A 241,847-nucleotide genomic window follows, 5' to 3' on the forward strand; every position below is an offset into this window, starting at 1 on the left:
GTTTCTTCCAGACAGCACTCCAGGAATATTCTTCCTTTTCACTGAGAGAAAGGTAGGGGTAGGTGGATGTGTTTGAGGGAGTGAGTGGGAGTTAGGTCATATTTGTTTAGATGGAAGGGTGGGACAGACACACAAAAACAAAAGCAATGGTGCCTCTGAAGAGTTAAAAAAAGAAAAAAAGATTGATTGCTGACAGTCTCATGATTTTGCTTCTGCCTTTAAATAATTTGAAAGAGCAGCAGAAAAACAGAAATGTCTTTTTTTTAAACAGCTGTTGAATGGAGCTCCAGGCCAGCTTTGTATAAAATGCATTGTACTTAGGTTTGCAGAATATTCCTTCATTTATTAGACCTAGTCCCTTAGGAGATGCGGGGGAAAAGGCGCCTATATAGGAAAAAGTCCCCAAAAACGGGGTGTTACCTTTCTCCTATGGTTTACCTTTTGGTGCCCTGGAAATGTACTTATTTTGTGTCTTTGGAAGTTATTTCTGAAATGTTGGAAAGGACGGCCAAGTGGCCTAAGCTTCAGGGTTGGATTCATGTCTGACCTCAGGATGCACAGTTTGAAATCTCATCCTTCCAAGGTAGACGTTAAGTTCCATGCAGTCCCACTATGCAATGATCTTTTGGATCAGTCATTAGAAACCAAGGTTCTTTCTGCTTTGTGTGTTTAATAAAGGCCAGTTTTTCTGAGCAAGGCCTGTTTGAGCAAGTGTAAATTTGCACCATCACTTTTTAAGCACTCACACTTATACATTTAAGAACACAGGAATCAGAGCTTGAAAACCATGTGCACGGGTCTCTGGTCATGCTGAGGCCCCTTTGATAATTTTTCCCCAAAGGTCCATGGCACTTTCTGAAAAATGAGGGGTTTGTCCCAGTGTTCTTGGCAAAAGCCACTGGTACACCAGCTACTGTGCACCAGTGGTCCATTTGACTGCTCTACCCCCATCCATAGTAGCTAAAGGCTCCCAGGTCTCACAGCCAGTGCCAGATTTCTGCCTGTTCCCATGTTTCTTCTAGCAGTGCCTGAGCTCTATTGGATATAGATCCCTAGCAGATCAGGTCACTCCATTTTATACAAAGATTTTACTCGTGATCCCTTGAATTGTCTTTGGTGCAGGGACTATGTCTTATTCTGTTTTGCAAAGAACCTCATGCATACACTTGTCATGCTATATATATATATATGATTATCTCTAATAGCAGGTGATATTGTACTGATAATCTGGGCTTCAGAATATATTTGATTATGGAAGATCCCACTGACACAAATTCTGTTGCAATCTAAATCAGGGGAATGGAGCCAATTTCAGTCTACAATATGCACAATCTAACAAGTTAACACTGATTCCAACTCTCAAAATCTTGCTTTCCTTTTTTGTAGGAAATTGCTTAATGGTTAGTCAGAAAAACACCCCTCTGAATTCATTCTCCAGGTAACATGAAATGAAACTGAGATGGGGAAGACACTCTTATCATACACTATACACCCGGCATGACGGGATTTAGATGGAGTCACAGATCTCCCATGAATAGGAATCATGCCACTACATCCCCATGGATCATAAATGAACATTTATCTATAAGTGTAGAAATCTAGAGAAACTCTGACAGCACAAGTGCAGCAGGATATCATTTCACAAGCTAAAAAAATCCCAAGACTTGGAAATAATTGTTTGTGCCAGGAGTTTCTCAAACCAGCTGTTGCACTTCCTTCCTAGCTTTTGACTGTGTTTCTTAGTTCTCTTTTTCTGGGGAATTTAGTTTGGTTTTAAGTCATATTCTATAGTGCAGTTCTTCCTTTTGAGGCAGCAGAGGCATTTTTATAACTTTAGATTGCGAGCCTTTGGAGGATTTAACCAATTTATTCGGCTAAATAATGGCAGCTGTCCTACTGTGGACCTAGTCCTACTCCCACTGAAATCAACAAGTGGTTTGTGATTGATTTCAGTGGAAGCAAGATTTGGAATGAAAACAAATTTCAAAATCATGAAATTTCCCATGAAATGGAAATGTTGGTCCCTACACAGTTGTACGTGTATTGAAAACCTGTTGTAACACAAAGTGCCAGAAGGAGATGCGAGATTGGCACAAGGGAACCTTCCTAGAGAATTTCCTGAGATTTATTTAACCATTGATTTCATTTATAATTATAAGATGGGACACTTTTATAGGTTCCAATGGCAGTTAGGTACCCAATTCTCAGAGAAAGTCAAGGAGAGTTAGACACCTTCCTGCCTTTGTGCCTTTGCAAACATCCCCCTAAGTTTCCATCCTGTGATCTGCATTTGTGTTCAAATTCTAAACAACAATAATCAATGTTATTATAAGATCTGGGCTTAAATTGCAGCAAGGGAGGTTTAGGTTGGACATTTTGAAAAATTTCCTAACTGTCATGGTGGTGAAGTACTGGAAATAAATTGCCTAGGGAGGTTGTGGAATCTCCATCATTGGAGATTTTTAAGAGCAGGTTGGACAAACACCTGTCAGGGATGGTGTTGATAAAACATAGTCCTGCCATGAGTGCAGGGGACTGGACTAGATGACCTCTCAAGTCCCTTCCAGTCCTACAACTCTATGCTTGTATGAATTTCTGCCATATTACTAAATGTGCAGTGTGTTGGGGAGGATACCTGTCTTCCTTGATGGAATTGGCTTGGTGCAAGGGGGAAGGGATGTCATGAAGCAGACTAGAACATTATGAGTGCAGCAGACATATCACTAGAGCTGTTCTGTGAGAAACTCTGACATAAAAACATCATTCTGAACAGGAACAAACATTCAAAATGTTGAAAATTTCCTATGAAACTAATTTTTTGGGTTCAATCAAAACATTTTGTTTTAATGTCAATATTTTTATATTAGTTTTTAAATGCTATTTTTATATTTTTAAAATATTATTTAAATTATATATTTTATCATTTTATAAATAGGCATTTGGCTTTGTAATTGGGTTTGAAAGTGGAATTCTAGTTGGCTTGGTGTCTGGTAATTGGTATTCTAATTGATTTGGTACTTGTTTTGCTCAATTTGTATTCTCACTGATCACTTGTGCCTAACTGCCATCACTTTGTAACTGTTATTCTAATTGGTACTATTCTATGTATGCTATGCTATATTTTGGAAAGCAATGAAGGACCAGATCCTCAGTTGGTGTAAATTGACAGAGATTTATTAAATTTATTATTAAATGTTCACAAATCATGAGCCAGGTCCCAAAAAAGCACGAGATTAACAAACCAATCAACCAAACATACAAAACCATAGTTGGTTTCTTTCTATTTCCCTTCTTGTTTCTGACCCTTGAGGATGCACTTGGTCACATTTTCAGGCTTTACTCTGCAACCACGAGGACTAGAAACTTACTTTAAACAAAATGAACCCAGAGATACCTCTCTAATTGAATGAATCTAGGAGCTGTGATGTTTCAAAAAGTATCTTACATTGTGGACTTGCGACAAAATTGCGCTAGTTGGTAATGCAGAAATGCTGCTACACCAGTGCACATCAGCTGAAGATCTAGTGATTAGAAAGATGATAAATGTTTGCAACATTACATTCTTGTTAATGATGTCATTAAGAAGATGATAATGTCATCATTGATAATTGATCATGATTATCATTGATGATAATAATGGAGGGGCCAGTGAGAGATGAACCCCTCACGAGTATCCTCTGGTTTAGCCACTTGAAGTATTGGGCCCAATCTTATTTTAGAGCATCGTGGAATGCCTTTACTATGAGGGAGGAGGAGTATTCCCATTTAACAGATAGGTAAACTGTGACACAGAGTTCAAATGATTTGTCCAAGGCTACACACTGAGTCAATGGCAGAAACTGGAGCAGAGCCCTGGTTTATTTACTCTTACTCCCTGCTCTGCTAAACAACACTGCATCACTTCACATACTGCTGTTGTTTAGTGGGCAATTTTTTTTTAATACAATGCAACTCAGCAATACATCAAATTGCATCATATTAGTACACCAACATTCCAATAACAGGTAGGAGACCTATTGGTGCATTTTTTTTCCTTACCACTCCTTTCTCTGCATGGCAAATACCTCATCTGCTGAGCTCTAGAAATGTAATTATTAAAAGCTGGATTTTTGTGCTTTTAATATCAAGCATTTCATGATATACTCTGTAGTATTCAATCCTTGCTTGCCTCCTATGTCCACACATTGATTCACATATCACTTCCACAAGATCTATGCACTTCGTCTTTACACATTTATTTAGAAGCCAAAGAGGAAGAGATCACCTCTGTGGTGAAGCAGAGAAACAAAATAATGTGTCAGGTTTCAGAGTAGCAGCCGTGTTAGTCTGCATCCTTGTGGCACCTTAGAGACTAACAAATTTATTTGAGCATAAGCTTTCATGAGCTACAGCTCACTTCATTGGATGCATGCAGTAGAAAATACAGTGGGGAGATTTTATATACACAAAGAACATGAAACAATGGGTGTTACCATACACACTGTAACAAGAGTGATCAGGTAAGGTGAGCTATTACCAGCAGGAGAGGGGGGGCTGGTGAAGGGGGAACCTTTTGTAGTGATAATAAAGGTGGGCCATTTCCAGCAGTTGACAAGAATGTGTGAGGAACAGTAGTGGGGGGAAATAAACATGGGGAAATAGCTTTACTTTGTGTAATGACACATCCACTCCCAGTCTTTATTCAAGCCTAAATTAATTGTGTCCAGTTTGCAAATTAATTCCAATTTAGCAGTCTCTCATTGGAGTTTGTTTTTGAAGTTTTTTTGTTGAAGAATTGGCACTTTTAGGTCAGTAATTGAGTAACCAAAGAGATTGAAGTGTTGGGTCGTCCTTCAGGATAGGTTGTAGATCCTTGATGATGCATTGGAGAGGTTTTAGTTGGGGGCTGAAGGTGATGGCTAGTGGCGTTCTGTTATTTTCTCTGTTGGGCCTGTCCTGTAGTAGGTGACTTCTGGGTACTCTTCTGGCTCTGTCAATCTGTTTCTTCACTTAAGCAGGAGGGTATTGTAGTTGTAAGAACACTTGATAGAGATCTTGCCGGTGATTGTCTCTGGTCTGAGGGGTTGGAGCAAATGAGGTTGTATCGTAGAGCTTGGCTGTAGACAATGGATCGTGTGGTGTGGTCTGGATGAAAGCTGGAGGCATGTAGGTAAGCATAGCGGTCAGTAGGTTTCCGGTATAGGTTAGTCTCTAAGGTGCCACAAGTACTCCTTTTCTTTTTGTGGATACAGACTAACACGGCTGCTACTCTGAAACCATTAAGTTAGTTATCCTCTACATTGTACACCAGGTTCAGTTAATCCAGTGTACATTTGGACTACCTCCACTAAAATCACTGTACTTATTTTGGCATTACATCAGAGTAACTGAAATCAGAAGATAATCCTCTGTCTGAAAAAGCTTTATAGCTTTCTGAAAACAATTATTCCACACTTTTAAGGTGCAAACATTACAAGAAATTGTCGTACACTGTTCTCCCTGAATTGTTTTAACTCGCACCATATCTTCATTCCACTAGAAAATGAGTGTATCTTTTCATTTTGAAACATCAGAATAAGTGCTCTGTTAGCAACTGCTAAGAAGCCACCCACAAAATATTTTCCTTGATACTCAGTATTCTCTGAGTCTGGAATTCGGAACAGACATAAGTTTTCATGTCTGAAGTATGCTTGTATACACAGAGTCTAAGCAACCACAGAAAATGTAATAATCAGCACTTGTTTTCACTAGATGATTATATAGAATTAGGATACAACCTTGAGGAGTCATGTTAACCGACACAGTTTACTATGGCAGTGCAGTCTCTCTGCACAGAGACAAGCTGTGTTTAACGCCATGTCATCTGGGTAAACCTAACTGGAACAAGGATTTGCCTATGACCCACTGACATGAAGTGGAACACAACTTGTTTCAGTCTACATAGACAAAAAAAAAGTCATGGTAATTGTTTTGCTAGTTATTGCAACTCCTTAAGGTTATGATCTAACTTGACATAATTTTCTAATGAAAACAAGCCTTCAGCTGGGCTCATGACATCGGGCCTCACCAAAATCCCATTGAAGTTAATGGGAGTTTTTCCAATGACTTCTAAGGGACTGGATCAGGATGGGCCAAATTCTGCTATTCTCACCTTGAGTAGTATTCTACTCCACAAAAATCAATGGAGCTATTTGAGGACTCACGTACTACTCAAGGTGAGTAAAGATGGGAGAATCTGGCCCAATGTAAAAGCAACAGGATCTGGCCCTAAGTAATTAAACTTCAGTGAAATTTCTCATAGATTTAGGTACTATTCAATGTAAGGATTGCAGAAAACAACCCTACCTAATTTTTTTTGCTTCATGACAGATATTCTGTCATGTGTCTTGAGCTAAAGCTATTTCATTATTAGTATAAATCCTTTATATCGATTTCAGACCTAAAGCAAAGTCCGTAGGATACATGGTGCAATGGGCAGGTAAATATGTAAAATCAGCCAGAACTATATTGTGCATTTACATTTTACAAATTACAAAGAGCCATCACTGTGGAAATATGAACTATGTTATTGCATGCAGCATTGTTCTAGTTGTGTTGGTCACCCACCTTGTCTGAATTGTGATTTAAGGGTCATTACTCTAGACAGGTCATTGCAAATGCATACAGGAAACTGAAACAGCCTACTACTATAATATCCACAACGAACACAGTCCATTTGCTCAAAACAAAAAAGAAGTTCTTTAATTTTAAGTAAAATGAAACATTATTACATATCTGATAAGTTTAAATGTACTAAGGATTGGGACAAACAATTTCATGCAACACCCCAAGTAGTACAGAACACTTTATATAAGAAAAGCAATAAAGACACCCAGTAAAAAGCTGTCAGTGTCAAATAATCACTTGTTCTGCTGTTGTCAACTTTCTATTATTTAAATGACAGGGTAATAGCTATCAATAGGAAAAACAAATCCATTCCACCAAATGCTTGTGAAACCTTGTAGAATTTTGTCACATAAAAATTTTTGTGTGTGGCTGTGTGCTTTGGGCTTAGTGTTTCTCTTTCACATACAGACAGTCCCATAAAGGAGAAGATGATTTGGGTTACTAGAAAAACAGTGTGCCTTCTGTTGATACATGCACACATCAACGGGATTTAAACTGTGTCTCTGTAGTTTGGGTGGATTTCAGGCTTGATGTCATATACCATGTTCAAAAGTTGTTTCATTATGTTTTCCATATACTTGTGGAAGCTACTGGTGATGTCTCGGATTTTTTCTGTTGTTTGCTCTTCTATTTTAGTGGAGAGGTTACCTTGGGATCCCATTATCTACAAAGGCAAAACAAGAGAAACCCATAAGCAAAATAAAGGCTTACATCACAGTCGTGTTTACTATAGCCAGGGCAGCCTCTAAGAATGTCTTTCTATCCCCGAACATAAACATTATGCAAACCTTTTACAGTGCTCTTTAAAAGTAAGGTTTAAAGTAAATTAAACCATAAACATAATAAACCAGATTAATGGGAATGGTTTGGATACTTGTTAGCAATGAAACACTTCCCCACATAGTGCAGGTTTCCAATGTCACTGTTGCATACAATGTTTACGAAGAGTTTTTTCTCTTTAACATTTTTGAATATTTTCATTTTATTGATTAATCCACTACATTCTATCACTGATAGGTTTGTTTGAGCTCATAAAATTAATGCAAACCATGGCTTTTGAAGTGTGGAAGATGGGAATGCTTCCTAATAAATAAATAAATTTTAAAATGAAGCCTTTGTGTTTCCAAAGCACTGAAACATCTTCCATGGTTACTGATATATAACCCTCAATAGGCCTCATTTGAGGCCTTTTAATATTATATTTTCTTATCTGGCCAAATACCAGACAGCTTCTGGCACAGTAAATATCAGGACATTCACTTTGAATGTAATTGTACCTTCCCTTCTTTCTAGACTAGCTGAACATTTTAGCAAGGTTATGTTATAAACAGATGCACACATTCCAAATCTGTGACTTCATCCCTCCACTGCCCCAACTTCCTGTGAGTGTGCTTCCCTTATAGAAAAGTCCTAAAGAGTTTAATCGAAAATTATCTTCCCTGCTGTAGGACCCGGGAAAAGAAATGAATAGAGAATGATAGCCTCTTAGATCTCTATAGAATCCAGTTGTAGTCATCGGTATTAAATTCTATAGGGCTTTTCCATAAGAGTTCCAGTTTTCCTCTGGGCTGTTGCTGCAGATCATTCTAAAAATAGTGCAATATACAGTAGCTACCCATAGCTAAAGAGAACATCCTGTGAGTGTGATAAAGGAGCAATACACAGTATGAACTGTAGGTTTTGTGGTTCCAAGGCACACCCTTACTATTGTTTCAGTCCTGTGGTTCTCTTGAGCAGAGGCTACTTGTTGAGGCAAACTGTGTTGTGGTCACAGATACAAGGGATCATATAGGTGAGCAGCAATTCTCCAAAAAGGGCCATATTTTTGGAGTTTAATGTTGGCACATCCTCATCATGTATCATTGGAAAATTTATTTTGTGTGTGTTTAGATGAGGTCTGATGTAGAGCTGTCAAGGAGTGCTGTAAGCCTGAAGGCAAAGTGAAACAATGGTACCCAAAATGATTGTCGTTTTTTGCACAGATCCACAAATACTGTTTACGTTAGTTTCAACACCTCAATGTGGTGTTTATTGGTCAAATGCTGCAAGTAAGCAATTGATCTGTGTTCTATGTGGCTTGTGATTTTTCCATTTGAGGCCATGAGTGCTCTTAACAAATTTATTATTACATTTTGTTTTACTCTTTAGATTGCTATTGTGATGATTTGAGGTCACAAAGAAATCAGATTTCATGTCTTGAAATAGTACAGAGAGTCATTAAACTACCAGAAATGAATACAAATATTTCAAAGTGATCATTTTAATGTGTTGATAGTGTCATTCTTTATTCTCATTTCTATGGTAACAGCACCACTTGACAGGTCCATATCATACTTCATCTTAAAGTAGACATAATAAGCTTTCAAATGATGCATGTTATGTGTGTGTAGAGAGGGTACATGAAGTCGACCAAATCAATGGTCTCTTGCTGCTCGCCTAATATCACCAAATTCATTTTCCTTGTAACTTTAGCCCAATTTTGGCCTTCAAAGATGACAAAGTGAATGAATAAAGATTCTCCTTTAGAAGGATTTCCATTGAAATGATATTCATTTTCTAAGTAGCATCTAGTAAACAACTGGTCTATAATATAGAATTAAAACTTTTGCTAGTTTGAGAGAAATAAAAGGAAACAAACAAAATTTTAAATGCTGGGAAGGGATTATTATTATCTGTAATATTTATTTTTCTGAGGCTATTAATTGGCATTATATGTATCTTAACTTTGGGCCAAACCCTGAGGGCCTTTACTTGGGAAAGATCTGACTTCTTCCACATAGCGATCCATCTTCATAGAGAGAACTTTATGCAGATTCAGGGTAGCTAGATATTGTCTCCAAATCAACCACATGGAAAATGCTCAAGAGCATTACTACACACTTGGGTGGAGACTCCTCCACACCAGGGACCCCTCCCCCTTAATTCACACCGTAGGAAAAACATACAGTATTGTAAGTTAATTAATGATTTAATTTCTGCCTGGATTTTTTCATGGTCTTGTTTTCTACTATTGAGTTCCAAACCCTTCATATTATTGAACTTCATTTGATGTTGTATTTAAGTTATGAACTGGTTTGACTTTGAGGATTTTACCACAGTGCCAGACCAATGACTTCCATAGTGTTGCTCCTAATCTTACATCTGGTATGAATGAGATCAGCATCAGGCCTTGTATCTCCATAGATAGGTGCCATACCTTAAGGATGTTGTGTAACCCGTTCATTGTAGTTTAAATTAACCAGGTAAATTATGCACTTATTTACACCCCATTTCTTAGGCTTAATTCATTCATGTTTATCGAACTCTTGGAGATCCTCATGTGGAAGGGCCATAGTGTTATTTCACTATGAGAGAGAGTCTCAACATTCAGAAATGGATTTTGTATACCCCAAAGTTAGAATCCTGGGGAGAGAGTTGATTTAGTCTGTTATAAAGATAGGCCCGTTTGGCAAATTTTGGATCCAGATCTGTGCTCAAATTTTGAACACTGCTAAAGTGGATATTGGCAATTATCACTCTTATTCAACACCAATTGTTGTTTATTGTTATTATTTATTATGGTCTGATATGTTGTGGCTGGGGTGTGAGTCAACACAGAATTTAGTCCAACATGTCTCTAATGAGCCACAGTCAAGATGTTAAGTACAATGGTAACTTTAAATGTGGCTGTAATAACTGTGGAATTATAAATGTTTTCATAGGATCACATGAGCCAGCACATGAACTAGTTAGGGACCACTTCTCTGGCACTGACCTCCAGGCTTGGGTTAATAATGTTGTCATTCTTCTGGGACAGACAAATGTCCGACATAATGGGGTCAGGGAAAGTGAAGGAGGGTTGTAATAATCGTTTACAACATGCTGGCATTAGAAGAGCTGTACGTGCTTTTGTCGTCTTGTGTAAAATGCTTTAATCCACAATCTACAATATTAGTTCAATGTACTAATTGTGGGTGTAATGAAAAGATTGTGCTCAAAGTAATGCACAGAGAAATTTCTTTCTCCTTTGCTGTTCCAGACATCAGATGACAGTTTCTCTCTTTCTGGCTTGAATGTAAAGGTGAACACATCTGAAAAATATTTTACATTTTTTTCAATTGTCAGTAAAAATCTGAAATAGTATGTGCAGGACAAGTCTGTCTGCTTTACTGTGAGATTATCTCTTGGAGCTGACACTGGCTGAAGTGACAAGCTGATAAATTTGACTTCCTCTTCTCCTCCCTACCCCATTCAGCTGTTGTAGCTTTACACAGAATCAGACAAAAAGGAAGTCCAGTAAAGCAAAGAGAATAGTTTGTGATACCCCTTCATGAAAACAGCAAAGAAAATTGAAAAATGATGGAATATCTAAAATTTACTAATTCAGAAATTCAGATGCAAAAATACCAGCCAGATTACTGTTTTACTCTGAAAAATGTAATGAAAAAAAAAAAGTTTTGAACAGATGTTGCTGTGTGCATAGTTAGAAGCTAAGATTAAATGATCAGAACTAGATAAGTAATAGATTTTTCATTTCATGGACAGTTTAAAAAAGTAAAAAAAAATTGTTTGGCTTGGACCAAAAATGAATATTTTTCAACTTTTTGGTGAATCAAAAAGTTGAAAGAAAGATCATTTTGGATTTTTACGTATATAAACAAATTAAGGAAATTTTGCAATGAAAAGTCATTTCAAACCAAAAATTTTCCAAAACAAAATGTTCACATTTGATCAAAATTCTGTTTTTTGTTTTGGTTTTTTTGCAACCAAACTTTGATGACATAAACACAAACTTACAAAACATTGTGGTGTTGCCGAATCTGCATTTTTCATTGAAAAAAAGTTTTGCCTGTAAAATTTTGTCCGACACTATAAATGAATATACGCAATAGCTTTTCATAGGGCCTGACCCAAAGCCTTCTGAAGTCAGTGGAAAGATAACCGTTGACATCAATAAGGTTTGAGTCACTGCAGCTCAACTCTTTGTATATTAGTTAGCAACCAAAATTGTACCTTACTCCAGCTTCTGCTCTGATGGTAACAGAAAATCTGCCTGGCATTAAAAAAGAGAAACTGAAGGTACTTTTAAAAAAATATGTGCATTATATATATTTCCCAAGAGACGGGCCTGAATGATCCCCTGAATTTTAGTAAGGTTTAGATCCAAAGCCCCATATCCAAAAGTCCCTGAAGTTTGTGAAAAGAGCCGAACTTTGAAGTCCAGCCCCATCGCTAATATTTTCAGTGAATAAGTAAATTTATTATGAATTGTTGAACAGCTGATAGTGTACCATATATAAAGGATCTACAGTAAAGACCTAATACAATGCTTATTGAATCATGTCCTCCCCTTCTCTATTGACTTCCATGGACATTGAATCAGACCCTCTGTGAAATATGTATGTAAGCTTCTTACTTACATTAGATTGTTTGTGCCTGAATTCCCTCTCCCTCTGTAACCTGTAGTGGTCTATCTCTGCTATGGCTTCTTCTTTGGCTTGCTTCAGTCTCTTTCCCTTTCCTGGACAGAGAGAAGAAACATAGGATTACTTTGAAATTAGCATTGTGCCTGAAGAGATGATTGTCTCCACACAGAACTAATTCTACACAGCATAGTATTCCATGTGCTGAATCCCTGGTAAAGTACTTGAGAGTTTTGATTGCGTGCAGATTACTAGTAAGATTTTCAGGAGTGCCTAAATGATTTAGGGAACACAGGTTCCACTGAAAGCCAATAGAACTTGTGTTCCTAAGTCACTAAAGTGCCCAACCTATGGTATCAGGCCCTTCTTATCTACAAGTACACAACAATCATAACAAATGTGTAGGTTTGTCAACAATACAGCATACGGCATTTTTAACTGATTTTCTTTATCACAACATAAATGACTATTTCTTATCACTGCTTCATGTTTAAATAAAATACTTATCTTTGTTTAATTGGCAACAGTAACAACCAGAGAACAGGTTTGAGTTGTCACTGATTGGAAGAGACATTATTCTATAAGATATGTTGTATTGATTTGCTGTCAGGAACTCTTCAGTCCACACCAACTGGATTCTATTTAATGCTGGCAAATTTCCAAGGCACTTTGAAGATACAGCTCAGCCACTAGCAAACTAAGCTGCAACATTTACATTTTATTGCCCACCCCCCTTTCATCTTAACACTTGTAAAATGCACAGGTGGGTGCTTAAGACACAGAGGACATCAAAGCAGCTTTTGTTTACTAATGTGTAGAAACATGAAAGTGATGGCAAAATCAATATTTTATTTATTTATTTATTTATTGCAGTAAAATCTTTTAAAAAGTACTTGTAGAACCTTAGATACTAGCAAATTTATTTGAGCATAAGCTTTCGTGAGCTACAGCTCACTTCAACGGATGCATTCGGATGCATTCAGCTGTAACACATGAAAGCTTATACTCAAATAAATTTGGTAGTCTCTAAGGTGCCACAAGTACTCCTTTTCTTTTTGCGAATACAGACTAACATGGCTGCTATTCTGAAACCAGTAAAATCTTTGTTATCCGGCATGTTAGGAATATGGGGGGGGGGGGGGGAGGAGAGAGTGGTGTGCGGTTAGCTAAGAGTTATATTTACAAATGGAATACCAATTTTCAAAGAATTAGAATACAATAAAATTAATCAAGTATGAAATAGTATACAGGGACTCACCAATACAGTACTGCACTGCAGAGCGGTTGGTTTCTTGAAGCACTTAGGTTTATACAGGTAAAGTTTTCTATACAGTAGGTTATCTTATGAAACTATGGGAAGCGCTTGGCATACACCCAGATCACTAAAAATACACTTAACATTAAAACTATACTGAATATAATTTAATCTTTGATGATTCAGAAGGCACTTCAGGATCTTGCAGTGCATCAGGGTCATCATTATCAACATCAATTATCATTGTAGATGTAGAAGGTGTAGGAGATTGGGCTGAATCTGTAATGACCCTATGACATACCCTGGAAGCTGCTTTTTTGAATAAATCCCTGATATCAGCTTGCTTACTTGTCTTCTGCCTCTTTTGCATGAAAGTAGTGTGCAGAATTTACAATTGCATAACCTCCTGGGCAGTATACTAGTCCCAGTTACTAGATGGGAGATATCAGAAATGCCAGTTAATAGAGCTTTCTGGTTGATAAAGTGCCAGATAATACCGCTTTTACTGTTTTATGCTAAGTGACCCTTAGGCTGTAATAAAGACTAAGGCCCTGATTCTGAAATGACTTATGTACATGCTTAACTTTACACAGTGTGAACAGTCACATTGATGTCAATGAGTACTCATAGCATATAAAATCATTGCAGCGTTGGACTGTAACTGGATATATAATTCCTAGATCTGACAGGATGCTCTGTGTAGGAGGAGAGAGAAAAAAGTAATAGAAACATGTCTCTTATGGAATTGGAACATGAAACAAGTGGTGAATTTGTGATAACTGCTGGAATTTGATATCTATATGTGTATTTGTTTCATAGGATTTTGTCAAAATCCCCCTAATCCCTACAGGATCCTATAAATTTCCACAAACTGCTTTTTGGGAAACCAGCACTTTTCATCTGAGGGAACCATAGTTGCTGGAACTAGGGGTGCTGGTGGTGCTGCCGTACCCCCTGGCTTGAAGTGGTTTCTATTATATACAAGGTTTATAGTTTGGTTCAATGATTCTCAGCACCCCTACTATAAAAATTGTTCCAGCATGCCTGGAGGGAGCTATAAAATGCTAGATTTAAAACTGATCCACAACGGGGAAAAAGAAATGGGTTTGTCACTTTTGTTTTTTTGTTTTTATATTCGGTCTTGTCATGCCTGGAAGACTCTATGATGTCGTATAAATGAATGAAATGATGATATCACAAGCAGAGCATGATGACATTTTTCAGATGAAACTTTTTATTTTTTTTGGGCCAAAAATTGTAGATTCTGGTCAACTAAAACATTTTGTAAATTTGCATAAAATTTGCTGGATTGTTTTGGTGAAAAATATCCTAAAAATTTAAACATTTCATGTTGATGTTTTCAAAACAAAAGTTTAGATTTTTATTTGAAATGTCTTTAAATTTGATATTTTACTTCAGCTTTATTTAAAATACGTAAAAGCCACTCAAATTAAGTATTTTGTTTCAGGCTGAGCAAAAATGATATTTTTTACTTTTTCAGTTTTCCAGAAACTGTTTTGGGTTGACTTGAACCAATTTATTTTCAATTTTTGTTTCAGTCAGTGATCCAAAAAATCATTTGTTCACACACCCCCAAGAGCTATGAGAGTGAATGTAGGGCATTTAAGAAAGCAAGTCTTTGTCTATTTAAAAGATCTTTTTTTTTGGTTAACACCTATTCACAACTTTACACTTATTAATGCTTTGGAGCAAAAGGCTCATCACATGCACCCCCCTTCATTTAAAGTGTGAGAGTTAAAAAAATTCCTTTTCTGAAACCCCCAGATAAGTTCTTCAGCAAAAGCGGAGAGCTAAGAGTTGATGTTCCTTATATTTCTAAGATAAAACCAACCAATCCCACAACCCCTCCCCCACTACCCTTAAATATGCCAGGCCTTTATACATTACTAAGCATTTTGATCAGCTTTAGTCTGCTCTTACAGTGAAACTTGCCAAGAGATGTCACATTTTGAATCTATCCTACTAAAATTCCCATGCATGTAGTCCTCAAATGCCATTTTTCACAGTCTGCTAGACACTGAAGGCCTGATTCTGATGTCAGTTGCACCAGTGTAAATGAGGAGTAACTCCACTGAAATCAGTGTTGTAAAACTGGTGTAAGAAAGAACACTTTCAGGCCCTAACTTCCACTTTTGGTACATAATTTAGTTCAGACAACAGCATCAGACTGAGGCAATTGTTCATTTCTTCTGTTGTACATCATGCTACTGTGGATTGGTTTCAGTTGTTTTGTACATATGAAGCCATATCAGACGTAACATACAGTAATATAACTCTCCTAGGAATAGCTCAAAAATGAATCTGAAGTGTGCCAGAAAAAGTGCTTTTAATGGGTCTGTAACTCAAGAAAATTCTAAGTAAAAATGACTGATTCAGGGGTAAATTATCTGCTCAGTGAGCAGGCCAGTCCCAAGTCACTACCAGCATTTCAGTGAATAGATTTAGAAGCAGTAAATTCCTAAAAAGCCTCGTACTGATTTATGGGCTACTTGACTCACTGAATGTGCTTATTGTGGGATTCAAGGAGGGATCAGGTATGATTATATAAAGCCTTTATATAGAAGGAACAATACACAGTGTAGAACCTGGTGGATTTACTGAACATCAGCCCATCCTGTGGAATGTTTTTATGTTTACTTAATTAGATTTGTCAGAGTCCACATGTCACTGGAGATAGCTAAGAGTTTGTAGAGAAGGGCAAAGGATGGACATTTTTTTACCCATTTAAGATTAAAGTATATTCTTTTCCACAGGTTCTTGCTACATCAGGTTCTGTTACTGCTCCAAATATCCAGAAGCAGTAAGCATAGATTGAATGACTCACGTAAATGCTTGAGATTGGCCTAAGCAACAGAATTTGGAGCTGGGGTCAGGTCTTTATTTGAAATACAACCCCTCTAAATTTGAAGGTCTTCAGATCTGGGTTTCCAGTTAAAGCTTTATAGAGCTATCCCTTAATAATTAAATGAGGGTGCCAGATTCTCAGCAGATGTAAACCCGCGGAGCTCCAATTGACTTTGATGGGAGCTGTGCTGATATACATCACCCACAATCTGGGTTTGGAGCTCGAGAACAAACTAAGCTACCCGTAAGTCTGGGGGAGTTTCAAATTTGGGATTCCAGCTGGGGTCCATCTCTAGTACATTTGTTACCCATTTGGTCACAAACAATCCCTCCTGACCCCATAATAAATAAACTAAGGCACATTACAAAATTGGATTTCTCTGGTTTTGGTAATTAATCTGATGAAGAAAAAAAAACAGAAATTTTTTTACTGTGTTCTAGTAAGTAAAATGTACCATATCTGCTGCCACACACTGGTTGTCACTTAACAGTGGCGGCCATTTAGTTTCTCCATGATACCATTGGTCATGGCACACCAGTGACTTTGTTTTGGAAGAGCTACGGGTGAATTGCTGCTATGTACATTGCTGCCTATGTATGTAATAGGGCATAGACTGCTGCACCTGATTAAATTAAGTATTAATATGTCTAAACCTGCTCTTTTACTAGAGGCAAGCCAAAATTAATGAATCAGTTTGTCTAATACTAACCTCTTGTCTGCTACCCTATCTGCACAACACGTCTTGCTTTTCAAAGTTAGGCCTGTTGTTCAGGGATACAGATGACTTTATGGGTCAGATTCTGAGCCTGTGTAAATCAGTACAGCTCTGCTCAAGTCAGCGGATCCGGTACTACATGTTTGGTGGTAGCACAAAACTGAAATTCAGTCAAGACTACTGAGAAGCATCAGCTAGAAATATCTGAAGGCAGGAAGGCCAATCTGATGACAAAGAGAGATTGCTGTATTCATAGATTCATAGATACTAAGGTCAGAAGGGACCATTCTGATCATCTAGTCTGACCTCCTGCACAGCTCAGGCCACAGAATCTCACCCACCCACTCCGATGAAAAACCTCACCTATGTCTGAGCTATTGAAGTCCTCAAATCATGGTTTAAAAACTTCAAGGAGCAGAGAAGCCTCCCTCAAGTCAGCCATGCCCCATGCTACAGAGAAAGGCGAAAAACCTCCAGGGCCTCTCCAATCTGCCCTGGAGGAAAATTCCTTCCCGACCCCAAATATGGCAATCAGCTAAACCCTGAGCATATGGGCAAGATTCACCAGCCAGATACTACAGAACATTCTTTCCTGGGTAACTCAGATCCCATCCATCAAATATCCCATCTCTGGGGATTAGGCCTATTTACCCTGAATATTTAAAGATCAATTACTTATCAAAATCCCATTATCCCATCATACCATCTCCTCCATAAACTTATCAAGTAGAATCTTAAAACCAGATAGATCTTTTGCCCCCACTGCTTCCCTTGGAAGGCTATTCCAAAACTTCACTCCTCTGATGGTTAAAAACCTTCGTCTGATTTCAAGTCTAAACTTCCTGGTGGCCAGTTTATACCCATTTGTTCTTGTGAACACATTGGTGCTGAGCTGAAATAATTCCTCTCCCTCTCCTGTATTTATCCCTCTGATATATTTATAGAGAGCAATCATATCTCCCCTCAACCTTCTTTTAGTTAGGCTAAACAAGCCAAGCTCCTTAAATCTCCTTTCATAAGACAAGTTTTCCATTCCTCGGATCATCCTAGTAGCCCTTCTCTGTACCTGTTCCAGTTTGAATTCATCCTTTTTAAACATGGGAGACCAGAACTGCACACAGTATTCTAGGTGAGGTCTCACCAGTGCCTTGTATAATGGTACTAAAACCTCCTTATGCCTACTGGAAATGCCTCTCCTGATGCATCCCAAAACCGCATTAGCTTTTTTCACAGCCACATCACATTGGCAGCTCATAGTCATCCTATGATCAACCAATACTCCAAGGTCCTTCTCCTCTTCCGTTACTTCTAATTGATGCGTCCCCAACTTATAACTAAAATTCTTGTTATTAATCCCTAAATGCATAACCTTACACTTCTCACTATTAAATTTCATCCTATTACTATTACTCCGGTTTACAAGGTCATCCAGATCCTCCTGTATAATATCCCGATCCTTCTCTGAATTGGCAATACCTCCCAGCTTTGTATCATTTGCAAACTTTATTAGCACACTCCCACTTTTTGTGCCTAGATCAGTAATAAAAAGATTAAATAAGATTGGTCCCAAAACCGATCCCTGAGGAAGTCCACTGGTAACCTCCCTCCAACCTGACAGTTTGCCTTTCAGTAGGACCCGTTGCAGTCTCCCCTTTAACCAATTCTTTATCCACCTTTTGATGTTCATATTGATCCCCATCTTCTCCAATTTAACTAATAATTCCCCATGTGGCACGGTATCAAATGCCTTACTGAAATCTAGGTAAATTAGATCCACTGCATTTCCTTTATCTAAAAAATCTGTTACTTTTTCAAAAAAGGAGATTAGGTTGGTTTGGCACGATCTACCTTTTGTAAAACCATGTTGTATTTTGTCCCATTTACCATTGACTTCAATGTCCTTAGCTAATTTCTCCTTCAAAATTTTTTCCAGGACCTTGCATACTACAGATGTCAAACTAACTGGCCTGTAGTTACCCGGATCACTTTTTTTTCCTTTCTTAAAAATAGGAACTATATTAGCAATTCTCCAATCATTCGGCACTACTCCTGAGTTTACAGATTCATTAAAAATTCTTGCTAATGGGCTTGCAATTTCAGGTGCCAATTCCTTTAATATTCTTGGATGAAGATTATCTGGGCCCCCCGATTTAGTCCCATTAAGCTGTTTGAGTTTCGCTTCTACCTCTGATATGGTAATATCTACCTCCATATCCTCATTCCCATTTGTCATACTACCATTATCCCTAAGATCCTCTTTAGCCTTATTAAAGACTGAGGCAAAGTATTTATTTAGATATTGGGCCATGCCTAGATTTTCTTTAACCTCCACTCCATCCTCAGTGTTAAGCGGCCCCACTTCTTCTTTCTTAGTTTTCTTCTTATTTATATGGCTATAGAACCCTTTACTATTGGTTTTAATTCCCTTTGCAAGGTCCAACTCTACTCGACTTTTAGCCTCTCTGACTTTATCCCTACATCTTCTGACCTCAATTAGGTAGCTTTCCTTGCTGATCCCTCCCATGTTCCACTCCCTGTATGCTTTCTGCTCTTAATCACCTCTCTGAGATGCTTGCTCATCCAGCTTGGTCTACAACTCCTTCCTATGAATTTTTTCCCCTTTCTTGGGATACAGGCTTCCGATAGCTTTTGCAGCTTTGATTTAAAGTAATCCCAGGCCTCCTCTGCCTTTAGATCCATAAGTTCTTCAGTCCAATCCACTTCCCTAACTAATTTCCTTAATTTTTGAAAGTCAGCCCTTTTGAAATCAAAAACCCTAGTTGCAGATTTATTTTTGTTAATCCTTCCATTTAGTTTGAACTGAATTAGCTCATGATCACTTGAGCCAAGATTGTCCCCTACAACCATTTCCTCTATGAGGTCCTCGCTACTCACCAAAATTAAATCTAAAATGGCATCCCCTCTAGTTGGTTCAGCAAGTACTTGATGAAGGAATCCATCAGCTATCGCATCTAGGAAAATCTGAGCCCTATTATTATTACTAGCACTGGTCCTCCAGTCTATATCTGGGAAGTTAAAGTCTCCCATGATCACGCAGTTTCCATTAGTATTTACTTTATTAAAGACATTTTGGGAGGGGCAAAAATAATCAATGAATATACTGAAAATAAATTTGACACTGGTGTGTGTGTGTGTGTGTAAAGGTATAATTATGCTGACTTTGAGTTTTGACCAAAAACCATGGCCACCAACTTCAGCAACAATAATCAAATCTTCCAGCAAGAGAATTTCATTGAAAAGGCACATTTATTGGGGGAGGGGAACATAGGCAGCAGAACAGCACTGGCTCTGCCTGTTCCCCACCCCGTTTCCCCACCTGTTTGGGAAAGGACATAGCAGTTCTACTGAAGGTGCTTCCCCTTCTGTGATGCTCCCGACCCCTGCAAGGTGGTGTTGGGGGGAATGGGGGGAGGGCTCTCTTACCCCTCTGCACTGCCATCATGCTGGCCAGGCTGCAATTTCACCTTTTGTGATTTGGTAGCCCTTTATTAGTCTTCATCTCCTCTATTCAGCTGGAAAGTATTGTTTAATAGCATCAGGGAAAAAACATGTACTCTTGGGGAAATAGTTCTTTAATAGTAATATACTAGACTTGATTAGTAAAGTATTGGTGAGATTTTTAGGACTGCTGCAGGTTTGTGAAGTCATGCATAAAAACTAAATCATGGTAAATCGGTCATTTCTGCAAATGCCACATTTTACTTTCGTCAAAAAAAATGTGTGTATCACTTTTTATTAAACTAAAGGTGCCTTGCTCAAATAAGCTTTGAAATTTCAAATACATAATTGAGGATTCTCTGGTAATTTTCTACATATGAATGACATGATGGTAATTTGCCAAGCACTAAAATGGCATTCTTAAAAAAAATTAGAACATTTTAGTTTCAAGACCACATTAAAATGTCTGTTATGTAGGTATTTGGACTACTCATTTTGAGGAGGATATGCTGCACTTTATACAAATTTAATATAGGTTAGTGGATCGGTATATACAGTTTTTATATTACATTAAATATATACCAGATATTAACCAAGAAAAGGCCAGATACATCATTTGTTTTTAAAAATGTATTTCTATTTGTGTTTCTTTTCTTTTTGGTTTTGTCCAAAAGGAGCCTAGGTGGACTGATATCCCTGCTCTGACAATGCATGTTTATTTTTGAGAGTTGGGTGATTATTAATGAAAATAGGGGAGGCAAGGTGGCAGAATTTTAAAGGGAGATTTGGGTTCAAAGGTTTGTGCAATGTATGAAATGAGTAGGCAGTCTCATTCTAGGCTCCAGAGGACATTTGTTTATCCCCTTTGCAAAATCCACTGGAGAAGTTGCACAACAGCTGTTTTTCAATGTAGGTCATATTTACAGTTAACATAGAAAGGGTTGCATTAGAACAGGTAGGACAAGTTCACTGTTTTGCTTTGCAACTGAGATTTGCTGGTTGCCAACCTGTGAGCCGGATCTTCTGGTGTTAACTGGTACAAATTGGCTTAGAGTTGGTGTTTTCTGAATTGAAACAGAATATGCTTGACTTGCTTTACAAATCTCTATGTGCACAGGTTACCTGTTAAGTGATAATTATTACAGATACATTATTATTTTTAAATGACTGTTTCAGAAATATTTTGTTTTTTGTTTACATTTTATTTTATTTATTTTATTTATGAATCAAATTCTGCTGTCATTTACATAGGTCTAAATCCAGAGTGATTCTTTTGAAGTTGTTGAAATTATTCTGGATTTAGACTAGTATATCTGGTCTGTGTTAAATTACTGCTGTGAAACATGGACATTCAAACAGTGAATAAAAAACTATAATGCTTTAAATTATGATTCATAGAAGAATTCTGAAAATACATCAATAGACTACTGTTATACCAGCAAAAGCCCTAGTGTAGATACAGCTATATTGGCATAAAAATCGAATTGCTGGTATACCTTATTTTGTTTGGGGACCTGCTCTAAACTGTGTTGCCAAAAGCATATTTTTGCTGGTAAAAACTGTCTATACTAGGAAGATTTTGTGGTATTGCTACACTAATAGAGCAACCTTTTCTACTGAAGACTATACCTACACTACTATAGCTATTCCTGTAAGGCAAGGAGAATACAATATATCTATTTTAAGCAGCAGTCCCACTATAATTATTACAGTAAAAAAAGCATCCCCCTAACCAAAATGACCATACAGGTACACAAACTTTCTGTAAACTAGATCTTAGAAATCTCAAATGAGAATCTTGCTAAGGCCTGACCTTACTTGCACTTAAGTCATTTAGAGTTTTGTCATTTACACTAATAGGCACAGATTGCAATATTTAGCATACAGACAAAAATCTGTCCCAGTTCTTTAGATTGTGAATGAATCTGGTACTTCAAATTTGTCCTTTTTAGAGAAAGGTCTTACCTTTTGCCCTGTTTCTGATACTAAATAATAAAATAGTTCATGACAGGGACAGGTTCTAATTGTTTCCTCGTCACGAATAATTCTTAATGAGGAGACAAACATCATTTGCTTAAAAATAATATAGATGAAGCAGGTACTTGATCGATAAAAATGTTTTGTAACTTTGACAAAACAATAGCTGGGTTTCTGTATTTCCGGACTCTAACTCTCATCCCAGTGCCTCAGCACTGTCAGAAGCACTTAGCATTTTGATGTCAGTTTCTGGCTCCAAGGGGTTTGGAAGGTGTTTTAAGCTAAAAAGGCTCTGTGAGTATCCCATGTGGTGTGACAGTGAGGTGATGACGGTAGGAATGTATGTTCATGCACAGCAGAATAAGTGCACCTGGCATCTCAGGTCCTGATTAAGTATGGGCACAGTTTAAGTGCATGTATATAATTATGCTTATCAATTATCCGGATTCCTGATTTGGAAATATTCCTTTTGGCTGACTAATTTTTTTTTAAAGTTCCTCCAAATCAAAAGTAAGCAGCCACAAACTTTAAGTTATCATAACTAAGGGCCCAACTCTGTATCCCTAACTCTTGCAGAACTCACATTGACTTCATTTAGGGCTAGATAGTGGCTTTGACAGGTACAGTACCCTGTCTGCTTCCCATTTGCTCTGGGGGGTAGTAATTTGCATCTGAGCTAAACCAGCAGCAAATGGCAATACCTTCCAGGGAGCTCAGTTGCGTTGGTCAGGAAAAAGAACCCAACATTTAAAAATAAACACTGTGGTTTTTATCTAATGAGTATTCAGTGGGAAAATACAATAAACCCAGGCCAGATACTTACTCTTTTTGGCTTCTTCTAGTTTGTCTTTGGCACGTTTTTCTGCCTGTAAAAGTTGCTGGATTCCCTGAGACTGGCTGGTCATGCTGATTTTTGGGTCTGGTGTGCCTTTGTAATAACGGGAAGTGAAGGGGGAATTATATACCATCGTCTATCTCTTCATTGTATGTTTTGTTGTGGCAATATTCAGTACAACACCCATCCAATTTGCACCAGTCCAGCCGGCTTTGGGCAGATTACTGTTGTGAAAGAACAACAAAGGGTACAATCTGGAAAACTATGCTGACTGGTTTTAGAGATTCTGTCCTTCTCTAGGTCACACAATACCTATAATGACTTGATTAAAGTACTTTGAAAATAAGGGAATGACACTCCAAACATACAGTTTTAGGATGCTTATTTAAAAATAAACCCTCTGCTGAAGCAGAATTTAGTTGTTAAACTCTTGTTAGTGGGATCAGGAACAAAAAAATATTTTGATTTACTGCAGTTTTCTTTTAATAGCAGTTTCCATGGGTACTATGTCAGAATAATAGGGCCAACAAAGTAGACCTGGGCCAATAAATAGAACTGTGCTTGTGCCTCTCTTTGTGTTTGTGTTCCCTGGAAATTTGAGTTTTATTGGCAGAAAATGAACTTCAAAGTTCCAGACACAAGAATTACAGACATTAAAGTTTAAGCAAGCATATGGAACCCACTGTTCAGTGTATGCCTTGCTGCATCCCCGGTTGTGTCTGATCCATAGAGACCGAGTCTGTACAGTTACCACTGAGGCGATTCAGCCCTGTAGCTCGAGCTAGAGGCTTATCCTCATAACTTTGGTGGTCCTAGGTTTGACTCCAGTTAACAAGCGAAATGATAGTTACACCTGTGAGTGCCAATAGTGCATGCATGCTAATCTTCTTAGATCATGTGTCATTGTTTCTGTTCCCCATTTCACCAGTCACAAGCAAGCCACACAGCTGTATTTTCCACCGAATGCATCCGATGAAGTGAGCTGAAGCTCACGAAAACTTATGCTCAAATAAATTTGTTAGTCTCTAAGTGCCACAAGTACTCCTTTTCTTTTTTGCAAATACAGACTAACACTGCTACTCTGAAGCTCAAATTTGGAATATTTACAGTCAAGCACTGTAAAGTATTTGAAAAGATATTTGAATAACCAATCCTTCCATGCTCCCTCCATTCACCTGTGTAAGGGCTAGGGATCATTCGACATTGTGATTCAGTTGGTTTATTTAGCTGAATTAATGTCTCTGGTTATTTCTGCTGTTAGCTCTTGCTCCAAGGCCCTTTCTTTTCTGGAGCTCCCTAGGGCAGCTGCTCTTGCAAGCTGCATGGCTGTTATCTGGCCCTTATGAAAAACTGCCTATTGTTGCTATGAAGCTTTCTTTTCCAAGTGGCTGCATGCTTGAGGGAGAATGGAAAGAGAGAAACCTCTTGTCCTATTTCTCTCTTCCACTGGGCTCCAAATGGCAGGAGCCTGGGGAGAGTGAAAAGGAGGTTTGTTTCCTTTTGTCACTGCAATAGTGTAGAGTGGCTCTGCACACTGAATCTTACCCAGGGGAAATACATATTACCAATATTGCTTCTCCCTCTCCCAGATACCACATAAGATGACAGCCCATTTCAGCTGCTGAAATCACAAGCCTATTATAGCTGTTCAAGACAACACTCATCAGACTATTTGTAGAGGATATAGCTGCATATTTTTAAAGTCGACTGTATCTTGTTCAGATAAAAAAATAAAGCAATGATCAACTTGACAAAGCGCATTCACATTTGAGGTTCATACAGTACGCTGTTCCACTAGTCATGCTCCAAATGTTCTTACTGGACAGAAAAACAGAAGGTAAAAATGAGCAGTGCTAGTCTCTGTGGGTAAATGAAATTTGTTTTTAAAATTTGAAATAATTACTTTTTCAATTAAACAAGATGAGGGAGTGTTGTCAGGTTGCTCTCTTAAATCAAAGGTTAATCCTGGGCAAATTATTTTGGGTGTACTTGTAAGAAATGTTACAGCTCTGCTACAAGGCTAAATTACCATATGGTGCCCTGGGCTCAAACAAAAATGTCAGTGATTCTCCCCCCCACCCTAGATTTTAAATACATTTCTCAGGGTTTTAGCTTATGTTTTCATTGAATTTAAAAGTGATCTAACTGCATTAGCTTTTAATGATGATTGAAAATTTCACAATAAATAATGGCAGGTTTCAGAGTAGCAGCCGTGTTAGTCTGTATTCGCAAAAAGAAAAGGAGTACTTGTGGCACCTTAGAGACTAACAAATTTATTGGAGCATAAGCTTTCATGAGCTACAGCTCATCCGATGAAGTGAGCTGTAGCTCACGAAAGCTTATGCTCTAATAAATTTGTTGGTCTCTAAAGTGCCACAAGTACTCCTTTTCTTTTTACAATAAATAATGTATTTGATAAATTTCATTGTTCCCATTTGAAAATCCATCCACAAACAAATTACAAAATTCTGTCATGTTGTTCATAATTATTTACAGATTTCTTCATCTGATGTGCGAATTTTAAATAGTTCAAGAAATTCAAGTTTTGTCTGACCCATATATTACAATTTATAATTTAAACTGTAATGCATACAACTTACAATTAATACAGTGTGAATTTCTGAGTTTACAATTGTAATATATTTGCAACTCTTTTGCATAGACCCTCGTCACATTTTGTAAAGCTCTGTGGAAAGACCAATAATGCCTGGCTTTACACTTCAGTTGAGGGTAAAGCCTCCTGAACATGTGATCTCCAGAACTGCCTGCACTGAAAATTCCAAAGATTACCTGATGGTGACGACAAATTCAGACTATTTAGAGTGGGTGCTTCTGTGCATTCCATTTCACTGAAAATTCATTAAAATAAAGCATGTTTTAACAAGAACGACAAAACCTTCATGAGTAGATTCAATGAGAAACTTTTATGTGTGGCAGCCATGGTCACCCATTTCAACTCAGAGAGGGTTCCCGCCTCTGTCTGAATGGAGCTGAGAAAGAGAAGCTGTTGTCAGGATTAAGAGGTTAATTTGTGGTCAGAGGGGGAGTTTAGATTTAAAAAGAGATTCCTCTCTCCATGTAGCTGCCTGAGTCCTTTTCATCCATCTCTCTTGGCCTCCAGGACTTACTGCAGTTGTGCTTGGCTCTCCCTAGTGACAACGAAGGTATCTGGATCCAATTCTAACACTTGCCCACCCTCAAATAGCCATTATGAAGAGTTTGTGAGGGATAAAAGATCTTGCAGCGAATGCCCTGCTGCTCATCTTCTGGTTAACCAGCAGCAACAGACATTGACTTAGACATTTCCGATGTAGACACAGGCTGTGTTGCTGATGTGTTCAGCAGTATCTGTCTGCACCCAGGAGGTCAGGGTGTATGTTACACTACAGATGGCTAACTACTATTTTATTTTCAAAAACAATTGGCTTGGCCTATAACTCATATTGAGCTTTTCAAACATGAAAACGACAACCGTTCAGTACAGCTGCCCTTTAAACTCACTGAGCAGAAAAGGCAGGGCAGTAGCATCCTTTTATAGTGCTCTGGGCAGCTGACCCACTAAATGCCACTGGGCTTAGCGCTCCTGTTCCAGTCCAGGGGCTCCTTGTTTGCGCCGTTTAAGAGGGTGGGCTGCACATGGGGAGGGGGGTATTGGAGACATGGTAAGAAAGAGACCCAGAGAGGCAGAGCAGACTGGTTCAGTCAGGAAGAACAGGAGATGAGAGCTCCCAGAGGGAGAAAGTGGTTCCTGGGAGAGGGCTGAAGGCAAGAGAGCAGCAAGAGAGGTTTGTTGGCTGACATCTCCAAGTCAGAGAGCCAGGACCGAAGGCAGCAGTGGCAGCGGCAGGAGATACATTTTGGCTATAAACCAGCAAGGCAGAGCCCAGGGCCAGAGAGGGCTGATGGAAGGGTGAGCAGCGGAGCAGCTTATTTGCTGAGGTCTCCTTACTGGAGAAGTGGGTCACAGAGGAATCATGAGAGGGCCCAGAACAGTGAGAGATGCTGCCCTGGCAAGGATGCTTTCAGCAGAGAGGCCGTGGGAGCTCCTGCTGGGAAGAGCGGGGTTTTACCCCAGCACCAAAGCCTGGGGTGGATATCCAGCAGCGAACACAGTGAACACTGACAGAGCCTAGCTATGGTGAGTATGAAGCTGGGTTTTAAAGACTACACGTGCTGGGGGTGGGGGATAGGGACTGTGCTTTGGGGCTTTTGACTTATGTTTTTGTTAACCAACTGTGATTCATAGATTCATAAATACTAAGGTCAGCAGGGACCATTATGATCATCTTGTCCGACCTCCTGCACAACGCAGGCCACAGAATCTCATCCACCCACTCCTATGAAAAACCTCATCTATGTCTGAGCTATTGAAGTCCTCAAATCATAGTTTAAAGACTTCAAGGATCAGAGAATCCTCCCTCAAGTGACCCATGCCCCATGCTACAGAGGAAGGTGAAAAACCTCCAGGGCCTCTTCCAATCTGCCTTGAAGGAAAATTCCTTCCCGACCCCATATATGGCAATCAGCTAAACCCTGAGCATATGGGCAAGATTCACCAGCCAGATACTACAGAACATTCTTTCCTGGGTAACTCAGATCCCATCCATCTAATATCCCATCTCTGGGGATTAGGCCTATTTACCCTGAATATTTAAAGATCAATTAATTACCAAAATCACATTATACCATCTCCTCCATAAACTTATCGAGTAGAATCTTAAAGCCAGATAGATCTTTTGCCCCCACTGCTTCCCTTGGAAGGCTATTCCAAAACTTCACTCCTCTGATGGTTAAAAACCTTCATCTGATTTCAAGTCTAAACTTCCTGGTGGCCAGTTTATACCCATTTGTTCTTGTGTCCACATTGGTGCTGAGCTTAAATAATTCCTCTCCCTCTCCTGTATTTATTCCTCTGATATATTTATAGAGAGCAATCATATATCCCCTCAACCTTCTTTTAGTTAGGCTAAACAAGCCAAGCTCCTTAAGTCTCCTTTCATAAGACAAGTTTTCCATTCCTCGGATTATCCTAGTAGCCCTTCTCTGTACCTGCTCCAGTTTGAATTCATCCTTTTTAAACATGGGAGACCAGAACTGCACACAGTATTCTAGGTGAGGTCTCACCAGTGCCTTGCATAATGGGACTAAAACCTCCTTATCCCTACTGGAAATACCTCTCCTGATGCATCCCAAAATCGCATTAGCTTTTTTCACAGCCATATCACATTGGCAGCTCATAGTCCTCCTATGATCAACCAATACTCCAAAGTCCTTCTCCTCTTCCGTTACTTCTAATTGATGCGTCCCCAACTTATAACTAAAATCTTGTTATTAATCCCTAAATGCATAACCTTGCACTTCTCACTATTAAATTTCATCCTATTACTATTACTCCAGTTTACAAGGTCATCCAGATCCTCCTGTATAATATCCCGATCCTTCTCTGAATTGGCAATACCTCCCAGCTTTGTATCATCTGCAAACTTTATTAGCACACTCCCACTTTTTGTGCCTAGATCAGTAATAAAAAGATTAAATAAGATTGGACCCAAAACTGATCCCTGAGGAACTCCACTGGTAACCTCCCTCCAGCCTGACAGTTCGCCTTTCAGTAGGACCCGTTGTAGTCTCCCCTTTAACCAATTCCTTATCCACCTTTTGATGTTCATATTGATCCCCATCTTTTCCAATTTAACTAATAATTCCCCATGTGGCACAGGGAATTTCCCTATGAAGCTGGGTTTTAAAGACTACATGTGTTGGGGGTGGGGGATAGGGACTGTGCTTTGGGGCTTTTGTCCTATGTTTTTGTTAACCAACTGTGATGGAGTGGAAGATAAACTCATATAGAGCACATGCATCTTAAAAAAAAATCACCTTTTTATATACTTTGAAAAAGCTTATTTTTTTTTAAAAAACCCAGCTACCATGACTACCAAAGTGGCACACTTTGTTCAGGCTCTGCTTTAAAGCACCAGCCTTAATACAATGATGAAGCGCTAAAATCAGCGGCGTGTCAAAGAGGACAGCTGGATGAATTTGTGTGTGTGCATGTGCACTTTTTGTTATGTTTTTTAAAAAGGTCTAAGCAAGGAAAAGTGCCGTGCACACCTGCATGCCTCGTTATACCACAACGAGGTCACCATGAATATTGTTCTAACAAAAAAAGAGCTACTTCAAATGGGTTAAGATCTATCATATTGAGTAAGGATGCTGCAAACTTCTGCTGCTTCTATCAGCTGTTAATGTCAGGGGGACCTTGTGCATAACTTTAAAACAGGCTTTGGCAACCATGATGCTTTTAGCAAAAGCATGAATTTAATTTTCTCTCATAATAAAATGGGTTAACTAAAGTAAATAGAGGAAAAGCCTGTGTTATGTCTGCAAGTTAGAGAGTATTAATTAAAAGCCCTAAGGGTGAAATCCTGCCCCCATTGAAGTCAATGAGAGTTTTTCCATTGACATCAGTGGGGCCAGAATTTTACCCTTAAAGTTTACATGTTCAGAAATGAATAGTTGAGAAGATAATACAATTTCTTAAATATACCCATGTAAAATTCTTACATATGCATGTGTAATATATTGCAAATTCCAACAACACTTCTCTAACTGCCCACTAGTCACGTTTCCATAGTTTTTAATCTTCAAAAATTTTCAGGTGTAAATTGTACGTGCAACTATATTTATGTGTGGAAACTGGGTAGTTTGATGGCTGACTGCATTATTTGCATGTGGAAATGCCGTTTGCTTGCACAAATCTGAGCTTTTATGCCTGCAAGAACTGGATCTGAAAAATTATGCTTGCAGGTTTAGCTGGGTTGCTGTCCTATTGAAAATGTGTTATGTGCATTTCAGATAATTTGTAGTGGACAGATTGCGGCAGGTTAGCCTTTTTATATATCTTCTGCATATGTAAAGAAAATTTTACATGACCTATTGATTTCATACAGTCCATGATATAATCATATATACCGTCATTCTGGCTTTGTGTTATGTGAGCTTATACTAGCAAATAAAGACCTAAAGGATAGTTAGCTACCCAACTCCCAGGAAAAGTCAGTAGGAGTTGCATGCCTAATTCCTATTAGTGCCTTTGAAAATCTCCCCTAACATCATCCAAATTCCTCAACTGGACAGACAATGAAGAAAGCTTGCATTTCTTTCAGTAGTCACAGGGTAAATCAGATTTGTGCAATCCTAGTTATTGGGAGTTTTGCAGTAGTCTTGAAATCTTCATTTTAAATTTTCCTTTGAATTACTTAACAGCGAAGTATTTGTTTTTTAATGGCTTCCTATTCTTGAAGTTTCCTTTTGACTAATACTTCTTCTTTTCCTAGCACAGTCCTTCTCTTCTGTCTTATTTCTCACCCTTTCCCACCTATAATGCCTCTTCTTTTTTCTGACTCCTACCACATCCTGTTTGACTCTGGGATTTTTTTATTTTTATTTTTATTTCTTAATAGTCCTACCTTGCAATAAGGAAGGCTGTAACCCCATCACTAAACTTTTAAATCTCACACTAACTGAAATTTTACTCAAGTGCAAGAAAAAAATCAGAAAGCATCCTTTAAACTCTCTAAGCCAACCACTAATTCACATCCATGCAGTAAATTTACATTCATTTGAAGAAAATGTACATTAGATTTTGTTGGTTTCTACCTGTAAACTTGGGACTAATGTCAATTGCAATAGGTTCTTTAGTGACCTTGGAACTGATCGTACAATTATTGCACATAGCCCTAAAGAACTCTTTTACTCTCTAATTAAACTGTTCCTCATCACTTAGGGCCTGATACAATTCCTATTTGAGTTAATAGAAAGACACCTATTGACTTAAACAGACCCTTATTGCTGGGGTGGATCACATATTAATGGTGAGATTGACTTGTGGACCTTCTCTCCCCTTATTTCTGTCAAGTGGACCCTTTCTCCCTCCCGTTCACATTCATATGACAGCCCTGTGGTAACTACAACAATTACCAGCATGGAAAGTAATGCTCATAAATTATTTAATGTAATTAAGCATTTTTAAAAATTCATTTGGACATGTGGAAACAAGGAGAAGGGCCAACAGCCTGTGACCCTTCTGTTCTCTACAGACTGACTGGAAGTGCTCTCTGGACAGTGAACCACAGCCTACAGTGTGGGAAACTCTGTCGTATTGCGAAACAGTAACCTACAAGTTGCGTGTTATATATCTACAGTCTCTGTCTCAGTTAGACCTCTGGAGGGTGGGAAGAGTAGATGGAGACAGCAGGATCATGACGGACAGTGAAGGTTGGTCTTTACACCCCATAAACAGCAAAATCCTTCCTTCAGATGCACCTCCTAGGTGCCTAGCTTTGCTTTATTCCTCTGTCTAGAAAAAAAACTTTCTATTGTAAGGTTCATGCTGAATTGAAGATCACACTAAACTATGTTGATGATAAAACTTGTTTTTTCCATTTTCTGTTGCAAAATCCAAAGTATATGGGGAAATTGCAGTGCACGCTATAAATAGCTCTGCTGAGAACAACAATGGCACGGTAGAGAAAATAATCCAGCTTTATGTTTGCAGCGCAGTTGAAATCTTACATACTGTTCTGTTCATGTGCTTCTTGCCAGGGGGCTCAAAAGACAGTAAATTAATTTCCCATCCTCCGACAAAAGCTTTGCTTGTGGTTCATGCATTTCATTTACATTTTGCAAATTTTGAGCAGCACCCACTTGTAAGACAACTGAAAATGGACAGTAGGTGATGAGATGTATCACCTTTCTATTCTTCCTAGTGTTCAAAGGAAAAGGGAATGAAGTAGTGGGAGGAGAGGAGGGCATCCAATGCTGCTGCAGGAAAGAAGGGAGGAATCGGCATAGTCTTCACAAAGCAAAAATATGTTGGAAGGCTGAGGAAAAAAAACTTGGAGTGGGCAGTGATTGAGTATTCAGTCTTCAGATTTTATTAGCGAGTACATATAAATGTAACCCTCCAGAATCAGGCATGTGCTCTCATTGTGCAGCAGGATGATAAGGATCTTCCTGTGCAAGCTCCCTAAGAGTATGTCTACACTACGAAATCAGGTTGAATTTATAGAAGTTGGTTTTGTACAAAGCATTTTTATACAGTAGAGTGTGTGTCTCCCCACACAAATGCTCTAAGTGCATGTAGTCGACGGATTGTGTCCACAGTACTGAGGCAACCGTCGACTTCCGGAGCTTTGCACTGTGGGTAGCTATTCCACATTCCCGCAGTCTCCATCGCCCATTTGAATTCTGGGTAGAAATCCCAGTGCCTGATGGGGCTAAACATTGTCGCAGGTGGTTCTGGATACATATCATCAGGCCCCCGTTCCCTCCCTCCCTCCATAAAAGCAAGGGCAGACAATAATTTTGCGCCTTTTTTCTTGAGTTACCTGTGCAGATGCCATACCACGGCAAGCATGGAGCCCGCTCAGCTAACCGTCACCGTATGTCTCCTGGGTGCTGGCGGACGTGGTACTGCATTGCTACACAGCAGCAGTTTATTGCCTTTTGGCAGCAGACAGTGCAGTATGACTGGTAGTCGTCGTCGACATAGTCCTGGGTGCCTGGGCAAACATGGGAGTGACTCAGCCAGGTCATTTCCCTGGTTTCGTCTCATGGCGATTGAGTCCTACCGGCAGTGCACTGTCTTTTACTCTGCAGCCAGCAGAAGATGATGGCCAGTAGTCATACTGCACTGTCTTTGGCCGAGCACCCAGGAGGTGACGATGGCTAGCGGTCATACTGCACAGTCTGCTGCCAGCAAGATGTATAAAGATAGATGAAGTGGCTCAAAACAAGAAATAGACCAGATTTGTTTTGTATTCATTTTCTCTTCCCTCCCTCCCTCTGTGAAATCAACGGCTTGCTAAACCAGGTTTTGAGTTCTATCCTTGAGGTGGCCATTCAGTTTCTCGCAAAGCCACCCCCTTTGTTGATTTTAATTCCCTGTAAGCCATGTCGTCAGTCGCCCCTCCCTCCATCAGGGCAACAGCAGACAATCGTTTCGCGCCTTTTTTTTGTGGAGACGCCATACCACGGCAAGCATGGAGCCCGCTCAGATCACTTTGGCAATTAGGAGCACATTAAATACCACACACATTATCCAGCAGTATATGCAGCACCAGAACCTGGCAAAGCGAAACCGGGCGAGTAGGCGATGACAACGCGGTTACGAGAGTGATGAGGACATGGACACAGACTTCTCTCAAAGCACGTGCCCTGGCAATGTGGACATCATGGTGCTAATGGTGCAGGCTCATGCGGTGGAATGCCGATTCTGGGCCCTGGAAACAAGCACAGACTGGTGGCACCGTATAGTGTTGCAGGTCTGGGACGATTCCCAGTGGCTGCGAAACTTTCGCATGCATAAGGGCACTTTCATGGAACTCTGTGACTTGCTTTCCCCTGCCCTGAGGCGCAAGAATACCAAGATGAGAGCAGCCCTCACAGTTGAGAAGCGAGTGGCAATAGCCCTGTGGAAGCTTGCCACACCAGACAGCTACCGGTCAGTCGGGAATCAATTTGAAGTGGGCAAATATACTGTGGGAGCTGCTGTGATGCAAGTAGCCAACACAATCAAAGATCTGCTGATATCAAGGGTAGTGACCCTGGGAAATGTGCAGGTCATAGTGGATGGCTTTGCTGCAATGGGATTCCCTAACTGTGGTGGGGCCATAGACGAAACCCATATCCTTATCTTGGCATGAGAGCACCAAGCCAGTGAGTACATAAACCGCAAGGGGTACTTTTCAATAGTGCTGCAAGCACTGGTGGATCACAAGGGACGTTTCACCAACATCAATGTGGGATGGCCGGGAAAGGTACATGACACTTGCATCTTCAGGAACTCTGGTCTGTTTCAAAAGCTGCAGGAAGGGACTTTCTTCCCAGACCAGAAAATAACTGTTGGGATGTTGAAATGCCTTTATCCTTGGGGACCCAGCCTACCCCTTAATGCCATGGCTCATGAAGCCATACATAGGCAGCCTGGAGAGTAGTCAGGAGCTGTTCAACTACAGGCTGAGCAAGTGCAGAATGGGGTAGAATGTGCATTTGGACGTTTAAAAGCACGCTGGCGCAGTTTACTGACTCCGTTAGACCTCAGCGAAACCAATATTCCCACTGTTATTACTGCTTTCTGTGCGCTCCACAATATCTGTAAGAGTAAGGGGGAGATGTTTATGGTGGGGTGGGAGGTTGAGGCAAGTCACCTTGCTGTTGGTTATGCACAGCCATACACCAGGGTGGTTAGAAGAGCACAGGCGGTGCGCATCAGAGAAACTTTGAAAACCAGTTTCATGACTGGCCAGGCTACAGTGTGAAAGTTCTGTTCATTTCTCCTTGATGAAACCCCTTGGTTCACTCTACTTCCCTATAAGCTAACCACCCTCCCCACCTCCCTTTGATCACCACTTGCAGAGACAATAAAGTCATTGTTGCTTCACATTCATGCATTCTTTATTAATTCATCACACAAATAGGGGGATAATTACCAAGGTAGCCCAGGAGGGATGGTGGAGGAGGGAAGGACAAAGCCACACAGCACTTTAAAAGTTTAAAACTTATTGAATGCCAGCCTTCTCTTACTTGGGTAATCCTCTGGGGTGGAGTGGCTGGGTGGCCGGAGGCCCCCCCACCGCGTTCTTGGGCGTCTGGGTGAGGAGGCTATGGAACTTGGGGAGGAGAGCGGTTGGTTACACAGGGGCTGTAGTGGCGGTCTGTGCTCCTGCTGCCTTTCCTGCAGCTCAACCATATGCTGGAGCATATTAGTTTGATCCTCCAGCAGCCCCAGCATTGAATCCTGCCTCCTCTCATCATGCTGCCGCCACCTTTCAGCTTCAGCCCTCTCTTCAGCCCGCCACTTACTCTCTTCTGCCTGCCACCTCTCCTCCCAGTCATTTTGTGCTTTCCTGCATGCTGACATTGTCTGCTTCCATGCATTCGTCTGTGCTCTGTCAGTGTGGGAGGACAGCATGAACTCAGAGAACATTTCATCGCGAGTGCGTTTTTTTTCGCCTTCTAATCTTCGCTAGCTTCTGGGAAGGAGAAGATCCTGTGATCCTTGAAACATATGCAGCTGGTGGAGGAAAAAAAAAGGGACAGTGGTATTTGAAAAGACACATTTTATAGAACAATGGGTACACTCTTTCACGGTAAACCTTGCTGTTAACATTACATACATAGCACATGTGCTTTCGTTACAAGGTCACATTTTGCCTCCCCCCACCGCGTGGCTAACAGCGGGGAACATTTCTGTTCAGCCATAGGCAAACATCCCAGCAGGAACAGGCACTTCTGAATGTCCCCTTAAGAAAAGCACCCTATTTCAACCAGGTGACCATGAATGATATCACTCTCCTGAGGATCATATAGAGAGATAAAGAATGGATGTTGTTTGAACACCAGCAATCATACACTGCAATGCTTTATTCTACAATGATTCCCGAGTACGTGCTACTGGCCTGGAGTGGTAAAGTGTCCTACCATGGCAGATGGAATAAGGCTGCCCTCCCCAGAAACCTTTTGCAAAGGCTTTGGGAGTATATCCAGGAGTATATCCAGGAGAGCCACCAGTGTGGCTCCAGTGATCAGATCCCGTACCTCCTGTTCGGTCCATGCTGGAGCTCTTTTGCGATTCTGGGACTCCTGCATGGTCACCTACAGCTTGCCACACTTGCCAAACAGGAAATTGAAATTCAAAAGTTCACGGGCCTTTTCCTGTCTACCTGGTCAGTGCATATCAGTTGAAAGTGCTGTCCAGAGCGGTCACAATGGAGCACTCTGGGATAGCTCCCGGAGGCCAATACCATCTAATTGCGTCCACAGTAGCCCAAATTCGACCCAGCAAAACTTATTTCAGAGCTAATCCCCTTGTCTGGGGTGGAGTAAGGAAATCGATTTTAAAAGCCCTTTAAGTTTTAAAAAGGGCTTTGTCAAGTGGACGGGTGCAGGGTTACATCGATTTAACACTGCTAAATTCGATTTCAACGCCTAGTGTAGACCAGGGCTAAGAGCTGTTGAAGGCTTCGTTATTTCAGTTGAGCCAGCCTTCACTCTGAAACCTCGATTAGAGTTTCCTGGGCTGTTTAGTCTTTCCCCTTGTTAGCTCCTCAAATGTCATTCGCAGATCATTGGTGAGCAGAAATGACCCAAAGGAAACTTTTAAGTCCTGAGGTTTAGTTGATGCTTGGTTTCCCAGTTTTTACAGAACTGCATTTTGGAAGATGTCCCCAAAACCAGAAACAAAGAGAATCTCTAGATTTATAATAGCTGCCCACTTCTACCCTGTGCTAATTCCGTACAACCAAGTGCCCCGCTGACTTCTCAACAAAACAAAGAAAAGAACTTAAAAACACTTCAGAACAAGTAAGAATGCTAGCTAATTTTAGTCTGTTCATCTCTTTACATCATATCCTCCGTATTTCTATTCTGTTTCTTTTGGTTCACACATGAAAGCAAGCACCTCTTTTCAAATTGGACAGTTCCTGTCTTGGGGTGATTACTTAATCCAGCTCATCAGGATTTACTGCAGCAAACACACATTGCACTCTGTCCTTCAGGAACATTTAGGGGTGTGTTTTTGCTTGGTTTGTTTAGTTTCACTGGTGAAAGAATCTGGTTTTTTTTATATTGCTTTTTTATACACCAGGCAAAAAGCCAAAATGCATCATCAGTTTCGCTTTTCTAGAAAATTGCTTCACTTAGCTCTAATTACAAGAAGTCATTGCAGAGTTTAGCTAAACTCTGCACAGCTACAGTAAGCTACGGCAAACTGAACGTGCAGCGACTCCTAGCATCATGTTTTGAAACATAATATGGTACGGTCCTTTTTCCCCAAAAAAGCTAGAAATGTGAGAAATGCCACAAAACAGGAAGTCTGTGCTTAATATCACTGTCATTTTAGAATTGTACAGTGAAGAAGTTTACTAATGGTACAAGGCATACATGTTTACCTGGGACCTGCTGGATGGAGTGCCCTTGTGTTCTTATGCATGCTGGCACAAAGCCCTGTGATCTAATGCTTGTCTCAAATCTACCTCTGGCAAGTAGTATGTAGGGACCTTGCTAAAACAAGGGCATCATTTTTCTTGAAGCACTACATTAGGAGTAGCACTTTCCAGATGAAAAATATATATCAGCCCCCACCTGCAGTGGTATGGGAGCTGCAATTAGAAAGTCAGCATTAGCCAATGGTCGCTGTACAGAGGTATCTGAGATTGCCACAATCTTCTCCTTGTGTTTAGGTTGGAAATAAACGTGCTCCAAATAGTCCTCTTGTGACTCACCTTCAAAGGGTCCTTTCAGTGCATGTCCCACCCCCACATATAAAAAGCAGAAACCCCTTCTTCGACTAGACCCCATGGAGGGGTTTTGGGTTTGGGGATCCACATGGGGTAGGAAACTGAAGCAGGTAGCTCAAGAGAGAAGGGATGGGTCAGAGATGGAGCCAAGGTGATGTGCATGGCTTCCCCTCTATGCTCGCAATGGAGAATTGTCCTCAAAGTGTAATGGAGTCAAAGGTTCTCTTTGCTTTCCCCTCTGTGGTTGGGATCCCCCTTTTGAAAGGGGGCCTTGGGCAGCTGCAGTCAAGGATGTCTGAGACTGAATGGCTCCAGCTGAGCTACGCTGCGGGGATCTGGCTCTGAAGCTGCAGAGGCACAGCGACATTGCACAGCGATGCGTGGCCCAGGCCTTCGCTTTTTTCTGCAGGGGCCAACCCCGAAAGATGAAGAGAAAAGTACTCTGTGAGGGGACCTCATGGGGTGTCCTTCTCCCTACACTCAGGGGTACAGTCTGGCTCTGCATGAACGATGTAATTTCCATTGGCAATGTTGACTTTTTAATGGAGAACGTTCTCATGATCAAATTTGAAGGCCGCAGCAAAGAGGTGGGCAAAACAGCCCTTGAATGTTAAACTGAACTCCGCTACCATGGAGCACAGTATGAAAAAGGATCTCGGGTTAACCCAAACCTAAGGTACCTTAAAGGAACTGAGAACAGTAACAGATTAGTAGTACCATTCAGGCAGTTACGAAAGACTGCCTAATCAATCTTTGAAATATGATACCAAAAATTATTAGAAGGTTTTGGTGATGTGTGCGTGCAAATGCAGTTAGGTTTGGATAGTTACTATGCAACCGGGAAGCCATTCTCTGCGCTGTAGCTCCTGTTTCAGAATAGCATGAATATTTGCATTGCTCCTTCTTGACACGATAGGCAGCAGCAGCAGCATGGATTAAACCCTTTCTCACAGGGCATGGCATATGATGTAATGGAAGCATTTCCAAAGGAAATTGGTTGCTTTGAAAAAACTCAAAAGATGTATTAAAAAAAGAAGCTTTATGCTTATGATAAGGTAACCCTGGATAAAGGCTACACAGTGCTGGCTCTTGAAATCCTCTTGAAATGAAATTAAATCTATTGAAATACTTCCTCTGTACAAGGATCTAAAACCTATCCTGAAGGATGACCCATCACTCTCACAGATCTTGGGAGACAGGCCAGACAGCCCCCCAACCTGAAGCAAATACTCACCAGCAACCACACACCACACAACAGAACCACTAACCCAGGATACTATCCTTCAACAAAGCCCATTGCCAACTGTGTCCACATATCTATTCAGGGGACACCATCATAGCACCTAATCACATCAGCCACACTATCAGAGGCTTGTTCACCTGCACATCTACCAATGTGATATATGCCATCATGTGCCAGCAATGCCCCTCTGCCATGTACATTGGTCAAACTGGACAGTCTCTACGTAAAAGAATAAATGGACACAAATCAGACATCAAGAATTATAACAGTCAAAAACCAGTTGGCGAACACTTCAATCTCTTTGTCTCTCAATTACAGACCTAAAAGTCACAATTCTTCAACAAAAAAACTTCAAAAACAGACTCCAAGGAGAGATTGCTTAATTGGAATTAATTTGCAAACTGGATACAATTAACTCAGGCTTGAATAGAGACTGGTAGTGGATGGGTCATTACACAAAGTAAAACTATTTCCCCATGTTTATTTCCTCCCCCCTTCCCCTCCCCTACCCCGCTGTTCCTCAGATGTTCTTGTCAACTGCTGGAAATAGCCCACCTTTATTATCACTACAAAAGGTTCCCCCTCCCCCAGCCCCCCCTCTCCTGCTGGTAATAGATCACCTTACCTGATCACTCTTGTTACAGTCTGTATGGTAACACCCATTGTTTCATGTTCTCTGTGTATATAAAATCTCCCCAATGTATTTTCCACTGCATGCATCTGATGAAGTGAGCTGTAGCTTACGAAAGCTTATGCTCAAATAAATTTGTTAGTCTCTAAGGTGCCACAAGTCCTCCTTTTCTTTTTGCGGGTACAGACTATCACGGCTGCTACTCTGAACCTTTTCACAAAGCGATCGCTCTATATGTGACCTATCAGTCCTCCACAAGGGAAACCTGCACAAGATTTTCAAAAGACGAGCCTGGAGCTTAAAGTCATAACTTTGCTAGACACTAAAAATCATGGTCTTAATAAAGACACTGGATTTATGGCTTATTACAACAATCTGTAACCTACTAACCCTCTTTTTGTTCTATGAGAACATGAGTGTTAATGGGCCACTTCACCTTGAATAGTCCCTTAGAATATGTGCTAACTACTTATGCTAAATTATCTGTTCAATCTTGTATGTAGCTGTGACACTCTGAGTCTTTTCCAGTCCTGAGGAAGAGCTGCATGTAGCTTGAAAGCTTGTCTCTCTCACCAACAGAAGTTAGTCCTATAAAAGATATTACCTCACCCACTTTGTCTCTCTAATATCCTGTGACCAATACAGCTACAACAACACTGCATGCCAATCCATTGTCCCAGTCCTATTTTTATGAATCCATACGGCACAATTGGAATCCAATCCAAAACTAATGTGGAAGTCTAGATTCCTGGTGAAGTGTTCTTTGTGTGCATAGGTTTCAGAGTGGTAGCTGTGTTAGTCTGTATCAGCAAAAACGACGAGGAGTCCTCGTGGCACCTTAGAGACTAACAAATTTATTTGGGCATAAGTTTTTGTGGGCTAAAACCCACTTAAGCAGATGCATGGAGTGGAAAATACAGTAGGCAGGTATAAATACACAGCCCATTAAAAGATGGGAGTTGCCTTACCAAGTAGGGAGTCAGTGCTAATAAGCCAATTCAATTAAGGTGGAAGTGGCCTATTCTTAACAGTTGACAATAAGGGGTGAATACCAAGGGAGGAAAAATCATTTTTGTAGTGCTAATGAGGCCAATGCAATCAAAGGGGCCCATTTCAAACAGTTGACAAGAAGGTGTGAGTGTCAGTAGAGGGAAATTAGTTCTTGTAACAGAGTAGCAGCCATGTTAGTCTGTATTCGCAAAAAAGAAAAGGAGTACTTGTGGCACAAGTACTCCTTTTCTTTTTTTAGTTCTTGTAGTGACTCATCCAATCCCAGTCTTTATTCAGGCCTAATTTGATGGTGTTTTGGCCTCATTAGCACTACAAAGGCTATATTTCATCAAGGATGGAAACAGGTTGGTATACTTTTCCTGTATATAACCTCAATAGCTCCACAAAGTTCCAAGTACACCCATCCTTACATTTTGGGGGGATTCTGGAATCTGCACTCAAGCAGAGAGGGCACTGCCTCCCTTCTGTAGTGATGCCCTGTTACTCATTTCACTGTAATGTCATCAAAGAACAGCATTTCCTCTGATGCTATCACAGTTCTATTCCATTCTGCTACAGCACATGAAACACTGGTTCATCAGAGCTGTGATGTTATTGAGGAACTAACAAGAGTCTGTGGTGTTGCCCTCCGGAATAACAGCACAGAAAACTGTGTGTTGGTAGGTATGTGAATGAAAGGGTGGGAGGGGAACTGGCGGTAATAGATATGAAGCCTAATACTTACAGTAATTCTGACTTCCTCTAGATGCATTTTGGCTGTTTTGAAGTGCCCCAGACGGTTTCTGAGAGCCTTGTTACCAACAACCAAAAGGCCCATCTGAAACTGACCTTAGACCTGTAGTGCAATAGATATTCTATGCCACTTTCAGACTTACAAATCTTAATAATTTCATGTAGGTTATTTGCTGAGGAAGTGAGTTTGCCTTTTCAGTAGACTGACTCTTAAAATAATCAGCAGCTTACAATAGAACTGAGTCTACCTGTGTTCACAATATAACGCTGCCTGATTTCTGGAGTTACTCTCACAAATCATCTACAAGAGCATGTTGGGAGTGCATCCCACTCTGTTCTTTAGCTCTGTAATCTTTGCCTGCTAACAGTGCAGTTGTGCCTGTCTGGCATAGTTTCATGTTGTAGGGGTGCTGCACAGTGGGAGCTCTGGGAGGCATTGCCCCATGATACCTCTTGGAGCTCCCTACTGCACAGAGGGAAAACACCCACTTCAGCACCCTTGCAAGGGTACTGTGCACAGACAGCCACCTCTGTTGGTTGGTTTGGAAGGGGTAAGGCTACAGCCTGCCAAATCCCTCTCCTTCATTTTGGCCTTCAAATTGGCCAGTGGCTGTGGGGGCACAAGTGGGGAGCAAGCATTGTAGTCAGGTGAGTGGTGTGACTGCACTTATGGCTGGCCTCTGCCTGGAGGGCATAAAAGGGAGAGTTTCTTGTGCTCCTCCCATCCCATCCCTTTGCACACCATGCAGAACTGTGGCCACAGTCTCTCCTTCAGATTGCAGATTCAACATCCACATGGAAGTATTAAAGCATATGTTCCCCACTAATATATCAGCTAGAGCAAGGGCAGGCAAACTTTTTGACCTGAGGGCCACATTGGGTTTTGGAAATTGTATGGAGAGCCAGTTGGGGAGGGGGCCGTGGCCTGGCCGCCACCCCCTATGTACCCTCCCCACTTCTGGCCCCCTGACAGCGTCCCCGGACTCCTACTCCATCCAACCCCCCAGTTCCCTGATGGCCCTTCTGGGACCCCGGCCCCATCCACCCCCACTTCTCTCTGTCCCCTGACTGACCCTGGAACCCATGCCCCTGACTGCCCCCCCACTGCCCCATCCAATCCCCTGTCTCCTTCCTGACTCCCCATGGGACTCCTGCCACATCCAATCACCCCTTCTCCCTGACCTGCCCCTGATTGCTCCCCGCTGCGCCATCCAACCCCCCCTCCTTTCTGACTGCCCCCCCGGGACCCCTGCCCCCATTCAACCCCCCTCTTCCCCGCCCTCTGACCGTCCCTACCCCTATCCACACTCCCACCCCCTGACCACCACCCCGAACTCCCCTGCCCTTTATCCAACCCTCTTGCTCTATCAATCCCCTGCCCCTCACTCCCTGCCCCTTTACCGCGCTGCTTGGAGCACCGGTGGCTGGTGGCGCTACAGTCGCACCACCTGGCTGGAGCCAGCCACGCCCTGTGCAGCACTGAGCACCGGATCAGGCCGGGCTCTGCAATTGCACTGCCCCAGGAGCTTGCAGCCCCGCTGCCCAGAGCATTGCACCAACGGCGCAATGAGCTGAGGCTACGGGGGATGGGGAACAGCAGGGGAGGGGCCTGGGATGAGTCTCCCGGGTCAGGAGCTCAGGGGTCAAGCCAGAGGATCCCGTGGGCTGGATGTGGCCCACGGGCCATAGTTTGCCCATCTCTGAGCTAGAGGCTAATGGTTTCCTGTCCTATGGTGTCCACATGATCTTATTAGATCACAGTCCCTGTCACAGAAACAGTTCAAATACAGTTCACTTACTGAGCAGAGGGAAGGTTGAAGAAGATAGCATTAGGAGTAACATCTACTGAAAGACCTACATGCCCTAACAGTTCATTTTAATAGACACCTGGTACTTGTAGAGTATATTTAGGGCTTCTGATTTTAGGTTTTAACCGATAAACACAAATAAAACACCCCTGATTTTTTTAAAAAAAGAGGTGTTTCTCCAATAAACACTGGAAATGTTTACTTGTATCTAAGGGCTTGTCTACACGGAACAGTAATGTAGATGACGGAGGTGTGATTTCTAAAGCGCACTAATGTGTTGTGCATTAATTGGTCTTTGTGGACCCTGCTGATGTGTGGTAACAGTTCCCTAGTGTGCTTTAAGTTCTGTTGTTTGAAACAGTAATCCGCTAACACACGCTAGGGAGCATTACAAAGGAATTACTCACTACAGTATGGAGAAAGAGTCAGCCAGACCCTTCCCCCGCCCCCTGAATTTTTGGACATTGCTAAACATTGCTGAAAAGGAATCCTGAAAAATGAAATTAATAAAACCTGGAAAACAGAAGCCCTAAGTATATTCTTAGTGTTCTTAACCTTAATTCACCCCTGCCAGGATGTCTACAAAACATTCCACGATGACTGGGCACTTGGAGTGCTGGATTTTCTCTTTGGTGTGTTGTGATTGCTGTTTATAAGGACCATGATCTTTTCACTGTAACCTTGTCCTTTCCTCTCCCTCGTTTGTTTATTGTGTCCAACTGTTGTCTTATGCTAAGATCGTAAGTGGTGGGATGGGGTCTAACTTTTTTGTTATCTGTGTACAGTGTGTAGCTCAGTGGAGCTCTGCCTGTGGCCTCTAGATGCTACCAAAAGACAAATCTAATAATAGCAATACTAAAGGAGTACTTGTGGCACCTTAGAGACTAACAAATTTATTAGAGCATAAGCTTTCGTGAGCTACAGGTCACTTCATCAGATGCATTTGGTGGAAAAAAAAATACTGTAAGTGTATGAACTTTGGAAACTAGTGCTGAATATACGGTACTTTAATTCCCAGATCAAAATATCATTAAGCTGCAGTTAAGGTTGTAAATATGTATCAGTAACTTTTGAGAAAGTCCAGTGCCCCTGTGCCAGAGCAGGTGCTCCCAGGACCAGGCAGGCAGCAGGTAGGGTCTGTAAAGGGCCAGGGAGAAGCCCAGTGAGAGGAAATCCCTGAAGAAAGCAAGGAAACAGGGCCCCAGTGAGTCAGAACAGACTGGTTCAATCAGGAAGGGCAGGTGAGAGTTGCCAGGGGACTGCAGAAGATTCCAGAAGGAAGCAGAAAGTGTTTCTTGGGAGAACTTTGAAGGCATGACAACAGCAAGATGATTCTGTTGGCTGATGTCCCCATGTCAGAGAGCCAGGGCTGTAGGGCTGGAGAGGGCTGAAGGCAGCAGCAGTGGAGGGAATTGCTTGCTGGATCTAAGTGGGAAAGCTGGAGCCAAGGGCTGGAGAAGGCTGAAGGTGGGGAAGCAGAGGAGGACTTTATCCATCGGCATTTCTAGAGATGGAGAGCTGGATGCAGAGAAATTGGGAGAGGGTTGGGGGAGTGAGGGATGCTCCCAGCAGAAATGTTGTGGGGTTCCCACTGGGAAGAGTGGGATTGTACTCCAGCTGGCAGGGCTGGGGTGGCTGTCCTGATATAATGACAGGAGAAGACTGTGCTGGAGAGCTGGGGTATTGGGAAGGGGTGCCGTGGCTGTGCTGGAGAGCTGGAGTGTTGGGGCATGGACTTTTTGGACTATGCTGGGGAATTCTGGACTATGGTTATGGGACTCTTGTCATCATTTATGTGCATGGAGCTTTATTTTGTAATACATGAACTCCACAAGGGCTATTTGCACTAAGAATGACTGTTTGGATAATTTCTGGGGACCCTAAAGGAGAAACTGAGGCATGCACACTTGTGCTATGGCCTGCTGGAAGAGGGCACTCTGGAGTGGGCTGTTCTTGTTGCATGTTGCTTTTTAAAAATATCTGAAAGTATGGAAATGTAGAGTTAAGGTACCCTACACAATTGTAATGCCATATACAATTCTTTGCATATTTTGTGCTAAGTTTTCACTTTCTGTTCTATATGCAAATCCCCTAGCTCTGGTTACTAGCTATAAATTGATTTCAGTAAGTGATTTGTTATCCCCAGAGGTCATCATACATGTGTCCACCATAAACAAGGTCATTTCAACTTCCCTTTACTTGAAGGTTCATGCTGTTAATTTGTTAAAAATCATATTAGAGAATCACTCTAAGCTTTTGGAATGGGAATGCCTAATGCCTTGCAAATAGAAAATATCCTTTGGTTTTTTGTGCAGGTGGCCAATTGTCTTAGAGAGCTAAATATTTGCCAATAAGGAAACTTGGTATTTGCAGCAGTCAAGGTACTAGGCATAATTTTCAAAAATGAATGATTAAAGTTTAGGTGCCTTAACTTAGGTGCCTAAATAGGTAGCCTGGTTTTCAAAAGAATGGAGCACTTGGCAGCTCCCATTGACTTCTGTTGAAGCTGCTTTATGCTCAGTAATATTAATAAATTAGGCCACTTATTTTGGTGTCTAGAATAAGGATTTAGAAGCCTAATTTTAGGAACCAATTTTTGAAAATCTTGAAGATTTCCTGTAGTAAGCTCTTTGGGGCAGGGACTGTCTTTGTGTTCTATGATTGTACAGTGCCTAACACAGTAGGGTCCTAGTCCATGACTGTGTTCCTGAGCACCATGATAGTGCAAATTAATGATAATATTAAGGGTAGGGAACCTAAAGAAAATAAATACTAGACATAGGGAGGTAATCTTATCTAATTTGGTAGGCATAATTGGCATGTGTACTAGAGCAATGACAGATTGCAAAAAAAATTTTACTTAACAAAAAGTGTAAAATATTCCTGCATGTAGATCAAGCTTTTTGAGAAGGAAAATGAACAATACTTGTAAGAGACTTGGCAAGAGATTTACTAGAGGAAAAAACATGGAGGAACTGTAGCTATTATGTGGAAATATGATGCATTTGTTCTGACTTGTTTTTCAGCAAGATATTCTTTATTCAGTCTTGAATGGCAGTTACACATCAGGGAAGAGGCCCCAGCAGAAAAAGCGCAATTGTGCGGCATACTGTAGGGTGTGTGTGTGCATGTTTCTGGCTGTTGGGTCTGCTGAAACTGTTCTAGGAGTCCCACTGAGTGCTGGAATAATAACTTCAAAAGTCTTTCTTTTTTATTCCCCCCCCCCTCTAAAATGTCCTTGGGCTATGAGAAACAGAAAATACTGGATGCAGAAGACAGGAGTATTTGTATATAAACAGCAAAAAAAATGTTCTTAGTTGCTTTTATAAAAACAAAAGCTATAGTGATCTCTGTGAATGCTCTAATCAGAAACTGCTGTTCATCTACATCCTTTATCTCTTGCTTCTTTCTTCTTCTGAAGTACTGTTTTAAATATTTTCAGAACGGCATTATAGAGCATGTGACAGTAAGAGACCACACAGAGCTAACTCAGAGAGCCATCAGCTAATGATGCCAAAGGATGTGGTGGACTGAGGGAGCTACGATTAAAATAAAAAAGCTTGGGCTTTTTATTCTGGTTAGGTACAATTGAAAAATTGTCCTTTTTTTAAAAAAACCAAAACCCCAGACTTCTGTGAATGTCTGCAATAGCTGTGTAAGAAATTCAAAGGAGTCCAAATACAGTATGAAAGGTCTTTATTGTTTATTTGTTTCAAGTTTCGAGTATGATCTCCCTTCTATTTGGAGATAACTGGTCTGTCTTGTAAACTCTTCCCAATGGGTATATGCTCCCTCCCCTATGCAGAGGTCCAGGGCCTAGGTGGGACTTTAAATCTCAGTGCATAGGGGTTGGGAAACCAGGTGAATTCTTCTGCATATAAATATCACCCAATAAACACACACCTGCTGTGTGGCATTTACCTGTAACTGTGTAAGGTGGAGTTGGGTAGGAAATGGATGACTACACCACTTTAGTGAGAACACTAGGAAACCATTGCATCTCCCACCCATGCAAGGGGAGTGCATTCACCACTACGCACCTTCAGGAAATGCAGTGTTCATGCTCCTGTTCTGTTGGGCACCTCCACTGACTTGCATGGGTGGGGGGCAGGGGCAAAGTTTTTAGTGCACTCTTCCTTGAACATCTGCAAAGGAGCCAGCCACAACCTGCCCATAATGGGCCTTATTCTAAAGTCCTCTGGGGAAATGAATCTTTGGCCGAGTAAGGACTGCAGGACTGGGTCCCATGGTTTTAATTTATGTAAGAAGGAATATCACATTTGTTTGAAAAAAGGAGACAAAATTGGGATGTTATGTTCAGTACATCAGAGTTTGGGGTAATTACCTCATAAAACTGAAAGACTTGTAAAATGTGTATAACTACTATAACTTCTCAAAAAGCCCTCACATCTCCTGGGTGGGGCCTTATGAAGGAGGAATTCTCTTGAAGAATCCCATGTCTCTTAAATACAGTGGTTTTTTTTTCTTTTAAAGTATTATTTGTAGATTCCCTGTCACAAATCTCCCATGTCAGGAATTCTGTTGGAAGAGTCTCTTCTTCATGAGGGGATTCCAGTGAAAGGAGGTATGCTGTAGAAGAATTGGGGTAAAGTGAATGAAACGAAATCTCATCAAAAAACAGCATGTATGATTAAACAGATGGGAGCGGTGGAAAGACTAAATAAGAATTTCAAACAAGTAAGTTTAATACCTCAGGACAATTGTTTCGTGGTTAGTTAATGGTTCATAACATCATAGGAATTGCTATACTAAATCAGACCAACCCCATCCAGTACAGTGTCCTGGTTCTGAGAAACGTGTAAACCCCCTATCAAGGATGATTATGTAATAACACACCTATGTGTAAAGTAGCTAGATCATAACTTGGGGAAATGTACTGATTCAAAACAGAAAAAATATTTCTAAGTATTGTGTCACTGGCAATGAACACTAATATCTAAGGCTTTAGTCCTGCACAGAGACCCATTCAGGGAGACCTCTGTTGCCTTCAGCGGGTTCTGCGTAGGCATGGGGTCCATCTCCATGGATTTCATGAAGGGCTGGGCCCTAAATTGTTAACAAGTATTGAGCTATTGAAGTTCACTCTACTGATATTTAATGGTATTTCATTTGACATCCTCATACAAAATAATTCGATATACCTTTTCCCACCCCAGCCTTGCCCCCTTCCCACTCGCATTCCACCCCCTTCCCCCAAGTCCCCGCCCCTGCCCTGCCTCTTCTCCGCCTCCTCCCCTGAACGCACCATGTCCCCGCTCCTCCCTCTCCCTCCCGGAAAGTCCTAAGCCAGTAGTTCTCAAAATTTTGTACTGGTGACCCCTTTCACATAGCAAGCCTCTGAGTGCGATCCCCCTAATAAATTAAAAATACTTTTTTATATATTTAACACCATTATAAATGCTGGAGGCTTGGGGCTGGGGTGGAGGCTGACAGCTTGCAACCTCCCCATGTAATAACCTCACGATCCCCTGAGGGGTCCCGATTTGAGAACCCCTGTCCTAAGTGCCGCCAAACAGCTGTTAGGCAGCAGAGGGGGGCGGGAAGCGCTGGGAGGGAGTGGGGGGAGCGGGGATGTGGCATGCTTGGCAGGAGAAGGAGGCGAGGATGGGGGAGCTTGGCTGCCGATGGGTGTGGAGCACCCGCTTATTTTTCCCCGGAGCATCCACGGAGCCAGCGCCTATGACCCTTACTGCCCTGCTAACGGAGTCTACATCTGGACTACTGCAATCAGCTTTACCTAATGGGCTGTGACAGATGCTACAGAATGCAGCAGCCTGCCTCCCAAGTGGAGCTGACCATCATGAACACATCACACTAGTGCTCTGGACATTGCTCTGGCTGCAGATGAATTTTGAGACTCTTTCAAGGTCCTTGCCTCTGAATGGAGTATTTCTTTCTTACCTCAAAGTCTGTTTTCTTTCTCTGTTCCCCACCAGGCCTTCTACACTCACCTGGAACACTAGAGCACATAGAGTATAGGTTTCCTCTTAGGAAAGGCGCACAATTATGCACAAATATCTGCAGGAAATTGGGCTAAGAAACAGGCATTGCTCCAATCAACCATACTATAAGGACCCCCATGGAAGAAAGAATCAACTACCAGCTCCTGTCACTGAATGACACCAGCTTAAGAGGAGAAAGGTAGAGGGGTCTACATACTAGAGGTAATGTGATATATCTTTCATATTGTGGGGTGCTCAGAAACTATGGTAACAAGTGCTGCAGAAATGCTTATAAATCAACAACTTGTAGCACAGCTTCTTAAAAGAGGAAAACCAAACTCACCCCTCATTTCCTGTTAACTTGTTGCTTTGAGGGGTGGAGGGAGGGAGGAATGTGCAGTTGTGACTTTTGGCGGATGGAGTGCCAATGATGCAAATGCACTGGGACCAAAACCCACCTGCTCAGTACTGAATGAATGGTTTCAAAGTCTTTGATATGCTCCCTCATGAAGGTTTTTCCCCTTTTAAATATGTTGCTCAACTGCTGTCTAATCAGTTGGGAGCCCTCAACATGCTGGAACAGCAGCCCATGGCCAGATGGTCAGAGGGAGAGATGCACTTGTAGCACTTTAACTGTACACAACTCCACACTTTTGAACATACTTTCAGCCTCACCATTGCCCCAGGGCAGGTTTAGTTGGTATAGAAAACCCGAGGGTTAGTGCCATGCAAACCAAGAACTGGTCAGATGCATCTTAACAAGAGCTTCTAGAATCAATCTACAAGAACCTGAGGCAAGTCACTGAAAAGGTTGTGCTGAGCTCATGTGTTGCACCCTGCTAAGATCAGGACCCAGGAGATTTGGTTAGTCATTGGCTATTGCTATCTTTCCCATTGGCAGTTACCCTTGTCCATCCCTCTGGCAACTTGTGCATTATGACATTCCACAAGGGGATATGGGAAATGCAGCCATTTGCATGCAGAGAGAGATACCAGTTATAATAATTGTAATATGTATTTGCTCCTGATGCAGCAGATTGAGCCACTTGGCTATCAGGTATAAGTCGGTTTGATGGCAACCAGTTTTGTGATCTGTAATTTAAGAAATTAGAGAAACTGGTCCATTAAGTCCTTCATTTCCCAAGACCACTGATTCATTCATCAAACTATTCCACAGGTATAGAGACATCTCCAGAGCACATGGGTCAGCTTCTATACATCTGTTATCCTGCGAAAAATACAGAACAGCAATGTCATTAATTCCCTACACATGCCTAGCACCAGGAGATCAACAATTGTTTTGGTCCAGACCCAATACCTGTTCTGAGGAATGGTTGGAGGGCTACCTCCCCAAGGGAATGATCTGATTGAAACACTGCAAGTGAAACTGTAGCTCTATTGAAGTCAATGGCAAATCTACATTGACTTCAATAGGGCCAGTATTTCACCCTGGAAGCACAAACTTAGAGATTCTCACCTGAAATGTGAGAAAAACAGCATTGGGAAGGATATAACCAGGGCCTTAGTTTAGTCTTTTGCAAACCTATTACTGTATATTGTATCATTGTGCTAATTAATGTACAGGAACCAGAAAGTGAAACTTACTTGAAATGGTATGACTAGCGTATTTTCACAGTGCACATTACGTAGAGTGCAGAAAGTAAAGAGTATTAAAGTAACATTTTTTTAATATTCATTGAGTACCACAGGAAAAGAAATTTGGTTTTAAAATATGTATTTTTAACCTGACGGGGTCTCTTTAAATAAACTGTGTACTCTGAGCCTTGCAAAATATACTGTTTGCCTTGTGTGAGAAGCAGCTAACAGTAAGTATGCTAAACATATCTCTAAATTAAATGAAACAAAATTCTCTTTTTATGTACAGGCTATTGTCTGGAGTTTAAAAAAAGAGTGTCTACAGTATAGTAGTCTAGCAGAATGTATGTTCACTAGATGCATGTTAAATAGGGCTACCTAGCTGTTTTCTTTATATCTGTGATTTATTACCCGTTGATAACCAAACAATAGACATTTTTTGAGATGTGGTATAAAAGATTTATAAAACAGGATTTGAACAATCTGTCACAGAAATAATGTGATAGGCAAGATAAAATCTATTTTTGTTCTTTTAATAATTAGCTTCATTTTTAATGCACGTCTAAAACTCTAGAAGAAAGATATTACTGGTGGCTGTGCTTCAAACAGCTCAGATATTCCATGTGTTTTAATGTTTATCCAAAGCATATTAACAATTTGAACCTCCTGGAGTTTGCAGCACTTAGCTTAGGCATCTTTTTGAAACAGGCCTTCTTGAAACACTTCTATTGCTTCCTGTTTCTATTCAGGCCAGACACACCACAGTCTACCTCGGGAAGCAGCAAAAAACATCTTCTCTTGTCTTATTTTGGCACTTCTTTTTTTAGTCCCATTCCTTTCTCTTGCACATGCAAACAAAAGTGAACTGAACATTTTTGAACCTTAAAGAAAGTTTGATTTGGGTTCTGTTTTACTAAGGTTTGTTATATGCTGCCATTATTATTTGAATATTTGTGTTGAAGTAACACACCAAATGCAAGTGGTACTGTGCTCATCTATAAGGAAACACAATTCCTGTAGCTAAGAGATTATGATTTGAGAAGACAATCAATCTACAAAGGTTTCAGAGTGGTAGCCATGTTAGTCTGTATCAGCAAAAAGAACGAGGAGTACTTGTGGCACCTTAGAGGCTAACAAATTTATTAGGGCATAAGCTTTCGTAGGCTAAAACCCACTTCATTGGATGCATGCAGTGGAAAATACAGTAGGAAGATGTATACACACAGAGAACATGAAAAAATGGGTATTGGCATACCAACTCTAATGAGTCTCATCAATTAAGGTGGGCTATTATCAGCAGGAGAAAAAAAACCTTTTGTAGTGATAATCAGGATGGCCCATTTCGAACAGTTGACAAGGAGGTGTGAGTAACAGTAGGGGGAAAAATAAGCATGGGGAAATAGTTTTACTTTGTGTAATGACCCACCTACTCCCAGTCTTTATTCAAGCCTAATTTAATGGTGTCCAGTTTGCAAATTAATTCCAATTCAGCAGTTTCTCATTGGAGTCTGTTTTTGAAGTTTTTTTTGTTGAAGGATTGCGACTTTTAGGTCTGTAATTGAGTGTCCAGGGAGGTTGAAGTGTTCTCAGACTAGTTTTTGATTGTTATAATTCTTGACGTCTGATTTGTGTCCATTTATTCTTTTGCGTAGAGACTGTCCGGTTTGGCCAATGTACATGGCAGAGGGGCATTGCTGGCACATGATGGCATATATCACATTCGTAGATGTGCAGGTGAACGAGCCCCTGATGATGTGGCTGATGTGATTAGGTGCTATGATGGTGTCCCTTGAATAGATATGTGGACAGAGTTGGCAACGGGCTTTGTTGCAAGGATAGGTTCCTGGGTTAGTGGTTCTGGTGTGTGGTGTGTGGTTGCTGGTGAGTATTTGCTTCAGGTTGGGGGGCTGTCTGTAAGCAAGGACTGGCCGTCTCCCAAGATCTGTGAGAGTGATGGGTCGTCCTTCAGGATAGGTTGTAGATCACTGATGATGCACTGGAGAGGTTTTAGTTGCAGACTGAAGGTGGAATTAATTTGCAAACACTTATTACAAGTTTTCTACCTTGTCAGTGTGGGCATACATTTCTTGCAGGCTCGAGGTGGGATTTAAAATATGAGATGTTAGTGTCCTATCGGGCAGTTCAGTGAAGAATCCAAGGATGGCATGGAAGAAAGAGCATGTATGTCGGGTGGGTATGTCTACATTTCAATAAAACACTCAGCAGTCTGGGTTCAACTGACTTGGGCTAGTGGGACTCAGACTGTTGGACTATAACATTGTAGTGTAGATGTTCCAGCTCAAGCCCAAGCCTGGGTTCTAGGATCCTGTGAGGCAGTGCATTCTCAGAGCCTCGGCTCCAGCCTCAGCCCAGATGTCTACACAGCAGTTTTATAGACCTGCAGCATGAGCCCCATGAGCCCAAGTCAGCTGACCTGAGTCAGCCACAAGTGTTTTATTGCAATGTAAACATACCCTATGGGGTGATGTAGGTAATGGAGACGGATGTTCTTTTTATTCCAACAAGTTCATACATCCTTAAAACATATTCCCACTTTTGTGGGAAATTATATTGAAGAATAGATCTGTAGCTTTTTTTTACAGGACCGTATTTGTGAAACAATATTCTCTCTTGCTACTCCTGGCTTACGGAGTTCCAGCCCATGTAGTAAAATCTATTAAAACAAACCCACAGCCACTACCCTTCATTGCTCATTATTGATTGGTGGAGAGTAATTTGGCTCCACAAAGTCTGGATATCAAGCTAGGAACTAATGTTGTTACCTGTCTGACTTCACTGTATCTTTGCTTACGACAGGAAAAAACAATTTAATACCAGGCAGTTTACAGGCCTGATTACAGTGAACTGGTAAGACACAGCTTTGATTCATGGACTGGATAGACTCAGTCAACAGGTTGTGTGTGTCTCTAAAGTCAGTTTTTAATGACACATTTGTGATTGAATACAGAATTTCATAAATTATCATATAAAATTATTTGTGATGACTACTGGGGCAGAGCTGCTTGCTAAATAATCATTGTGCAGGACTTCACCTTGTATAATATTTTTCACTGACTGGATAAAGCAGGAAGTGTTGTAAGAGGCTGAAAGAGGATATGCAAATATCACACTCTGATCTCTGGGGAGAGGAGGCATACATTACCTCAGACTTCTGCAAATTGCAATTGGTTTGCCAGTTAGTTCAGTCTGGGCATGATCTGCTTGAGATAGGAAAGATTGTTTGTTTTTATTCTATTGCAAGTGAAATTACTAAAATGTAATTGATTTTTTTTAACCAAATAGAAAAAAAACTCTAGCCAGATTCTCTCTGGGCAGAGACTAGATTTCCAGCATTATGCAAACTTCCTGTGTGTGTGTGTCTTACACGCAGTAAGGAAGTTCACTGTGTTGTACAATTTTAATAGCTTTTTATGGGCATCATAAGACATTGTTCTGAGCATAGTACTATCTGAACAGTTGGTACATAATAGGTTTTAAGTTTTTTTTATCCTGTTGTCTTTTATTTTTCTATTCAGAAATTGTGTATGCTTGTAACAGCTGATGGTATGTGTTCCTTGAGTATTTTCTGAGACAGCTAAAATGAAATCAACTAATTTCTGCCAGAGCTCTTTGAGCATTTATTACAGAATAAAAAATGAAACAGAAGCAAGACATAAAACAAAAACATCCATGAAGCAAACCCTTCCATTTCCAAGTGTTTCATTTCCCAGGTTCTGGTCTGTCTTTCTTCTTATACATCTCTTTAAATCACCTTTTAGTTTCTTGGCTCTCTGCCACAATCTACATTTCACACTGGCTTCTACTTTTTAACACTTTGCTCCTTGTATTTATTCTATTTTTAATCTAAAACTTCCTCTCTTTGATTAACAGAACAGAGAACTGTAATTATCCTTCTTTACTAGGAGCAATGGGCAAACCAGTTCAGATTAAGACCTTGTCTAAATTTAAAAAATTGATTGACCTAGCTGCATTACTCAAAGAATTTTGTGCCCTGGGCACTGTGTTTGGTTGACGTAACCCATGGTGTAAACACAGCTAGGTCAATTCTTCCGTTGACCTAGCTACTGCGTCCCGGAGAGGTGGATTAACCACATTGATGGAAAAACCCCTTCCATCAATGTAGGAAGCATCTATACTAGGGCAGCACAGCTGCAGCACCATAGGTGTGCTGCTATAGTGTAGACATACCCTCATAGACTTGAGCCATTACTCAGCACTTGAACCACATTTTTTTCATAGTTTGAAGTGATTAGTTGACTCTCTTAACTATTTTTCATTTTTGCTTAGCTTTGCACTTCGCAGTTTGAACTGGGACTAAAGTCCGCTCTGTTCAAGTATCACTGGAAAGACCTTTTTGGACATACCACTAATCTCAAGATAGTGCTTATTCTCACAGGATTTCTAGCTTTAGTTTTATACTTGAGAAGCTTAGGCAAGGTCTGAATTAGCATCTGATTCAAATGGCTCTAAAACATCTAAATTTTGGCAGCCACTAATTGTAAAGGTCACCTTTTGCCAAGAATGTGCCTCTGCCTTCCCTTTTCTTTTATTTGAGAGGGAATTCCCTCAAATCCATAACTATCTGTTCTCTAAATTTCCTTTGAATGTGTTTTAGAATCTCATACTGTTCCTGTCAAGTGACACATCTCCTTGCTGTCTGCAACTTGTACCTCTGCTTTTCCCTTGTGCAAGTATTTGATGTCTCACAACATTTGCAAAGTCAAAATACAGCCCTCTTAAATGTTCCATAAACCTGGAAACAATGCAATGTGTAATAAACCTCAGTTATGGGAGGGAGAAATGGCGTGTTGGAAACCTTGGAGGAAGAGGAACAACAATTAAGCTACTATGGAGGCACCAGAGAATAGCAGACCGTGTTAATAGTTTGTTGAATCTACATTTAATTATTATTGCTGAGAATAAACTAACTTGAAATAAGGAGACTGATGAAGCACATCTAACAGGTACAGGAAATAACTGCTCTGCTGCTCTACTGCCTTGTATGTCATAGGCTGTTTCTTCCTCCCTCCTCCCCCCCTCTCCCATTCTTCAACTGCTATGTAAAAACTATTTAGCATCATATATTTTTAGAGCTGGAAGGGACATCAAGTGGTCATCTAGTAAATAAACTAAGCCAAAGAGGTAAATGTTTATGCAAAGTTGTAATTGGTATTACTGGTGAAACAAGTGAGGAAGGAAGACACTCTAATCTGTAAATTGAAAATGGATCAGTGGTGCCAGAGAAACCAATATTAATTACGTCTGAAACATATTTCATAGGATTTAGCTGACTGGGATTTTGATCATTAGAAGGAGCTTTTAATACTGGAGAAAACTTTAGATACAACAGACTCCATTTACATTTCCTGTCTTTTGTCATAATTTTGCTTCCACTATTTTCCTAATTATCCACTCTGGTTTTGGTTAAGTAAAGACTTCCTTCTTCACAGCCTGTATTATTTATTTATTTGTGCCTACAGATCCCAGACAGGGATTTGGGCCCCAGTGTGCTAGGTACTGTACATATACATGTGCTAGGTACTGTACATATACATATACATATACGTGTGCACACCTAACCACCAAAAAGACAGTCCATGTATCTAGGAACTCTGAGTGTAAGCCAAGAGCACTATTCTCTGTCCCCTTTGCAGAGGAGCACAAAGTTACACTAGACTGCTATGGTTAGTTCAGTAAGTAACAGTCACAGCACAGTAGCTGTCTACCCATATTCACTTATTTGATCTTCCAATGAGGTAATAAACTAATATTTGACAGCACAGATGGATTAGTTTTAGGGATGATAATAATAATAATAAATATTTGCAATTTTATAGCCTTCCATCTGAGGATTTCAAAGCACTTGACAAACATTATGAGCCAATTAGGTCTCAGAACAGCCCTGTGACATAAGCTATATTATCTCTATCTTACAGATGGGGAAACAGAGGCACGGAGAGGTTAAGTTAATTACCAGAAGTACTATAGTTCTTATTATCTACAGTCTAAGTCTACAGACTGTAATTTCTTCTCCAAGGTTTACATTGTAGGCCTTTGCTGCAGCCTCATTGATTCAAGTTTGCAGAGGCAAATCTTAAATTAGGATTGTAGGCATTCTCTGCACTTTTTGCACTTCTCTAACAATGCTTCCTTGACAAACCACTGAGGAAGAAGTAATGCCTGCGAATATACTCATCTTTGGTGACAACTGTCTAACTCAGCTGGATATCCCCATAAAGATGTCAACACATCCTCATGTCAACAAACAGAGAAGGTTTCAGAGTAGCAGGGCTATCAGACGCTGACCAACAACATCACTGCAAGCAGATCAGCCTACTAGATAAATACTTATGGTTTATGCTTGTAAGTACTTTGCTAACAGGCATTTTCTGCCTGCTCTGGGAATACATTTTTATCCACTGGTTACATCACAGTCTGGATGTAAGTAAAGCATTTGATAACAAAGCCTCATGAAACCTTACTTGCAAAATGAATGTAAATAGGCTTGGATATGAGCAGAGTCATATGACAGGTTGAAAAGACCTAAAGGACTGTAGACAAATGATAATGCTATATGACAATGCATCCAGCTCTGGGTAAGTAGCAAGCAGGGGAGGAGACAGACCAAGGTGCTGGAGGTAAAAAGTAATTAAATTAATAGATGTATGCAATATTTCCCAAAGTAGTATCAGAGAGGAGAATGAAATGACAAAAAAAAAATGAGGAGAGTGCAATAAAGGGGCAGAAAATAAAACTGAGATTCAACCTAAGAATATACAAACGATTACAGTGAAAGAAGATAGCCCGAAATGCAGATATTGAGTGGGAAATACTTGGAAAGCAGTAATGGCATAAAAGGCAGAAGGCATAGTGTACAGTAAACAGGACACAGAGACCTACAATGTGACACAGCGGCAAACATTGCAGGTATTGCAGTTGTAAGCTACTTGTACAAAGGAATCACAATGTGAGATGATAGTCTCTTAATGCACATATTCTGCACTAGGACAGGTATGTTGGCCTTTGGCATGATTCACCTAAAGGATCAAATTTTTACAGTATCACCCACAATCCCTATTGTTTGCCTAAAGCAGGGGCACCAAACTCAATAAACCGATAAATCTTAAAGTATGGAGTAGAATGCTCTGGAAACAAGTGATAAGAGAACATCCAGTGAGCCCAATGAAATACAGGACTGTGTCACATTGAAACCAAGAGAAAAAATACTTTGGGAAAGATAATCTGTATATCCATTTTCTTTCTTGCTTTTGACCATAGGTTGCTGCTCTTTGCTTAGCATCACTCCAGTTCACGACCCTTTTGGCCCACAGTAAATATGGTAGTGCTATGACCTCTGTGTGGCAATGGTAAGATGGCATCTACTGTGTATATGAGAATAGAAGAACAACCAGACTGGGTCAGACCAATGGTCCATCTATCCCAGTATCCTGTCTTCCAACAGTGGCCAATGCCAAGTGCTTCAGAGCGAATGAACGGAACAGATAATCATCAAGTGATCCAATCTGGGATGGCCCATTCTGGTAAACAGAGGCTAGGGACACTTCAGAACATGGTTTTGCAGAGCAGTATGATTTGAGTGTCTGCAACCATTTGAAGGATGTATATGCCGCAGAGGGATAAGAACTGTTTATAATGATATTATTTGTTGTAATCAAAAAGAATGAAACTGAGCAAAAGAGAATTTAGGCTGAAAATCAGGAAAAATAGACTAGAGTTGAGATGTATTAGATTGTAGAGTAAACCCCTAAATGAAAAACTGGAAACCCAGCCATTTGAGTCATTTAAAATCATATGGAACCAAGTGTTAGACGGATCATTGTAGAAAACAATCCTCATGTGGCATGGGGATGGCCAGCTTAATAAATCTTTCCTATCTTTAATTTTTACAACTTCATGATTTTACTCTGGATTAGAGAGACAAGAGTTGCCTTATTGGTATCTAATCTTCTGTTACAATCTGGTACAAACATGTGCAAAGTCTTTTATTTGTCTTTGTTATGTAAAACTTATTATTATTGAGCAGTGGTAATTATTCCCCTTTGGCTGGTTCCTTTTTTTGGGGGTGGAGAGTGGGGGGAGAAGTGTTCAATTTGTGTCCTGAATACAGATAATGAAAAAAATATTTCATACAAAATTTGGAAAAATTCTAAGCCCTTTTATTCTCCAGGTTTAGAAAAGGGATGATTTTTCATTCACTGGATATTTTGCATGAAAATTTCGAAATAATTTTTGGATTTTGAAATATTCTGGTTTTTGCTTTTCCATGCTTTTCTCTCTCTTCCTTTTCCTCTCTCTAAAAGGAGGCAAAGAAGGAAAATTAAGAATAAAAAAGAAAGTCTTTAATTCCCCCCCCCCACCGGTGTTTCTGTCTAAAATTTTCATTTTCCAAGTTAATTGAAAAAAACCCACCATAAAATGATGAAAAATCCCAATAGTAAAAAATGATCACTTATCAAGTAAATAAATTATTTAAAACATTTTGATCAGCTCTAGCCTTTAATTATATGTAAAGCTATGATTTAGTCATGGGTATTTTTAGTAAAAGTCATGGGCAGGTCACGGGCAATAAACAAAAATTCACGACCTATGACCTATCCATGACTTTTACTAAAAATACCCATGACTAAATCTTGGGGAGCCACTGTTGGGGGTGCAGGGGCCAGCAGCACCAGCTGCCAGGGACTATCAGAGTAGTGGCTGCTCTGGCTGCCGGGGGACCGCTGCCAAGGCCCGTTGGAGCAGACGCTGCTCAGGGCTGCCAGAGGAGCAGCTGCTCCAGCCACCTGGGGACCGCTGCCGGGGGTTGCCGACAGCAGTTGCTCCGGCCACCCCAGGGACCATCTGAGCAGCGGCTGGTATGGCTGGCCCCAGGTACCGCCTGAGCAGTGGCTGGCTGCAGAGCTGCTCCACCATCGGCTAGTGCCAACTGCTTGGGTGGCCCTTGGCTCATCCACACTGGCCACTGCAGAAGTCACGGAGGTTGCAGAAAGTCACGGAATCCGTGACTTCCATGACAAACACGGAGCCCTAACTATATGTGATTTAATTCCGCTTTAGTCTAGTTTACCCCTTTGTGGCCATGCCTGAAATGGAATTTTACTAATACATCATGTTCATTTGATATGCTCTTAATACACCCAGTATTCTTAATCACTCCTTTAGCCAGATAATTCTCTTGCTTGAGGAAGCAGAAAAATATAATTATTAACAATACTTTGCACTTCTATAGCACTTTCCAGCTGAAGATCTCAAAGCACTTTATAGCCATTAATTAATTTATTAAGCTTCACAACATCCCTGTGGATTAGACAAGTGATAGTAGTCTTATTTCCATTTTGCATATGGGGAAACTGAGGCACAGAGCCCAAGATCACCCAAGAAGTTTATGGCAGAGCAGGAAATAGAATTAAAATCAACCCCATCCTCCATCATCTTCATTGTTTTCATGTTAATCTCAAAATTCACTTTAAAACTGCCCTCCTGATTTTTTTTTCAAATTCACCACGGATCTAGTACACTTTCCCTTCACCATGTTCCTCACAGTGTTCCTTTACCCCTGGCCTGCTCTCTGTCTCTAATCTGCTACTATCCACAGTTTCAGACCTTTGTCATCGATGGTGAATTCTCTCTTCCTTTCCTCTGCATCATTGAGTCCTTTGTCTCTTTAAAGCTCGTCTTTAGACCTTCCTGTTCTCCTTAACTGATTCACTTTGGAGCATTTTGTGATTTTCCGTATTGGGGATGATGTATGCAAATTTACCGGGTTACCTCGGTAACTTCTGGAACAAAAATCTGGCTAAATGACATCAAAGAGTGCACCTACTCCACACCTTCCATTCTTTTACCATACAGGACAAGCCTTTCTTTAATTGAACACCCTGGAAGTATAAAAAAATGTGAAATGTAAGGAATAGCATAATGCTGGTGTTGCATTGGTAGGATAGAGGAGAGATTTCCTACAGCAGAGATAGCACTTGTAATATTATGTCAGCTTCCCATCAAAACCCATCTTTGCCTGGCACCTATGCCCTCCAACAAGAGTGTGAACAACTAGTAGGCAATAACAAAAAGGGTCTTTGAAGGCTGTTAACAAAGAGACATGAAAACAGGCAGCCAAGATATCTTGTCTTTCAAAAAATACAATGTGCCTGCTGTAATTTTATCCACATTTCTTTTTCCTTTAATCTCTTCTTTCTTCTTGTCTTCCTTTCCTTTATGCGCTCTCCTTCCTCCCCATTCCTTAGGAAGTTAAAAAACAGGAAATTTCCCATATTCGTTCTCTCTCTCGTGAGCATGGAGACTGAAGGTAGAACTGAGGTCTGTCATTCATTTGATGTTGCGTGCATAATGTGAAATGAACTGGTTCATTGTGTATGTGTCCAACAACACAGGGCCAATTCCTGAGAAATACTGAGCACCCATCTCTCCCTTAGGAGTCAATCAGAATGGTGAGGCTCATCTTTTCAGTCTCGTCTTCTAAGATATCTGCCCTTCTCTCTGCAACCAGCCCTCAGCCTGCAGCCTCCAGAGCCAGGCCCCACCCTGACCTCTGTGAGTACTTCCCGTTCCTGTGCTGGAGGGATGAAGGAGCGCTCTATTGAACGGATGTTGCGCGGAGGGTTAACACAGTTCCTAGTAAGGAGCCAACACGTTCATTACAGTAGTGCTATAAAATGTCATGTATGTCTCTGTTTCACTCTCATCACATAGCAAGTGTGTGTTTTGCACCAATCACTGTGCAAGGCCAAAGCTTGCCATAATGTACCAGGTTACAACATTGCAATATGTTGCAATTAATTGGTGACCTATTCTAGTCCGTGCAAAACCACTGCTCTGGCCCCAAGAGGGGAGGGGAGAGGGGTAAAGTATCTGGCAGCAAATCTGTCCCCAGTTGATCTCCTCCATACATACACCAGAACTATAGAGAGCAGGGAGGTAGTTGCACAGGGGTAAGAGGCAGAGTTCCACCTCTCTTTGATCTGCCCAGCTGTTCCAGGTGAAGTTTTCTGACCCAGGCAGAGCATATAAAAGAAGGGAGCCAGACTGAAGAACACTGCAGCATTTTGTTGCCACAAACATGTCCCAGCTCTTTATTTTGAAAACATGGTTACGTTTATGAGTAGTGGTTCCTGCTGGTCAGGGAGGCATGTTGGCTGGCCAGTGGTGGGAAAGGGGTGAGATAGCTCTGCAGCTGCCAGGCTTTTTTATACTTGTTCTGTGGATAATCAGAAGGCTTCTTTCTCCAGAGCTGTTCATCTAGTGCCTTTCACAAGTACTAACATTTGCTTTCAGATAACAAATAGTGTTTTGAAAAATTAAAAGTCATTCTCAATAAAGGCCAGGTTGTGTCCAGCTCCTGCAGGAGTTAACAAGGATGGAAGGCACATGGGGGAGGGAGTGGCTTGGTATGGCATGGTATGGCAGCCAATCTCACCCTGCATGCTAAACACCTCCAACAAGTCTTGTGCTTCCCAGAAGCCCATTTACTCCTGGTGCTTGCTCTGTTCATTGACCCAAAACAGGCTAGTGGCTAAAAGCCATAAACAAATCCAAACATTGCACTCTTACTATCTTCATTTGATATAGCTTCATACTTCTAGCATTCTACCTATGTCCATTAATTGAGCCATATAATGATCAGCAAGATATTCTCACCGGTTGTCATCCCTGAATTCTGATTTCCAGATTCTCTATTCAGTGCTCTCAACTAGTCATTGAAGAGAATTTTAACTAGATTTTAAATCAGGAAATAGTGCTCCCTACTGGCCCCTAACCTGAGGCTGTATTTTATGTGAACCGAGTTTGAGTTTAAAGTGTGTTTTTAATTTAGTCATTTCAAGGAATTGTATTTGCGTTTCTTTTTTTTTTTTTCCCTCTCCCCTTAGAAGTTGCTCTCAGGACGCATAGTTCAGTACAAATGAAATCTACTCCTGTACATTCACCCTAAATGAATTATGTGCATTTTGCTTGATTCACACTATTTGTTTTGCAGCAAACTCAGCTCAAACAGTGTGTGCTTTATGTGCAACCACAATAGTTGTAAATCCAAGGACAAGAATCTGAAGGCCTTGTTCTTGGAGCACCTACAGCACTTGCCTGTGAACACATTGTATACACTATTCACTGTCAAACATCTAATGGCTGGTGTAGCATACCACTCTCAGCCACACCCCACGGTGGAGTGAGTAACTATGTTTAGAACAAACATCGTGTAGGTATAAAAACCTCAAATGTTTCCTCTGAGAAAATGAAAACTGCAATGTTTTAGGCATCTCAAAAGAGTTTGTGAGACACTGGGACTACCCTGCTAAAGACAGGACTGTTGGTCCTTCACTACTGAGTGTGAGGGGACAGTTCAATGCAAATATTTTTTTCTCTCTGAGACTCAGTGAGTGGAATTGTTGAATTTTGTGGGGCATGTGGGGCGGAAAAGGGAGAGAAGGAAAGATCATCCTTCCTGTCTTATAGCTAATCAGTAATTCTTTTTTTAAATAGAAATACTGGGCCTGTCCTGCAGCTGCTATATATTGACAATAGCAAATGAAGTCAATGGATTTTCTGAAATCTTTGCAAATTAAAGCTCATGGGGCCCAATTCCCCACTGCCCTGCATTTTGTGTAATCATTTTCACAGGGCCGGATTAATCTTTTGTGGGCCTGCCCACACTTGGCCTCTTCCCCCCAAGGGCCCATCCGCACTCCACCCCAAGGCCTTGCTCGCCATTTGCGTAGGAGGGGAGGGGGCGGAGATGAGCGAGGAGGGAGTGAGGGGGGTGGGGGCAGAGAGGAGCGAGAGGTGGGCAGAGTCTCAGGGGGAAGAAGCTGAGTGGCTGCCGGGCCTTGAGGTGGAACAGAGGAGTGTGACCACAGTCCGAACACCGGGGCCCCTTCTGAGTGTGGGCCTGGAACCACTCGTGCCATTGTAAATCCAGTACTGCATTTTCAGCTGTGCAAAGTGTAAAATGCTACCACATAAAAATTCTCCAGTCCTCTACGCCAGTGGTAGCTTTCTGTTTTGTACTCACTTTACACCTTATGGAAAGGCAGACCCTCTATGATATTCACTGACTCCCCATTGCCTAAACAGTTTAACTCACTAGGGAGTCATAGTGCTACTGTCTCTTTCTGTGGCCACACATTGAGCTTCAGAGGGAAGGCTAATGCTGTAGCTCGCTGTTGGCCTCTTAGCTTTGATATCCCAGAGTGCAATGGCATATTAGGAAAACTCTGATGTCTTATAAAATTAGAATTTTCTGATTTTTCCATTACACAATTTGACTTTGATTGTTAAAAGTTCAGAAACAGCAACCGATGCCAACTGTGTGCTCAGCCCTGTACAAGAAACAAAGGTAGAAATGATCCTTGCCTCAAGGAGTATACAATCTGTAAAGAGGAATTTAGACTCCAAACAGTTTCAGATCATGTCAAGTTTTATAATAACTCCCTGGAGTTCTCAGGTTTAAATCTTGAAACCTGGAACAATACAGGTAGTTGTTACTAAATTTTTAACAGAAAGCTCACAACGTGAGCTAATATCAAGTCTCATTAAGTGATTTAAAGGACATTGTTAAATGCCACAGAAATACACGTAGGTTCAAAAATACATACAATCATGAACTTTTTATTGTTTTTGAGTAAAGAATCCTCTATCTGATTAAACTTATATGATGCATATTTGTAATCTTAGAGGTGATTGGGCCAGATCTTCACCTGATGTAAATGGAAGTAGCTCCATTAACTCCCATGGAGCTATATCCATTTGACACCCACTAAGGCTCTGACCCATATGTTGTTGTTTTTTTAAAAATAAAATAAAATAATTTGTGCAAAGACATTCCACAGTGACGGTTTGAGCTAGCGACCAGGAGCAGCGAAAAGGGGAGTTTTGTGAGGGAGTTCTCCAAGGGAAGGAGGAGCTACTATGTGACCTTTGGGATAAGTTTGTCTGTCTGTCTGTGTGTTTTCTTGCTTGCCATGCACCTGCTTGATTGAAGTTTACAATGTGGTCTGTTTGGGAGGCTGTGTGCTGAGCCTTGCGGCCTTCTAGGCCAGACTGAGAGCTTCCGAATGAGGCTCTAGCCTGCCATTCTTTGATCTCTTTAAGATCTCTTGACAAGGGGAAAGGGCTAACTTGGGAAGAACATCCAGCTCATAAGTGACCAGAGGAACTAGCCAACGGGAGTTTTGTGGGAAGTTTAGAGACGACGTGTGAGAGCCAGATTCACCCAATAAACATTCTTTAAACCTAGGCCACTGACCACCTATCTCTCCCCCTGCTCCCCCTGGAAATACACAACCCTCCCTCAAGAATAAAAATAATCGGGGAGAAGTCCAGCAGTAGAGTGGGAACTATCCAATTTATTGCATTGAATGCAGCATGCATGATTACCTGCCTTGTGAGCAGGTGACATATATGTGTATTCAGTGCAAGTAGCTCATGATCCTCAGAGATCAATGTCAGGCTCTTGAGACCAGAGTGGCTGAACTGAAAGAGCGAAGTGAGACAGGGAGGTCTCTAGATGAGGCTTTTTGGGGCACAGTAGAGCACTTCCACCCCCAGTCTGAGGTAGCGCACTTATTTGCTGTGTTAAGTATAGGGAAGACCTGTGATATCTCAGATATTATTTATTCACATTATTATATGCACTTTTCTATAGTATGCTATATGGACAGTCTTTAAAGGATTTATTTTATAAAAGTAATAAACATAAATGAATGAGGCTTTCTTCCCTTTTTTTAGCAATATTTCAAACTCATGGTGCTGCTGGTAAATGTTGGCAATCTTAATGTTGACCACTAAACTGGTGGTAGTTGGTTCAACCCCCAAATGAAAGAGGAAACCCCAGCATTTCTCCCCCTTTTAACCTCTCTTCTACTCTTTACCATCCAACAGGACCCTAGTCAGCTTTTGGGTCCCATTGCAGTGACTGCAATGAGGGAAGACATCTGCAGTCCTTTACCTACTCAGCAAGAGAGACCAAAGTCCTTCAGGACTGTGCTGCCCCCAGGTAAATACTAGAAAGGGGCTAAATATTCCATCATATGGATGTGTCCACTTTTTGTGGAACTGACTATGCCAAAATTCAGATTCAGCATATTGTAGGTGGTAGTATGAAAGCCTTAGAGAACTACTGACTTCCTAGGTACAGAACAGCACAAGAAACAGAATATAGGCCATCCATAGCCACTTGGTATTGAATACTGTCATGTTAGGAATTTCATTTTTGCAGAGAAACTGTTAACAAAAGTACTTTTTAGATCAATGTTCAAATGTTATTCATTTAACCGATAATCACTTCAATAAGAACTGAGTATTTTTATTATGGCTGTATTGTCAGTTTAATATGTGGATTCATTATGTCCTCAGAAGGATATTTTTTCTTGCCTGGTATAGCTTGAAAGAATACAGGGTCCATGAATGACCAGGCACTGGAACAGAGCTAAGTTACAGAAAAGCTAATATTAGAAGTACTAAGGTCTTTACTTACCGTCCCATCTTTTGAAACATGAAATTCTTTTAAACTCTTCTTCAGTTCTTCTGCAGAAATGGTTAAAAATGATCTATTTGGTTGAATTAAGGAAGTTAAACATTACTGCAGCAGCTTAAGAAAAACCCTCTTGACTTCCTGGAAACTGAAAAGAAAAAAAAGTGGTGTTTTAAAGAAGTAGGTAAGATTGTCTCTGACATCACTTAGCTGTATAGTGAGATCGCGAGTGGTTAGTCTTTGGATGACAGACGAAACTGCTTCCTGACTGATAAGCAGGCATTGGAATGTATGTGCACAGTTATTCTGCTTTTGATTCAAGTTTTGCCGAGAAATACTTTTATAGAAAGATAACAATTATTTTGCTTTCCAGAGAGAGACACATGCTGTTTCATAAGGATACTCCGGATTTCCAGATATGACCATGTTTTTGTGGCTTGAACTCTTGGCATTTGGCTTTGCCCTTCTGGACAACAATGTTTTTGTCAAAGGTAGGTACCAACTGATATTTCATTTTCTAAATATGGTACCATAAAGTTCTTTTAGCAAAACAGAATGTTGAAACTTTGCAAAGAGGAGAACTGACAACTTTGTCCAGAAACTATATATATTGGTGCCACAGCCATAATGTGGCAAAGGCTACACTAGAACAGGAAGATGTGGCTTAGAATGTGCAAGAGAAAAAATGTTTCCTGTGTAGCCATCTGTGAATATTGTATAAACTTTTTTAAAGAAAGCTTTGCATTTAATATTTTAATTGTCTTTTATTCAAATCATTTGGAAAAAATAATTGATTTGGAGCTCTCATAAATATCAGTTCAGTAGAATCCCAGTTCATTTTTTATGAGTCAACACTTTATTCCTTCACTGTTTAAAAACATTAAAAATCTCACTGAAGGAATCTTTAAACAATAAAGATCTCTTTGTATTTAAGTCACTCCCTGATGCAGCTGGCATACAGTTCCTCAAATTTTAGATTTGTATTGTAAAGAGTCTAGAAAGAAATCCAAAAACTGACTGGAGTGATGGGCAATTGTAAAATTTATGTAATTACCATTGACAGTTTTCAAGAAATAAAGTAATTTTGTTGGTACATCAGCTTTGTAGTTAGTGAAAATTAATTAGAGAGACAGAATTTAGAATGGTCTGCAGCTACTTTCCATTATAAGTGAAGTTAGATCAATCTTCACTGGTCAGTCTTTAAAAAGAATAGTACAGTCTAAGGGCCTGATCCTGCAACATTGACAGATAGGTGTAGTGCTTGCTACACTATTGAGAGTAGTCAATTAAGTCAATGGCAATACTCACAGAAGTAAGTATTATAAATGGCCATCAGCATCTGAAGAATCTGGATCCTATGATGATACAGTTTTCAATTAAAGAAGGCACAATGTTGCAGCATGATTGCCCCCCACCCTCTATCACCCTTCCGGTTAGCTAGTTTATATAATTGAGGATGTTAGCTACGACAGCTGTTTGATAAGCAATGTTCATCCTAAAAATGGGCCTTAATTTACTTAATTCCAGATAGTAGCAAATGGCATGGTCTGATTCTCCCCTTATCTACAGCCATTTTATACAGGTGTATTATTAATAATTTATTATTCATTGATTTCAATGGAGTTACTCCTGATTTACTCCTGATTTACACTTGTGTAACTGATAGAAGAATCAGACCCTTAGTTGCTAACATGTTTTTAGCTGGTTTGGAGTCTGGGTATTAGTTCTGTAATCCTTGAAAGCCTATAGAGAGTGGGCACTAAGTAGATCTGGTTAGTTGCTGTTAGATATTATATGGAAACAAGTGAATGTGCACTATAAAGCAAAAGAGCAGATTTCTCTCTCTTTATCTGCTCTTCCATTTTTCATTTTTATAACTCACATCTACAGCTGCCTGCTGCTCCCTTTTCTTCAGCAAGGGCAGGTCAATGCAAGCCTCCGTTGCCACCCCTATTGTGAGTCGATGCAATGGCTAACAGAGGGGGTTGGAAGAGGGGATGAGGGGGAGAGAGTAGCACTACTTTTCCTCAAAAGACAGATTTTATCTTCTTTTCTACGTAGACTGATCTGGCTTCAGCCAGTTCCTCCCTATCAAGTTGCTAATACAATTGTTATAGGAGCCGCAGCAGGCAGAAAAATAGAATAAAGTCAGTAAAAGTTCAAATACTGAAATGGCATTAAGGTATTGGAGAATTAAGAGGGAGAAAATATTTGGCTTAAAACTTTGCTCGGTCTCCATTTCTTGGAGGGAATTCTTTCTCTCACATCTTCCTTTTTGATTTTGGGCAAGTCACTTCAACCCTTTGTCTCTCCTTTTGTTAAATGGGGATAAGGCTATTTACCACCATGTTGAAATCTACCGATGAAAAGCGCTGTACAAGAGCTAGTTGTTATTGCTTGTGATTAGCCATACCACATTGATTTACTGAATCCACTATATCAAATATCCAACAGTGTAGACACTGTAGGTCCCACTGGGACTAAAATCAAAGATGTATCTTAGAGGGAGCACAGAACACTAGGGCTCTCGGATCTGCACTGTCAGCCTGTTGGTTACCGGGTGGAATTTAAGGCGTTGCTTTTCCCTATATAATTTGGCACATGTTTATTTGAGAGACTCCTGTCCCCATGCTTTACAGACACAATTATGATCAGTCACCGTAACCTTCCTTCTCCCCCCCCCCGACCCCCTTGTGTGAAATAGCTTACATTTGACTTTCAAGACACTTTCAATGCCTATCTATTTTTCTTGTTATAGGGTAGGGAAGAGTTTGATGGGGGTGGATCTTTCTGTTAGGACAGGTGTATTGGTGGACTTGATATTTTTTGTATTGGTTACCATTGGCTGGTAGGGACGAAGTAGGTGCTAGGTCTTATCTCGAGTGGTTTCTTGCCCGAGAGGTTATACTTGGAGGGGAGGAGAGGGTCTTTAATCTTGCTGCAGGAATAGTTTGCTGGTTATTGTTAGTCAATAGTGAGTTTGTTGCTGGGTTTGTCTTTACATTATGATTTGTGGCCAAGATTCGAATATGCCTAGTAAATTTTTTTTGGAGGGGCGCTCAATTTGTGGGGCCCAACCTGAGATGTTTTAAAACAGCCTGATTCTCTCAAAGTGCCAAGCACCCACCCTCTGCCAATCAGACCCCTGCAAGGTGTCATAGGTTGCGCACCCCAACATTGAGGCATTTAGTATCCCTAGTCACATTTAAGAATCTTGACCTGAGTTTTTAAAGAATGTCAAAGATAGCTACAGCCTGGGAAAACTGCCTTTTTATATATATTGTTAGAAATTTCAAGAAATGAAATATACGTGGCCATCTGCAGTGTGTCAGTAATAAATATAGGAATAATATTATTTGTAGCTGTTCTGTATCCATTTTCTAATGAACATTGAAAACTTCGATATTGATACTGAAGTAAAACATCTCCAAGTTACTGAGTGCACTGTCTTAGGCTCCATTCCTGCAACTCGGTCTGTACAGGGATACATTTGCATCCATGAAAAATTCCATTCTGGTCACTTTTTCAATGCGTTATCTGTCGCTCTCAAGTCCACTTGCACAGAACAGCTTGTAACATCAGGGCCTAATGCTGTCTGGCATATGCTATGGGGCTTTATAATGATCAGTGTCATAATATACTCTTTCTTCTAACTTGGTTTTCTGATAAACGATCAAAATGTAAGTCTTGTATTTCTGGGGTCTATCTGCAGTGCACATTGAAGCATATCTTTATGAAATGCTACAATTGTTCTCAGATTTTTTTAAACACATGCTGGCTGAACATCCTCTCGTCTATGGCTTCAGGCCCTCCTTTCCCCCACTAAAGAACTGGCACAGCGACAGTTTTCACAAGCCTTTTACCTACCACTGAGCCACTTCCTTTTCACAAGAAACTCCAAGTTCCACTTAATAGTTTGGGGTTGACTTTGATTATTTTATTTTATTTTATTTTATTTTATTAAAAGGCTTCTGCAGCCTCAGGAAAATCACTGCCTAAACAACTTCCAACCTTAACAGCTAATGAGCTTGGTCTAAATGCCTTTTCTTCATTGCTTTGGCCACAACCTTTGGCAGAGCTCCCGTACATCTTTGGCCTCCTCCTGGAGTTAGAGTCTGAAGGATTGTGTTGGAGTGCAACTCAGGCTACCCTTTTGGAAAGACCTAGTAGAGCCATGTTGTAGTTATAATTTATAACTGTGGAAAGCCATGGTAATGCTTGGAAGGTGGGGTTGTTAGAAAAAGCAGAATTGCAAAAACAAGAGGAAGATATTAGAGGAGGAAGAGGGGAAGAGAGAGTATTCTGAAATACCCTCTCTTCTGTGACACTTTTCACTTACAACAGCCACCTGTCTCTTGAAGATGTCGGGTATTTCACTATGTTGTTTTCAATAGTGCATGCAGACAGTAAGTTCTCTGAGGCAGGGACCTCGTTTGTGACAAATCACTCACTTTTCAGTGCCTTGCTCACTTCTGGTATTTCAAAATATGACAATAGATGGGAACCAGAGGCACAAAAAACAAGAGAGGGAGGAGTGGAACGTGTAAGAGAGACAGAGACAGGGAGGGAAGAGTGAAGAGCATGCGATGTGATAGGATTATTGTTGAGGTGTATTTGCTGTTATCTAAGGAATACAGGGAATGAGATGTTGGTTCAAGGCCAATCAGTTTTCTTTACACTGTGCAATGCAGACCTGTGATTCCAACCATATAATTCATTTAGATTTCTTCATTAATGCATTTATATTTGCAAACTGAAATGCAGCAAACCACATTTAAAATCAGAGGGATAGCCATGTTAGTCTGTATCCCCAAAAACAATGAGGAGTCTGGTGCACCTTAAAGACTAACAGATTTATTTGGGCATAAACTTTTGTGGGTAAACACCCCACTTCTTCAGATGCATGGAGTGAAAATTACAGATACAGGCATAAATATATTGGCACAAGAAGAGAAGGGAGTTACCTTACAAGTGGAGAACCAGTGCTGACAAGGCCAATTCAGTCAGGGTGGATGTGGTCCACTCCCAATAATTGATGAGGAGGTGTCAATACCAAGAGAGGGAAAATTGCTTTTGTAGTGAGCCAGCCACTCCCAGTCCCTATTCAAGCCCAAATTAATGTTGTTGAGTTTGCAAATGAATTGTAGCTCTGCAGTTTCTCTTTGAAGTCTGTTTTTGAAGTTTTTTGTTGTTGAAGGATGGCTACTTTTAAATCTGTTATGGAATGTCCAAGGAGATTGAAGTGTTCTCCTACTGGCTTTTGTATGTTACCATTCCTGATGCCTGATTTGTGTCCATTTATTCCTTTATGTAGAGACTGTCCGCTTTGGCCAATGTACATGGCAGAGGGGCATTGCTGGCACATGATGGCATATATCACATTAGTAGATGTGCAGGTGAATGAACCCTTAATGGTGTGGCTGATGTGGTTGGGTCCTCTGATGGTGTCGCTAGAGTAGACATGGGGACAAAGTAGGCAACGGGATTTGTTACAGGGATTGGTTCCTGGGTTAATGTTTCTGTGGTATGGTGTGTAGTTGCTGGTGAGTATTTGCTTCAGGTTGGGGGGCTGTCCGTAAGCGAGGACTAGCCTGCCTCCCAAGGTCTGTGAGAGTGAGGGATCATTTTCCAGGAAAGGTAATAGATCGTTGATGATATGCTGGAGAGGTTTTAGCTGGGGGCTGCACATGATGGCCAGTGTGTTCTGTTATTTTCCTTATCAAGCATTCTTAAAACTACAAAACTCACCTGAGGAAGTGAGGAAACAGATTGACGGAGCAAGATGGGTACCCAGAAGTCACCTACTACAGGACAGACCCAACAAGGAAAATAACAGAACACCACTGGCCATCACATACAGCCCCCCAGCTAAAACCTCTCCAGGACATCAACAACTATCTACAACCTATCCTGGAAAATGATCCCTCATTTTCACAGACCTTAGGAGGCCGGCTAGTCCTCGCTTACGGACAACCCCCCAACCTGAAGCAAATACTCACCAGCAACTACACACCACACCACAGAAACACTAACCTAGGAACCTATCCCTGTAACAAACCCTATTGCCTACTCTGTCCCCATATCTACTCTAGCAACACCATCAGAGGTCCCAACCACATCAGCCACACCATTAGGGGCTCATTCACCTGCACATCTACGAATGTGATATATGCCATCATGTGCCAGCAATGCCCCTCTGCCATGTACATTGGCCAAAGAGGACAGTCTCTACGTAAAAGAATAAATGGACACAAATCAGACATCAGGAATGGTAACATACAAAAGCCAGTAGGAGAACACTTCAATCTCCTTGAACATTCCATAACAGATTTAAAAGTAGCCATCCTTCAACAACAAAAAACTTCAAAAACAGACTTCAAAGAGAAACTGCAGAGCTACAATTCATTTGCAAACTTAACACCATTAATTAATTTGGGCTTGAATAGGGACTGGGAGTGGCTGGCTCACTACAAAAACAATTTTCCCTCTCTTGGCATTGACACCTCCTCATTAATTATTGGGAGTGGACCACATCCACCCTGACTGAATTGGCCTTGTCAGCACTGGTTCTCTACTTGTAAGGTAACTCGCTTCTTTTCATGTGCCACTATATTTATGCCTCTATCTGTAATTTTCACTCCATGCATCTGAAGAAGTGGGTTTTTTTTACCCACAAAAGCTTATGCCCAAATAAATCTGTTAGTCTTTAAGGTGTCACCGGACTCCTCACATTTAGAATGTACTACCAATATACTCCTACAATCACAGAGCTGCCATGCAGAGATTGATTAGAAGGAAAGTCCTTTTTGGAACATGTCACACTGCAATCATTTCCTTTACCTCTGAATTTTTCTCCAATGCTAATATGTGCATATATTTGGGTCTATGTTGGGGCCTTTGGAATGCAATGTATTAAGAACTATACAAATACATAGTGAGACGCACAGTCCCTGCCTTGGCAAGACAGACAAAGGGGAAGGTGAAAGGGGAAATGGAGGTAAAGTGACTTTCGAAAAATATCATAAGAGGTTGAGGTTAGAATTAGAAACAGAACCCTGGTCTCCTGACTCCTTGTCCTGTGCCCTATCTATTAGACCCTGCTGCATCCCTGACATTATTTATGTGTATTGAATAACCTGTAGGTCTTCATACTCAATCACTAATACATTAAGTCACTGAAGGAGTATTTAATAGGTGTTTCTTCTCTTGAGGAGCTGCATGGAGGTACATTCTGTACCATGCTGAGAGTGAGACGCAGGGGAAGACTATACAGCATTTAACTCCACGGTGTCCTCTTTTGGTATTCATGGTCTAGTTAGATATTATTATATATAATTGTCAATTTTCCTGAGTTCTGCCACGACTGCCTCTCTTTGCCTAAATGGCTGTTGTCTCTTAAGTCTCCATTCACCCGTGCCCAGAGACTTAGTTATTTTCTCAGTGAAGCTGTTTAATGGGGATTGGATTGCCAGGCCCTCCAGGAAATGGCAGTACAGCCTAGAAATATGTCACCTCAGGTAACTTATTGCCTTTTCCATTACTTCAGAATGTCCACTCTCACACATTGCTGTTACACTCATGTCTGATTAACAGTCAAGAGGATGTTTGATTTCAGCTAGTTCATGTAATTTCAGTTGGGAAAACCACTCAGAGCTAATAGGCAGTTTTTGCACAGAATGTTTACTGTCTTTGAAGCTGAAGTCAGGCACTGAATCAGCCTGGAATCAAATTGATGCAACATAATGGTGTAAAGCCCTGAAATGGTAAAACACTGATATCTTCCTATAAATATCAAGATTAAACAACAACAAAAACAACCTGCAGTGCTTTGGTTTTCTCATTTGAAATGGAGATTGACTGCTGAATTGTGTGTCTACATATATTTCCAGGTTATTTGTGCACTGGCAGACAGGTCACATTCACTGGTGTTTCAATGATTGTTAAACCATTTTATCTATTTCCAGGTTTTTTCTCTTTCTAATAAAAACAGATTGGGGGCTCCAGGATCTGGGTTCTAAAAACTAACTTTGTGAGCATTTCAGTGTCAGCTTACATTATCCATAATGTTGTATAGCTACAGAATCTATTTCCTTTCTTTTCTTTTCTACTTCTTTCACAGTACTGTACTCCTAGTTATTCCTTCTGTGTCAACATATACTCAGCTGGTATGCTTTCTTGGGTTTCTGTTTTGCAAATTCAAAGACTTCTCTTACAACCCTGCTTCTCATTCACTATCTCACCACTCTATAAAGAGTTGTCAGCTCTAACAGTATATTTCATTGTGCATGAAGGACTTTTTTTGTCGCAAAAATGTGGACTCAGTGGAGCAATTTTTGAAATTGCCTTTGAAATAGTCTTTTCCTGACATGAGATGAAACAGGACACACACACAAATCAGACTAATAGCGCTACAACATGGGGGCGGGGAGGGAGAGGTCAAATCAAAGAATATTTCTGTACTACATATAACAACTAGCAGATCATTAAATATATTAACTATCTCCTAGCACCTGCAAAGCTATATCATCAGGAACATGTAAGGCAATACACAAGGATAGCAATAATCTCTGTCTCAGATGGGTTGGTGTATAGGCATATGGTATTAAGACGCTTTCAGATAATTAACTAGTTACTGCAAAGGCACTCACCCCCTTGAAACTGTGAACAGGTTACCTTAAGCAGTAGTGTGTTCCTGGACTGCTTCTGGATGGTGGGAGTTAAGAAGGAATTAAGTGGATAAGAGAAAAGGGGGAAGATAAATGATGGAGTATAGCCAAATAGCTAGAGCACAGAACTGGGTGTCAGGTTCTGTGGATTCTATTCCACAGAATAGAATAGGCTCTGTCACAGACATGTTGTATGCTGTGTAGTTGTAGCCGTGTTGGTTCAGGGCTATTAGAGAGACAAGGTGGGTGAAGTAATGTCTCTTATTGGACTAACTTCTATTGGTGAGAGAGACAAGCTTTGGACTCTGAGTACCTCTCCCTGACCTGAAGAAGACCGGGGTGGCTCAAAAACTTCTTTTACCACTAGAAGCTGGTCCAATAAAAGATATTACCTCACCCACCTTGTCCCAGAGACATGTTGTATGAACTAGATTAAGTCATGTAAACTCTCTAAATCTCAGTTTCTTCCTTTCTAAACTGGGAATAATAATACCTACCTCATGGTGATATTTTAAGCCACAATTCATTAACATTTAAAAAGGTGAAAGTTATTGACAACCCTTAAATTATCACAAAAGAGTTACTTTGAAGAAGCTGTGTTATCTCAGGAAACATTGTCTTATGACACAGAGCTATCCACAAGAAGTACAGAAAATGTAAAACAAGTGACTGACTGAATATATGGCATAGGATTGATCTCTGCCCTCACACCTGAAGGATAGGGGTTGACAATATGAAGGGGATGTTTTTGCAGTGTAACAACTACCCAGGTAAAAAAATAATTCTGTGCAGCCACACTCAAATCAGTGGGACTATTCTGAGAGTAAAGAACTCCTCAACTTGAGTAAAAGTAGCAGAATCAGGCCTCAAATGATTAACCTCTCTTGTCTCCTGTGAATTTCATATTGTCTCCATTTTAACAAATGTGGAAATTGGGATACAGAGAGGTTAGGTGGAATAACCAAAGTCATACAGTAATTCACAGTCAGAGGCCGGACTGGAACACTGGTGTCCTGGCTTCCAATCTACTTCATGAATCAGAAAACCATGTCCCTCAAGAAACCATAGATATAAAAGGCCTGATTTTGAAGTGTTTTCCATTTTGTTGAAGTAAATGCTACCATAAGAATGTCAAACTAAGAAAGGCAATTTAGATGTTTAAATGGTAGCATTTGTGGGTACAGATTATTGCAGGAATCAATTGGTTGCACAAAAATGGAAACCAAGTCAAGGATCTCTTATAAGTCAGACCTACAAAAAAAAAATGGTCAAAGAAAGTTTTCCCATTCTTACTTCTGGATTTTTCTCCATTGGTCAACAGTTGATTTGGCTACTGCAGTTCCATTCTGTATCAGTCTCTTTTCTATATACTTCTAGATGATTTAAAAATGAATGTAAGGTAACATGCACAAATACTGGAGAAATCATTTTGTTTTATAGTGTTTTGGAGAGGATACACCAAAAAGATTTTATTCTCAAAATCGGTCCTTGTAAAATTTATGTCCAATTAACGTTTTCTTTTTAAAATTATATATAATTTTAATAATTTTGTGTTTGGTACCTTGTTGCTATGATAGAATATCATCTTAATTTTTTGGTAATCAATGGAGAGAACTGGAGAATATATACAGTAGAAAAATTGCAATAGTTGTGGCATTTTGATATATGGGATAGGGCTTAAAATAGATAAGCTATTGTAAGGCTCAGTCTTGTTTGCTGGGTTTTTGTTTAATGCTTCTGTGTTCAGTTGTGTTGGCTCATCAGAATCAAAAGGCATTTCAATATCCTCTGCACCTGCTTCACATTTCACATAAGAAGCATAGCATGTGGTTTAGGTTTCAGTGAAAGATGTGAAATGGCAATAAAGTTATATAGCTGCTAGGATGTTCTGGGTTAGTGCTACTCTTCATCTAGTAGTGTTTGTTAGGGCATTTTGATTGCCTGAGTAATGAATTAAAGGACTTAGAAATAAAACCTGCTAAGAGCCTCCCCAATAGATGCTCTTTCCCCTACAAAATAGTCGGGTCTATTATAACTTAAGCCAAGGTGAACTCGGGTGCTGGAGAGGACACAAAGACAGGCAAAAGAGAGTTATGAGTTAAGAAGCCCTGGCAGGGATATAAGGTCTAAATATGGTTGTGACAAAGAGGGAAGACTGACATGTGGAAAGACAAATTTTTCTTGGATACCAGTGAACTCAACGTTTTGAGGGAGACAGAGGTAAAACTTTGATGAATTTCAGTGAAATACAGCTGTTAATCTCCTGAATTTGGCATGTTATACTGTTAGGAATATTGGACTGTCTGACCACTAGAATAGAATCAATGAAAAGGTAAAGTGTTTTATATAAAGAAAGATGATGGATTTTTAGGGAGTCACAATATGATATGTTTATTTGAGCATAAGCTTTCGTGAGCTACAGCATCACTGAATGCATCTGATGAAGTGAGCTGTAGCTCACGAAAGCTTATGCTCAAATAAATTTGTTAGTCTCTAAGGTGCCACAAGTACTCCTTTTCTTTTTGCGAATACAGACTAACATGGCTGCTACTCTGAAACTTGACAATATGATATGAAAACCATGCCTGTAGACTCCTTTTGCGTGGAACATAGGACATATGAAAACCACTGCAATGTCACAGTACAGTTCAGGAAATAACTTTAAATCTTTTTAGCAAAACTTGCGAGAGTTCAGGAGTGCTTTGTTAGATGAACAAAAATCAATATGATCTAGCTGCATTTGCCTCCCTGCCATGATTAACATTTGTGATCAAGATCTACCAGGTTTAGTTGTAGTAGAAGACTATCCTACATACGCTACTATTTGGGATTTTAGTACATGTGGCGGTGTTGGGGGATGGGCATATATGGACATGATCCTGTGCCTGGAGGTCAATAGGAGTTTTGTCACTGATTTCAATGGCTGCAGGATTATGTCAAGGGAAGGACTGTCAGCAAACCAAAGCCTCTAAAAATGGCTTTCTACTGAACAGCAATGACAGTTTACCCATCACATTACCTCACACCATTGGCAACCATTCCCTCTCACATTAAATCTCTTGTTTTCTCTTCCCACTCAAAATGTTATTCACCTAAGCCTCACCTCCGCAGTGACGTCAATGGAAAGTCCACAAAGGCAGAAGCACGACGCATTCAAACTTACAAGTATTATTTTGTCTCTGTGTTTTTTTCTTTTTTCTTTTTCTTTTTGCAGTAGTTTGTTCAATTTTCTTTAGCATTGTCTTATAATAGGAAAATAATGTCTATGCTGTTGGCTTATATTCACAATAAATAGTTTTTGGGTCCTCAAATGCTACAGCTTTGCTTCAGCATTTAATTGCCCATACAAGGTATTTAGGACCAGCACCAGCAAATGGAGCAGTATGTTCAAAAGAGCTTGGTGATCATTTAGACATCAGAATAAGTCTCCAGATTTTGATGGGTGGGTTTTGAGCTCTTTTGAAAGTCTGGCTTTTGTTAAGATGCTGAAGTGAGAGAGGAAAACTTGGCCCTAATAGCGAGTACTGAGCACATGGAAAATCAGGCCATTAGCTCTTTTGACATTGTAACTGTTATTGCCGTGTATATTCTGCCGTGAATATTATATTATTGTTCTTTATTACTACAATTGAACCTACTGACTGCAATCAAGATCAGGGGGACTCCATTGTGCTTGGCACTGTACTAACACAGAATGAATGACAATACTTGCCCCAAAGAGCTCACAATCTAAATTAAGGAAAAATACAACAGTGGGTTTTTAAAAAAGGAAGGAACAAGGGAACGAGGATGAACAATAGGAGCATATGTGCACAGCCATATTGTTTTTATAATCCCCTATGCAATTAATTTCTTCTGCTGAGGAACTGACCTGCTGTTGTTTTATTCAGAGTAGCACCATCTTTGAATAATAAATCATTCTCTGCACCCAAAATAACCTCTCACACATAGGCCCATGAACTATTATTCTCACACTGGTCACTGTGCCCTTGAAGTTTTTATATTGCAGCAGATGATACAGTACAGAACTTGGTAGTGTGCATTTTAATATAAAACCCTGCTAAAACAAGCTTTAGACACCCATGTAATTATTTTTATTCTCTCTTAAGTGAATGAAATATATAAGGACATATGCAAAAGCATTGCACTTATTTACATTATTTATTTGGCCCCAGTGTTTAACCCATCCCTAACCCCACTGTGGTTTCACACTTGTAACAGTATAGTAAGTAGGTAGCAATCATGTAAATAAATTAATTTTAATATAGCTGTGCACGTTGCTGTGTGTTATATATGTACTTTGTATATAATAAGATATGCCCATGTGTATATGATGCGAGAGAGTATGAAAATCTAATATTTTTATGCTCCTGACATGGAATTCATATTACAGATATTTCATCTGTTTGGAATGCAAGTATGTAATGGCACCCACGTACCTAAGGGAAGGGACAATATTCTATTCTATTCTATTCTATTCTATTCAGAATCTTCTCCCATACTCATCACCAGTATCTGAGCACCCATAAAACCCAATATAATTATTATAATAAGGAATTAATTCTCACTCCAGATATGTCATTGCCCTAACCGATTTACCTACACAGAAAAGTATTGTACTATAACTCTCCACCCTTCACCAAAAAGAAAAATACACAAAATATATGTATGAAGGGAAATACAGGATTTAACAGCTAGAGTGCAAGGGGTTGACATCATATTTCATGAAGTGCATTTTGCAGATAAAGTGCAGCCAAAGATAAGCTTTGGAAATTGTCTTCAGTGAATGAAAGTAAGGTCCAGATCCACACTGCAACATTCAGTATTGGAAGGAGATATTTACTGAACTAAATAATTGGAATCGTAGTGCTTAGCACTTTTGAAAATCAGGTTGTATGCAGCTGTATGTGTGTTTGGGAAATGATTTACTTTCAAATTGCAGAGGGATTTGAGTGGCTGAGTTTATCTGTAACATATAAAATGTTCACTGAAAAGGGATTGTGACAAAGTCTTGAAATACTGAAGCAGATACATGGTACGCAAAAAGAGCTGGGTGAAATCTTTTCAGCAAATACTATTGTCACTGAAAAAATGCATTTTGGGTCTGGGGGGTCTAAAACTATTTTCAAATTTGGCTCAAATTTGTTGAATAGTTTTGGCTGATTTATTTTGAAAGAGGACAAAAATAGATTTGACCATTTCTAAACGTTTTGGTTCAACTTTTTGGTTTCAAAATGTTTCATTTTGAACATTTTAAAATGTTTCTTTTAGTTATTTTTGTTCCAAAATGTTGTCCCATTTTGAATTTTGGCCATTTTTAAAAAAAATCCAAAAGAAAAAGGTGGAAAATGCCCCCCCAAATGACCGCATTGAAACAAAAAAAGTCAAAACATTCATTTTGGGTTGACCCAAAATGTTTTCGTCAGTTCCAAACAAAAAAAAAATTGTGTCCTTGCTTTGGTGAAAATTTTTAAAAATATCAATTTCAGTTTGATTTAAAGCAACTTTGGGGGAATTTTTTGGTTCGGCCCCAAAATAATCGGGGACTCTTTACTGAGGAGAATAGACAGGCCTGTAACCAGAGCTGATCCAGAGAAGGGTATGCTGTCTTCCAGGTACTAAGATATGGGATGTACACCTGAGGTTGAAAAGGATCCTAAAGGGAGCAGGAAAGAATCCCCTAATTATCCTTCATGTGGGAACAAATGATATGGCTAGATTCTCGCTGGAACGTATTAAGGGAGACTATACTAGGCTGGGGAAGATGCTTAAGGAAATTGAGGCTCGGGTAATCTTTAGTGGGATTCTGCCTGTTCCTAGAGAAGGGCAACAAAGGTGTGACAAGATTATGACTATCAACAGATGGCTTAGGCAGTGGTGCTATAAGGAGGGCTTTGGGATGTATGGCTACTGGGAGGCATTCATGGACAGAGGACAGTTCTCTCGGGATGGACTTCATCTGAATAGGGAAGGAAATAGACTTCTAGGATGGAGGCTGGCACAACTGATTAAGAGAGCTTTAAACTAGGAATTAGGGGGAGATGGTTGGGAGATGTCCAGGTAATTTTAGCATTGAGAGGGAAGAAAACAAAGTAAGAAAGGATACAGCCATGGGTAGGAGAATGTATATAAGAAGGAAGGGCAGTGTGGATACCAGTCTAATAGGTTATACTGGCTGTAGAATGATCGTGCGTAATAGGGTACAGAATGTGAGCGAGGCCAAACAGCAAAAATTAAGATGTTTGTACAACAATGCGAGGAGCCTAGGTAACAAAATGGAGGAACTAGAGCTACTGGTGCAGGAAGTGAAACCAGATATTATAGGGATAACAGAAACATGGTGGAGTAGTAGTCATGACTGGACTATAGGTATTGAAGGGTATATGCTGTTTAGGAAAGACCGAAGTAAAGATGGTGGAGTAGCATTGTATATCAATGATGAGGTAGAATGTAAAGAAATAAGAAGTGATGCAATGGATCAGACAGAGTCTGTCTGGGCAAAAATTACATTGGGGAAGAAAATTATTAGAGCCTCCCCTGGAATAGTGCTTGGGTGTGTTATAGACCACTGGGATCTAATTTGGATAAGGATAGAGTCCTTTTTAATGTTTTTTAAAAAAGTAAATACTAATGGAAACTGCATGATCATGGGAGACTTTAACTTCCCAGATATAGACTGGAGGATGAGTGCTAGTAATAATAATAGGACTCAGATTTTCCTAGATGCGATAGCTGATGGATTCCTTCATCAAGTAGTTGCTGAACCGTCTAGAGGGGATGCCATTTTAGATTTGGTTTTGGTGAGTAGTGAGGACCTCATAGAAGAAATGGTTGTAGGGGACAATCTTGGTTCAAGTGATCATGAGCTAATTCAGTTCAAACTGAATGGAAGGATTAACAAAAATAAATCTGCAACTAGGGTTTTTGATTTCAAAAGGGCTGACTTTCAAAAATAAAGGAAATTAGTTAGGGAAGTGGATTGGACTGAAGAACTTATGGATCTAAAGGCAGAGGAGGCCTGGGATTACTTTAAATCAAAGCTGCAGAAGCTATCGGAAGCCTGCATCCCAAGAAAGGGGAAAAAATTCATAGACAGGAGTTGTAGACCAAGCTGGATGAGCAAGCATCTCAGAGAGGTGATTAAGAGCAGAAAGCATACAGGGAGTGGAAGATGGGAGGGATCAGCAAGGAAAGCTACCTTATTGAGGTCAGAACATGTAGGGATAAAGTGAGACAGGCTAAAAGTCAAGTAGAGTTGAACCTTGCAAAGGGAATTAAAACCAATAGTAAAAGGTTCTATAGCCATATAAATAAGAAGAAAACAAAGAAAGAAGAAGTGGGACCGCTAAACACTGAGGATAGAGTGGACGTCAAGGATAATCTAGGCATGGCCCAATATCTAAACAAGTACTTTGCCTCAGCCTTTAATAAGGCTAAAGAGGATCTTAGGGATAATCGTAGCATGACAAATGGGAATGAGGATATGGAGGTAGATATTACCATATCTGAGGTAGAAGCGAAACTCAGACAGCTTAATGGGACTAAATCGGGGAGGCCCAGATAATCTTCATCCAAGAATATTAAAGGAATTGGCACCCGAAATTGCAAGTCCATTAATGGTTTTAGTACCATTATACAAGGCATTGGTGAGACCTCACCTGGAATACTGTGTGCTGTTCTGGTCTCCCATGTTTAAGAAGGATGACTTCAAACTGGAACAAGTACAAAGAAGAGTTACTAGGATGATCCGAGGAATGGAAAACTTGCCTCATGAAAGGAGACTCAAGGAGCTTGGCTTGTTTAGCCTAACTAAAAGAAGTTTGAGGGGAGATATGATTGCTTTCTATAAATATATCAGAAGGATGTTGGAGAGGGAGAGGAATTATTTAAACTCAGTACCAATGTGGACACAAGACCAAATGGATATAAACTGGTCATTGGGAAGTTTAGACTTGAAATTAGACGAAGGTTTCTAACCATCAGAGGAGAGAAGTTTTGGAATAGCCTTCCAAGGGAAGCAGTGGGGGCAAAAGATCTATCTGGCTTTAAGATTAAACTTGATAAGTTTATGGAGGAGATGGTATGATGGGATAACATGATTTTGGTAATTAATTGATCTTCATCTTTTCTGTAGTATCTGGCTGGTGAATCTTGCCCATATGCTCAAGGTTTAGCTGATCACCATATTTGAGGTCAGGAAGGAATTTTCCTCCAGGGCAGATTGGAAGAGGCCCTGGAGGTTTTTCGCCTTCCTCTGTATCATGGGTGACTTGCTGGAGGATTCTCTGCTCCTTGAAGTCTTTAAACCACGATTTGAGGACTTCAATAGCTCAGACATAGGTGAAAGGTTTTTTGCAGGAGCGGGTGAGTGAGATTCTGTGGCCTGCACTGTGCAGGAGGTCGGACTAGATGATCATAATGGTCCCTTCTGACCTTAGTATCTATGTATCTATGAATAAAAAATATTTGCTCAGATTTATATAGAAATTCTTTAATGACAATAACCATTTGCTCTCTCTGAAAATAATCTGTCACATTAGCTTGTCTTGCAATTGTCCCACAGCTTGTCTTCAAGATAGTTGGGATATTAGGAAATGGGCAGAGCCACAAAGTCTATTTTAAAGTAATTTAAAATCTTTATTGTAGACTTTGGGAGCCACCACGGTAATTGAAAGGGTGATACATCATCTAATTTACATCTGACACATTTTCACTTTTTGCTTAATAGTATTTTCAAAATGTTCCACAAAATGTATCATTATATTTTGATAAATATTTGTTCAGAAAATGGTTTAACTATAGAAGGACTACTTAAATGCTTAAAACTATGCATGTGCTTAAGTGGTTTGCTGAATCAGGGCATGTAGATTAAAGTCATCAAAAGGAAGAACAAAGAACAGCCCTTCTGATGTTTTCCTTTCCATATGAGATGTTAGTAATGCTACCTTTTATTACATTATAAAATAATAATCATATATTGAAAAAAGAGCAGGTAACTGTGATTTACTGGGTATAATTGTGTCACAGGGTTCTGATAATGATATAAACCAAAAGAACAAATCTCAGCAGTTTATGCTGTGATTTACTAGAACTTTGAGACTGAACTATAACTCCATAATTCAAAATTTGCCTGTTTTCTATTAAAATGTGAAATAACACAGTTTAGTACATTGATCTGATTCCAGACCTACTATTTTCCTGTGTCTTTTGAGTTGATATTCCCTGATTCAAAGTCATCTTTTGGCCCCTGCTCCTCTTCTATTGAGGCTATGCTTCCTTCAGTACCTTATCCTAGCCTGAAGGGACTCTGCTACACTACCGTAATCTGAAATGTCTGTGTGCTAGCCTGGTGGCAGTAACTAACTCTGACAGGGGACAGATGTTTAGTACCGTTTGTGGGGTCTTGCTATTAGTGGTTGTGAAGTAAAGATTTTGTAATAACTGTACTGACTATAAACCAGCCAGAATAAAATTAGTGTTCCTATGAATTTCTCTCTTTCGTGCGTGCTTTTAATGATGTTTTGTGAGATATTTTGCTCCCAGAAAACAGAAACATTTCTCATATTTTAAAAATAGATCTAATGCAGTACAGTTATTTTTATTATAAATAAGTTACTTTGCTAGGTTTAGGCATTGCCAAAGAAGATAGATTAGAATTTTGGTGTTTGAGTTTTGAATTGGATTAAGGACAATAAAACCCCAGTTTGATAGAGCATTAAAATCAAATGGAAGGCCACTAAGTTTAAAAATTAGAATTTTATGATCAAATAATTCTCCTCACCTGATACATTTTTGATACAAAGCTCTTTGTTTTATAAAATCTTTTGGCCCCAGTGCACCACTGTAAAACATTACAAATGTAAAACATTAGACTGGAAAATATTTAAACTGTTCTGGTGTAACAGCTACTAGAAAAAAAGGAAAATAAAATATGTCAACTATTCAGAATGTAAAAGCTGTTCAGAAAATGTCTAGCATACTTCAAGTTACCGCTTTTAATGGCATAAATGAGTATAAAATAGTTAAAATATATTTCAGTTACTTTGGGTCAAGTTCTGATCTCAGCTGCACTGATGTACAATTGCCTTCAGTGGAATTACTCTGGATTTATGTCACTAAAATTTACACCAGAATTGGGCCTTCTGTTCTTCAGATAAGCTCGCACTTTGGGTGCACTCCTTTAGGATGTTTACTAGGCACATAGGATAAAATTTTCAAGAGAATCTACAGTGACTTGTGAACTTAAACCCCATTTTCAAAACTGAGATAGGCTATGTCTACACTGCACATGTCACATATAGCTACATGCTGCAGTGAAAAGTGAGCTGGGTCCACATTGTGGTGTGTAACTACACTTGCCAGTGAAAGGCTCTGGCAGCAGGGGGGCAGCAGGCAAAAGCCTCAGCAGCAGGAAGCTGCTGGAGCCTTTCCCTTCTGCTTCCCCCCGCAGAGCCTTTCCCCACTGCTGGAGTCTTTCCCTGCAACAGGGAGCTGCCTTTCTCTGTACCAGGAAAAGGTTCCAGCAACTTCCTGAAGTAGCTTTCCCTGCTGCTGGAGTCTTTCCCTGCTGCTGGGACCAATCCCTGCCACAGGGGAAGGCTCCAGCAGTGGGGAGACAGTGGGCCACTATGCTGATAAAAATAGCAGTGTAGACTGGGAGGCGCTGCTTGCATATGTAGAAAGCCCTGTAGGGTATATACCCAGGTACATAACCATAGGGATCAGGAGTCTCTCTACTCTCCTAAGCTGTGGCTCACTGACTACACTGCTTTTTATACACATATTAGCGGTTATGTAGTGTACGTACTCTACATGTTGTATGTGCAGTGTATACGTACCTTTAGGCACTAAGGATCCTAAATGTCTGTCACTTTTGAAAATGGGACTTAGGTTACAAAGTGACGTTAGGTGCTTTTGAAATGAACTCTGATTATCATGGATTTCTTTATGATAACTGCAGTCTTTATGTAGAAATAAATAATTAGGGCTTTTTACTATACGTCAGTGGAACTTTTGCCTAATTCAGGTCTGAGTAAACATTGAGGACTTGATCACCCTTTCCTAAGAATAAACCTCTGAGAGATGTTCCCCTTGTGGAGTTTCTCCAGAATCATTCCACTAAAGATCGAATAGGGGGTTCTGTCCCTAAATCTCATAGACTCCTTCAGATCTGTTTCAGAGTAGCAGCCGTGTTAGTCTGTATTCGCAAAAAGAAAAGGAGTACTTGTGGCACCTTAGAGACTAACAAATTTATTAGAGCATAAGCTTTCGTGAGCTACAGCTCACTTCATCGGATGTGAAGATCTTCCACTAGATCAAGAGGATGGGTCGTTGTTGAGGTTTTGTTCCTCCACAATGACTTTGAATGTGGTACCAATGCCAGGGTTTTTCCTTATCAACAAATGCCCCTGGAATCATTTCCCAGTGGATTTCCCATAGCATTAGGGGTGGGGGATGCTTGGGAAGAGTTAATCTAATCCAGGCAACATTGACACTTTTGTTAGATGTATCACTGGTGGCCAGACAGGATGTTGTATATCCCCTGATTCCATGCCTAGACCTCCCTGCCGCTTCCACTTTTCACAGATTCGTCCTGGGTCCTGTGGAGATCCCTTCATGGAATCCATGGAAAGGGGATGATCTTGTAAAGATGTGGGACATTTGGCTCAAAGGGTTTTGATAGCTTCAGCACTCAGCTCCTGACAGGATAAGGTTCCAATTCTGAGCACAGGGCTGAGTAAACACAAACACCTCTGTGCTGATGTTGTCATGGAAATAACGGCCTTCGTTTTCTCACTGATTACATCTGCTTCATGTCTGAGGCACAAACATTGAAAACCTGGAACAGTTTTACCAAAATAGGTAGCTTCTTTGTTTCTAAATGAGTATGGAAAATTACCTAACCTTTGATGGATGTTTTGATAATGGCAGACATACAGACCTATTATCTGTTTTCAGGAAGTGTAGGCATGATGGTACCATTCCTGCATTATTAATAGTAGTAATAATAATAAGAAGAATGAACAGGTAATTCTTTTAGACACATCATGGAATCTCTCAATAGAGCAGTTCAGAGGCACCATATATTTTTTCCAGCTACAGAGAATATAGTTCTGTTCTGCATTCATGAATAGCTGTGTTAAAGCCAAATAATCAACCCTTTTTTTTTAGTTAGAAGCAGTGATGTAACAAAGAAAATCATATTATTTCTCACTGGTACATTTTATTCATATCTTAATAGTGGTTACCTCTATAATGGTTAATAGTGGTTCTCGCTACAAGGCATTTATTCAGGAAAAAAAGCCCTCAATCCTGCAGGCCTTATGCTGGCAAACCTCCCTTTTATCTGAGTGGGATGTTTGCCTAATACCTGATCTGTACTTAGCAGTTAGGTCTACATAGCCACATCAGTCCGGGGTATGAAAAATGTACCCCTCTGACTGATGGAGCTATGCTGATCTGACCCTCAAGGTAGATGCAGCTATGCCAATGGATGAATGATTCTGTCAACATATTTGCCATCATTCTGGGAGGTGGTGTTTCTACACACATGGAAAATCCTTCCCATTGGTATAGGCTGCAGCTACACTTCAGGGTTATGCTGGCATAGCTATAGCGAGGTAGCTATGCTGGTATAATCTCCATAGCATAAATATACCCTAAGAAAGGATGACAAGGCTGGTCTCCTAATCTTTTCCTAAAATATTAGAGAGTAAAGTTTATAGTGATTTACAATCTATGTTTTACAATCTATGTTTATAGTGAGTTACAATCTATCTGACCCTGCAAACATTTGTGCATATGTTTAACTTTAAACACTGACTTCAGTAGGACAATTTAAAGGAGTAAAACTAAGCATGTGCATGGCATTTGTAGGGTCAGAACCTAAATATTTGGTAACATGATAAAAAAATACAAATATATATTAAAATTACAACTCAAAATATTTACTCTGTTTCATAACTACACATAGTAGTACATTTCAGGGTTACCATAAAGTTAATCGGATTAGCAGCATCCTCTCCAGATCCAAGCCTTACGTGCATAAGCACAAACTATAGAAAACCTTTGTACAAGTTAGTGGGTTTTATCCTAGATAGATTTCTGCATTCAGGAAATAACTTGATCTCTAGTAGCAGTCAGTACATACACTGCGGTGGATATAATCTCATTTTAATCGTCTAGAGAACTAGCATAAGAAATTGAAGCAGTTTCCTCCCAAGAGAAACATGAACATGTTATATTACTATATTAACTTGAAGCATATTCATGTGGTTGGAGGTGACAGCATTTATTTACTGAATTTGGGCTTGCATATTTGTTGTAATAATTCATGTTAAAGACCAGTTTTTCAATGAAATACAAAAGAAATAGTTTGGGGGCACCTATTCATCATTATCAATTGTTATTTTTGTTACTTCTTGCATAGTGGATGCTTAATAAATGTATAATATGTATATAATATAAAATGTATAAATATAATATGTATATAAATATAAAATGTATAAATAAGTGCTGCTTAATAAATGTAATGTCATTGGACGTTAGGGCCCCATCATAGTTATATCTAGCTGTTACAGAGCCCTTTTCATCCATAGATCTCAAAGTGCTTTACCAAGAAAGTAGGTATCTTTATTCCAATTTTTATAAATAGAAACAGGAACAGGGGAGTCAAAGTGACACACTGACGGTCACCAGCAGAGGAATAGAACCCAGGTTCCTTGAGTCTGAGTCAAGTACCCTTTGATTTGGCTACACTGCCTTTCTTAAAAAAGTAGAAGGTGGGATCTACAGGAAGGAAATATTATTTTATTCTTGGGATTTATAGTGGTTTGAGACAATTTATGACTATTTCATAAATTAAATGGAGATATTGGTCTGCAAGCCCATAAATCCAAGCCAAAAAAAAAAAAGTAACTGTGTAAAAAGATAGGGGCATATTGTACCATCAGCTTTTAAACAGAACAGCCTGTTCATTTGGTGCTTGTTGGTCACAAAGGAGTTCATCCCTTTGCAGGGGGCCAACACAAGGCCTAAGGACCATTCAAGCATGACTTAAATGGCTTTGCAGAAGTCCTGTGCTATCTCTCTGAATAGGGATACATTTTATCCTAAAAGAAGGCTGGGTGCAAGAGCTTATGTTGTGGACCAGGAAAGACAAGGGTTGTTTTACTGGGGAAAGATAAAAAGGTATTCATATTTCTTGCTGGCTCAGTAAGTACATTTCCTGCTGAGAAAAGCTATTGGCTTCAAAAGAAGTTTCTGCTTTTTTCCAAGTAAAGGTGGGATGCCAACTGGCTGTCTTGGAATAGTGAGTAAGATCAAAGGTCGAACCTGCTTTAGATGTCCAGGAGCATCAGCAAATGCAAAGAGTACATCATAAGCTGGGAAACAGGAACAACACAAATAATATCAGCCACTTCTATATTGTGACAGATACACCAGCTTTACTTCATTTTGTAGTTTGGAAATAAAGCATCTACTAGAGCATATGAAGAGCAAATGAAAACTAGCTTGAACTGGGCTATAAAGATAGGTCCTGAGCATTTGGCCTGTACTGGGTATGTCTACACTGCAATTAAACACCTGTGGCTGGCCCATGTCATCTGACTAGCAGTTGTGGGGCTTAATAGCAGTGTAAACATATCCACTGAGGCCAAATTCCTATTAAAGGCAATGGAAATTTTGCATGTGCAAAATGTGAGTAAAGACCTGAAGATCTGTATAGTCTAAAATGTTTTATGAAACTCCATTAAACGTGACTGTCTAGGTAGTTTAGTTGTTAGACTTCTGTTGAGTGTTGCTGCTGAAATATAATCCTGTATCTTAAATGACGCCCATAAAATGACAGAGCGCATCTTTGATTTCTAATGATATTGAGCTATCAAACCTAAGTGTGTAAAATAGCATTTCCATTGGATACTGAAGTTTAGCTAGTGTGTTTACGGACCCAATATTTATGCTGTCTTGCTACAAGCAATATTATCATTAGGGAAATGACCTGTCACGCAATTTGCTGTAGTGTCATATTTCAGAACAAAATATGCTCCAACACTTTCAGCTTAAAAACAACCCTGCCCCGCCTCTCCCAAAAGACTTTTCCCCATACTGGAAAAAAAAGGAGATTTTACTTTTGTGATGAAGACTGTTGGGAATGAATGAAAGTAGGATGATTATTTAAGTATTGCATCTTGATTTCCTGGTACATAAATTCTGTTGAGAAGTTTCATAGAGCAGTTGTTAAGGTAGATGCCAAATATGACTGGTAACAGATTATAGCTTGGTTTTGCTGAACACTGATATTCACTATGCTGCACGCACATCTGGCAATTGTTGATGTAAAATCTTGAAAAAAGTTAGTCTGACCTCTTTAAATTTTTCTTTGCCAAAAATGATCAGATTCTGTATTCACTGCTAGCACCTCAATGATTCTAATTTACAATCTTACTCATACTTTTTGATACTGTTTCTGGTGCATTATTTTGACCAGAAAAGCTGGGAGCTACCATCTTAGCTGAAAGACTAACAAATTTAGTTGAGCATAAGCTTTCGCATCCGATGAAGTGAGTTGTAGCTCATAAAAGCTTATACTCAACTAAATTTGTTAGTCTCTAAGGTGCCACAAGTACTCCTTTTCTTTTTGCGGATACAGACTAACACAGCTGCTACTCTGAAACCCATTTTAGCTGATACTTTCCTGCAGATGAAGCTCTGGGGGGAGGAAAACTCACTAAAGTTCTCCTTGCAAAGTTTCCTCTGATTTTTTTTTCCCCATTGGAATAGGAGTTTCCCACTCTCCACAAAAGAAGCAGAGTCCCAAAACTCTACAGATCCCCCAAATCCTGTGGATCTCGGGGATGTCTTAGAGGCACTTTTTTCCTGGGGGAACATTGCCCTTCTTCCTACTGTATTGACCAGCCATGCCACAAATTTACCATGGTCAAATCCAACTCCTACCACAGGGATCATGTCCTGAGTGCATAGTATCAGCAGGCTTCAGTATGAGTGAAATTGGGCTAAAGTATTTTAAAATCATTCTGATTAAAATTAATCCCACTGATTTTAATCTCAGAGAAGAATGTGGCCCTTAATGGTTATTTTATTTAAGGTCAGCTCACCAATGCAACCTTATTGAAACCAACAATTTCAGAATTAAATTGTCATAGTCTTTCTTATGAAAACAATATACACAAGCAACTTATACTTATCTTAAGTAATATTCTGTGATGTTCTTAACTTTGCAAAATAGACTCGGTAAAGTGTCCACTTCTGTAGTTTATTTTAAATTAAAATGATCATTTTCATAAGTAAGAACCTTTTAAAGAAAGTAAATAAGGAAGTGTTATTTACTTCTTCTCATAACACAAGAACTAGGGGTCATCAAATGAAATTAATAGGCAGCATATTTAAAACAAACAAAAGGAAGTATTTCTTCACACAACACAAAGTCAACCCATGGAACTCTTTGGCAGAGGATGTTGTGAAGGCAAGATTATAACAGGGTTCAAAAACGAACTAGATACATTCATGGAGGATAGGTCCATCAATGACTATTAGCCAGGATGGGCTGGGATGGTGTCCCTAGCCTCTGTTTACCAGAAGCTGAGAATGGGCAACAAGGTATGGATCACTTGGTGATAACATGTTCTGTTCATTCCCTCTGAAGCTCCTGGCATTGGCCACTGTCAGAAGACACGATACTGGCTAGATGAACCTTTGGTCTGTCCCAGTATGGCAGTTCTTATGTTCTTAAAAAGAAACTCTGTAGGGTAATAATGCAAATGATTAAGAGGAGTGATAAAGTTTCTTGTTAAATCATGACATTCTGTCTACCTAAATATATGTACTGTACATAGAAGCAATCTCAAATGATATCTACCATTATCATAATTAGAGTTGCTTGTAAAAGTGCCAAAATGTTTGTTTTTCCTCATAATATTCTAGAACTGTTTGGTAGCTGGAAATGAAACTACAACAAAATGCCTATTGTAAATGCCCTAATTTCCTGATTACTATACTTTTGGGCTGAGATTTTCAGTCATGTAAGGGATTTGGATGCTCAGTTCTCATTACTCTTAAGCAGCTTTGAAAATTTCATGCTAGATGTGTTGCATTGGAAAAAAAGCTACAACATGCTATACTGTGTCTTCACTTCTATTCTTGAACAACAGTTCAATGGCCTTTTGTACTGATCTGGAGTTCTCCATCCAGTTCCTATTGGACAGGTGTCCATATCACACACCTCCTCCACATTTTTGCAATATTTGGCAGTGTTATCTAAGAGGCCAAGAACTGAATGGGCATAAAGCCTGACTGGAGGTGGCTTCTACAGGACAAGATTGAAGAACAATGGCAGGACTATGTGGGGAAACTGGTACTTCCACTGCTTATACTGTACCACTAAATTTATGATAATTTTGTGCAAATATTCTTCATTCACTAAACTTTCTCTCTTTATTTAAAGTTAATTTAATGTGCTTGAGAGTTTAAATCACAAAAATATAAATTATTGTGCAATAAAATGCCTTACATACTAGATTGGAATCTTCTATGAGGCTTCTGTCAACTCAAAAGCCAATTAAATACAGCTCTATAGCCGTGAAAACATGTTAAAAGGGGAAGATGAGTCATTGGCTAATCACGCTCTCTGGGGTTTTACTTTTGCAAAATTCTACATTTCAAATCGTGTAGGCTGAAGTGTTAATATTTTTGTACATTGCTGCAATTCACTTTACCTAAGTGAGGAAGTTTACTCACTTGTGGGTTTACAAGCAGCCCTGGCCATGGGAACCGGTAGGGTGCTTGCTATAGAGTGCAAGCCAAGTGATAGCTGCTTGCTGAAATACGACTGAACACTCTGCAAAACGGAGATAAAATTAAGGCACCCACATCCGGTGACTCTAAATTGTTCTAGCATGCTGTCCTTTATCCGGAAATAAAAATGAAATCCATTGGTTCCTGCCACTGCTAAAGTACTCAAATATTAAAAAGTAATTATTGATTTCTTACATACGATGTACAGTTGACCCAGATCCTCATTTGGTGAAAATTAAAATAGCTTCATTATGTCAGTGGACTCTGCAAATTTGTGTCAGGTTGTCATCTACCCTTATTAGTTTTGTTTGTGAACATTAACCTTCCTCTTATGTTCTGTTTTTAAAGTATCTATCTTAATTATCCGATGCATCCGATGAAGTGAGCTATAGGTCACGAAAGCTTATGCTCAAATAAATTTGTTAGTCTCTAAGGTGCCACAAGTACTCCTTTTCTTTTTGCGAATACAGACTAACATGGCTGCTACTCTGAAACCTATCTTAATTATTGTTTGTTATTATTTGTTATTAGTTACTGTGTCTATTCTTATGAATGCTTATAAAGAAGCAAAATGTACAACACCTAAATTGTTAAAGAACAGCTGTGAGAGATAAATATTCTCTCTTTGAAATATACAAAAATTGCAGTTTTAGTTACATTGTGAGCAGTGGATCAGCACTTCCTTTTCACTGTGGTTGGCAAGAACAAGTTTGCAAACGTAGTGTGCTCTGAAGAGATAGAATACAGAGTGTGGGCAGTATGTTAGGAATCCATTTTTTCTTAGGAATTCTAACAGAGCATTTGTTTGTGATCGGTAGGAGTCTAGCAGAGCTGAAGGTCTGTAATTCTTCTCAGTAAACTGCAATTGAACTTAAATCTGGATCAAGAGGCTATTTCTGAAATTCCTCTAGAGCTCAGGGTTGATTTTCTTCTTCAGGCTGCTTCTGTTTAGGCATCTTCTGTAAGGGAACCAAATTATTTTGACATCTTTTTTCCATTTGGACTCAAACAATAAAAATGTCCTAACTGAACTGATAGCTGGTTGGGGATTAAAATGGGCTGGAACCACATCACTTGTGTCATACGCTGTTGCACGTTGGAAATCTAAACTTCTGCCTTTATAACAAGCTGAACCAAAATCCTTGATCTGATCACCTCTGAATAACGAGGTTTCTGAAAATAGGATCTCAATCCAACTTCTGTAGCATTAGCATTTTTAATTAGATGGGGGCAGAAACAACCTGGTTGGGAGATCCCAAATGGTCCAAGCATCCCAGACTGAGCAAACTGAGCTAATATTTCTAAACAACTGTCATGCCCCTTACTACTCCTGCATAGAAAAGGGTCAGTGTTTGACTGCAGGACAGAATCTCTGTCTTTTTCTACTGTAAGTGGCACAAAGAGAGTGGACATATCCCTGTAGCAGGGGATTTCCCTGTGGGGAGTCACTGGTGAGCTCCTAGACCATCCTTCTGGCTGGTTGCTTTAGAGTAGAAAATGATGGGGGTAGAAGAAGATGAAAAAGACGCATGACCAGAATGTGCTATTCTCAGCTGGCAGGACCTTTACCAGCAGGCGCAAATTAGATCAACCCACTACTCTGCTCAAAACTGCTCCAGGGTAAGGGGCCCGGCAGAGAATCCGGGAGCTGCAATCAGCGGAGAAAAAAATACAGAAAGTAACCTCTTAATACGTCCTTTGCAATATCATCCTAATGCTGTACAGAAATCTAGTATGAAATGTTCTAGGACTAAAAACTACCCAGACATAATTTTTTCAGTCTCTTTTATAAGTCAGAAACATAGAAATGCTAGGTCAATCTAGGTATTAAAAGATGTAGAAGCTATGAAAGTAAAATACAGATGATTGAATATTATGCAGTGAATACATTGTTTGACAAATTTTGTCATTAATTATGAAATGCATTTAACAGACAATTTAATTTTTTTTTCAAGTACTCAACCTCCTCTTAAGCAGGTCCTGGGTTACACAGGTATTGTATATGACATCATAGCCCTGGTTACTGTTACCAAACCATCAAACCACAAAGATAGCCATACACCACTGCAACACATATGGCCCACAGGCAGAAACTGCACCAGAGAAAGGGAAGTGCCTCTATTGTTAGGTCTGTAGGATCTGTACTAAGGTTGACTTAGACGGAAGTTGAACTTTATTTATGTAACAGGCTAACTGTAATGATAGCCACATAGTCTACATACAGAGACCAAGTGCAGCAACTAAATATAATGTACCTGTAGCATATAAAATAATCCCATCATGGCCAATCTTTCCAACAACACACATCTCCACTACTTCTGTTATAGGACAGCCTTTATGAGCTAACTATCACTAATAAAAAAATAAGCAGGCTTAGGCTGTTCACCGATTGCATCAGTGGTTGCATCAGTAATGGAGTCTACAGTGTCTGTTACAATGCATTAATTCTGCAGCAGACGCTACAGCATAGGCAGGACCTCATGTATTTTCCCAGACGTGTGGGAAGAAAGACAATATACAAGGGATGTTATTTCATTAGGCCTCAACTCTATTAACTTAATTCACCCGGAAGCACCCAACAATAGCTGGTACAATGTAGCTCATGATTCCCTCCTTAATTGTTTCCACTTCTTGGAGGGCTACTTTCAGTCTCCCATGCCTCTACAGCTAGTCCCCAATCCATTGTTGGTACCTCAGAACTCTCCTCTTGTCTGAGCATTAAGGGGATGAGGCAAGGGGTTGTCTCCTCACTGTTACTAGACGATAGGAGCCCCAAAGCGATTCCCCAGATTCGTTAGGAGATGCCTTCCCTAAGGTCACTTCCCATTCTGTTTTATCAGAAAACTGGACCCTATGGAACAAGTACTTGAACTTGCCACAGGTAGACACCAGCAATTAGCTTGGCTACCTCCCGCTTATTCCCATCCAGGTTCCCTGATAGTTAACAGTTCCCACCCTAACATCAGCCACAAATATATCACTCCCTGGCTCATTGTCCCTGAATAACTCAGGTACCAGATATGATATTTTTGGTGGTCTATTGCTGATCTTCCCCATTCCTGATGATTCATATGTCTTCTGGCCTCGTCAGCCTGTGAAGGCCTGGGCACTCCCTGCCCTCCTTTTGTTGTAGAATTCCAGAGCACCCTAGGAAAAGGCCCTTGATCTTTCCTAACTCGCTGTGCCCTCATGACTAAGTCAGTTCCCTTATACGCTGCTTAAATATTGTACTGCATTTGTAATGGAGTTTGTAGTCTCTGTTACAATGCATTGATTCTGCAACAGGGACAAGGAGGGCCTTGTGTATACTGTGACTATGGAATTTCCCCCGGAATCCACCCTTTGAAGCAGAACCATGCTCCAAAATTACACAGGATGTTGATCAGAGTCAACTTGATTCCAATTTTGATCCCCCCCGCTACAGAAGGGATGTGGACAAATTGGCGAGAGTCGAGCGAAGGGCAACAAAAATGATCAGGGGACTGGAACACATGACTTATGAGGAGAGGCTGAGGAAACGGGGATTGTTTAGTTTGCAGAAGAGAAGAGCGAGGGGGGATTTGATAGCAGCCTTCAACTGCCTGAAGGGGAGTTCCAAAGAGGATGGAGCTTGGCTGTTCTCAGTGGTGGCAGATAACAGAACAAGGAGAAATGGTCTCAAGTTGCAGTGGGGGAGGTCTAGGTTGGATATTGGGAAAAACTATTTTACTAGGAGAGTGGTGAAGCACTGGAACGAGTTACCTAGGCAGGTGGTGGAATCTCCATTCTTAGAGGTTTTTAAGGCCTGCCTTTACAAAGCTCTGGCTGGGATGATTTAGTTGGGGTTGGTCCTGCTTTGAGCAGAGGGTTGGACTAGATGACCTCCTGAAGTCTCTTCCAACCCTACTCTTCTATGATTCTATGTTCACATCATCTAAGCTTGCCTGCAATTCTCACAATTGCTACCCGTTCCAAGCTCATCAACTGAAGATCAGAGGTGGATACAGAGTGGCTTCTCTATTGGTTGGATTTGTTGCTTTTTGAATCATAATATCTTCTAAAACTCTTTGATGATGCATGTTTGGCAAGTTTTTTTATCCAACAGATATCTGAATCATTAAAATCCCCCATGAATATAGGATCATGCATGTTAGTACACTGTGAGAGCTGATCTGTTGGTTGATGACATTTTTTGTTTTTATTATTTGTAGTGTATCTTTCTGTGCACCACAATTCTTATTGCTTTGTTTCCTCTTATTTTTCTCCATCTAACCTTTCCCAAGAATTCCTTTATTACACTCATGAGTAGAATTCCTTTATTACACTCATCAGTATAGCTTCCTATTGTCGTAAGCACTTTGACATGTTGTACAGAGCCAGCCTTCCACCTCTTCCTTCCTTTCTAGTTCTTCTACATCTATGAATCTATATATTCAGTTACGAGAGTCATTAAAAGTTCTGTTATGCCAATTCTATCATTTAATATCACTGCCTGTTCTTCCTGCTTGTTTCCCATGCTCCCTGCATTTATGCATAGGCATTTTAATATTTCATTTAACCTTCTTATTTTGCTTCAGAACAACTCAATTTTTCTTAATGTATATGCTAGAAGTACATGCCGGATCATATTAGCTGAGACCTTGTGTACACAACACATCTAGTTGGGAAGCAGTTATACCAAAAAGGAAATAAACTATATTGATAGAAGCACTTTTATACTGATATAACTGTGCCCGCGTTAGGGTTGTAGCAATGTAATAATCATACCCTAACCAAAATAATTATACTCCTACAAAATTGGTGTGTAGAACCCTTTCTCTGTGAAAGGACCCTTTTCATCCTTTTCTTTTCAAGTTCATCTGACATTGGAATGTCCACTGTGAGTGCAGAAACAGCAAGACATTTTTAAAAAATGAGGGATTCGGGGTAGAATTAACTTATTTAATATACTGAAAAACAGGGTTGGGTTGACTTTTGGACAAAGATTCAGGCAGATTCTTATTTTTCACCTACATTTTAACAAAACTCTAGGCCACAACTATGGATGTTACATTTCTACTGGCAAGTGCTTCCTCACAGGAGTTATCCCTTCGAAGGGAATGGGATGATGGATGTAAGTGCTTGACAATGTGGATATGGTTGTTCTGTAATAAAGCCCTTAGGTTATAAAGCACGTTCAATGGCTACCCTTGCAGCAACATCCCAGAATGTCTTTACAGTGAAGTGAGGACTCACAGGGAGGGTTCCAGTTCTCTGAATGAAGTGTACTGCTGAGGTTAGAAATGACGCTGCTGAATTTACTGGGGTCTTGTGCTAGGAGGGCAGTTAGTTAACTCTAGGTATTGAGTATCACTGTGTGTATGGAAAAATGGAAACTGAGTAGAGTCTAGAAAAAATATGGCAAGTGGGGGATTAGAAAAAAAGGTCAAATTTGATTCAGTTTAAAATAAGATAATCAAATATTCCTAACAAGATGAATTAACAGAATCAAAAATCCATTTGGGGTGTTTCTGTCAAATATTTCACATCACGCCTGATCCAAGGCCCATTGAAGGCAATGCAAAGACTCCCACTGACATCTGTGGGCTCTGAATCAGGCCCTTACATCTTGTCATGTATAAATCTTACTTTAATTTTGCACAACAAAAGATTGAAAAGTGAATTTTGATCTTGAGAATAGTTCTGCCAAGAGCCAAATGCCTTCATAACTCTGTCTCTATAAACCAGCAGAAAGAAAACAACCAGTTTTCATGTCTGATCCATTTTGTGGTAGCATTCATTTAGGAGTAGTAAGTAAAGTAAAAGCTGGTGGAACTCCCTGGACACTTTTCTTTTGTGTTTCCTTTACCTAATCTTTTTCAATTATTTTTCTATTATAAAAATTGGTCCCCTTTTATCTGACTCTAGACAACTTGTGATGTGGCATTTTTATACTTAATTTGCTGCACCATAAGTCATATGTTGATACTCTATGAAGTTGAGCTTAATCTGTATAAAGACCAGGTTCTGCCATCGCATGCTAGAAGTAAGGATGCTGGGGGTGGGACAGCACCCTCTAGCTTGAAGTGGTTTCCATTATATACGGGGTTTACAGTTTTGGTCAATGGTTTTCAGCACCCCACTATAAAAATTGGTTCAATGCCACTGTTTGCCATCCTTACTTATGATGAGTAGTCCCAAACTTAAGATACTTCCACCTTTGCTCACATGAAATAGTATCATACTCTGTGACTTATCCCATTTTCTTCAACAGCACTACTTGTGGAGTAGGTACTGCCAGATACTACTAAGATGGCTCAGCATGAGAGAGCAAATTCTGGGCCAAAGGGTATTACCCACTGTAAGAGCGGCAGAACCAGATGCATAAGCAGCTACAGTCTTTTGTATCTCTCTCTGTACTTATATGGCCCCTATTATCTGAGCACGTCACAATCTTTAATGTATTTATCCTCAGAGCACCCCTCTGAGGCAGGGTAGTACTATAACCATTTAGAAGATGGGGAAATGGAGGCACAGAGCAACTAAGTGACTTGCCCAAGTTCTCACAAAGTCAATGGTGAAGCAGAGAATTGAAACCAGGTCTCATGAGTCCATGGGGCGTACCCTGCCTTTGGATCTTCCTTCCTCTTTATACATGAGTGAGAGGAGAATTTCAAATGAACTTAAGAACAGAGAATATACAAAAAGATTTTTGTTTTTTTAATAGTCGACAAGTCTTTGTTTTGCAAGAATAGTTGTACGTCTGCATTAGTTTATCTAGTGAGCTACAGTTGGTAGGACACCAGAAAAAATATCTTTTGTAAAATAGTCAAATACCCCCAAATATTAGTAAGGCTAATTGAATAATTTACTTGTCAAATAATTTTTTGCATTATTTAACCACTCCTAAAGCTCATTGAATAATATTTGTCAAACAAATTATTTGGTGAATAGCCACAAAAATTAATCAATGTACTTGATTAATTGTATTCAGCCAACTTTACAATGGACCAGCCTACCAAATGGCATATGCAAGCATCAGGCATGAAGTTGCAATGACGTTAAGATTTTTCTGCCCAGCTGGATGGATTTCTTTTAAAACTCTCTACCTTTTAGGAAACAGATACTGGATCTCTATCAGCCAGTGCTGGTTTGCTCTTTTCTAACTATTGGGAGGAATCTGGGTCACGGAAGATGAATGAGACTAGCAATGCAGTTTAGAGCACAGTTTTTAGCGATGTCAGGGCTGGGACTCAGATTCAGAAAGCACAACAACTGCTGAAGGCTCCGTGAAGCTCGGAGCAAGAAGTTGTAGAATCATAAGTGACAGTTCACTGGAAAATAAAGTTCTTTTGGAGGGTTTGATGGAATTGTATCTTTATTCTGGTTCAGATACCTCCGTTGTTGTTAAGGATTCTTCAAAGCCCTCCGAGGGCTTCAGCAGGCAGAGTAGCAGTATAATAAAAACAATACTGCACATTACAGGTCTAGAGCAATGGCATACAGATTACTCCATTCTGAAACAAGATTGCTATATTTGGCCCCATTTTTTCCACCCCAAGCTTGAAATGCACAGCCCTAGAGGAATTGTACAGATCCACCTTATCATCTAAGCGGTCAGTTACGGTTTGATTCTTGCCTGATTCAGATAAAATTCAAGTTATCTTCTCTAAGGCCCTGATATTGTTCCCATTAAAGTTAATGGCAAAACTCCCATTGACTTCAGTGGGGCAGAATCAGGTCCTAATTTGAGGATTTCTCCATCAGTAGTAAAGTTAGAGTGACCAGATGTCCCCATATTAGGGACTTTGTCTTATATAGGCAACTATTCCCCCCCCCCCAACCCCCAAAAAGAGTCCCAATTTTTCACACTTGTCTGGTCACCCTAAGTAAAGTATCATTGCAACTCTCAAATTATTACTACAACTGAGGTACCTAGCATCTTCATCTCTATTAAGTGAGTCTCTTGTCTAAATATTTGGAGATATTTTGCGCTGATTTATACCATCCAGCCCCATTCACTTTAAAAGACCCCATGGAGTCAAATTTTGTACTGAAATCCTGTCCAATCTATTGAAGTCAATAAGGTGTAAGTTAGAATCTGCAATTTTACAGTAGATACATTTAGGGCCAGATCCTTGGCTGGTTTAAATCAGTACACTGTAGTCCTTTGAAGTCAATGGAGCTACGCTGAAATACTCCAGATCAGGATCTGGTCCATTGCAATAATCTCTATTGATTGAAAGCAGTTTTAAACCTCCACCTATAGTACTTCTATAGCACAAACGACAACACTTTGATTTTGCAATTACAGTGGGAAATGCAATAATAACTTGCACACGTAGGTAACTGCATATTCAGTGCCCCCATGAAATGTGCACTTTTCATAGCCTTGTTGAATGACTAGTTGCCTCATCTTTTTTGTGGGGGGAAAGGCTAAGAGGTTAATAGTGAAACTAGTCTGTCAGAATGAATACCTTGATTTGCCGACTTACCTGACTCTAAGAAAGTACTGTATACAGCACACACAGCACACATACATTTACTTACACAATTAAATAAAAAGCACTCTCTCTACCTGACCTAATAGGACCAGTTTGTCAGTTTCCCCTTTTGTTTGTTTGGGTCTTTCACATAGCAACAGGGGAGAATTTTTTAAAAAATAGGGTAATGTGAGTGTATTGATTCAATAATTGTGCACTGTGATTTTAGAAAAGACTCAGATTAAATTGTACTATACTGCTGTAACTTTACCCATTATTTACTGGAAGATTTACAGCATCTATCTTTGTATCATTGTCTACCAATTTGCTCGTTAAATGTACTTAACAGTTTGTACAGCTGTCTGGAGGAAGTCCTACAATGTGGAAAGTTTAATATTTCAGACAAATACTAGGTTTATTTACACTCTCTCTATTATGGCTTCATTTAAAAAGCAACAAAAAATATACAGGCAACAATAACAAAAATCCAGTACCCAGAAATTTTAGTGAGCATTTTTAAGAATAACTGCAAGGAAGTTTATATCTTCATACAAAACAAAACAAAAAATATTCCCAAAAAATAGAGGAGGAAAGTGATTTATCCCTTAGGCTGTATCCTACTGGTAGGGAAAGGATGAACTTGCGGTTAAGGTATTGGACTGGGACTCGGTAGATCTACATTCTGTGTCTACCACAGACTTTTTGTGTAGCCTTGGGCAAGTCATTCTCAAGCTTGTCTCTCTCTGCCTCAATTTCACAGCTATAAAATTGGGACAATACTTCCTTTCTCCAACCCTTTGTCCATCTTGTCTGTTGAGACTGTAAGCTCTTTATGTTTGTACAGCACCTAGCACAAAGGGTCTTTTGTCTCAGTTGGGGTCGCTGAGCACTACAGTAATAAAAACTAAGTAAACTTTGAAAAGAACACCATCTTCTTAAAAGTCACACTTGCATTTGAAACTTTTTACCTACTCTTGTTACAAATGCACCTAATATTACTGTGAATGTGAGAGATTAGAGAAAACATTATTTTCTCTCCCTTTTTTCCTGCATGTTCTCTTTGTGCATTTTACTACACATGGGGCCTGATTTTAAGAAGAGATGAGTCTTCCCAACTTCAACTGAAGTCAATGAGGGTTGTGGGTGTGAGCACATCTGAAAATCAGATCCTTTATCTCGTCTGTATCTCTCTCTCTACCTGACCTAATAGGACCAGTTTGTCAGTTTCCCCTTTTATTTGTTTGGGTCTTTCACATAGCAACAGGGGAGAATTTTTTAAAAATAGGGTAATGTGAGTGTATTGGTTCAATAATTGGAAGAGTAACTCAGGAGAATTGTAATTCCTGAAATTGCTTTTAATTCATTTTAAAAATTGACTGGATTTCAAGGTGATCACATCCCTTTAAGGGCCAATTTCTGAAGTCCTTACATTAACTTCAAGGATATAGTCCTAAAGGTAAAGGATGCTCTTTGAGTTCAGTAGGCTTTGGATCAGGTCCCAAGTGGCTAAAGTATTGTAACTGCTTTCACTATTAAATTGTTCATGGCTCAGCAGTAGACCTGGTTGAAAAAAACAATTTTGTGAAACGTTGCAAAGATGTTTCTGTTTTGCAGGAAAATAGACCCATTTTCTGTCTTTGGGAAAATTTCCTGCAATATTCAGTACACAAAAAAAGTTGATGACTGAAAATATTTTTGATAAAAAATTAAAAATATTAGAGAAAAGTTTGGGGAAAGTGTTACATGTTTATGTTCATAATTTTTCCAAAAAGATAAAAACAAAATAATTGGAAAATGGCCTTTTTTAAAAAAATAAAAAGAAATATTTTTTCCAAAAAATGTACACCAGTTGTACCCAGCATTACTTGCATCTGGTTTCCAGGCAGAAATAGTTTCCTCCAATATTTTCCAGGTCACAGGCAGCACTAGAATTGTGTGTATATATATATAACTCAGTGAAATATAGTTAGAAAAGAAATCTGAGACCCAAACACCCCACAATTCCAATGGGATGTTCTGACATGATGAGCACCGCTTCTGACTCTAATTCTGATCCATTACAAGGCAGTGCTGGTTTTAGCCTCCCATCCCTTCCAACCTTCTTCAGGGCTGTGCTCTCTCCTTCACCTGTTCAATCCCCACCCCAATGGTGCTGGGAGAAGCAGCAATGAAAATATTGTGGGGGACGGGGCCTAGTAATTGTTTCCCCCCATTTTCTCCATTGGTCACAAGCAATAGGCATTTAGCAGTTTCAGTCCAGTGTCTCTGGTGGTTCTGTCCACAAAACTATCATCTTGGTACAAATGCTAGTGTGCTCAGAGTCGATTCTGGAAAGGAAGATAAAAAATATAGCAGTGCCAGAAGATTCATTGCTAAAGCTGGGTGGTGAGACTTGCAAAACAAATGTTTAACATTGTATCTACTTAAGCATAGCTCTCAGCTTCTCACTTTCATGAATACTGGAAATATTCAAAAGGAAAAAGCAAACAAAGATGTAGTCTTTCTTTTGACTCAACATAGAATTGCCAAGTAAACATCACAGTGTCAATAAATACCAATGTAATTGTTTCATACAGCAGCCTATACATATACAGTCTTGCAAGCTAAGTATTTTCATTCTTTTTTATTACATTCCTCACATACAGAGGATCTTTGACTGTGGACAAAACCCAGCATTTTGCAGTTGTAATAAATATTAAGCCAGAATTAGATCTGCTCTTCTCTTGCAGGCATATTTCATGTGTTCACAAATACTCCCTGAAAGGCACACTTCATTGTATTTCCAAAGATTACCAATATCTTCATGTTGGAAACCCTGCTTTCTATCATATAAGTGGGCCTGTACAACTAAAAATAATTAGAAATGCAAATTTGGTGAAAAGAAGTTAATCAGGAAACTACATGACTGCTCTAGAGAAGATGTGGTTTAGCACCAAGATAGGGCTGATTAGTTGAGCATGCGGGTGCTATAGTAACCCAGTTTCACCATTTGGAAGAGCTTAAGCTCTAAACCACAGTACATTGCACCCTCTTCCTTTTTAGTAGGGTTCTGAAGAAGAAAAAGAGAAGTAAACAGAATGAGAGAAACCACAGAGCAGCAAAGGCGTTGTTAGCTGTAGTTATACAAGCTGTCTATTATACTTGCTCTAAGCCTGTGAAGATGATGGCTGACATTGTTTAATCTATAATACAATGGATAGACTTGCTTTTTCATTCTTTTTTATTACATTCCTCACATACAGAGGATCTTTGACATAGGTGGGATTCTTAAGTAATTATGATTCTAGCAAAGCTTTGTTTTTAGTTTAGAATAATTATGTGTGTGGCAAAACTTAATTTTGATTGCTGCATTTATTTTTTTGTATTTCTTTAAGGGTTTGGGGGAAGATTCTCAGGAAAGCTGATTGGGAATTTTCCAGTCGAATGATTTTCTGTCAGAAAATGTAGTTTCTTCAAAATTGAAGTTTTCTCTGGAAAAATGTTGATTCTTGACAGAAAATGTTGATTTTCCATCTGGAAAATCTAAGTGAAATATTTCATTTTTGGTTGGCTCAACCAAATCAGAACATTCATATTTGAACTGACTTGAAAGGTTTCAATTTGGACCAGTTCAACAGAACTTTAGTTTAATATTTCCTTTGTGTGATATTGCCAGATGAGACATGTAATTTGCATCCTCATGATCTCCCATGGGCCAGGCTCCCTGGAGGACTACATCTCTCATAGTGCAGTGTGGGTCCAAGCTGTGCAGCGATGCATGTGAGTCACATGACTTTGTGTGCATTATGGGAGATGTAGTCCAGCTAAGTTGTGCTCAGACCCCAGATCATACCTTTGGTTCATAGAGGTGAATGCCAGCATCAGGATCCTGATATACAGCTCCCATAAGGTAATGCACCACTATGGGTAAATGCAGTTTAATATTGAACTGATTTGAAACAAAGTGGTTTTGGACAGCTAATAAACCAAGATGAAACATTTTAATTTTGGAATGTCAAAATATTTTGCTTCAATCAAAAATGTTAAAATGAAACATTTTTCAGAATTTCCTTTCCAGGATTTTAAAAATTTCTGCTTTTTGTCCCAATTTGGGATGAAAACAAATACTGAAATGTCAGAATGTATGTCAGCTCTAATTCTCAGCTGGTGTAAACTGGTGTTGTTCCATTGACTTGAATGGATCTATACTGATTTCCATCAACAATTGGCAAGAGGTCTGGGCACAGAATGGGTTGGAACAAAATGGAAAATATTTTTCAAAACAGTTCATGATAAAGAATAAAATCTAACTATATAGTTCTGAACCCGCAAACACTTTTTCACGCAAGTAATTTTACACACGTGATTAGTTTTATTAAGTTTGATGGGGTTTCTCACCATATAAAGTTACTCACATTTAAGTGTTTACAGGATCAAGGCCAGTATTTATACAGGCTTATTTGTAAAGTAGCACCAATCTCTTAACTTCCTTCACAAAGAAACATAAAGTCTCAGGGCCTCATTCTGACTTACACTAAGGCTCTTTACACCAGGCTGGCATTGTAAAGGGGCCTTAAAGTGGGTGTAAATTACATCTCATTTTACTTGACTTTTAAAAATAATTCAAAAGAGGCCTGCTAGAAGCAGTTTCTAAGCCTTCTTGCCTTACTCCCCCTCTCCCTCCCACCAGTTGTTCCTCTCTGAGTTGCAATTTGCTGTTGGTGTGCAGCTGAGCTGACTAATGTCCAGATCTATTCTGTTTTCCAGAAGACACACACAAAGAGCTTCACTCACTCCTTCAAGTTGGTCACATCCTGCTGCTTCCTCTGCGGATGTGGAAGGCTCTGACCTTGAAGAACGAATGCAGCCTATCTTCTGTACCCCCAACTCACTCCACATCTCTCCTCGGTGGGAGCTCCTGTGTTGCAATGTGTTGGAGATTTGAGGGGTGCTTGGGAAGGGCAGAGGTGGGGATTTGCAACTATGCAGAATCACTGACCATTTTCCCCTGTGGAGGGGGAAGTCACACCATCTGCCAGTGTTACTGCAGCCTTTAGACTGAGGGGCTCCAAAGCCTGTAGGGAAGGATAACCTCCCCTTCCCTCTCCCCCACCCAAGAATCAGGGGCATAGCCCAATTACTTTGGCTTCACGACCCAAGGAACTGAATTAAAGCAGTTATAAGTCAAATATGCTATTGGTGTTAGGGGGTCCAACTTCATTGGCTCCTTGTGCTTGTGTGCAGCAGGGAATGCAAAGTTGTTGCAATTCAGCATCAGTATGTACCGAGGGGATAATCCTGGGTGCCAGTAATGTTGAGCACTAGGCACAGTCCTTTGCATAGAGCCATAGTAAATCTCAATCCACTTGTGTGCCACTTGTAAAGTAAGAAAGGGGGTGGAGAATGCATATGTCTTATGAGACATGGACTTAAGTGCTCAGAGTATTCTGATCGCTAAACTGCATTGGTTTCAGTTTTTAATGCAGAATTGCATCTCTGTCCTGCTTGTTAGATTTCTCTTGCACATACACATAATACCCCACACTTGTGTTGGGCAAGATTAATCCCTAAACATGTTACTCTGAATCTTTTCAAGCTTTTTTGTCTGAATTGTCCTCAGATGATGTGTTACATCTGTCAAATTAGTCTGATGCAAAGAATTTTTACGTTGTCTTTTCTGAATGGACAGAAGGGACAGGATTATAAATAGGTTCTTTGAGTGACCATTGCACAGTATAGCCGGTCCATAATTATGGTTCCAAGAAAAAAGGTGTTGCTGCTGTTTCTGAATGCAGCTAGTATATCCTAAAGTTCCAGAGATTTCAAACACTTGACTTTTTTTAGCCTAGTTTCTTCACAGCAGTGCTTGAATTTGCTTATCTTGTTTAACATTTAAATGGTCTCTTTAAAATATAGTAGTCCTGCTTTTCCCTCTTTGGGCCTGGGTGTCTAACAGCTTCCAAAGGAAAGGATTGTCAGCTCAGGTGTTCTGGGTTTATAACTTTGGGAGTCTGCCTTCTCCATCTAAAGCCTTTTTCCAAGAAGCAGCTGCAATTGTGTCCACCAACTAGTGGCCAGACGTTGGAGTGAACTAATGCAATTAGCGACGTCTTCCATCCGTTGGCTGGACTTGCTGTGAATGTGCTTTCTGCAAATTACCTGAATAAAGATATAATCTGGACCTTCATGGTTAATAGGCTGCCAATCTATCAGGCGAGCCAAGACGGGAAGGTCTACACATGTCTTAGTTAGAGGATTCAGAGTAGCAGCCATGTTAGTCTGTATTCGCAAAAAAGAAAAGGAGTACTTGTGGCACCTTAGAGACTAACAAATTTATTTGAGCATAAGCTTTCGTGAGCTACAGTGAGCTGTAGCTCACGAAAGCTTATGCTCAAATAAATTTGTTAGTCTCTAAGGTGCCACAAGTACTCCTTTTCTTTTTTAATTAGAGGAAACTCTTTGCATACCTTACATTTTCCTCCCCTTCCAGGAGCTATATGTATGACTCAATAACTTCCACATCGTCTCAAACATTATTTAAGGTTTGATTAAGTCTGAGATTTCAGTAAAGGTTTGGGATGCTCCCTATTGCATCCAGACTGGGTTGCCTATCCCTTAATGTCTCAGTGATTGTCAGAGGTTTTTACAACATATTATACCTTTTTTATTCAGAACAACTTGCATGTAGAGCTTTGGAGATATCCTTGAGTTTCATTCCATCTATGAATTTTAGAAACATGCTTGCTGATTGATATGACCAGGGGCAGAAAGTTGTGACTTCAAGGTTCATTTTGCTAATACAGTCTCCTGAAATATTTTGAATTGTAGTGGGCCACATTGGGAAAAGTAAATTCATGGTAACAATACATGTATTGGTATTGGAGTAATGTGATTTTTTTTGAAGATCAAGTGCCCTGTGATCTCCATTTTCATCTTTTTTAAAGGAGTTATTCAATTTGTCTGGTATCTCACAATAGGATTATAATAGGAGATATATCTGCACAATGTTTGAGAGTTTTTTGGTGTTATGGTGCCACCTACTGAGTTAATACTAACTGCATTTTATTCTGCTAATATAATAAATTAAATTAAAAAGAAAATGAGGCATACAGAATGTTTGTCATAAAATTGCCACAAAAATCTGTTCAGAGAACAATACAAGAAAATGAAAGATAGCACTGTTACCATCATCTGTAGTAAAACTGTTTAATAATAATACTTAGCAATAGTCATCAAAGAGATTTACAAACAATTAATGAATCCTTCAAACATCCCTGCATGGTAGTTAAGTTAGTACCATTTATTCCACATTTTTCAGAGGCATAGAAAGATTAAGGGATCTGCCCAAGTCACAAAAGGAGCCAGTGTCACAGCAAGGATTAGAACTCAGTGATTTTTGGTTCCATCTTTTGCTCAGACCAACAAATCATACCTCTCTTGAAGCACTACATTTTAGAGTGTCTGACCATATCTTCATCATATTTACACTAGAGATGGATGAATAGAGAGAAGAAGCATTGTGAGGATTTCAGTATCTAAATAAAATTTCACTTTGACCTGGTCTGCAATTCTTTATTTAGTTTCTGCAAATATGCATTCAAATGAAGTTTTACCTTTACTATGAAAGTTCAAAGAATGTGAATTTTGGGCTCAAGCCAAGATCAAATTAATGCATTGAAACAAAATTGGATTTGGGAGTAGTTTATGAAGTGTGAGTAATCTGGTTGAAAGCAAAATAATACTATGAAACTTAGGTGACCAAACCACAGAGCTCAAATATTTAATTTAAAACATTTAAAGGCATATTCTAAGTGAAGGGTTCATGGCCAACCTGCAGGCCCAAATTTGCTGTCTTATCTCATAAGATTTCCAATTTTGTTTATGTATTTGCATGTATACAAATGTTAATAAGGTAGGTGCCTATCCATACTCAGTAGGTATGCATGCTCAAGACATTTGGATAGTTCAGATGAGCATCCGTACTTTTGGATACGTGTCTGTACCCAATCTCTGAGCTTGGTGAGGTTCAACTGTTATTGTCTTGATATCAGTGAGAAGTGTAGGTGGTTCTGGAGTATCTATGGTGGTGCTGTATGGTGGATAACTGGAATGAACCCACTAGAAAACCCTACTCATACATGTTAGTACTAGGATGGCTGTTTCAGCATTATCTTTGTACCAGTTTTATTTTAGTTCTAGCTAATACATCTGCTCTAGTACACTAAGTTATTGGCTTTTTACAAATGTTAGTAAAAAGAGATCTAGGGAGAAATCCTGGTCCCAGTGAAGTTGATGGGAGTTTTCATCATTGACTTCACTGGAGTCAGGATTTCACCTCTGGTTTCTTTCTATCTCATTTTTTTAACGAGAGTGAGCTTTTTCAAAGTTCCATCAGGCTTTTGGTTACTCAGCAACTGAGCATTTTCCTAGGGTGCCTTATTTAAACTTGGTGGCTACATTTTGGGTTTTTTTTAAACTGCCCAGATGGATTGTGGAACTTGTAGCATCTTTTGAGCAGCTGAACTATTATGATGATGTTTGTCAGGTCGATGAGGAAAAATCCTTTCGAGTCCCTGAAGGTCTGCCTATGGTGAGCTTCTATGCTGGAGACTAGAGACTGGTCTGGCATGTCAGCAGGTCGAAAGCATGTGTATCCCTTATGTTATCCTTGTCTTCTGTTTAAGTTGTGATGGTTGAGCCTCAAGCTTTGTTTTAAAGGGTTGAAGGAGTCTGTATTCAAAGAGGTACAGACACTATAGTTGTGAAGCATCACCTGGAGAAGGTAAAGAAGAGATAATAAGCAGTGAGGTGCTAGTGGAGAAACACAGAATGCAGCCAACAAATTAACAGAGTGGTGGTGTAATGAAGAAGTACTAGCTGAGAAAGGTAAAGAGCTGCCAGCAGAGAAATATTGAATATGTGGAGTCTTGCTGTTTGCCAAAAGTATGGCATCCTATAATAGAACCGGAGATGTTACAAGACATTAGGGCTCTTTTAGGATGTGTCTCAGGACTTCTGTTGAGAGTGGGAGCTTCTTGAATATCTCTTGGAACAGAACAATAATGAGTGAGAGGTGGAGTGATGAATACAATTCAGTGAGCCTGTGTATGTAAGGGGAGATAATAAAGCCTTCAGATGTGAAGGATTGAGCCTTAACTGGCATTTTGGTTATTACTGTTCTTCTCCAAAGTGTGCTCATGCTGCTGTTACCTGACTTGCTCAGACAGCCAGGGTCATTTATTTCTGTCTCCCTCCCTCATAATACTAATTTTACTGAATTCAAGGCTCTTAGGACATTTAAAGGCCTAAGGGCACCTATAGTCATCTGTATAAGGCACAGTATCCATTGATGAAACCTGTCCTACAATACTGGTTCCAGTTTTGGTGTCTGCATTTTAAAAAGGATGTTGAAAAATTTGGAAAGGTGTAGAAAAGAGACACATGAAAGATCTGAGGACTGGAAAAAAATGCCTTCCAGTGAGAGACTAAAAGAACTCAATCAGTTTCTCTTGTCAAAAAGAAGATTGGGAGGAGACTTGAGTACAATGTAGAGGTATCTTCACAGGGAGAAATTACTGGGTACTAAATGGCTCTTTAATCTAGCAGAGAAAGACATAAGACCCAATGGCTGGAAGCTGAAGCCAAACAAATTCAAATTAGAAAGCAAGCACAATTTCTTAACAGTGATGGTGACTAGCCATTGGAACAAACTACCAAGGGAAGTGGTGGAGTTTCCATCTCTTGAGATCTTCAGAGCAAGACTGAATGCCTTCTTGGAAGATATATGTGTGAATTTAGGCATGTAAATTTAGGCATGTAAATATGGAACTTGACTTTCAGAGCTGCTGAGGGACCACAGCTCCAGTGAAATCAGAAAACATTATGGGTGCTCAAGAGGTCATTTAGTCCAGCCCCCTGCACTGAGGCAGGTTCCCCCTCAGTATTCTTTCCTCAAGATAAAACATGCCCAAGTTTTTTAACCTTTCCTTATAGATCAGGTTTTCTAAACTTTTAACATTTTTTGTAGCTCTCTTCCTGACTCTCTCCAGTTTTCCACACCTTTTCTAGAGTGTGGCGCCCCAAACTGGACATAGTGCTCCAACTGAGGACTCACCAGTGCCGAGTAGAGTGGGACAATTACCTCCTGTGTCTTACATGTTACACTCCTGTTAATACTCCCTAGAATATTAGGTTTTTTTCCTGCATCACATTGTTGATTCATGTTCAATTTGTCATCCACTATAATCCTTCTCAGCCTTCTCAGCAATACTACTGCCATCCAGTTATTCCCCATTGTCTAGTTGTGTATCTGATTTTTCCTAAGTATAGTACTTTGCACTTGTCTTTATTAAATCTCATCTTGTTGAATTCAGACCAATTCTCTAATTTTTCAAGATAATTTTGAATTCTAATTCTGTCCTTTAAAGTACTTGCAACTCCCTCCAGCTTAGTGTCATCCACACATTTTATAAGCATACTCTCCATTCCATTATCCAAGTCATTAATGAAAATGTTGAATATTACTGAACACAGGATAGACCCCTTGGGAACCCCACTAGATATGTCCCCCAGTTTGACAGTGAACCATTGATAATTACTCTTTGAGTACAGTCTTTCAACGAGGTGTGTGCCCATTTTAGAATAATTTCACCTAGATCTCATTTCCCTAGTTTGCTTATGAGAATGTCATTGGACAGTGTCAAAAGCCTTACTAAAATCAAGATATATCCCCTCTACAGCTTCTACCCATGCACTAGTCCAATAACACTGTAAAAGCAGGAAATTAGGTTGGTTTGGCATAATAATCTTGACAAACCCATGTTGTCTATTACCTATAATGCTATTATCTCTAGGTGCTCACAAATTGATTGTTCCAGTATCTTTTCAGGTATCAAAATTAGGCTGACTAGTCTATAATTCCCCAGGTCTTCTCTTTACACCCACGTTTTAAACATAGGTACTATGTTTGTCCTTCTCCGGTCCTCTGGGATGTCACCCATCCTCATGAATTCTCAAAGATAATCACTACCAATTTCAAGATTGCTTCTGCTGGTTCCTGAGGTACCCAAGAGTAAATTTCATCAGACCCTTGCTGAGTTGAATACATCTAACTTATCTAAATATTCTTTATCCTGTTCTTTCCCTATTTTGGCTTGCTTGCCATTTCCCTTGTTGCAAATATTAATTGTGTTAAGTATTTGGTCACAATTTGCCTTTTTTAGTGAAGACTGAAGCAAAATAGGCATTAAACACCTCTACCTTCTTGTTGCGTATATATAATATGAGAGAGCATCGTGAAGTTATCCCACTGTAATAGATTCATAGATACTAAGGTCAGAAGGGACCATTCTGATCATCTAGTCCGACCTCCTGCACAGCGCAGGCCACAGAATCTCACCCACACACTCCTACGAAAAACCTCACCTATGTCTGAGCTATTGAAGTCCTCAAATCGTGGTTTAAACACTTCAAAGAGCAGAGAAGCCTCCCTCAAGTCACCCATGCCCCATGCTACAGAGGAAGGCGAAAAAAATCTAGGGCCTCTCCAATCTGCCCTGGAGGAAAATTCCTTCCTGACCCCAAATATGGCAATCAGCTAAACCCTGAGCATATGGGCAAGATTCACCAGCCAGATACTACAGAAAATTCTTTCCTGGGTAACTCAGATCCCACCTCATCTAACATCCCATCACAAGCCATTAGGCCTATTTACCATGAATATTTAAAGATCAAGTAATTACCAAAATCACATTATCCCATCATACCATCTCTTCCATAAACTTATCGAGTAGAATCTTAAAGTCAGATAGATCTTTTGCCCCCACTGCTTCCCTTGGAAGGCTATTCCAAAACTTCACTCCTCTGATGGTTAGAAACCTTTGTCTAATTTCAAGTCTAAACTTCCTGGTGGCCAGTTTATACCCATTTGTTCTTGTGACAACATTGGTGCTGAGCTTAAATAATTCCTCTCCCTCTCCTGTATTTATCCCTCTGATATATTTATAGAGAGCAATCATATCTCCCCTCAACCTTCTTTTAGTTAGGCTAAAGAAGCCAAGCTCCTTATATCTCCTTTCATAAGACAAGTTTTCCATTCCGCGGATCATCCCAGTAGCCCTTCTCTGTACCTGCTCCAGTTTGAATTCATCCTTTTTAAACATGGGAGACCAAAACTGCACACAGTATTCTAGGTGAGGTCTCACCAGTGCCTTGTATAATGGTACTAAAACCTCCTTATCCCTACTGGAAATGCCTCTCCTGATGCATCCCAAAACCACATTAGCTTTTTTCACAGCCATATCACATTGGCAGCTCATAGTCATCCTATGATCAACCAATACTCCAAGGTCCTTCTCCTCTTCCGTTACTTCTAATTGATGCGTTCCCCAACTTATAACTAAAATTCTTGTTATTAATCCCTAAATGCATAACCTTACACTTCTTACTATTTAATTTCATCCTATTACTATTACTCCAGTTTACAAGGTCATCCAGATCCTCCTATATAATATCCCGATCCTTCTCTGAATTGGCAATACCTCCCAGCTTTGTATCATCTGCAGACTTTATTAGCACACTCCCACTTTTTGTGCCAAGGTCAGTAATAAAAAGATTAAATAAGATTGGTCCCAAAACCGATCCCTGAGGAACTCCACTGGTAACCTCCCTCCAACCTGACAGTTCGCCTTTCAGTTGGACCCGTTGCAGTCTCCCCTTTAACCAATTCCTTATCCACCTTTTGATGTTCATATTGATCCCCATCTTCTCCAATTTAACTAATAATTCCCCATGTGGCACGGTATCAAATGCCTTATTGAAATCTAGGTAAATTAGATCCACTGCATTTCCTTTATCTAAAAAATCTGTTACTTTTTCAAAAAAGGAGATTAGGTTGGTTTGGCACGATCTACCTTTTGTAAAACCATGTTGTATTTTGTCCCATTTACCATTGACTTCAATGTCCTTAACTAATTTCTCCTTCAAAATTTTTTCCAGGAGCTTGCATACTACAGATGTCAAACTAACTGGCCTGTAGTTACCCAGATCACTTTTTTTTCCTTTCTTAAAAATAGGAACTATATTAGCAATTCTCCAATCATTCGGTACTACTCCTGAGTTTACAGATTCATTAAAAATTCTTGCTAATGGGCTTGCAATTTCAGGTGCCAATTCCTTTAATATTCTTGGATGAAGATTATCTGGGCCCCCCGATTTAGTTCCATTAAGCTGTTTGAGTTTTGCTTCTACCTCAGATATGGTAATATCTACCTCCATATCCTCATTCCCATTTGTCATGCTACCATTATCAATGCTGTAGTAAGAAATATGGTTTTAGCTCGAAAACTAATGGCAGTTGGCATTTTTTTCTATTTAAATTGTACTTTTCCACTATGTACACTATAAATTAATAATATTTTCCCCATCATTCAACAGGAAAAGGAACAACAGAAACTGTAAATTCTCCCACGCCCACAAGCACATCGCCTCTACCTGCACGCTCCATTCCACACTCTCCTACAGGCAACAACGAAGGTAAAAGTGAAACACGGGCACAGTTTTGTTTTTAGATTGTTTTCTCTGAACTAATGTCCAGCTCTACCACACAGATGTTACAACAATCCTTTACAGTTGTTCACACTGGCTTACCTCAAATGAATAGTACATTAAATAATTAAATTAGGAAAATATTTCAAAATATTTGTATATCCTTGGTATATTTAGAATCTGATTCTCATTTACATTAAGACCTCTTGATGCTGCCAGAGCAAAATGCAAAGAAGCTTTAGGTAAATGAGAATCAGACTCTTAAAGCTTAAAACATAAGAACATAAGAATGGCCATACTGGATCAGACCAATTGTCCATCTAGCCCAATATCCTGTCTTCCAACAGTGGCCAATGCCAAGTGCCCCAGAAGGAATGAACAGAACAGGTAATCATCAAGTGATCCATCCCCAGTCGCCCATTCCCAGCTTCTGGCAAACAGAGGCTAGGGACACTTTAGAGGATGGTTTTTCATCCCTGCCCATCCTGACTAATAGCCAATTTAATATAATTTCTTTCTTAGAAACACAGGGCCACATTCTCAAATGCAGGCACCGATTGCTAATTGTATCCACAGAATTTGTGCGTGTACAACAGGTAAGTGCATGCATAAGTATCCACTTGCATGCATAAAAGCATGAGCATGTGCAGGTGCATGTGCAATTTAGGCAGCCATATTGTAAAATCTGACCCATAGTCCTGATGATTCTAAAGCTACATTTCCTAACAGTGAACTGGGAATATTTCATTGTTGGCTGTTTACCAAAAATACCAATATGGGGGTGTGATATGGTGAAGGGAACCCACAGATGTGCTGGAAGGGATTGGGCTCAGCATCATATATTTGAACTATATCTGAGGCCCAGCTGAGGGAAGCCTTCTTTATCTATATTGTGACAAAGTTCCTCCTCTGCCTTGGTGGGTCTTGCGCTTATTGGCGGACTGGCTCGCCTTGGAGCTTCACGGCAGCCCTCAGTTTGGCCATTTTCGTGAACCCACAGTCCAGGTCAACTCCTCCTGTGTCTGACCAGGAGTTGGGAGGTTTGGGGGGAACCCGGGCCCACCTTCTGCTCTGGGTTCCAGCCCAGGGCCCTGTGGAATGCAGCTGTCTAGAGTGTCTCCTGGAACAGCTGTGTGACAGCTACAACTCCCTGGGCTACTTCCCCATGGCCTTCTCCCAACACCTTCTTTATCCTCACCATAGGACCTTCCTCCTGGTGTCTGATAATGCTTGTACTCCTCAGTCCTCCAACACTATGTGTTCTCACTCTCAGCTCCTAGCACCTCTTGCTTCCAGCTCCTTACACGCACACCACAAACTGAAGTGAGCTCCTTTTTAAACCCAGGTGCCCTGATTAACCTGAGTCTTAATTGATTCTAGCAGCTTCTTGATTGGCTGCAGGTGTTCTAATCAGTCTGTCTGTTTTAATTATCTCCAGAAGGTTCCTGATTGTTCTGGAACCTTCCCTGTTACCTTACCCAGGGAAAAGGGACCTACTTAACCTGGGGCTAATATATCTGCCTTCTATTACTCTCCTGTAGCCATCTGGCCTGACCCTGTCACAATATATATATATATATATATATATATATATATATATATATACTTAGACAAAAATGGCCCTTAAGGCATTGTTTGATTTCTCATTCTACCTTTGCCACCCAAATTCTTGAACTCCAACTCAGATGTGGAGGTTTCCTTGGCTCAGGTGTCACAGCATGTCACAGAGAATTAACAAATAAAACTAGTTCTAGTTTTAACTTGTTTCTGGTATACTACATGTTGTTCTATGGTAGACAGTGTACTGCATGACAGATAATTAAGCACCTGGATGAAAGAAAGGAGCTCAGTGTCTCATGACTTGAATTAATATTCTGGATTAAAGAAGGAACTGCAGCATAAAGACAATTACTATTTATAGCATACATTTCACAGTTAAGTTCCTGTCAGTTATGTATCACCATGTTTTATAGGGTTATATAGACTGGTATTGAACCTCCATTTTTACATCCTCTACACCTGAGAGAACCATTTCACCTCTAGTTACAAACATCTTGGGGAAATTTCCATCCCATGCCCATTCCAGCAGAATCCCAGACTACCCAACATCAAGCTACAGGATAACTCCTCAAATGAATCTTATTACAATGGGCTGAGTGACCTGCAAGGTTAAAATCTTTTTAGATTACAGCGGAAGCCCAGGAGCAGTCAGTGTGAAGTTGGAAAGAAAAGAATGGTTATCCTCTCCCCATGAAAAGCACTCTTTGGTATAGTACCAGTTAGTCTCACTCAGTAGTATTGGGCCAGATCCTCAGGTGGTGTAAATCTAGCCAGCTCCAATGACTTTTGTATGCTGCAACTTAATTGTCTTCTCCAGGACTGCTCATGTGCTTAAAGTCAGGCATGTGCTCACATACCTTGATGAGTCAGGGCCCTAAGCCCTTCTCCGGCATGGAGGCAAGGATCTGTTTGCATGAATCTGATTGCAGGATTGGGGCCTTAATGTATGGACACAAATGTGTATAACCTTCTCTTGACATACTGTATTTACTCCTGTTTTTATTCCTTTAAGGGCAAACACAGAACTCTACTGCAACTGGTAAGAGAACTATTTTTATTTTCCTTACAGAACTACAACACTTCTTTATGAAATTTGCTTGCACTGTGGTTGTGTTTACTTCCAATAAGACACATGCTTTGTGTGTACAAGTATTATCTTCTAGAGTGTTTAATGCCTTTACATTTAGAATAGTCATTTAGAATAGTCAGTGTGAAGTTGGGAAGAAAAAAATGGTTCTCCTCTTCCCATTGACAATTGAAAAGCACTCTTTGGTATAGCACCAGTTAGTCTCAGTAATATTGGGCCAGAACCTCAGGTTGTGTAAATCTAGCCAGCTCCAATGACTTCAATGGAGATACATTGATTTACACCAGCTGAGGATCTGGCCCATGATATTACATCATAATTTGTTAACATTCCATTGTTTTGTTTTTATTGCTTAAATTAAAATCAAATATGGTTAATGTTTCCAAATTTTAGTATAAACAAAAATACCGTATATAGAGATAAAGTTGCAAAGTGACAGGTAACATCATAAAACCAATATAATTATAGGTTTCTATCACTCTGCTTCACCGACCCCTTTCCCGATCTATGTGCTTTCAGTTTTCAGTGCTATTTAACAGTGGCACACTTTTGACCTGTGTGGCATATAGAGAGGTCAGTGATTCAGGTGAATCAGCTCCCTTCCAAGTAAACGGAACTAAAGAGCCTAGAATGTATGTGCTTTTTGTATGCTGCAACTTAATTCATTGCCTTCTCCAGGACTACTCGTGCTTAAAGTCAGGCATGTGCTCATATATCTTCATGAGTCAGGTCCCTAAGCCCTTCTCCTGCATGGGGCAAGGATCTGTTTGAATGAATCTGATTGCAGGATTGGGGCCTTAATGTACGGACACAAATGTGTATAACCTTCTCTTGACATATCTTTACATTTAGAATAGTGAGATCACAGGTGAAATAATATACACTGGTTTAAAAAGGAAGAACCAAATGAATCAATTTGCTTTTGTCTGAATTTGTGATTTACATGTATTTCACTGAACATATCTCATTCATTTAACATATTCATTTAGATTGTAAGTTCTTCAGGGCAGGGACTGTGTCTTTGTTATATATTGGTACAGTGCCTAGCAAAATGGAGCCTTAGCCTCCAGGCATGACTGTAATACAAATAATGAATAAAAATAGTAGAATATGGTAGGATTTGAATTGTGTGTGCTAGTTTAGACAGAAAATGTGTTCATAATTGTTTGGCTTTGATACTTTCAGATAGTGTTTCCACATTTATCTGACCTAGCAGAGGAGTTAAACTTTTACAAAAATTACAGAAAACCCCAATAGAATTAAAAGAACAATCCAAAGCCCACTGAAGTCAGCTGAAGTCTTCCACTGAATTCACTGGCTTGGGACCAGATCTATACAGTAAAAAAACAGTAATATGAATATAGCACAAATAAGAGAATTCAGGTTCTTCATCCTATAATAGCATTTTACCACACACTTACAAAATCATATTATCTTTATCTGCAAACAAAGAGTTAAGAGGTCACAGCTGAGATTGAGAGAGAGGACAGTGAAACTGGGGCTGAAGGCAGAGAAACACTATAGCAGTAAAAAATAGCAGTAGGATAGTACAGTGAGAGGTACCAATGTGCTCTTTGGACATGCAGAACAGACATGCCAAACCAGCGAAAAAAACACAGAAATTGGGCTTGGTTTTGGCTTAATTGGCTTGTGAGTTGCTTGTTGGCTAGTTTTTGGCTTGTAGCTTGTTTGGCATGTAGTTTGTTGCTTCTTTTTTTTGATCGGCTCCCAGCAAGCAGGGGCAAGGTGGGCAAAGCGGGGATGTGTGTGTCAGTGATGCACAGCCGGCCCACCACAGTCCCAGACTGCAGGCCGCAGGGATCTAGTCACAGAGAGTATTGAGTTCTTAGGGATTGGATTGTTTTGGCCTTGTTTTAAAATGGGATTAGCTTGATTTTTGGCTTATTGTGAAAGTCAGGGTGCTTATTTACCATGTGGAAATTGCCAACTGTGATGTAGAAGATGAAAAACAGACAATAGGACAAAAGTAGAACCAAGATGCCAAATCACTTGAAATTAAAAAAAAAATAGCAGTCAGCTTAGAAGTTATGGTTTATTGTTAGATAAAACCTGGTTTATTTATTTTTCCTTTTGTGAACAATGATGACATCCAGTGGTCCTTTAGGTTATTTATAGGTATATATGGTATATATTACATACAGGTATTTCAAGAGATGAATTTTAGCTTCCATTTCCCTATTCAAAGAATCAAAGTAATGAATACTGATTACATGACATTTTTGGACATACATTTATTCATAACTTCTTTCAAACCAGTCTAAAGAATATGAATCAACTGAGACTCCCGGGGAAGATTATATATCTCTGAGTGTGCTGTGTGGTGGTTAGATCAGGAGACTGAGAGTAAGGATTCCCAACTTCTGTTCCTTGGCTTTGCCACTGACTGGGATGTATGACCTTGTGCACACTTGTACGATGTCTATATAAGTATTTACCAACAGAATCTGATCCTTACTGAGTTATTCAAGTGAATTGGGACAGTAGATTAGTTTTTACATTGGTTTTATACATAAGAGAATATTAGAGGCTAATAGTGACACTTATATTATTGTTTTGGAATAGTTATTAAAATTACAAGGGTAAATCTCTCTCTTTTTGAATGACAATGACCATTTCATAAAACACAAAGCACCTGAATCTACAGGGGGCTGAGCAACCTCAGCTACCATCAAAAATCAACTAGCTTGATCCTGATCCTATGAAGCCAATGAAAGTCTCACCTTTGACTTCAGCTGCAGCAGTGTCAGGCCCAGTGAGAACTGAGGGCATTGAACACTTCAGGTTCTCAACTCATAGATGCTTTGCAACTCTGGTTTCTTTTCTTATAGAATGCATGTTTCTACTTTTGCTTTTGGCCTTATATATAAGAAACAAAATGAAATTGCTTAACTGCCTAAAATATATGGTCTCAGTTTTCCTTCTTTTAACATTATCTATTCAGGAATAGATAGCTTGTTTACGTGTGATTTTGTTGTCATTGTCTGTGCATGGTATATTAGGAAGCACTAACAGAACTATTGTACTTCCTTACTACAGGCAGCACAAACCTCAGCACTCATGCAGACTCAAACTCTTCCTTTGGATCCAGCAATCAGCCACACAGCAGCACTGCTGCCCTTACTTCACTCACTCCTGCTACAACCACAAATAAACCATCAGGTTTGCTGTATTCCTTTAGATTTCCCAGGTTGGCAATAAGACAATTGCTTGAGCTGTACATGGAGAAAATTGTGTAGTTTGGCAGTTTATCACACTTACTGCTCAACAAACTGAAAATGTTCCTAAGCTTCACAACTGATGCAAGAGCACAAGGTGTTTCTGTGTTTTATTTCCAGAATATGACCTGAACTTACAGTCATTATTCAGTCAAAATTCTTTCTGCAGTCAATGAGAGTATTGCCAAAGCAAGAGCTGCAGGATCTTGGCCCAATACAGAACTGATAAAACAAACAGTGAGTGGTTTCTAAGCAATGAAATAAATACCAAGGCACTGTAGGTAGCATACCTGACCTGGCAAACACATACCGCTGAGGGTAGTGTTTACACCATGAGGAGTATCTTGGGTGTAAGCACTATGCTTAGCAGTGTTTGTGGAATTATGCCTAATGATAAGAACTATGGGCAAAGCTACTTTCACACAATGGGATAAAACCTGCAGCCCTTATTCAGGCAAAGCTTCTGTTGACTTCATTATGGCCCATATATTTGAGAACTGATTGACATAAAAAAAGAGTCCTGATATTGTGAATTCTAGTTAAAGATACTAGTTTTGTTCTTCAATGGAAATACTAACAAAACCTTACTTGCAGCTCTGTTCAATCTTTTGATAAGATAATTACAAGAAGAAAGTACATAGTCCAAGACGTTTATGATATGATTACATGAAACAATGAATTCACTTTTTAATACTAATTTGTTCTGTCCTTGCAGATGCTTTCAATCCGCAACACTTGCATACCACCTCACCATCCGTGAACCATACTCCAACCAGCACTCAAGCAAACATTTTTCAGCCTTTCTCAAACACCACTTTGACTACTTCCACTCTCACAACAGGTGACAAACCTGCACACAGTTCTGGCAATCCTAACACTGCATGCATGGGAAATGTGTTAGAATGAGGGCACTGAAGTGACTTTGGGTATTTTTTTAAAACCTAACAAGTGATTTATTCTACAGATGCAACTGCAGAAAATTGCATTAAACTAAAATCTCTTAGGATGCATACTACTCCTAATGTAATAGTTAACTGATGTAAAAGAGGCCAGATTTATTTCTTGTCAGCCAAGTTAAAAATTAACCTTATTTTCCAAGGAGTAATATAAATCAAGGCTAAGCCCTGAACTCCTTATTCAGACAAATCTCTCATGGATATCCATAGAAGTTTTGCGCAAATAAAGAAGGAGTGCAGAATCAGTTCCCATAGATCTGTGGATTTGTTTCATGGTTTTAGATGGCTTACAGGTTGTTTCACTAAATAACTAGTCTGCTGGGACTTATGCATGTAATTAGGACTTATGCATGTAAGTAACTTCATTCACATAATTTTACAGACAATGACACTAATCATGTAAATTATTCATGCACTTGGATAAATTGCACCCAAGAGTTTTAAAAGAGTTGGCTCAGGACTTCTCCTCACCACCTATGTTAATTTTTAAGGAGCCTTGGAAATCTGGGGAAGTTCCAGTAGACTAGAAGAAAGCCAATATTGTGCCAAAGGCAAATGGGATCACCCCAGGTTAAAGTAGGCTAGTTGATTTGACGTTAATCCCAGGCAATCTAATGGAATGGCTGATATGGAACTCAATCAATAAAGAGTTCAAGTATAGAAATATAATTAATACCAATCAAGATGATTTTCATGGAAAGTAAGTCCTGTCAAGTTAACTTAATATTGTTATTTGTCAAGACTGCAAGTTAGACTGATTACATAACTGTGCTGATAAAATATACTTGGATTTCTGTAAAGTGTTTGACTTAGTACTGTACAACATTCTGATTAAAAAAACTTATCACCATATCAAATTAATAAAACACATGTTAAATGGGTTAAAAGATGGCTAACTCATAGATCTGCAAATATAATTGTTAATGGGGAATTTTCAACTAGGGAAGGTGTTTGTAACTCGGTTTTGCAAGGATCAGTTCTCTCTCCAATGACATTTAATATTTTTATCAATAATCTGGAAGAAAATATACAATCATTGCTGATAAAGTTTGAAGTTAACACAAAGATTTGTGGGGTGGTAAATAAGGACAAGACAGGTCACCAATGTAAGTAATTTAGATTGCTTGGTAGACTCAGCTCAATCAATTAACACACATTCTAATGCAGCCAAATACAAGGTTCTAAACATCTAGGAATAAAAAATATATGCTGTAGTTATAAGAATGGGGGAATGTATCCTGGAAATCAGTGACTCAGAAAAAGACTTAGGAGTCATCATAAACAACTGAGCATGTTGATTAGGGGTATGGTACAGCTTCTGTACGAGGAGAGATTAAAAAGACTGGGACTGTTCAGCTTAGAAAAGAGATGACTGAGGGGGGATATTACAGAGGTATGTAAAATCATGAATGGTGTGGAGAAAGTGAATAAGGAAGTGTTATTTAGCCCTTCACATAACACAAGAACCACGGGACCACCCCATGAAATTAATAGGCAGCAAGTTTAAAAAAAACATAAGGAAATACTTTATCACACAACACGATTAACCTGTGGAACTCACTGCCGGGGATGTTGTGAATGCCAACAGTATAACTGGGTTCAAAAAGAATGGAGGACAGGTCCATCAATGGCAATTAGCCAAGATGCTCAGGGACACAACCCCAAGCTCTGGGTGTCCCTAGACCTCTGAGTGCCAGAAACTGGGACTGGACAATATGGGATGGATCACTCAATAAATTGCCCTGTTCGGTTCATTCCCTCTGAACCATCTGGCACTGGCCACTGTCAGAAAACAGGATACTGGACTAGATGGACAATTGATTTGACCCAGTATGGCCATATTCATGTTCTAACATGAGCTTTCAGAACAATATTATGGCAAAAAAGGACTAAGACAATATTTAGATGTATCAAGAAAATATCAAGTAGGAGTAGAGAGGTGATACTGCTTTTGTATAATGACAGGTTTCAGAGTAGCAGCCGTGTTAGTCTGTATTCGCAAAAAGAAAAGGAGTACTTGTGGCACCTTAGAGACTAACAAATTTATTAGAGCATAAGCTTTCGTGAGCTACAGCTCACTTCATCGGATGCATTTGGTGGAAATGCATCCGATGAAGGCATCCGATGAAGTGAGCTGTAGCTCACGAAAGCTTATGCTCTAATAAATTTGTTAGTCTCTAAGGTGTCACAAGTACTCCTTTTCTTTTTGCTTTTGTATAGGGCACTAATGAGATTGCTATACTGTGTCCAGTTCTGGGGTCTAAAATTTAAAAAAGATGTTGAAAAATTGGATAAGATACAGTGAAGAGTTGCAAAAAGAAAAGGAGTACTTGTGGCACCTTAGAGACTAACAAATTTATTAGAGCATAAGCTTTCGTGAGCTACAGCTCACTTCATCGGATGCATTTGGTGGAAAAAGCAGAGGAGAGATTTATATACACACACACAGAGAACATGAAACAATGGGTTTATCATACACACTGTAAGGAGAGTGATCACTTAAGATGAGCATTCCTACAACTACAGTACCCACCTGCTGAAGTGAAGAAACAGATTGACAGAGCCAGAAGAGTACCCAGAAGTCACCTACTACAGGACAGGCCCAACAAAGAAAACAACAGAACGCCACTAGCCATCACCTTCAGCCCCCAACTAAAACCCCTCCAACGCATCATCAAGGATCTACAACCTATCCTGAAGGACGAGCCATCGCTCTCTCAGATCTTGGGAGACAGACCAGTCCTTGCTTACAGACAGCCCCCCAATCTGAAGCAAATACTCACCAGCAACCACACACCACACAACAGAACCACTAACCCAGGAACCTATCCTTGCAACAAAGCCCGTTGCCAACTCTGTCCACATATCTATTCAGGGGATACCATCATAGGGCCTAATCACATCAGCCACACCATCAGAGGCTCGTTCACCTGTGCATCTACCAATGTGATATATGCCATCATGTGCCAGCAATGCCCCTCTGCCATGTACATTGGCCAAACTGGACAGTCTCTACGTAAAAGAATGAATGGACACAAATCAGACGTCAAGAATTATAACATTCAAAAACCAGTTGGAGAACACTTCAATCTCTCTGGTCACTCGATCACAGACCTAAGAGTGGCTATACTTCAACAAAAAAGCTTCAAAAACAGACTCCAACGAGAGACTGCTGAATTGGAATTAATTTGCAAACTGGATACAATTAACTTAGGCTTGAATAGAGACTGGGAATGGATGAGTCATTACACAAAGTAAAACTATTTCCCCATGGTATTTCTCCCTCCCACCCCACCCCCCACTGTTCCTCTGATATTCTTGTTAACTGCTGGAATTAGCCTACCTGCTTGTCACCATGAAAGGTTTTCCTCCTTCCCCCCCCTGCTGCTGGTGATGGCTCATCTTAAGTGATCACTCTCCTTACAGTGTGTATGATAAACCCATTGTTTCATGTTCTCTGTGTGTGTGTGTATATAAATCTCTCCTCTGCTTTTTCCACCAAATGCATCCGATGAAGTGAGCTGTAGCTCACGAAAGCTTATGCTCTAATAAATTTGTTAGTCTCTAAGGTGCCACAAGTACTCCTTTTCTTTTTGCGAATACAGACTAACACGGCTGCTACTCTGAAACCTGTGATTATGCAAGGCACTGAATTTAGCCGTATAGAGTGGAAATCTGTCAACTTCATGAAAAAACTCGCACAGATACAGACAGACATCATCTTCCTCTCCAAATGCAAACAGATGGACATCATACCGAAAGGACTGAAGGTAAAAAATCCATTACAATCTACATACCACACAGACTATGCTGACAGCTTGTGCCACACACTCTCAAGGAAACTGCGGAACCACCTGATCAACATCCTCTACAGCAAACAGGGAAAGATTAAGAATGAGCTCTCAAAACTGGATACTCTCATAAAGAACCAACCTTCCACACAAACTTCCTCGTGGCTGGACTTTACAAAAACTAGACAAGCCATTTACAAAACACACTTTGATTCTCTACAAAAGAAAAAGGACACTAAGCTATCTAAACTACTATATGCCACAAGGGGCCACAACAATGGTTCCCGTAACCCACCCAGCAATATTGTTAATCTATCCAACTATACTCTTAGCCCAGCGGAAGAATCTGTCCTATCTCGGGGCCTCTCCTTTTGCCCCTCCACCCCCACGAACATGATACAGTTCTGTGGTGACCTAGAATCCTATTTTCGACGTCTCAGACTCAAGGAATATTTCCAACACACCTCTGACCAACATATTAACCCACAGAGACCTTCCTGCCAACACTACAAAAAGAAGGATTCTAGGTGGACTCCTCCTGAAGGTCGAAACAGCAGCCTGGATTTCTACATAGACTGCTTCCGCCGACGTGCACGAGCTGAAATTGTGGAAAAGCAGCATCGCTTACCCCATAACCTCAGCCATGCAGAACACAGTGCCATCCACAGCCTCAGAAACAACTCTGACATCATAATCAAAAAGGCTGACAAAGGAGGTGCTGTCGTCATCATGAATAGGTCAGAGTATGAACAAGAGGCTACTAGGCAGCTCTCCAACACCACTTTCTACAAGCCATTACCCTCTGATCCCACTGAGAGTTACCAAAAGAAACTACAGCATTTGCTCAAGAAACTCCCTGAAAAAGCACAAGAACAAATCCGCACAGACACACCCCTGGAGCCAGGACCTGGGGTATTCTATCTGCTACCCAAGATCCATAAACCTGGAAATCCTGGACGCCCCATCATCTCAGGCATTGGCACCCTGACAGCAGGATTGTCTGGCTATGTAGACTCCCTCCTCAGGCCCTTCGTTACCAGCACTCCCAGCTATCTTCGAGACACCACCGATTTCCTGAGGAAACTACAGTCCATTGGTGATCTTCCTAAAAACACCATCCTAGCCACTATGGATGTAGAAGCCCTCTACACCAACATTCCACACAAAGATGGACTACAAGCCGTCAGGAACAGTATCCCCGATACTGTCACGGCTAACCTGGTGGCAGAACTTTGTGACTTTGTCCTGACCCATAACTATTTCACATTTGGTGACAATGTATACCTTCAAATCAGCGGCACTGCGATGGGTACCCGCATTGCCCCACAGTATGCCAACATTTTTATGGTTGACTTAGAACAACGCTTCCTCAGCTCTCGTTCCCTAATGCCCCTACTCTACTTGCGCTACATTGATGACATCTTCATCATCTGGACCCATGGAAAAGAAGCTCTTGAGGAATTCCACCATGATTTCAACAATTTCCATCCCACCATCAACCTCAGCCTGGACCAGTCCACACAAGAGATCCACTTCCTGGACACTACGGTGCTAATAAGCGATGGTCACATAAACACCACCCTATATCGGAAACCTACTGACCGCTATTCCTACCTACATGCCTCTAGCTTTCATCCAGATCATACCACTCGATCCATTGTCTACAGCCAAGCGCTACGATATAACCGCATTTGCTCCAACCCCTCAGACAGAGACAAACACCTACAAGATCTCTATCATGCATTCCTACAACTACAGTACCCACCTGCTGAAGTGAAGAAACAGATTGACAGAGCCAGAAGAGTACCCAGAAGTCACCTACTACAGGACAGGCCCAACAAAGAAAACAACAGAACGCCACTAGCCATCACCTTCAGCCCCCAACTAAAACCCCTCCAACGCATCATCAAGGATCTACAACCTATCCTGAAGGACGAGCCATCGCTCTCTCAGATCTTGGGAGACAGACCAGTCCTTGCTTACAGACAGCCCCCCAATCTGAAGCAAATACTCACCAGCAACCACACACCACACAACAGAACCACTAACCCAGGAACCTATCCTTGCAACAAAGCCCGTTGCCAACTCTGTCCACATATCTATTCAGGGGATACCATCATAGGGCCTAATCACATCAGCCACACCATCAGAGGCTCGTTCACCTGTGCATCTACCAATGTGATATATGCCATCATGTGCCAGCAATGCCCCTCTGCCATGTACATTGGCCAAACTGGACAGTCTCTACGTAAAAGAATGAATGGACACAAATCAGACGTCAAGAATTATAACATTCAAAAACCAGTTGGAGAACACTTCAATCTCTCTGGTCACTCGATCACAGACCTAAGAGTGGCTATACTTCAACAAAAAAGCTTCAAAAACAGACTCCAACGAGAGACTGCTGAATTGGAATTAATTTGCAAACTGGATACAATTAACTTAGGCTTGAATAGAGACTGGGAATGGATGAGTCATTACACAAAGTAAAACTATTTCCCCATGGTATTTCTCCCTCCCACCCCACCCCCCACTGTTCCTCTGATATTCTTGTTAACTGCTGGAATTAGCCTACCTGCTTGTCACCATGAAAGGTTTTCCTCCTTCCCCCCCCTGCTGCTGGTGATGGCTCATCTTAAGTGATCACTCTCCTTACAGTGTGTATGATAAACCCATTGTTTCATGTTCTCTGTGTGTGTGTATATAAATCTCTCCTCTGCTTTTTCCACCAAATGCATCCGATGAAGTGAGCTGTAGCTCACGAAAGCTTATGCTCTAATAAATTTGTTAGTCTCTAAGGTGCCACAAGTACTCCTTTTCTTTTTGCGAATACAGACTAACACGGCTGCTACTCTGAAACCAGTGAAGAGTTGAACGTCTTACAACAAGAGACTAAAGAATCTCAACCTATTTAGTTAATCAAACACAAGGTTTAGAGGTGACCTGATCACAGTCCGTAATCACGTACAGAGAGAAGAGATGTCTCATATTAGAGTGCTCTTTAATATAGGAGACAAAGGCATAACAATAATCAGTGGCTGGAAGTTGAAGTCAGCAATGTTCAAACTGGAAATAAGGCAAAACTTTTAACAGTGAGATAATCAAACACAGGAAAAGATTACCAGGAAACGTGGTAAATCTTCCAACTCTTGAGTATTTAAATAGAGTTGGTTGAAATAATTTTTGACTAAACTTTTTTCCTTAAAAAATGCAGTTTTGTCAAAATCGTTTTGTGGAAGTATTGGTTTAAAAAATTGCCAGGAAAATATCTCAAGTGCAGGATGAAATTTTGAGGGGTAGGAGGGGAAGACAGAGACCCACTCAGACTAGCTAGTAACCTGGTGGTTAGGGCACTCATCTGGGCTGTGGGGAAGCCAGGTTCAAGTCTCTGCCCCAAATCATGCTGAGCAGAGTTTCAAACCTGGCTCTCCCACATCATAGGCAAGTATCCTAATCAGTGGCCTAGAGAGTCAATATATCTCTGTTATACCAATAAAATAAAAACCAGCAGGATCTTATTAAAGGGGAAAAGGCAAAATGCCACATTTATTGTGAATACAGAAAGAATCTTAGTAAGCAGTTAGTTATAGCTATAACATTCCATTCAATCTCATATTTATTCACACATTCATTCATACACACACACAGGTTCTGCAAGGTTGTTATCATAGTTACCAGCCTTAGAGTTGCTCATGCCAAGCTACTGGCCGTGTGGCCTGGACATGAGGAGGGAGCAGGGCCTTGTCAGATGCTCATCTGATATTCCTGGAAGTTGGTATGCAGAATTAGACCCTGAAGTTCTCACTTTCTAGAGTCCATTTTTATAGTAATTTCTTCCTATGCCAGTCTATGGGAATTGCTTCATCATGCTGTTGCTGAATCAATTAGCAGATGGCACATTCCTGATGGCTCCGTGCTGCCAGATGTTATCTTGTTCTTTGGTTCTCCCATTTTTGAGGCTGTTGGGTGGATTCCAGTCTGCCCTCCGGGGGTCCTCTAGTTATTTCCACTTGACGCCTTCTTCAGCCGATGGACACTGGATTTTTAGGCTGGCACCTCCCTGATCATTCAGTTATTATCCACACACATCCTCTATCTCTATTTTAATCACAATTGTTAACAAAGCGAGATGAATACAACAAAAGGGCGGAGAGTCTCTGGGTGCTGTTTCTGTTGTTACAGAGTATTGCTTTGAGTCTCTCTCTGTGTGAGTAGTTGTTGTTAGAAAGGATTGCTTTGAGATCAGACTCTGTCTTAGAATGTACTAACACAATTAGCAGCTTGCAAGTTTTACACATTAGAGGGAGAGAAACAGTACCAAAAACCAAGAGACCTCTTAATTAGTAATACCCTGGAGTTTAAACTATGGGGAAACAAACTCATTTGTGATTTTAATACAGAACTTCTTTAATATGATCCAACATCTCTTCCTCACTGAATATTTAATTATATAATACTTAGTCCCGCCTTGAGTGCATGTGACTGGACTAGATGGCCTCTTGAGGTCCCTTCCAGTCTTATGATTATATGATATAGAAAGTGAAACAGCTCCAACATCAGTGATTGAGACTGACTCTATAACACTAGCTATTCTGGGATGGGCAGGTTGCTGTTGTGTGTTTTTGTGAAAAATTTCAAAAGCTCTCATTTTGTTTTGCATCAGAATGGAAACAAATTTTGAAACTTCTAAAAAAAATTTTGTGAAATGGAATTTTTATTTTCTGTACAGATCTATTTTTAAATCAAAATGGGATCTTTTTCTAAAAGATATAGTCTATTCAGTGGTTTTCAGCTTGTGGTCCGCAGACCCCTGGGTGTCCTCAGACTAGGTCTAAGGGGTCCAAGAAAGGTTGTCATTACCATGGAGAAGTGGTTTTCAACCAGTGGTCTACAGATCCCTATTGTTGAAATAAAGTTAAGAACCATTTATAATGAGAAGTATGATCTGCAATTAACAATATCACTGGGTAATAATGAAATGCATAGTATTTAATAGAGTTGGTTAAAATGGTGAGAATTATTGCAAAATTTCATTGAATTGTTTTCCCTGTTTTTCAAATATTTTTGAAGATTCATAGATACTAAGGTCAGAAAGGACCATTCTGATCATCTAGTCCGACCTCCTGCACAACGCAGGCCACAGAATCTCACCCACACACTCCTACGAAAAACCTCACCTATGTCTGAGCTATTGAAGTCCTCAAATTGTGGTTTAAAAACTTCAAGGAGCAGAGAATCCTCCCTCAAGTGACCCATGCCCCATGCTACAGAGGAAGGTGAAAAACCTCCAGGGCCTCTTCCAATCTGCCCTGGAGGAAAATTCCTTCCCGACCCCAAATATGGCAATCAGCTAAACCCTGAGCATATGGGCAAGATTCACCAGCCAGATACTACACAAAATTCTTTCCTGGGTAACTCAGATCCCACCTCATCTAACATCCCATCACAAGACATTAGGCCTATTTACCATGAATATTTAAAGATCAAGTAATTACCAAAATCACATTATCCCATCATACCATCTCCTCCATAAACTTATCGAGTAGAATCTTAAAGTCAGACAGATCTTTTGCCCCCACTGCTTCCCTTGGAAGGCTATTCCAAAACTTCACTCCTCTGATGGTTAGAAACCTTTGTCTAATTTCAAGTCTAAACTTCCTGGTGGCCAGTTTATACCCATTTGTTCTTGTGTCCACATTGGTGCTGAGCTTAAATAATTCCTCTCCCTCTCCTGTATTTATCCCTCTGATATATTTATAGAGAGCAATCATATCTCCCCTCAACCTTCTTTTAGTTAGGCTAAAGAAGCCAAGCTCCTTATATCTCCTTTCATAAGACAAGTTTTCCATTCCTCGGATCATCCTAGTAGCCCTTCTCTGTACCTGCTCCAGTTTGAATTCATCCTTTTTAAACATGGGAGACCAGAACTGCACATAGTATTCCAGGTGAGGTCTCACCAGTGCCTTGTATAATGGGACTAAAACCTCCTTATCCCTAATGGAAATACGTCTCCTGATGCATCCCAAAACTGCATTAGCTTTTTTCACAGCCATATCACATTGGCAGCTCATAGTCATCCTATGATCAACCAATACTCCAAGGTCCTTCTCCTCTTCTGTTACTTCTAATTGATGCGTCCCCAGCTTATAACTAAAATTCTTGTTATTGATCCCTAAATGCATAACCTTACACTTCTCACTATTAAATTTCATCCTATTACTATTACTCCAGTTTACAAGGTCATCCAGATCTTCCTGTATAATATCCCGATCCTTCTCTGAATTGGCAATACCTCCCAGCTTTGTATCATCTGCAAACTTTATTAGCACACTTCCACTTTTTGTGCCAAGGTCAGTAATAAAAAGATTAAATAAGATTGGTCCCAAAACCGATCCCTGAGGATCTCCACTGGTAACCTCCCTCCAGCCTGACAGTTTGCCTTTCAGTAGGACCCGTTGTAGTCTCCCCTTTAACCAATTCCTTATTCACCTTTTGATGTTCATATTGATCCCCATCTTTTCCAATTTAACTAATAATTCCCCATGTGGCATGGTATCAAACGCCTTACTGAAATCTAGGTAAATTAGATCCACTGCGTTTCCTTTATCTAAAAAAATCTGTTACTTTCTCAAAGAAGGAGATCAGGTTGGTTTGGCACGATCCACCTTTTGTAAAACCATGTTGTATTTTGTCCCATTTACCATTGACTTCAATGTCCTTAACTAATTTCTCCTTCAAAATTTTTTCCAGGACCTTGCATACTACAGATGTCAAACTAACTGGCCTGTAGTTACCCGGATCACTTTTTTTTCCTTTCTTAAAAATAGGAACTATATTAGCAATTCTCCAATCATTCGGTACAACTCCTGAGTTTACAGATTCATTAAAAATTCTTGCTAATGGGCTTGCAATTTCAAGTGCCAATTCCTTTAATATTTGGATGAAGATTTTCTGTGCCCCCCGATTTAGTCCCATTAAGCTGTTTGAGTTTCGCTTCTACCTCAGATATGGTAATATCTACCTCCATATCCTCATTCCCATTTATCATGCTACCATTATCCCTAAGATCCTCTTTAGCCTTATTAAAGACTGAGGAAAGTATTTGTTTAGATATTGGGCCATGCCTAGATTATCTTTAACCTCCACTCCATCCTCAGTGTTTAGCAGTCCCACTTCTTCTTTCTTAGTTTTCTTCTTATTTATACGGCAATAGAACCTTTTACTATTGGTTTTAATTCCCTTTGCAAGATCCAATTCTACTCGACTTTTAGCCTGTCTCACTTTATCCCTACATGTTCTGACCTCAGTAAGGTAGCTTTCCTTGCTGATCCCTCCCATCTTCCACTCCCTGTATGCTTTCTGCTTCTTCTTAATCACCTCTCTGAGATGCTTGCTCATCCAGCTTGGTCTACAACTCCTGCCTATGAATTTTTTCCCCTTTCTTGGGATACAGACTTCTGATAGCTTCTGCAGCTTTGATTTAAAGTAATCCCAGGCCTCCTCTACCTTTAGATCCATAAATTCTTCAGTCCAATCCACTTCCCTAACTAATTTCCTTTATTTTTGAAAGTCAGCCCTTTTGACATCAAAAACTCTAGTTGCAGATTTATTTTTGTTAATCCTTCCATTCAGTTTGAACTGAATGAGCTCATGATCACTTGAACCAAAATTATCCCCTACAACCATTTTTTCTATGAGGTCCTCACTACTCACCAAAATTAAATCTAAAATGGCATCCCCTCTAGTTGGTTCAGCAACTACTTGATGAAGGAATCCATCAGCTATAGCATCTAGGAAAATCTGAGCCCTATTATTATTAATAGCACTGGTCCTCCAGTCTATATCTGGGAAGTTAAAGTCTCCCATGATCACACAGATTCCATTAGTATTTACTTTATTAAAAACATTAAAAAGGGCTCTATCCATATCCAAATTAGATCCTGGCGGTCTATAGCACACCCCAAGCACTATCCCAGGGGAGGCTCTACTAGTTATCTTCCCCAATGTAATTTTTGCCCAGACGGACTCTGTCTTATCCATTGCATCTAAATACAAATATCTGCATTGAATGTACAAGAACTTTGCACATTATCAGTCACTGTCCTCTACAACTGAATGTAGAAAGCTGCCTTGTGATATTTATTTGTTTTTCTCTTTTCTTTTCCAGAAACTTCTACAGTGACAACTAAAATACCTTGTGGTAAGTTATGCTTAATAAAAGTGAAATGAAACTTTTCAAACCAGAAAGAAACTTTCTCCACTTCACTCAGATCAGCTAAATGCTCAAATAAACCAAATCAGCTCCAATCTCAGGTTGTTTTTTAAACTTTATTACTATTTTAGAATAATTGTTTTAAACTTCCTCAAAGTTTCTGACTTTCTGCTCTCCATTTCCCACCCTGCTGAGGCATCCTACCTGGCACTAGGCTGCTGATATTAATTACACATCAGTGCTGAAGCAGAGTCTGCCTAAAGGAGAAAAAGGTCTGGTTTTATTCAACACCAAGGGGCTCTCTACACTTTTTTTCTGCAATAATCTTATTTTACACCATGTGAGAGAGGAAATGAATGCACATTTTAGTGGCTGATCACTAATTCAAACTAGACAAGTCTCCCAAATTCATAGGCAGAGTCCAGATCTAATTATTTGGTAGACAGTTTGGAATATATAATGTTTTTGCAGTTATTAATTGGTACTGCAACAATATATTTTCAAAATACAGGTTTGTTTGTTTCTTCATATATCAGGGGATTAGAAAAATACTCTTCCAAGTTTCATACACCAAAACAGATGTTTTCAGGAGTAATTCAAAAAATGAAAATTTCCTTTTGCAGGATATGTCAACATTTTAAAACTACATTCCCTTCAGATTAGGAATGATGTCAAAATATTGAAAATTTTCTCAGAATGAAAAACTATGAAAAGGTTTGAATCAGAAATGGTGAAATGAAAATTTCAATAGTTTTGATTCACACAAAATTAGTCAACATGTCAAAATAAAAAAATTCATTTTGAATTGATGTTTCAAAATAAAAAAATTCCTTTAGTTTCTAAATGTCAATTCAAAATGATTTTTTTTATTCTTCCAACTGGAAAATTGAAAACAAATTAATTGAAATTGACATTTTCCCATGGAAATTTTCTATTTTGACAAAATTACATTTTCTGACAGGAAAACTTTTTGGTCAAAAAAATTCAACCAGCTCTAATATTTTCTCTTGGTGTCTTTAAAGCACAGAGTGTGCTGAAGAGCAGGATACAGTGTTGGACCAATAACTCTCTAGCTGAAGTATAAAAAAAAGTAAGAAAAATTGTTGTAAATTCATTTTTCACATTTTCTCCCCTTCTTTTAGAAACAATTAATATTAATGTGACGTATAACTACAGAGACAAAGTCACTGCAAAGTTGAACATTTCTGAAAAACACAGCAACTACTCTATTTTCTACAACTCCACTTCTAAAGTGAAAGAAGACCAAACTATTGAAGGACTTACGGAATGTGAGACATATGAAATTATAATTGGATATAAGGAATGCCCCAATATATCATCACATGTAATTCATATCCCACCTAGTAAGTATAGCTTTTTGTTCAATACGAGGTTTTATTTAGCAAACACTGTGTTATGTTCTTGGTGCAGAATTTCAGAAATCTGCTGCTTGACTGGGTGGACTCCAAGTGTTGTTTGGGGCTGGAAATTCCTCTCTCTTATACCCTTAGACTTCAGATTCTGAGTTTTGGTACTATTAATCTTTGATTAAAGCACAAATTTACACCTCTCCCCATGTCCATTCAATGAAAATGATATAATAGTGATGCAGTATACATGCTCAAAGAACAAATAGCGTATTATACATGGAGTCCTGAAAAATTGCCCCCTCAAATACCTTAAATATTATCTTAATTTGAAATGCACGTTTCTTGATTAGGCTTGTGTGTTTTCAAGCTCTGGGTGGTCACACACAAGTATGTTTTTAAATATTTCTTTGCACAAGGTATATGGTTTAGAGACAGTTGATCAAGAAACTGGACTTTGTAATTATGTTTTCAGGGACAAACATTTATTGAGCTTTTTCTTATTTAATTCTTTCCACCCTAATTATATTATCTGTAGTCCAGGCTGGTGTTTTGCAGATTGAGTGGTGTGAGCAGCATATAATATTTTTTATTTAGTGTTCTACGTTCAATTATATAGCTTGCCAAATGATACCCATTCTTCTCTAGACTCATAGTACAGGAAGACCAAAAAATTCTTTAGTGAGATGATATGGTGGGGGAAATTCTATTTGATAAACTCTTCAGATTTACAGAACATAATAGGCATGAGTTTGAAAAGATGGCCTCCAGACTTGCACCTTCAAGCTATAAGACTCCTTTATATCAGGTCCAATTGTACAGAGTTATCTGCAGTGGAAGTAAGGAATGGAAGCTTTCCTCATCTGCTGATGGCCTTCTCTTCCCCTCTAACCGTATTTTACATCCTCCCGCTTCTTTAGAGGAGAGGAAAGTGATCAGGAACAGTCAGCATAGATTCACCAAGGGCAAGTCATGCCTGACTAACCTGATTGCCTTCTACTATGAGATAACTGGCTCTGTGGATGAGGGGAAAGCAGTGGACGTGTTGTTCCTTGACTTTAGCAAAGCTTTTGACACAGTCTCCCACAGTATTCTTGCCAGCAAGTTAAAGAAGTATGGGCTGGATGAATGAACTATAAGGCGGATAGAAAGTTGGCTAGATTGTCGGGCTCAATGGGTAGTGATTAATGGCTCCATGTCTAGTTGGCAGCTGGTATCAAGTGGAGTGCCCCAAGGGTCGGTCCTTGGGCCGCTTTTGTTCAATATCTTCATTAATGATCTGGAGGATGGTGTGGATTGCACCCTCAGCAAGTTTGCAGATGACACTAAACTGGGAGGAGAGGTAGATACGCTGGAGGGTAGGGATAGGATACAGAGTGTCCTAGACAAATTAGAGGATTGGGCCAAAAGAAATCTGATGAGGTTCAACAAGGACAAGTGCAGAGTCCTGCACGTAGGACAGAAGAATCCCATGCACCACTACAGACTAGGTACCGAATGGCTCGGCAGCAGTTCTGCAGAAAAGGACCTACGGGTTAAGTGGGCGAGAAGCTGGATATGAGTCAACAGTGTGCCCTTGTTGCCAAGAAGGCCAATGGCATTTTGGGATGTATAAGTAGGGGCATTGCCAGCAGATCGAGGGACGTGATCGTTCCCCTCTATTCGACATTGGTGAGGTCTCATCTGCAGTACTGTGTCCAGTTTGGGCCCCACACTACAAGGAGGATGTGGAAAAATTGGAAAGAGTCCAGCGGAGGGCAACAAAAATGATTAGGGGACTGGAACACATGACTTATGAGGAGAGGCTGAGGGAACTGGGATTGTTTAGTCTGCGGAAGAGACGAATGAGGGGGGATGTGATAGCTGCTTTCAACTACCTGAAAGGGGGTTCCAAAGAGGATGGATCTAGACTGTTCTCAGTCGTAGCAGATGACAGAACGAGGAGTAATGGTCTCAAGTTGCAGTGGGGGAGGTTTAGGTTGGATATTAGGAAAAACTTTTTCACTAGGAGGATGGTGAAACACTGGAATGCGTTACCTAGGGAGGTGGTGGAATCTCCTTCCTTAGAAGTTTTTAAGGTCAGGCTTGACAAAGCCCTGGCTGGGATGATTTAGTTGGGAAGTGGTCCTGCTTTGAGCAGGGATTTGGACGAGATGACCTCCTGAGGTCCCTTCCAACCCTAATATTCTATGATTCTATGATTCCCTCAGATCTCTGTATTAGTCAGAGATAGAGAATGACCACTACAGTTCAGTTTCCCAAAACAGTTTCCTTTATAGCCAACTCTATTTTTCACATGCTTATAACTAGTAGGGAATAGTTATTGTATAGCCAGGATATTGGCCTGGTGGGTCAGTCCTCTGCATGGGTCTCAGGACTGATGCAGAATGAGGAGATTTAATCTGGGGTAAAATTTTCTAAAGAATATAAGTGATTTAGGAATCTAGGTCTCATTGATTTTCAATGAGATTTAGGTTTCTAAGTGCCTAAGCCACTTTTGAAAATGAGATTTAGTCTCCTAAATCACTTATGCCAGATCCTTAAAGGTATTTAGGCTTCTAACTTCCATTGAAATCATTTGGGATCTGGGCCTTCGATCCTTCTGAAATTTTTATCTTTGTTTTCTTTATCATCCTGCTAAATTGTTAGCCAGAAAGGGAGCAGGTTTCATGTTTCAAAAGGGAAAAATAAAGAAGGAACTAAACCATCATGGATATAAGCAATAGTACTAAACGCTATTCAATAGAAAAGTGAATAGTAATGTTACAATTAAAATGGGTTTTTTTTAAATAATAATGGAGGAAATATGGAAAGATTTTTTTGTTTTTGGTGAAATTCAGCCTGTTTGTTGATAGTGCTGAATCATCCCTGCGATGATAGAGTACATCCTTTCATCTCTGGCTAATAATTTATTTCTGCCCTTGGAATGCATTACAGTGCAGAAAATTCCACATGTTGGAAAAACAAATCCCTGAAACACGAACTCTCTACAAAGGATTTATCACACCTCCAAATTTACTCAGGACTAATTCTTCACATTAAACACAGTCCATAACAAGGGGCAATATGGGTGGTGCTCTGTCCTGAAGCAGGGAGAGGAAGAATTTGTGCTCAACTCCCTGGTACTTCAAGGGAGTACACTTGCTGTTACACCCTTCAAGCTATTTCCCCATGTTATTTCTCCCCCCCACCCCACCCCCCACTGTTCCTCAGATGTTCTTGTTAACTACTGGAAATAGCCTACCTTGTTTGTCATCATGAAAGGTTTTCCTCCTTTCCCCCCCGCTGCTGCTTGTGATGGCTCATCTTAAGTGATCACTCTCCTTACAGATGCATCCGATGAAGTGAGCTGTAGCTCACGAAAGCTTATGCTCTAATAAATTTGTTAGTCTCTAAGGTGCCACAAGTACTCCTTTTCTTTTTTCTCCTTACAGTGTGTATGATAAAACCCATTGTTTCATGTTCTCTGTGTGTGTATATAAATCTCCCCTTGTATTTTCCATCAAATGCATCCGATAAAGTGAGCTGTAGCTCACAAAAGCTTAAGCTCAAATAAATTTGTTAGTCTCTAAGGTGCCACAAGTACTCCTTTTTTTTTGCGAATACAGACTAACACGGCTGCTACTCTGAAACCCTTCAAGCTGTGCAGCTGATTGTTCCTTTTGTGCCAGTCACACTCCCATGTATCGAAGTGGAGCTTCCCCCCTCAAGCAGAGCATGTCTGGCCCTTACAGGAGACAGGAAAAACTTCTTGCAACTTCTTCCCCCATCTTTGCACCCACATAAAGTTGGCACTCAACAGAGCGTGAGCAACTATAAAGTTGTTCAGCTTTCCTGGGCCTCCTTGTCTGTCCCTGTCTATAATTTTGTAAAAAACTGGGCTGGAATTTTCCATATCTGGTCTTTCTCTAGAAGAGATTTTATGTTTTAAAATTTTTGCAAAATATTTTCAGGCATTTTTGAGTTAAGATAGAATGTAAAAAATAAATTTTTGCCATTGTAAAAAAAAAAAATCTAACCCATGCTATCTTTGAATATTGTATAACAGAAACTTTGAATTTGGAAACTTAGAATTTGTCACATCCCTTGTGTTCCATGAGGACTACTGGTTTAGAATTTCAAAGGCCAACACTAACCTCAATCAGTTACATATATAATTATTTTTTAATCCCTGGGTTTTTTGGGTTAATCCTTTAGTTCTTAGTTAAATTTCTTAATGTACTACTTGGTGTCATTTGTTTGTATATATTTTATATAACAGTAGAGTCACCAAACAAGAAAATAATTAATTGGTATGAAAAGAATTAATATTGCAGAAAATGTCACAGTAATATAAGACATGAATCCTTCTTCACAGATGGAGCTAGCTACAAATTGCACGACAATGAACACACCAATACATCTGTAAAACTGACATGGAATAAAACATCTAATTGCAATTTGGTCTACAATTTTGCCTGTGAAACTGGTAGGAAACTTTTTGTACCTTTTTAAAAGTTACAATTTTAAATTATTTTTATTTGTATTTGATGGTGAAGGGACAAATTTAAAACAAGAAATATCATTTTTATCCTAAGTGTCAGCATAAACTGAGATATTAGACAAGACTGCATATTTATAAAAATACGGAGGTGTGAAAATATTCCCTTGTAAACAGAGTATGAGAAGAGAGACAGATGATGGACAGTAGATACTGTATGGGAACTAAAAATATATATACTATTCTATATACTATTGGACCTTACCTGATAATGTTAACTAATGACCATATGGTTGTTATGCACTATGAACTTAAAGAAAATGCCACATAGAAAACCTGTCTTCTAAATTATCACATCAGATGTAATTAATTTCTAGAGCTAGTCGGAAACCAAATTTCAGTTCAATTTCAGAAACAAAATTCACCCTCAGCTGGGACAAAAACTAGAACCTTGAAAATTTTGGTAGAACTGAAATCCCACAATTTTTCACTTTGGAAACAATGAAAATGGTGCCAATTCTGAAATGAAATATGCTCCCCAGGATGCCTAGCTACCTGCCAGGTGGGCTGCAGCAGTGGAGAGGTCCTGACAACCTGGTATCTGGTGCTTTAAATTGACATAATTCTTGTCAGTTTTGTGGCTGCACACCACTGAATGAAAGCCATGAAACTGACCAGACTCTTGTCAAGTTAACAACAGTTTCACAACTGCTATTCAGTGATGGGCAGCCCTGGAGTCCCCAGCTCTGGGAACGTCCACAAAGAAGGGCTTCCCCAGAGCCGCAGGCCTTAGAAACCCAGCAGCCCACCAGGAAATTAGGCTGACAGGAAACCAGGCAGGGCCAGTTGATATTACTTAAACCATGTTTAAAGGAAATCTTTGTTGTATTGTTTTCTTTGATTTTAATGGAACACTATGGGTATAATCCTAGTCCCATTTGAATTCAATGGCAAAACTACTATTGTCTTCAATAAGGCCAGAATTTAACTCTTTAATTATATTTGTTGTTTTGGCTTGAGCCACATTTTTTGGACAACTTTGACAAAAACATAAATTTTGCTATCTGTACAATTTATATTACATTTTTATCACTTTAGTCAATTAATTCATAGTGTTGAGTGAATCAAAGAAACAAGAAACCACCTTGGAAGTCATATTTGAAAATAATTGGTTGTACTTGAAATCCAGATTCACATTCATAATGTCTAGACTGTCTTCACCAAGGAAGATGTGTACAAATGGTTGTGTATCTTGATAATCTTTGAGCAGGATACATTGAATAGAACATGCCCCTCTAACCTCAGGGGAGATGTATCGGCGGGAGGGGGGGGGGGGAGAACGGTAAGTGTGTAACTCACCACAGCCAAAACAGAGCCTTTAATCTTAAATGAAGGAGGTACAGTACAATAGGTGATGCAAGTAATGTATTTAGCTCCCTTTTTGAAAACCGATAACAGGTTTTTGATCCAATATCTATCAAGGTAAAAGGAATAGATTATGAATGTAAAGCATTAAAATATTTAAAGGTGAGATTTTCAAAAGCACATAGCATTAATGTAGCACTGCCACTGCTGAAGTCAACCTTCAATATCAAATTAGGCCAATGTTGAGCTTTTTTGAAAATCCCACCTAACATGATAACTAGAATTTTTGGGTTTATGAAAAAGTGTTAATGAAACTTTGCATTTTAACATAGGGAAAGATAACCAAAACATTACAGAATATCAGGAAACACTGACAAATTTATCACCCAACAAGAATTACACATGCACTGGGACTATATACTATTTTGAGAACACAGTTGTGCGGAAAACAATTAATATATCAACGGATTATGGAAGTGAGTATAATTTTTTGTTTGTTTTTTAATGTTTCTGATACAGATCCATTTTTTATTCACAGCAGCTATAGGAAAAGGATGTGAGGAGAAGGGATAAAGGAGATTACAAGTCTGGTACCCAGATTCTATGATATTGGCATAGTATAAATCCCATAGATTCGAGGAGGGAGCAGAGAGCATGGTGTTCAAAGAGGTTGGAACAAGGAGCAAATGATAGTGGAAGAGGATAGCATGTTTACAGGCATGGGTTGGAGAACACAGAGATACTGATCTTAAAGAGGACAGATTTGAACATAAAATTATATATTTAGAAGTAATTGATAACTGGGTAGGAAAATGCTCTATTTATATTTAATTAATGTTAAAGATGTGCTAGGTAAGAAATAGATCTCTGGGCATTTTTATATCCTTTCTTCATCTTGTTTATTATCCACAAAATGCTCACAAAACAAGCAAAGAGAAAACAGTGGGCAGGAATCCCCAGAGGCTTTCCCTATTTCAACCAGCCAGGAGGAGGGAGAGTATACCCTTGCCCTTTGACCCCACTTCCCTTTTCTTTCCAGGGGTCACTCTAATATCTGGGAGAATGTCTGTCTGATAATGCATGGGGTTGCAGCACCACTCACTCAGATTTGGCCTTGCAGTCCCCGTTTCATGATGGAGGGACGGTTGGACCAAATCTGAGTGAGTGGCGCTGCGACCTGATGCTTATCCCCCCAACTTCTACCACAACCATCAAACCACCAGAAGGCTTGCCATACCTCCCTCGAAAGTCCAATGTGTTTTCCACATGCCCATCTCCTCCTTCCTTCCCTCCCCCCAGTTGGGAATCTCTGATAACAGAAAGCATTGTTCTGGTGAGAATATTGAAAATGCAAAGGGTGGGGGGAGGGCACACTGAACTATTGCCTAGGGTGGCAGAGCGGCCTCTGTTCCTTTTATACTCTGCCCTGAGTAACCATGTGACCAGCCAGGATCTGTTAATCCTTTACTGGCTGCAGCACCTTTACCTTTGAGAAAGTGGCCCAGAGCACACTCTTTGATCAGCAAGTTTCTCCCTAACTCCCAGAAAAAAGAGTGCCATGTTTTCAAGGATTATGTCTGGTCTTATGGAGCATTGTGAAGGCATAGGGCTGTACAGTCAGATGACTATCATGTCAGCCAAGGTCTGGTCTTCTTCATTGTCTGCAGCCATTTCAATGAAGTGCCCTCCCTCTTCCAGCTCCTGGGAGAGAACAGTCTCAAGCCCCAGTTCAGAGGTATCCTTTGGGAAGATTAACTCTTTTTGTGAAATCCTGACCATATAGCACAGGTTCACTGCAGCAGATACATGTGATTTCCACAAAAGCATCCTCACAAGCTGGGAAACGAGTGGACTTTCTGGGGCCAAGCAAAACATTGTCTTGGGGAGCTATTGTTGTGGAAAACTGGGGCACAAAGTGTTGTTAGTATCCAGCCAACCCCCTTATCTGCCATTTTGTGGAAGGAAATGGAGAGTCTAGTAGGGCCTTCAGTTTACTACCTACTGGTTTTGACTTGTCCAATTCTTCTGGTTTAATCCTCATATTTAGTCTCCATGCAGCTAATACAGCTGAGTTAGCTGTTAGTCCTCCCCTTGATCCCAAGAGATTGCAGCACCTCTCTTGTGATGTTCTGACCAAGGGGAGCACATTGTCCAAGTAGGCTGCAGTTTAAGGCTGATGAACATGGAGCATCTTCTCTGTTAAATGCTGAAATGTAGCTGGAGCCCAAATGGATGGGCCTGCATTTGGTACAGTCTGAAAGGCATGACACATACTGTCTCCTCAGTCTCTGGGCCTATGGTATTTGCCAGCATCCCTTGCTGAGGTTGAGGGTAGTTATAAATTTGCCCTTCTCTAGTTTGTCCAACATTTCAACCACCTTGGGCCTGAAACAGGCATCAAACTTGGAGGAGCAATTTGTTGGCTATTGCATGTGCCAACACAGACCATAAGCCCACACCTTCAGGGTACTGAGTGGCATAATCAATGATTACTAAAATATAGTGGCAGCTGCTAGCATAGGGCTGTAGGTGTCCTACCAGGTCCACCTCAATATGATCAAATCAGGTATTAAAGAGTAGGAGAGGAACCAAGGGACTTTGTGATTAGACCTATTTTTAAGATAGATGAAAAAAGTGATCCAGGAAACTACAGGACAGTTAGTTTGACCTCTATAGTATGCAAGGTCTTGGAACAAATTTTGAAAGAGGGAGTAGTTAAGGACATATAGGTGAATCGTAATTGGGATAAATACAACATGATTTTATGAAAGGTAGATTGTGCCAGACCAACCTGATCTCCTTCTTTGAGAAGATAACTGATTTTTTAGACAAAGGACATGCAGTAGATCTAATCTACCTGGATTTCAGTAAGGTATTTGTTACAATTCCACATGGGAAATTATTAAATTGGAGAAAATGGGGATTAATATGAGATTTGAAAGGTAGATAAAGAACTGTTAAAGGGGAGATTACAACAGGTCAGATTGAAAGGTGAACTGTCAGGGTGGAGGGAGGTTGTTAGTGGAGTTTATCAGGAAACATTGGGACCAATCTTATTTAACATTTTTATTACTGACGTTGGAACAAAAAGTGAGTGTGCTCTAATAAAATGTGCAGATGACACAAAGTTGGGATGTATTGCCAATACAAAGGAGGACTGGGATATCATACAAGAAGATCTGGATGACCTTGTAAACTGGAGTAATAGAAATGGGATGAAATTTAATAGTGCAAACTGCAAGGTCATGCAATTTGGGACAAACGACAAGAATTTTTTTATATAAGCTGGAGATTTATCAGTTGAAAGAGAAAGACAAAGAAGGAGAAAGACCTGGGCACATTGGTTGCTCAAAAGATGACTATGAACTATCAATGTGACATGGCCATGAAAAAGGCTATTGCAGTCCTAGGATGCATGAGGCAAGGAAGTGTTAATACTGTTATCCAAGGCACTGGTGAGACCTCATCTGGAATAGTGTGCGCAGTTTTGGTCTCCAGTGTTTAAGAAAGATGAATTCAAACTGGAACAGGTGGAGAAAAGGGCTACAAGGATGATCTGAAGAAAGGAAAACCTACCTTATAAGACAGGTTTCAGAGTAGCAGCCGTGTTAGTCTGTATTTGCAAAAAGAAAAGGAGTACTTGTGGCACCTTAGAGACGAATAAATTTATAAAAGGAGACACAAAGAGCTTGGCTTGTTTAGCCTAGCCAAAAGAAGGCTGAGGGGAGATGTGACTGCTCTCTATAAATACATCAGAGGGATACATACCACAGAGGGGGAAGAGTTATATAAGTTAAACACCAATGTGGACACAAGAACAAATGGATATAAACTGGCCATCAACAAGTTGAGGTTCAAAATTAGGCGAAGGTTTCTAACCATCAGAGGAATGAAGTTATAGAACTGCCTTCCAGGGGGAGCAATGGGGGCAAAAAACCTAACTGGCTTAAAGATTGAGCTTGATAAGTTTATGAAGGGGATGGTTTGATGGGACTGCCTACAAGATGGCATGTGGCCATCGGTGACTGCCAGTAACGAACCCCCCCACATGCTGGAGATGGGACACTAGATGGGAAGGGCTCTGAGTTACTATAGATAATTATTTCCCAGGTATCTGCCTAGTGGGTCTTGCCCACATACTCAGGGTCTTATTGACTGCCATATTTAGGGTCAGGAAGGAATTTTCCCCCAGGTCAGATTGGCAGAGACCCTGGGTGGGAGAGGTTGCTTTCCTCCGTAGCATGAAGAATGGGTGATTTGCAGGTTTAAACTAATGTAAATGGTGGATTCACTGTAACTTGAAGTCTTTAAACCATGATGTGAAGATTTCAGTAACTTTGCCGGAGGTTAGGTGTCTATTTCAGGAGTGGTTGAGGTTCTGTGGCCTGCAATGTGCAAGAGGTCAAACTAGATGATCACGATGGTCCCTTCTGACCTTAAAGTCCATGAGTGTTTAATTTCTAGAATCATAGAAATATAGGGCTGAAAGAGTCCTTGAGAGGTCATTTAGTCCATTACTCTGCAATAAGGCAGGATCAAGGAGCTGACAGATGTTTTTCCAACCTGTTCTTAAAAATCTTCCCTTAATAACCTATTCCAATACTTATCTATCCTTACAGCTAGAAAGCTTTTCCGAATATCTAACCTAAATTTCCTTTGCTACAGATAAGCCAATTACTTGTTGCCCTACTCTTGATAGGCATGAAATACAATTGACCACCATCATCTTGTAACAGCCCTACTATATTTGAAGACTTATCAGGTTCCCTCTCAGTTTTCTTTTCTAATCACTAAACACACTAAGTTTTTTTTAACATTTCCTCATAAATCATGTTTTCTAAACCTTTTATCATTTTTGTAGCTTTCCTCTGGACTCTACCCAGTTTGTCCACATCTTTATTAAAGTGTTTCAGAGTAGCAGCCATGTTAGTCTGTATCCGTAAAAAGAAAAGGAGTACTTGGCACCTTAGAGACTAACAAATTTATTAGAGCATAAGCTTTCGAGGGCTACAGCCCACTTCATCGGATGCATAGAATGGAACATATAGTAAGATAGATAGATATACATACAGATAAGTTGGAAGTTACCATACAAACTGTGAGAGGATAATTAGTTAAGATGAGCTATTATCAGCAGGAGAAAAAAAACTTTTGTAGTGATAATCAAGATGGCCCATTTAGATAGTTAACAAGAAGGTGTGAGGATACTTAACTGAAGGAAATAGATTCAATATGTGTAATGACAGGTTTCAGAGTAGCAGCCCTGTTAGTCTGTATTCGCAAAAAGAAAAGGAGTACTTGTGGCACCTTAGAGACTAACAAATTTATTTGAGCATAAGCTTTCGTGAGCTACAGCTCACATCCGATGAAGTGAGCTGTAGCTCACGAAAGCTTATGCTCAAATAAATTTGTTAGTCTCTAAGGTGCCACAAGTACTCCTTTTCTTTTTGTAATATGTGTAATGACCCAGTCACTCCCAGTCTCTATTCAATCCCAAGTTAATGGTATCTAGTTTGCATATTAATTCAAGCTTAGCAGTTTCTCCTTGGAGTCTGTTTTTGAAGCTTTTCTGTTGCAAAATTGCCACCCTTCAATCTTTTACTGAGTGGACAGGGAAGTTGAAGTGTTCTCCGACTGGTTTTTGAATGTTATGATTCCTGATGTCAGATTTGTGTTCATTTATTCTTTTGCGTAGAGACTGTCCAGTTTGCCAATGTACATGGCAGAGGGGCATTGCTGGCACATGATGGCATATATCACATTGGTAGATGTGCAGATGAACAAGCCCCTGATGGCGTGGCTAATGTGTTTAGGTCCTATGATGGTGTCACTTGAATAAATATGTGGACAGAGTTGGCATTGGGCTTTGTTGCAAGGATAGGTTCCTGGGTTAGTGTGTTTGTTGTGTGCTGTGTGGTTGCTGGTGAGTATTTGCTTCAGTTTGGGAAGCTGTCTAAGCGAGGATTGGTCTGTCTCCCAAGATCTGGGAGAGTGAGAGATCATTTTTCAGGATAGGTTGTAAATCTTCGATGATGCACTGGAGAGGTTTTAGCTGGGGGCTGAAGGTGATTGCTAGTGGCGTTCTGTTATTTTCTTTGTTGGGCTTGTCCTGTAGTAGGTGACTTCTGAGTACTCTTCTGGCTCTGTCAATCTGTTTTTCCACTTCAGCAGGTGGGTATTGTAGTTTTAAGAATGCATGATAGAGATCTTGTAGGTGTTTGTCTCTGTCTGAGGGATTGGAGCAAATGCAGTTGTATCGTAGAGCTTGACTGTAGACAATGAATCGTGTGGTGTGTCCTGGATGGAAGCTGGAGGCATGTAGGTAAGTATAGTGGTAAGTAGGTTTCCGGTATAGGTGGTGTTTACGTGACCATTGCTTATTAGCACAGTAGTGTCCAGGAAATGGACCGCTTGTGTGGATTGGTCTGGGCTGAGATTGATGGTAGGATGGAAATTGTTGAAATCATGGTGGAATTCCTCAAGGGCTTCTTTTCCATGGGTCCAGATGATGAAGATGTCATCAATGTAGCGCAAGTAGAGTAGGGGCATTAGGGGACGAGAGTTGAGGAAGTGTTCTAAGTGAGTCATGAAAGTGTTAGCATACTGTGGGGCCATGCGGGTACCTATAGCAGTGCTGCTGACTTTAAGGTATATATTGTCCCCAAATGTGAAATAGTTGTGGGTGAGGATAAAGTCACAAAGGTCAGCCACCAGGTTGCCGTGACATTATCGGGGATACTGTTCCTGATGGCTTGTAGTCCATCTTTGTCTGGAATGTTGCTTAGAGGGCTTCTACATTCATAGTGTCCAGGAGGGTGTTTTCTGGAAGATCACCGATGGATTGTAGTTTCCTCAGGAAGTCAGTGGTGTCTCTAAGATAGCTGGGAGCTCTGGTAGCGTAGGGCCTGAGGAGGGAGTCGACATAGCCAGACAATCCTGCTTTCAGGGTGCCAATGCCTGAGATGATGGGGCGTCCAGGATTCCAAGGTTTATGGATCTTGGGAAGCAGATAGAATACTCCTGGTCGGGGTTCTAGGCATGTGTCTGCACAGATCTGTTCCTGTGCTTTTTCAGGGAGTTTCTTGAGCAGATGGTATAGTTTCTTTTGGTAATCCTCAGTGGGAATCGAGGATAATGGCCTGTAGAATGTGTAGTTAGAGAGCTGATAGTGATGGTCACATAAACACCACCCTATACCAAAAACCTACTGACTGCTATACTTACCTACATGCCTCCAGCTTCCATTCAGGATACACCACACGATCCATTGCCTACAGCCAAGCTCTAAGATACAACCGCATTTGCTCCAATCCCTCAGACAGAGACAAACACCTACAAGATCTCTATCAAGCATTCATAAAACTACAATACCCACCTGCTGAAGTGAAAAAACAGATTGACAGAGCCAGAAGAGTACCCAGAAGTCACCTACTACAGGACAGGCCCAACAAAGAAAATAACAGAACAATAGCCATCACCTTCGGCCCCCAGCTAAAACTTCTCCAGTGCATCATCAAAGATTTACAACCTATCCTGAAAAATGATCCCTCACTCTCACAGACCAGTCCTTGCTTACAGACAGCACCCCAACCTGAAGCAAATACTCACCAGCAACCACACACCACACACCAGAACCACTAACCCAGGAACCTATCCTTGCAACAAAGCCCGATACCAACTCTGTCCATATATTTATTCAAGTGACACCATCATAGGACCTAAACACATTAGCCACGCCATCAGGGGCGCATTCACCTGCACATCTACCAATGTGATATATGCCATCATGTGCCAGCAATGCCCCTCTGCCATGTACACTGGCCAAACCGGACAGCTCTACGCAAAAGAATAAATGGACACAAATCTGACATCAGGAATCGTAACATTCAAAAACCAGTAGGAAAACACTTCAACCTTTCTGGCCACTCAGTAAAAGATTGAAGGGTGGCAATTTTGCAACAGAAAAGCTTCAAAAACAGACTCCAAGGAGAAACTGCTGAGCTTGAATTAATATGCAAACTAGATACCATTAACTTGGGATTGAATAGAGACTGGGAGTGGCTGGGTCATTACACATGTTGAATCTATTTCCTTCAGTTAAGTATCCTCACACCTTCTTGTCAACTGTCTAAATGGGCCATCTTGATTATCACTACAAAAGATTTTTTTTTCTCCTGCTGATAATAGCTCATCTTAACTAATTATCCTCTCACAGTTTGTATGGTAACTTCCAACTTATCTGTATGTATATCTATCTATCTTACTATATGTTCCATTCTATGCATCCGATGAAGTGGGCTGTAGCCCATGAAAGCTTATGCTCTAATAAATTTGTTAGTCTCTAAAGTGCCACAAGTACTCCTTTTATTAAAGTGTGGCATCCAAAACTGGTCATGTTATTCCAGCTGAGGCCTCACCAGTGGCCAAGAAAAGCGGGACAATTACCTCCTGTGTCTTACATGATATACTCTTGTTATTACTCCCCAGAATATTAGCACAGATATTGGCAGTTGGCTCTGAGCCTATCCAAACTGCCTACACCAAAGAGTGGCTATGGGGCCCCCGTCTAAGCCCAGCACCGCCAGAATAAATGTCTAGTAATAGCTGTGTCCTGGTCTCCTATAGATAACCTAATTCTGATGTGGGATAGAGCTGGATGTCCCCATGGATACACCCTATGTGCAGACACTTCCCCACCCTCCAAGTCTCAGGATGCATCTGCTGTTTCTACACAAACATCTGGCTAGAGCCAAGTGCATCAGACCTAGGAACTCTGCTCCATTCACTGTGTCATCATATAACCTTCTGGACTCATGGGCATTTCTTGGCCTCTGAGCTACAGGTTCAGGCATAATCATATACAATAAACGCTGTGTTACCCATTGGGGGATTGGGGGGTGCCAGTTAATCAAAAATTCCAGTTATACTTACCACTGGAATACCAATTTTCAAAGAATTAGAATACAATAAAATGAATCAAGTATAAAATAGAATACAGGGATGCACCAATCCAGTAGTAGTACTGCACTGCAGAATGGTTGGTTTCTTGAAGCACTTAGGTGTATACAAGTAAAGTTTTCTATACAGTAGGTTATCTTATGACACTGTATATCACTATGGACAGCGCATGGTGTACACCCAGATCACTAAAGATACACAACACTAAAACTATACTAAACATAATTTAATCTTTGATGATTCAGAAGGCATTTAAGGATCTTACAGTGCCTCAGGGTCATCATTATCAACATCAATTATCATTGTAGATGTTCAAGGTGTAGGAGATTGGGCAGATTCTGTAATGACCCTATGACACACTCTGGAAGCTGCTTTTTTGAATAAATCCCTGATATCAGCTTGCTTACTTGTCTTCTGCCTCTTTTGCATAAAAGTAGAGTGCAGAATGTGCAATTGCATAACCTCCTGGGCAGTATACTAGTCCTGGTGACTAGACTGAAGATTTGTATTGGAAGATATCAGAAATGCCAGTTAACAGAGCTTTCCGGTTGATAAAGTGCTGGATAACACAGCCTTTACTGTACCATGGTGAGGCAAAAATGGTACACATGGACTTCCAGTCTACAGGAGAAAAATACAAAAGGATCAACAGTTCTCATAGCTGGGCCCTCCTTCCCTAGAGTTAGGAAACCCTTCACTCCAGGCCTCTCCTCTTTAGCACCAGACCAAACCCTGGATTCAGTTCTTCTACCTCCAGCTTTCTTGGGCACTGCAACTGAACTTTGCAGCCTAGAGGGTTCTTTTCTGTTTAGTGTCCCTGGGATCCTCTTCTGTCCCTTAGAAGTCTAGCAGAAACCTCACAGTCCAACTCTGCTTGCAAGACAAGTTGCCTCATCCAGGCAGGTTGCTTGGTGGCAGCAATCCCACTCCTTGTTTCTTGCTGGTACGATATGGCAAAATTATCCCCGTGCCACCACTGATTTCCTCTGGGGTATGTACTGTAGGATTATCCAGCAAGTCTTTTCTCCAAAGCAAGGGGCAGTAAAGTTGGTCAAAGAAAAGGTCACCAGAATTTTTTACCATGGACAAAGTAACATGTTTTTCTGTAGCCTCATTCTTAGAAATAGCTGAACTGTTTTGACCAAAATAAGAAAAAAAAATCAACACGAGGCAGAAACCCATCATAGAAAATTTCACCCCAAAGGGTCAAAGTTTGACAAAGTTGTATAATGGGTCTTATAATGAGAAGTGTCAGGCACCCTCAGAATACACAGTCCCCCACTACGATTATCCCTCAATGGTTGTGTGTTAAACTATTTAATTTCTACACTTTTTGGTTGCACTATATTAGTATTTGTGTAAAGTGAGTTAGAGTTTAATTGACAGTATTTAGTAGTATTCTCAAGTAGCTCCCAACAGACTCTTATGTTATTGTCCAATGAAACCTTAATTCCATCAGATACTTTTGGAAAAGCAAGAGTATACTAGGCTTTTTATTGCAATTTTTTCCCTTAATTAATGAGCTAGTTATCATTTGAAAAATAATGTTTTCTTCATTAAAATAGTGTTGTTCTCTCTCTCTCTCTTTCCCAATTCTCTAAACAGAACCAGAGAAACCTGAGACACCTGAACTGAAAAACAGTACTTCCACGAATATATCATTTAGCTGGAAAGCACCCCAAAACACATCAAAAGGTCCTATCCATGGCTATCGCGTTAAGTGTCCATCTGATAGTAAGCCTATTTTTCTTTAATATTAATCAGTGAGGTGGATTGGTACATAATTATATAGTCTTATTAGCACAATGGAGCCTTTATCCCATTGGGCCACTGGTGTTACTATAATACAAATAATCTATGTAGTTCCAAGATTGTCTGTGTGTCACTCTGAAGCCTACATGTCTGTTGAAACAGTGTGACGAGATGGAAACATCTACAAGTATGGTTGAATGCTCTTTTTGTTTATCATATCATCACGTTCAGTCATCACTGGGATTTACAGTCTGTTACTGTCCGGTTTTCAAGTTCTCAGCCATTTTTGCTTTACACTTCATGCTGTTGTATGGGTGCAGTTCATAGACTTTCACCTAGTAACATAATAGTTTACCCCCACAGTCACCCTATTAAGATTTTTGTCCTCAAAATTTATTTCAGTTTAGTCATGTCATTTATTTGGTTTAATATTACAGGGCTTTTCATATTTTAACTCCCTAGGTTAGATTATCAGACATCTCCTATTTTAGACAAGTAATTTAGCAGTAAGTCACAAGACATCCATTAATAGGTGCACATCCTGGGTGGTCAGTTGTGAGCAGAGTGTCATCCATCATCAGAAAATGCATTAAATAGCCAACTAATGCAGTCCCTTGAGTGACTTATTCTTTTTGGTATTTGTCGGAATTTTAAATGTAATTGGGGAAGAGGAATCCTTCGCATATGAAAAAACAGATTTCAGTAAAAGGCTAAGGGAGAATAGTAAGGAAACTGTTAGCAATTCTCTTTGTTATTCTTTTAATCCTACACCCATAATATAACAGGTTTATGGGAGGGTTGGATTAAGGCAGCACTGGGCCCCTCTTCTCCAGTTAGGGCCCTGCTTCCCACCCCAGGGCAGCAGTGGGTCCCTTTCTCTCCTCCAAGAGTGACAGCAGAAGCCTACTTTCTAGAGAAACAGGAACAGTAGCAGTTGTTTTCTACCCCTCACTTCCCACCCCATATGGTAGGAGTAGCAGCATGGGGCTTCCTTCTCTCAGTCAGCAGTGACAGCAGAAGGGCCCTCAGTATTTACTTCAGTAGCCAGGATGTAGGTGCTTGGATACAGGAGCCAGGCCCACTGTACTCTTCTCTCTCTCTCTCTCTCTCTCTCTCTCTCTCACACACACACACACACACACACACACACACACTCTCTCTCTCTCTCTCTCTCTCTCACACACACACACACACACACACACACACACACACACACACACACACCCTCAGATAGGCAGCTCACTCCTCTGATGTATTAGTTCAGGCTGCCTGCACACTCAAGTAGATGTTTCTGTGACAGTTACACTTGGGTCATGTTTTCAAGTTTTTCTTCACAACCACAAGGGCTAGAAACTTATTTTTTAAGTGAAAACTGAAATTCTGATATAATCGCATTAGTTTAGCAGCCACAGCCCTAAGCATGGGCCTAAAGTCTCTATGCTTTAATCCAGCCCTGAGCTGACAACCTTTTCTCTTCTTCTGGTATAATATTACAGGTTTTGGATGCAAAAGTGGCCAAATGCTGCAGTGTTCCTTCACTCCTTTGACAACCCTCTCATTCTCCCCAGGCCTGTATTGGCCATCGTGCAACTAGGCACTAGCCCAGTGAACTAGTTTCTCTGACTGGCTGGAAGTCTGGTGTGGTTCCAGTCCTGGTGCAGCCTGGGAATGTGGAGAGGTTTCATTTTAAATAGCCAGCAGGAGCCCAGAAAAAGCCATTGTTCGCCACTGCCACACAGTCCCAAAACTCAGCTGCAGCTCTGCACTGTTGCCACTATGGCAGCTTTATTCCTTTTGCTCCTCCTGAAATTCGCTGCTACCTGTCATGTTCTTCTGTACCAGTTGCGCACCGGCTACAGAGCTTACTTATACATACCAGATGTGTTCTTCTTAAGATCTTTTAATGCTCTTCAAGATATGGCTGAAGATCATTTAAATAAGGTATTTTATGAACAGTGCCACCTAGTGGCGGAACAGTATAATACAGTGTAGCCTCCCGTTATATCCTCCCCCTTTAAGTTCTACATTCCTACCATTTAAAATATTTACACTATCATACTGTCTTTGAAGTTCAGTATATATCAGTCTAAGTGTCTCTGAATCATACAGGTTTTCTAATTACATGACCTGAACATGTAACAACTTGGTCATCTGGCTGTCAATTAGTTGCAATGACTGGCTGTGGTCACTAAGTTGTCTTCTTCTTGCCTTGCATCTGACGTCTGTAGAGTTTGCTGTGTTGATTGTTCTTTCCGAGGAACAGACTGTAGATGTTGACAGTTTCTGTTGAACTCTCCACTGCCAGTCTCAATCACATATGATCTGGGTGCTGAATTATTTTTCTTTATGATAGCTGGATTGTCCATCCCTTTTCTCCATCCAATTTGACATGAACAGACACCTGGTTCTAGACCTGGCAGTTCTCTAATTGACTGATATCTCTTGTAAAAGTTCATAAGCTCTTTTAATGTTTTTATCTGATTTGACTACTCTTTCATGTCTGGCCATTTTGGAGGTAGATACTTTTCCAAAGTTGGTTCTGAGTTGTCTTCCCATCATGAGTTGTTCTGTATTGTATCCAGTAGCTGCTATTGGTGTTGATCTGTAACTCAGAAGAGCAAGGAATGCATCTTCCTGCTGTAGGATCTTCTTGGCTGTTTGTGTAGCTCTCTTAGCCTCTCCATTCACTTGTAGGTAATGTTGGCTGCTAGTAATACAATCAAAATCATATTTCATTTGGAATGACTTAAATTCTGCTGCAGTGAATTGTAGTCTGTTATCTTTCAGAGTAGCAGCCATGTTAGTCTGTATTCGCAAAAAGAAAAGGAGTATTTGTGGCACCTTAGAGACTAACACATTTATTTGAGCATTGAGTCTGTTATCAGTCACTAGTTGTTCTGGAATACCAAAGTATGCAACAGCACACTTCAGTTTCTCAGTAACACTGTGACATGTTATGTCTTACAGGTACATTATTTCTATATACTTGTAAAAATAGCCTGTGATAACCAACTAATGATGTCCTCTGAATTTGCATAATTCCACAGTTAGTCTTTTCCAAGGTGTTTCTGGAAGAGATGTTAATACGCTGTATGGTTCAGCATTGTCTCTTAAATTTATTTGTACTGAATCGCCTTTCAAAAGTCCAGTATCATCAAATCCTCCATCATGTTCTTCCACATTACTCACTAGGCCTGGCTGCCACGCTGCAGCTGTGGTCTTTGATCACATGCACTCTGAATACATAGCTTTTGTCTTTATAAATTGTTTCTGTTGTGAACTGATCCAAGCAGTTCAAAAATACCTCCAGGGCTACTCAGAACTGTGTTAGGTGACTTCAGCTCTGGGAGGGGCTGGAGGTGATTGTAAGTCCCTTCTGAGATGACTGAGACAGCAGCTCCTTTTAAATCAATTTTAAAATCAATAGTCTTGGCAGGAATATTCAATTTCATTCTCCAGACCAGCTCTATGTCATCACGAAACAATGGCTCTTGGTTGTCTGTAATATGAGTCAACTCCCTGACTGTTTTGGTGCCACAAACAGCTGAAAAAATTGGGGGGAGGGATAGCTCAGTGGTTTGAGCATTGGCTTGCTAAACCCAGGGTTGTGAGTTCAATCCTTGAGGGGGCCATTTGGGGATCGGGGGCAAAAATTGGGGATTGGTCCTGCTTTGAGCAGGGGGTTGGACTAGATGATCTCCTGAGGTCCCTTCCAACCCTGATATTCTATGTCCGTATTTCATGCATGTATTACACCATACACCTATCGCTGGACATGCATAATCTCTTGGGATATGACTTTTTTCCATACCTTGTGCACGTAGGCTGGAATTTGTCCCTCTTAGGCTACGTCTACACAAGAAGCGCTGCAGCGGCACAGCTGCATCAATGCAGCTAGACCACTATAGTGCTTCTGGTGAAGGTGCTCTAAGCCAACAGGAGAGAGCTCTGCTGTCAACTTAATTACCCCACCTCCCACCGACATAGCACTATCCACAGCGGCACTTAGGTTGGTATAATTTACATTGCTCAGAGGTGTGAATAAGCCACACCCCTGAGCGAAGTAGGTTATAACAAAGTAAGTGGTAGTGTAGACAAGGTCTTAGCTGAGAGTTCTCTCTCCTTGCCTCGGGTTTAATGCGAATGACTTTTAACACTCGTGTCTGTTTATAGCTTCTAAGCTAGTTTCAGGTTTTTCAAGTTGCTCCTGCTTTTTGTGCTTTGCTATCTGTATAGCTGTGGCTGGGGTTAAATCACTCTTCTGTTGTAGCTGTTGTAAAAGGCTTTTAGTTGATAACCCAGTAACCAGCCTGTCTCTGGTATTTTCATGTTTTGCATTTCCAGAATCACAGTTTTCAGCCAATAAATGCAGAGCTCTTATAAAACATTTTCACCCGGTTCCAGGTGATCCTGGCAATTACGGCCAGTAAACCTGACTTCAGTACTGGGCAAACTGGTTGAAAATATAGTAAAGAATAGAATTGTCAGACACATAGATGAACATAATTTGTTGGGGAAGAGTCAACATGGTTTTTGTAAAGGGAAATCATGCCTCAGCAATCTCTAGAATTCTTTGAGAGGAGTCAACAAGCCTGAGAACAAAGGGGATCCAGTGGATATAGTGGACTTAGATTTTCAGAAAGCCTTTGACAAGGTCCCTCACCAAAGGCTCTTAAGCAAAGTAGGCTGTCATGGGATAACAGGGAAGGTCCTCTCATGAATCAGTAACTGGTTAAAAGATAGGAAAGAAAGGGTAGGAATAAATCGTCAGAATGGAGAGAGGTAAATAGCGGTGTACCTCAAGTGTCTGTACTGGGACCAATACTTTTCAACATATTCATAAATGATCTGGAAAAAGGGGTAAGCAGTGAGGTGGCAAAATTTGCAGACGATACAAAACTACTCAAGATAGTTAAGTCCAAAGGAGACTGTGAAGCGCTACAGAGGGATCTCACAAGATTGGGTGACTGGGCAACAATATGGCAGATGACATTCAGTGTTGATAAATGCAAAGTAATGCACATTGGAAAACATAATCCCAACTATACATATAAAATGATAGGGATAGATAATAAGATGTGGGGCAACCACACCTGCACACAGATTCAAGATATGGGCATACCATGGATTTATATAGAGGCAAGATGATATTTTCTATCTGATTATCTACTGTGACACACCCAGACTGGTTAGGTTCAGGAGTGTGGAAGAAGGAAAATACACTGGACACTGGATGAATAGTTTTCTGTTACCTGAGTGACCAGGGCAGGGGTCAGAGCAGTCAGGAAGGTGCTAGAAGCAATTAAGTCAGGCAGACTCCAGAAGATAACTGGAACCAATTAAGAACTGATTAGAAGCAATCAAGGGAAACAGGCTAATCAGATCACCTGAAGCCCATTTAGAACTGGCCGGGACCAGATTAAGAGGAAGTGTTGTGGGAAGACTGGGAAAAAGAAGGTGCTCACTAACAGAGCGGGGAGAACAAGCGTGGTCAGGTACCAAGGAGGGTGCTAAGAGGAGCCGTTTGGGGAAATAGCCCAGGGAACGGCTATAGCTCTGGTAGTATAGGAAACTACCTGTGCCACTGCCAATTAGGGTCCCTGGGCTGGAACCTGGAGAAGAGGGTGGGCCCGGGTTCCCCCAACCCCCACCTCTACACAAACGCTCCCTGAGAAGGAAGACAGGGACTAAAGAGGGTTCTTACACCAAACCTGTTGATTGGCCAGTGATGAAAGTGGCTCAGTAAACTGTAATCCTTGCCTCTAGGAGGGGAGAGAGGCTACACTGAGGGTCACAGCAAACCTCTGAGGCAAACCGTAACTGCCTAGAAGCACAGGACCCCCGAGGCAAAACCAGTGCTCTGCCACACTACCCCTTTCTTAATGATTCCCAACATTCTGTTAGCTTTTTTGACTGCCGATGCACATTGAAGGGATGTTTTCAGAGAACTATCCACAATGACTCTAAGATCTTTCTTGAGCGGTAACAGCTAATTTAGACCCCATCATTTTATATGTATAGTTGGGAATATGCTGTGTGCAGATGTGGTCGCCCCATCTCAGGAAAGATATATTGGAATTAGAAAAGTTTCAGAAAAGGCCAACAAAAATTATTAGGAGTATGAAACAGCTTCCGCATGAGGAGAGAGTAATAAAACTGGGACTTTTCATCTTGGAAAAGAGATGACTAAGGGGGGATATGATAGAGGTCTATAAAATCATGACTGGTGGGGAGAAAGTAGATAAGGAAGTGTTATTTACTCCTTCTCATAACACAAGAGCTAGGAGTTACCAAATGAAATTTAATAGGCAGCAGGTTTAAAATAAAAAAGGGAGTATTTTTTCACACAACACAGTCAACCTGTGGAACTACTTGCCAGAGGATGTTGTGAAGGCCAATACTACAACAGGGTTCAAACAAGAACTAAATAAATTCATGGAAAATAGGTCCATCAATGGCTATTAGACAGGATGGGCAGGGTTGGTGTCTCTAGCCTCTGTTTGCCAGAAGTTGGGAATGGGCATCAGGGGATGGATCATTTGATGATTACCTGTTCTGTTAATTTCCTCTGGGGCACTTGGCATTGGCCAGTGTCAGAAGACAGGATATTAGGCTAGATGGACTTTTGGTCTGACCTAGTATGGCCATTCTTATGTTTTTTTAATTCTCTAATGAAAACATAGACTTTCATAAACCATATTTCTCTGAGGTATAATGTATGCATCTAGTACAGCCCAGAACCCTTTCATAGTCATCTTTGTAACAGTCATCAGTAAAGCCAAAAGATTTAAAGATATGCTCTATTTGCTTCCCAATAGCATTAATTAAAGGTGATATCCGTATATGTCCAGTTTCTTTGTGAAGCCTGGTAGCAATGCAAAATCTTGCAAAATATTGTTTCTAGTGCACTGTCCATTGTGGAGGCTTTTCAAAGCTGAAGTTCTCTGGGACATTAAAGAATGGAATGTTGATGAAATCTTGCAACCTTTGTTGCTGTTCCTTCTGTCTGTAACCTTTGTTGCTTTGTTCCTGTTCTAAATTTATTCCTGGCACCACATCATGTTCTTCTGCACCAGATATGGAGTGGCTACAGAGTTTGCTTATACACATAAGATGTGTTCAGCATAAGATCCTTCAATGCTCTGCCAGCAGAGATGACCTGTACCTGATGATAATGGGGGGGGCATGTGACCAACTCATGCATTACCTCTGGGAGGAACCTTCCACCCCACCTCCTTGGGCCAGGGTAGCCAATCCCTCGGGCTCCTGGGAGGCTGGGGCCACAGGAACTGGGAGCACATACTTCTGGGATGGCCTGGGCCCAGCTGGGGGTGGAGAGTGGGGGGGGGTGAGGGGCACAGGCAATGCCCCTAATTCGGGTTGAGCAGAGGAAACTTGTTCTCAGTGCCTTCCCCAGCAACTCTGCGCCCAGCCCGGGGCCACTGCTCTCTCCCCACCCCACCAGAGTTATCTGCTGGAGAAGAGGGGGGGTTCTGTCCTTCTCACTCTGTGCCTCTGCCTCAGCATGTTTCTGGCTTACTCGGCTCCTGTATCCAGAAGTCAGACCCAGATGGGGAGTGGAGGAGGCAGGACAGAGCTGCTTCTACTCCCGGGTGAGGGTGGCTGCTCTGGGGCGCTGCCTCTGTACAGTAGGGCAGCTGCCTGCAAGAGCCCGGCTGGGGAGGTGGCAGCGGCTTGCCCCCTCCACTCCCCGCCTGGGCCCAGCTGCCAGGGAGAGGGGCTGAGTGAGGGGAAAAGTGCCATGGGGAGGTGCAGTGTGAGAAGGACAGAGCCCTCCCCCCGGCAGGGTAAGCAGAGCAATTCTTGCAAGGGCAGTTCTGCGTTTACAGAAATCCGGGGGGACATGCAACCCCGCATTCTCCCCTGCCCCGCATCCCGAAGTCATCTCAGCAGGTATGGCTGAGAAGCATTACATGCAGTGCCATCTAGTGGCTGAAAAGTATTATACAGTTTAGTACTCCATTAATCTGCTACCACAAGCACATGGGGCCTCCTTTCTCATAGAATATCTGCTCCTGGGCACCTGACTAGGCTGACTCCCCCTGCCCCCAACAGTCTGACAGATACTTGGGACTTTCTGCACCACCAACCTCTTCCCAAAGTGAATATACTAGAAAGTGGCAGCAGCGCACATTGAATGGGAAGCTAGGAAGCCTGGTCCAACTCCCAGTTCCAAGAGAGAGAGAGAGAATGTTGGCAGTGGCAAGAAAGGACAATAAGGAATGGATTGTTGATGTTGGGATAAGAGGTGAGTGTAATATGGGGGTCTTTATCTGTTAGCAGCAGAATGGTGAGCCAAGCCAACCTGACTCCATCCTCTCCTATACTGTCACACCCCACTGTATTTGCCAAGCCCTTGTCAAGGACCAACCCCTCCTGGTTGGTTCCTCAGTAGATTCTGTCTCATTTAGGATAACGGGGAAGCAGAAGTTCTGTGGCTCCAAGAGATGCTAAACAGCCCTAGTTTTCCTCAGTTTAGGACCTTTTCTCCAACGGTCCCTGGCTGGCATACATAGAAGAACACAGCTCTGCCTATACCATTGAGTTCCAACTCAGGGCTCTTGTTTTGAACAGCCAGAACCAGTCCTCTTCAGTCCCATGCTGTTCCCTGAGTTACTTCCTACCTCGGTGGTCTTCTCCAGCTTCTTCTCCTGCGTCTCCCTCCTTGGTTGATTGGTTTTGTCATGCAGCTTCTCACTGGTATGCTTGAGGGATCCTCTCTCTGCAGTCTCCACTCTCTCTTGCCTTGCAGCCCTTTTATCCTCACAGCTGCTGTGGGGCTGCCAGTGAGCTTTGGCTGAGCAAGCAGGCAGTTGGTTTGTTAATCCTCTAGTTGCTGAGCCAACATGGGGTATGTAGAACATATGATGGGGGAAGGGAGGATTGTTGAATTTGTGGGGAGAGGGCAAAAGGATAGGATGGATCATTTTGGATATGCATGCATATAAACACACACACACACACACACACACACACACCCCTTTCAAATCTGTGTCATTGGGGCAGATTTCTGAGGGCTGCACACAGTCTATCTGGCCCAGCTTGCCTCCCTCACCTACTTCTTCTCTCCCCTGCCCACTTCTGCGCTCAGTTCTTGAAAAGCTGAATTTGGAATCTTACCATTTTCCAGGTCATGAATTCTGGCTCCCAAGCTACCAGGCTCATGGCTTCTTCACAACCCAGGCTTCCAGGGTCTGTAGCTCCAGGTGGGCTACCTCAGAGTCAGAGCTGCTCCTAGGTCTTCCAGGGTCCCAGCTGACCATAATGCCATTATATAAACCAATAGTGCATGCTCACTTGGAATATTGTTCAGTTCTGATCACCCTGTCTCAAATAAGAAATAGAAGGGCTTCCTAGATGAGTAATGAAAACAGTTAGAAGTATGGAAAGATTTCACCATGAAGAAAGAATGAGAGTGTTAGAACAAAAAGAGGAGACAATAAGAAAGGATATAATAGAGGTATATAAAAATGGATAGGAAAAAGAAGATAAATCAGGTACTCTTGTTCACCCTCTCAAAATACAAAACAAAGTTGAAAGGTAAGTAATTTAAAACCACTACAAAGAGAGGGTTTTTTCCAGTTTTTATTTTTATATTTTTTGCATAATGCACATTGATAATTTCTTATAAATTCAAATAAATTAAGTATTAAGATATGGAGTTTGTTGTCATAAAATACTTAGTCCATAGGCTAAGCAGGATTCAAAAAAGGATTAAATGTTTAATAGATTACATCCAAAAAAGCTACAATAAAAAAATGTTAAAGTGGCAAAGTCAAGCATTCAAAAGTTAGGAAATGCCAAAAGTATGGCTGCTTGTTCAACTTTAATTCAGGCCCAGTGTGTATGCATTATGTTAGTCTTTAGTTACATAATCACATGCTATTTTCCCACAAGACCCCTTCTTCATGCAGTATGCAGGGTGGATGGTATTCAGTGAATAGTGCTCAATGTACACATTCTACAGGCCATTATCCTCGATTCCCACTGAGGATTACCAAAAGAAACTACACCATCTGCTCAAGAAACTCCCTGAAAAAGCACAGGAACAGATCTGTGCAGATACATGCCTAGAACCCCGACCAGGAGTATTCTATCTGCTTCCCAAGATCCATAAACCTTGGAATCCTGGACGCCCCATCATCTCAGGCATTGGCACCCTGACAGCAGGTTTGTCTGGCTATGTAGACTCCCTCCTCAGGCCCTATGCTACCAGCACTCCCAGCTATCTTAGAGACACCACGGACTTCCTGAGGAAACTACAATCCATCGATGATCTTCCAGAAAACACCCTCCTGGACACTATGAATGTAGAAGCCCTCTACAGCAACATTCCACACAAAGATGGACTACAAGCCATCAGGAACAGTATCCCCGAAAATGTCATGGCAACCTGGTGGCTGACCTTTGTGACTTTATCCTCACCCACAACTATTTCACATTTGGGGACAATATATACCTTAAAGTCAGCAGCACTGCTATGGGTCCCCGCATGGCCCCACAGTATGCTAACACTTTCATGACTCACTTAGAACACTTCCTCAACTCTCGTCCCCTAATGCCCCTACTCTACTTGCGCTACATTGTTGACATCTTCAACATCTGGACCCATGGAAAAGAAGCCCTTAAGGAATTCCACCATGATTTCAACAATTTCCATTCTACCATCAACCTCAACCCAGACCAATCCACACAAGCGGTCCATTTCCTGGACACTACTGTGCTAATAAGCAATGGTCACGTAAACACCACCTATACCGGAAACCTACTTACCACTATACTTACCTACATGCTTCCAGCTTCCATCCAGGACACACCACACGATTCATTGTCTACAGCCAAGCTCTACGATACAACCTCATTTGCTCCAATCCCTCAGACAGAGACAAACACCTACAAGATCTCTATCATGCATTCCTACAACTACAATACCCACCTGCTGAAGTGAAGAAACAGATTGACAGAGCCAGAAGAGTACCCAGAAGTCACCTACTACAGGACAAGCCCAACAAAGAAAATAACAAAATGCCACTAGCTGTCACCTTCAGCCCCCAGCTAAAACCTCTCCAGCGCATCATCAAAGATTTACAACCTATCCTGAAAAATGATCTCTCACTCTCCCAGATCTTGGGAGACAGACCAGTCCTCGCTTACAGACAGCTTCCCAACCTGAAGCAAATACTCACCAGCAACCACACAACACACCACAAACACACTAACCCAGGAACCTATCCTTGCAACAAAGCCCAATGCCAACTCTGTCCACATATTTATTCAAGTGACACCATCATAGGACCTAAACACACTAGCCACGCCATCAGGGGCTCGTTCACCTGCACATCTACCAATGTGAAAAATGCCATCATGTGCCAGCAATGCCCCTCTGCCATGTACATTGGCCAAACTGGACAGTCTCAGTCATATTTTGTACACATCGTTCACACCTTGCACTGAATGAAGAATTATTTGTTTCCTCATCGGCTTTTCTATGGTGCCATCACTGAAATTTAGTTCTTAACAAGCATTAATGAATTTATCTTCACAATACCCCTGTGATGTGAAGTGGTATTATACCTATATTACACGTGGGAAAGTGAGAGATAGAGATTAAAGCTAAAATAGTTAATTGTGTCAATGAGTTGTTGGATGCCCGATTTGAGAAGTGTAGGGCATAATTTTGTCAGAGAACTTGTCATTTTATAGCACTTAATTTGTTTAGACCACAGTTCCAATCGACTTCAGTTGCAGTTATGAGGGCTCAGAACTTTTGCAAATCCAACCCGAGGTGTTTCAGAGTGACCATCCAGAAAATGGGGAACACAAAGTGGAAACCTGTGGAAATTTTGGTGTAATTGACTCACTCGGAATCACATAGAAACTCTATGTCAGAGGCAGGTATAGAATCCAGTCCTGTAGGACATCATTCAGCTGCCTTAACCATAAGACCATCCTTTCTTTTCCTGCAATTCCCTCTATCATTCACCATATGCCTTCCACCTTCTGCAACAAATGAGGTCAGGGATCCTACAGGCAACAGTCTTCTTCACTACACAACTCTGATGTCCAGCCTACACACTGAATAGAGCAGGAGTCCTGTGGAAAAAATGTGATCATGTAATTAAAGACTATATGATAATGGGGCCAAATTAAGATTAAACAGGCCACCTTAATTCTGGCATTTCCTAACTCTGAGTGCTTGATTTTACAACATTAATCTTCTTTTAATGTAATATTGTTAGATGTAAGTTCTTAGGTTTTCTAAAAACTTAAAAATTAAAACAATAAAAATTTCATCATGTGGAACCACAATGAGTCGCCAAATTGGTCATAAGCAGAGCTGTCTGGAATTTTTTTTCTGAAGTCTCTGAATTTTTGGAAAAATATTTTGGCTGAAATCACAAACATTTTGGCCAAAAACTTTAATTTCTATTGAAAATGTGCTGCTTGCTTCACACGAGATGTAGTTTGGGAGTCTTATGCTCCTATGATGCACCTGCTTCCCTCACTAAGAAGAGAAAGTGGTGTATCATGGAACATGTAGTCCAAAGAAGGAGCCCAGCCTATAGAGCAGATTGAGAGCATAAGGAACCTGAACTACAGACCCCATAAAACATTGTAGTGCCATTTTTAATCACAACTTTTTTTGTCTGAAATATTTCAATTTTTGACATTTTGATAAAATATTGAAATTTTCCATGGAAAACCAGACGCTTTTTGCAAAAAATGTTTAGTCAAAAATCCAATTATTCTTCAAAAAACAATATTGAAGGAAAATGTTCAATGAGCCCTAGTCATAAATAGGTTTGGGTTATTTAGATCTATAGTACAGTTGACTACCACTTGAGCTGACTAACTAGTAGCACTAGAAGGCTGCTATCTTAAATATGGACCAATCCCTAGAGAGAGATGGAGACAGTGTGTTTTACAGCTATTTTTCCAGTGGGTTTTACAGCTATTTGCTAGACAGAAGAGAAATGTTAAGACTTTGTAATAATGGGTTCATTTCCAGGTTTTGGAGGGGAGAGTGCACAAGTGATCTTCTGCCCCTGTCCCCTTCTGCTCTTATCCCTCCACCCCAGCTCCTGCCCATGAGTCCTCCTTACTGATACCGCTTCCCCCCCCCGGCTTCTGCTTGTCCGTCTCTGCCCAACTCTTTTCTCATTCTCCTCACCAGTACTGACCCCTTGCCACTGCCCTCCCAGCTCTTGCTCCCCTCCCTTTCTGCTCCTGCCCATGTTCTCCCACCTTTCCTGCTCCTCTTCCCTACTCCACAGCTCCTGCCCCTCTCCCACCTTTTGTTCCTCCCCCCTCACTTTTGTCCTCCTCTTTCCCCTGTCTAGGGTGACCAATTAGCAAGTGTGAAAAATCATGACAGAAGTGTGAAAAATCATGACAAGTGTGGAGTGGGGCATAACTGGCACCTATATAAGACAAAGCCCTGAATATTGGGATGTCCCTATAAAATCAGGATATCTGGTCACCCTACCCCTTTCTGGCTCCTGCTCCTTAACCCATCCCCCAGTCTCTTATCCCATCTCTCTCTGGAGCTCCTGCCTCTGTCTCTGGTGCCATGCATATATTCCCCCTCTCGCCCTTTTCCTCATCCTTCTGTACTGGAGTCAGGTAGCTTCCTCATTTCCTCCACTGTGCCTGGACCCAGCAGGGGGAGCATTAGGTCAAGAGGACAGACAGCCTCCCTGCCCTCAGTTACTGTGCCCAGCAGTCAGGAGCCACAATTGTTTAACCATTGAAGCTATGGGCTGGAGCGTGGTCAATCACTCTCTGGGGATGGCACATGCAGAGTATGGTCTACATGTAGGAGCTGTGAGATGCTGTAACGTGCTCAGTGCAAATGAAATCTTAAGCAAATTTAGCTGCCAGATTCTAACAAAGCTGTCCTGAGCATGTGCAAACTGAGATTTTCAGAAGTTTATGACCTGGCCAAATTTGGATGCAAACTTTGAATAACATTCATAGTTATATTACATAGAATAAAAACATATATAAGGCATGTAGACCAATGTTTTAGAGCAAAGGATGACAACTAATCTAGTATTGACCTTTGCTAGACGATAAGAAAATGAATGAAGATGGATCTGTGGCCTGATCCAGTATAGCAATTCCTATATTACTATTATGAAGTCTTAACTTAAGCTTTCGACTAATTTATTTATTTATTTTACAGTTGACTACACATTTGTCAATGAGACCATTTTTTACTGCTCTAATTTAAAGCCTTACAGCAACTATACAGTGTCAATAGCGGCATACACAGTAAGCAAATATTCATCAAAGAGATTTTATGGGGACACTGTAATTGAACAATGGAAGACAAAAGCAGCAGGTAAGTTTATGTATTTACTTACTTTTACTGAAAATTCAAAGAACTAATGTATGAGAAGAAAAATATATTTCACTTTTGTTTCACTATTTCTTACTTGTTACTTTACACAATTTACATACAAATTAAAAAGAAGAGATGCTAGAAGATATCCTTGGTGTACTCCCCTAGAAACAAGGAAAATATTAGTACATTCTCCATTGCCTTTAGTTCTTACCCTAGCCATATTGCCCTGGTATAGAGCCTCCAAAATATACAAAAGTCGTAGATCAATACCCATCCTTCTAAATTTTGCCCAAAGTTTGTCTTGGTTAATAGAATCAAATGCCATCTTTAGATCTATGAAGGCTGCATATAATCAAGTACCCTTAACCACAATATATTTATAAATTATATAAAATAAAACAATTATTAGTTGTGGCTCTACCTGCCCTAAAGCTTGACTGCTCTTTGTGTTATAAATTAGCTTTTAAAACTCGTATTTCAAATTTAGCTAGTAAAAATCTGGAATAAATTTTCTCTGCCACATCTACCGGACTAATAGGTCTATATGCAGCAGGATTCTTTCCATCCCATTTTTTAAAAATAGGAACTATGATACTGGACTTCCAGTCAGAGGGAACCCATTCAATATAATTAATGACAGAAAATAATTTAGCCAAGACTGGGGACCAGCAATCACCATTTTCCTACAAAATTTAAGCAGGGAGAAAATCTTCCCCTGGAGCTTTTTTCTGAGATTGGGCTAAAACAAATGACTGGACTTCACTATCTGTTACTGAAGGCCAGAGTGGTATATCAAAGAGATTATTCCTTATTGCATCAACTATGGTAGAATTAGATTTAAAAAAAACTGGTTGGGGGGAATCATGAAAGACTGGTCCAAAATGTGCTCTCTAGTCTTCATCATTAATATTTGGTTCCTCAACTGGAGTATATCTACCAAAGCCCAAGACTTCTTCAAAAAATGGAAGAATTTTTAGCTTTAGCTGCTATTTCATAATCTTTCCACAAGGATCTTAAATATTATTGTTTTTATGATATAGTAAAGTTTATGTCCTCTTCTGGCAGCTCCTAGATTTTGAAGTAAGTTGGGAGAGGGATTGCATTTTATCCTATTAGCTTTACGTGCTAAAGCAGATGTTTGCTTCACACAGACCACATAAAACCAAGTGAGCTTATCTTTTAAAGCATTTTTGGGATAATTAAAACCAATTTATTTAGAAAAAGTGGTTGCAAGGACTTTACCAGCAACTCGTATGATTCACACATTTGAGATGAATCATGTTACTTAATAATTTTGTCTCTAACATCAGAGACCTCCATCTTCTTGATAATTTATCACAAATGGCTGGGGTCCTTTTTAGTCTTTTACAACCATGTTATTCTGAAGGGGTTAAGGTATTCTGACCATCAGAATTATAACTCTCTCTAAAAGGGCACATCTTTCATAATTAAAGACAAAGAGGTTGGTGGTTGCTGTCTGGGCAAGAAAATATAAAGAAATCCCAGTGAAAGGACCAATTAATTATAGGGATAATATAATTAATACTACTACCACCAGGAGATGAAATATAGGTAAAATGTTCTTCTCTATCCCCTACACTTTGTCCTTGTACAGGTATTGGATTTGATTTATCTAATAAAGCCTTTAACTTTGTCCAGACCTAACCACCTGATCTCTAGAGTTTTGAGGGGTTCAAAATATCCTCAATATTTTCTTCCCCTGATACTGAGTTTGTTGGAGCACCTATTTGAGCATTAAAATCTCCTAAAATTATTATATGAGCCATTTGTAATGGAAGACCTACCAGATCAATTTGCTCCTCCAGGCATTCCCACAATGACTCAGAATAAAATGGGGAGATATTGGGCAAGAAAAACATTGACCTATTAAAATTTGGAGATCAGGAGAAATTTTTAAAAATATAGCCTGAATGCCCTGACACTTTGGGTATGTCTACATTGCAATTAAAACCTCTCTACTGGCCCATGCCAGCTGACTCAAGCTCAAGGGGCCCGGTCTAAGGAGCTGTTTAATTGACATTTAGGTTTGCAAATGTCTTGGCTGCAACCTGAGCCCAAATGTCTACACCGCAATTAAACAACCCGGCAGCCCGAGCCCCATGAACCCAAGTCAGTTGGCACAGGCCAGCAGAGGGTTTTTAATTGCAGTGTAGACATAACCTTTGATTCTAAAGGTAAAATCTGGGCTTTCAGGTGTAAGAAAACCAAGATGGCAAGTCCTCCTGATACATAACCCCTTTTTGACAATTGATCTCATCCATGGAGATAGGGTTCAAAACCAGGAAAGACTGAAATCAGATTTAGCTAACCATGTTTCATGTGAAAAGAAAAAAATCAAATCAAAAGTTTTCAAAAACTTAAAAATCTCCATATAATTAATCTTATTTTTATACCTGGACATATTCCAGGACAAAAATATGTGAATTATTGTGGTAAAGGCTCTCCCTAGTAGAAATTGGGAAGGAAAGAAATTGGACAGTCTTTGTCTTGAAGATTATGTGCACCCCCTAGCTCTCCAGATGTTTCCTCCTCCACTGCAGTCTAAATTAACTGATTTCTTCTCCGAGAAGCAAACTCCCTTATTCAGCACCAGGGTTTGGAACACACCAGTTCTGATTCTCCTGACACTTTAAAGTCTGGGGGGGGGATGATACCCCAGGAAATATCTTTACTGACTAAGCACTTTATGGATAAGGATCTTACTGACTTATGAACAGCAGGAGCAATAAGTATAAACCTATATCATCAGACTTGGTGGATTATGACACTTCTTTTAATGATTCTCAATTCCCATTGGTTTTATCTTTGTTGAAATCTCTTATGGAAGAGTTAGCAAGTAGTAAGAACTCTCTCTTTGAATTTAAAATTTTTTTGGAGTGGATTATGGGGTGATTGGTCTAGCTGGCAAGCTAGATGCAGCCACCATCCAAGTCTGAACTGGAGAAGGAACAACCTAAACTATAGATAATTCAACTCAGATCCTGGCATGGCATTGGTGTGTGGCTGGAGGTGTCTCTTGGGCTGGCTCTCCCATTCTCTCTACCCAGCCTCTCTGGTGTCAGTTCAAAACTGCTGGAGGCTCTCCTCACACACATAGCACAAGCATCTGGCTACTGCTCTGGGGGTCAATCATAGTTGGTTCCCTGCCCTGTGAGGGCAGCAGGACCCGGACCTAGGCACTCGGTCTTGGTTTCAGTCTCCTCCCCTGCTAGGCACTGGATGCCAAGCCCCATATGGTGGCAAGGTGTTTACAGTGTTGGGAGGTCCCCTAGCGCTTTCAGTCTTCTGGCTTGTCTGTGCTGTCAATTAGGCTGCCCTCCCCACAGAGCATTCAGAGCCCAGAATTTCATTCATAGTGAATGAAGATTTCTGCAACCTTTCATTAGCATAAATAAATAAATGCATAAATAAAATTTAAAAAATAAAAACCCCTAAATGCACTTTTATAAAAAATAAAATAGAAAGTAGGGTAAAAAAAATAGACACGACTTCCTGCCATGTTTTGCTCAATCAGTGGTTCTCAACCAGGAATATGAGTATCCCTGAGGGTCTTCCAGGGGGTATTGTCAACTCATCTAGATATTTGCCTAGTTTTACAACAGGCTACATAAAAAGGACTAGTGAAACCGGTACAAACTAAAATTTCATACAGACAATGACTTGTTTATGCTGCTCTATAACCTATACGCTGAAATGTAAGTACAATGTTTATAGTCCAATCCAATTTATTTTATAATTATATGGTAAAGATGAGAAAGTAAGCAATTTTTCAATAATAATCTGCTGTGACACTTCTCTATTTTTATGTCTGAATTTGTAATCAAGCAGTTTTCAAGTGAGGTGAAATGTGGGGGTACACAAGACAAATTAGTCTCCTGAAAGGAGTACAGTAGTCTGGAAAGGTTGTGAACCACTGTTCTAAATCACTTTATCACAGAATATATACTGGGAGTTTAAGTATTTTTTATAAATGGGGGTTATCATTTATCATTTATCCTAGCACACACATGGAGAATGTCTTTGCGAAAGAAGCTCTTGCCTATAACAGTATCCCAAATGGAGAATCATAGGAGAAGGAAATGATGCATTACTGTGCCATTTATCCTTATATGAAGGATCATAGGCAGAGCTCTCCTATCACACAGTCTCCAATCACATAAAATTTAACATCTCTGTGGCGGGGAAAACTCCACAGCGGCCCAACACTGTAGCATTTAGTTTCAGAAAGGGGAATAGACAAAAATGAGGAGGTTAGTGAAACAGAAATTAAAAGGTACAGTACCAACAGTAAAATCCCTGCAAGCTGTGTGGAAACTTTTTAGACACCACAATAGAGGCTCAACTTAAATGTATACCCCAATTTAAAAAAAAAACATAGTAAGAGAACCAAAAAAGAGTCACTGTGGTTAAACAACAAAATAAAAGAAGCAGTGAGAGGCAAAAAGGCATCCTTTAAAAAGTGGAAGATAAATCCTAATGAGGAAAATAGAAAAAAGCATAAATTCTGGCAAATGAAGTGTAAAAATACAATTAGAAAGAAAGAATTTGAAGAACAGCTAGCCAAAGACTGCAAAGGGAATAGCAATTTTTTTTTAAATACATCAGAAATAGAAAGCCTGCTAAACAACCAGTGGGGCCACTGGACGATCGAGATGCTAAAGGAGCACTCAAAGACGATACGGCCATTGCAGAGAAACTAAATGAATTATTTGCAATGGTCTTCACTGTTGAGGATGTGAGTGAGATTCCCAAACCTTACCCATTCTTTCTGGGTGACAGATCTGAGGAGCTGTCCCAAATTGATGCATCATTAGAGGAGGTTTGGGAACAAATTGATAAACTAAACAGTAATAAGTCTCCAGGACCTGATGGTATTCACCAAGAGTTCTGAAGGAACTCAAATGTGAAATTGCAGGACTACTAACTGTCATCTGTAACCTATCATTTAAATCAGCTTCTGTACCAAATGACTGGAGGATAGCTAATGTGACACCAATTTTTAAAAAGGGCTCCAGAGGTGACCCTGGCAACTACAGGCCAGTAAGCCTTACCTCAGTACTGGGCAAATTGGTTGAAACTGTCGTAAAGAACAAAATTGTCAGACACATAGATGAACATAATTTGTTGGGAAATAGTCAACATTGTTTTTGTAAAGGGAAATCATGCCTCACCAATCTACTCGAATTCTTTGAGGGGGTCAACAAGCATGTGGACAAAGGAGATCCAATGGATATAGTGTATTTAGATTTTCAGAAAGCCTTTGACAAGGTCCCTCACCAGAAGCTCTTAAGCAAAATAAGCAATCATGGGATAAGAGGGAAGGTTCTCTCATGAATCGGTAACTGGTTAAAAGATAGGAAACAAAGGGTAGGAATAAATGGTCAGTTTTCAGAATGGAGAGAGGTAAATAGTGGTGTCCCCCAGAGATCTGTACTGGGCCCAATCCTATTTAACATATTCATAAATGATTTGGAAAAAGGGGTAAACAATGAGGTGGCAAAATTTGCAGATGATACAAAACTATTCAAGATAGTTAAGTCCCAGGGAGATTGCAAAGAACTACAAAAGGATCTCACAAAACTGGGAGACTGGGCAACAAAATAGCAGATGAAATTTAATGTTGATAAATGCAAAGTAATGAACATTGGAAAACATAATCCTAACTATACATATACAACGATGGGGTCTAAATTAACTGTTACCACTCAAGAAAGAGATCTTGGAGTCATTGTTGATAGTTCTCTGAAATCATCCATTCAATGTGCAGCGGCAGTCAAAAAAGCAAACAGAATGTTGGGAATCATCACAAAAGGGATAGATAATAAGACAGAAAATATCATACTGCCTCTGTATAAATCCATGGCATGCCCATACCTTGAATACTGCATGCAGATATGGTCGCCCCATCTCAAAAAAGATATATTGGAATTGGAAAAGGTTCAGAAAAGGGCAACAAAAATGATTAGGGGTATAGAACGGCTTCCATGTAAGGAGAGATTAATAAGACTGGGACTTTTCAGCGTGGAAAAGAGGCGACTAAGGGGCGATATGATTGAGGTCTATAAAGTCATGAGTGGTATAGAGAAAGTAAATAAGGAAGTGTTATTTACTCCTTCTCATAATACAAGAACAAGGGGCCACCAAATGAAATTAATAGGTAGCAGGTTTAAAACAAACACAAGAAAGTATTTTTTCATGCAACGCACTGCCAACCTCTGGAATTCCTTGCCAGAGGGTGTTGTGAAGGCCAATACTATAACAGGGTTCAAAAGGGAGCCAGATAGGTTCATGGAAGATAGGTCCATCAATGGCTATTAGCCAGTATGGACAGGAATGGTGTCCCGAGCCTTTGTTTGCCAGAAACTGGGATTGGCTGACAGGGCATGGATCACTTGATAACCTGTCTGTTCCTTCCCTTTGGGGCACCTACCATCGGCCACTGTCAGAGGACAGGATACTGGGCTTGATGGACCTTTGGTCTGACCCAGTATGGCCGTTTTTATATCACAGTCTCACTCCAACTTATGGAGGTACCAGTTCAGCAAAGGACTTAAGAACATGCTTAACTTAAAGCATTATTGACTTTTCTGAATCAGGAGTGGAGTTCTTCTAGGTGGTAAAATATAACAAATGTATCAATGGTACAGAGAGGTAGTGATTAGTGAAAAATATGGGTGAAACTATAACAGTTAAAATGTTTGGTTCCAAAATATTAAAATATAACATGGTATCATTTCTTCTATAAACAGAACCAGATGAAGTGACTATTACCGAAGTAAAATTGATTTCCAATAATGCTGTCCGCATTAAGTGTAAGGTGAAGTCTGTAAATGGTGCAAATCAAAAATTCACACTGGTATGGGAGGGAAAGAATGAAACTGAAAAAAACACATGTGAGTTTCAAAAAGAAGATCTTTATTATCTGAAACAATACACCTTTAAGGTAAGATCTATATTTAAAGAGACAGAAAAAGTTCATTGCACTACAAAATTATTGGTAGCTGCAATTTTTTTGTTTTATTGTATTATGTATTTATCAAAAATTTCTCTGCTGTGGTACATTCTTTTCTTAGTAGAATTAATATTTTACATTTTAAAATATTTTTAAATGTAACGATTACTGATGACAATTCACAACTGCACTTCATAGGTTATTTTACATTTCATACTGAGTAATATCCAACTTATGTAATTTTCATGATTATCAAAATGGTAGGAGACTGAAAGGTAAGTGTGTGAGTCAGAACATAGGCAGTGTTTGATTTGTAAAGAAAGAGTTGCTAGGGCTCAAGAAATAACAAGGGTGTCCTCCACACAGCGTGACCTTGCACACCCCTCATGTGCAAGGTTATGTCTTGCATGCCACTGACAAAAGAGGTGCTTACACTGCGTCATAGCATGAAAAGAGGTACAAGAGTGGAGCCTCAGCAAGCCCCAGCACAAATTAAACTCTAAATTTAGGTTATGCAGGTAATCCTTAGCAAACACATACTTTTAGATTGTTTACTGATTTTTCACTGTGGACTCTTGAGATACTCAAGGTCTATTCCTGAAATTTGTTACATTCTGCGGTTGATGAAGATGACTCAACGATCAGATCCCACTCAAAATATCAGACCCCAGCCCCACCAGACCCTGAGACAGACTCTTCACACTTCTCCACTGAGCCCTCACCTTCCAGAGAAACATTTATCTTCCTGTTCAAACCATATCCTCCTTCTGAGCTCTCTCTCAGATAAAGTTTTCTTTCTCCTGACTGCCTCCCTCTAGTTCCTCCACCGTATTCCTGCCTTCCACTATAGGCATGGATGGATATCCCCTCCTGGCATTTTATCTTTGCAGCATTTATCACTCTCCTTATAAAGCCTGTATACTATATCTGCCACTTCTCTGGAGCATTTCCAGGCCCTGGTAGCTGCTCCTATATGCTAATTGAACTAAGAAAGTACTTAGTAAGAGGCTCAGAGTTTGGTTTCTTTCAGGAACCAGGATCTGCCCGTTTTTCTTCATCCCTTTCCTGCCTTCCTTTTGTCTTGCTAATGAAAGGCAGCTTTAGACAGTGGATGCTAATGTACTGTTTGAAAATTGTTCACTCATTTTATAATTTGAACTCAGAGACATTCTCTAAAACATAACAAGAGGCCCTGAAATTGCCCTAATGGTGAGAGCAGAGTTCAGGCCTCTTGCCAACTCCTCCTGCACCACCTGCACTAATCCCCTTCGTTTACACAAGGAATCTGCTTTGCTTCTGGAGGGGTTTCTGAATAGGGGCCATGATTTAGCCTTTTCAGCCTGATCCTCACTGGGGAAGTCAGAAGGGTCTCCTAGGTAGCAACAACAGGATTCTGGCTCTGGGTCTACTCAAGAGTTAGAAGAACATAAGAATGGCTCTACTTGGTGTCAAGGCTAATTCCCCACTCTGGCACTTCGAGAGCAGAAGGTGGGGGCCCGCAAGGATTCTAAAAATTAATACTGGCCATTCCAGGCTTCTATTAAACACCCAAGGTTACAGCTTTTCTCTGACCTTGGATTGGTAGATGCTGCCACCACCCAAGTGCAAAACCCCTTTGAGAGCCCAGGAAGGTGCACTTGGGAATTCCTTCTTGTGGGGTACCCTCAAGCCCTTTCACTCCCCCCCCCCACCAGGGAAGAGCTCAGAAAGAAAGAGAGGGGGAAAAAAGGAAATCAGCTATTGCCACCAGCTAATTAAACAACCCCTTAAGAAACAAAAATCCAATTATGTTCTTAAAAAAGGTAAATTTTATTAATAAAAAAAAAGAAAGAAGCTACATCTGGGAACTCAGGCTATTGCTAGATTTTAAAAGAGCAACTACAAGGATTAAGTACCAAGAATAGCTTTCCTGAGGTCTTAAAGGTTACAAGCAAAACAAAAGCATGTGGTGTTAGCACAGAGGAATCCACAAGCCATAACGAAATAAAAGGGATAAACCTAATTGCATCTTCCTAGAAATTTCCTGATCTACTTACATATCTGGGGTTTTAAATGAGTAGTTTCTAGGTATGATACTGATGATTTTTTAATACCTGACCCAAGTTTCTAACAGCATAACTGCTATCCTGTCCACCTCTCCCCGAGAGAACAGACAGACAAAAAGGGAGTCTTGGCTCTTTTGGCCAGGTGCCAACTTACTTCCTTTTACCTATGCATAGCATTGAGATTTTTTAACCCTTTACAGGTAGAGCAATTAGAGAACAGCTACTAAGAGGGATTTTATAGCTACTGGCTGGCTGGGTGTCCATAAAAGGGAGCTACTTCCCCTTTCATTTATCATGTGCCCCCCAAATCACAGACTGTGTTGGCCAGTCTGGTTCAGGTCGGGTCCACACGGGCTGGGATTTCTTCGTGGAGGTTTAGGAAAACAGTTAATAAGATACATGCACCTCTAATTTTACTACTAATTACATGAAGACCGTACAGTATTTTCCACATTTTAAGGATTACAATGACTTAGAATACCTGGCTGATTCTGGGAAACCTTCCTGGGAGAGTGCATGAGCCACTTTGTTAGAGGTTCCTGAATTGTGTGTTGTTTCAACATCAAAGTCTTGAAGAGCTAAACTCCACGGAAGAAGTTTTTTGTTAGTCTCTTTGACTGTGTGAAGCCACTTCAGTTCAGCATGGTCAGTCTTCAGGTGGAAACGCCATTCCCAAATGTATGGGCGTAGCTTCTCAAGAGCATACACAATGGTGTAACATTCTCTTTCTAAGACTGACCAGTGACTTTCCCTCTCAGAAAGTTTTTTGTTGAAAAACACAACAGGATGGAATTGTTGATCAGGTCCTTCCTGCATTAAAACTGCTCTCACACCACACTCGGACGCATCTATGGTTATGATGAAAGGTTGGTCAAAGTTTGGGGCCCTTAGCACAGGGTCAGACTTAAGGGCCGTCATAAGCTGATTAAAGGCTTTCTGACACTCCTCAGTTCACTGAACTGCATTTGGCTGTTTTTTTCTGGTTAGGTCCGTCAGTGGGGTGGCAATTTGGCTGTAGTGTGGTACAAATCGTCTGTAATATGAGAAGGATTGGACCTGCTTCTTTGACTTAGGGACAGGGCAATTTTGGATATCATTTACTTTAGCCTGTAGGGGGTTGATAGTTCCTTGACCCACCTGGTGTCCAAGGTATGTTACCCTGTTTAGTCCTATTTGACATTTTTTGACCTTAATGGTTAATCCTGCCTCGCTTATGCGCTGGAAGACATCTTGGGGGTATTCCAGGTGTTCTGCCCATGAATCTGAGAATATGGCCACATCATTAAGGTAGGTGACTGCAAATTCCCCAAATCCAATGAAAGGTTATCCACCAGTCTCTGGAAGGTGGCGGGTGCATTTCTCAGTCTGAAAGGGAGCACATAAAATTCATGCTGCCCTACATGGGTGATGAAGGCTGACCTTTCCTTGGCTGGGTCATCTAGTGGCACTTGCCAATACCCCTTAAGTAAGTCTAAGGTGAAGATGAATTGGGACATCCCAGTTTCTCCAATAGCTCATCTGTGCATGGCATTGGATAGTTCTTTGGGCGAGTAACAGCATTTAGCTTACGGTAATCCATGCAAAAGCAGATTTCCCCATCTGGTTTGGGAACCAGAACCACTGGAGATGCCCATGCACTCTCAGAGGGGTGGATTACACCCATCTGTAACATGTCCTTGGTCTCCCTTTCTATTGCAGTTTTGGCTTGAGGAGCCATCTAGTAGGGTTGGTCTCTAATTGAGCGAGCATCATCTGTGTCAGTGGAGTGGTACGCCCATTCTGTCCATCCTGGGGTGGCTGAAAACATTGGCGCAAAGCTGGTGCACAGCTCCTGGATTTGCTGTCACTCCTTATGCCCAAGGGTTATGGAAAGGCTCATTTCTTCTATGCCACCATTGCTTTTCCCTTCATAGTAGGCTCCTTCAGGCCACTCAGCATCGTCTCTCTCCTGGGCTGTAAACTGGAGAACCTTGATTTCTTGGGAATAAAAGGGCTTTAGAGAATTAACATGGTATACTTTAGGTTTTAGGATAGGGTCTGGGAATGCTATTAGGTAATTAACAGTTCCCAGGTACTCTCGGACCATAAATGGCCCCTCCCACAATGCTTCCATCTTATTGACCTGGAGCACTTTCAGGACCATGACTTGGTCACCTACTCTGAAGGAATGCTCTCTGGCATGTTTATCATAACAGGCCTTTTACTCTTGTTAAGCATCCTGTAGGTTTTCTCAAGCAACAGCTAGAAAGTCTTTGAGGGTGTTTTCAGGTTGGTTACAAAGTCCAAAATGTTAGTTCCTGGAGATGATGTAACCCCCCCCCCCATTGCTACTTCACCAACTGTAATTGCCCCTTAACTTCATGGCCATAAACGAGTTCAAAGGGTGAAAACTCCAAACTGGGATGTGGTACAGCCCTGTAGGCAAAGAGCAACTGCTGCAACACTAGGTCCCAATCATTGGAGTGCTCAGGTAAAGCAGTTAGAGAACAGCTACTAAGAAGGATTTTATAGCTACTGGCTGTCTGGGTGTCCATAAAATGGAGCTCCCCACCCCTTTCATTTATCACACTTGGTCAGACCAGAGGTCCGTCTAGCCCAGTATCCTGTCTTCTGTCAGTGGCCAGTACCAGGTACTTCAGAGGAAATTAACAAAACAGGTAACCATCAACTCATTGGAACTTATGTTTCCGGCAAACCCACAAAGAAATTGAATAAAAATGTAAATACTCTTGCCCAAATGTTGCAACATAACACCACTTTATTTCTTAAATTCAGAACGATAACTCACAAGTACCCGAAAAGAGAGAGAGAGAGACAAAGCAGGCATCTCTCTAAAAGAGAGAGGCACAACTCACCCCCAGCTTATTCTAGTCAGTCTGTCTCTGCTGATGCATGCTTCCCTACAGAGCCCGTTAGCAGGCAAGCAAGAACATGGACACCCTTCCTCCTGCAACTCTTAAAGTCATAGCTTGTAATTCCAGCGCAGTCCTTGATACGTGACAAAAATTATTGTGGCTTTGTACATTCAGCATCTATCTGTGACATCCCTGCCCCTTCTCCGAGTAGTATAAAAGGAGTAGTTTCTATTTATCTGGCTTAACCAGATTTTCATTAGATACAAAAGAGAGCTTTTTGGGCTTCCTCTCTCCAATAAATTTCCCTACCTTGCTCTCACTGCTATTTCTGTTGCCACTCCTCAAATTCCACTTACTATGTATATTCCCTGCCCAAAGAGTTGTTATTTTCCCAGCTCCAAAACTGAGGAACTCTGGGTCTTTTAGAGATCTTCCTTCTCTTAGTCCAGAGAGTGTACATGGACACAGAGGATGGAGATATTCGGTTGTATGGTGCAGAGGCAGAAATACCAGTCTCTTCAGGAAAGGTGGCTGCTGTGGAGGGAATGTCCTTATCAAATATATACATGTATTAAGGACTCTTAAAATCTCCTCCTCTCCTTTTTTTCAGGTTTTGTGTTGGTGGGATGTGCCCTGATGCAACCTTAGCTGTCACTAAACTAAGGTTTTGTGTGTTTTATCTCACGTGCAATCTCAAGGATGCTGGCTTATCACTCAGTGATCTTCACTGTTTCTCTAAAAGTCAGTGTTAGCCCTAAGGAGACCTTGAATAGCAGAACAGATGGTGCTTTATGTATGAATTTGGGGTGACTATGGCCAATTGGGATCCTCTACTTATGCCATTTCAAGCTGACCCAGTTTTTCTCATTCACTAAAGAACCCTTAAAGATCCTGAAGAATACCATCATCATAACCAACATAATAGGACTATGGCCCTTCATGACTGCTTAATGCTCAAAGCAAGTGAAAAATATACTATCACTGGTAGTAGCCCACTAGGCTATCTAATTGCAGCCTTGGCTCTCTAGTCTAGAGCATTTCCAGTTAGCACAGAGCCAGCCAGTTCAAGAGAAAGCCTGTCTAGCAGTGATTAAGCTGAAAATTTTAGAATGGAAGAGTGGAAGGGAACTTGATAGGTCATATAGTCCAGTCCCCTGCAATGAGGCAGGATTAAGTAATATCTAGACCATCCCTGATAGGTGTTTGTCCAACCTGTTCTTAAAAACCTCCATTGACAGAGAATCCACAATCTCCCTAGGCAATTTGTTCCAGTGCTTAACTACCCTCATAGTTAGGAAGTTTTTCCTAATGTCTAACCTAAATCTTTCTTGCTAAAATTTAAGCCCATTACTTCTTATCCTGTCCTCAGTGGTTAAGGACAGCAATTTATTGCCCTCCTCTTTATAACAACTTTTTACATATTTGAAGGCTATTATCTTATTCCCCTCAGTCTTCTGTTCTCCAGACTAAACAAACTCAGTTTTATCAGTCTTGCCTCATAAGTCATATTTTATAGATCTTTAATCAATATTGTTGCTCTCCTCTGGACTTGGTCTAATTTGTCCACATCTTTCTTGAAGCGTGGTGCCCAGAACTGGACACAGAACTCCAGCTGAGGCCTTATCAGAGCTGAATAGTGTGGAAAAATTACTTTTCATCTCTTGCTTATAATACTCCTGCTAATACATACAAGGCATGCTAACACAAGAATGCAAAGTGCTACTTCCTGAAGGAGGAAACATGCTCTGAAGTGGCGTGGTGTGACGACAGAGAGAGGTTTGCATTCATGGTCAACAGCCACCAGTGTCAGTTAGGACCTTATCCTTTAAAATTGTTGGCTCTGCCACAGACGTTGTGACTCCAGGCAAATTATTAAATCTCACTGTGACTCACTTTTTCTATTTGTACAATGGGAAAAATGCTTACTTAGGGCCTCATCCTGTAAGGTGCCGAGCACTCAACTCCCATTGAGATCAATAGTTTCTGAGGAAGTTAAGCACATTATAGGATTGAGTGCCTAATTCCTAGGGATGGTGTGAGCCTAAATTAATGAATAATATTTATAAAGTGCTTTGAGATTCTCTGTTGGGAGATGCTATAGTTTTAGTTAAAACCAATTATATTTTGCAAAACTAAAGGCTGCATTTAACAAATATTATACAGCATAAGAACGCTTTAAAATCAGAAAATGCATACACAAAAGAAAATATAGAAAGATATAATATTTGGAAATTAGATGCACATGTTGCTTTTTAACTTGGTGTTTAAATATGAGAGAAATTGTGTGAATGCAGAAAAGTTTGCACTGTGAATCCTGTATGGAAATCATACTTCTGGAATTTTATTTAAGAATGTATGAAGAGATTCCAAATTGCTTTTGACATTGTGTACATGTAACCCTTCTGCCCGTCAGAGTTGGCAGCAACAGGGGCTGGGTTCAGTATCTAGGGTTCCATTCCAATAACACATTGCAAAACCGGCGTGAGCCCCCACCCAGAGACAAATATATACCACCCCCGCTGGGCGCCTCCAAGAGGCAATACTTCCCCTCTCGCAAGCACAGAGTCTGAGTGTAGCAAAAAGCCTTTTAATAACAGAGAGAAACAATGTGGCATTATGTTGGGGAAACACCACAAACAGGATTCATAACATAACCCATGAGCAAAAAACCCACCCCAAGCAAATTGGGGCATGTCCTTTCCCTTTGGTTCTAGAGTCCAGCAACCCAAAATCACCCAAAGTCCCCAAAGTCCAACAACCCAAAAGTCTCTGTCCCTGGTCAGGGCAGTCCCAGAGTTCAAAAGTTTATCTGCAGAGTTTTACCTCCCAACCTGGGTGGAGATGGGGGGGGGTTTAAAGGGGAACCTCATGTGGTCCAAAGCTGATTGCCCCACCTCTCCATGGGGCTCCACTCTGCCAGTCGCCCCCATGAGCTGCTCCAGGCATCCAACAAACTGCTCTGCTCCACCAGCCGCTCTGCTCTGCTCTGCCAGCTGTCCCGCAAACTGCTCCGCAATATATCTTCAGGCTCCCCCACTACTTAACACAACACTCAGTGATTTCAGCTCTTAGTAAGTTTAGCTCTTTTGTGATTTCAGCTTGTAGTAGGGGAGCCTTAGTGCTGGTGCACCATTAGCCCAAAGTGAATTCAGCTCAGCAACCTGTAACTAGACTCCTAATGGAATCAAAATTAGCTCTGATATTCCACAGTGGAGAGAGGAGGAAGTGCAATTAACATGTAAGGCCCTCACCAGGGGGCTGATACCACCAAGTATTAATACCTCTCCCCAGCTTCTTTCCATTCACTGAGTTTTGGAACCCATGACTGTTACCTAGCGAGTGCTGCTTAGTTGATGGTGAGTCCCTCCATCATAACAAAAGGCCAAGTACAATTCCACTGTCCTTGATTCACATAATCGGGATAATAAGAGTTTATTCCTGCCCCAATAACAGAGAAACTGGGGCTCCTACAGCAGCCAAAGTGACCATCTAGGCAGGGTGGGTGTGCCTATGCAAAGGAGATCAGCCCCTGAAGTTCTTTTCCACAACCCACCATGACTCGCCACCAGATGTCAGGTAGAGCTCATCCTGACTCTGCTTACATCCATTATAGATACAAATAAATGCAATAAAATATTACACTATTTATTGGATGATGAGCTATTTTATAAAATATACTTGTCATATTCACCGAATAACCAAATAAACTATAATGTTCTATTATATATTGCACATCTACTTTCATAATAAAAATATATCCATGCAAAATGCACCCTCATTATGATTAGTTATTTCTAACTGATTTTTTCCAAAGATTTAGTAACCTAAATGCTATTGATATACCACCAAAAAGGTTATTTTTAATAGTTTGTATTGCAATGCACTGCTTCAATTTAGTAGCAGCCATATTTAAGAGCTGAAAAAGATTGGGGGACAGATCCTCAGCTAGTGTAAATCTGCATAGCTACTTGGAAATCAATATTTTAATTTTCTGGACGCACTTTTGCTTAATACAAATTAACATGATGAATATCTTCATTTACTACAATTCAGATTTTTCTGGACAATGGAGAATTTAAACGGGCTTCTGACAAACACCACGTAACAACAAAATGTAAGTAAATATTTTCAATGGACTAGTCAACGTTTTTATTTACAGACTTGTTTAAGTGTCATTGAGATGGCACACAATGTTAGTGTGCCTTTTAAATTCTACTGTTGTCATAATTCCAATATTTGCATGACTAGTCCTTAGTCACATAAAAAGTTGCATTGACTAATCGCGAATAAAGATTTGCAAAACACTTAGTCTAACTTATTATTGAATGCATGCAAGACTTAGCTTATTTTTAAAACATCACTATGAAAACCTCAGTACAGTTGTTACAATAATAAAAATTATACCAACAGGATCTTGTAAGAGGGACAAAGCAAATTGCCACGTTTATTGTAAATAGAACAAAATATTCCTATATGCAATTTCTATATAGATCCATTCACACACACAGACATTCACACACAGGTTCTACATAAAGATTGTTATAGTTGTGAGATGTGCATCTGATGCTCCTGGAGGGTGGTCGTAGAACCGGACTCAAAGAACACAATCCCTGGACCCAATTTTTATAGGTCTCTGGTTCAATACAAGTCTATGGAAGTTGCTTCATCATGCTGAATTTACAATTGAGATGACCATCAATCAGATCAATCAGCAGGTGATACATCCATGACGCCTCCATGATGGCTAGGTGTTATCTTCTTGTTCTTCCTTGATGCGTTTTGGGTGAATTACGGTTCACCCTCCGGAGGTCATCCGGTTATCTCCACTTTGCATATTCTTCAGCCGATCGATATCAAGGTTGAAATTCTTAGGATTAGGCTGGCACCATTTACAAACCAATTATTTCCCTGCTTCAGGCTCTCAATTCCATGCACTCATCATTCATTCTTTTACTTAACCACACAATCTATGACTATTGATTCATTTAACAAGTTTTATCCCACTGTCTATTTTTCCCTCTTTGGATACCAAGATTTACATAGGCATGACAAGGGGCCCCCACGGGGGGAAGAGCATCAGGGTGTTGTTTTAAAGAACAGCATTGTTTCCTCAAAGTTCTTATCACTTTCCAGCACAGGCTCTTTGTCCTGTACCGGCCTGAAATAATTAGCACTTTGGCCTTGCATTTGTTACAGAGTGAAATTCAACAGCATGGAACTGATGTTCATACCTTTTTACAATACCTATATACTCTTTTGTCTATCTTTATTTCTACTACTACATAATTATAATTCTGTCATATTTATATAACTTTGAGGGTGACCCAACACAGTAGAACCATTTCCCTAACTCCTGTTGAGTTTAATGAGTCAAGGGCCCTCAGCACTATACAAGAGGTACTCAACAAATAACAGGATGAGATACAGCAGGACCAGGGAGCAGTGGGAGAGTGGTAGAGGGGAGATATATAAGCCCTAGGTTAATTAAGGTGTGGTTCCCTGTAGACTAGGGAAGGTTGCTACAGGTAAATTGGAGCACCTATAGTCAATTAAGGCCCTGCCAGGAACCTAATAAACCCGCCCTGCTTCAAGCAGATGGAGGTGCGAGGAAGGAAAGAGGAGTGGAGTTTGAACGTGTGTTGCAGACAATTGAAAGACCAGACAACCGGAGGAAGGGAGGCCCTGCCCCCAGCAAGGCAGGGAAGCTCCCTCTCCCAGCATCAAGGACCAAGGGTAACCCTACCCAAAGGGGAAAGAAACCCGCAGGAGTTGAGAAGGGCTGGGGCTCAGAGTGAGGAGCAAACCCAGACTCTTTCCCCACTTCCCTCCTCTACCACCTCCCTGGGCCACTAGTGGGGCTCTTGGCGCCCCAAGAGCAGGGGCAAAGGGTGGCATTCTAGCCCGTCTTCCAAGAAAAGCGTGGAACCCACCATACCAAGATCAGCCATTTTGCCACAGGTCTTACACCACAATGCAAATTATTTTTATATATGCATTATTTATTCTTTGCAAAGAAAACTAATTGAGTTAATGAAAAATGATTTATTGGCTTATATAGTTGGGATCACTGTTCCACCTATTTGATGTAATGGAGAAACTGTGCTGTACCACCAGTACTACACTACCATTTTATTTAGAGATAGATTCAAGACACAAAATTCAGCTCTGGATACAAAATTTAGGTGTATTTGAATCTGGAGCTTTGTCTCAGATCCATCACCATTTTTATTAAGTAAGTAATTGAAGAATAGTTTATACAAATGAAATTTTGGTGGGAATTTAGGTAGGTAGAATGCAATTACTCAAGTGTACTGTGAGACAGTAACAGGTGCACTAGTTGAATCATTTCAACTATTTTGCATCCACATTGGAATAAAATGGTTCAGGCTGAAAAGGTTCAGACTGGAGAAAAATCTCCACCAAATGGTATTTAGCACACTTATTAACTGTTTGTCTAGTAGAACACATGGGCAAGAGATGACAGAAAAGGGACAGACAGGTATATAGGAATAAGAAGGTCAGTCAATAGAAATATGAAGTTGGATGCTATCCAAACAAAATGTCAAAGACTGACATTAGCAAAGGGACATCCCAAAGAAGAAATGCAATAGGGAATTATAGAGTGGAGGAGGTGGAAGATTAGATGCATTTCAGAAATAAAAAGTGTGTATTTAAAGAGGGTGGGACTCGTGCCAGGACAGGAACAGTTGAGAGGAAATCATCATCAGAAGAAAAGGATAGTGGGCCAGATTCTTGGCTCTGTTAAGGCTTCTTTGTGCTGTTCTGGAATGCATAGCATCAAGCTGTCACAGGGAATATGTCCAGGGAAAGAGGATGTGGCCTGAAAGACACAAACACTAGAGCTAGTCAATTTAAAAAAAAAATGTTTTCTCAATATAAAATAGCTGTTGGACAAAAATGAAGTTTTTAATGGAAATTTTTCATTTTGGTCAGCATGTTTTGTTTTTAGATGAAAATTACAAAACAAAATGAATATTTTCATTTAAAAAAAGTATTTTGTTTTTCAGATTTTTTCCCTTTCCTCTCCAATTTCCCCTCCCCTCTTTCCAGTAGGAATTTTTTATTTAGAATTTTTTTTAATAAAACAAAACAAAGCAATTAAATAATATTTCCACAAATACATTTCAAATCCTAACCAGACCTTCTAAATTCATGTGAACACACACACACATAACATAAAATGAATACAATTACTATGCTAATTCTAATTGTTTGTTCAAAAATAACTTATTAATGTACTCACACCATGATTTTTTTGATAGACAATTCTCAAGCCCTGATTATATTCCTGGCGTTCTTGATTATTGTGACATCAATTGCCTTACTTATTGTTCTGTATAAAATCTATGATCTCCACAGAGAGAAATTAAGGTAAGTTTCTCCCTCCTCCATCTCCTTTTTTTTTTTTTTTAGAAGTAGGCAAATCATTTTGAATGTTTTATAAAAGAAAGTGATGATGTTTTAAATATATGGGTTAGCTATTTCATTTGATATTTGAAAAAGAAATGCCTCTGCCGTTAAAAAAAAACAAAACAAGAAAAACTAAATCCTGGATCTTTTTAGTGGCTTGTATGGTAGCAGGCACAATATAAGAATCTAATAGAAGAGAACAAAATATCTATGATTTAATGACATGTTTCAGAGTAGCAGCCATGTTAGTCTGTATTCGCAAAAAGAAAGGAGTACTTGTGGCACCTTAGAGACTAACAAATTTATTTGAGCTTAAGCTTTTGTGAGCTACAGCTCACTTTATCGGATGCATTTGATGGAAAATACAAGGGGAGATTTATATACACACACAGAGAACATGAAACAATGGGTTTTATCATACACACTGTAAGGAGAAAAAAGAAAAGGAGTGCTTGTGGCACCTTAGAGACTAACAAATTTATTAGAGCATAAGCTTTCGTGAGCTACAGCTCACTTCATCGGATGCATTTGGTGGAAAATACAGAGGGGAAATTGATATACACACACAGAGAACATGAAACAATGGGTTTATCATACACACTGTAAGGAGAGTGATCACTTAAGATAAGCCATCACCAGCAGCAGAGGGGGGAAAGGAGGAAAACCTTTCATGGTGACAAGCAAGGTAGGCTATTTCCAGCAGTTAACAAGAATATCTGAAGAACAGTGGGGGGTGGGGTGGGGGGGGGAGAAATAACATGGGGAAATAATGACAGGTTTCAGAGTAGCAGCCGTGTTAGATTGTATTCGCAAAAAGAAAAGCAGTACTAGTGGCACCTTAGAGACTAACAAATTTATTAGAGCATAAGCTTTCGTGAGCTCACTGTAATGCATCCGATGAAGTGAGCTGCAGCTCACGAAAGCTTATGCTCTAATAAATTTGTTAGTCTCTAAGGTGCCACTAGTACTGCTTTTCTTCATGGGGAAATAGTTCTACTTTGTGTATTTTCCACCAAATGCATCCGATGAAGTGAGCTGTAGCTCACGAAAGCTTATGCTGTAATAAATTTGTTAGTCTCTAAGGTGCCACAAGTACTCCTTTTCTTTTTGCGAATACAGACTAACACGGCTGCTACTCTGAAACCTGTCATTATGCAAGGCACTGAATTTAGCCGTATAGAGTGGAAATCTGTCAACTTCATGAAAAAACTCGTACAGATACAGACAGACATCATCTTCCTCTCCAAATGCAAACAGATGGACATCATACCGAAAGGACTGAAGGTAAAAAATCCATTACAATCTACATACTACATACCACACAGACTATGCTGACAGCTTGTGCCACACACTCTCAAAGAAACTGCGGAACCACCTGATCAACATGCTCTACAGCAAACAGGGAAAGATTAAGAATGAGCTCTCAAAACTGGATACTTTCATAAAGAACCAACCTTCCACACAAACTTCCTCGTGGCTGGACTTTACAAAAACTAGACAAGCCATTTACTACGCACACTTAGAAAAAGGACACTAAGCTATCTAAACTACTACATGCCACAAGGAGCCACAACAGTGGTTCCCGTAACCCACCCAGCAATATTGTTAATCTATGCAACTATACTCTTAGCCCAGCAGAAGAATCTGTCCTATCTCGAGGCCTCTCCTTTTGCCCCTCCACCCCCACGAACATGATGCAGTTCTGTGGTGACCTATTTTCGACGTCTCCGACTCAAGGAATATTTCCAACACACCTCTGACCAACATATTAACCCACAGAGACCTTCCTGCCAATACTACAAAAAGAAGGATTCTGGGTGGACTCCTCCTGAAGGTCGAAACAGCAGCCTGAACTTCTACATAGAGTGCTTCCGCCGACGTGCACGAGCTGAAATTGTGGAAAAGCAGCATCGCTTGCCCCATAACCTCAGCCATGCAGAACACAATGCCATCCACAGTCTCAGAAACAACTCTGACATCATAATCAAAAAGGCTGACAAAGGAGGTGCTGTGGTCATCATGAATAGGTCGGAGTATGAACAAGATGCTACTAGGCAGCTCTCCAACACCACTTTCTACAAGCCATTACCCTCTGATCCCACTGAGAGTTACCAAAAAAAACTACAGCATTTGCTCAAGAAACTCCCTGAAAAAATACAAGAACAAATCCGCACAGACACACCCCTAGAACCCCGACCTGAGGTATTCTATCTGCTACTCAAGATCCATAAACCTGGAAATCCTGGACGCCCCATCATCTCAGGCATTGGCACCCTGACAGCAGGATTGTCTGGCTATGTAGACTCCCTCCTCAGGCCCTATGTTACCAGCACTCCCAGTTATCTTCGAGACACCCCTGACTTCCTGAGGAAACAACAGTCCATTGGTGATCTTCCTAAAAACACCATCCTAGCCACTATGGATGTAGAAGCCCTCTACACCAACATTCCACACAAAGATGGACTACAAGTCGTCAGGAACAGTATCCCCGATAATGTCACGGCTAACCTGGTGGCTGAACTTTGTGACTTTGTCCTCACCCATAACTATTTCACATTTGGGGACGATGTATACCTTCAAATCAGCGGCACTGCGATGGGTACCCGCATGGCCCCACAGAATGCCAACATTTTTATGGCTGACTTGGAGCAACTCTTCCTCAGCTCTCGTCTCCTAATGCCCCTACTCTACTTGCGCTACATTGATGACATCTTCATCATCTGGACCCATGGAAAAGAAGCCCTTGAGGAATTCCACCATGATTTCAACAATTTCCATCCCACCATCAACCTCAGCCTGGACCAGTCCACACAAGAGATCCACTTCCTGGACACTACGGTGCTAATAAGCGATGGTCACATAAACACCACCCTATATCGGAAACCTACTGACCGCTATTCCTACCTACATGCCTCTAGCTTTCATCCAGATCATACCACACGATCCGTTTTCTACAGCCAAGCTCTACGATATAACCACATTTGCTCCAACCCCTCAGACAGAGACAAACACCTACAAGATCTCTATCATGCATTCCTACAACTACAATACCCACCTGCTGAAGTGAAGATACAGATTGACAGAGCCAGAAGAGTACCCAGAAGTCACCTACTACAGGACAGGCCCAACAAAGAAAATAACAGAACGCCACTAATCATCACCTTCAGCCCCCAACTAAAACCTCTCCAACGCATCATCAAGGATCTACAACCTATCCTGAAGGATGACCCATCACTCTCACAGATCTTGGGAGACAGGCCAGTCCTTGCTTACAGACAGCCCTCCAATCTGAAGCAAATACTCACCAGCAACCACACACCACACAACAGAACCACTAACCCAGGAACCTATCCTTGCAACAAAGCCCGTTGCCAACTCTGTCCACATATCTATTCAGGGGACATCATCATAGGGCCTAATCACATCAGCCACACTATCAGAGGCTCGTTCACCTGCGCATCTACCAATGTGATATATGCCATCATCTGCCAGCAATGCCCCTCTGCCATGTACATTGGTCAAACTGGACAGTCTCTACGTAAAAGAATGAATGGACACAAATCAGACGTCAAGAATTATAACATTCAAAAACCAGTTGGAGAACACTTCCATCTCTCTGGTCACTCGATTACAGACCTAAGAGTGGCTATCCTTCAACAAAAAAGCTTCAAAAACAGACTCCAACGAGAGACTGCTGAATTGGAATTAATTTGCAAACTGGATACAATTAACTTAGGCTTGAATAGAGACTGGGAATGGAGGAGTCATTACACAAAGTAAAACTATTTCTCCCCCCCACCCCACCACCCACTGTTCCTCAGATATTCTTGTTAACTGCTGGAAATAGCCTACCTTTCTTGTCACCATGAAAGGTTTTCCTCCTTTCCCCCCCCTGCTGCTGGTGATGGCTTATCTTAAGTGATCACTCTCCTTACAGTGTGTATGATAAACCCATTGTTTCATGTTCTCTGTGTGGGTATATCAATCTCCCCTCTGTATTTTCCACCAATTGCATCCGATGAAGTGAGCTGTAGCTCACGAAAGCTTATGCTCTAAGAAATTTGTTAGTCTCTAAGGTGCCACAAATACTCCTTTTCTTTTTATGATTTAATGTTATTCAAGTTATCAAAGAGCTGTCAGATAATTCACAAATAAATGTGCTCAAAATCAGCCCCCCTTCTGCTGTTGGTACAGCTGGTACAAACAGCTTCATTCTTTCCCTGCATCAGGAAGGCAACTCATTGAGCCAGCACATTAAGTCTGTGAGAATACCCTTGAATAAAAATGAATATCTCTGGATTAATCAAACACAACTTACTGGGCTCACTATAGGAGTATCTGGATTCAATTCTATGGCCTCTGTTATACAGGAGGTCAGACTAGATGATCTAATGATCCCTTCTGGCCTTTATGACTCTATAAAGGTTTTCTATAAGCAGAATTTTTGCCAAACCATGAGAAATAAGTATCCACTGTTTATATTTTTTTTTATATGAACATTAGGTTGTATCTGGCTTTCTATAGCATGCAGAGTGATCAAGGTGCTATACAGACTTTTCTTCATGATCTATGCTAAAACAGAAGATTTCAGAACAGTGTTAAGGGATCTGGGGTTTCATGCAAAAGTTTGGCCGCAGATACATAATGGAAAATCAGAGGGCACTAGCCAGAGTTCCACATATGAAATGGCAGTAGTGTTCTAAAACTGAGGTCTCAGTCCTCAGCTGTGCCAAGCTCATGCTCAGCTTGGCTAAAGATGGGGAGGCAAGTGTAGTTATAATTTGCTCTTACACCTCCTCTGATCTTGGGAGCACTAGGGGACTCCCATCTGATATAGGAATCCCTGGCTGCCTCTGTTGGGCAACGAAGTGTCATAAAAGGAATTTGACCTGGTTTGAAATCTCTTAGCACTCCTTCCCACTCCCCAATTCCTATAAGACTCTACCTTTATTTAATTAATTGTATCCTTTAATTCATTGTCATACATATATTACATTAGTCAAAGCCTTAACAAACACTCATGCTTTTTACAGCAATTCAGGTGAAGATGTGGTGCTTGTTAAGAGGGGTAAGTACATTTTCCATATAAGATATGTTTAGTAAGTGGAAATAAGATATTAGCCAAATGTCTTATTCCAGCTCAGAGCCATCTATATTTTAGATGGCTAAAGTCTAATTAATTTACACAAATTAGATATTAACACAATCAAACCTTGCCCATGCCAAAGGTAGAGGTCAGTGAATAATCTATATATGTTATTTAAGTGAATGACTGTAACTTTATTAAATGTTGGGAAAATCTAATATTTATTATCTTGTCAGTAAAACTATTTCTGTATCTCAAACAATGGCCATAACAGAATACAGAAAGGGGCTTCAGAATACTTCATGAGATTCATCTCTGAAGTGAACTCACCCACGTAGACCTTTACATGATCCAAGAATTGAGTATAAACAAGAGGTGCCTCAAATCTGTGCCTAGTACCTTGCACACCCTGAGTTTACCAGCAATTCCTTATCCCCCTGAAAAATGGGAAAGGAAGAGCCCGTGATTGGTTTGGCAGACAGTACCAACTAATCCCAAATTAATTCACTGGGAACAAATAGTTTTTATACCAGGGTCAAAGAGTTTATAAACAGATATGTCAGGAGATTGCTCCATTTAGTATGGGAAGTTGTTCTCATTAGATAGTGAAAAGTAGTTCAACTGTGTTGACTGGGATTATCTATAATAAATTTTGGGAAATTTCTTGCATGAACTAATGTTTTCAGTTCCATTTTTTAATTTACAAAGGGTAACTTGACAAAGTTGCCCATTTTTGCATACTCCTTGCTCTTCCTGTTTCCTTCAGATCTAGCACCCTAAGTAATTTCTTGTAGAGAAGTAATAATATGAAAAAATTATACCAGAGTTCCCATTGTACACGTTTTGCTGTTTTCTGTGCAGCTGATATTATTTTATTATCGATTTAAAAGAAACCAGAATTCACTTTTCTATGGACATATTGAAAGAATATACGTGTATTTCTGGTTATAAAATTAATTATACTAATTGGAAGATGGCACTTTCACAATTACATCCATTTGTCCTGTTTCTGTATGGAATAGCAAAAACATTTAATTTAAATTGGAATCAAAATGCACAAGGACTTAACATTGTAATTAACAATAATAACTCAGGGAAAACTTAGAATGATTTTCACATTAGTTTCTGACATTGTCCCTGTTTGGGTTGAAGTGTCTTGTGCCAGGTTCAGATGTTGCTATGGCCTTACTGGCCACACTCACCACTTTCCCAAGTCACCTCTGTGCACTCAGCATGCTACTCCTCTGTACTCAGGAGGTGCAGAACTCTTAGAATAATAGAAATGTAGGGCTGGGAGTGACCTCAGGAAATCATCAAGTTCAGCCCCCTGCACTGTGGCAGGACCAAGTAAAGCTAGACCATCCCTGACAGATGTTTGTCCAATCTGCTTTTAAAAACCTCCATTGATGGAATCTCCCTTGGAAGCCTATTCCAGAGCTTAACTACTCTTATAGTTAGAAAGATTTTCCTAGTATCTAACCTCAATATACCTTGCTGCAGATTAAGCCCATTACTTCTTGTCCTACCTTCAGTGGACATGGAGAAAAATTGATCACAGTCCTCTTTATAACAGCCCTGAATATATTTGAAGACTATTATCAGGTCTCCCCTCCATCTTCTTATCTCAAGACTAAATCTACACCATTTTTTAACCTTTCCTCATAGATCAGATTGTCTAGATCTTTTATTATTTTTGTTGTTCTCCTCTGGACTCTCATCAGTTTGTCCACATCTTTTCTAAAGTGCGGTGCCCGGAAATGAACACAGTCCCTGTGTGCAGTGTTTCTTTGACCTGTCCCCCACTGGAGAAGTTCAGTTGCTTTGGGGGCTCTGTTTACTCACATATGATGGGGTGTGACTTGGTGCTATAAACATATATGACTTAGTTTGATTGACTGTTCTGTTCTCATTAGCTAATCTTACTGTTTAATGAATGTATTTACTGAGATTTTATGTACATTTTAAAAACCAATACAAATAAATATAAAATATATGTCTCTATATTTAAAGATGACGAAAAACAACTGATGAACGTAGAGCCAATTCCTGCAGAAATGTTGTTGGAAACCTACAAGAGAAAGATTGCTGATGAAGGAAGACTTTTCCTTGATGAATTTCAGGTTTGTGCCTAGTCAGAAATGTAACACAAATCCAAAACCAGATATTATAGATCATGTGATTAAAAATAATCTGTCACATTCAATAACCAACCCCTTTGTTTTGTGTTACAAAACATCTAAGATTAAGAACCCCCACCCCCATCTGAGAATAGCCAACAGGCTGGTGGATAAGGCACTAATCTTAGAGACCTGGCTCTGAATCAGGCAGAGCCAATATATGCCTACCATCTCAGATGGGTGTGTACTCAGGAAATCTAGCTGCTTGTAGTCCCATGGCTACATTCTATTTTTAGTGTGCTAGTTTGATCAGAGCTAGCACTGGTATGTCTTCTCAAGCTCAGAATTACACCCCCTGCTCAAAGTGTAGACAAACCTTAAGCTGAGCCAAGTGGTCACAACTGCTGTGGACTTTAGGATTCCTCAGTTTCTAAAGATTTTACTTTTATGAGTTGAATTTAGAAGTGTGTTATTATTATTATTTGTTTTGTGGTAGTTTATAGGAGCCCCAGTCAAGGACCAGGGCCCCTTTATGCTGCATTTCAGAGCAGTTTTATTAATTTCTGTTCAGACTAGAATCCAGTGGAGAAGTGGAGCTTCTTTATTAGTCTTTTGAGAAAGCGAGAGGCATCTTTTGATTATATGTTAAATATATTAATCATATTTGTTCAAAAAGCTAATCAGTATCAATCATAATATTGTGAATAACAGAATGTTATCTTCCAACTGTCATTAAGAACTAATTAACAAGTATGTGAATTTTGTTGCTAGTTGAAGTTATCTAAAATGTGTTTTATGAATAAAAGAAGCATTATATTTTACAGAGCATTCCCAGAGTTTTCTCTAAGTTCTCAATAAAGGAAGCACGCAAAAACTACAACCAAAACAAAAACCGTTACATTGACATTCTCCCTTGTAAGTAGTGAATGCGAATTCCATACATTGTGTAAATATTTCATTGTTTTCGCTTATATCAATATATTGAGGCAATTTGGTTAATTATTCCATTACTTTGTTTTAAATTATCTAAACAGATGATTATAACCGAGTTGAACTCTCAGAGATAAACGGAGACCTAGGATCAGACTATATAAATGCAAGCCATATTGACGTAAGTGACTTTTCTCAGTAAAATTTTTGAGGCACAAATGAAAAAAATACGTGTCCCATTTCAGGCACCAAATGCATTTGATTGACTCTTCTAGAACTAATTGTTTCCACTTCTTTAGTTCTATCTTTACGCTGTGTTGGTACTATTGGATTGGTGTCCATATTATTGTGCATGTTAAATACGTAGATTTCTGAAGTGACAAATCTTTTCACAATCTTCATCTGCTATTTTTAAATGCTTAGTAATGATGTATATTTTTAAAACAGGGTTTCAAAGAACCAAGGAAGTACATTGCTGCACAAGGTAAATTTTTACTTTATTTTTTATTGCATTCTTCACCCAATTATCCTGAAATCAAAGTAGTGGAGTCAAACAGTATTAATATATTTAAACAAAATTGGATGGTCAGCATATGTGGAATTTAATAAATAAAGCAGTGCTAGACTGTTTGGGTTTGGGGAGTTATGGCCAACCAAAGAAGGGAATTTGAGGAGTGCAAAATATTGGCTATAAGTATTTGCTTTATTTTTACACTGGAGAATTTTTGCCCTTCTCAGCTACACACTAATAAAGTTTTAAAATTATGTAGACTAAGATGGTGGAATCGTAATTAAGTCATTCAGTCTATGGCGAGTATTGCATGACCTTTGGATGGTTTCTGAGCCATAATAGGTATGGTAACTATGTTCTAGTTTTTCTGTTTTTCCTAATTTTTGAGAAGGGAGCTCTTATCAAATACCTTATCTTCTAGGTCCCAAGGATGAGACCACTGATGATTTCTGGAGAATGATCTGGGAACAGAAGGCAACAATTATTGTTATGGTGACTCGCTGTGAAGAAAATAATAGGGTGAGGGTGACATATACACACACACACACACACACACACACACACACACACACACATTAATCCTTTAGCTGCGGTATACAGGAGGTTGCTCTGCCGTGGTGAATTATGCTTTTCTTTTTTCCTTTAAATGTTTTCTCTGCATTCAAATATTTCTTTTGAATCCTTGTTCATTCTTGTTTTTACTCTCTATTTGTGATAGAATCTCAGAAATTGAATAACATTAACAAGCCTACATGGTTCTGCCTTTAGACTATTTGATCAGCAGCATTCTCAATAATATCATCTGACGCACTGCCCTAAGAAATAGGGAACTACATTCTACCTTCTTGCAGATAAACCCATAGGAGGGTATAACTTGCCCCAAAACTCCCTAAGTTAGAATTTGCTGAGCTGCACTAAAATCTCTCTCCCTCCCCCACATCCTTGCAGACCTGTCACAACTCTCAGTGAAAGAGGGGATATTTTGTATTTGGGACTTTCCTCCTCTCCCCCCAGCATCCTGTCCTAATGTCTTGGCAATGCTTACACAGTTCTCTGCCAGTTTGTTTTGTGCCCTCCCTTTCCTACTTCTGAAACCAAACTTGGAAGCAGCGATTAGGAGAGTGCTCACCATTTGGTAGGGCCACATGTTTCAGATGCAGATAAGAGTATTGATATTCTGATCGTTTTAAGGAGAAGAGCTGGCTGGCAGTGGACATGTTTACAGCATAGCCACACTGTTAACAGGAGTGGAAGGGAATTTGGGCATGAATTGCGAGGGGGTGGGACATGACTGTTGCATCTGCAGTTATGTATATTCACTGACTAAAAATATAAGTAGGAGTCACAGAGTGAGCTGCAATCTTTACTGTAGCCTTCAGGCAGTGACAATGACTGTGCATGGACTGTGCAGCTGTTTTGCCCCTGCAGTTTGGTTGGAGGATAGAATTCCTTCCGATCTTGTTCTCTATGTAAATTCGATGGGCAGAACCTTCATGCTTTGTGCATGAGGCCAGAATCTGGATCTTTGGGTTTTTTCGAATGTTTAACTAAAGCAGTGGTAATCTCGTTAAAGGATTAACTACAGTATTTATTGGAAACTGAAATTGTACTGAAGTATTGGTTATGTATTTTATCTGGTGTTGATTTTATTTTATTTCAAGTTTTCTTCAGAACCTAATTTCACTGTCACATTGATATCATACTTCTAATCAGTTATTTCAGTCACATTGATATCATACTTCTAATCAGTTATTGTATTTTCATAGAACAAATGTGCCCAATACTGGCCGACCACAGAAAATAGCACTGCAACTTTTGGGGACATTGTTGTGAAGAGCAATGAAAGTAAAATATGTCCTGACTACATTATTCAGAAACTGCATATTACAAATGTGAGTTGGCTTATTAATGTGAGAATAATTTGAATTGGTCTGTATAGTTGGTATAAAGAGACTGTTATCAGAGATTCTGCCAGGACAACAGTGACAGTTACCATTTCCCCCTGTTTCTACCAAGCAACATAGAGCTTGAGAGAACACCTAGTAGATGGTGTGTAATTTCATAGGGCAAATATGAATTGGAAACTTATCTCATCACTAGGATTTCCCTCATTACTGTGGGCACTGTATTCTCAGGAACACCAGTAACTTTCTGTTCGATAAGCCTACTGACAAGGCTGGATAAATTGTATGCAATATACTGTGGTTTTGTCAGAGATTTACTCTTTTTAAATTAAGAAAACTTGTTATTGGTTTATGAACATATATTATTCTATGTTTAAATTAACACTGAGACCACCACATTAAATATTATTTCCCCCTAGTAAATTCATTCAGCGAAAGTCCAAGGGCAAAAGGTAAAATAGTCTGCACCTTGGGGAAGTTTTAACCTAAACTGGTAAAAGTAAGCTTAGGAAGTTTTCATGTAGGTCCCCACATCTGTACCCTAGAGTTCAGAGTGGGGAAGGAACCTTGATATGTGGCTCGTAGAACTGTATTGCCTATCCTTGTCTGAACTTTACTGGGGAACAATTACAGTTTACGGTAACCTCTATTGTATTTATAAACTGTGTTTTAGAGCTATCAGTGGTCAATATGGGGTTTTCAAGATTTGTAGGCCAATTACCAATCTCAGTTATACCAGTGAAGCACAACTAGTTGCTAGAGTGTAACAGAGTGCAGAATTTACCCTTTAGGGATAAATTTTGCCCCTTTATTCCTTGCAACTTTATTTCAGTGGGATACCTAGAGTGTTAGTCAGGGCACCATTTATTCTTTATTGTTAGATTTAAGGAATAATGTGCTGGAGGTTTAGGTCATCTTGAAACATAAATGGTACAACACCCGCCCAGACCCATCTTGCTCCCATGTTTGCATCTTTAGGCCCCAGTTCTGCTACCTTTCCTCACATCGAGTAGAAGCTTACTCTGGGACTAGTCCCATTAAGCCTAAGTAGTTACCACTTACTGTGAGTAAGGTGGCCATACCCAGCCCCTTAAGATTTAAGTATTAATAAAACTCTGTGGCGTCATGCATAGGAGAGACTCCAAATTACAATAGCTAGAGTGTTGCAGGTCAGAAATAATGTGAAGTTTTTTTTATGTATCAATTTGTTTGGTGCTTGTTTGCTTGGCTGTAAGATCATATTAACAAAAAAATTAAAATTAAAATACATGGTGACTGCTGTCACAGCTGATCATTCAAAGTATAGTAAAATATCAGCTGATTTTTATGTAGGCTAAGAATGGGGGAAAACCATCAACTCAGACATCCTTATGAAACTTCCAAACCCACATTATTAGAGCTCGTAATCTAGTAGGAGCAACTGTATAATAATTTTGCAAATTCTATGCTCTGATTGGCTACCTGGGGCTCTCAGTCAGTTTTCCTAGGGTTGCCAGCCCTCCAGGATTGTCCTGGAATCTCCAGGAATTCAAGATTATGTCACGTCCAGGAATACAGCCAACCAAAACTGGCTATATCTCCTATTTGGAGATTCACCTATTGAATAGTTATTGGGAAATACGCAAATGGTCATTATCTAAATCAAATATCAGCTAGTCACAGTGCAGAGTATTGCTTGAATGTAAGATAAGCATACAGTTATGAATCAGTGGTAGCATCCCAGCACTTTGCCTGGGTGAGATAATTCAATTTCAGTATATTACATCCTAAACACGCATGGCTTCAGGTTAATATCTAACTAAGCACAAGGTGAAAACATGTCCCATGGTATATTCAGACTGCCACAATGATGGTATAGTCTGCTGACTGCAGAGTGCTTCTTGAGAGACAATCATACATTGTTCTTCTCCTGTTAGATCTCTATCCCCAACTCTCCATTCACAACAAGAGAATGAAAACAGTCAAGATGTATATTGTTGTTTCGTCCTTGTGATTCATCTCCATCCTGTAGTCAATGGCCAAGTGCACCCCATTGTAATTTTTTTTCTTATTTGGATTCACAGTCATAGTTCCCCAGCTACCAAAATGTATTTTCCCCTCTCCCTGCCTGGTTCTGGCAACACCATAATAAAGCAGGGTCTGTGACCCTAAGGGACCTGGTATGCTTTAAGCCTTGACTACAGTGACTTAGAAATAATGAGCCACCTCATTGATTGTCACAGGTTTGACAGACCCACTTCTATTCTGAGTTGCTGTTTTTAGACTTCCTTCATTCCTCTGTGGGTCTGTGTGACCTCAGCAGGTAGTTAAAAGTACAGATAACCAAAATAACCAACAAATACCCTTGGCAGCATATAGACCTGTATGGTGACTTCCTAAATGATTTACAAGTGTAGTGGGGAATACATGGTACAATCTACATAATCACAAAACAGAGTATTCTTATGATGATAATATTGGACTTAATCTTAAAGTGGATTGTCATTATATTCTTTCTTCAAGTTATGGCATGTTCCACGTATACAGCTCTTATTTTTAACGACTCTTTTGTTATTAAAATTGGAACATGTTCCAACTTCTGAAACCTTGGAAAGAACATGACTGTACAGTGTCTGGAATCGCTGTTGCAATACTCGATGCCTACTGTACATATTTTTCTGCTTTCTTCTACATTTTGTATATTTACATTTGATTTTGGTGTGGTACTAATGAAACAATCCCACCCTGTCCAGAGAAAGGAGAAGACACCTGGGAGAGATGTGACTCACATTCAGTTCACTAGCTGGCCAGACCATGGAGTGCCTGAAGATCCTCATCTTCTCCTCAAATTACGCCGCAGAGTTAATGCTTTAAGCAACTTTTTTAGTGGCCCAGTAGTGATTCATTGCAGGTAAATATTACAGGAACTCTCTAATATCATCCCAGCACTTTGGGTCTAATAGTAAACAAATGCCAGCCAGAGCTACCCAGAAAAACAAGTCAGGGAAGGTTAGCAATAATTAATTAGACCAAAATTTTCAAAGTTGGTTGCTTTAAAGTAAGGCACGCAATTCCATACTTACAGTCCTAAATAAGAGGCCTGATTTGCAAAGGTAATAAAAGCCTACAGCTCCTATTCAGATCAATGGGACCTGAGGATGCTTGTGACTTTTAAAAAGCAGACACTTATTTAGTTTGAAAATATTGTCCTTATTTATTTAAAAGATATTTAAAATGTAAGTTTACCAGACTTTTGAATTGTGGATTAATTTATTATAAGCCACACTCTTTGCACTGCTTTGCGACACCTTGCAGAACATGACTGTCATTCATCCTCCTCTCTCAATCACTTTGTACTTGTCAGTGCTGGTGTGGGACGTACTGGAACCTATATTGCAATCGACGCTATGCTGGAGGGGTTAGAGGTAGAAGGCAGAGTGGATGTTTATGGTTATGTTGTAAAGCTCCGTCGACAACGATGCCTCATGGTTCAAGTAGAGGTATGTTCTAGAGCTCGCTGCTTTGTTTCATTTATTAATCTCCCTCAGGAAAAGCTTGGCCCAGCTAGCTCAACCCTAGGTAAAACTAAGATGGCCATAATTTTTCAGTGCAGCTATCCAGGGAAATATAAAACTATGAAAGAACAGAGGGAGGAAAACCATCCATGAAGCAGGAATGGATGGTCAGCATTTTCCAAAGTTTTGACATTTCAACCATTTTCTTAAAATTTGGAATTGCAACCAAAAAAAAGGGACAAAAATATATAGGAGCCTATTATATTTTGGCACCCAAATATGAACATTCTGGGGCAGGGTTAACTATGCATATTCACTTTTTTTTTCTTTAGTATGGGATTTTCAGAAGTGCTTAGGAGCACAAGTTCCATTGAAAATGACTGATGGGACTTGAGCTCCTAACTTAGGTGGGTGTTCTGGAAAACCCCACCCCAAATTCTTAGCTGTACAACCTAAGCTATGTTACATTTGATTGATATGGCACCTTTGATCAAAAGCACTAAATGTTGCACTAACATAGCCAACTGTGTTTAATTGACATAGTAATAGCTGTATCTATTGCCAGTTTAACATTGCAACAGTAATAAGAATACATACATATTATTATATGTTTTAGATAGTAAGAACAATTTGAAAAATCTCTTCTTTCTAATTATTATTTTCAATTTTTGAAATCCACCTCATCCTTAAATTGGGGAACACTAGTCACAGTACATCCTGATCCATCAAGCACTGGTGGAATACAATCAGTTTGGTGAAACAGAGGTCACTCTCTCTGAACTGCACACCTATCTTAATAATCTGAAGAAAAGAGATCCTCCCAGTGACCCCTCTCTGCTGGAAGCAGAATTCCAGGTAAATATAATAGTGCATTCTGTTTGATTCGACTCTCTGTTCTGCTTTTAAACAAAAAAGTGACATGCAGTAATTTAAATAAACCAATAATTCAGATCCAAATTCTGCAAAGTAAATTAGTGATTTTAAATGAAATCAACAGACTAAGGATCTGCTTAAAGTGAGGGTGGCAGAATTAGATCCAATATTTGGTTGTTGGGGAATAGGGATGGGGCCAGATACTCATCTGGTCTAAATGGGCATAGTGACATTGTCTTCAGCTGAGCTAGGCCATTTTACAAGAATCTGGCCCCTGGAGTATTCAGACTGAGTTTTACCTGTTCCAGTTTTTCTGATTGTAAATTGATATTTTGTATTTTTAAATTATTTTTATCTTACTGAAAATATATAGTAATTTTTTTTCTTTTTTTCAGTTCTTCCTCTTAGGGTTCCATAACTTTTTTCTTTTCCCTTACGAGAAACTATAGACAAAATATAATGAACAAATATATAATTTCCTGTGGCTGAACCAGGAGTGTGTATAAAATTAAAGCTTTTCCACATGGATGGAGAACAAGCAACTGCCTGAGTAGAATAGCTTGTAGGATCAGGATCTTAGAGAGATGTAAAATGTTTTAAAATAATTGAACCTAGGGTTATCAATTTATTTGTAGCAATAATGTCTTTGTGGCAATGTGGATGTGAAGGTGCAAATTACCACTAGCCATGTATTTGACAAAAAATCAGTTTGCTTATGATGCCCACGAAGAGTGGGTACCATAGTTGGTAGATCATTAAACAGATGTGTTTTCTGTAGCATATATACTCTGGCAGTACCATAACTGACTTAATAAATTAACCTTGCGTTCCTGGAAAAACTTTTAAAGTGGTGAAATATCTTAAAGAAATAGCAATTTTATTCCCTTTTTGTTAATATTGTTCATAAAATACAGCAGCACAATCTTTTAAAATTGTTTCCACCTGCATGGTTTCTTGTGGTACTGCATGTGGTAGGTTCAAGGGTTCGTAAACTGTGGTCCAGGCACTTCCATGGAATGAAATGAAGCAGTGAGGGACTGAGCTATTAAGAGAGGAGATGGGTCTCTGAGAGTATCACTATTTTATAAAGCTGGCAGAGCATTGTTTAGCACATGGTGTGACCTTGTATGTTTTCTTTTCTTAGAGGCTACCATCGTACAGGGGATGGCGGTCACAGAACACTGGCAATCGACAGGAAAATAAAAGTAAAAATCGGAATTCCAAAATGATTCCATGTAAGTTTTGTGATGATGTCTGCAGTCAGTTTGTTCTAATTGTATGAAAGTTTTCAGATAAAACAGGACAGTATATTACCGTATTGATATGTACTCCATCCTAGAAAAGTTAGGAAGTGAATGATTTACAATATAAACTGTGAGGAGTCCTTGATTTTTTTCCCAAACAACCATTGTGGCATGTCTGCTGCCTCTATGCCATTGCATAACTGCTGAATCACTGCATTTTTTCTACATTCCCTTTCCATTGTAACAAAACTAAGAAGGGAGATGGTTGCTTTCTTCCTGCCAATACAAGCTATTGTTGTGACACTTTTTTTTTCAGATGACTTTAACAGAGTACCAATTAAACATGAGGAGGAGAAAAGCCAAGAGAGTGAACATGATTCAGAGGAATCATCTGATGAGGATAGTGATTGTGAGGAAGCAAGCAGATACATAAATGCATCATTCATAACTGTATGTATTTAGAGGATAAAACTACTTGTATCTAATATGCTTTCTGCTGATAGTCCCTGATAATAGCTATGTGCCAATTTCTGCTCATCTTACTCTTTCCAGTAGTCCTACTGACTTCATTAGCATGGTACTAGTTACGTGAGTAAGACAATCAAGATCTGGCATTTTATTTGGATGTTCATTTATAGACTGAATCACAAAGATCCTGTAATATTGGCTGTCCCATGGGAGAAAGACAGAGCTCTTACCTTACACTGTCCTAATCTATGCAGCCTCAAAGAGTTAAATACTTCATTCATAATAGCCCTAAGTCTAGTGAATGTTGCAATAAACAGAGTGATGGTAAAATAATTATCTTTTATAGTTTCTTTTAAAACCTGACTTTCAGCTAGGTTTTTCAGTGCCACCTATATTTTTGCCAGCACATGTATGAGTAGACCTCCACCTATGTGAATTCCAGGTACACACAGGTAGTTATATATATTAATTTCCCTTACAGTCAATTTTATACAGTTTTTTGTGGATACAAATTTGGCCTAGTGAAAACAGAGGCCAGCACTGAAAAGCAAGCTTTTAGTGTCACTGTCACATCTAAAAGATACTATCTTTGGAGGGCCATTGTTGGATACCAGCAGATGTAACTGATTATAAGATTATGCAATGAATGGGATTTGTCTGAACTCTGTAAACAAAAATACAGTTAGCATATCTACTGATTGTAAATATCTGTTTACTAATAGATACGTCAGTCTGCATTAACTTGCTTAGCAACTCTGTGATGTTGCAAGGGACGTCACTCAATATCCAGTTTCTCATACCAAAGCTTTCCCATATGGTTGTATAAATGTGTCTCAACTTCGTCCTGGATAAAGGACTGCTCATTATGGAGGGTCAGTCTAACTAGTGCCCACTAATTTTTGTCCTTTCTGGTGACACTATGAACTATTGCCACTTGTGATGATGGTTTTTTGAAATAGATACTTGTCCTCTAGAAACTATACTGAGACCATTAACTCATTTCACATAGGCTACCGAAGTCCCTTTAAATGGTAAATACTCCTTTACACATGAAAACTGCCTTTTAGATGAATTAGTAAAAATAAATCACATGTTCAAATGGTCTTTTTTAGGGCTACTGGGGTCCAAAAGAAATGATTGCAACACAAGGGCCACTACCAGAAACAATCAATGACTTCTGGCAAATGATCTTTCAAAGAAAAGTCAAAGTAATTGTTATGTTGACAGAGCTGAAAGACGGAGATCAGGTTAGTTTGTCATCTTTGAAGTAAAGTATATGATACAATACTCTTTATAAGAGAAAAGAACAGAATTCCAATCTCTAAATTGCAATGAAATTCTAATTTCCGAACCAAAAATGTGACTGTCAGAAAGTGTCTCAACCTATCAACTATTTTGTTTTCTAATAGGATTTATTCCATCCTTATATTTTAAATTGTGCTGAAATGAATTTATGATTACACTGTAAAAGTTTATCAATGATGTATTTTATAATACAATGAAACTGAATATTTATAGAGTATATGCATCCTTTAAATTGATTTCGAAAGAAAAGCAAAAGCAATGATGAAAATAAGGACGGGATTTATAATTTCTTCATTTCTAGCAACTCTGTGCACAATATTGGGAAGAAGGAAAACAAAGATACGAAGGCATAGAAGTTGAAATGAAAGATGTCAACCTGTCTTCTAGCTACACCATACGTGCATTTGATGTAACACATGTGAAGGTAAAAGATAAAAAATGACAAATAGGAATTTTACATTTGTTTTTCTATTTTAAACATAGTCTTTCGTAAAAGGCAAACAAAATAAGGAACAACCAAAAGACAAAAACAAACCTGTTTGTGTTTTGATAGCTGATGTTTTATTAGTTCCTTGCTTTAAATGTTTTAATAGTTATTAAAATGTGACTTACTGTCACCACTGAATTACAAAGTCAGACATAAGTAAAATGAGGGATAGAGACCTATCTTGCTCCTCTCTGTCTCCAGTAGACAGTAAGTTATTGCTGGTTTGGTCCCACGGCAAATTATGACACATTGTGAGGTAATTCAGTCAAGTCTCCACCCAGGCCCAATCTACCTCCTAAATGGATGGTAGTGGATGCATAAGGCCTGAGTACCCACAATGTTATCACCCTGCACAGGTGTAGTTCCAGTCAGTCTAGTCCTAAGTGATTATCAGGATTTTTTTTTTAATTCACATGGAATAAATATAATGTGGATCATTATGTTATCCCTTGAATTTACTCTATGTTTCTCTCTGTTTTGCAGAGGAAAGAAACTCGAAATGTGTATATGTACCAGTACCACAGGTGGAATGGCTTAGACCTTCCTGAAAACCCCAAAGACTTAGTCACCATGATTCTGAACCTCAAACAAAAACTTGCAGCTAAAAGTGTCACTGAGGACAGCAGATACAGCCGGAGCATTCCAATTGTCATTCACTGCCGGTGGGTCTGGATGCTACAGATATTTTAGTGCATTTCTATGGTTTGGTTATACTTAGCAATAGCAGTTTCATAATTCTTCCCTTTGCTCCTAAACTTTCCTAAAGCCTGGAGACTAAATTCACCCTACAGTTATGCCAGCTTTTCCCAGCAGAGGGCTCCCATGGCAGAACATTCACCTGTGTATCATACAACATTGCGAAGTGGCCACAACCTCCCCTCCATTGAGACATGGGTCAGGGCAGAAGGCGAGAGCTATCTAAAAAGTAGATGTGCTGGCTGGTACATGGCCAGAGAAAGGTCAGCTCAGCACATTCTTCCAATATTTTGTTGGCAGGCATCCTTGTGAAGCTCACAGTGGATTGTAAGGCTGCACCCACCAGCTGGAAAGGCCAGCCTTGTTCAGGGAGGTGTAAATTTCACCAAACCTAGCATAGGGAAGTACGTATGGATCTAGCTTCTTTGCTGGCCATTATATCTTGCACATGGCTAGCTGTTAACATCAGCATGGTTCAAGTCTTATGTGGCCTGAGTTGGGAGTGATGTGAAGCACCAATACAGTGGCACAATGCCTCTTCAGGGCTTTGTGTTGCACTGGGGGGGGAGTTTATGCATATTGTAAGATGAATCAGCAATTCTGGCCACTGAGAGCATATGGGCGGGAGGGCGGGGAATGAAAAAGGAAGAGTTATGGCTACACTTACTCCCTACCCACTGGTAAACATCATGCACCACTGGGAGACCATCATAATAGTAGCTCTGTAGTCCCCAAGGGCAGGACCTAAATCTGGTTGATCCTTACCCAGCTACAAAAAGGGAGAAGAGGCTACCTTGCCTCCACCCCCACTCCTCCGCCAATTGAATGACTACATAAGGGCTAGGTATAATCTAGCACAGTAAAAATGGGATGTCCTCTTTGCATCTTAATGGTATTCTTGATTACTATAATCTCATTCCAGTGAGAAATATTTCAGAGATAGGAACCTTTGTGACTGTTGTCAGTACACTAATCTTTAAAATAAACCTAACTGCTAGTGAGAAATTGTGATGATTTTTGAATTCCAATAATGTGTATCTTCTAGTAATGGATCTGAACAAACTGGTGTGTTTTGCGCCTTGTTGACTCTCTTGGAAAGTGCAGAAACAGAAGATGTGATAGATGTCTTCCAAGTAGTGAAATCTCTTCGACGTGCGAGGCCGGGAATGGTCCCCACTTTTGTAAGTAAATCCTATGAGTTAACCAAACAATGCAATAGATTTGCTTATCTTTAGTCATGAATGTTCTAATAACCACTGGCATTGTTTCTGCATAGGAAACATGTATTATCATTATCTTATCCCTAATTATTCATCAGCAGTTGTGAATTAGCTATTGGTGATAAGAAGGAACTAGTCTGCAACCTATCCACAGCTATAATAATAAGTTTCTTGAGGCTAAAAGAAAAGGAGTACTTGTTGCACCTTAGAGACTACCAAATTTATTTGAGCATAAGCTTTCGTGAGCTACAGCTCACTTCATCGGATGCATTCCACGCATCTGATGAAGTGAGGTATAGCTCACGAAAGCTTATGCTCAGATAAATTTGTTAGTCTCTAAGGTGCCACAAGCACTCCTTTTCTTTTTGCGAATACAGACTAACATGGTTGCTACTCTGAAACCTTTCTTGAGGCTGAAAAGGTCAACAGTACATGGTATTTGTAAACCATTAATTTTTTAGGCTGGAACTTGGCAGCTGCCGAAGGGATTTAGGAGCACATCTGCCACTGAATTCCATGGGAGTTGGATGCCTAACTCCCTTAGGCAGGTTAGAAAATGCTCTCCTTATTTTCTGAAGGAGCTGCTTTCCTACTTGCATGCAATATGCATTCTTCTCTCTGACAATCCATCTAAATCATCTAGATTTGCTAACTCTGCTGTGGTTTATTAGAGAACTGAACAGTAGTCACTACTGTACACTTAATCCACCTGCTTGATTCTCTTTTAAACACACTTTTGATAGTTTGCCATGTGAATCAAGAGGGATGGATTTTGCAACATTGTCTTGGGAATGGGGTGATTTTAAGTAGTGACATAGTACCTGATCTACAAGGAATTAGGGATGCCCTCAGTGCTGTCCTGTGGACCAGCAGCCATGGAGACCACCTTACGCTGAATGTTTCAATAAGATGGAAAGATTCACATTGTCAACACTTAAGACAAAAAAAAAAAAATCAGCCATCCTGGCTCAGTCACATGGCATTTCATCCACACTAATCCCTTCTTTTTTGTATTAGGAACAATACCAGTTCCTTTATGATACTATTAGCAGCATCTACCCTGCACAGAATGGACAAGTAAAGAAAAACAGCAAGCAGGAAGATACAGTTGAAATTGACAATGAAGTAGGAAAAACAGATCAGGAAGTTAATTTGATTACTATTGATATCACCTCACTGGAGTCAGAAGCCAATATGAATATGGAAGAGCGTGAAGATTCCAAATCTGCAGATGGCACTCAGGGAACAGAAAGTTCTTCAAATGGACCCAAGACTCCAGTTTTAACTGAGAGTGCATAGAAAAATATATGAAAATTGGCTGTACAAAGGTATCTCAAACAGAATAAGTAGTCAAAATTTGATCTTGAGTTAATTTTTCAGAGGTACGGTATGAAAAGAATACTTGAAATTTGTGGATAATGTAATGCACTGTGAAAATTTAATTTTTGTGTAGATTTGCATTTTATTCCTTTCACATTATTTGAATTATTTTTGATCTTTTTACAAATCTGTATATTGTAATGCTGATTTTCATTATGGTCTGGTATTCCGGAGTAGAAAGAAAAGTCATGCTACCTTTTTTCAATCTTATTTTTTGTTATTGGAAAGTAAGTAGCCAGGACCAGAATCTCTAATAATGTACAGTCATAAATATAAAGTTAGAAGTATGGCAAATATGAGTTTTCTTGTAACTAATTATTGTGTTACTATCTTTAATTGACTTAGAGGGTAAGGAATATGCAATATTTCAGAAATGCAATTTCTATTGACTTTAGTTAGGGTTGTACTTGCTTTGCACATGCTTTGCAGAACAGTAAAGCCATATCTGGGCCATATCTTACAGCTCCATTGAAGTCTATGGGGATTTACACCAACTAAGTAACTGGTTCCACACATCCTTACCTATCTAGGACTGTAAGCTTTGCATTTTTCTAACTGGCCTCAAGATGTCCTCCTTGCTCCACATAAATCCATCTGAAGCTTCAATATTTGAGACTGAAGAAGAAAGTCCAGAACTTGGAGTATGACTGATTGGAGAAACTCTGATTGTTAATTGAATTGACATTTGGCAACTTGAGATCCCATGTGTTACCACAACTGCTTCTTGTGCTATTTTTTTCTAATTTAAAGAGAACGCTTCTGCAAAAGTGTCGTACCTATTATGTATATCCAACATTCCAAAATACTGTGCTACTAATAGTACATGCTATTAGCACATTGTTGATTTTATTTAGTAGTTTCATCATATGCTGATGATTTGTATGTTACAGTTTGGATTATTTTACTATTGCCTTAGTGGATTTCAGCCTAATATTTTAAAGCCAAATAAAAAGGACAATTAATAAATTGCATAGTGGGAACTATTCTGAAATATGTAAAACTCTGTGTAAAGTTACTTATATGTAAAAGAATGAAGGGACTTGAAATGCATCTGCTCTCTGTAGACTGCAAATTGGTTGGTTTTTATTTACACTCAGCATATGGTTTTGTAGTTCCGCATATCTGCCGATTTCAGCAGAACCAATGGTAGTGCTTAATTCTTGTATTATTCATTTCATCTCAAAAGATCAGACACTTTACAAAGGTAGGTAAGTATTATCTTCCTCATCTGTAACATGGGGATAAGGAATACAGACATGATATTGTAATGCCCACAGTCCACGGGCAGACCCCGGTCAGCGGGATCAAACTTTGGAACTCTAGAGCTTAGTGCATGAGTCTCTTACGCATAAGCTAAAAGCCAGCTGGCTGTTAGTTAAGGCTGTAGAGCAGACTCATTTTATGCGTTTTTCTAAGTGGTCTCAGTGCCACTAGAATGGGACAGAACACCACACCGAGAAGGTGTGTGGGTTACAATCTGACTTATGCAAGGTGATACAACATGTGGCAGAGCTAGGACTCCTAACTTTCCATTCCAGTGTGCTGTTATTTGAACCACACATTCATACCAGCTCCGAGGTAGAGAACCATGCCATAGGCTTTGTGTATACTTGATTAAAAAACACTGAATCTGAAAGCTACCCAAAAAAGTGATTGATCCTCTAAGAGCCAAAGAATGTAAGTGTAAAGGGGTTAACATAATTTTCCAGTTTTCCTGGGTCAGATGCTTCATTCATTCTCTGCCTACACAAGTAAACGTCTACTCAGCAGTTCACTTGAAGAAACAGCAGCAAGGATGCACAAACAGTTGGGATTTCCTTTGCCTGCAAGTTGAACTTTCCTTCCTTTCCAGCTAAAGCCTCACTGGTTTATGAATCCTTTCAGGAGACAAGAGCACCTATAGCCAGAGAGACTAAGGCAAACCTGGCCCAGATCAGCAAAAAAAACTTAGGACATCAAACCTGTTTGCATATTATGAGAAGATCAATGTAGCAGAGTTGGCAAATGTAGAGGGCAGCTTTGGGGATGAAGAGCTCCAACCTACTCCTGCATTTTCAGGGGCAAAGGCCACCAACAATTTGAGGAGTTTTCTGGAAAATGTGAATGCCCCGTAAGTGAATGGGGTACAGATCAGGCTGATCCTGTGTTAACTGACCCCTTCCTGTGGCACAATCAGGGTGCTTGGCCTACCTCTGAAACATGCAACACTCTTAGTTTGCCTTCCCCCTCCCCCACACTAAGATTAGGTCTTCAGCAAAGCTCTAGTTGTTTCCCAAGGTGTCATCCACCTAAAAACAGCAAGAGAGATATGCGGTTATGTACAAAACAGAGAATGTCAGAACTATTGGAAGAACTGCAAATATCTCCCCAGGCAGTAGACACCTAGGCCCAGATCCTCAAAAGGTATTTAAATGCTTGAAATCAATGGAAGTTAGGAGCTTAAATACCTTTTGAGACTCTGGGCCTTAGAGCTAAATGTTCTTCTGCTGTAAATCAGTGTAGCTCCATTAATTTGCAACATCTGAAAATCTGGACCCTAAGTTCCTTTAAATTCCTGCAAGGCTGGGGACTGTAGAAATTCTGGAGGATACTTATTGCTTGAATTGCTTTCTGCAGGTGATTTAGTGCTCTCCTGACCTTTACGTATTTATTGCAAAAGTGCAAAGTGCAGGCTGTGACCTGATTTGTATAGACACTTGCAAAAAGAGAATCACAGCTCCGCTAAATCTTGTCTAATTCACAGCCGCATTACTATCCTAACGAATGGGTAATGGAATGACATTTAAACATCTCAGGTGCCTAATGTAAACCACTTTTGGAGTAATGTTCTTTCTATTCACAGAAGGAAACTGAGCCCTTGGGTTTTAATTAGGGCTGTCGATTAATCGCTGTTAACTCGTGCGATTAACTCAAAGTTAATCAGGAGTAAAAAATTAATCATGATTAATCACAGTTTTAATCGCACTGTTAAACAATAGAATACCAATTGAAATTTATTAAATATTTTTGGATGTTTTTCTACTTTTTCAAATATATTGATTTCAGTTACAACACAGAATACAAAGTGTACACTGCTCACTTTATATTATTATTTTTATTACAAATATTTGCACTGTAAAAATGATAAACAAAAGGACTAGTATTCAACTCACCGCATACAAGTACAGTACTGCAGTCTCTTGTGAAAATGCAATTTACAAATGTAGATTTTTTTTTGTTATGTAACTTCACTCAAAAACAAAACAATGTAAAACTTTAGAGCCTCCAATGCCATTCAGTCCTACTACTTGTTCAGCCAGTCACTAAGACAAACAAGTTTGTTTACATTTACAGGAGATAATGCTGCTGGCTTTTTATTTACAATGTCATCTGAGAGTGAGAACAGGCGTTCACATGGCATTTTTGTAGCCAACATTGCAAGGTATTTATATGCCAGATATGCTGACCATTCATATGCCACTTCATGCTTCGGCCACCATTCCAGAGGAGATGCTTCCATGCTGATGACACACAAAAATAATGATGACACAAAAATAGTATGTTAATTAAATTTGTGACTGAACTCTTTGGGGGAAGAATTGTATGTCTCCTGATCTGTTTTACCCACATTCTGCCACATATTTCATGTTATAGCAGTCTCAGATGATGACCCAACACATGCTGTTCATTTTAAGAACACTTTCACTGCAGATTTGACAAAATGCAAAGAAGGTACCAATGTGAGATTTCTAAAGATAGCTACAGCACTCAACCCAAGGTTTAAAAATCTGAAGTGCCTTCCAAAATCTGAGAGGGATGAGGTGTGGAGCATGCTTTCAGAGAAGTCTTAAAAGAGCAACACTCCAGTGTGGAAACTACAGAACCCAAACAACCAAAAAAGAAAATCTACCTTCTGCTGGTGGCATCTGACTCATGATAATAAAAATGAACATACGTTGGTCCACACTGCTTTGAATCGTTATCGAGCAGAACCCTTCATTAGCATGGAAGCATGGTGGTTGAAGCATGAAGGGCCATATGAATCTTTAACGCATCTGGCATGTAAATATCTTGTGATATACAACAGTGCCATGTGAACACCTGTTCACACTTTCAGGTAACATTGTAAGCAAGAAGTGGGAAGCATTATCTCCTGCAAATGTAAACAAACTTGTTTGTCTGAGTGACTGACTGAACACGAAGTAGGATTGTGTGGACTTGTAGGCGCTAAAGTTTTACATTGTTTTATTTTTGAATGCAATTATTTTTTTGTACATAATTCTACATCTGTAAGTTCAACTTTCATGATAAAGAGATGATATTACAGTACTTATATTAGGTGAATTGAAAAATACTATTTCTTTTGGTTTTTATAGTACAAATTTGTTATAAAAATAAATATAAAGTGAGCACTGTACATTTTGTGTTCTGTGTTGCAATTGAAATCAATATATTTGAAAATGTAGAAAATCTCCAAAAATATATAAATAAAAGGTATTCTATTATTGTTTAACTGTGCACGATTTTTAACTGCACGATTAATTTTTTTAACTGCGCAACAGCCTTAGTTTTAATGAATATCAAACTAAATAATCACTAACATTAAATACCAGTATTATTAAAACTAAGTATTAATAGGAAACAATATCAAAACCGTATTAAGGTTGAAACATGAACCAGTAAAAGGCAGAGGATTGCTGAATTTAGGCTGCACAGCCAAGCTAAGGCTCAGAGAAATTGGAATTAGAGAGCAGTTGCTCAAGCAAGTCAGATCATTGGTCTGTATGGAAGGGTAATCTGCTATAGTGGTCAAGGTCTATTGCTTGGAAGGAAAGTGAACCCCCCTTTGAATGGGTGCCTGGATGGGCCACACTGAGAATGATACTGTCAGAGCAGACTGCAAAGAATAGGTCGGACAATCCCGAAAACTGTGATTTATTTACCAAGGTAGTAATAAAACAGCTTCTGTAATATCACATCAGTTATCAAGAAGCCAAATACAGTTCCCTTTAAACATTCCAGCCCTTGACTCCCATCTAGACAGCCAAGTCTAATATAGTGAGAGGTTACTGAAAACCTGATGCACCATTGTGAGGTCCTCCAATCCACAAGGCCTGGATACTTATTCCCAGGTCAGTATGAGTCTCAGATCTTACCCAATACTCATGCTGATGCCAATCCTTTAGTAACTAAAGACTAAAAGTTTAATTATGAAAGGAAAAAGAAAGAGGAGAGTTGAAAATGGTTAAAAGTTCTATATACATACAAATATATGTAAAGTCCGTAAGTCAGTTTCATAGCGGAGATGGTGAGACTGCTGATTTGTAAAATTCTTTCTGGAATCAATTTAAAGGGTTATAGTCCATTAGTCCTATCCAGGTGTAGAGACTGTTCAAGCCTTTCCAGGCATTTTTCAGGTTATTCCAAATCATTATTTGGAAGATCTCCATCTTACGACTTATACTTTCTCTAAGTATTATTTAAGCAGACTAGAGATAAAAAGAATCAGGCCCAAAGCTTCCTTTATGGTTCTCTAGCAGTCTGACAAGCCTCTTGTCACAGTAGAACCTCCCCCAAGGAAGAATAGGCAGTACAGGTTGTTGCTTTGAAGCTAATCTTCTATTTCCTACGCATACACAGGTAAACTAGTTGCATTCATTCACGTAAGGCAATTTGCCGGTATTTCATTATAGCATAGATAGTTAAGTTGAAGACAATATAGATAATATTTTTAGTTTCCTGCAGTATCTTTGATCTTAAGGTTAATTGAACCATCTGCATAAGGCAATTAAGAAAAGAAAGGGAATTAGCATCTACAAACTAATCTGGTTATATTGTTAAATGTCTAACGAGAGAGGTAAACACACACAAATATACTTACCATCTACCCTTGATTTCTATTATGAATAAATGGGTTAATGATTGCTGGTCTAGTACATCTCTTTCAAATTCACATACTAGTAGATTGTCTTGATTACATTTTAATACCTTTTGTTACGTTGTTATGGGTCATACCCAAGTTGGCCAGTCTGTCAGTGTCACGCCCCATAATAAATCCCACCATATGTGCAAAGCTGTGAGAGGAGGCATGGTGAGGTGAGATGCTCTTTTGAACCTCAGAGGACCTTAAAACATGAGATTTGAATGACTTTTTGTATATTTTCACAAAATGGCAAAACGGCCATTAAAATTATCCAGCCATAATTTTTAATTATTCATTTGTCCCACTGACCTGATGTAGCATTGTTCTTTATTTCAACAATAAAAGTGACACCACATTTGTGTTGAATGTAGTAACTTTGGGAGTAAAATGCATGTCAGTCTTAAAATGAGGGACATTTAAGAGGTACAGGCCAACAGGTAAAAATTATTGGGTTTGATCTGGGACTTCAGATCTGAATACTCTGTTCTCAGAGATGCAGGCAGGAGGGACGGGAAGATTTGGAAAGATGAACTCAAACCCATATGGGAATTTTACAGCCCAGGTCCAGCTCAAAAATCATTGTTTTCTTAGGCCAAAACTTTGAGATACAAAGCGCCAGAGCTGGATGGAAAATATAATTTCCCTCCCATAGAAATTTAGATTTTTTGAGGGGGAAAAAATCCCAATTCAGGACAAAAATGGGGGTGGGGGGAGACTTTTAAAATTGTGGAAGGAAAATTCTGTTTGGGGAGAATGGAAATGGATTTTTTGGCTCGCATCCAGCTGCCTAACTTCCTGGAGAAGTGTTTAGTCACAGAATTTTTGACCATCTCTAGCAAAGAGCTCATTGCCAATTTCCTGGGACCCTGATGGTGACATCGAATTTACATATTGATTAACATTGCAAGCTGCAAACATTCATTTGAATGGGTTTCATTGCAAGCATATTTTTTGTCCACCAGGCTGCACTGAAACATTTCAAATACATCAGTTTTAAAACAGTATTGACAATTTTGCATTTATTGGTTTATTATATTTACTTAATGTAGTACCCTTCAATGGTAATATGTATGTGACATTTGTTTTTTCAGCACTGCATGTGTGTACCTGTAGGAATATGCTTTGCTTCAGTGTGTGTAGAAGCACTGATGTACATATCTAGTCTAGTATTAATCTGTATATAATAGCCTTGATTGATCGTGTGCCCTTGCTGCATCTCTCAGCATCCCTCTATGAGGTCACGACTCTACCACTTAGTAATGGCTAGCAATGGGATCACCGGATAGCTGCTTAGGAAAGCAGCACTGTTCATTAACATACATTTTGTCCATGGATACTAGACACTTAACACAATTTGCCTTACAGGGTGAATGATCTTTTCTGGCATTTTTCTTCAAAAGTGAATTTACCAGAGGCAAAGCTACAAGTGAGGTGCTGTACATAAAACAACAATGCATCCAATGAAGTGAGCTTTAGCTCACGAAAGCTTATGCTCAGATAAATTTGTTAGTGTCTAAGGTACCAGAAGTACTCCTTTTCTTATTGCCTAGATCTTCACTCCCCCCTGCAATAAATCAACACTGTCACCACTGACCAATATACAACTGTTAATCAACGCTCCCTCAGACCAAGTAAAATAAATTATTAAGCTCTCCCCTCACATACACATAGAGCTGGTCGAAATATGTTAACAAAATTTTCTGTTAGAAAAATACAATTTAATTGCAAATTAATTTAATTTAATTTAATTAATTAATTAATTAATTAATGTGTCACAGGAACATTTCAATTTTTATGACATTTTTGATGGGAGAAAGAAGAAATGAATAATTTCTCATTTAATTTTGATAATGTCAATGTTTTATTTCAAAAAGAAAATTTTCATTTTGAGTACAATCTTATTGCATTTCATGTAGACTTTAGTTTTAATATATTTATATTTAGTATTCTGTATTATAACATTTTACCTTACCAAAATGACACATTTTGATTGAAACAAACATCAAAACATTTTGTAATTCAATTTTTTCCAGCTGATTGGGAATGAAAAATTTTGAAATGTTGGAATTTCCCATGAAATGGAAATTCTGTTTTCTGATCATCTTCAACCCAACCTAATTAATAAGAAACATGCTCTCCTCTTAAATGAATTATGGGTTCCCATCATCACTGAATCATCTCAGTTTTCCCCTGTCTCATGCCCCAGTATATGAATTCTTCTTTTTCACTATCGTATATTCACAGAGTCAAGGCTCTTACCTTTCTCTAAAAAATAATCAATTATGGTCTCACCTCCACACCTCAATTAGTGAATTCTCAGCTTTTCCCCCATCTCTCTCCCATCCCACAATTAATAAATATTGGCTTCTTTCCTTGTCCCTATCTCAATAAATTAATTCTGGACTCTATCCCATATTATTTGTTTCTCTCTTCCTCATAGATTAATGAATTCTGAGCTACACCTCTATATAGGGCTTCTTGGAAGTTGCCATTTTCTTGGACACACAGGATGCCCTCAGCTTTCCACGTTCTGTTCTCCATTTTGGAAATGGGTTTACTCTCCACTCACTTGGACAATGTTTCCTCTGTTCTTAAGTGACCAGGCTTCTCCAGCTACTGGCAATAAACTACCCAGCCAGGCACCTGCTGCTTCCACTGCAGATTCTCAAGGGTAATTAGTTCTCCTTTGGCCAGCCAGTTAAGAGAAAAGAGGAAGGGATGTTTGATTGAGCTGAGCTCCCCCAAGCCCAGGAGATGGAGAGGAGACAGAACTTCGCCTTGCTGACGCAGAGGAGGAGGTTCTGCATTCACATAGACTACCCTGCATTTTAACTCCTATCAAACATCTCTAGCTTATTGGCCTGATGGTAACTCAATGGACTCTGAAATTATTTGCTCCACTGCTCTATCATGTTGGCTTACTGTGAAGGCAAAGACTTCTGCGTGTTCTCTGGCTTATCACCTCTAGCTGGATGTTCTAATGACAAGAAAGAGCTCTCTGCAGTCAGTAGTTGATTAACTTTATCTGCTGGATTGATGTCTGCTATAAGGCCTATTGCCTCAGCAGTTAAAGTTTTTGGAGCTGGGGCCATGGCTCAGGCCTTTATGAGGTGCCTAGCTCAACACTCTTTTTGTGTGGTTACTGACTCAGCAGCTCTAGTATGCTGGGACTATGTCTAAGCAGAAGCTTCTGTGAAGTCCCTTACTTAGGATTTTTAAATTACTGGCCTGAAGGTAAGGCAAAAATCTTTGCAAGATAACTGTTTTAACACCACTAATTTTCTGGTCTGTTGTCAAGATACAGGTGTCTGTCAGGTCTTTGGAGCAACACCTCTAGTTTATGGGGTTCAAGCCCCTGTGAGGTCTCTAGCTAAGTACCCTGAGCACAATAGGCTGCTATCTAGATATTTGGCTTTGTGATGATTAGTGGTTCAACATCTCTAACTTGGTGGTCTAATGTGAAGGCACTTGGGGCTCAGTAAGGTCACTAATCATCAGTTTTAGCTTGGTTTGCAGATATCAACCTCTCGCTTGTTGGATCATTTCAAGGTTCAGGCCTCTCCATCAATACATCTAGAGTCCTGTCAAAGACCAAGACTTTGTGGGGTCACACCTGGCTCAATATCTCTAGATTTCTGGGTTGATGTGAGAACCCAGGCTTTTGTGAGATGTTTGGCTCAGAACCTCCAATTTACACCACTTATCCTGAAGCAAAAATCCTGTCAGGTTTCTGCTTCAAAATCTCTAGTTTATGGGCCTGACGACAAGGCTCACTGGTCTCTGTGGTTACTGCTTCAGCTTGCTGAGTTGATGCCCAAGTACGTAAGTCTGAAGTCCCTGTCTCAGCACCTTAAACTTGCTGGGATAACCCCAAATCAAAGTTCTTGAGACATTAGGATGTTTGGCTGATAAGAAAGCAATGGCCTTTGTGAGATCAATAGTTCAGCACTTCTAGCTTGTAGGGCTGATTTTTGAGGTTTCTGGTTAAGCATCTCAAGCATGCAGGACTAATGTCCTGAATTAGGTCCCTCTCTCTCACACTATTTATCAGCTTTATGTGGCTGGGCTGAAGTCCATGCACAAGTCTTTGTGAGGTTAATGTCTTAGCACCTCTATTTTCCTGGTCTCATATCAGAAAACAAGGCAGTCATATCACTGACTCATCTTTTGCTTGCTGGTTTGTTAGGTGAAGACCGTTCTGAGTTCACTGACTCTGCACTAGTTTACTAGCTTGAAGCAAAGGCATAGACCTCTGTGAGTGTGATGAAATGGGGAATTTTCTGTAGTGTTTGAGTCCTATGCATGCCTCAATTTCCCCTATATGTTGCATCACTACCCAGTCGGTGGGGGCGAGGGGGGCAGAATTGTTTGTTCTCAGGGCAGACTGAGACACAGCATGTGTGTGTGTGGGTCCACCCTGTCTAGGTGGAACAAAGAGTCATTAAGGCCTGGTCTACAGTACGCTGTTATTTCAGAATTAGCCAAGTTAATTCGAAATAAAACTGATTTCATCCACACGACCAAACTGTTTTTTTTTATTTAAAGGGCTCTTTAATCTGATTTCTGTACTCCACCTCGATAAGTGGAGTAGCGCTAAAATGGAGATCTCAGTTCCGGGTTACAGGGACTGTGGATGCAATTTGACATTATTGGCCTCCGGGAGCTATCCCGGAATGCTCCCTTGTGACTGCTCTGGACAACACTCTCAACTCCAATGCACTAGCCAGGTATGCAGTAAAAGCCCTGGCAACTTTTGAATTTCATTTCCTGTTTGGTCACCATCAGCACAGGTGACCATCAGCATAGTCCACTATCACAGGCGACCATGCAGAGTCCACCATCACAAGAGACCCCACAGTCCCAGATTTGCAGACGAGCTCCAGCATGGTCTGAATGGAAGGTACTGGATCTCATTGCATGTTGGGGAGACAAATCTGTTATGGCAGAACTATGTTCCAAAAAAAGAAATGCTAAAGTCTCCAGGGCCATGATGGAAAGAAGTTACTCCAGGGACACAGTGCAGTGTCGTACAAAAATCAAGGAGCTCAGGCAAACATACCAATAAGCCAGGGAAGTGAACAGGCACTCTGGGTCACAGCCCCAAACATGCCGCTTCTACCGTGAGCTGCATGCAATTATGGGGGGTGATGCCACCACTACCCCACCACTGTCCGTGGACACCTGCAAGGGGGGAGTTGCACGGGGCAAGGAGGATGAATTATTGGAGAACGAAGAGGAGGACAGTGCACAAGTGGCAAGTGGGGAATCAGTTTTCCACCCTAGCGAGGAACTATTCTTAATGCTGGACCCAATAGCCTCCCCCCCACTCCCAATGCGGGCTCCCGGACCATGACCCTGGAGAAGGCACTTCTGGTGAGTGAGAGCCTGATCGGAGCCACGCGGTGGGGGATGGGGGAAAACCCAGCCGTGTGGGGCTGTTCGCATTTAGTTTAAAGGGCTCATCCCTGCTCAGACCCTTATCGGAGCCACGCAGTGGGTGTGGGGGAGTGGTGGTGTTGTGTGAAGCGATCATCCCAGAGAGCCCGCAGGCCCTCCTTTTATATGGCAAACCCACCAGGCATTGCTTGCTATGGGAAAGGGGGCCTGGCAGTTTGAAAGCATTGACATGAATGCAGAAGAAGCAGAACCTCGCAAGCACTTAGGGCTTACCACAGCTGCCTGCAAGCTGAATTCTGTTGCCCAGCCGCACGTGATGGTTTACTCACACCAAAGTGGCAGGCACTTCAGTGTAAGAGGCAAAATGCGATCTTGTAGAGAAAGAACATGTGCTGTGTACTATGAATTGCCTGTTTCACTGAGAAAGTGTCCCCTTTGTTCTCTAAAATGTATCTTTTAAAATACTACCCTCCCTTTTTCTCCTCCCACAGATGCAAATGTTTCAACACAGCCCCTATCTACTCTGTCCCAGAGGCTGGTCCAAATTAGAAGTTGGAAAAAATGAACTCGGGACGACATGTTCACCGAGCTCATGCAGTCCTCCCACACTGATAGGGACCAGCTGAATGCATGGAGGCAAACAATTGCGGAGTCGGATAAAGTGTTAAATGAACACGAAGAGGGGAGGGATGTGTGCGATGAGAGCAGGCAGGATTTTATGGTCAAGCTCATGGGGGAGCAAACTGACATGCTCCACTATATGGTGGATCTAATGCAGGAAAGTCAGCAAGACTACAGACTGCTGCTGCAGCCCCTGTATAACCCCCTTCCCTCCTCCCCAAGTTCCATAGCCTCCTCACCCAGACGGCCAAGAACCCTGGGGGTGGGGGGGAAGGCTACAGGGACCCACACACTCAACCCCAGAGGATTGCACAAGCAGCAGAAAGCTGGCATATCCAAAATTTTGATTTGGTTTCTGGACTTGTCCTTCCCTTCTCCACCACCCTGCCCCAGTACCCGCCCCCGCCCCCCCCCCGACGGTCAACCTTCTGATTTCTCTCAATGTGTTGTGCAACAAATAATAAAGAACAGTTTTAAAATAATTGTGACTTTATTTCCTTTCATATATATATAGGGGACGGGTAACTTCAAAAGAAACAAAAACAACTCTCACATTGTACCCTGGCCAGTCATGAAACTGGCTTTCAATGCTTCTCTGATGCACAGCATGCCCTGCTGTGCTCTTCTAATTGCCCTATTGTCTGGCTGTGCAAAATTGGCTGCCAGGCAAGTTGCCTCAACCTCCCACCCCACCATAAATGTCTCCCCTTACTCTCACAGATATTGTGGAGCACATAACAAGTAGCAATTACAATTGGAATATTGGTTGTGCTAAGATCTAACCGAGTCAGTAAATTGCACCAGCGCACTTTCAAATGTCCAAAAGCACATTCTACCACCATTCTGCACTTGCTCAGCCTATAGTTGAACTGCTTCTTACTACTCTCCAGGGTGCCTATGTATGGGGTAGGCTGGGTCCCCGAGGATAACTATAGGCATTTCAACATCCCCAACAGTAATTTTCTGGTCTGGGGAGTAAGTCCCTTCCTGCAGCTGTTCAAACAGATCAGAGTTCCTAAAAATGCGAGTGTCATGCCCCTTTCCCAGCCAGCCCACATTGATGTCAGTGAAACATCCCTTGTGATCCACTAGTGCTTGCAGCACCATGGAAAAGTACCCTTTGCGGTTTACATACTGGCCGTCCTGATGTTTCAGGGCCAAGATAGGGATATGCGTTCTGTCTATCGCCTCGCTGCAGTTAGGGAACCCCAGCACATTAAAGCCATCCACATGGTCTGCAATTTCCCAAAGTCACTACCCTTGATAGTAGCTGGTCAATGATTGCGTTGGCTACTTGCAGCACAGCAGCCCCCACAGTAGATTTGCCCACTCCAAACTGATTTCCGACTGACCGGTAGCTGTCGGGCGTTGCAAGCTTCCACAGGGCTACTTCTCAACTGTGAGGGCTGCTCTCCTTTTGGTGTCTTTGTGCTTCAGGGCAGGGGACAGCAAGTCACAAAGTTCCATGAAAGTGGCCCTACGCATACGAAAGTTTCACAGCCACTGGAAATCATCCCATACCTGCAACACTATGCGGTCCCACCAGTCTGCGCTTGTTTCCGAAGCCCAGAATCAGCGTTCCATGGCATGAACCTGGCCTAATGCCACTATGATTTCCCAATTGCCACATGCCGTGCTTCTAGGAACATTTGTGTACATGTCCTCATCACTAACGTAATCGCACTGTCATCGCTTCCTTACCCAGTTTTGCAGGTACTGCATATACTGTTGGATAATGCACGAGGCATTTACAACAGTCATAACTGCAGCAGAGATCTGAGCGGGCTCCTTGCTTGCCGTGCTATAGCGCCTGCACGGGTAATCCTGGAAAAAGAGCGCAAAACGTAGGAGAGCAGAGTGGCAGCAGAAGAGGTGCTGTTCGGTTCACGATAGCCGAAAAAAAGCGGGAAATGGTTGTCTTCTGTAGCTTTCACGGAGGCGGAAGCCCAGGACAGACAACATGGAGAAGCTTGGTAGCACGGCAGAGTTGGCAGCGGAAGCTGGGCTGCTCAGTTCACGATGGCCCAGAGTTGGCAGCGAAGAGGTCGATGAGGAAGAGAAAGAGTAGATACTTATAGAGATTACATAGAAAGTCAAGAGGAAATGTGAGATGGATTCATAGTACCAGGAGAGAAGTGGTGCCGTCCGTCTGCACGCCAAAAAAGGTGGAAACAATTGTACCCTAAGGTACTATTTGGAACCAGCCCAGATCAACAAGGGGGGCAGAGAGACCATGCAAGCTCCAATGACTTGTGGATTTCCCTGCCTCTGAGAAAGGAAGCTAAGCGGAAACCCCAACTTCAAAACAAAGGCCTGCAAGGTGTGAGGTGAGGGAATAAAAGGCTGGCTTCTGGAAGGAGCCTGTGCTTTCTCTCCTGGGAACTGACTAAGAAAGAAAGCCTGAGAGAGACAGAGAGTCTGAAAGTGGGATTGACTACCTCTTGACTGGTGCTCTGGGCTGATCAGAATGGATTATGCTTAACATTCTTATGTTAGCATAGAGAAATGGACTGCCAGTGCTGTGTTCAGTTGACTATTAAACCCTGCTATCTTCAAAGCACTCCTTGAATGTCACTGTAAATACTTGGTGAGGTGCATAAGTCTCTACCAGGATCTATCTCAGTTTGACTCACTGAATAGAGCTCATGGTGTGAAGGAGTTCAGAAGCTTCATAGGTTCAGTCTCAGAAGGTGGCCAGGCCGCATAGGTTACCCTGAAGGAACAGAAAGACCCCTTGTGGGTCTGGAACATCAAACAGGGTTCCTCCAAGACACTGTCCCAACCTGGGGGTGTAGCACTGCTCCTGTGAATCTGTGACAGTGAGGTTACCAATTCAGCACCAATGGTTAAAGTACCTCAAAATAGAGGGGAGATCACAAATTCCAGTGGTTGTATATGTTTTATTATGATACGTTATACTGAAGTCATGTTATGATGTGGCACTGCATTATCTTATTTGATGGGACATGGAAATAAATGTATTTAAAGGGTGTCCTTGTCCCCAAACAGGCATATAGCCAATCAAAAAATTGTACGTCTTTGTACAGATGCAGAATGTGGAACTGCATACCTTTGTGCCCTGCAATCATCTTCTCTATCCTCTCAACACCCGCCCCCCCATACCCATCTATAGATAACCAGAAAGGGAGAATGAACTTACAGGAGTAACAGAATTTCCCTGCATTATAGTTAGGGTTCAGAAAGCCAGTGGCAAAGCCTCCCTTTCACCATGGAGAGGGGAGAACTGGAGACACCAGATTCTTCATCTTTCCCTCTCTGCCTCCTACAACCAAGTGGAAAATACACATCTTTCTGTAAAAGACAGTCAGCAGCTTATGAGCTTGGGCAATTCTCCCATCACGTGGTGGTGATGCTGCTGCTGCTACACCCACTGGCAGAAAAAACTTGGAGACCCACAAACTCCCCAGACAGGAACCAGCCCTGTCACTGGCAATCCAAAATTGCCCACCTAATGAGTCTGCATTGCACCAACCAGTGAAGAAACAGGAGAGGAATTGTGTGTGTGTGTGTGTGTGTGTGTGTGTGTATACATGCACATGTATGTGGTGGTGTGGTTTTTGTGTTGTTTTTTGAGAAGAGTGAGAGCTGAGAGATTCCTCATTTTCATGTAGACAAGGAACCAGAGATTCCTTTACCCCACTTGTTCAGGCAACACAGCTACTCCTCCTAGATGTGCATGTAAGTGGTATTTACATTCAGGTTATATATTTAAGTATCTAGGATTTGGAGCACTAGTTACAATACAAACATCAGAATAGTGGAAAGGCACAAATATCTGATTGCTCTTTGATGATCTATGTGAAATGAATTTGGTGGCATAAGTCCAGTTCATAATGGAGAAGTCTGTTACAGCAGTGATCATGAGACTGTAGTATATTCGTACAGTTAAGAGAAAATGCTAGTAGATGGCACTCAAGTGTACATAACATAGTTCCTGGGATTTATAAGACCAGTAATACCTGCTGTACAATACAAATCACTCCCTCTGTGCAGTTCTTTATATACTTTGAGATTTCAACACTGCCCACAGCATAGTTGCCATCCTTTTTGATGTAGGACTGAATGGGCATGTAGACAGAACTGACTCTCAAGGTGGTCTCTCCAGGACAAGATGGTTGTTGTGGGAGATATATGAGGGTGGGGAGAAAGCTTACACTGGTACTGCCGCTGTTGGGTAAATATATATATATATATACCAAAAGCTCCCCAGGATTTCCAATGGCACCTCTCATGAGCCATTTCACTAGTATTTTTTTAGGAAATAAAATGTCCAGTGTGCATATCCCCCTATAGCCATAGATTTTTTTCTCTTGCTTTAGATCTCTTGTATGTTGCCAGTTTTTTTAAATTGCACCTCAAATTTCAATTGCTCAACCTCAAGCTTTAACTTGTAGCTAAAAATATAAATAAATCAGGAGTTGTTTAGTTTAATTCCTGATGCTGAATTTTTCCTCCTTTCAACTGGCATGTTGAATTAGCCGCTTCTTTGCTCAAAAATCATCAAATACAAAAGGGTCCAAAGTAAATAACTGCAGTAAATCAAGTATGATAAATTAAATAGTTATAACTTCAAAATCTAAGATAAACAGGAAGGAGGGGAATAATATTTTTATAAAGTTTATTCGGGTTTCTTTGGCAAGAGTTTGAACTTTAATAGGCGTCCAGGCTGATACCCTTACCCTGCAGTCTGACACCTCTTGGCTCAGAGACATTACAAACAGACTGAGCAACCATGTGATGGCAACTGCTCCAAACAGCCTTAGTTTGTGCAGATGAGGCTCCTGTCAAGTGGTTTGGGGGCAAAGACCACATATGTAGGGCCATCATAAGACAGCATGAGTAATACAGCACAGATGCAAGAACAGGATGTGTCTTCAGTTTAGTGAAATGGGTTAACACAAGAAATGTGTGCAGGTGTTCTGCTGCTGGACATGTGTATGGGAAATGGGTGGGCCAGATTAAACAACCAAGAGGTATTGCAGCCATTTGTTTGTATAGCAGCTTTTTAGCAAAACTTTACATAAAAGTAGAGAGCATGAACCATCTTGAGTGCAAAACCAGTAGGAGGGTATGGTGGGAAGGCATCTGCCCACTACTTTAGCTCTTTAATATTTGTTTCAAACGTGCTGTCTTGCAGTGTGAAGGTACATGCATTCTAGAAGGCTATCGTCCATTTGATCCTCAGTGGGCCAAGCAGGCATCCCAAGCAGGCACCGGGGGCAGGTGCAAGTATTATGACCATCGTTGCTATGGCTGTGCAGGATTGGAAGACTCAAGCAATGAAGAAGTGAGGAGGGTAAAGTTTGTCAGCAATGGAGGAATAAACATTTCCATCGGGATGAGGCCATTGAGGAGAAGGTCTCATCCAAGTATCCTCCAAAAGTGCTAGAGTGTGTGAGTGGAAGGGAGAGCTGGGTGCAAGCTGCATCATTCCCTCTCCCCCATTTTCAGTGGGTGGTGGAAGGCAACCCCATGGGGATTTCACTGAGGAAGATCATGCTGCTCTAATCATGACCTTTTGATGAATGCTCTCCATTATGTGTAGCTAACTGCTCAGGGTGGGTTCTTCTGACAGTACAATATCTGAAAGAGCCATGCTGTGTGGACGGAAGGCTGAAGAGCTGCCCTCCTATGCTTCTAATAAACACCTGTGTAGATTTCCCTTTGACTCCTGCTATACCTTCAAAGCTGTCTCGAAACTAAACACATTCACATTCCAATAAGGTGGGGAACTGCCTCCTCCAGGGGGATAATGTTTATGCAACCCCCAGAGTTGACAATGGTTGCGTTTGTGGCCTTCCTCTTGGTTTTCCTTGTGTAGGGTTTTCATACATGGGGCATGTTTAAAACCTGAGGGATTAGGTTCCCTAACCAAACTGCTTGTGTGGGATTTCTTAAAACTTTCTTGTGATGCCAGTTCTATCAATCCTCTCTAACAATCTCTCTCCTCTATCAATCCTCCTCAGGACCTGTCCTGTAGTATTGAAGTCAATAGGAGCCTTTCCATTGGTGCAGTAGATTGAGACCTATCAGTGTGCAGCAATTATCAGTGAAGTACCTTCAATCACTTTTTGGACTTAGAATACGACAAACATTTATGCTGCCAAATGACATTTCCAATCAGAGAGGAACTCTTGGTTGTCCCCCCCCCACCAAAGATTAACTTTGTAAAGAGAAGTTACCAGTACAAGATTTGCACTTGGCTCACAGCCGCACAATGAAATAATTTAACCCTACTTCTATTTCACTATCAATATTGTACACTGCAGTAAGTATAAGACAGATTTGTGTATAATTTAATGCATAACTATTCAGTTTGTCTAAAAACAAAACAATAGTCCTTGTGAAATCTTACCTGAGTGTGCATGTCTTTATTATATTAGTCAGCATCTGAGAGATTGCCTGATAGCAAGCTATTCTGCTAATGCATAGTTTAATGACAGGATCCCTGACATCATGACTAGTATGGTGAACTATAAGCAGTTATCTTTGCATACCTCAGCTAGCAGGGAAAGGGTTACCGTAGCACATAGGAAGCTCCCACCCAGCTGGGAGTTGTGTTGCTTAGGAGTCTTGTATCCACTTGTCCCCTCAAATCCTGCCTCTCTTCACAAAGCAGAATTACATCCATTCCTCTGTAAGGTGGACCAAAGAAGGAGGGTGCAGAAATTGCCCCTTGAAGTAGTTTCCAGCATATGGAAATTGAATCCAGTTGACGAGAAATGACCATATGATGGATTGCATGATTTTCATTGTACGAGGTTTTGTCTGCTGTCTCTTTGTTCGCTTTCCACTTGGCCAGTGTTGTGTGTCCCCTCCTTCTATACTCAGTGCCTGTGCAGCCTCAGTGTTAAGCACAGGAGAAAGTCATTAAATGTGCCATTTTGGTGGTCTTAGTTACATTTACAAAACCATTGCGCATTTCAGCACACTTGGCACTCTCTGCGTGGGAGAGGTCCAGTACTGGGATAGCAGCCATGGATTGCTGCTACTCATGACTGAAGTGCATTGACAGAGATGTGTGTGGGAGTTTACACAGGGCCTGCCTGCACTATGCCTTGCTCCAGCCAGGATGAATCTCTCCCTTTTGTGAGCACTGAAATTCACCAACATTCACTCCAAAATTAAAAAATTAACACAATTATATTACTAAAGCAAACAGACCTCGTTTCTTCTGTGTAAATAAAAGCAACTCACATTTAACCTTTGTTGCCGTGAATCTGGAGAGCTTGGTACTAACTGCTAGGGCATTCCCTGACTCCTGGGCTTAGCTGACGTTAATTCTTGGTGAGAAAAGTCTAGGGTTAGGAGTCCCAAGTTTGTTTTGTTTTGTATTTTCAAATCTCCTTTAGAAGTAGAGTCCAGTTTTCAAAAGCACCAACCTGAGTTAGAAGCGTAAGTCCCAATGTCAAAACCTGGTTTTAAAATAGACAGATTCCAAAAATTTAAACACTTTAGAAAATTAATTGGAGCTGCACCATTAAGTTCAGTGGTACAAGATCAAGCTGTTAGAGTATGGTCAAAACCTACAGAGTTAGTTTCATTAACCCACAACCTTACATATATGGCTATTTAAAAATTATACTCCCTCCGTCCATTCAGTATTGCTCTGAGAGGCCAGTATTGCTTTATTAGAAAGGCCTTTCCCTGTGAAGCCAGCAGGTGGGCTTCAAGTTGGTAGCGATTTAAAAAATCAAATAAAATAAAAAAGAGGATAAGTGGGAGCTAAAATATTTTTCCCACCTCATCTTTAATCACAAATATTAAAGTGTTCCTACTCATTTTCAATGTTGATCAAGAAGCAGCAAGGAAGAAATTGCTTCTTGGGGTGAGCTGTATGCTCCTCTTTATATGAATGGATTTTGTTTTTGTACAGCAAATTGTACACCCATATTTTGATTCTAGCACTTGAGTATCCAAGTAATACTCCAGCATATGAACTCCCATGCACCAATCTCCATGGCTTATCTCTTAGGGAGTTTGGAGCTATAGGGACTGATCTGAAGTCTGCTCAAGTCAACAGGAGCCTTTTCATTTATTTCAGCTCAGTGCACAGTGATTAAGGTAAGAGGAGAGGAAGCATGGTCTGATGTCAGAGTACTCATCTGGGATCTCAAAAATCTGTATTCAATTCCCCACTCTGCTGCAGACTCCTTGTGTGAGAGTCCTTGGGCAAGCAATTTAAGGAACTGAGGCACAGAAAGACTCTATCAAATGGGGATAATAGGACTTCCCTTCCTCACTGGGGCATTGTTGTGAAGATAAAAACATTAATGATTGAGAGGGGCTCAGATACTAAAGTAATGGGGGCCCTAAGTGTGTTAGATAGAGAGAACCATAATACTATTTGGATTTATTCTTTGTGACAGTTCATGTGATGCTTGAATACGCTGAATGTAATATATTCACATTTGGTAGATCTGTGCCGCTCAAGTTCTGTCTGTAATAAACATGCAGAATCCCAAATGCTATTATGATTGTGAACCTCTCTGTGGAGTCTTTTGGGTTCCTGCTGTTTTCTTCCCTCTGCCGACAGGGGGGCATGTGTACACATGCAAGATGTCCGGCTGTGGTTCTGGCTGCTATCATGACTAGCTAGCTCTGCAGCTAGAGACTGTGGCCAACTCCTGACATTCTCTCCTTTCAAGCTGCATGGAGGTTTAGTGGTGGAAGCTGCTCTATACTTGAGGGTTGACTAGCCTTGAGGTTGCTGCACTGCTCAGGTGACTCGCTCCTACCTTTGAACATATGCAACTTTCTAGACTGGCCACTTTGTCTCTTTCTGTCTCAGTCTTAAATCTCTGGCATGGGATATGCAAGAAGGGAAGAAGGCCATTGTATTGAACATGGGTGGCAGCAGGATACATGAGCAAGAAAGAGGGATTACTTTATCCATGCGTGTATATAGGGTGTATAACTAAAACCCATGGAACTAGTAAGAAGTGTATCTAATGTCACTTAACATTTTGTTCGGGGTGTCTAACCCATTCCCATATCTTCTGTAGCTGGTTTAAGCCCTGATCCTGCAGTGGGATCTGCACAAGTACACCTCTGCACCTGTGTGGTGCTTGATGCAGGATCAGGGCCTTAGACTGTAAACTCTTCATGACAGGGACTGTCTTCCTCTCTGTTCAGTGCCTAGCACATGTTGGGCACTGCTGTAATATAAATTCAGAAGAGTCCTGCTAATGTATGTCATGATCTTATTAAATGTGTGTGGGCAGTTTTTTGGCCAGTATAGATTTAGGATGATGTGTATAGTGCTTTTCAACCAATACAATACACGGCAATGCTAGACCCACTAGGGGAAGGGGTTGGGGTTTGCTCTAAGTTATGCTACTGGATAAGAGGTCACAAGGAAGCACTCCTATGGTCAGGATCACTACAATTCATTGTACTAGAGCCCCTTCCAGTGTACTGGTGGGGGGTGGGGCACATTACTCTGATGGTGTGGGAGAAGGGTAAGGAAGAAGCAGCTTTTATAAGGGTTGGCTATGCCAGTACTTTGCCAGCTGAAGGTTCTGGTACTACCTTTTTAAAGCAGCTTTTAAGCCAGTGGTACAAAGGGGATATAGGAGCAGTTGAGGGTCTGTTCTTGAACTTGCACATAAAATGGTGACTCAATAGTCTAATCTCTCCCTAGGTAGCAGCATAGTGACCCAGTGTGCCAGAAAACCCAACAATATTTTATAGTTTAAACTCTATTTGTTTCTTCTTTAAATGAGTGCTGTAATTATATTAAAAAAGAACCCTCAATCTATGCTGTCAGGTTGATATGTGTTATGCTGGGAACTGGGTGAACCCATGTTTACAGACAGACAAGACCCAAACGTTAACTTTCTGAGATAAATAGACATCAAAAGCACTATGACAACTGTGGTTTGCAAGAGAATGAGGTTTGTAGTGTGTTGAATGGCATGAATATTGGCCTTGCAGTAATGAGAGTGTCATTCAGGTTGTGTCCGAAGTTTTTGTTTTATAGGTGTTTCACCTCAGTGTTTCACCAGCACCATTGTGACAAAGTCAGGCACTCCCTTCCACCACTTTATTTGCATACTGTGGGGGGGAGTCACTAGTGTCCTGGTTGTCATGGCAATGGTTGCCTTTGATGACTGGTTTACCTCAGAGGATGATATTAAAAGAAGGGGCATAAGAGTTGTTGTAATGAAAGCAGACTGGGTTCGGATAAGCTGCTTAGTTCCTTTGGGTTTGTATGTGGGTAACTTACCTTTGAAAAAGAGAGTGGAATTATTGCTTTCCTCAGAAAGGGTTACATGAAATTAAGACACAATTTCAGCTCATTTTCCTGTATATTGTTTATAGGCCTTACAGAAGATTTCATTTGTTTAAAAAAAAAAAAAAAGGGAGGGGGGACTTATAGCTCTGAGTCCTGACTCAGATTTCTGTTACACAACTAGAAAAGTTTCAGAGTAGCAGCCGTGTTAATCTGTATTCGCAAAAAGAAAAGGAGTACTTGTGGCACCTTAGAGACTAACAAATTTATTAGAGCATAAGCTTTCGTGAGCTACAGCTCACTTCATCGGATGCATTTGGTGGAAAAAACAGAGGAGAGATTTATATACACATACACAGAGAACATGAAACAATGGGTTTATCATACACACTGTAAGGAGAGTGATCACTTAAGATAAGCCATCAACAGCAGCAGGGGGCGGAAAGGAGGAAAACCTTTCATGGTGACAAGCAAGGTCGGCTATTTCCAGCAGTTAACAAGAATATCAGAGGAACAGTGGGGGGTGGGGTGGGAGGGAGAAATACCATGGGGAAATAGTTTTACTTTGTGTAATGACTCATCCATTCCCAGTCTCTATTCAAGCCTAAATTAATTGTATCCAGTTTGCAAATTAATTCCAATTCAGCAGTCTCTCGTTGGAGTCTGTTTTTGAAGCTTTTTTGTTGAAGTATAGCCACTCTTAAGTCTGTGATCGAGTGACCAGAGAGATTGAAGTGTTCTCCAACTGGTTTTTGAATGTTATAATTCTTGACGTCTGATTTGTGTCCATTCATTCTTTTACGTAGAGACTGTCCAGTTTGGCCAATGTACATGGCAGAGGGGCATTGCTGGCGCATGATGGCATATATCACATTGGTAGATGCGCAGGTGAACGAGCCTCTGATAGTGTGGCTGATGTGATTAGGCCCTATGATGGTATCCCCTGAATAGATATGTGGACAGAGTTGGCAACGGGCTTTGTTGCAAGGATAGGTTCCTGGGTTAGTGGTTCTGTTGTGTGGTGTGTGGTTGCTGGTGAGTATTTGCTTCAGATTGGGGGGCTGTCTGTAAGCAAGGACTGGTCTGTCTCCCAAGATCTGTGAGAGTGATGGCTCGTCCTTCAGGATAGGTTGTAGATCCTTGATGATGCGTTGGAGAGGTTTTAGTTGGGGGCTGAAGGTGATGGCTAGTGGCGTTCTGTTATTTTCTTTGTTGGGCCTGTCCTGTAGTAGGTGACTTCTGGGTACTCTTCTGGCTCTGTCAATCTGTTTCTTCACTTCAGCAGGTGGGTACTGTAGTTGTAGGAATGCATGATAGAGATCTTGTAGGTGTTTGTCTCTGTCTGAGGGGTTGGAGCAAATGCGGTTATATCGTACCACTTGGCTGTAGACAATGGATCGAGTGGTATGATCTGGATGAAAGCTAGAGGCATGTAGGTAGGAATAGCGGTCAGTAGGTTTCCGATATAGGGTGGTGTTTATGTGACCATCGCTTATTAGCACCGTAGTGTCCAGGAAGTGGATCTCTTGTGTGGACTGGTCCAGGCTGAGGTTGATGATGGGATGGAAATTGTTGAAATCATGGTGGAATTCCTCAAGAGCTTCTTTTCCATGGGTCCAGATGATGAAGATGTCATCAATGTAGCGCAAGTAGAGTAGGGGCATTAGGGGACGAGAGCTGAGGAAGCGTTGTTCTAAGTCAGCCATAAAAATGTTGGCATACTGTGTTGTCACTCTCCTTACAGTGTGTATGATAAACCCATTGTTTCATGTTCTCTGTGTGTGTGTATATAAATCTCTCCTCTGTTTTTTCCACCAAATGCATCCGATGAAGTGAGCTGTAGCTCACGAAAGCTTATGCTCTAATAAATTTGTTAGTCTCTAAGGTGCCACAAGTACTCCTTTTCTTTTTGCGAATACAGACTAACACGGCTGCTACTCTGAAACCTGTCATTATGCAAGGCACTGAATTTAGCCGTATAGAGTGGAAATAAGGCATCCGATGAAGTGAGCTGTAGCTCACGAAAGCTTATGCTCTAATAAATTTGTTAGTCTCTAAGGTGCCACAAGTACTCCTTTTCTTTTTGCGAATACAGACTAACACGGCTGCTACTCTGAAACCTGTCATTATGCAAGGCACTGAATTTAGCCGTATAGAGTGGAAATAAGGCATCCGATGAAGTGAGCTGTAGCTCACGAAAGCTTATGCTCTAATAAATTTGTTAGTCTCTAAGGTGCCACAAGTACTCCTTTTCTTTTTGCGAATACAGACTAACACGGCTGCTACTCTGAAACCTGTCATTATGCAAGGCACTGAATTTAGCCGTATAGAGTGGAAATAAGGCATCCGATGAAGTGAGCTGTAGCTCACGAAAGCTTATGCTCTAATAAATTTGTTAGTCTCTAAGGTGCCACAAGTACTCCTTTTCTTTTTGCGAATACAGACTAACACGGCTGCTACTCTGAAACCTGTCATTATGCAAGGCACTGAATTTAGCCGTATAGAGTGGAAATAAGGCATCCGATGAAGTGAGCTGTAGCTCACGAAAGCTTATGCTCTAATAAATTTGTTAGTCTCTAAGGTGCCACAAGTACTCCTTTTCTTTTTGCGAATACAGACTAACACGGCTGCTACTCTGAAACCTGTCATTATGCAAGGCACTGAATTTAGCCGTATAGAGTGGAAATAAGGCATCCGATGAAGTGAGCTGTAGCTCACGAAAGCTTATGCTCTAATAAATTTGTTTGTCTCTAAGGTGCCACAAGTACTCCTTTTCTTTTTGCGAATACAGACTAACACGGCTGCTACTCTGAAACTTGTTTAACAGTGAAATCCTTGCTGATCTTAAACACAAAAGAGAAGCTTACAAGAAGCGGAAGATTGGACAAATGACCAGGGAAGAGTATAAAAATATTGCTCAGGCATACAGGAGTGAAATCAGGAAGGTCAAATCACACCTGGGGTTGCAGCTAGCAAGAGATGTTAAGAGTAACAAGAAGGGTTTCTTCAGGTATGTTAGCAACAAGAAGAAACTCAAGGAAAGTGTCGGCCCCTAACTGCATGCGGGAGGCAACCTAGTGACAGAGAATGTGGAAAAAGCTAATTACTCAATGCTTTTTTTGCTTCTGTCTTCATGAACAAGGTCAGCTCCCAGACTGCTGCACTGGGCAGCACAGCATGGGAGGAGGTGATCAGACCTCTGTGAAGAAAGAAATGGTTTGGGACTATTTAGAAAATCTGGACGAGCACAAGTCCATGGGGCTGGATGTGCTGCATCCGAGAGTGCTAAAGGAGTTGGTGGATGTGATTGCAGAGCCATTGGCCATTACCTTTGAAAACTCATGGCGATCGGGGGGGGGGGGTCCCGGACGACTGGAAAAAGGCTAATGTAGTCCCCATCTTTAAAAAAGGGAAGAAGGAGGATCCTGGGAACTACAGGCCAGTCAGCCTCACCTCAGTCCCTGGAAAAATCATGGAGCAGGTCCTCAAGGAATCAATTCTGAAGCACTCAGAGGAGAGGAAAGTGATCAGGAACAATCAGCATGGATTCACCAAGGGCACGTCATGCCTGACTAATCTAATTGCCTTCTATGATGAGATAACTGGCTCTGTGGATGAGGGGAAAGCAGTGGACGTGTTGTTCCTTGACTTTAACAAAGCTTTTGACACGGTCTCCCACAGTATTCTTGCCAGCAAGTTAAAGAAGTATGGGCTGGATAAATGAACTATAAGGTGGATAGAAAGTTGGCTAGATTGTCGGGCTCAATGGGTAGTGATCAATGGCTCCATGTCTAGTTGGCAGCCGGTATCAAGTGAAGTGCCCCAAGGGTTGGTCCTTGGGCTGGTTTTGTTCAATATCTTCATTAATGATCTGGAGGATGGTGTGGATTGCACCCTCAGCAAGTTTGCAGATGACACTAAACTGGGAGGAGAGGTAGATACGCTGGAGGGTAGGGATAGGATACAGAGTGTCCTAGACAAATTAGAGGATTGGGCCAAAAGAAATCTGATGAGGTTCAACAAGGACAAGTGCAGAGTCCTGCACTTAGGACTGAAGAATCCCATGCACCGCTACAGACTAGGGACCGAATGGCTAGACAACAGTTCTGCAGAAAAGGACCTAGGGGTTACAGTGGACGAGAAGCTGGATATGAGTCAACAGTGTGCTGTTGTTGCCAAGAAGACCAATGGCATTTTGGGATGTATAAGTAGGGGCATTGCCAGCAGATCGAAGGACGTGATCGTTCCCCTCTATTCGACATTGGTGAGGCCTCATCTGGAGTACTGTGTCCAGTTTTGGGCCCCACACTGCAAGAAGGATGTGGAAAAATTGGAAAACGTCCACCAGAGGGCAACCAAAATGATTAGGGGACTGGAACACATGACTTATGAGGAGAGGCTGAGGGAACTGGGATTGTTTAGTCTGCGTAAGAGAAGAATGGGGCGGGGGGGGGGGGGATTTGGTAGCTGCTTTCAACTACCTGAAAGGGGATTCCAAAGAGGATGGATTGAGACTGTTCTCAGTGGTAGCAGATGACTGAACAAGGAGTAATGGTCTCAAGTTGCAGTGGGGGACGTTTAGGTTGGATATTAGGAAAAACTTTTTCACTAGGAGGGTGGTGAAACACTGGAATGCGTTACCTAGGGAGGTGGTGGAATCTCCTTCCTTAGAAGTTTTTAAGGTCAGGCTTGACAAAGCCCTGGCTGGGATGATTTAGTTGGGAAGTGGTCCTGCTTTGAGCAGGGATTTGGACTAGATGACCTCCTGGTGCCCAACCCTGATATTCTATGATTCTATGATTCTAATACATATGACAAAGGGCCCCAATTAAAGTTGCACTGGCAACATTCATTCATTCATTCGGGCATTTCCTAACTTGAGTGCTTGACTTTACAACTTTTTACTCAACTTTGTATTTTCTAATTTTTTTAATAGTGTGTTGATAAGACCAACCTGAACTAATGTTACACTAGACCCACAAACAAAACAAGGTATCATGAGCATCGAAATTTGTCCTGGTTTGATAATGGGCCATGTCCAAATATGGAAAATAACTTGCTTCAAAATGGCATCTGAATGACATTTAGTTTCTAATAATTATTTCTTTGGTTTACTTAGAGTAGGTGGAAGAGTCTGAACTTGGGTTCCTTTATAATATGTTTATTATAAAAACATATAGAAGTTAAGGGGCAAAAACTAAAGGAATATATGAGTGCACGCTCCTCTTACTCCTTGTTATTTTTCTCTCTGAGAGATATTGTTTCTATTTACATCAATGTTCAGTCTTCCAGTGTAATAAAAACGATAGGGTTGGCATGCTTTTCGCCTTCCCAGATACGATGCAGCTCACTCTGCAGAAAAATTGCTTGCTTTTCCACTAGTACTAATTTGTCCTTAAGCTATCTTGCAGGTACATAGTAAGATGTAAAAGAATTTTCCTCATTTCATCTCCACTACTCTGCTCCTCTTGGAATAATGACCAAAGATCTGCCAGAGTAGAAAGCATAGACACAGGAGAGCATGGATACTAGAGGCTTGTTGTAGCAAAATACTTGAAATATATTTATTTACAGTGGATTATTTCTCACTTCCTCAGATGGGAGATGTGTGAGACCTTTAGCTTCCAGATTGGGTGGGAGCATGTGGAGATTTTAAGCCAAAATCTCTGGACAGAGATGAATCTCTATTTAATTAATAAGAATGACCATACTGGGTCACCTCAATGGTCCATCTAACCCATAATCCTGTCTTCCAACAGTGGCTGATGCCAAATGCTTCAGAGGGAATCAACAGAACAGGGCAATTATCAAGTGATCCATGCATTGCCATCAAAAGGAACTAAGCCAAGGAGCTTTACAATATTCTGTGAAACTGTATTGCAGATACTGTATGCCAGTAGGATATCCTTTTTTCAGTAAAAAGGATTGTACTATAGTGTCGGTTGTGTAGTCACAACCACAGCAGCCTCTTCTGGCAGGGTGCAGTGCTATTAAGGGGTCCTTGTCTCCAATACCTCCTTCAGGCCATCTGACTCACTAGGTCTGTGACTCAGCCCTCCAGCCATATCATAAACTTCAGTCCAATTCCAGGGTAACAAAAAAGATACAATTTGAAAGTTCACAAAACATATTAACACAGGAGAGCTTTCAGCAGGAGTGGCACTGGGAGGGGGATTTGTGGGGGCTATAACCCCCCCAAATTTGCCATAGCCACCCCTCCCAGAGCTGGGTACCCAGCCAGCAGCTGCTGCTCTCTGGCCACCCAGCTCTCACTACCGCAGTCTCCCCTTCTTTGGGAAGCTGATCCATGGCTGATAGGGGGCTTGTGGGGGAGCTTGCCTGATGTTAGAGGTGGCCACGCCCAAGTGAGTCTCCGCTGAGCTGGTGTGCGGGGACAGGGAGCCTGTCTGTACCGGTGCCTCTGGCTCAGGAGTGGGAACGGAGGTTGCTGCTGTACTGAACAAGGGTTTAGGCTCCTAACTGCTTGGCTTAAAGAGAGTGCACTGACACACTCAGGCATACAGTCTCTCTCACACTCCCCCCAATATACACACACACACACACACACTTATGTTGTTATTACTACTTGGCACGTCCTATCAAAATGTGCAATACACATATATTCTCTGTAATTTTATTCTTTCAAAGTTCGTTGAGGATTACAATACTGTTATTACTTTTTTGACTGGTCTGTGTATTTCATCATTTTATTTCTCTTATGCTTAAGTTTAATTTTTTGAGTAATGAGTTCTAAATGCCTAATCTGTCCTGGCTGGAGTAATTATTATTATTATTACTTTTATTACCATATTGTGCTTTGTCATTCATTATTTAAAGTGGTACAATCAAATAATAGTATCCTTCTAGAATGTAACTTTAGCTTGTACTCCCCTTAGTAGTGCCAGTTTAAAAAACAAAAACATTAGCTGAACTCGTAACTTTAGACGGTGTGCAGATGAGTGTCACTTATTCTCAAATTGTATTTTAAATTATATCTGTAAAATAACTAAATATTTGTATGAAAATAAATGTGGTTCCAAGTCTGAAACTAATAATAATGATGGAGTCAAATGTTAATGAGTCACATACATGATTGTGATCAGAAAACGTAAGGGACAAAATAATTAGAAAATTAAATTCCTGTTCTTAATAAAAAAGGAAAAACTTAAGTAAATATGTTTTTAGTGGCTTGAAGAACAATTGACTAAAATAGAGTAGTGATGGCAGTGACACAGAGTGTGTTTGTTAGAGAAAGCAAGCAGATATATATATGAGTTCAGCTAATGTTTTTGTTTTTTAAACTGGCACTGCTAAGGGGAGTACAAGCTAAATATATATATATATATATATATATATATATATATATATAGTTTTTATCTCTACTGAAGATAGCGTACAAAGTATCAAACTTGTGTTTCTGATATCTGTGTTAAGGCTCCAAAACTGATACCACTAGGTTTGGGATTGGGAGTATCTTGCTTGTTCTAAATTTACATATACATTTAAAATATTGCTTTAATTGGTGTCGGTGTGTGTGTGTGTATATATATATAAATATATATATATAGGAATTAGAAATTAGCTGACAGGAGCATTGTAACTAAGTTATTATCTGCAAAAAACCCAAGAGTTTTCAGATGCTTAAGTAGCCCCTGGAATTATGGTTAAAGTCTCTCCCCACCCCCAAAAATATCTGAAATAACGCTCCTGCTTCCTTCCCACCTGGTTCACATTCCCAGGGAGCTACTGCAGCTGCACATGTTCTGGCCCAGGCTGAGGATGCTTAGGTGTGAAAACTGGCTGGGAGCTGCATAGACCCAGCATCCATCACCCTTCCCACTCACTGCCTCCTCCAGCTGTGGCTAAGGATGGAGGACAGAGCAGAAGGTGTCCGGATAAGGCCTCCTCCAGCCCCTGTGCTCAGTTAACCCTCTCTATCATCGATGACCCCTGCTTTGGATTAACTGCAGTGTGAGTTGCTGTATCCTACTTTGCTGTATGCAAATGGCTAATTTTAAAATATAATTCAGTACATACAGTAATTTCTCCCCAGAAGTTTGCATTTGTTTGTTATGTTTGTTTATTTATTGGCTTAGCTTTTTTTCTATTGAATTTTCTATTTGATTTTCTGTGAATAAATATGCCACCAATGAGCTGCCATAGATGATGTTTAAACTTGATCTCTCTCTCTATATTCTCCCTTTGAGGGTAACATAGATAAAACACACTTAAGAGGTTATTGTCAAAAAAGTATCTGTGCCCACAAGATTTATAGCTCAGCCCCTATGCTGGGAAGAGGCTGGAGATGCCCTTGTCTTTCAGACCTCTTCTTGAACTATTCCTTTGCCCATCTTTTAGGGTCATTCTTCAGCCCCATCCTGGGGTCAGTATTCCTTCCACTAGGCTGGCATGCCTCTTCCTCAGGACTGGTTGGGGAAACCCAGGCCCAACTTCTATGCTGGGTACCAGCCCAGGGACCCTGTATTAAGCAGTTGGGTCAGCTTCATCAGGTGTGTTGCTATTTCCCTGGGTTCCTTCCCTACAGTTGGTGCTTAACATAGCCTCCCTTTAGTTCTCAGGCATCTAGCTCCTCCTACACTCTCCTTTCTCTGCTGAGCTAACCATTTTTCCATCCCTCTTAAGATGACCTGCTCTCTGTGGGATTCTCTCCACAGAAGCAGCCTCTTCCCTCAGGTTCCGTCCAAGGCCCAGGTGCCTAATGATTCTTACCTAGCTCCACCTCAAACTAGGATGCAATCAGAGATCCACTAATTGGTCCTTAAACCCTTGTGTAACAGATTATGGGAGTAGCTCCATTACAAATATACTTCCCCCTACCCCGCATCTTATGTTCTTATGAAAGGCAAGTGACAGAGTTGTCATGCTGATATCTCAAAGAAAATGACATTTTCTTAAAAAGAATAAGGAGCAATCATATAGGTCCAAATTCTGTTTTCAGTTATGCAAGTGTAAATCTGGAATGACTCTAACTTCAGTGGGGTTCCTCCAGATTTATATCCATGAAATTGAGAGCTGCATTTGGCTCTTATTGAGCACCCACAATTTTTTATTTTTTTTTTAGATTAAGGTATAAATTCATCCATCAGCAAGAGTTTATAACTCCCATTAGTGGAGCTTATGAGTACTGAGGAGATAATATATCTCTATTAGCCAACAGCTTTGTTCTTTGCAATTTGTTGTAGTTAGTGATATGTATCCTATATATTTGACACAGAACAATGCCTATATGCAGCATTTTACTATATCACATTAAACATATCACTCTGAATACTTTTGTGAGTGCGTGCATGCTGTGTTCATGTATTTCATACATATGTGATGGTTTATGCTTTTTATAACAAAGTACTTTACACATGAGAAATTTTTACAATACTTAATAAAGTTTTGTCTCCCTAAAATTGGAATTTGGAATTCCTAAGTCGGGATTCTATGCAATAACTTTCCATCATCTGTTCCAACATTCTTCTTCTCTTTTGAAAATCATGGCTGATTAAAAGACTAATGCAACAGCTGTTTGTGATCAAATGATTGATATATTTCTAGGCAGATGCTGAGTATTAAAAGCAGAACCCTTTAGAATTCTTTTCAGTGCTTGGAAACTTTAAATTGACTTTTTAAAAAAATTGTAGGACACAACTTCCAGGCAAAACAAATCATTTATATTTTTAATGGTTAACATTGATTTCTTTCTGTGTAAGTTAGAAGGAGCTGATGCTTCTCAAAATCATGCTTTTGTAATGTTTCATGATCACAGAGTATAACTGTATAAATTCAGACCTGATGTTAGCAGGTGCAACTTTGCTGACTTCATAGATCCTAAAGCTCTTTAAAAAATTTTATCAACTCATTAAACAAACAAATCACTTTGATAATAAGTTAGTTTGAGAATGAAACATAGTAGCACTGCACAACAGTTAGGAATAATAAGTGAAGAGTGATATAACCAGCTGAAATTGCATTTAGTCAAGTTGGAATTTAGCAAGGACACTGGGTTTACACCTGCTTCTACAAAAGGTACCATGAGGGCTTTAATGAGTAAGAGCATTCAAAAGGTCTACTTACATATCTGCTGGAAAGCTAGCAAGTGCAGAGTGCCATTCACAACCTTAAATTAACCTTCTTATACTTAAGTATCAAGACCAATATTTTCAAAAGGTTCCATGGGCAAGAAACTTGTTCTTTTGCCCACTCCAGGAATTTTTAGAAAGGGCCTCTTCAAGCATGGGTCATGTAGATGTGTGCAAAAGCTGGAGCACTAATGCTGGATTTTTCAGGAGGTCACAAAGGATGCTCATGTGCCTAACCCAGATGCTGCTACTTCAGTCATGTCAAGGCACAACCAACTCAACGTGTGCAGTTAACGATTCAACACACTTGTTTATCAGAAGGTCATTTTGTTGAGCCAGATGCTACATGCCTGGGGAACACACCCCTAAACCTGAATTAATGCTCCTTAAACACGTGTTCCATTCTGAGGATTTCTATTTGGCTAATACGTGTCATGGCGATCAGAGCTATGCAGTCAGTGGTTGCCCTGTCCTAACCTGGCAGAGTATGGCCCAAATAATGTTTTAACAAATGTTCAGGAGTTGATCGATCTCTCTCTCTCAGGAGAGAAGACACAGCACTTCTATTAACTGCATGTAAAAACTCAGCCCTGTCTGAATCTGTCCAGAAACATGTAATTCACAGAGACTGCTCAGAAACTCAGTAAGCGCCTGATCATTGCTCCCCTGCAAACAGTGACTCATTCTGTAGCCACTCGCACATTTGTAACTTTTGCCTATCCTTAGGATACCAAATTTAATTTGTTATTGTTTCTTCTAGCAAGAGATGGGAAAAGCTGCTGTAATGTATCAAGTCAGAGGACAGATTAAGAGTTTGAGTAGTTATATTGCTGCTAGACATTTGCAGTAGCAACCTACTAGAGTATCTGTAGAGGAGGAGGGGAAATCGCAATTTTTTTAAACCTATGGTTAGGTGAATATTTTACTATGTATTGCTCTGGTTCAATTTTAGTTGGGGAATTTACACAAATTCAGTTATTTTTAAACAAACCCCACATCTCTAGCTCAGTACTGAAGGACTCTTTTACCAAGCCTCCCTACACACCTCAGGGATGGTACCATAGGTACATTAGAAAAACAGTGACCAAACATACTTGTTTTGACTTCATTATAACAGTTTAATGTTTTTGTTTTATTTACACTTACTGAGGTTGGTTGTGATGGAGTTTATAAGCCCTTTGCGAGAACTTCCTTGGGAGAACTCTCCCCAGGAAATAAACAAGTAGCTATAGAAAAGATCCTGAACACTGACCATGGTCATGAAACTGCAGCTGCTCTCCTCACTTCCTAACTTGTTGGGGGAAGGCAGCTGTGTTTTTGACCCATTCAGTTGGAACAGGAGGATCTCATTACCCTCATCAGAAGATATATAAGGTTGGTCTTTGTTCAAGAAAGAAAGTAATGCAGGCAAAGCTGTGTGGGGGAAAAGTCTTATAAAAACCTCCTGAGTTCAGGTAGGCATGGGCTTAAACTTTCTGTTGAAATCAGTTTATTGTTTTGGGGGTGTTTGTTGTATATATGCTAAATGTAGAAGGAAAATATCTGGCTAGTGTCCTTAGGCAATCTTTGCTTGGCCATTTAAAAAGACTGACTAGTGCCTTAAGACAATCCTTGCTCTGAGTCATCTAGAAAGATTAAGATAAATATGAACCTTAACTAGGATTTTCTTATTTTTATAAAAGAAACCTGGTTGTGTGACTTGCTTGTTTTGTTGGTCCTAGCTCTAGATCTTCCATGTTCTCCACTTAAATTGTCACAGCTTATTTCTGCATTATGTGAACAATAAAAAAAATTCACTTTAGTGTAAATGGGAGTTCTGGAAGTGTAAGCAATACTCTATCAAGCTATTAGAATAAGTTTTTGTGAAGTATTGTCTTAATGGCAATATGATAAGATGCCTAAAATGTGTAACAGGGAACTTTTAAGACTGCCCCCATATCATTATTTTCAATCTATATCCTATTCTTACTGAGGCTAGAAGCTCGGATCAAGGAGAGGTCCTGCAATATCAGCAGTGCTTCTGAAATAGAATGTATGGTTTTAACGAGGGATCCATTGGATTTTTCAGTGGGAGAGCTCTTTCTAGAGGAGAAGCAGAGACAAGGTTGATACTCTGAGAAGGAATCATTCAATTATCTAAGTAATTTTTTTCTGCTAATGACATGCATGTCTTGATAAACTCTTCCTCAGTGGGCCTGTGAGTCTCCAAGACCCAAAGGCCAAAGGATATCCAATGGTTTTGCAAAATTCTTACCATCTGATTCCACATCACATAGTGTAGAAATTAGTGTCTCCTTTCACAGCAATATCAGTACTGTTCCTTAAATCAGCCATCAGCAGTCACTTTTGATAGAGTTGTTTCATCCCCCACCAACTGAAAGTACCACCTATATTTTGACCTTATCTTATGCCTGAAATATTAAAGGTGGAGGGGTTGAGAATTGGGTCTTAGCCCTGTGCTAGTGTAGTCCATTGCTGTTTTACTTCTCACTGTTTTCTGAGCAAGTACAGTATCTAGTGATAGAGGTATTTGAGAACAAAATATGTTTGTATAACAGATTTATAGAGGGGGAAAAACAATGTGTGAGGCATCAAAGCCTGGAGAAGAACCTTGATCATGGGACTCTTCCTCGGCTGCAGCCTTCTGCATTGTCTGCCAACAAATTCTAGGTGCATTCTGCAAGAGCAAATAGTACTCAGTGGGATATTTTAAAATCTCTTATTTTAGGATGCTTCAAACCCAAACAGCTCTTGTTTATCTGTATTTATACTCATGGGTGTGGTTGTGTGGTTTTTTTGTTTGTTTGACTGGGGGAGCTTGAGGTATTTTTCAGCTGGTGATAATCTACTAGGTATGGTCAATTTGAAACACACTTTGAAACATTGTGGGTTAAGTCTAACTTGAATGCAAAAATAACTAGGTTCACTTTCTACTTGGGAGAAGCTAGAGAAAGGTATAGACAGCAGCACAGTAGAAAAAGTAAATAAGACTATGAAAAAAGGAGGGGAGAGAGTCTAATGGAA

At 40.3% G+C, this 241,847-nt stretch overlaps 2 protein-coding genes across 15 annotated transcripts; one reads left to right on the top strand and one right to left on the bottom strand.

The window, feature by feature from the left end:
- Nucleotides 1-6,693: 6,693 nt before the first annotated feature.
- ATP6V1G3 (ATPase H+ transporting V1 subunit G3) lies at nucleotides 6,694-23,266 on the bottom strand. The gene is made up of 3 exons (XM_038412007.2): nucleotides 23,143-23,266; nucleotides 12,045-12,145; nucleotides 6,694-7,309 (listed from the first exon to the last, which is right to left on the bottom strand). The coding sequence occupies exons 1-3, from the start codon at nucleotides 23,222-23,224 to the stop codon at nucleotides 7,136-7,138; spliced, it is 357 nt and encodes a 118-aa protein (XP_038267935.1). The 5' UTR covers nucleotides 23,225-23,266; the 3' UTR covers nucleotides 6,694-7,135.
- Nucleotides 23,267-36,600: 13,334 nt separating this feature from the next.
- PTPRC (protein tyrosine phosphatase receptor type C) lies at nucleotides 36,601-207,529 on the top strand. Of its 14 annotated transcripts, none has more exons than XR_006273880.1 (35): nucleotides 36,601-36,725; nucleotides 48,837-49,064; nucleotides 65,373-65,487; nucleotides 66,013-66,253; nucleotides 66,338-66,455; nucleotides 114,299-114,397; nucleotides 116,982-117,009; nucleotides 120,100-120,236; nucleotides 121,008-121,133; nucleotides 133,207-133,239; nucleotides 134,394-134,615; nucleotides 138,976-139,086; nucleotides 140,796-140,939; nucleotides 151,027-151,155; nucleotides 165,380-165,538; nucleotides 172,312-172,505; nucleotides 181,468-181,528; nucleotides 184,698-184,806; nucleotides 189,879-189,913; nucleotides 191,942-192,051; nucleotides 192,873-192,963; nucleotides 193,083-193,159; nucleotides 193,426-193,462; nucleotides 193,911-194,008; nucleotides 195,256-195,381; nucleotides 198,126-198,283; nucleotides 198,737-198,872; nucleotides 199,593-199,742; nucleotides 200,905-200,995; nucleotides 201,321-201,454; nucleotides 202,585-202,719; nucleotides 203,079-203,201; nucleotides 203,748-203,926; nucleotides 205,006-205,356; nucleotides 205,593-207,529. XR_006273880.1 is itself a non-coding variant. In XM_043491172.1 (35 exons), exons 5-35 carry the CDS (start codon nucleotides 66,383-66,385, stop codon nucleotides 206,477-206,479), a joined length of 3,723 nt encoding a protein of 1,240 aa, XP_043347107.1. In that variant the 5' UTR covers nucleotides 36,603-36,725; nucleotides 48,837-49,064; nucleotides 65,373-65,487; nucleotides 66,013-66,253; nucleotides 66,338-66,382; the 3' UTR covers nucleotides 206,480-207,529. The 14 variants fall into 14 exon arrangements, 11 of the variants coding, with proteins under 11 accessions (XP_043347107.1, XP_038270645.1, XP_043347108.1 ...); XM_043491172.1 differs by having other exon boundaries at nucleotides 36,603-36,725; nucleotides 205,006-205,141; nucleotides 206,198-207,529; XM_038414717.2 differs by having other exon boundaries at nucleotides 36,603-36,725; nucleotides 116,982-117,008; nucleotides 120,114-120,236; nucleotides 205,006-205,141; nucleotides 206,198-207,529.
- The last annotated feature ends 34,318 nt before the right edge of the window (nucleotides 207,530-241,847 follow it).

The sequence above is a fragment of the Dermochelys coriacea genome, chromosome 8 (assembly GCF_009764565.3).
Source record: "Dermochelys coriacea isolate rDerCor1 chromosome 8, rDerCor1.pri.v4, whole genome shotgun sequence".
In the NCBI taxonomy this organism is placed as follows: Eukaryota; Metazoa; Chordata; order Testudines; family Dermochelyidae; genus Dermochelys; species Dermochelys coriacea.

What these genes read in the sequence shown, in the direction of transcription:
- ATP6V1G3 (XM_038412007.2), bottom strand. Translation starts at nt 23,224, where the DNA reads ATGACCAGCCAGTCTCAGGGAATCCAGCAACTTTTACAGGCAGAAAAA. An exon ending in ACTAGAAGAAGCCAAAAAGA is followed by an intron (nt 12,146 to 23,142) that starts GTAAGTATCTGG and finishes CTCTCTGTCCAG; the next exon opens with GAAAGGGAAAGAGACTGAAG. An exon ending in TCAGGCACAAACAATCTAAT is followed by an intron (nt 7,310 to 12,044) that starts GTAAGTAAGAAG and finishes TTGCCTTTGTAG; the next exon opens with ATAATGGGATCCCAAGGTAA.
- PTPRC (XM_043491172.1), top strand. Translation starts at nt 66,383, where the DNA reads ATGACCATGTTTTTGTGGCTTGAACTCTTGGCATTTGGCTTTGCCCTT. An exon ending in TAAATGCAAGCCATATTGAC is followed by an intron (nt 193,160 to 193,425) that starts GTAAGTGACTTT and finishes TTTTTAAAACAG; the next exon opens with GGTTTCAAAGAACCAAGGAA. An exon ending in AGAAACTGCATATTACAAAT is followed by an intron (nt 195,382 to 198,125) that starts GTGAGTTGGCTT and finishes CACCCTGTCCAG; the next exon opens with AGAAAGGAGAAGACACCTGG.